Here is a 288,358-nt window from a genome sequence, read left to right as displayed (position 1 = left end):
TCTGCAACTTCCCCAACTGTGTTGGAGCCATCGATGGGAAACATATTCGTATCGTAAAGCCCATGGGTAGTGGAAGCCAGTTTTTCAATTATAAGAAATATTTTTCTTTTGTTCTAATGGCAGTGGCTGATGCCAATTATTGCTTCAGCTACATCGACATTGGAGCATATGGTAGCAGCGCTGACTCTGCCATTTTCTCACATTCATCATTTGGACACCTGCTGCGCAACAATGCTCTGGACCTTCCAGAAAACAGGCCACTCCCTGGCACAAATGGCCCTCCCCTACCCAGTGTTTTTGTTGGAGATGAAGCCTTCGCTCTGAGTGAGCATCTGCTATGGCCTTACTCGGGGCACAACCTGACGGAACATAGGAGTGTGTTCAATTATAGACTAACTCAAGCACGTCGCGTTGTGGAATGTGCATTTGGCATATTGGCCAACAAATGGCGGGTACTGCACACTCCGATTGTTCTCAACATGCAAAATGCAATTTGTGTTGTCAAAGCTGCATGTGCCTTGCACAATTTTGTTCGCCAGCGGGATGGATTTGACTTTGAAGACCCAGTCCATGAGAACATGGAAAGGGCTCATTGGACCGGTGTTCGTGGAAGCAGGCAAGGGACACAGGTCAGGGATCAATTTGCCTCCTACTTTATGTCACCAGCAGGACAGGTCCCATGGCAGCTTGAGGCAATCTAATAAACTTTAGTTCTTTGTAAATACAACCATAGTATATACTATGCTGTACTGATTTATTATTAAAAATGCTTGGATGTATTGACAAGAAGTCCCATGTTTTTTTTTTTTAAATATATATTTTTTTTATGCAGTATCCTTCCAATATCCACTAGGGGTCAGAGTGTGTCATGATGTATTTAGGACATTCTGATAATACTATACTCATACTCCCATGCATAGTCCCCTTTCACACTGTGGCATTGTTCAGGCAGAAGCAGTGAAGGAGCAGTGTATTCACTAGCTAGCGCACCGCTCCAGTGTGAAAGCCCTCCGGCTTTCACAATTGAGAGGAAGGAGCCGGTATAGCACCTGAAAAAGCGACTCCTTTCACTGCGCTGTGAAAGCAGGAGTGCTGGAGCGGGGCACTAGCAGGACGGTAAAAAAAGTCCTGCTAGCAGCATCTTTGGAGCGGTGAATACCGCTCCTACCCATTGAAATCAATGGGGCAGCGTGGCTATACCACCGGCAAAGCGCCGCTGCTAGCGGCCGCTAGAACGCCGGCAAAGGGCCGCTGCACCGAAAAAAGGTTAAAATCACATGCAAAGCACCGCTGCATTAACCCTTTTTCGGCCGCTAGCGGGGGTTAAAACTGCCCTGCTAGCGGCCGCTAGAATGCTGGCGGTGCTTTGTGTGCGATTGCGGCCCTTTGCCAGCGTTCCAGCGTCCGCTAGCAGGGCAGTTTTAACCCCCGCTAGCGGCCGAAAAGGGTTAATGCAGCGGTGCTTTGCATGCGATTTTAACCTTTTTTCGGCCGCTAGCGGGGGTTAAAACTGCCCTGCTAGCGGCCGCTAGAACGCTGGCAAAGGGCCGCTGCAGCGGTGCTTTGTGTGCGATTGCGACCCTTTGCCAGCGTTCTAGCGGCGGCTAGCGGGGCTGTTTTAACCCCCGCTAGCGGACGAAAAAGGGTTAAAATCGCATGCAAAGCACCGCTGCATTAACCCTTTTCGGCCGCTAGCGGGGGTTAAAACTGCCCTGCTAGCGGACGCTGGAACGCTAGCGGCCGAAAAAAGGTTAATGCAGTGGTGCTTTGCATGCGATTTTAACCCTTTTTCGGCCGCTAGCGGGGGTTAAAACAGCCCCGCTAGCCACCGCATACCACATACGAAATAACGGCAAAGCGCCAACCCACCAACACCCGCACTGTCCCAGTGTGAAAGGGGCCTTATAATGTACTAATCAATCTATTATGTCCCTATTGTGGTTATGTTTGCAGGGGTTTCTCTTACCTTTCTCATCCTTCACATGGCCAGTTAGGTCTGCCCAGTTTGTAAAAAGTTGGATGGCAATCTGGTTCCATGCCCTTCTCTTGCTCGCTCGCAGTTTGTAGCATGGATCTCTCGTATCATATAGACAGGGGTGCTCCTTCACCGTTCTTATGAACCTCTCCTGCTCTAGGAGACATACTGTGTCATCCAGTTCTTCATCCATATTCATGTTCTCCATGTGAGCTAAAAATGGTGTTCATCCAAATACACCTTATGTGCACAATTTTAAGTGTGAAAAATTAAAAAATAAAAAACATAAAGTGATGCAAAAAAGTCCAAAAAGAGATACAAAAAAGTCTCTTATAGATATTGATCCAATCCACACGTGAAGTAAAAATCACCGTCCACCTTCTTTATATGAAGACAGCATGCAGACACCACGTGGTATTCCCATCACCAATTATGATATAGGCTTACCAGATATATTGGATCCAAACGAATATACATTCGAAGGATCACAAAGGCTTATGCACTCTTATGCAGATCTCTCAAAGATAAACTCTCCAGGGAACTTTCAGATCAGACTATTCCATTCCAGTACTCAAATAATGAAAATATCTTCAGCAATATAATCCAGCTCACATTGTAGAACCCATACAAAAAGAAAATGAGGGCCACAATAGTGTAATTCCGTTTTAAAAGAAAATTTAATAAAACAAGTAATGAACTTACATGTATACAATGAATCAAGCGCTTATTTCATAGAAGACACAGCTGCAGTAGGAGTCCCGACGCGTTTCGTCCTCAAAAGACGTCATCTGGGGTGGAATAGTCTGATCTGAAAGTTCCCTGGAGAGTTTATCTTTGAGAGATCTGCATAAGAGTGCATAAGCCTTTGTGATCCTTCGAATGTATATTCGTTTGGATCCAATATATCTGGTAAGCGTATATCATAATTGGTGATGGGAATACCACGTGGTGTCTGCATGCTGTCTTCATATAAAGAAGGTGGACGGTGATTTTTACTTCACGTGTGGATTGGATCAATATCTATAAGAGACTTTTTTGTATCTCTTTTTGGACTTTTTTGCATCACTTTATGTTTTTTATTTTTTAATTTTTCACACTTAAAATTGTGCACATAAGGTGTATTTGGATGAACATTATTTTTAAATGAATGCTATATAATCCTGGTTTGATATCTATATAATATTGTGAGATCACTGAGAGGTTATATATAAGGTCACTTTTCTTTTTTAGCGCTACACTATAGTTTAATATTTGCAATTTGTTCACTGCTTTATATCCTTGTGATTGTGTTAGCAGCTTTTTTTTGTTTTTTGGGGATAGCGCAGTGTTGATTGGCATTGACGTTTTTGGAGCTAAAAATGGTGATCTGTGCACTTCCTGTGTATTTTTTTATGTCCTTTATGTCATTTCCTTATTTAAATTAAGTAAATCATATTTTTTTCTTGAGCAGATACAGCGTCAAAACGCCCATAGAAACGCTCGTTGTCGCGCTAAACGCTCGAATCGAGCGTTTCCATTAGTTTCTATGGGAATGAAAACGCCCAAATCAGCCCGATTCGCGCGACAAAAAAGGGTCCGGAACTTGTTTGAGCTTCAGGCGTTCGGCTTTAGGCGACATGGAGTGGAGATGTGAACCATCTCCATTGAGAATAATGGATTTTTTCCCCTCCAGCGTTTTGTAGCTTCAGGCGTAGGGCTACAAAACGCTCAGGTGTGAATGGGGTCTTACACTGTCTATACATATTTGAATCCACAGAGACCTGGTCTGTGCGGGTTCATCTGCTACAGAAAAAAAGACTTCAGTGCACTTTTTACCTCCCTGACTTTCTTGAGGTCATCTTCTGACTATGGTGAGTGATCATATGCATTTATATCCCTAGCAACATCTCCTATACTAGACATGTTTACCTGATATACATGTACGTCTATAACATGCATATAGATATACATCTCAAAAAATCTTTATATATACATTTGTGAAATGCTATCACTTACCCGACATTATATTTATCCCTAGCATCATACATATGAAACACTCTACTATAGTATATATTGATACAACCTCCTTTTGAACCACCAGCGCCATCTTCAGAAGGTTTTGGGGTAGGACATTCTAACATCTTATATATATATATATATATATACACAAGTGTACCACTATTTTTGTTTGAACAAGTAAATAGTATACATAAGTGTGCATGCCCCTACAATGTTTCTCATATATGACCGGCACATATGGGTCTTATACCCGCATGATCTTTCTGCGATAGGCATCATCTGTTTTACTTTTTGCACATTACCTTTTTAGATGCTTTGACTAAATATATGTAATAATTTATGTTTTGTAATAGTTTGGAAATGTATATTGTGTTTATGTATTTTATTTCTCTTTAATCTTTAAGAGTGTTCTTATTTGCGCCCCAGAAGAAGCGTTTCAACAACGAGAAACATGTCGGGCATATCCTTGGGATGCTACACCAGCTAATCATTATAGTGACTATAGACGCTAATTTACATTATATTTGGTTGACAAGACCTTGTGTATATATTATGAATTGCACTATATCGAATTGTGATGTAAAATGCTGATGTAGACTCATATATGTGTGGATACAACTTTTTTGTGTTAAACAATTTTTAACTCTTCAATTATGTATGTCTTTTCAATCTTTAATTTTTGAATAAATTTATATATAAAAAACCTTTTATACTTCTCAGTGTACTTGGTGCCTTTAAAATCCTAAAGTCCCCCTTTATCCTTTTCTAAAATGTATATTCATTTAAGGATGATGGCACCTTTTCTATAAATATTGATACATTCGAGATATCCACTATTAAGCCACAAAGTGTTTCCTGATATCTCTTTTATTTTCATACTTCCCATGAGTCACATGGGCAGGCTGTAAAGGTCTCCCATCCAGAGCCTCAATGATAAGTGGAGTGTCACGCAGCTGCAGCGGAATTGAGTGCTGTGAAACAAATGTAGCATCAATGAACAGGCCTGCAGCCCCAGAGTCGATTAGAGCCTGTATCTCCATGGACGACTCAGCCCAAGAAAGGGTGGCCAAAACCAGGGGCTTTGTCACGTACCTGGTAGGCGAGCCCAGAATGCAGGGAGCGGCCTCTCGTAGCCTCCGGCTCGAGAACCCCTGAGGGTGGTAACAGGGATTCAAAAGTTCAGAGGGCACAAGTGCCTGGCAGAGGTAAGGCAGATCCGGATTGTCAGCAGCAACTCAGGCAGCAGGTAAGAACGGCTGGTGACAGTCGGCAGGTGGCAGCAGGCACAGGCAGATGGACTGGAATAGCAGAAGATCGTCAGCAGGTGACAGCAGGCTCAGGCAGACAAGGCTGGAACAGCACGAGGTCGTCAGCAGGTGACAGCCGGTACTTGGATATCCGATCGGATCAGCAGGAGATAACAGCAGAGTCGGGTACAGGCCGGGTCGGTAACGGGCGGACAGCAACGGTACAAGGGAAGAGGCAGAGACGTAGTTAGACAGGCAAGGAGTCGGTGGCAGGCAGCAAACGAACGTAGTCAGGAACAGGTCGGGTAACAGGAATCAAGGCAACATATAGCAAGTAACAGATTCTCCGGACACGCTGTAGACTGGACAGCAAGAGGGAAGCGGAGGCAGAGTCCTTAAGAAACCTTTAGGGCGCCAAAGCGGTTGCACGGCGAGTCTGCGTGCCCCCGCGAGTAGCCCTGCGTCTGTTCGTGACCCCGCGCACCCGAGTGCACTCGTTCGCAACATCGCGCACCCGTGTGCGCCCGGTCGTACCAACGCGCACCTGTGTGCGTCCGTTCGCGTTAACACGCGCCAAAGGGTAACGACAGGTTCTCAGCAATGGGCCCCTGCGAGGAGACCTCCCATGTGCAATCGGATCGCCAGGACGGTCATGACAGGCTTATCCTTCTGGATAACTGGGGACGAAACAATGCCACCTAAGGTCTGTCCATGACAGGACCTCAAGGTTCGGGAGTACCCTGAACGGGTAGGACAAGACTTCAAAAAGTGACCTGCCTGGCCACAATAAAGGCACAATCTCTCCCTCCTCCTAAAGGCTCTCTCATCCGCAGAGAGACGCGTGAAGCTCAGGTGCATGGGTTCATCTTCAGTGACCAACTCTGTACCAGGAGGCATGGGAGGTGAGGGAGGCATGGGTGGGACTACAAAGCTCGGAGGCAAACGTACAGGAGGCTTCCGCAAGCGCTCCTTAAGAGAACGTTTTTTTCTGAGTCTGGGGTCAATGAGGATGGCAAAGGAGATCAGGCTCTCCAGCTCAGTGGGTATATCTCGGGCTGCTATCTCATCCTTGATGGAATCCGAGAGACCATGAGAAAAAGCAGCCACGAGGGCCTCATTGTTCCAAGCAACCTCTGCTGCCAGAGTACGGAATTCAATGGCGTAGTCGGCAACAGTTCTTGTACTCTGTTTGATGGACAAGAGGCACATGAGCAGCAGAAGCAGAGCGCGCGGGAACGTCAAAAACCCTTTTAAAGGAGGCCACAAACTGAGGGTAACTCAAAACAACAGGTTTTTGCATCTGCCATAGAGGGTTAGCCCAGGCCAAGGCTCTCTCAGAAAGCAAAGATATCACAAAACCTACTTTGCTTCTGTCCGTGGGAAATGCCTGGGGCAGCATTTCGAAGTATATCTCAACCTGATTGAGAAACCCTCTGCATTGAACTGGATCTCCTCCAAATCGCTGGGGAAGCGGAGCAGAACCAGACATACCTCTTATAGCGGTAATACTCGAGGTGGGTGCCTGCACAGAGACTGGCGCAGCAGCAGGGATGGCCTGTGACTCAGGTTGTACCGGAGCAGCCACCGTGGAGGATTCCAGGTGAGCCGTGCAATTCAGGAGCGTTTGTAATGCCAAGGCAAACTGATCCATACAGTGATCTTGCTCATCCAATCTGGAAAAAATAATACCAACAAGTGGATTGACTGTATCTTCTGAATTCATGGCCTTCGCGTACTGTCAGAAACCATGAAACAGACTGAGACAGAAGTACAATCAAATCACACTTGTTTATTTAATAAAAATAAAAGGTAAATAGAAAAAAGCGTAGTCAAGCATAGCCAGAGTCCAGTAACCAGATCGGGTAGTCAGCCAGTCCAAAGTTCATTAACCAGATCGGGTAATCAGCCAGGCCAGAAGTCAGGGATCCAAGGAGAGCAACTGCAAGCAGGATAAGAAGCCAGGAGGGATATCAGCAAGCCAGTCTTGAAACAAACAGCAGGAGATAGTTCCTTGTGATGTGACCAATGCAAAGGCAAATGAAAAAGTAAGCAGGAAGGCTTTAAATAGGCAGGTCAGAAGAGCATCATCGGGAACAGCTGGTAACTGTGGAAAGAGAAGAGAACTGGCAATTAGCAGACAGCTGAGCGGCCAGCCCAGAGGAGGAAGGGCTAAGCCAGCCCTGACAGGTTGGGCTCACAAAAATTATGTCAGCCTAGTAACACTGGGCACTAGTGGGACAATATGATATACAGACAAGGCAGGAAATAGCTGTTTGTTGCAATTGTAGTCCATATTGCTACGTCCTCCCCCCCACGTGAAAGTCTTTGGTCCCCGAAGACAGGATCACCTCACAGTTTCATAAGAAAGTGAATAGTTAATTATATGACAAACTAGAAGGTCGAACAGCCAACAAAGGATCCAAAGAGGGATCTTCTAACAAAAATGTATGTACATTGTCAGGCAGGGCCATATCAAGTTCATGACAGGCCAGTAACAAATTAGTGGCCCACTCAGTAGTGTCAGGGGGTGGATCAAGGTCATCCTTTATTAAAGGTTCAATAAAGGAGGCATGTGCTTGACTAGGACGCTGAACAGTAGGAATAAGAATTTTCTCCAAAGGTATCATACATCAGTCTTTTTGGGGGGCATATTTTCTGCCTTAATCTGGAGTAGATACTTTCCAGCGGCTTTGATTCAAGTTCTGGTGCAAGCTCTGGTTCCAGCTCTGGTTCAAGCTCTGTTTCAAGCTCTGGTTCCAGCTCTGGTTCAAGTACAGTATCTCTACTTGATGGGAGAACCAGGGGTTTCTGGCACATTAAGTACTTCATTTGGTTCCATCTTGATGTCGTTGCTTCCTCCTAGTGGGTGGAAATCTAGTACGTCAACTTCCAGCAGTGGATTGTCTTCAAGAGGGGAGGTCCATAACCAATCAATAGCCAATTCCTCCCCATCACTCTCCTCTTCAGGTGGCATGTTTCGGCAAGCTTTCCCAGCCTTAGGCCTCAGCGTAGGGGATTGATAAGTCTCCAGACAGCAATATGGAGGTACTTAGACAGCCTCGGATATAGGCAGCAGATGGTTTCGGTGCCAGGACTTCAGGGGCCAAGTCTTTCCCTCTGTCCGAATCTGGTATACAGGATGCCCGAATAATCATTTACAGACAAAATAAGGTTTAAAGCACCATCGATCAGCCAGCTTATGCTTCCCAGGCACTCCCAGATTGTGTAACAACAGTTGATCTCCGGGTTGTAGGTTCTGAACCCTAATTTTGAGATTAAAGTTTTTCTTGTTCCTCTCTTCTCTGATATTGGATGCTTCCTTTGTTTTCGCATATGCCATCTTCAGATTTTTCCAAAGCCTGTCTTTACAGTAGGAGGTCTGAGAGGTATGATCTAACAATGTTCCAAAAGCCAGGTTCACTGGTAAACGAGCTTCTCTTTCGAACATTAGTCTGTAGGGGGAATACCCAGTAGAATTATTGGAGGTGCTATTGTAAGCATGAACTACTGCAGCTTTGGTATATGATCTCCCCCCAATGCTGTTTCTTCTCCGAGGGAACCTTTGGCACCTTTTGGGGGGGGGGGGTTAACGGGTACCTGTTTTTGACCGGTACTGTCCCCATTTAGCTAGCTGCGGCGAGGTCCCCCAGAAGTTTGGCCCCCCCTCCTCCTTCCTCTGCTTCGTGCATGTGCAATAGGGACCTGGCTGTCACAGTAGCAGGAGTCAATGGCTCCTGCTGCTCTAAGCCAAGCCTGTGATAGAGGGGAGAAGGTAGAGAGCCATTACAGGCAGGCAAAGCTCTGGATCAAGTGAGGGCTCAGATAAGTATGGGGAAAAAAGGCGGGGGGGGGGGGGGGGGTAAGGGTGCATAGTGCTATCTAAACATTTTTTACCTTAATGCAGTAATGCATTAAAGTGGTTGTAAACCTCAGACATGAAATATGAACAAAGTATATCCCTCTATAGCTAAGAGGCCCTGTGAACAGGTGTAGAGAATATGTAGAGAAGGTAGGGCTGCAGATGAAAAAAACATATGTAGGAGGATTTGTTTCATCTCTGTCTATCACCTGAGACCAGTCACTTCACTGAGTATTTATAACCACTTTAGGAGACCCCCAGAGCTGTCTAATAAACTACTTTAAAAACCTGTGTAGTGTGTTTTTTTATTGACACTTTTTCCCCCAGGTGAATGGGTAGGGGTACGATGTTCCCCTACACTCATTCACATAGGGTGGGGGGCCAGGATCTGGGCACCCCCTTATTAAAGGGGCTTCCGGATTTCGATAAGCCCCCCACCCACAGACCCCGACAACCAACGGCCAGGGTTGTCGGGAAGAGGCCCTTTTTCTCATCAACATGGAGACAAAATGCTTTTGGGGTGGGGGGCCGCAGGGCGCCCCCCTTCCCCAAAGCACCCACCTCCCCATGTTGAGGGCATGCAGCCTGGTACGGTTCAGGAGGGGGGGGGGCGCTCGTTCGTCCCCACCCCCTTTCCTGACTGGCTGGGCTGCGTGCTCGGGTAAGGATCTGGTATGGACTTTGGGGGGATCCCCATGCCGTTTTTTTTGGCGTAGGGGGTTACCCTTAAAACCCATACCAGGCGATGGGGCTCACAAAGTGTCAATCTTGCCGATGAAAGCGGCAATATTGACTTCCTTCTCTAGTCCCGTTGTACCTGAAGTCACGTTCAAAATGAAAGGACTTTGGTCCGTGTGTGGGAAAGTCCGTTCATTTGCAAAGTCCGTCGGACCAGTATACAGATGAGCGGACTTCCCGACAGCAGCTGGGTCCAGCGGACAATTTTAAAGCAAGTCTTCTTTCTAAGTCCGCCGGACTTTTGGGAAGAAAAAGTCCACTGGAGCCCACACATGATCAAACTAAGTCCGCTGGATAGTCCGATGGTGTGTACAGGGCTTTACTGTGGACGAGTGTGGGGTGTACCAAGATGGCAGCGACGGAACGTCACTTCCGTAGCAAACTGCGATGGGTCGCCGAATATGTTGTTACACCGCAGAAAGTAACCGAGAGCCGCCGAGAGGAGCCAAGAGCCGCCGAGATACAGAGGACTCTGTATCTCGGCAGCGCCATTTTTAAACTTCAAGTTTGCAATGACAAGGCTGCAAATGACAAGGCAGCAATGACACTGGACAAGGCTGCAGATGGATGGGCAAGGCTGCAGATGGACAATGATAAGGCTGCATTGATGGGCATTTAAATGTAAGTTTTTTCCTTAAACTTCCCTCCTAAAAGTTTTTTTCCTTAAAATTCCCTCCTAAACTTGGGGTGTGTGTTATACGCAGGCATGTGTTATACGCCGATATATACGGTAATGTATAGAAGGTAGGCCCTGAAAGTGACTCAAGCCCAGGGGCCCCCAACCACCAGAAGTCCTGACCTGAGTGTGCCTATCTACTTAATGGTGCAAGTTTAGGCAATTTCCAAGGGTATAGCAAAGTTTCACTTTAGCGTTTACTAACATTTTAAACTTTACAGTAGGCTTGTGCAATTAGTTTCGTAACAAATCGAAATTTGGCCGAATTTTGCATCCGAATGTCCGAATAAAAAAATAACGAATTACAACGAATACGAAAGAAATATAACAAATGATTTTGAATGAATTCGACATGATTCGGTAATTCTTTAAAGATCTAATGAAACAAAAGGTCAGCTCAAAGTAAATCTTATAGTCCAATCAGCTAATTAATTTTGTGCCGGAGGATGGATTACTGGCAAAGTGCATTCCTGAGAACTGAGTTAGAAGGGTGTTGTATTGTATTTGAGCCGAGGAGAAGAGACGTTGTCATTGTGTGTGTTAAAAGATTCAATAAACAAACGACTTTCCAAACTACGAATCATTATCACGAATGTCTATGCATACATAAATAGCGAATTTCAACGAATACAAGCGAATGAATTCGACACTCTACGAATAATAACGAATTATCAGAAAACGTATTAACGTAGCATAACGAATATAACAGAACGAAATTATGTATTTTACGAATGACAACAAACGGAAACGAAACAAAATTTTCCATTGTGCACAAGTCTTCTTTACAGTATTTCATAATTAACCAATTGCTTACTGGGCAATTATACCCCCTTCCTGACCAGGGCAATTTTCAGATTGAGCTTTCTTTTGGTGGTATTTAATCACCCCAGATTTTTTTATTTTTTGCTAAACAAAGAAAAAAGGCGGGGAAAAGGATTTTCTTTCTGTTATAAAATTTTGTAAATAAGTAGTTTATTTTCACTAATTTGTACTGATGAGGCTGCATTGATGGGCACTCATGAGGTGGCATTAATGGACACTGATGAGCAGACACTGATAAGGCTGCACTGATATGTGGCACTAATGGACACATGAAGAGACACTGATGAGACTGCAATGATATGTGGCACTAATGAGGAGGCACTGATGGGCAGCACTGATGGGTAGTATTGATGGGCAGCATTGATGGCACTGATGGGGCTGCACTGATAATCAGGGCACTGATTATCTTTGTGCATCTCCCGTCAGAATTGCCTGTTACCGGTCCTCCTCTCCTCAAGCTGTGACAGCGTGTGAGAAGAGGAATGGCGATAACCAGAAATTCTGTTTCCACTGTGATCAGCTGTGATTGGACACAGCAGATCAGGTGGTAAAGGGCTGCTGTGATTGGCCCCTTACTAAGATCTGTGATCGGCTTTCTCCGAAGGGCACAGTGATCACACAGTCCACCAGATGCCCACCCCAGGGGCGGCACGCAAGGGGCATAGTTCCCGGGGGGAAGCCCTTCGGAAACAATAGAGCCACTCTGTAGCCATCTTTTGGCTATGGCGCGGTTAGGAAGTGGTTAAAGTTGATAGAAACCCAACAAAAGGGCCGCAACCCAACAGTTTCCCACAACCTTTGTAATTTCTTCACTTTATATTTAGGTATGTTGCTATGGTATGGTGGGTGTTAATGCGGTGTGCTTTCCCATACAGCCACCACATGAAAAGACTGGTAAGTTAAAATATAATTAGAAGATTCATTAAAGCAGAGCTCCACCCAAAAGGGGAAGTTCCACTTGTTTGGCATCTTTTCGGGGGGAAGGGGGGAATGGGTACCTGTTCTTGACGTATGTGTAGTAGGGAACTGGCTGTGAAGCCAAAAGTCTTCACTGCCAGTTTCCCTTACCACAAATGGCAGCGGCAGCACCCGAGAGCCAATTGGAAAATTGGCTGGAGTAGCGACATTGTGGAAACCCTGGGACAGGTAAGTGTCCTAATATTAAAAGTCAGCAGCTACAGTATTTGTTTACGTCTTTTTTCGGGGGCAGAATGGCACCCCTGCCACTAATCTGCCACTACTCCACGGAGCTGTTCCTTCTCTTCTCCCCCTTACGTTGCCTCCTGGGAAATGGGGTGCGCTGTTTTCTGGGACCTTTGTGACAGGAGCCCATTCACAAAAAGCTCTGACTCACGCATGCACAGTAGGAAATGGGCAGCGAAGCCACAAGGCTCCACTGCCTGTTTCTCTTCTTTAGGATGGCGGCGCCGGCACCCGTTCCAATGGACGGATCGGCCGGGGGGGGGGGGGGGCAGGCTCCCTGGACAGGTAAGTGTCCTTATTAAAAGTCAGCAGCTATAGTGTTTGTAAAAAAAAATCATGGCTGGAACACCGCTTTAAGAGTTGCCAGAGGCCTGCCACACGCGAGCCCGTGCACGAGCGCCAGCACAGGGATTTGTGTGTGTAAACACACAAATCCCTGTTCTGTCAGGGCAGAGGAGACATGTCGTTTGTTCCTACTAAGCAGGAATAACGATATGTCTCCTCCCCCAGTCAGTCCTATCTCCCCACAGTTAGAACACACTTTTAACCCCATGACACACACATTTAACCCCTTGATCGCCCCCTAGTGTTAACCCCTTGCCTGCCAGTGACATTTATACAGTAATCAGAGCATTTTTATAGCACTGATCGCTGTATAAATGTCAGTGGTTTCAAAAATGTGTCAAAAGTGTCAGATCTGTCCGCCGCAATTCCCATAATTTGAAGACGCTATAACTTTTGCACAAACCAATCATTATACGCTTCTTGCGTTTCTTTTTTTACCAAAAATATGTAGAATACATATCGGCCTAAACTGATGAAGAAATTTGTTTTCTGTTTTTTTTAAATTTGTGGATATTTATTATAGCAAAAATTTAAAAAATATAGTTTTTTTTTTCAAAATTGTCTCTTTTTTTGTTTATACCGCAAAAAATAAAAACCACAGAGGTGATCAAATATCACCAATAGAAATCTCTATTTGTGGGAAAAGAAGGATGCAAATTTCGATTGGGTACAGCGCTGAACGAATGCGCAACTGTCAGTTAAAGTGCCGCAGTGCCGAATTGTAAAAAGTGCTGCGGTCAGGAAGGGGGTAAAATCTTCTGGGGCTGAAGTGGATAAACAGATGTGCTAAGTGCATAATGCCATACCTCCCAACTGTCCCTGATTTAGAGGGACTGTCCCTTATTTGGAGCAATGTCCCCCTGTCCATCTTTCCCCCTCATTTGTCCCTCATTTTGGTCTGATCTATATAGTTGTATATAAAATGCACTTTTTATCTTTCAAAAAGTGTTTCCCAGTGCTAAACCTTTCATTCAATTTCTAAATTGCTGCATTTGTACATTTTAAAAGCCTTCTGCTCCACGGGAGGTTTCTGTCCTCCCTGAGCTCGCCTTAGGACACCTGCGTTACCGTTTGACAGGTGTACTGCCCCAGTCAAACTCCCCACCTGCCACTGTCCTCGGAGCGGGAGGAGTAGTGGTAAAAAAAAAGCACTTGTGGATTTAATTAGCCTTTTTTTGGGGGTTAATTCTTCTTTAAGGGTGTGTGTCAGGGAGCGTTTCCTATGGCTGCATACATTTGCAAGTAGGTGTCTCTCATTCCCATCTCAAAATGTTGGGAAGTATGTATAAACAAATTAACACAATTTAAAGAGGAAGTCCACTGGAAAAAAAAAAATATTAAAAGCCAGCAGCTATAAATACTACAGCTGCTGACTTTTAATAAAGGGACACTCAGCTGTCCCAGGGTCAATCGATCAGCTCTCGGCTGCTGCCGCCGCCATTCTCAGTGAGGGAATCAGGAAGTGAAGCGTTGCATTCCCTACTGTGCATGCACGCAGTGCAATGGGAATGGTCTGCGCTGTCTCTGGGACCCGTGTGTGTCCTAGGGTTGCCACCTTTTCTTCAAGCCAAACCCGAACACTTTCACGCCGCACTGCAATTTTTTTGTAGTACACACTATAGGATTGTAAAATACCTGGGACCCCTTTTGGGTTACCCAAAGAGAGTAGTAATGAGGTGTGCTACAGTGAACAGTGGTTGTGGCCAAATTGCATTAACAGTGGCGGGGGACTTAAAGGGTCATGGTTAAATAAAACAAAAGCATTCGTGTACCCATAAAATATGATTTGATTAATAAAAGAAATGTCAGTTAAAATATGAATAGTGGACGGTGTCAGTAGAGCAGTGGACGGTGTCAGTAGGGCAGAGATTGGGGTCAGTAGAGCAGTGGACGGTGTCAGTAGGGCAGAGGACAGTGTGAGTAGGGCAGAGGATGGTGTCAGTAGAGCAGTGGACGGTGTCAGTAGGACAGAGGACGGTGTCAGTAGAGCAGAGGACGGTGTCAGTAGAGCAGAGGACGGTGTCAGTAGAGCAGTGGACGGTGTCAGTAGGGCAGTGGACGGTGTCAGTAGGGCAGTGGACGGTGTCAGTAGAGCAGTGGACGGTGTCAGTAGGGCAGAGGACAGTGTGAGTAGGGCAGATATTGGGGTCAGTAGAACAGTGGATGGTGTCAGTAGGGCAGAGGACAGTGTCAGTAGAGCAGAGGACGGTGTCAGTAGAGCAGTGGACGGTGTCAGTAGAGCAGTGGACGGTGTCAGTAGAGAAGTGGACAGTGTGAGTAGGGCAGAGATTGGGGTCAGTAGAGCAGTGGATGGTGTCAGTAGGGCAGAGGACGGTGTCAGTAGAGCAGAGGATGGTGTCAGTAGAGCAGTGGACGGTGTCAGTAGAGCAGTGGACGGTGTCAGTAGGGCAGAGGATGGTGTCAGTAGGGCAGAGGACGGTGTCAGTAGAGCAGAGGACGGTGTCAGTAGAGCAGAGGACGGTGTCAGTAGAGCAGTGGACAGTGTGAGTAGGGCAGAGATTGGGGTCAGTAGAGCAGTGGATGGTGTCAGTAGGGCAGAGGACGGTGTCAGTAGAGCAGAGGACGGTGTCAGTAGAGCAGTGGACGGTGTCAGTAGGCAGAGGACTGTGTCAGTAGGGCAGAGGACGGTGTCAGTAGGGCAGTGGACGGTGTCAGTAGGGCAGAGGACGGTGTCAGTAGGGCAGAGGACGGTGTCAGTAGGGCAGAGGACGGTGTCAGTAGGGCAGTGGACGGTGTCAGTAGGGCAGTGGACGGTGTCAGTAGGGCAGAGGACGGTGTCAGTAGGGCAGTGGACGGTGTCAGTAGGGCAGTGGACGGTGTCAGTAGGGCAGTGGACGGTGTCAGTAGGGCAGAGGACGGTGTCAGTAGGGCAGAGGACGGTGTCAGTAGGGCAGTGGACGGTGTCAGTAGGGCAGTGGACGGTGTCAGTAGGGCAGAGGACGGTGTCAGTAGGGCAGAGGACGGTGTCAGTAGGGCAGAGGACGGTGTCAGTAGGGCAGAGGACGGTGTCAGTAGGGCAGTGGACGGTGTCAGTAGGGCAGAGGACGGTGTCAGTAGGGCAGAGGATGGTGTCAGTAGAGCGTAACTGCTGCAATTGGTGCTGGCGGCTGGGTGGGAGAGAGAGAGTGCATTGTGACCCAGCTGCAGGACATTAGCCCCACTAGAGTGGGGGAAGAAAGGGGGGGTTTGAATGCTGTCTGGTTGTAGCTGACAGAGGAGAGGGTGGCTTAAAGAGAAGGGGAGGTTGCTGACAGAGAGAGGGGCTGACAGAAGGGGAGGGGGGCTGACAGAGTGGGGGGCTGACAGGGGGGGTTGCTGACAGAGGAGGGGCCTGACAGAGGAGGGGAGTTGCTGACAGAGAGGGGGGCTGACAAGGGGGTTGCTGAAATAGAGGGGGCTGACAGGGGGGTTGCTGACAGAGAGGGGGGCTGATAGAGGGGGGGTTGCTGACAGAGGGAGGTGGATTACAGAGAAGGGTGGGCTGTGAGAGAAAGGGGCGGGTTATAGAGAGGGGCGGGCTGACAGAAGGGGGCTGACAGGGGGGTTGCTGACAGAGAGGGGGGCCGACAGGTGGGTTGTTGAAAGAGAGGGGGGCTGAGAGAGAGGGGGACCGATGGGGGGGTTGCTGACAGATGGGGGTGGCTTGCAGAGAGGGGCGGGCTGACGGGGGGGTTGCTGACAGAGGGGGGCTGACCGAGGGGGGACTGATAGAGGGTGGCTTACAGAGAAGGGCGGGCTGACAGAAGGGGCTGACAGGGGGGGTTGCTGACAGACTGGGGGGCTGACAGGGGGGTTGCTGACAGAGGGGGGTGGCTTACAGAGAGTGCTGCTGACAGAGGGGGGCTGACAGGGGGGTTTGCTGACAGAGAGGGTTGCTGACAGAGGGGGGGCCGACAGGGGGGGTTGCTGACAGAGGTGGGTGGCTTACAGGGAGTGCTGCTGACAGAGGGGGACTGACAGGGGAGTTTGCTGACAGAGGGGGGTGGCTTACAGGGAGTGCTGCTGACAGAGAGGGTTGCTGACAGAGGGGGGTGGCTTACAGAGAGGGGCGGGCTAACAGACGGCGGGTGGAAGAGCGGATGGCAGAGAGACCTCACCTCAGTCAGGAGAAACACAGCACACCAGGCAGGGAGGCGGGACTACGGGCGGCCGCGATCACCCCCAGTCCAGCCCAGTCCACATGTGACCACTTACCAGCTCCACCAGGCCAATCGCAGACCCGAGCGACGCACGCACATAACACATTCAGCCAGTCACAGGGAGCCTGCTGCCCAGCTTTCAAGCACAAGCAGTATCTGATTCTCCGGAATCGATGTGCCGCTCTAGATGTTGTGGCCGGGGCCACCACAGGACAGTCGAACTGTTGCTATATGTGTCCGGGTTTCAGGCGGGTTGAAACCCGGGCACATGTTTCAAAACCCGGACTGTCCGGGTCAAAACCGGACAGGTGGCAACCCTAGTGTGTCCTAGCAGACAGCGCGACGGGACAAGAAGAAGCATAGACTCCCGTGGGAGTCTATGCCCAAAAGTGGGTGCAAATACCTGTCTTAGACAGGTATCTGCATCCCCCTCCCCCCGAAAGGTGCCAACTGTGACACCGGAGGGGGGGAGGGTTTCGATGAGCGGAAGTTCCACTATAGTGTGGAACCCTGCTTTAACTGGTGCAAAAGCCATAAAATCTTTCATTACATAAATAAACTGGGATTTTGTTTTTATTTTAATTTTTACACTGAGCGCAGAAGTTTTACAATAAAGCTAAAACATATGACATTTTTATTTTTGGTTTTTAGTATATTTTTAGTGAACGTTTACTAAGAATAAACAGATAACCAAGAGAAATGTAAAATATTTTAGCTTAATTTCGATTTCCTATATGTGTCCTCTGATAATGAAATGGTAGAATGTCATTGGAGGTTGGTGTCATGTGATAAGACTGAGGCCCTGTACAGGAAGACCCTAGGCGTCATTGTTGTAATAAGCGAAGTAACCACTAGATGGCAGTGCAGCCGCCCGGTCCGCAATGTAAACATAGAAAGTGAAAGTACAGAGTCCAATGTGTGTCCATCGAGTCCCCGGACTGTGATCCCTCCGACACCATGTCCGCTGTACTGCTGGGGGATCCCCTCACCCCAAAGAAGACCCCGTCCGGGGAGGAGGAGGAGTTCAGCTTCCTGCTGGTGGATGAGGAGGAGAACCTGCAGGTAGATGGGCGGTGTGGTGTGTGATCGGTATACACAATCATTGTGTACTTATAGTGTTTATTATGGAGTGAGAAGTGTGCTGTGCCGACACTTTAGGGAGTGATGATGTCAGTGTGTGACTACAATGGAGGATGGATGGAGGATGATCACCACCATTGTGTCATCTCATCCAACACGTGACCTCCCTGGAATCATAACAATACAATGCATGGCGAAGACCTGCACTCACTTCCTGCATTAATCAAACTGATTTCTTTTCCCGGAAATAAAAGATCAGAGGATAGAAGGATGGACTCCAGGAAAAGGAGAATCCTGCCTTGTTGTAGGGGATGTGTACACCCCTGTCCAGCCACTTTTGCAGCTCAACCACCCATTTTTACCGCCCCCTCAACTTCTATGCAAACCCTTACCCAGTCTTGGGCTCCCCCCATGCTCAGGCAGTGGACTGTCCCTCTTAAAGCGGAGTTCCGCTTAAAAGAAAACATTTTTTTAAAGTCAGCAGCTACAAATACTGCATCTGCCGACTTTTAATAATCGGACACTTACCTGTCCTAGGGTCCAGCGATGCGGGGGAACGAAGGTCCGCTCGTCTCCCCCTCCTCTCTGTGGCGCCAGCATTGTCACTGTGGGCACCCGGCTGTGGCTTCAGAGCCGGGCACGAATTGCGTATGCACGATCCGCGTGGTGCGCCGTGACTGGCCCGGCAATAATCTGGGACCTGTGACGTGTCCCAGATGATTGCCAAGAGTGATCTCCCTTCCGCTGCCGCTGTGCGCTGGGAGGGTAGCCGCTCCCCCCCCCCCCCCCCCCCCCCAAAAAAAATGACATGCCAAGTGTGGCATGTCAGGGGATCATCTTCCCTTACAGCGGAAGTTCTATTTTTTTTTTTTTTTTGGGTGGAACTCCGGTTTAAAGTAGAAGTCCACCCTAATGCCCTGTACACACAAGCGGATTTTCCATTGGAAAAAACTTGGATGGTTTTTCCAACAGAATTCCACTCAAGCTTGGCTTGCATACACACGAGCACAGAAAAGTTCTCTGAACTTTCGACCGTCAGGAATGCGGTGACATACAACACTACGACGAGCCGAGAAAATGAAGTTCAATGCTTCTGAGCATGTGTTGAATTGTTTCCGAGCATGTGTAAGAATTTTGCATGTCGGAATTGGTACAGACGATCCGAATTTCCAATCTGAACTTTTTCCGACCAAAAAATTGAGAACCTGTTCTCAATCTTTTGCTGGCGTAAATTCGGCCAGCAAAAGTCCGATGGAGCACACATACACGGTCGGAATTTCTGACCAAAAGCTCAGATCTGACTTTTGCTGGCAGAATTTCTGATCGTGTGTACACAGCATTACATGAAAATCCTTGTATCTACAGATATCCACAATCTAACACTAACCTATCTAACCCTGTAAAGAAGAAATCAGTATACAGTGGATATAAAAAGTCTACACACCCCTGTCAGGTTTCTGTGATGTAAAAAAATGCCAAAGATAAATCATTTCAGAACTTTTTCCACCTTTTAATGTGACCGATAAACTGTAAAACTCAGCTGAACAACAAACTGAAATGTTGAAGGTGGAGGGAAGTGAAAATAATGTGATTGCATAAGTGTGTACACCCCTAAAGGAATACTTTGTTGAAGCACCCCCCCCCCTTTTTTTTTTTTTTACAGCACTCAGTCTTTTTGGGTATGAGGCTTGGCACATCTTGACTTGGCAATATTTGCCCACTCTTCTTTGCAAAAACACTCCAAATCTATCAGATTGGGAGGGAATCTCCTGTGCACAGCCCTCTTCAGATCACCCAACAGATTTTCAATGGGATTCAGGTCTGGGCTCTGACTGGGCCATTCCAAAACTTTAATCCTCTTCTGGTGAAGCCATTCGTTTGGGATGTATGCTTTGGGTCGTTGTCATGTTGAAAGATGAAGTTCCTCTTCATGTTCAGCTTTCTAGCAGAAGCCTGAAAGTGGTTGTAAACCCTCCAAGACAAGTTTATCTCTTAGTAATGTAGAGAGCACAGGCAGCTGATACAACACATACAACGGGACTAGAAAAAGGAAGTTCAGTAGCCAATAGCCTCCGTCTCGGAGTTGAATCTGAGCATGCGTGAGTTTTTACGCATCGGAATTGCATACACACGATCGGAATTTCCGATCTTTTTCCGAAACTTTTTTCGTCAGAAAAATTGAGAACCTGCTCTAATGCCACGTACACATGGTCGGAATTTTGGCTAGCAAAAGACCAATGAGAGCTTTTCCTCAGAAAATGCGACCGTGCGTGTGCTCCATCGGAATTTTGCTGGCCGAATTTCCGCTAGCAAAAGATTAAGAGCAGGTTCTAACTTTTCCCGACGCATGCTCAGATTCAACTACGAGATGGAAGCTATTGGCTACTGGCTATTGAACTTCCTTTTTCTAGTCCCATCGTACGTGTTGTATGTCACCGCGTTCTTGACGGAATTTGGTGTGGCCGTGTGTTTGCAAGACAGCTTGAGCGAAATCCCATCGGAATATCGTCGGGAAAACCATCAGAGCTTTTCCGACCAAAATTCCGATCGTGTCTACGGGGCATCAATCTTTTGCTGGCGGAAATTCGGTCAGCAAAATTCCGATGGAGCATACGCACGGTCGCATTTACCGCCGAAAAGCTCTCATCGGTCTTTTGCTGGCCGAAATTCCGACTGTGTGTACGCAGCATAACAGTATGTATTAAAAACAAGGGTTTAGTTAGCACACATTTTCAAATGCATGCGTAAGCTGCAGGGCCCCTTCACGGCACCCTGTATTATCTGCAGTACTAACCCTTGTAAATTTATGAGATATATGTGCTCTGCATTTGTGCTGAAAGTGTCTCTCAGCATGAAGACCAAGCTGTCATTGACAGCTCCTGGCCTTATATTAATAAGATTGAGCTGAGAGGATTGGCTCTTGTTCATGTGATGGCTGTAATGGCCTAAGATTGGCTATCACAGCAATCACTCAGTAAAACCCATCCCTGTATGGTGTCTATCCTCTGAATGGAGAAAAAATAAATTGTATTTTTTTATCGTAGTTAGAGAAGAGTATGAACAAAAAAAAAAATGTATCAAATAAATAACTAAATAAAAAATACAGATAAAGAGGCGAGACCGAGGCGCCACTACCCACGCCACCATGCAAAGAGGAAGCTGTTCACACAGAATCCGAGCAGAACTGGGAAGACAATGGCTATCGCTGATTAGATATAACCCTAATGCCCCCTACACACGATCCGATTATCGGAGGCATGATTGTCAGTTTTTTTTTGCATGCTAATCTCACGTCGAATCTGATGAGTTTACTAAAGTCACGAAAATTCTCGTACGACAGAATAAAAATTCGGAAGTGACGTCGTCATGTTGTAATGCATTTGTATTGCATTTTCGAATGACAGCTGTACTGCTTAAACTAAAATCGTAGGGTCTGGCATCGTACGGGAAAAATTTCCATGCATGTCCGATAGAATAATATCGGATGAACTGTCCTGATCGGCTCTCAAAAGCTATGTACGATCGATTCGAATGCAGCATTTTTCGTACGATTTTTGGATTTTGTGCACGGTTATCAGGCTTCATGTACATGGGACGTTTTTACCACCTCTCCTGAACGATTTAACTTGACAGATAGTAACCCTCATTTAAACCGTCAGTTTTTCCACGTTTACATGCCGCGTTTTTATCAGCGTTTTGCTGCGTTTGCATTTAGAAGCGTTTCTAAAAAAAAAATGGTATTTATTTTTAATGGCCAAAAACGAAAAACGCCGATAAACAAAACACGGGTTACTGTGTTTAGTCGCGTTTGGCATCTGAAACGCGGAAATCTTCGGTGTCTGAACCCATTTTTTTAAAAGACACGCTGTTAAACGCAACTGCCTAAGGGCCAGTTCACACCAGATGCAGCTTCGTGCAGTTCTGGTCAGTTTCTGCACAAGAAACTGACTGCATGGTGTGAACTAGAGCCATTGGAATACATTGAAAACACTGTGCATGCATTTTTAGCGCAAAAAAAAAAAAAGCACATGGAACTGCATCTGGTGTGAACTGGCCCTGTCTTTTGCCTTGTACACACAATCGAACTTTCCGACAACAAAACCGTGGTTTTTTGTTCGAAGGGTGTTGGCTCAAACTTGTCTTGCATACACACAGTCACACAAATGTTGGCCAATAATTCCGAACCTTGTTTTTCAGCTCTTTAGCGCCACCCTTTGGGCTCCTTCTGCTAATTTTGTGTTAGCAGAAGTTTGGTGAGTGTTGTTTCCTGCTTTTCTTTTCGTGTTTTTCATTTATGGCTTTTTATTTTGTGCTTTTCAGTTCATTTCTGAACGGCTGTACGTCAACCAGACATGTTGCGGAATCGGAGGACATAGCGTGTTTATATATTATTGGCCTTGGAGGTGTTGCTTTGACATTATTTTATTGGTTGAATAATGATTTGATTTGTTATATTTTTGAATGCATAGAATGCACTTTTTGGTTATGTTCTATTGGTAGATAGCATGTCTAATTTTATTTGTTTTCTTTTTTTTTAATGCGCAATAAAAAAAAATGTGTAGAATAATACTTGGCTATGTTTAAGGGTCCTTTCTCACAGATGTGTCCGTGTACGGGCTCTGCTTTGCTCAGCAGGGGATCGCTCCGTCGAACCCCACTGAGCAGGCAGATGACAGAAATCCGTCTCTGCACGCTGTGCAGGGACGGACCAGTCAGAGCACCGCTCTCCCCTATGGGGGATCGGATGACGACGGACCGTAGAGTCCATTTTCATCTGATCCGCAGACGGATGTAAAAATCGAGTTTTCCTCCATCACACTTTTTCGGATCGGAGCGTGTCGGATGTCAGCTGACATTCGTCGCATCATAGAGGTCTATGGAGCGTCCGTTGAGGTCTGCCTAAAAAACTGACAGGCGGACCTGAATGGTCCGTCCGTGTGAAAGAGGCTTTACTTCAAATGACAGTTTGGGAGTAGGCAGTTACATTTAAAAAAAATACAATGTAAAATTGACAAGAGACACCAACATAGTTGTATCTTTTCTTAAAAACTACAAAATATTGGTGTTGTGGTAACTTGCACAAATAATAATAAAAAATTAAAAAAACATAATATTATTCTTGATATCTTGATAAAGCCTTTGAAAATTTGTTCGCAATAACTCTATCAGTATAACCAGCAAAGCAGCATCATTATTATCCCATTAAAGAAGAAGAGAATTGTGCACTGCTTTAACGTCTTTGTAACGCTAGTTTACAAGACTGACCGCTTCTGCTTCCAAGCATGCGTGTTTGTACTTTGGACTTTTGTTCGACAGACTTGTGTACACACGATCGGAAAGTCTGACAACATACATTTGTTGGCAGAAAATGAAAAAAAATTTGGAAAGTCCGACAACAATTGTCCGATGGAGCGTACACATGGTCAGATTTTCCGCCAACAACCTCACATCCAACATTTCCCGTCAGAAAATCCGATCGTGTGTATGGGGTTTAGTGTTTTATTGAATTGTAAATTCATCCTTTTTGGAATCTCAGAACAATGTTGTGCTTTTTTAGGCCCAGTGTGACCAACAGTGGTTTACCTTTTGGATGAGAGGAATTATATAGTAATATAACACAAACACAACACGTCAAGTTTTTTTTGTTTTTTTTACCAATTATAAGGTCATATCAAATGCAATATAACCTGCCTGCTTTGGGTGACTTTCAATAATGTTATTTGATCATTTTTTCTTTTTTGCAGGTAAAAGATGTGGCGGAATTTATCAAGAGACTTGGATGTAGTCCACAGGAACCTGTCAAAGTTCTCAGTATTTTCGGTAATACCGGAGATGGCAAGTCGCACACGCTCAACCACATGTTTTTTGGGGGTCTTGAGATCTTCAGGACCTCTCCCTCCCAGGATTCCTGCACAGTGGGTGTATGGGCTGCATACTACCCAGAATTGTCCTTGGTGCTGCTGGATACAGAAGGTCTCCTGGGGGCCACAGATAAACAGAACCAGCGCCTACGTCTCCTCCTGAAGGTTCTGGCTGTGTCAGATCTAGTGATTTATAGAACAAGGGCAGAGAGGTTACACAATGACATGTTCCAATTTTTGGGGAATGCCTCAAAGGCTTACTTGAAGTTCTTCACTCCTGAGCTAAAAGCCTTATCTAGTCGCTGTGGGCTGGAGGTAACACTGTCCAGTCTTGGACCATCTCTCACAATTTTCCAAGAGACTTCTCGAACTGATCTGCTGGGTTATGGTAAGAAGACAGGGTCAAACTGTAATCACAAGGTTGTTTAAACAAGTACTCTGATAAGTTCTGCTTGTTTCTCAGGGATGCGCAAACCCTTCCTTTTATTTTTTTATTTTTTTACATTTAGTACTGCTGCAAGCAAGCTGCCAGGTTTACTTTATTTTTAGCTGGTGATTCTCTTTTCACTAAAAGCAATCTGAGTGGCTGATTCACTCCCTGGTGTTTCTCAAGCTTACCATTCTCACCATCAAGCTCAGGAAACAATCCTGCGGTTTGCGTGGCTGGCCATATAGGTGAGGAGAGACCAGATCGTCTCTTCTCACCTCTATGATCTGGGAGGCGGATAGCAACGTCATGATTCTTCTGTTTATTTTTTTTATTTTTTTATTTTTTCATTATTTGATGCTTTTAAGGGTAGAGGAGAGATCTGGGGACTTATAGACCCCATAAAGAGGACCTGTAATGTTTTATTGTTATCACAAGAGATGTTTACATTTTTGTGATAGCTAAAAAAGTGATTAAAAAAATAAAATTAAAATAAAAGGACAATGTAAAAATATATATATTTTTTAAATAAAGTAAATAATAATAAAAAAAAGTAAAGTGCCCCGTGCTTGCTCTCAGAAGTGAACGCATACATTGGTCACACACGAATATGTAAACCGTGTTCATACCACACGTGAAGTATCTCCGCAAACATTATAGCAAGAGCAATAATTCTAGTGCTAGAACTCCACTGTAACTCTAAACTGGTAACCTGTAAAAAAATGTTAAGTGTCACCTATGGAGATTTTTAAGTACCGTAGGTTGTCAACCATTCCACGCACATGCGCAATTTTATAGCGTGACATGTTGGGTATCTATTTACTCAGCACACCATCTTATTTTATATATTACCAAAAAATTGGGTTGTATATTGTTTTGTTTTTTTGCATTAAAATTCATGAAAGTGTATTTTTTCCCCAAAAATTTGAAAAACTGCTGCGTAAATACCATGTGACATAAAAATTGCAACAACCACCATTTCATTCTCTAGGGCACGGGTGTCAAACACAAGGCCTGCGCGCCGAATCTGCAGCTGCAGGAGAGCTTCAGCCCTCCTCTGGTCCTCCACCAGACCCCTACTTTCTACTTTCAAGCAGTGCATCCAGCTTCTTCCTAACAGCAGCATAAGGAATGGGGTTGCACTGTTATGTAAGAGAGAGTGATGGACTCAACTTCTGATGGTGGGGTGGCTCTTGACCTCTAATGTAAGGGGAGGGGATGTGCTGGACATCTAATCTTAGGCCGCGTACACACGCGGGGACTGTTCGCTCAACTTTGTTCGTCAAACAGTTTCAGCGGACAGTCCGCTCAAAATTAGCATGGACGGACTTGCCCACACACGACGAACGAACAGTCCGCTGAAACCGTGCGCGATGACGTGAACGGCACGTACGACGGGACTAGAAAACGACGTCCTATACACTGCAATGCAACCTTCGGCGTGTAAATTCTTTCTGAGCATGCGCGAGACTTAGTTTGACGAACAAGCCTACACACGGGCGGACTGTCCGCTCAAACCAAGTTTCAGCGGACAGTTTTTCGGAATTTCCGAAAAACTTTGTTCGTCAGACTGTCCGCTGAAACTGTCCGCTGAAGCCCACACACAAGCGGACTGTCCGCCGAAACACTGTTCAGCGGACAAAGTTGAGCGAACAGTCCCCGCGTGTGTACGCGGCCTTACAGATACAACTGGCCCTGTTGAGGGCAATCATAATGCTTATGCGGCCCACGATGAAATTGAGTTTGACACCCCTGCTCTAGGGCCTCTGCTAAAAACTATATACAAGGTTTGGGGATTCGAAGTACTTTTATAGCAAAAAATATTGATTTTTCACTTGTAAACAAAAAGTGTCAGAAGAAGACCTGGACTTAAAGTGGTTAACGGAACAGACACTGGAGCTTGATTTGGCTGCTCAGCAATGCCCTTGTACTAAGCACACAAGTGCTTCCAGGTGCGAGGGTAACCTGAAGGAATAAAGTGTTTTTTTTTTTTGTTTTTTTTTTTTTATGTTCTTGTTGGGGCCACAACCTCATTTACTCACTCAGCAGATACGCTTCTACTGAGCGTTAAGGGGGACAGACACTCCCCTTTCCTGACCAGCACCCAATCAGTATTCGTCACACTGCAAGGTCTCTCCCCTCCCTGCTAGTCCCCGGGTGTGGTGCTGGAGACAGGCAGGGAAGTGAGTTATGCCCCGTACACACGAGAGGGATTAAGTCTGACAGACCTCCAAAGGAGTTCCGCCGGAGTTCCGACGGAGTTCTGGCGGACTTTTCGACCGAACGGACTTGACCACACACCATCACACCAAACTCCGACGGAGTCGAACGTGATGACGTACGACTGGATTCGACGTAGGAAGTTCCTAGACAGTAGCCAATAGCTGCCCTAGCGTCGGTTTTAGTCCGTCGGAGTAGCACACACACGAGCGGATTTTTCAAAGGGGACCGGGTCCGGCGGAGTTCCGTCGGGAAAATTTAAAGCATGCTTCATTTCTAAAGTCCGTCAGACTTTAGCTTCGCTAAAGTCCGTTGCAGCCCACACACGATCGGATAGTCCGCCGGACTCAGTCCGTCGGAGTTTGGATGTCGAAAAGTCCGCTCGTGTGTACGGGGCATAAGAGATAAACAGCACAATGTTAAAACATTAAAAAGTAAAATCACCATAAAGCCTCTTTCATTTTTAAAAGCCCCCAACATTCCTAAAAGCACTCCTGCCTAATATAAAACATCAACCCTTCACCTTATTTAAATGTGGTTTTGGTTAAAAAAAAAATATATTTTTATCAGGGCAAGTAGATCAGGACCCCGATTTAGTCCCTTGGAAAAGTGTTTTTTTTTTGTTTCATTTCCACACCCTTGTCTAAAATGTACATTTTAAAGATACATTTACAAAAATAACTGCGTACTGTGTGGGATACTTTTTTTATTGGCCCTAACAGTTGAATTTTCAGGACAAGCTTTTGGGGTGTTTCCTTCTTGCACTAAGAACGCCCAACAGTTTGTCCCGAAAATGTAACTTTTGTTACAAATAAAAAAGTATCAAAGAGAGTATTCAATTGTTTTGTTGCAAGTGTAGCAATACAGTTACAATCACTTTAGGCATGAAAAAAATGAAAATAAAAATGAAACCCAGAGATATATACAGGTACTCGCGTACCAGCTCTTGTCATTTTTATCCAGGCAGAGCTGTAGTGCCCCTGCCTGCCACACTCCCTTTAACCCTTTATCTGCTGCTCTGAGAACCAATTTTTGCAGAAGAGATATTCCTGAACACACCCACTGGCTCGTTCTTTTCTTATACATACTTAAAACCTGGTGCTCCAGGCCCCTCCTCTTCATCCTGTGCCCCCAGGGAAAGCCGCTTTCTCTGGGGGGACCCGTGCGGACTCCTGGGCCCCACTGCTGCGTTCATTGACACAGACAATGGGACTCAGCCCCCCCCCCCCCCCACTCCTGTGTCACAGGATTTGATTGACAGTAGCGGCACCCAATGGCTTTCGCTGCTATCAATCTGTCATAATGAGGAGAGAAAAACAGCAGTTGGAGCCGCTGTGCTCGTGCACATCGCTGGATCGGGTTTGGGGGTGGGGGGAGCTGCAGCACGGAAGGTTTTTCACCTTAATGCATTAGGGTGAAAAACCTTAAAGCTTTAGAACTACTTTAAGCAGACAGGGAGGAAGTTGCACAGGACAGGTATCAGTAAGCAGCCAAATCCATCCATGTGAAGGGCTCTGAAATTTGGCTACAGTGGATTACAGGCATGCCCCGCTTTTAAGTACACAATGGGGTTTATTTACTAAAGCTGGAAAGTGCAAAATCAGGCTCACTTCTGCATAGAAACCAACGAGCTTCCAGGTTTTATTACCAAAACTTAATCTAACAGGCTGGGGTTAGAAGCTTATTGGTTTCTATGCGGAAGTGAGCCTGATTTTGCACTGTCCATCTTTAGTAAATAAACCCCATTGTATACTTAAAAGTGGGGTATGCCTGTATAGAGAAATCGAGTTATGGTGAAATTAGTGTGATTTTGGACTATAGCATAGTTGCAGTTTGTTGGATGGTAGTAACTTATTTTGTTGCCCAGCATTGTACTTTTAAGTGTTTACTTTTTCAGAAAAAATGAAGCAGTGAACTAACACTGTAACCCCACCAGTCAGTACCCATACAGCGGATGTAGCAGTCTGGGGATTTGAAATTACCGCTACTCTCCATCTTCCTTCTGTAGCACTTCTGGAATGAATCAGAGCGATCCCGATTAGTCAGTGCCAGCATAAAGCATTGTTCAGATCCATGCCATAAAGTGGTTCTAAAGCTAGAAGTTTTTTTTTTTTTTTTTTACCTTAATGCATTACCTACATTAACCACTTTGGACCGCCGCATGTAATTCTACGTCCTGGCGAATGAGAAGCTTCCCCTGCCTGTGTAGTGTAAACACAGGCAGGAGGAAGTGATGTCACTCTCCTCAGGGCAGTCTTTTTGACCGGACTGCAAGGAGAGAAGACATAGTAAGTGTGCACCAACACTACACTGACATGTAGGTACACATAGGCACACTGTCACCCCCCCCCAGATCGCCCCCCCTCCCCCTCCCAGTCACAGTATCACTGATTGCAGTGATCATTTATTTACTGATCACTACATTTAGTCAGTTGTAACTGTAAAAACTGTCAGGGCAGTTAGTGTTAGGTCCAGGGTAGCCCCCTCCCCCCTAATAAAGGTTTAATCCCCTGATTGCCCCTAGAGTTAACACTTTCACCCCCTTTTGCCAGTGTCACTAAGCAATCGTTTTTCTGAACGCTGCATTAGTGTCACTGGTGCCGCTAGGTAGCTAGTTATTTTTTAGGTTCACTCCAGGTTTTTATAGCGTTAGGTACCCCCATATACTACCTACTAAAGGTTTTAACCCCCTGATTGCCCCTAGAGTTAACCCTTTCACCAGTGATCACCGTATAAGTGTCACTGGTGATGCTGGTTAGCCAGTTAGTTATTTAGGTTCCCCGTCAGGTTTTTATATAGTGTCAGGGACCCCCATATACTACCTAATAAAGGTTTTAACCCCCTGATTGCCCCTAGTTAATCCTTTCACCAGTGATGACCGTATAAGTGTTACGGGTGACTCTGGTTAGTTAGTTTGCTTTTTATAGCATCAGGGCACCCACCATTTATTACCCAATAAAGGTTTAACCCCCTGATCACCCGGCGGGTGATATCAATTAGGTTTTAGGGTCAGATAGGGTCTTTGTCGCCCCAGGCAGTGCTTGGTCAGTGCCAGTACGGCTAATACCCACGCGTAAAGCATACACCTCCCGTAGTGGTATAGTATCTGATCAGATCTATACTAGTGTCCCCAGCAGTTTAGGGTTCCAAAAAAACACATTGTTAGCAGGATCAGCCCAGATACCTGCTAGCACCTGCGTTTTTCCCCTCCGCCCAGCCCACCCAAGTGCAGTATTAATCGATCACTGTCACTTACAAAACACTAAACACATAACTGCAGCATTCACAGAGTCAGGCCTGATCACTGCGATCGCTAACAGTTTTTTTTGGTAGCGTTTTATATTTAAATCCTGAAGGCAGTGCTTGGTTTTCGGGGTCCCATACGCAGCTAGGCTCCCAAAAAGTCCCACACATGTGGTATCCCCGTACTCAGGAGAAGCAGCAGAATTAATTTTGGGGTGTAATTCCACATATGCCCATAGCATGTGTGAGCAATATATCATTTAGTGACAACTTTGTGCAAAAAAAAAAAAGTTTGTAATATTCCCGCAACGTGGCAAAATATTAAATATTCCATGGACTCAACATGCCTCTCAGCAAATAGCTTGGGGTGTCTACTTTCCAAAATGGGGTCATTTGGGGGGGTTTTGTGCTATTTTGGCATTTTATGGCCTTCGGAACTGTGATAGGTAGTGAGGAGTGAAATCAAAAATTTGCACCCTTAGGAATCCTGAAGGCAGTGATTGGTTTTCGGGATGCTGTACGCAGCTAGACTCCCAAAAAGTCTCACACATGTGGTATCCCCGTACTCAGGAGAAGCAGCAGAATATAATTTGGGGTGCAATTCCACTTATAACTATGGCATGTGTGAGCAATATATCATTTAGTGACAACTTTTTGTAAACTTTTTTTTTTGTCATTATTCAATCACTTGGGACAAAAAAAAATAAAAATTCAATGGGTTCAACATGCCCCTCAGCAATTTCCTTGGGGTGTCTACTTTCCAAAATGGGGTCATTTGGGGGGGGGTTTTGTACTGCCCTGCCATTTTAGCACCTTTAGAAATGCGATCATAAATTAAAAGCTGTGTAAATTCCAGAAAATGTACTCTAGTTAGTAGATGCTATAACTTTTGCGCAAACCAATAAATATACGCTTATTGACATTTTTTTTTACTAAAGACATGTGGCTGAATACATTTTGGCTTAAATGTATGACTAAAATTGAGTTTATTCGATTTTTCTTATAACAAAAAGTAGAAAATATTTTTTTTTTCAAAATTTTCAGTCTTTTTCCTTTTATATCGTAAAAAATAAAAATCGCAGAGGCAATCAAATACCATCAAAAGAAAGCTCTATTTGTGGGAAGAAAAGGACGCAAATTTTGTTTGGGTACAACATTGCATGACCGCGCAATTGGCAGTTAAAGCAGTGCAGTGTGAAATTGTAAAAAGTCCTCTGGTCCTTAGGCTGACAATTGGTCCGGGGCATAAGTGGTTAAGTTAAAAACCTTCCACTAGTTTCTATTTGCTTCTACTGCTTTCTATCAAATGGTATGTGGAGGTGGCTTGGCTGAGCTGTGCTGTGTGCATTAATAGATGAACACAGCGTGGCTCGGGAGTGAACCTGGCAAGTGCACCCCCTATAGGAAGCAATGGAGAAGAGGAGGTTGGCGGCCGCTCCCTGCAATACTATTGCACAAAGCAGGCAAGTATAATTATTTTGCCTGTATCCAGGCTCGCAAAATCTGCCCTTGGAAACCACAGCTAATCGCTCTGTGTGCGGTTACGTGCGATCCGCAGCGGCCACTTTTTGCCCGCCATTAGTTTGAATGGGCTGAGCAGGTGATGCTAATCATTTAACCCGGTCAATCCACAGATTCTTGCCTCAGGAATCCAGAAGCTACAACAAACACGCCGTGTGAAAAGGGCCTTAAAGTAATTGTAAAGGGGGGGGGGGGGCGGGGAAAAAAACATCTCTATACTTACTTACCTGCTCTGTGCAATGCTCAGCCGCTCCCTCGTCACTGGCTTTGAATGACAACACTGGGAGCCAATTGCTCTTAATGCCCCAGCAAAGCCAGCAAGAACTGGAAGTGAGAGGAGAGAAGAGCTGCAGATGTGCACAGGCTCAGGTAAGTAAAAGGGGGGTGAGGGGCCAAAACTGATGCCTAAACGTTTTTTACCTTAATGCAAGGAATGCATTAAGGTAAAAAATGTTTAGGCTTTAGAACCACTTTAAGTCAGTGACAATCATTTAAAATATGTGATTAATAAACGCACCCTATAGCTTCTCTTCTTATAAGGGCCCATGATGTGGACATGGGAGTCGGGTTGGTTGCTTGAGTTGGGAACTGGGCACTTGAATGTCTCTGCTGGAGTTTCTAAAGGCACAGGAGACCAGCGATTGATTGCACCCTTAGATGTCCATATATTTGTGAAATATCAGTTTTTATCTGGGATAGCCGTTAATCTAGTTTTGGTATATGATAACCTCACATTATCTTATCCATGTTGTCTTATTCCCTACAGGAAGCAAGGTCCGTGGCCAAGCAGAGACAGACCTACTAAAACGTTTCCATGAATTGGGGACTCCTCCTGAAGCCTTTAGCTCAATCCACTATGTGGGAACCAAGACCGTAGTCCCACCCACTGACTTCTCTCAGTTAATGGATAGGGTGAAGAAGCAAATTATGGATACATCCACTCGCTCATCTAGACCACTGTCCCATGTTTTCACAGCCTTACAGGTATGATTTGGAAATATAGTGTGTTACCTCTCAACACCAGGTGATTACCGCTGTTACTTTTTGTCACCATAACTGATGGATGTCCCAACTTGAAGGCACCTTTTCATATTAACTATAACCCTAGCTGTAACTCTCCACCTAACACTAATGATAACCCTATAGTGGTATGCAACCCAAAAGGAGACATTTATTTACCATTTCTTACATGTGATGGCTGCATTCATTTTTTTTAAATATATTTAAATCTGGCGATCCAGCCAGTAAGTCTGTTGTTTTTAAAAGAACAAGATCTCCGGCAGAATGTATCAGTTACAAAGTTGAGACAAACTATTCAACACCAGCAGGGGTGCTTACAATGATCAGCTTTCATTTATGTAAAACCTTTATATCAAAATGTAAAAAAAAACTGTAACTGCTTAAAGTATTAGCTGAAGGTTGGCTTCAGTTTGTTAGTGTATATAAATCTGCTAGCACAGATTCCTCCCAGACTAACAATGCTGCTGTCCAAAGGTGCCCCCCTGTGCTCATTACTCCCTACCTCACCCAATGATTGGTAAGCTGCAGTATATAACATTTGTGGAACATGACCTATTATATGCATACATATCCTGCGCTGGGATCCTCTGCACCTGAAGATACTGACACTAGAATCTTTTTCTTTCTCCTGTAAGTGGCCGCTTGTTCTCATCCAATATTGAGTAGGCCTTTACTGGAAAAGAATAACAGTGGCTAAAGTTGGCCATAGACGGTTCAAATCTCAGCCGATTAAGCAGGAACCACCCAAGATTGGAACCATGTCTTGGCAGACTGAATGTCCCGAAGTTGATTAATTGATAAACTTGGGTACAACCAGCCTGCCGGATTTTTTTATTTTTTATTTTTAAGTTTGAGGGGAAAAAAGGGCAAATACAATTCCGAAAAGGCAAAGAAAACAATAGAACAAAATAACATAATGCTTATATCAAGCAAATGCCTGCCGAATTCTACATGCGGATATCACTAGTGACTGGTATAGCCTCTCGCAATAATCACTGTGTTCTGGCGGAGAGGGCTTCCATCTAGCTTAACCAATAGAAAAAAACACACACAAATAGAAAACCTTCATATACTCAATCCTATATCCACAGTTGGATTTATTTATTTTTGTTGTATTTTCCCTGCAGAGTCTAAGTGAGCGGTTCTCTGGGGATATTCCAGATGATCAGGTTCACATCACCTCTTTCTTTCCTGATGAATACTTTACTTGTTCCCAGCAGTGCCTCAGTTGCAGGTAAGTCCTACATGTTGAAAGAAACTTTGAGGGTGCATTCACATGGGTGCAGGGGCCCACACAGTGTATAAGAGATAGCTCACTCTATCAGACAAGGATGACTCTCATGGAAATAACAAACATCAACACAGGAACCTCTTGGTAACAATGGGGATGTGTCCAGCAATCAAATGAGATCAGCCAGAAACCATAAAAATGCCAGAAACGAGGACAAGCAGCTCATACACATGCTACTGCGCATGCGCGGCTGAACGTTGGCCATTTTGGTTACTGGAGGAGGATTTGTTCTTGTTTCTGCCATTTTTTTACAGGCTTTCTTGCAAGTTTTAACCATTCAAGTGCAATACTTTACAATAAATTAGGGTGTTTTACAATATTGCTCTTACTTTATACATGCCATGGTCTGCTAAGAGCAATTTGGAACTCATTTGATTGCTGGATACATCCCTATTGTTACCAAGAGGTTCCTGTGTTGATGTTTGTTCCTTCCATGAGATTCATCCTTGTTGTCTGATAGAGTGAGCTTTGACTACCCTGAATAAGGAGGTCACTGGCATTCCGGTAAGCCTCTGGTGTGCATCTTTATTTGAGTGTCACCCTGGCTATTCCTGGATTCTATTCCAAGCACACAAGAAGTCATTGTTTGTGACTCTTTCTTTTTTCTTCTACTCGCCTTGGAGGTGCACAGATTAATACATTTAATGGTGTATTTCTTAGGACATTTTTTTTTTATATGAATATTTTCGCGGTTTAGTATTTTGCTTAATGATTGTCACTTTTTTATGATTATAGCATAATATATGCACTGCACTTTTGTTTTATTCTGTTTGATGTACCTGGTATACATATAAGTTTTCAGCAGCCGTTGCTTGTTTAAATCACCAGCGCAGATTTTTATTTTATTTTTATTTTTTTAATCTGTACAGCGATTACATCTCCATTAACTGACATAGGCAGCTGCACGCAGCTTCACACTGCTCCGGACACATAAACAAATGACTCTTGTATGCTGTATGGGCCTCTGCGCTATTTTGTATATAGTGCTTTATTGGCATTTATGAAAAAAAAAATGTGTACATATGCACAGCTGTTTATTTTGGGGACAGGAAGAGGGTGACAAGTTGTTCCTCTGACTCCTTCAGCTGTGTGTGTAAATTTCAGCTTGAGATATTGAGTTTAGTAACTACAGTCATTAAAACAAATAAGGATAGCTTGGAAAAGGCGTGGCTAAAAATAAAAGTACAAAATTATTACTTGCACTATTATTTTATTTAGCGACCAAAAAATTATTATGAACATATTTTAGTAATGATCATAATAAAAGAAAACCTATACAGAACCATTATATTGTCTCTTTAAAGTGAATTTAAACCTAACCTGAATGACGTTTAGTTATATAAAACACTGGGAGGGGAATTTATGAAAACTAGAGCAGCAGAATGTAGAGCAGCTGTACATGGCAATCAATCAGCTTCCATCTTCAGCTTGTTCAGTTAGCCCTGATTCACACTAGTGCGGCTTTGAAATCATGCTACTTCATAGCTACCAATCAGTGCGATTTGGATCTCTGATTTCATTGCGGCTTGCAACATCATTTAACAGAAGTCAATGCAAGTCTCAATGAGATCACAGAAAAGTAGTGCAGGAAGCTTGCGTCACGAAGATTTGAATGGTACCATGGTGTGACTTTTCAGATTGCTTGGCGGGTTGCTCTTGTGTGATGCAGATTAAAATTACCGTATTTATTGGCATATAACACGCACTTTTTTGCCCTTAAAATCAGGGGAAAATCGCGGGTGTGTGTTATACGCCGATCCTCCGCGATTTCTGTACGATTATTTTTATTTTTTTATTTTTTTTTAGGCTCTGGGCGGCATTCAGCTGCCTTCAGCCCTTCTCGCAGCTTTCGGCCACCTTTGGCCCTTCTCTGCGGCTTTCGGCCACCTTTGGCCTTTCCTCGTTAGCTTTCAGCCCTTCTCGGCGGCCGAAAGCCGCCAAGTATGGCCGACGGTGGCCGAAAGCTGCCCAGTACGGCCGTAGGCTGCCGAGAACCACCGGGCGCTGCCGAGATACACAGGACATTTCGGCGGCGCCATTTTTAAAAATAAAAGCAGACAACGATGCACAAGGCTGCAATGACGGACAGGCTGCATGGCAAGGCTGAAAATGACACTGACGAGGCTTCAGATGGACACTGATAAGGCTGCATTGATTGAGTTTTTTTTCTTCCTTAAATTTCCCTCCTAAAAGTTTTTTTCCTTAAAATTCCCTCCTAAACTTGGGGTGCGTGTTATACGCCGGCGCGTGTTATACGCCGATAAATACGGCAAGTGGTGGAAACTATTGGTTAGACCAGTGAAATCGGGGACCTGCATTGCCCTGTGTAAGGACCAGAGAAGGGTTATTAATCATTAAAAAAAAACACATCTGAGAAATGGACAATATGGTTGTCAGATAAGTCTTAGATAATCTTTATTTATATTTATTATACAATTTATCTACAGCAGATTAAAGAAAAATAGGCAGCATTCAAGAGTATTTTTATGTGTGATTTGGCAAGGTCAAGAAAGGCTTGAGATGAGATGGCTGCGTGAAAGCAATTTAGCAGTATTAAACCATAGATAATATGAATCCATTCATAAAGCTGTACTTGTCTAACTGGAGAACAAATTAATTGCACATAATCGGTTTGTGTTTGTACACCACTTTCACACTGAACACAGTCTCTTCCAGCGCTAATAAGTCTTCCAAGCTGAGGACTAACAGATGTCAGATAAAATGGTGGTGTAAAAGGTATATATGGTAGCCCAAAACTAGGTGGATTATGCCTTTCTCTGATGGGGTAATCCGAAAGGAACTGAAAACCGTCAGCTTGTACCCCGTGTTCTGTGCATGTCCATGCATTGTTTTTTATGGCCTTTTGTCAGTTGCATTTTGTGAGTACCCACTTTTATACAAAAAATTCTTCTTATTAAATTATTTCATTATTATTGGTTTTTTTTTCTAACCACTTTCACACTGAGGTTGCATTAGGTGGAGAGTGCATGACTGTTGCATGAAGCAAACCTACCATTTACCATTACCATAATACATGGGATGGTGGAAGGCTCCACATCCTGAAATCACTCAGCAAGGAAAAGACAGTTTTTAAGGCATCACACTCAAATTTATTATAAAAAGCATTTTAGCCGTACATCGTACTTTAAAAAAAATCCCAAGTCTCCCGACTCCACTCTGGGCCCCTCCCTCTTCCTGAGTGCCCCATAGCAAGAGAGAGAAAATATATATAAAAATTTGTGTATGTATATCCATTGGTTTACGCGAACGTTATAGCTTCTACAAACTATGGTGTATACTGGAATTTAAAATTTTACTACTACTAATGGCAAGGATCAGTGACTTATAGTGGGACTGCGATAGTATGGTGGGCAGTCTGACACTTTGTGGAAACCAGTGATACTTATGCAGTGATAAGTGCTAAATATATGCACGGTCGCTGTATTAATGACCCTGGCTGGGAAGAAGTTAACATCTAGGGCAATCAAAGGGTTAAATGGGTGCCTAACCAGTGTTTGTGTGTACTGTGTGCTGCTTTTACTAAGGGAAGTAACAGTTTTTATTCCCTGCTTTGCAGGGAAACGAAAACCGCCACATCCCCACTGACAGGACAGAGACCTATATTTACACTCACTGAGTTCTGTTTTTCATCCTCCTCGCCGATCAGCAGCTATGTCTAATCATAGCACTTTCGGCACCCACGTCCCCCTACCTGGAAGTGTCGGATCACATACTAGGTATGCAGGAGAGCCACTCTGCTATGTTAAATAACTATGTTAATTGTGGTTAATTAATCAAGCTGAAGTTACCTTGCACAGCGTCACCAGATTTTGCACTCCGCAGTTTTAGTAAATCAACCCCAATGTGTGCACGATCTAGTAAGGATCCTTTTATTAAAAGCGGCCCACTTGGGGATCACACTAATCATGTCCCAACAATATATTAGCCTATAGTGACGTTTGGTTATCTAGTTTGATCAAAGAGAAGGACAGTAATTAATGCTACATCATTGCTATACCTAGATTCATACTCTATACTCTCAACAAGATGATGAAAGAAAGTCTACTTCACCTGTAGGAAAGCCACTCCACAAACCTATAACTCTCATTCTTGGCACACGGTGTTGGTTTTAGCTCTGCATGAAATCCCTGGAAACAGCACTGTTGGCTTCACCACCTCTGTAATTACATAGCATCGTCCTTCATAATGATGACCTTCTCTGCACTTGCAAATCACAAACGGGCTTCAACCAAATAACCTTACCTAGTATGTCAGTATAGAGTGATTGCCATTCTCCTATATGGGAATCCCCAGATAGGAACCCTCCACCTCAGTAAAACCTCATCGCCCTCTTCCCATTTGTACCTTCCATTTGTGATCTTTTCTGTGTTCATCCTACAGAATTTCTCATCCTTTCTTCTTGCTACATTGGATGCTTAAGTACAGCTCTTTTTTCCTTTAGTATGTTCATTTTTGCTTGCAGTATGTCCTGTCTGCCAGTGACTAATGGCCATTGGAAAAATTGTTTAACACTAGTTATAGTAGGTCTAAATTAAGCCAATAAAATCTCTAAGTAGTGTGTAATAAATCTCTAATAAATGACATGGTAATGTCATTTCAGAAGTTGTTTTCAATCTTTTCAGCTTTGCAGCTTTCATGAAAGTAATACTTGGTGATCCTGCCACAACTTGTTCGGACACTTCCTTTTCTCATAGTTGTGCTCCTCTGTTTCCACCATGTCACATGTTCCTGATGGATCCTACATGTGCCTGGGCTAAAACACCTTAAAGCCTAGTACACACGGGCTAAATGTTGGGTGTCATCACATGATTCAATAGAAACTGGCCGACATTCGGCCCGTGCGTACGGAAGCTGGTCCGACAGATGCTGGCCATTCGCCCAGCTTCTGTTGAAGGGTCATGGCTAAAAAAGTTCTGCCAACCAGCTCATAATCAGTGATCTCAGCCAATGGCAGAAAGCGCTGACCAGAGTATTCTGGTGGGGGGGGGGGGGGATCCCTGTCCCCACCCCCCTCCCCCTGTCAGAACACAAGAGCACAGCAGGGAAGGTCGCTGTACTAACATTGGATTGTTAATACAGTGGTTCTGACCTGAGCTGTCAGTTTTTTGTTCAACCTAGCTAGTAGTGTGTACGAGGCTTATGCAAGCATGGTTAACCATTGTCAATATCAAGAAGCTGGTCCTGAGCTATGATATGCAGGTAATGCTGGAGCAAGTGAATGTAGACAGGAAGCACTCATCTTGGCATTGAAGAAAAATAACGACATTCGTTTTAAATGAAAAATAAAAAAAACATGGCAGTTGCTACACAGTGCTTTAGCAAAGGAAATGTTGTGCAGTTATGAGTTCACTAAATGTCAGCTACCCCTTTATAAAGAATGAATTAGGAGCAGCAGTATTCCCTAATAATCTGTGCCTTACTCTGTTTTTTTTAAAAAAACAATTTATTTATAACCTACAGGACGCGCTGCAAGAACAGGATGAATCATATGAAGGATGGAGTCCCTCACCAGGCAGATGGTTTGTGCAAGTTTGCCCATGAATATAACAATAAAGTTTTCATCTGTAAGGTAGGTGTCGCTTTCTGCTCTTTCTGATGCCTGTCAAATTGACAGGAAGAAAGGAAGTAATGGAAATACGTGTAGCAAAAATCTGCTTTTGTTAAAATTGTATAAACTGCTTTGATTAAGGGCACCTCTGCTGATTAGCATAGCTGAATGGTGCAGAATTTTGTCTGATGCACTTGAAGCCAGATTAATGAAAGACAAAATCTTTATTTTGGATAGCAAAAGAAATATAAATATTCAAATAATATATGGATCAATAAAACTTGAAGTATTTAAGTGGATCATTCCATCTAAGGCTAAAATAATTATTGCTTCTTTTTCAATAGCGATGTTATGAGGGCGGAAGAGAGTTGATTGTAGTCCCCAAAAGTGTGGCTTCCACGGACAGTCCTTTGATGGGCCTAGCAAAATTTGCTTGGTCTGGGTACGTTGCCCTTATTTTTTATTTTTTATATTCATTTAATGTACTGTTGTACAATTGATGTCACACGTTAAAGGTGGATTCCAGTTTGTTTTTATTTTATTTTTTCCAGCGTATTTACATTGGCTCAACATGGGCCAATGTAAATATACATATTTTATACCTGGCTGATCCCATGGATCTTGTGCCCTGCTGCATAGTAAGCACAGAGTGAGGGTCACTCACCTGGCACGAGTGCCTTTCAGAGAAAACCTTGCATTTCTCTCAATGCAAAGCGTTATCTGATTGGACGAGGTGGAGGTTGCAAGGCTATTGCCCACCTGTCCACCTCGTCCAGTCAGGGAACACTTTGCATTCATTGAGAACAATGGCAGCTGTGCCAAGGGAGTGACCCCCTGTGGTTATTGTGCAGCAGGGCAGTTGCTCAAGCACAGGAGCAGAGGACCTGGAAGACAATGAGCATCAAAATAGTAGCAGTGGGTAGCAGGAATTCTCCGCTTCCATAGGGGTTGATAAGGTATGAAATATGTGTATTTACATTATGCAAAATGTAACTATGCAAAAAAAAAATCCATACCTAGAATTCAGCTTCAATCATCTGCTTCAATGTAGGTTGGTGTAAAATGATTTGTGATTAGAAATGAAGGGTCTTTGCACCACATTTGCTCATTTCATGCATTAAAAAAAATCTGCAAGGCAATGGCATAATGAGCTAGTTTTCATTGCATACTAGCACATTATGAAATGACTTACCGTAGAACGAAGCACTCCAGCGGTGCAAGGCTTCCATCTTCAACCAGTCTTCCTTCTGGGTTCGAGGGCTCCTGCAGTTTGAATGGCCAAGTTGGGATGACGTCATTGCCGTGTACGTGGGTATGCCAATCAGAACGAATGCGCCGGGGACATCGTCACCTGCAAAAAGTGCGCATATCTCATAAACAGTGCATGTTTTGGCGATATTAATGTTCACTGCAGGTAAGGTTTATTATAAGATTACCTGTAGGTAAAAATCACAAAGCGGACTTTACTACCACTTTAAGTAATGCACACAGTGTTAAAACTAAAAATGTATATTTCAAATTTTGACAAGTATAATGAGATTCAGAACTTCTGTATGTATATCTTGACTGCAGGTATGTCTTGGAGTGCCGTGTTTGTGGAATTATCTATCGTAGCCGGCAGTACTGGTATGGAAATAGAGATCCAGATGGATCTGTTGTACGACAAGAAGTTAGACACGTCTGGTCAGAGGTAAATGGATGTTGTCCTATTCAGTTGGGCTATATATTAGAGTAGGGTGATGATAAGTGGTAAGTAAGCGGCTCTGTATGTGCACATTGACCATTATTACTTTCTGAAAGTCCAGCAGCAGCTAGGCTGCTTACCTAACACTGGATTAGCCCGGTTCTCTTCTCCATCTACAGCCATTAAAGATAACATTCTTAATATATAAGATTGTGTGAAACACTGTTAATCTTCCCTTCGAATAAAACTGTCTAAGAAGCTTTTTGTAAATCTTATACATGCACTAAATATGCCTTCTTTCCTTTTAGCTGTATTACATAAATTCCCTTTTTTATTGAAGATATTTTGCCTGACCATATGATTTATATAATTCTCTTCCTACAGTATACAAAGGCAACTTTTGTTTTTCAGAAGTACCAAAAACTCAAAGTAAAATAATTGCTGGTAAAAGTCCCTGTAGACAAGATGGCCATTGTTTAATCTGAGAAAGTCTGACATTGGTGTAGTGATTATCACATTTATGTGTTGAAGCAGAAGCCCCAGCGATTATTTTGGAGATATTAACAGAAAGGCCAGGCTGAAGTTTGACGTTTATTTTTGCGTAATTTAATTGTGTCCCTGAGATATGTCATGCCCCCCCCCCCCCCCCCCAGTTACCTGATAATTTGGCAGTTGGATCGTGTCTTTGACCATGGTAATGATGACAGTAATATAGATGTGTTCTTAAAACCTAGCTGTGTTCACACTGGTGTGAATTGGATGTGGGTTTCCACGCATCCAATTTGCATGTCAGGAGAGCCTATTCACACAGCTCTGGGACAGCTGTGGAGCCGTTTGCAGAAGGGTCCTGTGTGTCTTCTGGTCTGGTACAGGTCCGAACCCAAAATTTGGGCCTGATTTGTCCCTGAAACGGAGAAGAGAACAAAAAATATTACAGCGCACACATGCAAATTAACATTTACCTCCAGCAAGGCTTTTTAAAAACACCTAGACATTTTCAAAAAACTTCAAAAATATGGGGATTTGCCCACTTACTACAACAAAATACCCCATGATTAGTGGTTCCTACACTATCCATAGATTGGGAGATCCTGCTTCTCTGTACCATGGGAGCTATACTCCTCTATATGGGAGAACATGAGGTCTCCACCATGACACAGGTGGTCACTAATGAGAGAGGTACTTGCTGAGGGAGTAGGGTGCTCCACCCAAATGGATTTGGTCAGAATCCATACAATAGACAAACAAGATATTTGGGGGGCACACCCTAAAAAAAAATGCATACAGATGGTGCTGCCATAAGACCCCTTTCACACCACACTGCCCATAGCGTGGGCGGTAAAACGCCGCTATTTTACTGCCGGATTTGCAGCGCATTTCAGCCGCTAGCGGGGCGCTTTTACCCCCGCTAGCAGCCGAGAAAGGGTTAAAACCGCCGCAATAGCGGCGTTTTGCCGGCGGTAATACAGCGCTGCCCCATTGATTTCAATGGAGAGCACCGGTGAAGGAGCGGTAAACACAACGCTCCTTCACCGCTCCAAAGAAGCTGCTGGCAGGACTTTTCCCTGACGTCCTGCCAGCGCACCGCTGCAGTGTGAAAGTCCTCGGGCTTTCACACTACAGACAATGGTGCAGCTTTTTTAGGGCGGATTGCAGGCGCTATTTCTAATGCTATAGCGCCTGCAAAACGCCCTGGTGTGAAAGGGGTCTAAGACCATAAAACAGAACAAAAATATTACAGAGCACATATGCAAACCTAACATTTACCTCCAGCAAGGCTTTGTCGCAGTAAGTGGGCTTAAGCACCATATAGCAATATGGTGTGACCAAATCCCCATGTTTTTTGATATTTTTTGAAAATGTCTAGGTGTTTTTAAAAAGCCTTGGGGTGGTTTTGGATTTCCCCTATTTATATAACTATGTTTTAACTTGTCTATTCCTATAACTATTCAATCAAAGCTCTGATAAAGTGAATGGTGATGGCACAACAACAATGCTAGCTATAAAATAAGCACACTGCTTAAATAAACAAGGATCTCATTTATTTAACAAGAAAGTAGAAATGCCAACAAAACACTAAAAGAATATTACAGAGGAAATTAAATCAAAAGAACATAAATAATATGTATGTAAGGTCATCTTCGAGATGCTGTCTTGGCTGAGCTCAATGGAAAAGAGAGATAACTCTAGCTGGCCACTACTTTTAAAGCTCACTTAGACACCACCCATACAGACACTCACTGCCAGCCTGTCTTGTCAAATGAAAATTCATCAGTTTGTCCTTCCTAATCACCAGGAAGTATATTCTTCTCTTTTCCATCTTCCAATCCCATTTAATTTAATCATAAACGACCTGGAGGATGGGGTAAACAGTTCAATCTCTGTATTTGCGGACGATACTAAGCTAAGCGGGGCAATAACTTTGCCGCAGGATGTGGAAACCTTGCAAGAAGATCTGAACAAATTATTGGGGTGGGCAAATGCATGGCAAATTAGGTTTAATGTAGAAAAATGTTAAATAATGCATTTGGGTGGCAAAAATATGAATGCAATCTATACACTGCAGGGAGAACCTCTGGGGGAATCTAGGATGGAAAAGGACCTGGGGGTCCTAGTAGATAAGCTCAGCACTGGCATGCAATGCCAAGCTGCTGCTAATAAAGCAAACACAATATTGGCAAGCATTAAAAAGGGGATCAACTCCAGAGGTAAAACAATAATTCTCCTGCTCTACAAGACTCTGGTCCGGCCACACCTGGAGTATGCTGTCCAGTTCTGGGCACCAGTCCTCAGGAAGGATGTACTGGTAATGGAGCGGGTACTAAGAAGGGCAACTAAGCTAATAAAGGGTCTGGAGGATATTAGGAGAAAAGGTTGCGAGCACTGAACTTATTCTCTCTGGAGAAGAGACGCTTGAGAGGGGATATGATTTCAATATACAAATACCGTACTGGTGACCCCACAATAGGGATAAAACTTTTTTGCGAAAAGGGAGTTTAACAAAAAACGTGGCCACCCGTTAAAATTAGAAGAATGATATTTAACCTTAAATTATGTAGAGGGTTCTTTACTGTAAGAGCGGAAAGGATGTTGAATTCCCTTCCACAGGCGGTGGTCTCAGCGCGCGGGGGGGGGGGGGGGGCGGTGGTTATTGATTGTTTCAAAAGACTATTAGATTAGCACCTGAACCACCACAACATACAGGGATATACAATGTAATACTGACATATAATCACACACATAGGTTGGACTTGATGGACCTGTCTTTTTTCAACTTCACCAACTATGTAACTATGCTCCACTAGGGGCACCATTAGTCCATGAATCACGGTTTTTGACCTGGGTTATCTTTCAGGAACAGCTGGCCTTTGGTGTTGGTGTAACTTCCCCAGGAGGTCTTATCTAGTGTTCCTCTAAGTACAGCAATTTTTGCTTTACATGGCTAGATAGATAAGTCTTAGAATGTGTCAGAGAGTAGGATTAGAGTTCGTTTTTGCTAAACTGCCACTGTAAGTTTCACTTAAACTAAAGAACTAAAGAGTTTGTGTATGCAGACATTTAAAGTATCCATTCTTTCCAGTGGGAAACATTTGTGAGCATTTTGCAGATCCCTGTATATCAATGTAGACATATCCCCATAGCAATGAACATCTGTGTGTGTATATGTGTGTGTGTGTATATATATATATATATATATATATATATATATATATATATATATATATATATATATATATATATATATATATATATATATATATATATATATATATATATAATATATGCAAAATTTGTATTGGATAGAGTAGGGAATGATTAAACAAGTTTGTATTGCCGCTTGTGTCCACTGCATAGTTCTGTTTGTCCTAGTGACCATTGTCACCAAGAAAGAAAGTAGAAGGAAATGCTAAATCTTACTACTGTCATGAGAGCAAGAGGTGAGGAGAAATCTTCCAATCACTTTAGTGAAGTTTTGCTGTTGCTCTCTGCTGAATCTCCAGGACAGGAAGTGAAGGGAAATCTTCCTAGCAAGGCACAGACATAAAAAAAGCTAATTCCCTATTTTATCAAAAACCCCAAAAAATATGTTTTGGCTATACATACACTATAAGGACACAATTGATATTTATGAAGCCTTTGTGTACATAAAGAATTATAATAGATGATAAGCACTTTATAAATTCTAGCTCAGGAACACAACTTGACTGATGGGAACAGGAAGTTAAACATTGAGAATAAAACGTGTTCATTCCCTATAGCAGTGATGGCGAACCTTGGCACCCCAGATTTTTTGGAACTACATTTCCCATGATTCTCATGCACTCTGCAGTGTATTTGAGCATCATGGGAAACGTAGTTCCAAAACATCTGGGGTGCCAAGGTTCGCCATCACTGCCCTATAAGCTATACCCATGAACTGGACACTGGCTGTTTAGTTTTAGCTTAGCGTTTGAAGGGGTTGGATTCTGTAGATCTGCTGTATTTCACCACACTATATTCCAGTGTCTTATTTTAAAGCTTAAGACTACAAGGTGTCAGCTATAACTTGTCATATCCAGAAAAGCCTCCTAAATGGCTGTCTGACATGACATTTACTTTGCAATGGAGGCCTCAACTTGGGACATAAGCTCTGCCCGCCCATAGCTTTAAGTTTTTTTTGTCCAATCTTGCTGGCTAGCAAGGCATTCTTAGGCTTGATTCACACCTATGAATTTTTAATGCTTTTTGCATTTTGCAGATTTGCTCTACAGAACGTGTTCCATAGAAAACCATGTTAAATGGACTGTAGTGCAAATATGCAAAAAGCACTAAAAATGCATAGGTGTGAATCGAGCCTTAGTGAGCTATAAGCTGGTGGGCCAAGAAATCAAGGCCTTCATAATATAGTGAAAATCATCTCAGATGGGGCACAGGTGAGACCTTTTCTGGATAATAGTGGTAAAATTAGGATTTTTGATTTGAGAAAATCAGAGTGGAGGAAAGGTCCGTATTTAGTAGACCAGCATCAGACCTATGACTTGTGAGTACGATGTGTAATGCTCTATTACTCCTGTAAATGTGTTTTCTGTTACAGAGTGATTCTTACTCACTGGACCAACACAATGCAGCCCAGCGTGTGCTCGATGGAGTGAACTTAGTCTTCCAGTCTGTGAATGAGTACAGCGCCGGCCCCACCAATATGGTCACGTCTTGGCTAATAGATAATGTGGCTCCTACCTATTGGCGACCAAATGCTGAGATTACTGTAAGGTGTTTTTTTTTTGTTGTTTTTTTTTTTTCCTTCCCTGAGTGTCCACCTTTTATCCAATCTGTTTATGTAGACTGTTTTTAAATTAAAAAACAAGTTTTCTTGCTCTAAGTTTGGAAAACATCAGCCCTTGTTTATTACAGCAAGCCTGAAACTTTGCCCAGTCAGCATAAAGCCTCTATGTTCTTCTGCCAGGAACCAGGGTTGCCAAGTGTCAGTAAATTTACAAACAGTTTGTAAAATCTGTAGTTTTTGCATCTGTCTGTGACTGTCTGTTATGGACATGCAGTGTGCATGCCCATAATGGACATTCATGGACAGATGCAAAAATTACAGATTTTACATACTGTTTGTAAATTTACTGACAGTTGGCAACTGGAACTGTTAAAACACCTTGTTATTCCTGGAATAAATGAGCTTGTGAATCGCCTTATGTGGCAGTGATGGTGCTCGGTGATCGACCCAGTGCTGTTAGAAGAGAGCTAAGAGTCCCCAGTCCTGTGTACCCCTGACTAGAGTGATTGGAGCTTATACAAGGCTTCTTTTCTCACTTCTGTTAGCTGAATAGAGCTTTTGTGGAGTGAAGGACAATATTGGGGAGATGTACCAAAACTGGAGCTCTCAGAATCCGGTGCAGCTGTGTATGGTGGCCAGCTTCTAACCTCAGCTTCTTCAAATAAAGCAGAGTTCCACCCAGAAAAGGAACTTCCGCTCATCCGCCTCCTCCCCCTCTGGTTTCACATTTGGCTCCTTTCAGGGGGGAGGGGGAAGCAGATACCTGTCTAATACAGGTATTTGCTCCCACTTCTGGCGAAAGAGTGCCACAGAATCCTTGGCAAACCACGCCATTCACGCATTCTGCAAGGGAAAAAAAAAATGTATGTGACATCAGCATTGTGATGTGAACAAGATAGAATAGAAAGTGATGACACATGGTGTGATGTCTATCTGTGCATAAGAAAAGTGCATGAAAATTGATGAAAACTTACTGAAACACGCATAAATTCTGATGTAAATTCATGTCTCTGGAAGTGAAACCTACACGATTTTTTCCCCATCCGTTTTTGTGAACGTATAGTGTGAACAAGGCCTCAAACTTTTTTCTAGAGATGCTCTGAAGTATTTAGTCAATTTCGGGCCAAAAATGGTGTTATCGGCATTCGGCCATGGTGCCAATAACGGCACCAAAAATTCACCGCAAATTTGCAGCGATTTTGCCACGAATGCACTGCGATTTTACTGCGGATTCACAACGATTTTACTGCGGATTCACAATGATTTTACCGCAATTTTGGGACTATTTTATCATGCTATGCTTTATGGGGGTTTTCATAGGTCATGTGACTCAAAAACCGCATCAAAAACATTACAGGTGCGTTAATGCTGCGTTATTGCTGCATTTTGAATGAGGTGTGTTTTTTTTTTTTTTTTGTTTTTTTTTATTTATTTTTTTTTTCTGCGTTTTTTTTTTCAACTGACCAAAAATGTAGCAAGCGAGATTTTTAACACCACAATGGAATTCACAATGGAACAGTGTGAAGACATACATAGAATTTAAAAGGGTACATTTTTGTTGAGCTTTTCTTGCTCTAAAGGTGCCAATAATGGCCGACAATATATATTTTTGGTGACTTCCGTGCTCGTTCCCCCTTTTGGGTCCCCACTCACCAGATCCACGCACCCCCCTAGGGGGTTACAGGCATGTAGGTTCTGCTCCACTGTGCGCCTTCCTGTTGAGGGTTCCACCAATTGGCTGTATCCTCCGCGCTCTGCCACAGGTTTTGGTTCGTCGTGCAGAAAACCTATCCACCGGGCATAGATCGGTTTTCTGCACGACGAACCAAAACCTGTGGCAGAGCGTGGAGGATACAGCCGATTGGTGGAACCCTCAACAGGAAGGCGCACAGTGGAGCAGAACCTACATGCCTGTAACCCCCTAGGGGGTGCGTGGATCTGGTGAGTGGGGACCCAAAAGGGAGAACGAGCACGGAAGTCACCAAAAATATATATGATCACGAAAGTCACCCTCTGTTTCTCCTGAGCTGGAATTTTGCACATTGCTGGACATTTATCAGAAGAACAATTGTAGACTACCTTGATACTTTATGTAGTTTTATTTTCAAAATTTTTTCTGTTTTTTCCTTTTTCCTCCTTTTTTACACCTTTTTTACACCTCTCATGCGGATAGGAAGTTCTTATACAACTCTTAGTATAATTTTTCACTACCTGTATATGGCTTATATATAATTTGCACATATATATATTTTTTCACACTGCAACAAAAAGGAAAATAAGCCCTTTTCTTTTATACATATCCCTCTGCTGATGTCTGCATAGGAATCACTTATCTGTGGGTTATTGATTCATGCACTTATTAGTTTAATTTACACTAGCTGATATTTGTTGTGATATGTTCACATAGGTTTTGGCACTGTATTATTTATTGAGAGTCATAGGGGTAATATGTATAAGCACTAACAATAAGGATAATTAATGTTGTTTTTTGGAACCTTGCTATTTTTATATTTGTGAGGGGAATACCTTTATATTTTAGTGGAACCAACCACATTTACCTACAAAGCACTTTACACTTTACAATTTTTTCCATTTTTTTCTACTTTTTCTAATGTCTATCCCTTGATTTTTAAGGCTCTCTTTATATATATATATATATATATATATATATATATATATATATATATATATATATATAATTTTTCATCCACTAGTAGAGGCTATTGCATATACGGACAGGTGCACACTATTGGTGTTACCTATATATATATATATATATATATATATATATATATATATATATATATATATATATATATATATATATATATATATATATATATATATATATATATATATAGGCAATAGGGAAGGTGTTGCACTAATATTATAGATCTAGTTCAGGCTTGTGAAGTGGTGAGGGTCACTAACTGTATCTTTAACAGCTCAATTATAGCGCCAATAGCCCACATTAACTACTTATATAAACCTTAAGGCACGGACTTTAACTAATGCCCGTGTATCTAAGGGCGGCAGCAACCTTTTTGCATTCTCTTTCTGTGCGACAGCACTTATTTCCTTCCTCATAAGTTTTTTCCTACTTATCCTGTTTCCCTCCACAAGCGTGGCTATTTCCATATAACACACACGTATAAAGCTCACATTCTAGCACAGTACCTTTCCTCCTTCACAGTGCTGGTGTGCAGTTTGGCAGGGGATGAAGCTCATATGACAGCCCTTCTCTCCCATGATCCCGCGGCACACCTGAGGACCTCTGGCAGAACCCCAGTGTGCTGCAGAACACGGGTTGAGAAAGGCTGGTCTACACTATAAACAGATATACATTAAATTCATGCTGTTCAGGGATAACAAAAAAAATCAAGGCAACTGCTGTGCGGCAGAACTAGGAAAAACACTCTACATGTATTCACCTTTCAAAAATATTCACACATTTTATATACATTACTGCTAATCTTCACAGCAGCATTAGACCATGTCTGCTACTATATGTGGCCTTGGATGCCAGGTTATACCAGAAACTCATTTTAATGAGGTCTACCCTTGATGACTTGCATGGAAGCACTCAGGAGAAATTTCATGCACTGGAATTGAATTGCCCCATCTTTTGTGCTCCTCCAATGCTGTTTATATACTGGCTGGGCAGCATTTTTACTTTTGCTGAGATTAGTGCACTTACAGGAGAAAGATTCAGCTTCTCTGAGTGAGTTTCTAGATCGCTTATGTATTGTTGTGTATTTATAGGATAAGTGTGAATTTATTGCACTTTTCTTGCATGGGCCTCTTTCATGAGCTGCCTTATAATTATAATAATAATAATAACATATACTTAAAACTGCATGGTTTCAGTAGTCTTCACTGTTTGGCCTGTATGCCATATCCAATGAGGGGGGGAGAGAGAGTAGAGAGCATAGCGCAGTATTGAGGTCAGGCTCAGGTATGTTTTAAGGGGATGGGAGCTGAACACAGAAAGTTTATTTTTTATTTTTTTTTATTTATTTTTTTTACCTTAAAAGAGAAGCATGTTTTTTTTTTTTTTCTGATTTATTCTTACCTAGGTGGATGCAGCATTGGTCCCCCGGCACCTCTACACTGAGAGCCAAGCTGTGAGAACTGATGGCTTGGTTCTCACAGCTCCCTGAGCAGAGAGCCACTGACTGTCAATCAGCAGCTCTCCGCTCTGCTCCTCCACGCTCATTGGAGCACTGATCTGTGGACGAGCTTTGGCTGGACTTCTCCTTTTAATGCATAGAATGAATTAAGGTAAAAAAATCTTTTTCCTTTAGAACTTTGATAACAATGAATAACATATCATAGCAACACACAATTATCATGCCTTCCTATAATGCGCTTTATAAAACATGTGACACCTTGTATTGTGTGAACAACCCCTAATTCTCTCAATTAATCACACACGTTCTACAGTTTTACTTTTTTTTTTTCTGCATCTTTCCTTTGTTTCTTCAGTTTTCCTGATTATGTTTCCTTCAATAATTCATGACATGTTCTGTTGTCTTGTAGGTGTGTCAGGGTTGCAAGAAAGAATTCACGCCTACTGAGAGAAAGCATCATTGCCGATCATGCGGAGAAGGTTTCTGTCACAATTGCTCCAATCAGACTATGCCGGTTCCTGACCGAGGCTGGGGCCCATCCCCTGTACGGGTCTGCAAGCAGTGTCACAATAGAGGGCCTGTGAAAAGTGAGTGACATGAAAAAAACGTAAAAACCTTTAGGCTGCTTTCACACATGGGTGTTTTGAATTGCGGGCAGAATAGCCACAATTCTGCCCGTGATTTCAAAACGTTCTGCTAAAATGACAAATCACACAACACAAATTTTAGATGCCATTCATTTAATGCACCTAAAAATGTGGTACAGTTCTGCTGCCATTGTTGCAGGATAAATCACACTGCAGTCGCTGCAAACCGCATCCCGTGAATCTTGTCGCCCCCCCAAAAAAGTTCAGGAGCTTCTTTTTGAGGGACAAGCTTCACTTGAAGCAGTGTGCCGCAATTGCAGAGTGAGTTATCATTTTTAGGTGCCTTTAAAATGAATGGCATCTGAAATGCGCGTTGTACAATTTGTTATTTTACCAGAGCACCCTGATACCAGTGACATGTAGAGATTTAAAGACTAATGTTCACAAAGTATAAATGCTCTTTATAAAATACTACCCTGTTTCCCCTAAAATAAGACCTAGTGTGATTGTCGGTGATAGCTGCAATAAAAGCCCTACCCCCCAAATAAGCCCTAGTTAAAGTCCTTGTAGGTCTTCTTTTCAGGGTAGGGCTTATTTTTGAGGAAACAGAGTAGGGCTTATTTGGGTGGTAGGGCTTATATTGCAGCCAACACCGACAATCACGCTAGGTCTTATTTTAGGGGAAACAGGGTAGATAAAGAAGTCTAATGTTCTAAAAAAAAAAATCTTACTGGAGGACCAAATGGCTTTTTTCCTTAACTACTTCCCACTCTGCCAATGTACATAAACGGCCAGGTGGGCACTCTCTCAGGAACGTCCCTCAGAAGGAGGGGGATCACGCGTGCGTGCCTGCGCAGCGGTGCAATCCCAATGCGCTCGTGCCACCTGGACATGGCACATCTCCGATCGGCAGGAGGGCTCTGTGATTGGCCCTCCTGATCACAATGAGGGCCGTGTCCAATCACAACCGTCATGTGATATAAACACAGCCGGTTGCTAAGCAATCAGCTCTCCTCTTCTTACACAGAAGTTGTCGGTGAGTAGAGGACAGGGGGATCGCTGCAGCCGGCTTGTGATCAGTGAGTATGAGGTGTTTTTTACAGCTTTTTAATCACTGATCACTGACCTAGTGTCATCACACAATGTAAACACACACGTCCCCAAAACATAAGGCCCCAAATAATAATAATAACTCCTGCCCCCCACATATGTCCCATTAAAATCACATGTCCCAATGATTATCTGCGCACATATGTCCGTGATCACCTGCGCACATCTGTACATGATCATTTGCGTACATATGTTCGTGATCACACAAACCAATTATTATACACTTAACGGAAATTTTTTTTACCAAAAACATGTAGCAGAATAAATTTTGGCTTAAATTTATGACAAAATTGAATTTTATTGGATTTCTTTAAAAATACAAAGAAGAAAATATTGTTTTTTTTCCAAATTTCTTTTTTTCGCTTATATCGCAAAAAATGAAAAACTGTCGTGAATAATTACCACCAAAAGAAAGCTCTATTTGTGTAAACAAAATGATAAAAATTTAATTTGGGTACAGCGTAGCATGAGAGCGCTGAAAGCTGAAAATTGGTCTTGGAAGGAAGGGGGCGAAAGTGCTCAGTATTGTAGTGGTTAAAAGAAAAACTTTCATATAATATAATCAAATGGGGATTTTAAGTTTTTAAAATTCATCTCTAGCAAAAATGTTAATCTTAGTTTTGTATAGAAAAAAGATTGGTGCTTGTTTTAGGTATTCATTGCCGTCATGAGCCCCATGTGGGAGATTTTGCCTCACTTCCTTTCCTGTCCTGAAATCTATCCAGTGTGGTAATCTTCAAAACTTTTGGCACCGTACCATACAGTGGTACTTTGTGCATTAGTGTGCAGTCATGTTGGAACAGGAAGGGGCCATCCTCAAACTGTTGCCACAAAGTTGTCCAAAATGTCTTGGTATGCTGACACCTTAAAGAGGAAGTAAGCTCTCCCACTCTGATGCTTCTTTTCATTTAGTCCATTATAATAAGTAATTATCAGACTATAGCCACTGTAATCCAGCCCAAATCGCATATTACTTTAAAAAACTTGTTTCCAGGGGTTAGGCAGCGCCATCTTAATTATTGTTTTCTGAGCTGATAAGACTGCAGTAATGGCCAGGTTTACACTGCATGTGAAGTCACATGGTCACATGGGGTGTAGAAGGAAGATCTGAGTGATTATGCAGCCTCCAGGGAGTTCAGTGTTGTGCCGTCGGAAGTCCTGATAACAGACAAGCTCTTAGAGAGTGTGCCGTAAATCAGGGGAGATCTGGCCATGCCCAGTGACATCATTCTAAAGAACAAAAAGGATTACAACAATACTAAGCAAGTAAGGAGATATCTATAAGCAGTGTTCATTAGGATTTTTTATGCTGATTTATATGGGACAAAGTTGTGGGGGAGAGTTTACAACCACTTTAAGTGACTTACCTCACAAATGTGCTTCTGGAAGAATGGTCAAACATTCCCATAGACACACTCCTAAACCTTGTGGACAGCCTTCCCAGAAGAGTTGAAGCTGTTATAGCTGCAAAGGGTCTGTTGAACCCTATGGACTAAGACTGGGGTGCCATTAAAGTTAATGTGCGTGTAAAGGCAGGCATCCCAGTACTTTTGGTAATATAGTGTGAGAATATATATATATATATATATATATATATATATATATATATATATATATATATATATATATATATATATATATATATATATAATGTGTTACATAAATGATTTGCAAAAAAAAAAGTTAATCCTGGGAAAGCACGTTTGTACTAATTTATTATCTAAGACATAATAAATTAAGAACACATATTAAATAATTTTTTTGGCATTTGACTAGAGGTCGACCGATATGGGTTTTTCTCTGGCCAATGCCAATATTTAGAAATCACGGCGGCCGATGGCCGATATATGATGCCGACTTTTTTGGGCCGATACGTTAGGCAGATTTTATTTATTTATTTTCCTTCATCTCATAAAATCTAACAGTTAGACACCTTTCACACTGGGGTGTTTTACAGGTGCTTTTGGGCTAAAAATAGTGCCTCTAAAGTGCCTGCAAAACGGCTGCCCTGCAGTCTCAGAGTGAAAGCCCAAGTGCTTTTACACTGAGGCGATGCGCTGGCAGGATGTTAAAAAAGTGTCAGAAAAGATTTAGTCTTTAAATGGTTAAACTGAGAACTGTACACAGGGAGTTCAGTTTATTGAATAAGAAACATTGTTTCTCTTATATTCACCGACCGAAACAGCTCCTCTCTGTAACTAAATGAGTTGTATAGCCTGCCATTAGGAGAAACTAGGCAAAATTGTTAAACAATACACAGAACTTTAATCCAGGTGAGCCAGCCAGTCAGAGACTCCCTGATCTGGTGGTTGAGGTCCCCGGTGATTCAGGCTGGAAAATCGTTCCTTCCTCTAAAATGGACGGTGGTCACTACGGACACCAGTCTGTCCGGCTGGGGTGGAGTGATGGGGATTCAGTCGGCTCAGGGTCTCTGGTCGATGGAAGAATCCAAGTTGCCGATCAATCGGCTCAAATTGAGAGCAATCAGGCTGTGCCTCCACACATGGTCGACGTGTCTTCAAGGGCGTCCGACCAGGTTGCAGTCAGACAACGCCACAGCTGTGGCGTACATAAATCACCAAGGGGGAACAAGAAGCTCAGCCTCTGCTCGGGAGGTCGCTCACATACTTCGATGGGCAGAGTGACACGTTCCGGCCCTGACGGCCATTTACATCCCGGGGGTGGAAAATTGGCAGGCGGACTATCTGAATCGACAGATGCTGGACCCAGGAGAATGGGCACTGCATCCGGAGATATTCAGGCTGCTGTGCCTGAAATGGGGTACACCAGATGTGGATCTATTGGCCTCCCGGCTCAATCGGAAGGTGCCGAGATTCATGTCCAGGACAAGAGATCCGTGGGCAGATGCGTCAGACGCGCTGGTGGCTCCGTGGGATCAGTACCAGCTGATCTACGCCTTTCCTCCACTGAAACTGTTGCCACTTCTGCTTCGCAGAGTGGAAGCCAAGGGGATTCCAGTAATCCTGATTGCCCCAGATTAGCCTCAGTGGGCCTGGTACGCAGACCTGGTGCGCCTGGTGGCAGACGCTCCCTGGCGACTGCCGTTGAGAGAGGACCTCCTATCTCAAGGTCCAATCCTTCACCCTGATTTACCATCGCTGGCTTTAACGGCCTGTCTATTAAAAGCCAGGTATTGAGGAACCGGGTCTGTCGGACTCAGTGATTCCAACTATGCTGAGGGCGCGGAAATTTTCTTCCAGGAAGATATACCATCGTACTTGGAAGGCCTACATCCCCATGTGTGAAGAGAAAGGGTGGCATCCGCGCCATCAAGGGGCAGATTTCAGCTCTGGCTGTCTTTTTTTCAAAGACCCCTGGCGTCTCTTATTAGTGAGTACCTTTGTGCAGGGGGTGCGACATGTAGTCCCTCCATTGCGTCCTCCGTTACCTCCATGGGATTTGAACCTGGTGTTGTCGGCGCTTCAGAAGCTGCCGTTTGAGAATATCAGGGAGATTCCTCTGCTGACCCTTTCACAGAAGGTGCTCTTTCTATTAGCCATCACATCGGCCAGTAGGGTTTCGGAACTGGCAGTCTTGTCCTGCAAGTCGCCTTATCTGGTCATCTACAGGGACAAGGTGGTGTTGCGTCCGCAACCGTACTTTCTACCGAAGGTGGTTTCAGCCTTTCATATCAATGAGGACATTGTATTGCCATCATTGTGTCCTAAGCCGAAGCACCCCAAAGAGGTGGCCCTTCACTCTCTAGATGTGGTTAGGGCTCTGAAGGTGTACTTGTCTGCCACAGCTTCCTTTTCGGAAGTCAGACTCACTGTTGGTTTCAGTGGCTGGTCCTAAGAAGGGCACGGCAGTCTCGTCGGCCACCATTTCCAGGTGGATCAGACAGATTGTAGTCCAAGTCTATGCCTTGAAGTGGCAGGTGCCCCCCTTTCCAGTCACGGCCCACTCTACAAGAGCAATCCGAACATCTTGGGCCTTTCCGACACCAAGCGTCTGTCGCTCAGGTGTGTAAGGCGGCGACCTGGTCGTCTGTCCATACGTTTACCAAGTTCTACAAGGTAGACGTCATTGCATCAGCTGATGCCTGTTTTGGCCGCAAAGTTTTGCAGGCGGCCGTCTAGTTGCAATTGAATTTTTTCCTGTTTTTTCGATAAAAACGCAGTACTTTTTGGTTAATGCACTGTTGCATTACTTCCGCAATGTTGCGGTCTTGGGGATCCCTCTTGTTGAGTATACCCTGTTATATAGTGGTGTTTTTCCACACACTGCTGTTTTTTTGTGGGTTTAGTTTCACTAGTTCCCACTTGCCATGGTGGATGAAGTTTTTATGCTGTTTTTCCCACCCCTTGTTTGGCACTGCTTGGGGATGTCCCATTTTGTTACAGAGAGGAGCTGTGTCGGTCGGTGAATATAAGAGAAAATAGGATTTTTTGTACTCACCGTAAAAATCCTTTTCTCTGTAATTCACCGACCGACACAGCACCCACTCCTCCTTTTTTCTACGTTATACTGCTTGTTGACGTACTGAAGCTGCTAGGAGCAGTGGGAAGGAGTGGGATTAAAGTTCTGTGTATTGTGTAACAATTTTGCCTAGTTTCTTCTAATGGCAGGCTATACAACCCATTTAGTTACAGAGAGGAGCTGTGTTGGTTGGTGAGTACAAAAAAATCCTATTATCTCTTTGATCTTTTCTTGGCAGACTGCCCAGAGAGGAGGAAAGTAGCTCCACAGACTTAAAGAGGAGTGCAGCCTGCAAAAAAATATTAAAAGTCAGCAGCTACGAACACTGCAGCTGCTGACTTTTAATAAATGGACACTTACCTGTTCCAGGATCCAGCGATGTCAGCAGCAGATGACGAGCGATCGATCATCTCTCGGCTGCTCCCGCCGCCATCCTCTGTCAGGGAATCGGGAAGTGAAGCGCTGCGGCTTTACTACCCGTTTCCCTACTGCGCATGCGTGAGTCACGCAGCGCAATGAGACTGGTCCCCGCTGTGTCCTAGGAACTGTGTTTCCCAGAAGACAACGGGGGGGCGGGGCATCTGCGGCTAGCTATTCCCGGAAGTGGGTGCAGATACCTGGATTATACAGGTATCTGCACCCCCCTCCCCCCTGAAAGGTGCCAATTGTGGCACCGGAGGGGGGGAGGGTTCTGATGAGCGGAAGTTCCGCTTTAAGTTCAGGCAACTTGCATTGACTTCTATTACAGAAGTCTTTTGCAAGTCGCGCTGAAGATATTATCGACCATTTTTTATCAGCACAATCGGTCGATGCCGATTAATTAAAAAACACCAAATATTGGCTGATATATCAGTCGACCTCTATACTTAACCCCTTCCCGCCTTCAAACAGTATATCCCTCCACCTCGGATTGGTGGTGGCGATGCCATAGAAGTTGAGGCACTTTGCTACATATTTATTGGCAGTACCCAAACTTACAACCGTATTGGTGGCTAGTCCAAGATCTCCTCCAACTGTTGTTAGATGTAGACTTCCCCCTTTATCCCAAAATCATTCTTTTAGGTTTAATCCCACCCAGTTTGCTCAAACTTACTAAGAAGTTAGCATGCCACATCCTCAAGGCTGCTAGATGCTTAGTGGCCACCCACTGGAAATGGTAAACATCGCCCATCTCTATCGACTTGTAGGTTAAGATTAAAGAGGAACTGCAGTCAGCACACATAACTTGTAATAAAAACATCTTTGCAATTTTTGAAGCTTCCCTCCAACCACTTTGTATATTATTTTATATATACTGTGATTCTGTACTTGCCAAATATGCTGCAGAAATCTCCCTCCACTGAGTCTGACTGCATCCATTTTAACTGTGGGCAGCAGAAGCTGCTGCCTGTTGACTTCCTGGATTTACACACATCTCCAGCCCTGCAGCTCTCATTGGCCCTTTTATGACTCATCCTCCCTCCCTTCCTGGCAAACTTTCACAAGAGTGAAAGAGAGAGAGAGCTGTACATGATGTCATAAGCCTAGGCTTTTTACCAGAAAAGAAACAGGAAGTGGGCTGTAGAAGGTATTTACTGGCAGAATGTTTCACTATCCTAAGTTAAAACAACAAGGGCAGAAGATTTAATAGATGAAAAGTTGAAAAAATAACTGGAGGTCCTCTTTAAGGATGTGGAACTTGTGGAGTCTCCTCTCCCATAAGCCGGAAAGTTACAAAGCCGTATGGGAGCCAACACACTGTTTCTACATGTACTTTGTAAACCAGGGCTTCAGAAATTTGCTTAGAATCTAGGAGCGAGATTAAAAAGTTAGGAGCCAATTTTTAAAATCGGCTGCCCGGCACTCAGAACTGCATGTCCGGGGCGTTGGGCAATATGTATTGCCCATGCCTAATGCCAAGCGTAAAAAGACCAAATATAAAAAAAAAAAAAGATTTTGCAAATAAGTTATTTTTCTCCGTCACTGATGTGCGCTGATAGGCAGCTCTGAGGTGACACTGATGGGCACTGATAGGAAGCACTGATGGGCACTGACAGGTGGCAGTGATGGGCAACACTGAGGTGGCACTGATGGACACTAATAGGCAGCAGTGAGGTGGCAATGATGGGCGTTGATAGGCAAAACTGAGATGGCACTGACAGGCAGCACTGAGGTGGCACTAACACTGACAGGCAGCACTCCCCATCCACAGTGGCAGTAAGGAACAGGCGACTGATCAAGCCCACAACCTCAACCCCAGCTGTCAAACTGGGAAGGTGATGTTGGAGGTTGGCGGGCAGTGAGAGCGAGCCAAGCTCATCAAAGCACCGTCCACCAGAGGAGGCTGGTTTGCAGAAAGCGGGTATCCCATTCTAGCAGGCGGCAAACCTGTGGCTTCAATTTTGGCCAGCCAGGCTGAAGTCTGCGTACCCACTAGGGGGCCACGTCCCAGCTGCTGCGGTCTAGCCCAGGTCCCGGGACACAATTTCCAGTCGCTATTGCGACCTGGCGCCTGGGTTTTGTTGAGCCCTGTTGTCAACATCTTCTGATGTCATTGTGATGTTGCATTTATTAAGTCTTCTTGACCTATTGCTCTTTATGTACTGGTCTGCTGTGGGCCCTGTACATTGTTACCTTTTTTTCTTCTCTGATTTTTTTACTCTTCAAAATCAACATTAAATGATTTGGAGAATTTGTAGATTTTGATGCAATGGTTTTCTAGCATTAATGTCTTGATGTTTTTGTTTTTTTAGGTCAAAGTACTACTCAGGATGATAGCAAAAGTTTGTTACCTCGCAAAGTCACAGAGATTGCTCAGACCTCTTTGGACATGATGTCTTCTGCAATGAAGTATCCTTTAGGTAATGTTTAAACCTATGAGATATGATATAAAGATCATTTTGCTCTGGAGCCAGTACACTTGAAATAAAACTCTGCCTTTAGTGGCTGTGCTACTGACAATAAACGGGCAGATACCACTTACAGAATTTTATTCAATGCGTGATCTTTACCTTTAAGTCATAGACTCACCATATGTGTTGAGAGACGAGAAAAAGGAACAATCCTGACAGTGCTTCTGCTGTTAGGATGTTTGGGCTTGTTTTAAAATAGTTGTAAACCCTTACATATACCCAATGAAGTGACTAGCATCAGGAGATACACAGAGATGAAATAAATCCTCCTACATACAGTCGTGCTCATAAGTTTACATACCCTGGCAGAATTTGATTTCTTGGTCATTTTTCAGAGAATATGAATGATAACACAAAAACTTTTCTTTCACTCATGGTTAGTGTTTGGCTGAAGCCATTTATTATCAATTAACTGTGTTTACTCTTTTAAATCATAATGGCAACAGAAACTACCAAAATTACTCTGATCAAAAGTTTACACACCTCAGTTCTTAATACGTGTATTGCCACCTTTAAGCTTGAAGTCTTTTGTGGTATTTGTGGGTGAGGCTCTTTATCTTCTCAGATGGTAAAGCTGCCCATTCCTCTTGGCAAAAAGTATATTCTTGGTCTGTCTTGCACAAACTGCATGTTTGAGATCTCCCCAGAGTGGTTGAATGATATTGAGGTCAGGAGACTCAGATGGCCACTCCAGAACCTTCACTTTATTCTGGTGTAGCCAATGACAGGTGGACTTGGCCTTGTGTTTTTGATCATTGTCATGTTGGAATGTCCAAGTACGTCCCATGCGCAGCTTCCTGGCTGATGAATGCAAATGTTTCTCCAGTATTTTTTTGATAACATACTGCATTCATCCTGCCATCAATTTTGACCAAATTTCCTGTGCCTTTGTGGCTCACACATCCCCAAAATATCATCAATCCACCTCCATGTTTCACAGTAGGAATGGTGTACGTTGCGTTTATGGTCGTGGCCAAAAAGCTAAATTTTGGTCTCGTCACTCCAAATGACCGCGCCAGAAGGTTTGAGGTTTCTTTGCATCCCAAACAATTTTCCTAGCAGTTGTGGCTGAAATTTCAGTTGGTCTACTTGACTGTGGTTTGATTTCAACAGTACCCCTTGTTTTTCACTTATTGATTAGAGTTTGAACACTGCTTATTGGCATTCTCAATTCCTTGGATATCTTTTTTAGCCCTTTCCTGTTTTATACAGTTCAACTACCTTTTCCCCCAGATCCTTTGACAATTCTTTTGCTTTCCCCATGACTCAGAATCCAGAAACATCAGTGCAGCACTGGATGAAAGATGCAAGGGTCTGTCAGGAGTCCAGAAAGGCATTGACCTTTTATACACACACACTAATTACAAGCAAACATATCACAAGTGAGGATGGTTGCCTTTAATAGCAATTCAAACCCCTTTGTGTCAACTTGTGTGCATGTTATCAGGCCAAAATCACCAGGGTATGTAAACTTTTGATCAGGGTCATTTGGGTAGTTTCTGTTGCCATTATGAAAAGAGTAAACACAGTTTGATAGTGTTTGGCTGAAGCCATTTATTAATCATGAGTTAAAGAAATGTTTTTGTGTTCTCATTCATATTCTCTGAAAAATGGCCAAGAAAGCATAAATTCTGCCAGGGTATGTAAACTTACAAACACAACTGAACATTGTACCTGGTTATATGCAGTCTTCTCTTCTCTATGTCCAGAATTTATAAAGCTTGTCTGAGCTGTCAGAAAACAGGGGACGGAGAGCTGAAATTACACACTGCTGAGCTCTGAGGTTGGAGGGAACAGACACCCACCCTCCTCCTTCACCCAGGAACAGAGCTGAGGCTTTAAATCGCAGGCTGTGTGCTGATCCCTCCCCTGTCACCCGTTTTTTCTCTTGGTGTCAGGAAAACTTGTCAGTAGTGACTCATGCAGATAGCAGAGCAATAGGGCAGCAGACAGAAATGACACTTAGTGCTCTGGATTGAGTACACACTAAAGAGCAGGGGTGTCAAACTCTATTTCATTGCCAGCCACATCAGCATTATGGTTGCCCCTCAAAGGTGGTTGTATATGTAAGACCAGATGTCCAGAGCACCCCACCCCCCACCAACAGAATTCGAGAGTCTCCCACCCTCCCTTACATCACATTGCTCCCCCCACCTTTACTTTATGCTGCTGATAGGAAAAAGTTGGGGGTGGAGCCGGGAAGCAGAAAGTTCAGGGTCTGGAGGAGGACCAGAAGAGGGCTGGAGTCAGCTGCTGAAGTCTGCTGTGTGCTGGGACCAGACCAGGCAGAGATGAGGGGGTGCTGAGACTGCACAGAGGGACTGCACTGCTGCCAACTGTTGAGACAAGGTGAGAGCGGAAATGAAGAGGGTACCGCAGCTGCAGGAGAAGTGTGAGGGCCACATGAAATGGCCTGGTGGGTCAGATTCGGCCTGCGGGCCTTGTGTTTGACACATGTGCAATAGAGGGATATGCTATGTTCATATATTATGTCTGCAGTTTACAACCACTTTAAAGATTGTTTTCTTGTTGTTAAGAATATGGAAATACCTAAATGACCATAGCCTGGCACAGATTCACTTTACCATGCAGGACTGTATATATAGAGCACCAACATAGCATATATATATATATATAATATGCCCTTATGTCATTCTCTAATTAAATCTCTTACTAATTTACAGATTTTGTAAAGGAAGCAGCACGTCCCAGCTACTGGGTGCCAGACCAGGAGATCACCAACTGCCACAACTGTAAAACACCATTCACCCCTAAAATGTACAAACATCACTGCAGGTCTTGTGGCCAGGGCTTCTGCCAGCTTTGCTCAGAATATCAGCGACCGGTCCCCTCACGGGGTTGGCATCACCCGGTGCGGGTCTGTCAGACCTGCAGCCTTAAAAAGGGAGAGTTGTGAAGAGGACACTAACCTTAGTCACGAAGACTGGGAACAAGAGGTGATGGCGATCAGGAGAGATTTTAGAAACTGTGCCTGGTGCTTGGAAATCATGACTGGAGCTGTGCACTAACATAGGGGAAAACACACTTGGGCTTGGCAAGCATGATGACACTCTGTAATAGTCAGATTCTCAGTATATGATCCTAATGACTGGAATTGTAGATTTGCTTTTGCTTCCACCTCCATTTTGCTAAATATATTTAAAATGAACTCCACTGAAAACTGATATTTCAGATTTGGAAGGTTGAATCAGCAATAGGCTTCTTAAAGTTTACCTAAACCCCCCCCCCCCACCCCTCAAAAAAAAAAAAAAAAGTATATATTGCAGCTTACAAACCCTTAGATGTGATGGCTAAAATTGTTCCCTTTTTTCAGACTAAGAATATAACTTAATATTGCCAGAAAAGGCAGTGTCCTTGTCACTTCCAATAAGCTAAAAGGTTATAAAATGCTACCACTATTTTGTAAACTACTAGTCCCATCAGTCCACCATATAATGGACAATGGAAAACCTGTTTTAAAGTCCAGCCTGTGTGACAACATGGTTATCTCCATAGATAGATGGAGAAATAAGAGTAGACATAAAGGGACAGGAAGTATGTTATCTTCAACTTTACCAGGTGAATATAATGGGGGGAAAATGGCAGAAGAAAGGAAACTAAGGCAAGTTTCACATCTAAGGAATGGTACGCTGCAAATATATATGCAAAAAAATAATTATATATATATATAATATTTATACTTTTTAAAGGGGGTGGAGTTTAGATGCGCTTTAGGGAAACACCGTTTCTACAAAACCCCTCCCCAACAAGGTTTACCCACCAATTCACGCTGTAGGAGTCAAACTCAGGTGGTAAGTTCTGGTGTTGGATAATGATAGTGCTTACCAGGTTTGATGGCATGACTGCCCCCCACATGAAAGCATTTGGGTCTGACGATTGTCCATTTAGGGCTGAGCACTGTCACATTGGGAAGGTCACTTGCTCCCCCCATACCTAGAAGAAACTGAGCAAGGACTCCAACAGAGTTTGGTCAGAGCATGGAGAGATGAGTATAACTTGCTCAAGGAGTGATCAGTGAACTCTCTAGCTGTATTTACTGTGAAGTAATCCATCCTCAAGGATTCTCTACATTTACAACAGAGACTGTGGTCTGATTTCAGTCAGTTTCCGACAGCTTAAATCCATCTTCTGTGTCTCTACATTAAAAGGCTGTCAGTTTGTCAAGGTTCTGCTCTCAATAAAAGGGAAAAAGAGATGAGATTTCAAAGCCTTTGCTGTGAATTTTAAAGAATAACTTCTCCACAAAATGCCCTTAGCTGCAGAGATGAATGAGGGAAGTAATCTTAATGCCCATTTTAGAATGTACAGTTAATTACACTTCAGTACAGCTTTAAATGTTTAGTGTACTTTGAGCACATCTGTAACACTTCATACATAAGTGCTAGAGCAAACCAAAGTGTCATTCAGTGCTAAAGCTGAACATAGAAATGGATTAGTGCAAAGTCAGAGGCTGTAAAGAATGCATCTTTAACTTGACCATTGAATTTACAATGTAAACAAGACTCACCGCTTGTACTTAGTCTGCTAATTGTGAGTTTTGTTAAAGCAAGTCGTAAAGTCAAACTTTTATGAGGCACAGACAGGTGCTTTTAAGGTATGAAGAGAATTTCTTTCAGCAGCCAAAACTTACTTAACAGCCTTAAATTTACCTAGCACTTTTTGCATGAATAAGCAATAAATATTTTAGTTAATAAGCCCATAGAGGTTTGAAATTATCATTTAACCTGCAATATAAATTGATGAAATATGGGAATACATTTTTGACAATCACATTTACAGTAGGTAGAAAATATTCATTTCTGAATCTGAATCTAGGGAGAAGATAATTTAGTCTTTGTGTGACCCAACTACATCCTAATTCAAACTTTTTTTCAGTTAACAATGTTCAAAGTTAAAAAAAGAACTCTGCTACTGATCACAAACCTATGTTGCAGTTTCAGAAAAGCCCTGTGATGAAAAGATATAGGGATCGCTAACAGTCATCATATATTCAGGATTCTTCATGATGTGTAAGTAAGACATGGCAATCCTTAAACAGAATGGCAGATGAACACAAGAAATTATTCTTGGTGTCTAGCCTAACACATAGCTGCTTCAAAAACAAAGACACACTTTTAAACAGGTTGGACCAGAGTTCTTTTTTAAGTTTCTTTTATAGACTAAAATAGTATAGCATGTCCTTCTAGACCTTCAATACTGACAAGTTAATGGTACAATTAAATATGTATATCAACTTTTATTATAGGTTTCTATAACATACATGTTGCTATAATGTTACATTCCTTTTAATTATTTTGCTGTGTATAGCAACCTTGATGTGTAACATAAAGTACATCTAATATTGAAACTTTCATTTTGTTTTGGATAGAATGGCTAAAACCCCTATATTTTTCTTTCTCATCCAATGAGGGACACAGGAAGTTTTTCACTTTCTGGTTATACTGCCACCTACGGGAAGATTGGAGACTGGAAAACATGAAAAAAATGGTAGGCCAGCCCAGGATAACCCCTTCTACTACCAACACGCCTCAGTTTTGTAGAAAGCAGGAACAAGAGGTCAATAATAAACACAGAATGGTACAACTTGTGTCCCTCTAATGGATTGCATGAAACTGGATTTACAATGGGTACAGAACTCCCGCTATCGTTCTAACAACCCAAAAGTAAAGAATTTCTTTACTCACCTTAAATTTTTTTTGAGAGACACAAGTCCTACCCTTCTGTGTTTATGATCATGCTCTCCTTACTATTTGTTACAAAGCTCCAGTCCTCCTGTATGTTGGTAGTACAACCCGAAGGTGAATGCCTTCCTGTATCCTACAATGGACTGCAAAAGAAAAGCATTTTACCATGGGTACAGAAATCCTACGTTTTTTTTTTCTGTCTGTGTCCTATTAGGTAGATTTACCTTCACTTGCTTTCACAGGAACCAGAGTTGAGAGAACAATTCTCCAAGCTGAGGGGGCTTTCCCCTTTTAGACAGTTGTCATTCGAACAGCTGTTGCCATTTGGCGTGTCCCCTCTATTCCTGTTCCATCAACGACTACAATTTTAGATTTCTCATTAATTTATGTTCTGCTGACAATGGTCACCAGGAAAAATAGAGAGGAAAGGGTATCTTCCCAGTAGAGACACAGCAGTAAAAATTCTGATAGGGGTTTTAATCATCCCCAAATATAATCAAAACCAAAAAAAAAGACTTGGCTTTGAATACACTTTATGATCTGATTTCTAGCATTGTACTTAGAATAAAACCTTTTTTACACTCCTGTTTAAACCTGGTTATTTAACCTAGCAGTGTCATGTATCTAACCCTTGTACTGGATACTCCACCATTCCACTCTGTTGAAGTTGTCACGGTTTCTACCTGGTTTATCTGGCACCTGCCACTTTTCACCGTAAAGTGTTTTTTGCATTTTCTGTTGATAAAAACACTATGGGGGTATTTACAGAGGACAGCATATACCACTATCTGTAGCTGTATGCACAAGTTACGCCACGTTATTGCAGCTTGTATTTTATGACCCATTTATAAAATGCAGGCTGAAGCATGGAGCTTGTAGTGAGTCACATAGTTTTTGCTGCTTACACAGAGACAAAACTCTGTGATTGGAGATAAGGCCAATCACAAGACTTTGACTCCCCTCTCTGCTTGTTTTTCCTCTTCAACTTTTGAAGCAGGGTATAACGTACATTTCTAAAGAACATCAATATAGGATGTTAGACTATCTTGTCTTGTGTTAGAGCTGCCCTTTTCATTCAGAATATTTTGCAGCTCTATTCTGTGGAGACATGCCCAATAGTAATATCTCAGACGTACACATAATCCTGAGCATATCACACATCCTCAGCTTGCTACAACCTAAAGTAAACAAGTCATGGCTAGGTTTATGCAAAATTTCAAATATTAAGTCTTTAAAGAGGAACTTCAGTCATTTTTTTCATCGTTACATCTATTAAATCTTCTCCACTTGTGGTTTTAACTTTGGATAGTAAAACATTTTTTTTTTCTGCAACTAAATACCTTATACAGGTCACTTTCTATTTCTTTTTTTTCACAATATTTTTTATTGAAAAGATTTTTGGTTAACAGAACAAAAGTAATACATACACCAGAGAATAAAAGGAGAAACATATAGCATGTAACAATCGGTTGTAGTATTAGACAAGTAACTCCACATCAATGTTGTTAACAATAGCATTAAGATAGTATAGAACATTATCTAATGTTGATAGATTACAACAAAATATATTCAGGACCGTAGAGATTCCGACATATGTAGTGAAGGAAAGAGGAAGGGCAGAAAAAAGGGGAAGCAGAAAGAGAAGAAGAAGGTTAAGCAAAAGAGGATGGAGAAGAGTGGAAGAGAGTTGTGTGGGTAAGTATCAGAAAGGTATCGGGGGGCCTATTGTCGAAATATACATGTCATCAAAGGGGATAGTTATTAAATTATAATAATATAATCTCCAAGTTAGTGGTAGATGGAGCTTAGGCAGGAAACTGATCTAGCCAAATCTTCCAGAGCCGAATGGCCTTTCCCCCCGATCCCCGCTTCCGGGCGAGGAGGATTTCATATGTGGAAGTAGTTTGGAGGACACGGTATAAATCAGATATATTTGGCGCTACGGCACTTTTCCATTGTTTGGTTATAAGTGATTTAGCAGCTAGGAGTATATGGATAACCACGGTGCGGAGATCGGGAGGGAAAAGCTCTATACCTAAGTTTAGAAGAGCAAGACTCATATTAGGGGGGGTGAGCATTCCAGTGGTTGAGGAAATCAGACGAAACACTGAATTCCAGTAACTGCTCAGATTTTTGCAAGACCATAGGATGTGCTTAAGATTACCTATCTCGCCACAACCTCTCCAACAATGTTGTGAGTGATCGCAGGAAAACTTGCTCAAGCGATAAGGTGTCAGATACCATCTCAGGGTAATCTTCTGGTGGAGTTCCCAGTGGTTGATACATCTAGTGGCCTTATACAGGGTTCTAAATGCTACCTGCCACTGTTGAATGGTATAAGTGGTTGCCAAGTCCCTTTCCCATTTTATATGAGATGTGGTTTTAACAAATACTGTTTTTTGTTGAAAAAGCAGGTAAAATATAGATATTCCCTTCTTTTGAGTTTGTGTGGATGTGAGGTAATTCCACGCTGATTCGTGGAGATATAACTTGTGGGATGGAAGTGACTTAAAAAAATGGGAGATTTGACTATAAGGATAGTTATCCAGGACTTGGAACTCATATTGTTGGACAAGATCATCAAAGGATTTTAAAGAGTTATCATGGAAAAGGTCGGCAATCGTCTCAATTCCCTTATCCCGCCATCTTTTAGTGGGAATGTTGGGAATAATGTCTGCTAGTGTATCTATGGGGACGGGGATATTAATTAAGTTTTCGCCAGGTGACGGGGCTGCACAGAGAGCCCGCCAAGCCAGCAAAGAGGCCTGTATGGTCAGAGGGAGCTGCTTGAGTGGAAACGGTTTCCACCTGTCTATTAAAAGCATAGCTGACAGCGTACTAGTAGGGCATATCGCTTGCTCGATAGATCCCCAAGGCGAGGACTTCGTATTTCGAAACCAGTGTCGAAGTTGGACAAGAAGCGAAGCCCTATAGTAATCTATGAGTATTGGATATCCTACCCCACCAGCATTCCTATGTTTCAATAAGTAAGTTCTTGAGCATCTGGGTCTTTTGGATTGCCAGACATATTTAGTAATTATGGCATCTAGTCTTTTGAAATGTGCAGGGGAGAGAGGTACAGGTAGTGTACGAAAAACATATAGGATCTGTGGTAGGAGGAGCATTTTGAATGAAGCCAGTCTCCCCAACCAAGAGAGTTCTACTTTGGATAATCGGGCAGTCTCTGTAATCAAATGGTCAGAGAGCTGGCGGTAATTAATGTCAGCTAGCTCAGTTGGCACTTTCTATTTCTTGTCTGTTAGAAAGCCTAGGCTTATAACATCATGCATAGCTCCCTCACCACTCTCGTGAGAGTTTGCCAGGAAGAGAGGGGAGAATGAGTCATAAGCGGGCCAATAAGAGCTGAAGAACTGGAGGCGTGTCTGTGTAAATCCAGGAAGTGAACAGGCAGCAGCTTCAGCTGCCCATAGTTAAAATAGTTGCAGCCAGACTCGGTCTAGGGAGATTTCTGAAGCATATTTGACAAGTACAGAATCACAGTATATATAAAATAATATGCAAAGTGGTTGGATAGAAGCTTCAGAATGGTAAAGATATTTTTATTACAAATTATGTGAGCAGACTGCAGTTTCTCTTTAATTTTTGTAATGTACAGGCTTAATTATGCAAGATTGTCTTCATCTTTTTTAGGTGTGCTTATTTTATCTGAGCTGACACTTTAGCACTAGTATCAGGAACAATAGATCACCCAAAGTTTGACAAATGCTTCTTAGCTACTGCTTGGCCTTACACAGTACAGACTTATTTTGGGTAATTTAAAGAGGAGGTCCGCCCACCCCTTTAAAAGTTAAAAGTCAGCAGCTACACATACTGTAGCTGCTGACTTTTAACATTAGGACACTTGCCTGTCCTGGAGTCCAGCGATGAGGACACCGCAGGCGATCTTCGCATCGGCTGGTCAGGTACTGCCATGGCCATTGCTACAAAGGAAAACTCGGCAGTGTAGCCTTTCGGATTCATGCCCGGGCCCCTACTGCACATGTGCAAAGCACGCTGCGCTCTTTCAGTGGCCGGCAGAAGAGGAGGAGGGGGACCGAGCTGCTGTCATAGATCACTGCAGCCTTGTCTCCTGGAAGTGGGACAGGTATCCACTCCCCCCTCCCTCCAAAAGGTGCCAAATGTGGCACGGGGGGGGGGGGGGGGGGAATCAGATGAACGGAAGCTATTGGCTACTGGCTATTGAACTTCCTTTTTCTAGTCCCGTCGTATGTGCTGTACGTCACCACATTCTTGACGATCTGACTTTGGTGTGACCGTGTGTACGCACAACCGTTTTAGTGGAACTCTGTCGGAACTCTGTTGGAATAACCCTCCGAGTTTATTACGACGGGAAAACCGGTCGTGTGTACGCAGCATTAAAATATCTTGTTCAAGATTGAAGTCTCTACTTTGAATCAAGCACAGTGGTGTAGTGGTTAGCACTTTCATCTAGCAGCAATAGAGTCACTGGTTCAAATCCTGACCACGACACCATCTGCCTGGAGTTTGCATGTTCTCCCTGTGCCTGCGTGGGTTTCCTCCGGGCACTCCGGTTTCCTCCCACACTCCAAAGACATGCAGGTAGGTTAATTAGACCTTGTCTAAAATAAATAAATAAATAAATTGGCCTTAATATGTGTATGTGTATGTCAATGTTGTGTGTGTTTGTAAGCGTGTCAGGAGCTTACGGGGTAAAGGACCACGCAAAAAGCCGCAGATGGACTCTGGTGGCAAGGAAGTGCCCTGAGGCGATTCAGTTCGCATAGGTAGCGCTATACAAGTCACTCACTCACACTCGGGGGTTTTGATAATCGCAACCCAATAACTCTACTATTTTTTTTTTTCTAGCGAAGGTTTGAAAATGTAAAAAAAAAATCTGACTGGCTGCCTTTTTCTAAAGGTTTTACAGAAAACAATGTGTTGTATACCAGCTAGCTCCATTGAACTGTTCTGATGACATTCTTTTCACAGAGTTAACTTGGCTAACCGAAAATATGATTTTTTTTATTTTCTTTGTCCAAAATCAGGGAACATTAAGAACTCTGCAACTACCGAATACAGTACATTTATAAAGTATTCAGACATCACATTTTTCAATTTTGTTATGTTGCAGCCTGATACTACAGCTGCTTAGTTTTTTTCTCATTAATTACACTCAGTACCTCATAATGACAAAGTGAAAACAGAATTTTAGAAATGTCTGTGAATTTATTAAAAAGAAAAAACTGAAATATCACATGTACTTAAATATTCAGACCCTTTAGTCGAAGCACCTTTGGCAGTCATTACAGCATTGCGTTTTTTTGGGTATGAGTCAACAAGCTTTGCACACCTGGATTTGGGAATTTTCTGAGATTCTTCTTTGAAAATCCTCTCAAACCCAGTCAGTTTGGATGGGGACCGTCGGACAGCCATTTTCAGGTCTCTCCAGAGATGTTCAATGGGGCTCAAGTCAGGGCTCTGGCTGGGCCCTTGTAGGATATTCAGAGAGCTGTCCCTAAGCCACTCCTGTGTTTTCTTGACTGTGTGCTTAGAATCGTTGTCATGTTAGAAGGTGAACCTTCAGCTCAGTCTGAGGTCCAGTGTACTGTGCAACAGGTTTTCATTAAGGATATCTCTGTACTTTGCTCCATTCAGCTTTCTCTCAACCGAGGAGAGGATTCTGTCTAGCCACTCTTCCATAAAGCCAAGATACAGTAGGTGGAGGGCTGCAGTAATGGTTGTCCTGGAATTTTGGGGTCAATTCACTAACATTTACCACATGAGATAAGGGAATCATGTTACTCCTTTACATAAATCATTGCATGCGGTAAACTAAGTCCAATTCACAACAAAAAAAATTAACGATTATGCAGTATTTACCGAAAAAAAAATGTGCCTGTAAATACCGCATAAAAAGCTCTTAAAGGAGAATAATTCACTCCTGTGAGTGTAGAGGAGCAGAGCGGAGAGATACTGATTAACAGTTAGCAGCTCTCTGCTCAGGGAGCTGTGAGAACCAAGCCATTGGCGGTGTTCGATTACTCGGTTCTCAGTGTAGAGGCGCTTTGGAACAGATGCAGCATCGGACCAATGCGGCATCCACCTAGGTAAGTATGATGGGGGGAAAATCCCCAAACCCATACTTCTCTTTTAAGTTCAATTCACAAATGCAATCAAGGGACCCCAGGCTGTTTTTTGACAAATAGCTGGTTGCTAAGCAGCGGGCTGGGAAGCCAACTGCCACGTCCTTAACTGATAACTCACCGTCCCTCAGCGGAATTGTCCACTGACAACTGATTGTAAAAAGTAAAGCCGACAATTAAAAATTATCAAAAAAAAACGGCGTGGGGACCCCCCAAAATCCACACCAGACCCTTATTCGAGTATGCAGCTCGGCAGATCAGGAAAGGGGGGGAGAGCAAGGCCCCCCCCCAAACCATACCAGGCCACATGTCCTTAACATGTGGGGTGGGTGCTTTGGTGCAGGGGGCTCTGCCCTCCACCCACCCCAAAGCACCTTGTCCCCATATCGATGGGGACAAGGGCCTTTTCCCGACAACCCTGGGCTTTGGTTGTGGGGGTCTTCGGGCAGGGGCTTATCAGAATCTGGCAGTTACACTGCTTCAATTGTATCAGAGTGTTGAGACAAACCATGATTACAATGATTTGTTTTATTTATTCATCTAAAACCTTTATCCTAAAAGAAAAACAACAGTTGCTGTAACAGCTTGTGTAACTGCAGTGTGAGCTGGAGTTTGGCTTCAATTTAAGGCTGGGTTCACACTGCTGCGGGGGGAGATCCGGATGTGATTCGCACCGCAAATCACATCCGATCTCCGTAGCGATGCGAGTTCAGCCATACAGATAGTATGGCTGAATTCACATCACTCCCGCAGCAAACTCGCACGGGACCCTTTTTTTGGTCCGCAACAGAATCGGATCGCATGGGGGTTCACACCATGCGATCCGATTCCTGTGCGAGTTCGGCAGATCGCACTGCGATATGCGGACGGATCTGGGGGTGTCATTAACATATCATTGACACTCCCAGCCGTTCGCATAGGGCAGTGTGAACTGCCGGCGGGAGTAATGCGGGAGTAATCGCAGCGGTGTGAACCCGGCCTAAATCTGTAAGTACATCTAACATTCCCCTCCCCTAGACTGACAATGCTGCTTTCCAAAGGTGTCCCTGTGCTCTTTCATCCAGAGTGGGGGCACGCTAATACTGCCATCTAATACTGCCAGCTGCCATCTAATGATTGGTGAGCTGCAACACATTACTTATTTTTGGGGTTTAATACCACTTTAAAATCATGGCTGTTGAAGCCTGGTTTCTCAGGGACAGGGGAACCTCTGAGTGTGATTCATGATGCTTAAAATTAGGAAGCCAACTTCTCACAAGGTCTATCATTGGATGTGGGAGGTTTACTTAGTTTGGCATTAGTCTAGGGGCTTTCACCCCAAAGGTTTCTCCTCTGCAGTTAGGGTCTGAACCAGCGTTTTGGCTACCAGCATCATCAAGTTTTTGATTCCAAGGACTTACATCTTGCCCAAGGTTGTCTCTGCTATTCACCTTAACCAGGACATTGATTTTCCCTTTGCCTGATCAGGTTCATCAAAATAAAAGTTTACTCCTTTGCCTGGCTGTGGTTTGGCACCCACAAGGGCACTGCAACTTCTTGTTTCACTATCACCAGGTAGCTCAAGCAGACTTATGCTTATGGTCTCAAGAATCAAGCTTTTCTCTTTCCTGTTAAGGCTAACTCTACAGGGTCTGTGAGCTCCTCTTGAGTTTTTCAGCATTAAGGAACTGTTTCCTGGATTTGTAAGGCTGCTACCTTACAAAGGCTGCTACGTCTTTCCCTACCTTCTCCCAGGTGTTGTTTATGTAGATGGCAAGATTAGAACTTACTCCTTACCTTTTGGCACTCTGGTTAATTGATGACCACCATGGGTTGGGTATGTGTGGCTATTTTAGTCTGTTGAACATTGTCATGCAGTTACCTCTCCTGAGGAACTTGACTAATGACGAAAAGCAATATATGCACTGCCTTTTTTTTCTTTTTGGATTTTTGTTTTATATGCAGTAAATATAGAGGTAGTTTATTCATAGTACCGTCTTTCCCCGAAAGTAAGACATCCCCCAAAAATAAGACCTACTTCCAGTTTTGCCTCTCGCTGTAATATAAGTCACCCCCCCCCCCCCCCGAACATAAGGTCTCCCCGATAATAAGGCCACCCCAGAATATAAGGCCCCTGAAGCTGGACCATAGCGGTGGGCACCGCCACAAAGCTCACTGATTGGCTGCAGCACAGCCGGAGCTGTTCAGGCAGGTGCGAGGTCTCTTTAAATCAGTGAGCTGTGGTCGGCTCTCTGGATGACGAGTGATGTCACCCATCATCAGAGAGCCTGCCCTGCCGCCAGGACAAGCTGCCCCGCCACCAGGACAAGTTGCCGCCTGCTGCTCGCTCTGCCCTGACAGAGTCTGGCTGACTCACAATTAGACAGTGAGTGGGTCGCGCAGGGCAGGAGTCGGGAACATTGTGTGGAATCTGGCCTCCACAGACACACAGGGGTGACTGAGGTGGGGCAGGGGGGTGTCTGGTGAAGGTGGGGGGAGAGACATAAATAATCCACTGGCACAGATGTGGGGGGAGGGGGACTCACTTAAAATGACACAGGGTGGATTTGAGGGGGAGGGGAATCAAAATAGGATTAGGCACAGGAGGATCAGATGGGGGTGGAATCAATAAATGTGTATTGTATTCATCTTCGTGGAAAAATAAGACATCCCCTGAAAATAAGACCTAGCACATCTTTGGGAGCAGGGTAGTAGTGAAAGAGGGTTATACCCTGGTCTGGCCTACAGTTTTGTTTTCTGGGGTCCAATCCACCTGCAGGCAGCAATATAGATGTCTTGTGTTCCTCATTGGACTCCAAGAAAAGAGATTCTACAGTAAGTACAAAGACCTATCCTCGGATTGACATGCACTTTATTTGTAAAAATCATCAGAAAAAGTACTGTGGCAGGTGGGTGGAGCTGGAACACGGGTGCAGACATTTTACAGTTGAACTCCACGGGGAGCTAATAGAGGATGCAGCCCACCAACATTTATCTAAGATGCAAATATTTTTTAATGGTTAATGTTGTGCTAATTTTCCTATTTTGAGGTTAATCTAGGGACAGGTAGTTCCTTGGCGTCTAGCTGTGGTGTTAAGGATTGCATAGTTTTATTAGCACATGATGTACTTTGCCTCATGTGTTTTCTCTGTCTGATTTTAGGGCACTTGGCATAAAGAAAATGTTGCAGCATACTATATAGCAGTATTAATCTTGACAGCGTGGACACAATGGATGATAGTAAAGCCAGTGAGATAATTGAGTGAGTAAGACAACACATTTCTCTTAATTCACCTCTGGGGGTCACATTATTGTGGTCTTCTCCAGATGTTCCCTTGTGTATATATAGCATAGCAATAAACAGACTGTCACTGTATACAGCGAGCAGGCTCTTTCTGCTGGATAGATCCCATCTTTCAAATACTTGTGATAGGCGTAGCATCCCATTTTTTTTTCTCACATAAGCAATTTGAGGAACAGACCATCAGATTAGGTAGGAGTAAAATACATACAAAAAGCCTAAAATACTTTTTTTTTTTTTTTTTTAAGGTATTGGTCAGTCTTTTGACAATAATATTGTCAGAACATTAAAGAGACCCAGTAACCAACTTAAAATAATGCCAGTAAAAGCACAACAAATCAAGTATTTTAAATGCTCACTTGTGCCATTTTCTTTTAAGTGAAAGGTTGTTCATTGACTTGCAAAGTGCTGTTGAACTTGACTTGAAAGATTCTGTTTCTTAGCCCAGCTCTTCCCTCCTCGTACATTGTAGCCCTCCCCTCTTCTGAGATTGTCTAATTACTATTTGGACTGGCCCAGTTTCTCAGCCCCTCACCTCACTACAAAACCTTTTATGTAACAGCTGGTAGAGGAATGAAGGGGATACTATAGAGCAGGGGTCTGCAAACCATCCATCTCAATCTACCTGTCGATTTGCAAGTCAAGTCCCACAAGTGTTCCTCCCCCCGTAGCCCGGATTGGCAGAACAATGCAGAAAAGGGATGAGTCAGGTTTATTGTTGCCTGAGCTCTCAAATCTGGAAACATAGGCAAAGGCATTCCCGCCCCACAGCTTGCCCCATTCATGCGCCAGCTGCAGGGCAGGGGATGCCTTTGCCGCCTATGATTTGCTATCAGCAAGTTTGGGCTTATGTCCCACTAAGTGCAGTGCGTCCATCCCTGCCATCCCTCCGGTAGAATGCATTAAGGTAAAAAAGAAAAAAAAAACGTAAGAACCACTTTAAGATGCACAGAGGGCATCCTGGAACCTTGCTCTCTCTCAAACAGAAAACCTGATATAAAAAAGCCAGCACTAAGAGTTTCTTTCTAGGTAGTGGCATTTTCAGAAGAGTCAGCAGTGGCAGCCACCATAGCTCTCTTGAAATTGACTGAACTCGGAAGATAATCTGTCATTTCTGGTCCAATCCACAGTGAACATCACATTCTTCACCCTGCAGACACACATACACAAAGGGGCAGCAATGCTCATGCCATAAGGCCATCCATATTAGGTCAATGATGTCACAGGCATCCCTGCCCCTTTTGACATGACAGCATATGTCAGGCTTCAGTTGAACCTAAGCTCATCACTACCATTAACAACACCCTACCAGGATTTAAACTATTAACATTAACAAAAGCCCTTCCTTTCTTTGGAGAGATTGGCTCTCGCAGTGTCCCTGGTACAAAAAAAAAAAAGACTGGAGTCTTAAATATATCTAAATCCTAATTGTATTACTTTTTTTTTTTTTTAACCATTTTTGCATCTTGGTGCTTCTCCTCCAGTCTATTTTAACCAGTTTCTGTCTACATGCAAGCACTGCAGTGGTATCTGAATGTAATTACTATGAATAGCTTCTTGATGGTGAAACACACCTGAGTGAAGAGCAGTCTCCACCAGTAGCAATGTGACCAGGTGACAATGCAGGTTAGCAAATGCAGAAGGCACCACCATCTAAGTGTATCAATTTGATGAAATATGAGATAAAATGAAGGGTTCAAATGCACTCACAAATGGAGGTGAATAACGGGCATCAATAGTTCTTTGGTTGCTTGCAAGGCTTGATGGAGGAGAGCCGCCAGGAGGCTGGAGGTCTGGCACATATGAGTGGTTGTCTAGAAATGCAGAGTGTGGCTGAGGAAGGTGTAAATCTTGGTACAACAGGAATGGAATCCACGGAGCAGACGCAGTAACCATGCTTGAGCTTAAACCGGAACCGGAAGTGATGTTGGATGCCGTGACGTCAATAGGAAGTAGGCAGTAAAATGTTTCGGAACTACAGAATGCTCCGTTGTCAAACCATGGACTGAAAAAAGAGAAGGCACCACCATCAAAGTGTATCAATTTAATTAAACATATAAATAAAACGAAGGGTTAAAATGCGCTCACAAAAGGAGATGAATAACAGGCACATCAATAGTTCCTTGGTCGCTCGCAAGGCTCGGTAAAAAAGGGCCGCCAAAAGGCTGGAGTGCTGATGCATTTGAGCAGCTGTATAGAAATGTAGCTCATCAATAGGAAGTAGGCAGGAAAATGTTTCAGAGCTACAGAATGCTCCTTTGTCAAACCATAGAGCAGTGATGGCGAACCTTGGCACTCCAGATGTTTTGAAACTACATTTCCCATGATGCTCAAGTACACTGCAGCGTGGATGAGCATCATGGGAAATGTAGTTCCAAAACATCTGGGGTGCCAAGGTTCGCCATCACTGCCATAGAGTCTTGCAAGAGAGCAAGGAACTATTGATGTGCCTGTTATTCACCTCCTTTTTGTGAGTGCATATTAACCCTTCATTTTATCTTATGATTTATTAAATTGATACACTTAGATGGTGGTGCCTTCTGTTTCTTCTTGTTTCTATATGATAGGTAACTATGCCGGAGATGGATTAGAAGGAGTTGAAGATAAAACACTGGGAAGAAAATTTTTCTTTCTCTCTGCTTGATATTCGCAGAAGAAACTGCTATGTGAAGTTAATTGAGACAGTGATCAGTTACTACTCAAAGGGATAGCCTCAGGCTAAGTTTGAATGACCTGAGAAGGGTGAATTATAAATTAGAAACACAATGGAATTAAAAGAAATAGCTTCCCTTGTGCCCAAGGTACCTCAGCCCATTTAGGCTGTACATCCAAGGACTGTGAGGCTTCATATAAGCTATTTACCTAATAGCATCAGGTCATTTCTTCACTGGGTACGTTTGAACATCTTCTCAATTTAATGTCTTTGGGGAAAAAGGAGTGATAGTCATAGACTATTTTTTGCAATAGAAATAGAGGAACCAGCAGTGAGTTCATGACATTGCCTTAGGTATTTAAGGACTTGATCTCCTTCAGGTCACTGACTCATCCCACAGTGCTTTCAAACAAGTAACTTAGAACATTGCCAGCTCAGACAAAGCAAGGGAGGGGGGCTTTAAATTCCAGACAACAAATTGATTTTTGGCCACCTGGGAAAAGTACAGCCCACCCACTCCTTTAACTCTATCAGCTCTGTAAAACCATTGCACTTCTTGAGTATTCTGTCTGGAGACAAAATTAAGACTCTTGTGAGACCTGGGGCTCGAACAGCCTTTATAAGTCTTGTCACACAACATCTCAATAGAACCCCAAGTCAATAATTGGACCAAACTGAATATCAGTTACAAAATTTATTAGCTGGATTACACTTTGTAATTTTATCTTTTTATATTCTTGTCTTTCGGCAATCACCCAAAATAACTTCAGCTTTTAAGCTTACTTCACCTATGGGAGCATCAGTAGGTGTGGGAGGGGTAATCTCCTCTGGCAATCCTCATTGTCCAGTCCTCACAAAGTGCTCATGAAGTCAGAATAGGGTGCTGGATCTCCATGAAATAGCCAGCAATGCAGATTCCTTCATCCACGCTTTTTAGCAAGGATGGAGGAATTCATTTACTCTTCTTTAGCCCACTGGCTGAACAAGAGAAATATAGCCATGTATAGCTAGCTTAATTGTTTGGTATTGAAGTTGAATAGTGACTCTATGTGGAGTTTGCTTATTATGATTGTACTAGAAGCAAAATACTGCTGACAAATGTGCATAGTTTGAGTGTGACACTTGTTTGGCAATTGTTTTCCATGGTATTCTTTGGCTGCTGTCCTGTTTTGTATTCAGATTTACAGGCTAGTGGCATTTCTTGTCTGGATTACGTCCTTCAGTCTGAGATCAGGAAGCTATCTAAGCTGATTTATTCTGTTGAGCCACCTTTCAGTAAGCCACCTCTTTCTCAAGATCCTGCAGGAATAAGGCAGTGTTACCATCTAATGGGTTTGGAAGAATGTAGACTGTGGACCATAAACTTGTAGCTTTTGGTGTCGCTGTATAACTCGTTATCCCTCGATCATACCAATGTGACTTGTCATACAATTTGACCATTCCAAATCGCATGACAAGTCACATTACATTTTCTGCAATGAAACTGTTCAAATTGCCGAGACTGGTGTCCCAGCAGCTTTGAAAAAGGCTCCTGCACTAATTTTTTCCAATTTCATTGCAACTTACATTGACTTCTGTTAAATGAAGTTGCAAGCCGCAATGAAATCAGAGGTGCAAATCGCACTGATCTGTAGCTTTGAAATTGCACTCAAGTGTGTGATTTCGAAGCCACACAGTGTGAACCAGGGCTTAGTCTTCTTTCTGAACTACAAACCCAATTTCAAGAAAGTTGAGATGTTGTGTAAAATCGACATACAAACAAATGCAATGGTTTTCAAACCTCAGAAACCTATATTTTAGTCTCTGGAGACCAGTTGCTGGAATTTTGGTTTTGTTACCATTCTTTCCTGATGTAGGAATCTAACTGCGCAACAGTCCTGGGTTTTCTTTGTCGTATTTTTCATTTTGGGATTCACCAAATATTTTGAAATGGTCAAAGGTCTACACTGCAGGCAGGCCAGTTAAGCATCTGAACTCTTCTACTACAAAGCATTGCTATATCACAGATTCAGTATGTGGTTTAGCATTGTCCTGCTGAAATATGCAAGGACTTCCTTGAAAAAGATGTTGACTGGATGGGAGCATATGCTGCTCTAAAACCTGAATATATCTTTCAGCATTGATGGTGTCTTCCAAATGTGAGAGCTGCCCATTCCCCCAGAGATGCAAGCTTTTGAACTAAGTGAAGATAACAAGTCATAAAGTCCCTCTTTTATTTGGTCTGGAGGATGTGGCATTAAAGGTTACAAAACATAATGTCAAATTTAAACCACAGAATAGTTTCCACTTTGCAACAGACCATTTAAATGAACTTTGGCCCAAAGAAGATTTCAGCGTTTCTGGATCATGTTCAGATATGGCTTATTTTTTTGCATAATAGAGCTTTACCTTGGCATGGCATGGTGAACGGTTTTCGCAGACAGTGGTTTTTGGAAGTATTCCTGAACCCATGCAGTAAAGTAATCAGAGAATCATGGCTGTTTTTAATGCAGTGCTGTCTGAGGGCCCGTAGATTGCAGGCACCCAATATTGCATTTTGGCCTTGTACTTTGCACACAGAGATTTCTCCAGATTATGTACTGTAGATGATGATATATATATAAAGTTTTTGCAGTTTTATATTGAGTAACATTGTTCTGAAATGGTTTGACAAATTTTAGATGTAGCTTTTTACACATTGGTGAACCTCTGTCCATCTTCACTTTTAGACAGTCAGACTCAACAAGATGCCTTTTTATACTCAATCATGTTACCGATCTGTTCAAAATGAACCTAATTAGTTGCAAAATGTTCTTCCAGGTCTTCCTTGCTAGTACCACTTACTTTGCCAGCTTTTTGTCACCCTATTCCAGGGATATGCAATTAGTGGACCTCCAGCTGTTGCAAAACTACAAGTCTGATCATTCCTCTGCCTCTGGGTGTCATGCTTGTGGCTGTCAGAGTCTTGCTATGCATCATGGGACTTGTAGTTCTGCAACAACTTGAGGTCCAGTAATTGCATATCCCTGCCCTATTCCATTTTTTTTTAGATGTGTTGCTGCCACCAATTTCAAAATGACCTTATATTTTTCTTAAAATGGTTAATTTTCTCAATTTATACATTTGATATATTTTCTATTGTGGATAAAATATGGGTTTATGAGTTTTACAAATTTTATTCTTTTTTTATGCAGATTTTACACAGTGTCCTAACTTTTTTGGAATTGGAGTTGTAGATGGTGATACAGGTTGTAAGCATAGTTGTTTGTGAGATGGTAACCCTTTTACATAGGATGGGGGGTCTCCAAGAAATAAATTGCTTTGCCAAAAGTAAATTTTGTATCCAATGTTACAAGCCGGGCCGGCGTCCTAATAGGATGAGGTTCCAAAAAGTAATTTTTTGACGGTGATTCGAATTTAACAGGTACTTTATTAGGAAAAGGTGTGGAAATGTCAAAAAAAAGTTTGGGTGTTTACCTGGTTTTACTGTCAAGATGTAAAAGAGGCTCAATTTAAATATTGTCAAGAGTGCAGTGTCAATATTCTTGTGCATCTCAGAACCAGTGATTTGTCTCAGCATGTGAATGTGATCCCAGAAAGGATTTTCAGAGTTTGATCCAGGATCTTTCCAAGGTAGCCCCACTGAGTTCCCCAGAGTTCAGATTTAATAATGCATTGGGTTCAGATTGTATTAATCCCAAAGTTCTAAGACAACGTTAAGGTATAGTTGCTAGACCATTACCATATCCTTTTTAACCAATCTCTTCTAACAGGAGAGGTTCCCCATGCCTGGACTATAACTAATATTGTACCTGTTGACAGTAAAGGTAGTAAGGAAGAATCTGGCAACTATAGGACACTTAGTTTAATATCTGTAGTAAGTAAAATGAATGGAATCTCTCCTAGTAAGAATAATCAAAGATCATGTAGGAACACACAACTTGCTGGACCAAAGGCAGCATAGCTTTACTAGCTTTAGCTAGTATGTAAAAGAATGAAATGACCTTTCCTAGTGATGATGCAAATAATGTGTGGCCAGGAATTATGCAAAGAGGAAAGCGACTCTTTGTCTCTGATGCCTATAGGCATGTGCCTACTGTAACTAATGGTAAATTCAGCCCAAGTGACCATAGCTATGAGAATAAATTATGTCTGTGATCACCTGCAGACACTGCCGACTAAGATATAGTGAAAAAGCAAGTGAACTGGAAAACATTGTCTGGTTATTCTTGTGCTCCCTAAATTAAAGCAGTAGTAAAGCCCGCTTTGCGATTTTTTTTACCTACAGCTAAGCCTATAATGAGACTTACCTGTAGGTAAAACGAATATCTCCTAAACAAGCACCATTTAGGAGATATTCACCCTGGGGCAGCCAGTGACATCACCGGCGCATGCGCTTTAAAGGTCTGGCATACCTTTCCGGAACCGAGGGCTCCCAAGTGCATGCGCGGGAGTGACATCACTGCGGCTCTGGACAGTTACACAGCCAAAGCACGCAAACCCAGAAGAAAGACCGGGGGAAGATGTCGTCCCTCTCAACAATGACAGTGCAGTGCTGGAGGGCTTCGTTGTAAGGTAGGTATTTCATAATGTGCTAGTATGTGATGAATACAAGCACATTATGCCATTGTCTTACAGGTGTGTGTTTTTTTGTTTTTTAAACCAACCGCGGTTTACAAGTACTTTAAAGTGATTCTAAAGGCAGAACTTTTTTTCTTTTTTTACCTTTATGCATTAAGGTGAAAAGCATTCTGTGTTCAGCTTCCCCTCCAGCCCCCCTTATACTTAACTGAGTCCAATTTCGATCCAGCGCTGTGCTCGATAGCAGCAGCTCTCTATATTCTCATTGGCCATGGAGGCAACAGTGGGAGCCATTGGCTCCTGCTGCTGTCAATCACAGTCTGTTGGGAGAGAGTGGGGCTGGGGCTGAGCCACGTTGTGTGTGTGTGTGTGTGTGTGTGTGTGTCATGATTGAAAATAAGCAAGGTGTCTCCCAACATGCAGTTTCAAAATTTTTCTGGAGATATGGTCCCCTTTAAAATAGTATGTGCTTAGTAATAAAAACAAAAAAAGCGTTTCAAAAATAAGTTGGTGTACAGAGAAACGACAGTGCTCAGACTGAGATATTTTGTGCTGCGATGTAGTTATGAATATGGCAGCTTCCTGCACAAGGCTTGTGGTTGCTAGGAAGCAAGCAGCTGCCGGAGTCCTAGCAACTACAAGCCCTGTGCTGGAAGCTGTCGCATTCATGACTACATCACAGCACACAATATCTGTCTGAGCACAGGCATTTCTCTGTACACCAACTTAGAGTTGGTCTTAATTACCACCAGTTTCTTTATCCATGAACTGACATTAATTATTTTTTAAACCCTTTTTTTTTTGGTTTAAATTAGACGCATTTTAAGGGGCCTATACCTCCAGAAAAGTGTTGTAACTGCTTTATTTAATCCCCACTAAATGTTTTATCTTTTAACATCATTGTTCAAATGGTAGTAATGGACAGTTTTAGGGATAGTTTACACAAGCTTCCTTTTCCAAGCTAATAGATTTTCTTGAAGTGGATATCTTTAATTCAAAATGTGTAATATAAGAGATGCAATTATAGTAACTTGCTAGGAAAGACCAAGTATTATGTCTACATGCAGAACAGCGTGATTCTTTGAGGTGCCCGGACAGGGATAGGATGTAAGTTTGGAGGGTGATGAGCGACAATTTGGGCTGGATTAGAGAGGAGGAAAAGAAGGAGGGGGGAGACTACGCTGTATGTGGATCAGATTCAGCAGCTGTGTCTGGAGGAAGACAGGCACATACAGTCACAGAGGATTACAAAACTGAAAAAAAATATCAAAGATATTGCTAAACAGCTGACAGGCAAATGTGAGAAAGCTGGAAAAGTCACTATTACTGGAAGAAGAAATATGGGGAGAGATTTAGACTTTCAAAGAAGAGGAGGAGAGAATGAATGAAGATGGCAGGATATGAGGAGAGGTGAGTCACTGATTAGAGACTGGGTACAAAAAGCACTGACCTGACTAAGATCCAATCAAAGAAGAAGGGGAAGCAAGAGTCTCAAACAATACCAGAGAAAGCCAAATTTAGACAATAAGGAATGGAGAAGATAATTGGTAACATGTTGGAGTAACACAGAACAATGCAACAAAGATAAGAGAAAAAAAAGGACAAATATATAGACTTCAGCACAGAAAAGTTCTTCATCCTTCCCAGAATCCTCCACTTTGCCTCCATGACAATCCATCCCATGCTTAGCCTGTGGCTTCTCCTTGTCCTTCACACCTGTGTTGTGATAGGACACCCACAGTGCTTGGATTATAAACCACCCTTTCAACCCTTGAAACCCCTGACCTTTTGCACGACTTATTCAACATTTGGATGCTGCGACACAGCCCATGACAGAGCCATTGCTGACAAGTTCCGCTACATCACAGAATTCTTGGACAACACCGGAGTTACCGCCTGTGGAGAGTACATACGGAACATCCTGTGCCAGGTATTGAACCTATCCTGTCATTTCATATAGTATTGTACTGTAAAACCTCTGTTACTTTCCATATTTAGCAAGGCATAAATGTTTGCATCCATCACCTATGCAACTACCTGCAGTATTATGTGACACAGCTTTCTACTGATGAGGAACCCTTGAAATAATTGTAAGGTTTCTGAGAACCCCTACTAAAAATATATAGACTTGGAGCTTATGGTACTTTAGCATGCTCAGAAGATTATACAACATTTTAAATAAAATAATAAAGAATTGGACATGCCTAGAGTTTTTCACGCTTGGAGTAGATCATTTTTTTAGCACCTACCTGCTGTATATGACAATATCATTTTCAGCAATAAATGTTATCTAAAAAGTGGGAAACTGCCCTCCTGCACTGGTGGTCCATTTAGGTAGAACATAAATTCTCCATTGCTTGAGGAACCCCTACCAACCTTGGGAGGAACCATAGGATTCCATGGGACCCTGGTTGAGATGGTTGAGAAGGGTTGATGTTAAATGATATGTGAGGTTCTATAACTACTTTACAGGACACATAAGTTCTTTCAAACATGGTAAAAGTCATAAACTCCACACCTACACTACTACACCACCCAACACTTTCTACAGAGATGCAGATGTCTAGGGTGTGATATTGACTTGTAATGCCAAAGTTGTATGATCTGGCAGTGTCCTGAAGGAAATAGTCCAGATTTTAATATTTAAAATGCAATCAGGGGGAATACAGGCAAAAGGGCTATACAGATATATAAATTGAATGGTTTGAATTATAGTCGCACATACATAAATAGTCTGTAATTTAATTTGTATATTATCCAACAAAGGAGACCTTCATGAAGGTCTTAAGGTAGGTCCTAAGAATCTAATGGTACTAAACCTTACCTGAAATATTGTGACATACATGTCCAGGATGTTCAGCTCTTTGCATTGGCATGCCTAATGAGTTTCATAGTTTCATAGTTTCATAGTTAGTAAGGTTGAATAAAGACACCAGTCCATCCAGTTCAACCTGAGTGAGTGTCTACCCCTATCCCTGTACATTGCACACTCACATTGGTCCCCAAACTCAAGGAGCCCACAATCCAAGGTCCCCATTCATACACTAAGGCCAATTTTGGACAGGGGCCAATTAACCTGCCTGCATGTCTTTGGAGTGTGGGAGGAAACCGGAGTACCCGGAGGAAACCCACGCAGGCACAGGGAGAACATGCAAACTCCAGGCAGGTAGTGTCGTGGTTGGGATTCGAACCAGCGACGCTTTTTACTGCTAGGTGAGAGTGCTAACCACTACACCACTGTGCCGCCCTCGAGTTAGTCAGAGCTTTATATTTTCACAAACCTAAACCTGTGTTTTAGCATTTTGCTCATTAGGTGCCAAAACTGATTCCTGAGAACATTAAACCAGTCACATCTATTTTGCCTCCCAAAGAAGATTAGTCCGTATCCCTACCACAACCACCCACAGGCCAGTTTAGAATGATTCTAATTTTCCTTTAAACAGGCGCTAGTGGGAAATCAAAGCACACCATCAACTCTGTTCAGCATCTTTTTTAACTCAACCCTGAGATGTCTAGCATGGCAAGCGTGTTAGCCCCTTAGTCACCATGCTGTCCTTACATCCTCCTGTAATCCTGTAATAGAAGACACTTACGAGAGATGTAGAATTGTATGAGGGGAAACCTGACACTTGTGGTACGCTACGTCTTTGTTTTAGTAGGCTGGTTTCCTAGTGACTTTTTCCTCTTGATTTCATGTCTGTTTACAAGTGCTACTTAACCCATGTTAGTGTCACATTCCATAATAACTAAAGTTTAATTTGCAGATAGCCAAATACACTGTTGATAATTATTCATATATGAATTGTCTTACCTTCCAAAAGGTTTGTAACTCTGTCCAACCTTTATTATGTGTTACTCTCGCACTACCACTCTGTGTATGGGTTAAAAAATGTATAGCAAGCCTGCCGCCTTAACTTAAATAGCTTGTCCTTGACTATTCATAAATAAATTGTTAGAGAATAATGAGGCCCTGGCAGTTAACTAAATCTAGCCAATATGTGATGTGTTCTTGTGATAGATAAACCTAGTTATTGACTCCTAATAAATAACCATCAAAATAAATATAAATATAAAGTGACTTCAGTGCCTAAACCAATTGCACATTACTGGGTATAACCTCAAGGCTACAAGCAATCACTTTGTGATGCCCCTAATCACCCAGCGATCGCCACACTCTTCACACTGTGTTAAATCAGCAGCAATAAAAATGATCCAACACATGTATTAAAAGTGATCCTAGTGCATAAATAATAACTTCTCAAGACTGGACACCTAACACACAATTCTAAACGACAATATAATGGTACATCTCCATTGATATAAGTCCTTATAAAAAGTCCTTTTTTTTTTTTTTGAGGTAGTGCACAATATCCCTACACCCTTAGTGGTGATTATTCATAATATAGGTGACAATTTTGCTCCCACATCACCTCCATGCTCTCTAGACTCTCACCTCAGTTAAGTATTAAATCAGCATAGCCTATAGTTCCTTGGACAGCGTACTGACGTATAGCCCCGCACTACCCCATATAGGTCGCGGGCAGCGCTTCCTCCAGACGGCGGCTTCCCTTGCGTCTCCTCCTCCTCCTCTGCATCAAAAAACGCTTCTGCGGTGCGTCTCCTCCCTCCTCCTAGGCGGCCAGTAGGATCGCTTATCCTCTCGGGCCAATTGGGTGATGGGTCCCAGGATCCGCTTCTTGATTGGCCAGCTGGGAGGAGAATCACGAAGACAATAGCGAATTATTAATTCTCTATTGTCGCACAATTTTTTTTTTAAGGCAATTAGAGCTTCTGATCATGTGCTTGTGAAAAAAAAAAACATTGGAATCCATGCATCCGGTGCCTTGTATGTAAATCAGCAGCCGGGCCCATGGATTAGGGGGACGGCGACCCTGCTGACCACACATTTCTGCAGAGCAGTTGGGAAGTACAGTTTGTTCAATGACTTGATCCAACCTTTGACTAGTGAGTGTAGGAACATCGCTCAACTAAAAAGGTTGTAATTACTCTCTACTGCTAGAAAACTCCTAGTGTTAGGCCGCGTACACACACGCGGACTGTTCGCCCAACTTTGTCCGTCCAACAGTTTCGGCAAACAGTCCGCTCAAACTTAGCATGGACGGACATGGCCACACACGACGGACGAACAGTTTGCTGAAACCGTGCGCGATGACGTGAAGGCACGTACGACGGGACGAAAAATACGACGTCCTATACACTGCATTATAGCTTTCGGCGTGAAAATCCTTTCTGAGCATGCGCGCAACTTTGTTTGACGAACAAGCCTACACACGGGCGGACTGTTCGCTCAAACAAGGTTTCAGCGGACAGTTTTTCGGAATTTCCGAAAAACCTTGTCCGTCCAACTGTCCGCTGAAACTGTCCGCTGAAAGCCCACACACGAGCGGACTGTCCGCCCAAACACTGTTCAGCGGACAAAGTTGGGCGAACAGTCCGCCCGTGTGTACGCGGCCTTAGGCCCTATTTACGCATGAGCTGAGCATCTTTGGTCTTTTTCTGGCTTTTTTTTTTTTTTTTGAGTGTTTCAAAGGCTGAGCCTTAAAGTGGTTGTAAAGGATTTTTTTTTTTATTAACAAACATGTCTATACCTACCTGTTATGTGCAATAGCATTGCACAGAGCGGCCTGAATCCTTTGCTTCTTGGGTCCCCCACCACTCTCCTGGCTCCTCCTATCTTGCTAGTGCCCTCAATAGGAAACTGATTCCCATGTGGGCACACGTTTGGGCATGTTCCCAAGCCCCACTGCAGTGTCCTTTTGGGTTGATTGAGCTATCGAGTTGCCCAGGGAGGAGGGACAAAGCCTTGAGAGCCTTGAAGCTTTAGAACCACTTTAACTTCCTCTTATTTATAGTCAATAGAAAGTTAGTTACTATGCAAGAAAAAGCACATTATCACTTGCTTCTCAGGATGAAATCTGCAATGGTCTTCAATCAACTTTATGCTCGGGTATGAACGGGTGCCATTAAATACAATAAAATCCTAGTGTCGAGGATTAAAACACTTCTGGTGAAGCTTCAAATCGCATTTCAATTTGCTCAGGTGTGAACGAGGCCTTACAACTTGTGTAGATGTTGGGTTCATTGAGCTTGCATTTGAGATCAGTTTGTGATGCTTCTGAGTTCTTTCAATAGGGCTTCTGACCTAAGCTCCATCAAGCTGTGCTTGCATTCCCATTACCAGCCATAGAAAGAAAAGCAGTTCTGACATGAATCTCTCTATGTACACAAGCCCTCAGATTGATAGCACTGTGCATTGTAATAGAATCTAAAAGTGCTGATCCTCCAAGTGCAGGGGATTACAGGAAGCTAAAATAAAAGCAGGTTTGAGCACTTATAATATTTTTAAAATATTATAAAACACATTTAATTATTTTATTTTTAATCAATACAAAACTGGTTTAAATTATAATGTTTTATATTTGCCAAGGATTCAGTCTCAATAAATATACTTTGTTTCTACAAGAATCAAGGCTCTGCATAATGCAGAGTATGAATAGGTCAAATTCACTGGACATGCATAGTTCCTTTAGGCTGCTTTCCCACTGAGGCGCTTTGCAGGAGCTAAAGTGCTAAAAATAGCGCCTACAAAGCGCCCTGAAACAGCAGCTGCTGTGTCTCCACTGTGAAACCCCCGAGGGCTTTCACACTGGATCGGTGCGCTTGCAGGGCAGTCAAAAAAGTCCTGCAAGCAGCATCTTTGGAGCGCTGTAGGAGCGGTGTATTTAACCCTCCTAAAGCGCCCCATCCCATTGAGAACAATTGGGGGCGCGGTTTTAACCCTTTTTCAGCCGCTAGTGGGGGTTAAAACTGCTCCACTAGCGGCTGCATAGCGCCGATAAAACGACGGTAAAGCGCCGCTAAATAAACTGCAGTTTTACCGCCAGCGCACGCAACGCCCCAGTGTGAAAGTAGCCTTACAGCTGTGCATGACCCTATACTGGTGCATGTGTGGTTTGTGAGAAATACATTTTTGTGCAGTTGCATAATGGAAATTTGGTAAATGGGCAGTAGCGGAATTATAGGGGTCGCCAAGATCGCCATGGCGACCAGGCCCCTTTGCTGCTGGGGGCCCTTGAGGGCCCCCTGTACTCTTCCATAGGAGGGGAGGCTGAGAGGAGCTCCCTGATCATCAGCCGAACTGAAATCGGCACTATGCAGGGAGCTCCTCACATTAGCCTTTAGTGAAAGCACAGCGTGTGCTCTTTGTCTCCCCCTACAGTGCAGTACCCGGCAGGAAGAGGCAAGGTATATGTTTGCCTTTTTTTTTTAATAAGACTATCTACTGTATTTGTGTTTATGTGTGTGTGTGTGTGTGTATGTGTAATAGGCTTCAAAATAGGTGAACTGCGAGCACCATGCTTGATGCTGACAGTCTACCAGGTGTGTTAGAAAAGTGAATTAATATTCACTTTCCTAACACTGAACCGCCTCTCCACCAATCAGGTGTGCGGGTCTGTTACCCATCACCCAATTGGCTAAAACGATAGACACAGCTATTGGACGCCCATCAGGAGGAGAGGACGGGAGGTGAGGATGGCAGGAGATGCATGGAGGACCCCGCTCATGGCCGTTACCCGCTGCCCCACCAAGACAGGGTAAGTGGCGGGCAGACAGCGAGCGGGCGGTGGGGATTCACAGTGGCAGCATTTGATGTGCACAGTAGCGGCATTTGATGGGCACAGTGGCAGCATTTGATGGGTACACTGGCAGCATTTGATGGGCACAGCGGTGGCATTTGATGGGCACGGCGGCGGCATTTGATGGGCACAGCGGCAGAGCTTGATGGGCACAGCGGCAGAGCTTGATGGGCACAGTAGTGACATTTGATGGTACAGTGGTGGCGTTTGATGGGCACAGTGGCTGTAATTGATGTTTTTTTAAATCGGTACCTTTATATGTGGCCACCCACTTGGGACTGGGCCCTGGTGTTCCACCATCGGGCTCGGAGAAAAGAGCCCTGTCTGGAGGTCGGGGGGGGGGGGGGGGGGACCGCCATGGTTTCCTGCATCGGGGCCCTGAAGGTTCTAGTTACGCCACTGTAAATGGGTCTAAATTTTATTTCGTACCCATTTGATTTATGTGACTTGATGTGGATCTGAATACATCCCGCTGTTAGTACTGTTGTAATCTAGAGTTATAAAGAATCGGACGGTAGCTACTGCATATATTGTATGCTGTCTTTTTACAAATGTATGCATATTTACATAATGGGTTTCTGCTTAAAAGGGAAACATTACCCAAATCTGGTATTTTCTTTTCCTATGGAAGCTGGAAATTACTGTAGTAGGCACCATTACTACAATAATTGCTGCTAGCTTCTGGGTTCCATGCATGAGCGGCTGCCCTGCTGCTTAGTGCTTCTGAAGGCCGATACACACGATCAGACTTTTTGACAACAAACATGCAAATTAGCTGTTGTAAGGCAACATCCGACCGTGTGTACGCTCCATCGGACAAACTTTTTTGGTTTTCATCGGACTTTTGTTGGCTGTGCGAACGGACAAACTTTCCAGCAACAAAAGTCCGATGGAGCAAAGTCCGATCATGTGTACAGAAAACCATAGGACTTTTGTACAAAGTACAAACACGCATGCTCAGAACCAATGCAAAAGATCAGACAACAATACAGAAGTTGACCAAAGGTGGCGGTAAAGAGCAGAAAAACCATGTGAATTGGTGAAAGTTGGCTGAAAAAGTCCTGCCGTGTGTATGCAATGCAAGTTCACGGCCGACACCCTTTGTACAAAAATCCACGGGGACGTTTGTACAAAGTCTGATCGTGTGTATGAGGCTTTAGTATTCTCTGATTGAACAAGGTGGAGATTGTGATGTCACCTCTTCCAAACTTCAGTTTTAGACCCCTTTCACTTTTCAGGCATTTTAGCGCTAAAAATAGTGCCTGTAAAGTGCCTTTCAAGCCTCCCCAGTGTGAAAGCCTGAGTGCTTTTACACTGGGGTGGTGCACTTGCAGTACCGGAAAAAAAGGTCCTGCAAGCAGCGTCTTTGGGGCGGTGTGGGAGCAGTGTTTTTTATATGGGCATAAAATGTTTTTATAATATGGGCATAAAAATGCCGCATCAAGAGCTCCTGGGCACTGTGGCATTTTATGTGGTATGGCCATACACCTGTATTTATGTTCATATGCATGAGCCCTTAATTTCTAATTTCTGCAAAGGTGACCTTTTTTCTGCTGTTGGTGAACTATAAGTCCCATCATGCCTTGCCAGTTAGCTTCTGACAAATGCCCTAATGAAATTCATAATACCTTAGCAGCTATGGTCAAGGGCATGATTGGACATGTAGTTCCTCCATAAGAGATTTTGAGAGTGGTGACTCCTCAGTCACTGACTGGCTTGGCATGATAGGAGCCTGTCAATTTTCCTTTTCACAACAATTTGTCTCTCCCTCCTGTCTAGAGTTGCCACCTCATCCCTTTAAACCTGAACATATATAAATTACATAGGTTCGGAGGCTAATTTAATGCAGATAAGGCACCAAGTGAGTTTAATTACCACCTTAATCAGCCACAGAACCTGTGTAATTAATATGTGTTTGGTTTTAAAGGGATGAGGTGGCCTACTCCCTGTCCCTTCTACCTCTGCCAGCCTCTGGCTTTCATCCCTCCTGTGTCACCTCCGTCCCCTCCTGTGCTCCCTAGGCTCCCCATCTCTTTCCTGTCTCTCTTTGGTTTGGATGGTGTTTCAGTTGTTTAAAATGAATGCTCCGTATAATGTGGTAACTTGTTGCTGACCTCCGTCATAGGCTGCCTGATAATTAATGAGATGCCCTAGTTTTCCACTTGTGTCTCCTGTGCTTCAGAGACAGGCCGAGTGGATTGTAAGGTTAATATTACAGCTGGCATCCGGACAGGGAACTTTCTGCATGTATGAGAGGAAGCAGCACAAGGCCCCATTGTGGTCTTTACGGAAACCCCTTGTGAGAGGATGAGAAGAGCGCTATGTCTGGAAGCCAAATATATACACACAGGGCCTGGAGACCATAGATCTGGGTGAAGAAGAAGGAAGGAGTGAGAACCCCTGCGGGGAAAGCCACCAGTGACAAGTGTTTGTTTCCCTGTCAGTGGTGTATAAAAAGAACACATGGTCTCCATCATCTCCTCCATGTTTGCCTGTACCTCCAGCAACTGCAAACAATGAAGCTGTAGATGACATTTTGTCAGAGCAGTGTTACACATCACAGTTGAATCTGCTATTGAGAATCCCAGCAGGGTCTTGCAGCATTTTTCTGCTGTAATAAAAAGGGCTACAGGTCACTTCACACCTGTGAGAGAAAAAAAGCGGGATTCCACCCTAAAGTGGAACCTCCGCTGATCGGATCCCTCCCCCCCTCCGGTGTCACAATTGACACCTTTCAGGGGGGAGGGGGGTGGAGATACCTGTCAAAGACAGGTATTTTCACCCACTTCCGGGCATAGACTCCCGTGGGAGTCTACGCCATTTCCTGCCCTGCCGCGCTGTCTGCTGGGACACACACGGGCCCCAGTGACAGCGCGGAGATTTCCTATTGCGCGGCGCGGCTCGCGCATGCGCAGTAGGGAACCGGGAAGTAAAGCCGATTCACTTCATTTCCTGATTCCCTCACCTAGAATGGTGGCGACAGCAGCCGAGAGCCGAGCGATCGATCGGCCTCGGCTGCTGGCATCGCTGGAACCCGGGACAGGTGAGTGTCCATTTATTAAAAGTCAGCAGCTGTAGTATTTATAGCTGCTGGCTTTTAATATTTTTTTTTGGTGGAATCCCTCTTTAATGCTCTTTTCTAGAAGTGCCTTAACACTTGATAAAAGGATTACTACTGTATCCTATTGTGCCTATTCACATCTGAGCGTTGTGTGTTGCTGGTCCCTTTAGACTTCAATGGGAGAGCCTAAAAACACTTTCTTGCATCTGTTTCTCGTAGCAAATTGCCTTCCATTAGCCAAAACAAGAACAATCAAACCTGTAAATTCCCGAAAAACATGTCCAAACACACCTAAAAAAAAGCTTTAGGCCTAAAGCCGCGTACACACGACCGGACTTAGGTCCGACAGACTTTTGACGGAGTTCTAACAGAGTTCTGACGGACTTTCCGAATGAACGGACTTGGCCACACACAATCACACCAAAGTCCGACGGATTCGAATGTGATGACGTACGACCGGACTAGAATCAGGAAGTTCATAGCCAGTAGCCAATAGCTGCCCTCGCATCGGTTTTTGTCCGTCGGACTAGCACACACACGAGCGATTTCTCGGTAGAAACTGGGTCCGGCGGAGTTCTGGCGGAAAAATTTGAAACGTTCCATTTCTAAAGTCTGTCAGACTTTTGCAAATCAAAAGTCCGCTGCAGCCCACACACGATCGAATGGTCTGCCGGAATCATTCCGTCTGACTTTTGATGTTGAAAAGTCTGGTCGTGTGTACGCGGCATTAGGCACACTTGAGCTTTTTTTCCTCTGCCTCTAAACTCCTCTTTATGTGTCCCATGTGTCTATGCACGCTATAGGTGTTTACAGAAGTTTAGAGACAGAAAACAGAAACCATTACTTCATGAGAAGAACTTTTTGGCAGAAAAAAACACGCCTGACATGCCTAAACACAAGCGCTTTTAGCGCTCGCATTTTTTTTTTATTTCAGTCAACAGATTAAAGTAATATTCTGGCCAATGAAATGAATAAATAAATAAACACCCAAGCGCTTGGAAAAAATACAGCTTAGGAGCATTTTTGCAGCGGTTTTCTCCGGCCAGGAGAAAAGTGTTTAGAAGCGCCCCAGTGTGTATGAGGCCTAAACGAGATTTGAAGAAGCTCTAGTGTGAACCCAGCCTTATAGATTGCATGTTTTAAAGGGAAACTTTATTTCACAAGAAGGCAGTCTGGCCCCCTTTAGTGGCCATCAGGGTATCCCTCAAATGTTCCTAACCCCCTCATGACTGCTCTATACCCGAATGACAGCTACAGAGTGGTCACACATTGCTGGGAGGGCACGCATTGGCAGTGATCTGTGACAACTGCGTCCTACGGACACAACTGATCACAGATCAGGGTAAAAAGCCAATCACAGCAGCTCTTTACCATGTTACAAGCTGTGTCCAATCACAACTGATCACAGTGTAAACAGGATTTACCGGTTATCTGCAATCCTCCCCCCTGACAGCATGAGAGCAGAACCGATAATTGGCAAAATCCACACAGAGGGCATCTACATTGATAATCAGGGCACTGATCATCAGTGTCCTGATTATCAGTGCAGCCCCAACAGTGCTCATCATTGATGCCTGTCAGTGCCACATATCCATGCCTCCTCATCAGTGCACATCAGTAAATACTTACCTTAATTTTCCTTTCCTGATGGACTCCATGGCAGCAACGTGTGGGTTAAGTCCCGCCTCCACTACCCTATAGGACACTACTCCCATAAATCTTTGCTCCCTGCCCCTGGCCGTGTTCGTTAACTAGCCTACTCCAGCCATTTGGGAGGGAACTCCTGCTGCCATGGAGTCCTCAGGAAAGGAAAATTACGGTAAGTATTTTGATAGGAATTTTCCATTTTCCTGACAGACTCCATGGCAGCAACGTGTGGGAAATAACTCGCCAAACACACCCGGGTGGGCAAAATGCTGAACAAAAAGATTTATTTAACGCTGTCAGCCAACAGGACTTTCAAAACAAAATCAACAGAGGATAAGGATGCTGGCTCAACACAATAGTGAGACATGAAGGTATGAATTGAAGACCAGGAGGCCACTCTGCAGATTACTTCAGGCGCAACGTGACGAGAAGCCGCCTATGAGGTTGAGACATTCCACGTAGGCTAGAAGAATTAGCCTTTTTTCTTCTGTAGCCGGAAGAGAGGTGGGGACCCATCTGAGCCTGGGAGATTCCTTGAAGGTCCAAACATGACCTGAGGAGACCGCATTGACGGTCCAGAAGTCTTGGATCGAGGCCGCCCAGACATGGCGAAAGTGGAACAGACGAGCCCCCACCTGACCTGTCTGAGCAGGCCCAACCTCAAAAGGATTTAGTCGGTTCCCTCTCTACTTTTGAATCACTTTTTGTAGATTCTTTAAAAGAAGATTGTCTTGATTTCCAGGACCTGGAGAATTCACGGCCCGGTCTGTAACTGCGAGCTTCCCTAGCTCGTTCCTGGTACTGTCTCTTTGGAAAAACCTTCTCTGGGCTTGCAAACGCCGGTCCTGGGGAAGTAACCCCGACTTCCCACCAGTGGCTCGGGTAATAGCCTCATCTAACTTATTGCCAAAAAGGGGGGACCCCCCAAAGGGGATACGGCACCATACTTGTTTTGAGGCTGGGTCCACCAGCCAAGGACGGAGCCACAGAGCCCGCTTAGCCGTAACAGAAGAAAGCATCACCCGAGCCACCAGGCATATGATGTCGATAGAGGCCCCCCCAAGAAAGGCAGAGGCCAGCCTAAGTTCTTGGATAGGCGAACTCTTAGCTGTATCTTTAGAGATATTCCTGAGCGTCTCATCTACACTACCCGTCCATTCCTCCATTGCTTTGGACATAGCGGCCAGAGCTAACGCTGGCTTACAGGCCATTCCTGCTGTGAGATACACTCTCTTTAAATCAGCGTCAATCCGTCTGTCCAGAACATCCTTAAAATAAACAGTATCCTCTAAGGGAAGTGTCACATGTTTCACCAGCCTCTTGACTGCTGCGTCTACCAACGGTGCTGACTGCAAATGCTTCACCTCTTTCTCCTTGAAAGGATAGAGTTTTGAAACCTTAGACAGCATGGAATTTTTCTTCTCCACCTTGCCCCATTCATCTGTGATGATCTCACCTAGTTCAGAGATAAAAGGAAAATGAACCCGTTCCTCCTTTATTTGTTTAAAGAATTCTCTCTGTTTGGAAGGGGCAGCCACAGAATCTTCCCAGTTCAGTGTCTCTCTAACGGCTCTGACCAGAGGAGGAAGTAGAGCGAAATCAAAACCCACACAGGGATCACTTTCATCAGAGTCACTGTCAGATATGGCAGCTGAGGGGTGGCTATGCACAGAGGATTCCCATGTATCCTGCAGCTGAGTCTCCCTCCCTGGAGAATGTGACGGCTCTGCAGGAGGAACATAGGACTGGCCCTCAATATTTCTGAGGGACTCCTTAACAACCTTTTCCACCAGGGTTTTAAGTTGTTAATCCGCATCACCCCTTTCTTTAGAAGCCTTGGCGTAGCAAAGATCACACAAAGATTTTCCTGCCGGTACATGAGCTCTACACCCCCAGCAGGCACTAGCTGAGTGACTGGATTGAGCCCTCGAGGAATGCGACTGTTCCTCACTACGGTGTTCTGATCTTGAGGAGGAACCGTAATGTTTTGATTTGGAAGAGGAGTGCCGGTGATGTGACTTGGAAGTGTCGCTCTCTCTGTGAGAGCTGCGATGATGTTCTGACCTGGAAGGGCTGAAACAGGAACAAGACAAAAAACTACAAGAGACAAGATATCAGGACAAAGATAACAGATATACACCCCTCACCCACCAGACCTTCAGGCGAACATTAAAAATACCTTTTATGAGAGGGCTGGCCACAGACAGACGGCAGAGAATCCATGTACTCAGCGATATCCATATGCGCTAAAAACATGACAAGGGATCAGTGCAAGGGACAGGGAAGGGATAGTCACCCTGTCCCAGAATGCCACTTACCAATAGATGCAACACAGAGGTAGGGGGAAGTCACCGCAACAGCCCGCAAGCATTCCCAAAGCTTGCAGACTAATTCCCAGTTTAAATAGCCCGCCCCTGTGATGTCATCGCCGTGCCTGTGCGAAATAGCGGCATTTTGCCGCTATCGCGCATGCGCAAAACCAAGCCTCAATCTCAAACCGCACTCGCACATGCGCAGTATGGCCGAGAACGCAAACCCAGAAGTAGAACGGCGGCTGGAACGTGGAAGAACCAGCCGCCATGCCTGCACAGACAAACAAACAGAAAAAATTAGGACAGATAAAAAGATAACACAAACTTCTGCCATAATGAACCATAGAACCTCTCACCACTCCCACCACGATTGATCACTCGGCCGAAGGTAAGGTAAGATGACACCGGACTTTCCAGGGGGCAAAACAGGTCACCTGCTAATAGCTGGCTATCCGACCAATGCGCAGCCTGCCTGCCAGTGGCCAGGACATGGGCTTCTTCACAGCGCCTCTTCCATTGCTCACTCCATACCCTGCTAATAGCTAGGGCTTAGCGGAGTAATGCGACTTTCCAGACCCAGAGTCGCACACCGGCCGACCTCGATCGTGGGAATGGCAGATCTTCAGGTAGAAAGACCACCTCTGGGTCCTTCGGAGGAGGACAAAAAAAGAACACGGCCAGGGGCAGGGAGCAAAGATTTATGGGAGTAGTGTCCTAAAGGGTAGTGGAGGCGGGACTTAACCCACACGTTGCTGCCATGGAGTCTGTCAGGAAATTACTTATTTACGAAATTTTTGAGAAAAGCATTTTAATTTTTTTGGGCTTTTTTTTTTCGTTTCTTTAACAAAAACCCCAGTGGCAATTAAATACCACCAAAAGAAAGCTCTATCTGCTTCAAAAAATATATATAGATATTTCGTTATGGTACAGTGTTATATGACCGTGCAATTGTCAATTGTCATTCAAAGAGCGACAGCGATGAAAGCTGAAAATTGGCCTGGTAGGAAAGGGGGTGAAAGTTCCCAGTAGGCAAGTGGTTAAAGAAAGAGGATCTTTACTCAAAATCAAAGTTTGGGACAGTGTAATCCTCTGCCTCATCATTTAATTAAAGCTAAGCATTCTTTAATTTATTTTATTTTTTTCTGTTTTTCTTGCTGAGCCCCACTCAAACCTGCCGTTCGCTTGCCCGGGCAAGAATGACAATTCATTCTCCTCTTGCAGCCTCCTGTGGTGCCAGTGTCACTCTGCCACAGAGGCTGCAGAAGGAGAATGCTTCCCTTTCACATAAACAGACTTGGTGCAAATCTCATGCATTTGTGATCTGGCGCTGTGACAGTTTACATACTGTTCTATAAATGGAGGAAATGAAATGCCTCCTCAGAATCCAAAATTGCTGTTAACAGATGTTCTCCATCCAATCTGACAGAGCTTGAGCTATTTTGCTTTGAAGAATGGGCAAAAATGTAACTTTCTTGATGTATAAATCATTTATCATTTTCCTTCTACTTCACAATTATGTGCCACTTTGAGTTGGTCTATCACATAAAATCCCAATAAAATACATTTAAGTTTTTGGTTGTAACATGACAAAATGTGGAAAATTTTCAAGAGGTATGAATACTTTTTCAAGACACTACTGTATACCATCAACTTACTAATGTCTTCCTTATGGTTGGGAGGTGGTAAAAACAAACAGTATTGCCACATTTATACTGTTCCTTAACCATCTCCTCTTAAGCTGCAAAAGCAGCGGACAGGGTCATACACATGCTGTGCCAGTAGTGCTTTGCATCACAGCACAAAATAAATAATCTCTTCTTTTGAATTCAGTAAGCAGTAGTGCCTGCTGTACGTGACCAACTGAATGGGGTCGCTTTGCAACTGACGAGATGGTGCAGGTTTTTAGGGGTTAAAAAGGCAATGAGGAGGTAACGTAAATGCCCTCTGAAAAGTGGATCACTTTTCAGAGTCCAGTGCAAGTGTAAACTAGCCCTTGGGGCGTGTGCGCAGGGGCATTTGTTTGCTTCTTTCTTGTGCACATCAAAGTGAATGAATAACCAGCAAACAATGCAAAAAACTGTATCAGGTAGACTGGTTAGAGCAGGGAGAACATGAGTCTGGTGGTCGGGTGATACGCTTGAAGTATCCTACAATCAGAGTTGATTGAAAAAAGAAAAGAATCAGGATTAATTTAAAGCGCACCTCCACCCTAAAGTGGAAGGTCCACTCATCGGAGCCCTCCCCCCCCCCTCCAGTGCCATAATTGGCACCTTTCAGGGGGGAGGGGGTTGCAGATACCTGTATAATCCCAGGTATTTGCACCCACTTCAGGGACAAGCTAGCCGCAGATGCCCCCCCATTGTGTTCTGGGAAACACACAGTTCCCAGGACACAGCGGGACCAGTGGAGACGCACAGAGCGACTCGCGCATGTGCAGTAGGGAACCGGGCAGTAAAACTGCAACATTTCACTTACTGATTCCCTGACAGGATGGCGGTGGGGGCAGCTGAGAGATGAGCAATTGCTCGTCATCGGCTGCCGACATTGCTGGACCCTGGAACAGGTAAGTGTTAATTTTTTAAAAGTCACCGGTGCAGTATTTGTAGCTGCTGACTTTTAATATTTTTTTGAAAGGTGCAGCTCCTCTTTAATTGTGCATTGTTTGCTAGCATAGGTGTGTGCAGCCTATTGCATTAGGGTGTGCACCCCAAAACTCAAAAACCCCTGCAGCTTCCTGTTCATTCACAAACTGAAGCATGGAAAACACAGCTTACCATGCTTCAGGAATGAATGAAGTGAGTGACTGTGTTCATTTGGAAAAAGAAGGGACAGGTAAATTACATATTTACTAGCCCATTCTGCCACTCTCCATCCTGAAACATCCTCTGCAGCAGCCATGGGGAGAGGAGGGAAGCCAGCAGCACTGCTGGGGGGAAAAGCTGCAATACAGGAGGAAGCCTGGACAGTACACATTCACACGTAGTGATTAGAGTGTGCCCCTCCATGCAATTTCACTCTCCACCTGCCTGCACACCGTGGACTGGGGTGGTTAGGGGACCCACCAATAGACAGTAGACTCCTTGGGATCCTAGAACTCCTGGGATCAGTGGGGGGAAGGGAGTGTGTGTTCAATGGCAATGCTGTTTTTTTTTTTTTTACCGACTACCAATATTAAGAGGAGTTTCAACACTGGCCACCACTGTAATAGGGGTTTACACTGGCCACTAATGTAATAGAGGCATTCACAGTAACTACCAATTTAAGGAGGGGGACCTTTACACTGGCCACTAGTGTGAATAAAAGGATTGCACACCAAGCCCCAATGTAATGAGAAGATTTACAATGACCACCAATGTAAAGGGAATTTACACTGACCACTAAGGTAATAGGAACATTCAGAGTAACCACCAATGTAAGGAGGGATTTACACTGACCATTAATGTAAGGGGGACCTTCTCAATGCCCTCTAGTGTGAATGAAACCAAACCTCCCCCATCCTCTCCACTCCAACCCTCCACCCCTTTAACTCTACCAGCCTCCTCTGCTTATGTTTGCACCCACCTTTCTTACCTCTATACATCCCCTCCTTGCTCACCTGTGTACCCCAAACTGTAATTCCTTCTCTGCCTCCCTCTGCACACCCCACACTACCCTCCCCCCACCAATTTGCTTATCTTTGCAGAACAGGCTGAGGTTAGGCTTAATGACCACAGTTGCGGGTAGGACTTTTAAGCATGCCCCTTTATCTCCCAGTGGGCAGAATTTAGTACAGGTAATAGTGGATATGACCTCATATACATATGAATGCTGCCGGTCCGTGGATATTTACATATGCATGCTGCCTCTGATTACATATCAATGCCTTTTATTTATATGTAAACACAGGGTCTGCAGGTGAGTCATCCCTACACAACAATAGGGGATAGCTGGGCAGCATTAGTAGCAGCATTTCACATTGAGATATCGGGACACAGCACAGGACTAAAATTTCAAGGGACAAGGGAATTTAAACCAGGATAGTTGGCAAGTATGAGGCAGCTGCTTTGGGCCCCACACCAATGATAGGGCCCAGGGCAGCTGCCCCTTTTGCCCTGCCTTAAAGACGGCCCTAACCAGGCACACCTGCAAAACCCCCTGTACACGCCTAATCGTTCTTTGCATTTTCCCAATTAATGCAAAACAAACTGCCCAAGAAGCAATTCCAAAGCATTTCAAATCCAACTCAAATATGTCTATATTATATTTTTATAGTTTATTTTTTTTTATAGTGCCAACAGTTTGCACAGAGCTCCATAATGTAAAGGGAGACAGTACAGTTACAATACAATTCAAGACATGATAAAGAGGCCCTGCTGGTGAGAGCTTACAATATAAAAGATATACAGCAATACCTCGGATTGGGTGTAATGTAGTTTACAAGCATTTCGAAATACGAGCTATTGTTTTTTAAAAACCCTGACTTGGTTTGCAAGTGTTGTTTCGCAAAACGAGCAGGATTCAAGCCTTTGGGGTGTGCAGTACCGCATTTGGCCAGAGGTGCTGGGGTGCCGGTGACACTCGGAGCCGCTCAGAAACACTCCGTTCCTGAGTGTCTGCGAGCCTCTCGGGAGTGTTTCCGAATGTCTCCGGCACCCCCTACCTCTGGCCACATGTGGTACTGCATACACTAGCAGTGCCACTGGAATAGATTATTTGAGTTTCCATTACTTCCTATGGAGAAAATCGCTTTGATATACAAGTGCTTTGGATTACAAGCATTCTTCTGGAACAAATTATGCTTGTAATCCAAGGTACCTCTGTACTGTAAAATAAATTAATAGAATCGCGCTAAAGTACATACAGATGAGGCAATTAATTACATACATATATATAGAAAGGCCAGTATGGTGGCCTGGAATTATGGGTGGAGCCCGGTGGAGTATATAACCAGCCCGTTCGCCTAGCTCCCTCGTCGGTTCCGGTGCGCGATATCTGATACGTCAGAAATCAAGGGCCGACTATCCTCGAGACCTTACAGTGAGCCGGGTTCGTGAGTTCCCACGCTATTCCGTCCGCCTCGTGTCGACAAAGCCTTGTCGTTCGTCAGCGTCCGTCTGATTGCCGTCTGAGTCGCTATACTCAAATCGAAATTTTCCGTTGTCGTACAACACGTCCGGGCCGGCTGTCGCAGGTAGGGCTTCGGCACCCGTTTCATTTCATGTGTTACAAAGTCACGTAAACTAGATTCCTGAACTCACGAACCACTCACTCTAGATTGCACGAAACGTCTTAACTGTGGCACTCGTATTCGTTACTTCATGTCACTACCCCTTCTTCGAAAGAAGTCGTTATCACTTTTTCGGTACATGCCGTTCGTGCCACCAGGCACTTCGTTTCGTAGCACGTCGTTACTAAACTGAACGACTCATTTCTCTATGTTCGAATCGATCGAACCATTTCGAAATTACAGCTGTCTGCTTGTCACGTTAAACTGAGCACTCCGGACAATGTCAATCTCATGTTGTTCAAAACCATAGAAACGGTCGGACCGTTTCAAATCCGAATAAGGTTAAACATTTCAATCATTTCATGCCGTTTGTACTATGTCTGTCATTTCATTTCATTTCATTTCAATCATTTCGAGTCATTTCAATCATTTCAGTCTGTTATGTTGGATCATTTCATTTCTACAATTTTTAAATCATTTCATCATTTCTGTCACTTACCGCGCTCCGATACGAATCCCGTCGCATCTCCAATGCACCGATTCGCTTCGAAGTGCCCCAGGGTTCGGCCTCATTTCTGTACATGCTCCAGAGACTGAGTCACTCGCAGGTTCAAGCACGGTCCTTGATTCTAGTCTTTGTCATGGCTTTTCATTTCTGTCACTTATTACGCGCTAATTCGAATCCTGTCGCATTCTGCTATGCACCGATTCGTCCTGGCGTGCCCAGCTGCTACGCCTCATTTCAGTACATGCTCCAGAGACGGATTCTTTTATTGTAACCGTCAGTCCAGCCGTTGAAAGTAAAAAAAAAAAAAAAAAAAAGAAGTAGCAAAGCAAAATCGTATTACCTGCACAATGCTGGTTTAGATTATATGAGATGGCAGATGTATAATATGTGTGAGCTGTCTTCCCCCGCCTGAGCTCCACGCGGCTGGCCTCCCTCCCCGCCTGAGCTCCACGCGGCGGGCCTCCCTCCCCGCCTGAGCTCCACGCGGCGGGCCTCCCTCCCCGCCTGAGCTCCACGCGGTGGGCCTCCCTCCCCGCCTGAGCTCCACGCGGCGGGCCTCCCTCCCCGCCTGAGCTCCACGCGGCGGGCCTCCCCTCCCCGCCTGAGCTCCACGCGGCGGGCCTCCCTCCCCGCCTGAGCTCCACGCGGCGGGCCTCCCCTCCCTGCCTGAGCTCCACGCGGCGGGCCTCCCCTCCCCGCCTGAGCTCCACACGGCGGGCCTCCCCTCCCCGCCTGAGCTCCACGCGGCGGGCCTCCCCTCCCCGCCTGAGCTCCACGCAGCGGGCCTCCCCCCAGCCTGAGCTCCACGCGGCGGGCCTCCCCCCCGCCTAAGCTCCACGTACTATGTGCAATTTGCGTTCCTGTGCAATTTGCAGTCTTGTGCAGTTTGCGTTCTTGTGCTGTTAATGTTCTCGTGCCATTCATGTTCTTGCAAAAAAAAAAAAAAAAAGGCTGGCAGCGAGGACTACACGGCTCCGTTGTCTCCTTCTCTTGTCTCAGAGAGCGGCAGCCAAAGGTCCTTCAGAGCATGGACCATTCCCAGGCTAACAGCCGAGTTAAGGCGCAGGGGTGTACCCTTTCCAGCTACAGCCAGAAAGGCCGAGCTTTTCGGGCTCCTCTTTCCTCCCCCAGCCGCGGTGGAGGATAGCACCCAGCAGGCCTCCCTGGGCTCTATCGCTGCTTCCATCACGCAGCTTCACTCCCTGGTGTCATCTCTGACAACCTCAATATCAGAGGTTCAGGGTCGGGTGGCCCTCTTCGAGACCCGCCCATCCGTTTCTCCTCCAGCACCAGCATCCCAGGCAGTGGATAACATTATCGCAGGTACCCCTGGGCGTACACCAGTAGTGTACCCTTCTCATTTGATATCAGCCAACATCAGGAAGGACATCCTAGAGGGCAAGGACGTCAATCTGGCTTCCCTTCTTATCTCCATTCATGAGCTGGCAGAAAACAAAGCTTACACTTGGGGGGACGTGTCGGTGGTCTTCAAAGCCAAAGACCCCAGGCTGGACAGGAAGCTTTCTGTCACCGAGTTCACCTTGGCCTTCGGCATGTTGAGGGACATCATCTGCTCGGCCTCCCCCGGCAGGAGGGAGGAACTGGATCGTTACCTCCACGTGGTAGTTGACCTGGGTTATAAATACGGCGGTTTTTCATTTTATGACTATCACCGCTCCTTCTCCGCTAAGGCGGCCGCCAGGCTCTCCCAATTTCAGATGCCTACTGACTGGAGTGCCATGGACACCGAGCTGTTCTGCCGACACTTCGCGGGGCTGCGGTCTCCCCTCTGTGCGATTTGCCAGTCGGCTACTCACACCGCGACTTGGTGTGCCAGCTCAGGGGCAGCCCCACCCTTAGACGGTCCGTCGACCTCAGGTACTGCCCAGGGCCCACCGACGCCGGTACGCCTGCCGCAGACAGATAAACTGGGGCGCCCGGTCAAGACCATGGGAGGTGCAGCCATCTGCAACAACTATAACAGCGGGTCGTGCAATTTCAGTCAGTGCAGGCTGCTCCACGTATGCACGCGGTGTCATAGAGCTCATCCCAGGCTTATGTGCGAGGTCAAGCAGGCTAAAAAATCTTGACTAAGCCGGGTCGACGTTTCGTGGCTCAGTGTCTACCTCGCCAATCATCCCACCCCCTCACTTGCCGCCTACCTAGTTCAGGGCTTCACTCAGGGCTTTCATACGGGATTTGTCTCTCTCCCTCACCTCACATACGAGTGCCAGAACCTGCGGTCAGCAGCCACGGATGTACAAGCCATTGACCAGCTATTACAGGCAGAGCTAGACCGGGACTTCATCATAGGCCCTTTCACACAGCCCCCATTTAACACCTGGCGAGTCAGCCCTATTGGGCTTGTCAAGGGCAAGTTCTCCAATAAACTCAGGTTGGTCTACGATTTGTCAGCGCCTCATTCCTCCTCTGTCCCCAGTCTTAATTCCCTTATCCCCTCTGAGGAGTTCTCCCTTAAATACGCATCTGTAGACATGGCCATCCAGGCCATTCTCAAGTCAGGCACAGGAACATGGCTCTCCAAGGCCGACATCTCAGACGCCTTCAAGCTCCTTCCTATCCATCCATCTCTCTGGTGCTGGCATGGCATCAAGTGGAGGGAGCTCTACTATTTTGCCACTAAGCTAACCTTCGGGTCCAAGAGTAGCCCCTGGCTCTTCGACTCGTTTGCGCAGACTCTCGCATGGATCTTGCTGCACGTAGCCCAGTGCCAGGGAGTCATGCACTATTTGGATGACTTCCTGCTGATCGAGTCACCTGGCCCCCCTCCAGGGGATCTGGATAAACTAAGGGTGGTCTTCAATAACCTTAACGTCCCCATTGCCGAGCACAAGGTGGAGGGTCCAGCGCAGGCAATCACCTTTCTCGGGGTCAGCTTAGACACCAGCACTATGCAGGCCAGCCTCCCCCCGGATAAACTAAGCCGCATCAGGACGGTCCTGAGGGACTTCACCCGCGCCAGAACTTGCACCAAGAGACAGCTACAGTCCCTTCTCGGTACGCTTAATTTTGCCATGCGCATCATCCCTCAAGGTCGCGCATTCGTATCACGCCTGTTAGTCCTACTGTCCCATTCACAAGACCCGGACCATGTCCTCAGCCTGGACCCCGCAGCTATAGCAGATCTCTGCCATGTGGGAGGAATTCCTAACGTCCTGGAACGGCGTGTCCCTGTTCATCCCCTCCGTGTCCTCCTTTTCACCTCAGGTGGTGACCGACGCAGCGGCCTCCACGGGCTTTGCGGCAATTTTTGGCCACCTCTGGCTCGCAGCCCTCTGGCCTCCTCAGATACTGGCAATTCCGGGCTTCACCGAGACGTCCTCCCTGTCTGAGTCGTACCCCATCGTAGCGGCTGCCCACACATGGGGCCGCAGTTGGTCGGGTCAAACAGTGACCTTTTCAATGGACAATCTGGCCACTGCGGAAATCATTAACAAAGGCAGGTCTAAGTCTCTAGAAATTATGTCCCTCCTGCGGCGACTGGTCCAGCTCTCGTTATTATTTCAATTCAACGTTCATTGTGCCTTTATCCCCGGTAAATTCAATCGGGCAGCGGACGCCCTCTCCCGCTTTAACTTAGTTTCCTTTTGATCAGGTACCCGGAGCCGGACCAACATCAGCAGCTATCCCGGACTGGTCTCAACTGACCCTGGATTAACCCCACACCTAGTAGCCGCAACTCAACTCATCGACCTCTCCCTCTCAGACAATACCCGCAAGGCCTATCAGACAGCCTGGAGGGCCTTTAACCGCTTCTTAACATTTCACTCCACAGAGACCTCCCGGGTCAAGCAAGTCCTGGCCTTCATTGCCTATTGCCACTCGGAGTTGGCGTTGTCCTTTAACATGATCCGGTTATACCTGGCCGGGGTACAACATTTCACGTCCCTCCAGGACCCTGCCGAACCCCCCTTGTTCACTTTCCACGCCATTCGGGCTGTCATGCGCGGCATCCAGAAACGCCAGCCCACGGCCTCCACCGAACGCCTGCCTATCACAGGAGACGTTTCAGGAACATGTCTGATATCCTGGCCACTTCACCTTTCGGTCTCCACATTAGCATCATTATACAAGCAGCCATACACCTGGCCTTCTACGGCTTCTTACGGCCAGGCGAGTTTACCTCCAGTAGCCCCTCAGCTCGCATGCTGTGCAAGCACCACCTGGTCAGGCACGGAGACCATTACATCCTACACATAGCAGTCTCCAAGACGCAGCAGCTTGGCCCAGGTACGGACATACATTTTTATAAAACCAATAACCGCTGGTGCCCGGTCGCCATTCTCACCCGCTTGTTAACCCTTCTGGCCGATCAACCAGGAACTGGCCCACTTCTGCCATTTCACGGTAAACCACTGAATGCAGCCCAGTTCATGGAGCATGTCAGGATACTCCTGGGCATCCTTCACCTCAATCCGGCTCACTACTCCGGACATTCATTTCGTATCGGAGCTGCTTCGACTGCCTCCCGCCAAGGGGTCCCGGTCCATGTCATCAAGGAATTGGGTAGATGGAAGTCCACCTGTTTTGCCCGGTACATACCCAATCCGCAAGTAGAGATGGCCCAGGCCTTTGTCAAGCTCACCCAGTAACAAACTCGAATCAATAAAGTGCAATCCCTACCTGTATGTTTTTGCCCCCTTATTTTGGTATACCCTACGTTAGGCCAGGGCACACTTTCAGGTCCATTTCAAGTAAGCGAGTTTATGTTAGCCTTGTTTGTCATCCTTATCCGTATCGGTCAGAGGGCTCTGGGCCATAAATAGAAAGGCCAGTATGGTGGCCTGGAATTATGGGTGGAGCCCGGTGGAGTATATAACCAGCCCGTTCGCCTAGCTCCCTCGTCGGTTCCGGTGCGCGATACCCACCCACCCATCCCCTTTCAGGGCATTTCTCAAGCATTATACTCCTCGGGAGAGTACTCATTTCACTCCATTTCATTTTCATTTCATTTATTACTCATTTCTCTATCTAGGGTATGCCCCCTTATTTTGGTATACCCTATGTTAGGCCAGGGCACACTTTCAGGTCCATTTCAAGTAAGCGAGTTTATGTTAGCCTTGTTTGTCATCCTTATCCGTATCGGTCAGAGGGCTCTGGGCCATAAATATATATATATATAACATAAAGTCCATATGTGAGTCCACCAGTAATTCTAGCAGTAAGAATTGGTAATCCCTAATGATAGATCCACCACTGATCACCTCATGCGAACAGTACCGCCACCAATAATGAGATTAGCTGCTTACCAGCTCCAATTGATCCCCCGTTACAGGGAATCAAACAGCGCCTTTGGCTTATACCCAGCCTGGGCCTTTCTTCTGTTGATACTGTTCTAGTCCCAGGGAGTCACTCGCTCATATGGATGGATGGATTGATTGTATGTCAAAAACAAATGCTCCACAAAGCATAAAACCACTGTGCCCAGCAAATGCAGCCACTGTGCCCAGCAAATGCAGCCACTGTGCCCATCAATTGCAGCCACTGTGCCCATCAAATGCACCCACTGTGCCCATCAAATGCAGTTATGTCACCCTGATGGCTTCAGTCCATCCCCGCACTGAGATCATCCGTCCTGGCCAGTATCAGAGTGGAAATTGAATTCAGTGTGTGTGGAACGGAGGGGCAGGCAGCATGATCTCATAGAGAAGTGCAGTCTTGTCGGAGGCTGAGATCAGCGCCGTCTGCATTTACCTTTACCCACAGGCGCCAGCACTGCTCAATCCAGTCCACCGCACCCACACTAGTCGACTACACTCGTCTGATAGCAGTGAGTGATGGCTGGGAACACGTAAGTGATGTAGCGGTGCCGTGAAAAGCACAGCCCACCGTCCTCCGGTCCCCGCCAATACAAAAGTTACTAGAGTATTAGACAAACACGCCCTAAACACAGGCAAATCAGGTTCCCAGCTTGCAGTCGGTTGATTGCAAGCTGGGAAGCTTCCCATAGTCCTCCTATGGACGGGGGCCGCCACTGCTATGCATGAATCTATCCACTGCATAAAGGAGGAGTGGCAAGGAGAGAGGGGGTGGCGTTCAGGCACCCCTAATGGACAGGTCGCCACTGAGACTATTAATTAGGGCTGATTAGAGTATACTTAAGCCCTGTACACAAGGGCCGAATGTCTGGGGACATCGGCCGGTTAAAAAACAAAAATGTTTGGCTGGCTTCTGACCGACCGCCTCCCGATCAGCCAGTGCCGGAAAGCGCTGATTGGAGTGTTCTGGCACGGGGGGGGGGGGGGGGGGATGCTATACTAATTTTGGAGCTGACAACTTTTTTTCGTTCAACTCGCTGGGTAGAAGGGAAAAAAAACTCAGTGTGTTAACAGGCTTAAGGGTTGATAAGGGGGTTAAATAGAGAAACATTTTATTTAGAAAAAAATAACTTTTTATTTATTTATTTATTTATTTATTTTTACTTTGTAAGGTTTATTTAACTGACATAATTTGCAGATCTAAATTCATCCCTTTGATTTGCAAGTGAATGAACAGAGTGACACAAAAGTAACAATATGATACTTTGTATAAGTGGAGTGTTGTTTATAAACACTGATTCAGATTGCTACAGCTGCTAACACCTATACAGTAATAGGAGCTTTGATTTAATAAAAGCCGACAATTACTGTATACTGCGAGGGAGGGTCTCCGAAGCAGGGCAGAGAGACTGGGTGTGCTATATTCTGTCACTTTATTAAAGCAGTTTCTAGCCATCCACCACTTAATCTGCTCTGCTTTCTTCATCCAGACTTAACCCACCCCCATCACTCAAGCCTTTTTATTGGCCAGTGAGGCTGTCCCTCACAAGGGTTAGAAATTATGAGTCTTGGGGTGAAGACAAGTCATCCTTTTCATAGGATAAGTTCAGATCTGCATATAACTTCAGCTCTGGATCTACTCATTACTTTGAGTGAAAATCTCAAGATAACCTCTGCACATGATAGATAACCTCACCTTTCATAACCCACGCCATGGTTATGAAAGGTTTACTGAAGGGCAGTAATCTATAAAACCCCTTTCACACTGGGGCACTTTGCAGGCACTACAGCACTAAAAATAGCACCTGCAAAGCACCCTGAAAGCACCCTCACATTCCAGTGTGAAAGCTTGAAAGCCTTCATAGTGGAGCGGTGCGCTGACAGAATGGTAAAAAAAAAAAATCCTGTTGGCAGCATCATTGCAGCGGTATATACACCTCCTTCACCGCTCCTGCCCATTGAAATGAATGGCGCAGACCGGCTATACCACCAGCAAAGCACTGCTTTTAACCCTTTCTCAGCCGCTAGCAGGGGGGTAAATAGCGCCGGCGCCCGCACCGCCCCAGTGTGAAAAGGGCCTAACACTTTCTAGGATGTCACCTTCAATTAGTTTATAACAATGAGTACAATGGCAGGTGATAGTGATTGTGGGCTGTCAGTTATTGCTCTGTGCGCTCCCTTTGCTTTATTTGTTAAAATGTTTCATTCTTCAAATGAAGAATAAATAAGCGTGATCAAAAAGGATCCAAAAAATAATGGAAAGTGCAAAATCCATAGCAACCAATCAGAAATCATCTGTTAACGCGGTGTTCCACTTAAACTTTTTTTTTTTAAGTCAGCAGCTACAAATACTGCAGCTGCTGACTTTTAATAATCTGACACTTACCTGTCACAGGGTCCAGCGATGTGGGGGATCGAAGCCCCGCTTGTCTTCCCCTCGGCTTGGCGGCACCGGCATTGTAACAATGCGCCGGCATTGTAACAGAGCTGATCTCCCTTCCTGCGCAGAGGGAAGTGACATCAAGAGCCCAGGCGCTGAAGGAGGCAGACTACGAGGTACCCACCAGGAACAGGCATTTAGAGGTGAGTAAAAAAACAAAATTTCTCCAAAATTTTTTTTCTTTTTTTTATGCACATAAATGAAATTTTTTATTTTTTAGGGTGGAACTCCACTTTAATTAAGCTCACTGAAATAAATCCAGTTGGTTAGTAGGAGTTCTATTGAGATATATAATAATTATATAAGTACACTTTACATTACTTTAAAGGGTAACTATGACTGGGTTCACACTAATGTGATGCCAGATATCGCATGGGATTCGCACCACATTGCTGTGCACATCACATGCGATGTAAATTCAGCTTACAGTCTGTATGGTTAAAATCTTATTGCATTCACATCAAAATGTTGCAGGACCATTTTTTGGGTCTGCACTGGAATCGGATCGCATGGGTGTTCACACCCATGTGATCCGATTCCACAGTTCGCATTGCGTTCTGCAAAACCGATTTTGGGGTTTCATTAACTTTCTATTGACACACGCAGCGGTTCTCAGAGAGCAGTGTGAACTGCCTCTGAGTTACATGCGATGTGGAAACCCACACAGGAATCGCGCTGGTTCCCACATTGCTCCAGTGTTAACCCGAGACTAAAAGCAAAACTTTTAATTTTTTTAATTTTGGATAGAGTAAAGCATATGTTATAACCCCTGTCAGTTTTTTAGTTTTTTTTTCCCATCTGCGTTCCATTGGGAAGATTTACCTTCACTTCCTGTCCCATAGCCAAAACAGGAAATGAGAGTAAAACCCCCCAAAGCAAGGAAATCCCAGTGTGTCATCAGGGTCACAAGAACTAGTGCCCCCATTGGAGGATTTCTCTTCTATTAGTGTTCTGATGTAAACCCAAAATGTGATGTTTTAATTTATTTTCACTTTCAATGATAAAGGTAAACGGGGGGGGGGGGGGGGGGAAGTTTTGCCTTTTGGTTACACTAAGCTCCATAGTGAGCATTGGGCATTGGGGAAATAAGTCCTTGTCATGTTGGGACTTGTAGTTTTTTAACAGGAACTATATTGTACCCCTCAGTAAACATCCAAAAAACAAAACAAATCACTACTACTGTAGCACATTGCGCTTTTTTAATCTTGCTATTAACTTAATTTTTCTTTTATTAGGAGTGCTCACCATACGCAGCTCATTTATACGATGCGGAAGATGCCAACACACCCCTTCGTGAACTCCCAGGCCTCTGTGGTAACTACTGTACAGAGTTCTGGTTCCGGTGTCGGTCCACTCTCAGCCTGATCATAGACCGAGACCTTTCAGCAATAGAAAATGATGTGGTCAAGTTTTGCCGTTATCTCACACTGGATGATGTAAACTATTGCTACCCCAATGTCCTTACCAATGCAGAACTCAACAGTGGTCTTGGTGAAGTGAAAGCAGATGATGAGGGATGTCTCCAGCTGTGTTTACAAGAGATTGCCAATGACCTGCGTAATCCTGTAGCTATGGTCCATGCCAATGATGGAACCCATCGCTTCTTCATAGCCGAGCAGATGGGATATGTGTGGGTCTATCTCCCCAATGGATCACGAGTCGACAAGCCATTTCTTAATGTCTCCAAGGCTGTACTTACCTCTCCATGGGCAGGAGATGAGAGGGGTTTCCTGGGAATTGCTATGCACCCCGATTTCCGGCACAATGGAAAGTTCTATGTCTACTATTCTATCTATGCCAAAAAGGCAGAGAAGATAAGAATATCTGAATTCCACCTTTCTACAGACAACATGAACATGGCTGATCACAAATCTGAACGGTATTAGTATTACCATTGAGTGGTATAGATGGGCACATTCCATTGAGATGGCTCTTACAGTGCACCCACGCTGACAAAAAAATTTCTAAGATAAAAATAATTCTAAAGTGCCAATGTTAGGCTAGCATGGATGGAGAATCATTCCACCCGTCTATTGTATTTTGACATCCACTGACACCCATGGCTGACAGAATATCTGAGATAGCCAAGCATCTGATTGGCTGTAGTCACAGTTTAACTTGACTACTTGAGATAGCAAAGCATCTGGTTGCAATCATCCTTTGACCCAGAATTTTCTGTTAGGTCCTTAATTTTTTAGATCGACGTTTGCAGCCAGGGCCACACATGGCTTGAATTTTGGCCAGTTCAGCAGGAATTGGATGACATTTAAACCATGTATGGCATTAGTCTTTAAGTTGGTTACCTGTGGAGCTTTTGAATTCTGGAGTTATAAGCAATACATATAGAGCCTTGTATTCTCCTCAAGTTAAGATTAAGCCCCGCTCCTTCCTGATGCTTAGCAATGCTCTGTCATTTAAATGATAGAACTTCAGTGGGTAGTGGGGGCTGTGGAATTTAGCAGGTAAATCACATGGGGCAGTGCTTATTGCTGGGCAGAGGATTAGTCTAAACTTGAATCCAAGAGGTTCTACAGGGATACAGGGTGTGGGATCAATGCCTAAACTGATACAGGCACTTTCCCTGAAATTCCCTGCAAAGGCAAAGCATAATGGACTACTATGCATCGTATAGTAGCCCATTATGTGTCACTTACCTGACACAGGAGCCAGCAATGTCACCGCTGTCCCCTGTAGTCCGGCGCATCCATCTTCTCGGTGGGGTCTCGCAGCTCCGCCGCTGTCATTCGGCGAAGCCGCGATGACGTCACTCCCGCGCATGCGCACGGGAGCCGACACGCGTGGCAACTTCGTCATTGACGATGCCGCGCTCAGTGCGCCGCTGTCTACGGCGCATGTGCCGTAGACAGTGGTGCCTGTCTTTGGGCAAATATCTCCTAAACCGTATAGGTTTAGGAGATATTTCTTGGACCTACAGGTAAGCCTTAATCTAGGCTTACCTGTAGGTCAAAGTGGTTTGTAAGGGTTTACAACCACTTTAATGTGTTATTGCATTAGAAATATATTAAGCCAGGTTAGGTTCACTGACTGAAATGTATCTCTCCTTGGCTTCTTATCATTTTTAGGGTCTCTATTGGAGAGATCTCTTATTGGAGTTTGCATGCTACAGCATGGTGTCTCCATGGCATTTTTTGTGTTTTGTTGCCTCACAACCTGGAATTAACATGTTTGTTTGAGGGTTTGCATCATTTAATTTACAGAACATGCCCACAACTTTGAAGATTTATTTTTTTATTGTGAAGCAAAAAATTGGACAAAGTAACAGAAAAAGTCAATGTGCGTAACTATTTACCCCCCTAAAGTCAATACTTTGTAGAGCCACCTTTTGTGGCTATCACAGCTCCAAGTCACTTTGGATAAGTCTCTGAGCTTGACACATCTTACTACTGGGATTTTTGGCCATTCCTCCTTGCAAAACTGCTCCAGCTCCTTCAAGTTGGATGGTTTGCACTTGTGAACAGCAATCTTTAAGTCTGACCACAGGTTTTCTATTGGATTGAGGTCTGTGCTTTGACAAGGCCATTCCAACACATTTACATGTTTCACCTTAAACCAGTGGTCATCAACCCTGTCCTCAGGGCCCACTAACAGGCCAAGTTTTATGTATTACCCTGGGGAGATGCAGTCTAGAATACTGAAATCACTGAGCAGCAAATTATATCAACTGTGATGTATTTCAGTTATCTTGCAAACCTGGTCTGTTAGTGGGACCTGAGGACAGGGTTGATGACCACTGCCTTAAACCACTCAAGTGTTGCTTTAGCAGTGTGTTTGGGATCATTGTCCTGCTAGAAGATGAACCTCCGTCCTAGCCTCAAATCACAGAGTGGTACAGGTTTTGCTCTTTCCCTCAACTCTGACCAGTTTCCCAGTCCTGACTGCTGAAAAACATCCCCATAGCATGATGCTGCCACCACGTTTCACTGTGGGAATGGTGTTCTTTGGGTGATGCGATGTGTTGGGTTTGCACAAGAGGATTTTATTTGATGGCCAAAAAGTTCACTTTTAGTCTCATCAAACCAGAGCACCTTACCCATACATTTTGGGAGTCTCCCACAGGCCTTTTTGCAAACTCAAAACGTGCCATTTTGTTTTTTGCTGAAAGTAATGGCTTTCTTCTGGCCACTCTGCCATAAAGCCCAACTCTATGGAGTGTATGGCTTATTGTCGTCCAATGTACAGATACTCCAGTCTCTGCTGTGGAACTCTGAAGCTCCTCCAGGGTTATCTTAGGTCTCTGTGCTGCCTCTCTGATTTATGACCTCCTTGCCCGGTCCGTGAGTTTTGGTGTGTGGCCGTCTCTTGGCAGGTTTGCTGTTGTGCCATGTTCTTTCCATTTGGTTATGATAGGGTGACCAGGTGTCCCCGGGTTTCAGGGGACAGTCCCCGGATTGAGGACACTGTCCCCGGACCAATTCTGTCCCTGTTTTTTTCCCTGGATTTGACTTCAACAGGAGCTGGGGCAATTTTCACAGAAAGTCGGTGCAGAATAAAAAAAAAATCCTACTAGCTTAGGGGGGTGTATTTTTTCCATTATCTGTGTCTCTTTCTGATGATGATGTGCTGGTCAGAGCCAATCAGCGGATCCGGTTGACTCGCCTAGTGGTCTGCCTATGTAAACAAGGCAGTTTGCCATTCTGTCAGTGTGGAAGACATTGATCCTGTGTTCCTGCAAAGCAGGTACAGGGATCCATGTCTTCCCTTAGTAAAAGCACCTCCCCCACAGGGAGAAAACACTTGTTAGGCACACATTTAACCCATTGATTGCCTTAGAGGTTATCCCCTTCCCAGCCAGTGTCATTAGTACAGTGACAGTACATATTTTTAGCACTGATCACTGTATTAGTGTCACTGGTTCCTGCAAAGTGTCAAAAGTGTCACTAATGCTGTGTACACAGAGCAGAATGTCCGGCAGAAAAAGTCCAACAGAATCTTTTCATTGTATATTCCGATCGCTTGTGGGCCTCATCTGACTTTTTTTTTTTCGAAAACTGTGATGGACCTAGAAATAGAAAATGTTCTAAATATTTCCGACTGAACCAATTCCTATCAGGGAATGGACCAAAAACGTTGCATGCTCTGAAGCAATTACGAGACGGAAGCTATTGGCTACTGTCTATTGAACTTCCTTTTTCTAGTCCCATCGTACGTGTTGTACGTCACCGCGTTCTAGACGGTCGGACTTTGGTGTGATCGTGTGTAGGCAAGACAGTTTCAGTGGAACACCGTCGTAACTCTGTCAGAAAAACCTTTGGAGTTTATTCCGACGGGAAAACTGGTCGTGTGTACGTGGCATTAGTGTCCAAATTGTCCACCGCAATATCACAGTGCCGATATGAGTCGCTGATTGCTGCCATTACTAGTAAAAAAAAAAGTATGTCCCCGAATTTCATTTTAAAAATCTGGTCACCTTAGGTTATGATATATTTGACGGTGCTCCTAGGGATCATCAAAGATTTGGATATTTTTTTATAACCTAACCCTGAAGCCGCGTACACACGGGCGGACTGTATGGCCAACTTAGTCCGTCAGACAATCCGACAGACAGTCCGTCCTACTTTTGAATGAACGGACTTGACCACACACGATGAACAGACAGTCCGTTGAAAGCTTGCGCGATGACGTGTACAGCACGTATGACGGGACTAGAAATAGGAAGTCCAATAAACAGCAATGCAACCTTTCGCCGTGTAAATCCTTTCTGAGCATGCACCATACTTAGTCCGTCGAACTAGCCTACTGACGAGCGGATTGTCCGCTGAAACCAAAGTATGACGGACAGTATTTCGGAAATTCCGAAATACTTAGTCCGCCAGACTGCACGCTGAAAAAGTCAGCTGAAGCCCACACACGAGCGGACTGTCCGCTGAAATGTGTTTCGACGGACTAAGTTGGCCAGACAGTCCGCCCGTGTGTACGCGGCTTGACTTGTACTTCTCAACAACATTGTCCCTTACTTGTTTGGAGAGTTCCGTGGTCTTCATGGCAGTGTTTGGTTAGTGGTGCCCCTTGCTTAGGTGTTACAGCTTCTGGGGCCTTTCAAAAAGGTGTGTATATGTAATCACAGATCATGTGACACTTAGATTGCACACAGGTGGACATCATTTCACTAATGATGTGACTTCTGAAGGTAATTGTTTGCACCAGAGCTTTTTATGGGCTTCATAACAAAGGAAATGAATACATATGTACGTGCCAATTATCAGTTTTTTATTTTTGAAAAATAGTTTTATGTTTTATATTTTCCTAATTTTACTTCCCTTAGGGCCGGTTCACACTGCGACGCGAGGCGAGGCGACACGGCTCGCCTCGCCTCGCTCCCGCAAGTCGCCCCCATTCTGTACAATGGAACCGTTCTGAGAGGAGCGACTCGAGTCGCTCCGACTCAGAAAAAAGGTTCCTGTACTACTTTGGGGCGACTTCGGGGGCGACTTGCATTGACTTCTATACAGAAGTCCTCTGCAAGTCGCCGCTGAGGTCCGTGCAGGTCGCGGCGAGGCAAGTCGGAGACGCCTCGCCGCGCATCGCTGTGTGCACCGGCCCTTAGGCTCGGTTCACACAGGGGGCGATGCGAGGCGACAGGACTTGCCTCGCCGCCACCTTCCGCGACCTCAGCGGCGACTTGCAAATGACTTCTGTATAGAAGTCAATGCAAGTCGCCCCGAGGTCGCCCAAAAGTAGTACAGGAACCTTTTTTCTGAGTCGGAGCGACTCGAGTCGCTCCTCTTAGAACGGTTCCATTGTACAGAACGGGGGCCACTTGTCAGGTCGCGGCACGGCAAGTCGTGTCGCCTCGTGTCGCCCCCTGTGTGAACCGGCCCTCACTTAAACTATTGTGTTCTGAAGTGTTCAAGAATAAGTGCAGGTTTTCCCCCTAGGGGGCACCCCTTGTCTCCACTGCCGACTTCCACCCCCTACCCACTCCCCAGTATAACCCCCTTTAGAGACTACAGAACCAAGTATCATTTATCATCCTAAGTAATTTGAATGGAATGTGTTAATAATTTCAAGAAAGGCAGTGAAATAGATCCCATGCAGCCGGCAACAATAGACCCCCCCCCCCCCCAGCGACAAAACACCCTCTCCCCAGCAACAGCAGATTCTTGGCAGCAACAATAGACCCCCCCCCCCCAACAATAACAATAGATCCCCCAGCAACAACAGATTCCCCAGCAGCAACAATAGACCCCCCCCCCCCCCCCCCCAGCAGGCAGCAAAATAGACCACCCTCCCAACAGTATTACCCCCCCCCAGTAACATAAGCCACCACAAAATGCAAGATCCCCACCAGCAACAATAGATAACCCCTTGCCAACACAAATTGTACATTAAGTGCTAGAGATGCCAAAACTATGTACCACCGAGTTCCTGCTGACAAAAACCCTGCCTAAATATTACCATTAGCTTTTAGATTTTCAGGAACAAGCTTGAGTCTTTTTTCTTTTTCTTCAGTTTTGTAGCATTATACATACTGGAGCATAGCATGCAACCCCAGCAGCTGAGGTTCAGCAGATTGTAAGAAAAAGTTTGCCTTTATCTCATCTGGTATTTAGTAAATGTGCAGTGCAGTCTGATTTATTTGAGAAGGTAATCTGAGAGCAGGAATGTGATGAAACTGTTTCCATATTAATTGTCTGGCAAATAGAATATATACTTTGTGGTGAGGAGTCTGACTATAGCATACAGGAGGGGGTCTGGGCTAGGAGTTCAGCACGTACACACAGTGTTCTTATGAATCCTGTGCTCGGGAAATCTCTATGCCTTGTAAACTGTGTACAGTACACAAAATACTCCACACAGAACATAATATGCTCTGTAAACATTATAACAATTGTACTGCATGGTTTCCATGATACAAAGGACCAGCCATTTATATATATATAATCCACAAGGTATTAAAACTAGACGTGGTATACAGAGTGGTATCATTTGGCTAATATGTAAAGTGTTCAAGAAAGGTAGAATCCATGAACAGGGCAGGACTTAGTGTGGTGGGGGCCCCTGGGCTTGAGTCACTCTCGAGCCCTACCTTCTATACATTATCGGATTTACCGCCGTAAGCACCGGCGTATAACACGCACTCGAAGTTTAGGAGGGGATTTTAAGGAAAAAAAACTTTTAGGAGGGAAGTTTAAGGAAAAAAACTTAAATGCCCATCAATGCACCCTTATCAATGTCCATCTGCAGCCTTGCCCATCCATCTGCAGCCTTGTCCAGTGTCTTTGCAGACCTGTCAGTGTAGCCTTGTCATTTGCAGCCTTGCCCCAGTGTCATTTGCAGCCTTGTCATTTGTGGCCTTGTCATTTGTAGCCTTGTCATTGCAGTCTTGAAGTTTAAAAATGGCGACGCCCAGATACAGAGTCCTGTGTATCTCGGCGGCTCTCGGGTCCTGTCGCAGCCCCGAGTGGAGCAGAGAGTAGCCGAGTGTACTCAGCTTGGCTCACGGTCACGCCCAGTCCCTGTGTTATGTCCATCATAGGGCGGGACTGGGCATGACTGTGAGCGGAGCTGAGCCGAGTACACTCGGCTATGTATCTCGGCGGGGGGCCCCCTATTTGGTGGGGCCCATGGGCTTGAGCCCAGTCAAGCCCAATGGTAAGTCCTGCCCTGTCCATGACCCAGGTTGAAACATAAAAGGTAAAGTGATAGACTAGACTCTTGTCATTAGCGGATATAAATGACCCGTGACCAAATACCGCTTCCAGTTAGATATGCACTGTATTGGGACGCCTGCCTTTACATGCACACAAACTTTATTGGCATCCCGGTCTTAGTCCGTAGGGTTCAATATTGAGTTGGCTCACCCTTTGCAGCCACAACAGCTTCAACTCTTCTGGGAAGGCTGTCCACAAGGATTAGGAGTGTGTCTATGGGAATGTTTGAGAAAACAAAACAAAGAAGGAGGGCGCACTGACCTAGTGCATTACCATAGACAGAGCTTTATTTAAAACCAAACATATAGTAAAATGGCTACTCACAAACGAATATTGATAAAAGGCATAATCAATACAGCAGGGTCCACCTCACCGAACATCAACAAGCCCGGATCTGATGTCAAGTAAATCGACCAATACCCCAACACAATGGCTGACGCGTTTCAGGGGAGAACCCCTTTCCTCAGAGCCTAGACGGGCTCTGCTTATCTCCCCCCCCCCGACATTTGGTACCTTTTGGGGGGAACTTCTGTCTAAGGGCGCCACGGCGACAATACGTCATTTAAGGCCCCTCCTCCTTCCCCTCTGCTGCCTTCTGGGAGACACACACAGGTCCCAGAGGACAGCGGGACCATTCAGAAAGCATAGTGTGATGCATGCATGCACAGTAGAAAACACACTGTGAAGCTGCAAGGCTTCACTTCCAGTTTCCCTTAATAAGTATGCCGGCGCCTGCACCTGAAGCCGATGGACGGGTCGGCTTCGGGTGCCGACACCACTTGCTCCCTGGACAAATAAGTGTCCTTATATTAAAAGTCAGCAGCTACAGTATTTGTAGCTGCTGACTTTAAATTTTTTTTAATACAGGCTGGAACTCCACTTTAAGCCAAGTACGCACGGGCCAAATGGCAGGAAACAACAGGCTTCTGTCGGACATGCATGCTGGAAAATCAGCAGCTGACCGACTTCCAGTCAGCACTCTCTGTCAATGGCGGAGAGCGCTCATTGGAGTTTTCTGGCGGGGGGTCCGACCACAACAGCTCAGTGGGGGAGATCACTGAACTAACCTCGCATGGTTAGTACAGCATCTCCAACCGGAGCTGTCATATTTTTTTCCTGCAACTCAGGTGTACCAGGCTTTAGACATAAAGGGCTGCCATTGATCTTTTGCCACTCTGCAAATTCTATTTGCCTGGTTTTCATGGTCCCCCTTTTGCTTCAGCTCTTTGAGTAAGTACTCAGAACAATTACACAGTTAAGGACTTGTAAGGTCACTCTGGCTTTCCTTACCTACATATTTGTATTGGGTCAGTAACTAGTAACAAAGTATTGAAACCAGATTTTAAGCAAGACATCCAGGCAACTGGAATTTTCTGGAGTTCAGCAATAGCAGCCAATTAAGGTAATGATTACACCTGCCTCACATGCTTTAAATATTAAGAATTAAACATTTAAGAGGAGTATCTTAAAACTACAGGTACAGAACCATTTTAATTCCTGTCCCCAATAAATGTGTAGAGTGGAGGTCATGGAAAAATGGATGGAATGCAGGCCAGAGAGGCCGAGAATGTGACGTGATTAAGGTAACAGATGACTATGGAATATGAGATGTAACATAGACGTGCCAGACCGTGGCAGGTTTTGACTTTATTCCATCCGCCAACACAGAAACCTGAGGGTGAAGGGAGGAAACTGAGTGCCAACGTTACGTATACTGTATTACTATAAATATTCTAGCTATAGTAGATATATTTCTGCAGACAATACAAAATGTTCAGTGTATTAATAATAACCATTATAAACCAGTGGGATAGCTCTGTAAAGAACATTAAATATGGGGGTTCACATTTCAGAAAGTTTCTGCTCAGAACACTTGGCATGCATTCCTGAGAAAAGAAATGTGGCTACACAGTTTTCAATGTAATGGTCCAGTGGGATATTACGTATATGTAGTTTGTGGCTAACGGTCTGCTTGCAGTAAGCAAGTGACAGTTTGATAAATGTGGCCTCAGCTGACTATAAACATAGTACTGGATGAATATAGAAATACATGTACCCTCTTTAGGATGCTTTGCACATTATAATATTATAAAGCCGCGTACACACGATCGAATTGTATGACGTACTTAGTCCATCATACAATCCTACGGACAATCCGGCGTACTTTCTACTGAACGGACTTGGCCACACACGGATACACAAACAGTCCGACGAAAGCTTGCGCGATGACGTACAGCACGTACGACGGGACTAGAAATAGCAAAGCACCCTTTGGGTCCCTGACACAGCAAAGCACCCTTTGGACTCCTTCTGCTGACTTTGCGTTAGTGGAAGTTTGGTTAGAGACGATTCGCGCTTTTCAGACTTCAGCTTAATTCGTCCGTTTTTTTTTTTTATTATTTATTCTGGAATTGGAATATTAATCATAAGATGAGGATGAATAAAGACATTTGTGATAACTCTGTGTGAATATAAGCAGCAAAGCAACTTCACTTTTCTCGCATTATGAAGAAGAAAAGAATGTGCTATATTAAAAGATCACAAAATTAGCAGCATGACGAATATGCTAGCTTCAATACGAACACTAGTTTTACAAGACAGAACGCTTCCGCCCTGTAAATCCTTTCTGGGCATGCGCCATTCTTAGTCCGTCGGACTAGCATACTGACGACCGTATTGTCCGCTGAAACCAAAGTACGACGGGAAGATTGGTGTGCAAACCGACCTTCTTAGTACTCCGGACTTCACGCTGAAAAAGTCAGCTGAAGCCCACACACGAGCGGATTGTCCGTTGAAATGTGTTTCAATGGACTAAGTACGTCATACAATTCGATCGTGTGTATGCGGCATAATATGCCCTGTATCCCATTGTAACGCTACCCCCAGGAGCTGCTAAGTAAATTGACAGGATCCCTTTTCCCAGTAGTTTCCTCGCAGCCATACACACAACTGAAATCACTCTCCAGCTCCTAAACCAGTCTAGGGGTATGCTTTTTTTTTTCTGGTGCTTTAATAAGAGCTTGGACATGTAATGGGTATTGGTAGGATACTCCAGTAAAACTTAGCAATGATTTGAGGACACTGAACTTTCTCTTGTAGAACTGTTAGCCAAGTCCTTGCACAAGAAAATTATGGATTGAGCTTTGTGTTAGCAACCTGAGGAGTTTACTCTTCCTCTCTGGACAGTCTGAGCAAAGTCCTGACTCTAGCATAAGAATTATGGCCACAGGATCTCTCTCACCGGTCTGTACTCACTGTCCTTGGAAAATTGGTTGCCTCCTTTCAATATCCTCCACACACTTTCACCAAAATGGTACCAGACTAAGGTGTCCGTTTATGAAGCAATGATCAGTGGAGATCCAGAGGATCGCCGCTGATCACAGCCCATAAACAGTATATAAACCAGAGATAATCGGGGGGAGATGTGTTTGAACTTGTTCTCCCGCCGATTATCTCCGCACATGGAGAATCCTCATAGACTGACACAGTAACGGTCACTTTATGAAGCTGTGATCTCAGCGCTTCACTTGTGATCTGTGTCAGAATTCACACGCCCCGATTCACCAACTCAGAGGTGGAGAACCGGGGTAGTGAAGAGGGAATCAGGGGGATCTGAGGAGGAAAGAGGAAGATAATTAACTTCCTTATGCCTCGTTCAGACCCCCCAACACTGTAACCATGTCCCCCTGTCATATGTATGTGTATACATATATATACATATATACATATAATGTGTATATGTATATATATATAATGTGTGTGTATATACATGTATATATAATGTCTGTGTGTGTATACATGTATATATTATGTAGGGGGACGCTTTATTTCACTAACATTAATCACACCGCCTGTCAGTGTATTGAGCTGTGATAATTTATCACTGCTTAATATAATGACATCTGTGTGTATGAGTGAATTTCTAGTACTGTAATCTCGTAAAGTCTCACGAGATTCCAGTATTAGGGGCCGTTCTCCAGTGTTAGAAGCGTTTGTAGATCGCTTCACACCTCCAAGGGTGAAACGATCTACTCCGCTTCATATAGTGGCACACAGAGGAGAAAGATCTCCTATGTGAATGCCGGAGAATGAAGCAGTGAATAGATTTCACTGCTTCATAAAAGGACACCTAAATTCTCAGATGACAGTCCCTCCCTCAGCATAAGCAACTCTCAGCAAAGTAGGCCTCCAGGTAGCCCAACTGCGGCCTCAACAACTCACAGGCACATGACAGAATGGCCTAGGGGGCTAACAGTCCTAGGCTGTGATCTTCCACTTTCCTCGCAGCCATAATGTGCGGTGAATGATGTGCACTTTTGTAGAATGGCCTGTCCAGGATTTTCTTAACCTTGTTGCCTGCCAACGTTCAATAAAGGGACATTTTCATTTGTAAATATAAGCTTTTCTTGCTGGAAATCCGTGTACATGGACCTTAGCCATGCACACCACCATTCCATTTCTGCTTTCAGAGGTAGTAGAGAGACAGAAAAGAGTTCAGTTTGCATACATACTAGTGTATATTATATACATTACATAGTGACCACATCCTATCATTTGTCTATACTTTCAGAATAATCCTAGAAGTGATAGAACCAGCATCCAACCACAATGGAGGACAAATACTATTTGGAATCGATGGATACCTATACATATTTACTGGGGATGGAGGAAGAGCTGGTGACCCATTTGGAGATTTTGGCAATGCCCAAAACAAGTAAGTACAGAACATTAAAGTCAAACTCCAGGCGAGCTGTAAGTACACTCTAGAATTATATGAATATAAATGTATTTATTTATTAATGGTACTTATTTAGTGGTTCAGTTTATGCAACGCTTTACATACCGTATATATAATACATTCACATCAGGAATGGTTTTACCTGCCAAATAATAATTCTGTGCAACTTCTTTTGTGATCTAGATACAGCTATTAGACAGCACACATCTCTGTCCTCCATTACTGCAGAAGCACAGCTTGATTAACTGCTTTAGCCCAGGAAGATTTGGCTGCTCAATGACCAGGCAATTTTTTTGAGATTCGGCACTGTGTCGCTTTAACTGACAATTGTGCGGTCGTGCGCTGCTGTACCCAAACACAATTGACATCCTTTTTATCCACCAAGTAGAGCTTTCTTTTGATGGCATTTGTTTTCTTCTGCGTTTTTTTTTTTTGCGCTATAAACAAAAGAGCAGCAATTTTGAAAAAAACACAATATCTTTACTTTTTGTTATAATAAATATCCCACAATTTTTATCAAAAAACTATTTTTTTCCTCAGCTTTGGCCGATATGTATTCTTCTATATATGTTTGGTAAAAACAAAAATCGCAATAAGCGTATATTGAATGGCTTGTGCCAAAGTTATAGTGTCTACAAAATAGGGGCTAGATTTATGTCATTTTTATTATTATTATTTTATTTATGGAGGCGATCTGCGATTTTTATCAGGACTGCACATCTGACACTTTTGACACATTTTTTTAAACCATTGACAATTATACAGTGATCAATGCTATAAAAATTTACTGATTACTGTGTAAATGTCACTTGCAGGGAAGGGGTTAACATTAGGGGGTGATCAAGGGGTTAACTGTGTTCTCTATGTGTTTTTCTAACTGGGGGGGGGGGGGGGTGGGACTGTCTGGGAGGAGATAGAGATTGGTGTTTATACCACACGATCTGTTTCCTCCCCCCTGAAAGAACCAGTATCTGTGTGTTTTGTGCTTTGTCACAAGCGTTCGCGGGAGCCCGCCGGTCATCGCAGCCGCCAGGCACTCACATCAGCTCCGGGCACATGCCGTGGGAGTGCCCACGCCCCTAGTGTCCAAAAGGCGAAGCGACGTAAGGTAACGTAGTTTCTCCCAGCCGTGCCATTCTGCCGCAGTAAAACTGCGGCGGCTGGTCGGCAAGCGGTTAAGAACAAATCCTCAGAAAGCTGATTGAACAATAAAGGAGTGGCAGCACAGCAATGAATTATCCCTCTACTTTCTCAGCATGCTTAATATCAGTATATGGGCACTTCTAATTGGCAGTTGATGCTGGCTTTCCCCCTCCCAGTTTAGTGCAGCTGTGTAGTATATTAAAGGACACTAATATCAAGATAAATCCAGTAAATAGTAGTGCATGTATTATACTGTAGCAATAGATAAAAGCAGGAAGTGAATATGTAGCTCATAGTTTTAATGGGCTGACTAAATACATTTCCATCTTACATTTTCAAGGATACTTCATTCCCTTCATCAGACATTCTGCCCTAAAGATAAATGATAACTGATGTACCAATCATCAGTGCATCTCTCAGGCCCGGGTTCACACTGATGCGACATTCGCTCCGACTTTGGAGCACTTGTCACATAAGAAGTCGGGACCCCCATTCAGTGCAATGGAACTGTTCTAATCAGTGCAACTTGAGTCGCTCCGACTTAGAAAAAGGTTCCTGCACTACTTCTGGTCCGACATGCATTGACTTCTGTTAAAGAAGTTGCATGTAAGTCATGCCGAAGTCGCGCTGGGCTCCGACATCAAAGTCACGTGGAAGTCACGGGCAGTGTGAAACCGGGATGAGGAGAACATTTTATGTTTAAGTAAAACTTTTAAAAAAATCAGTACATGGTGCATTAATCCAAAGTTCCTTGTGCTGGTGTCAGTTGTCATCATTGAAATCCTCTGTCCTTGGCCTCCCCCATACTCCACAAACATAATATCACGGTGCTTCAGGATTAATACAGCTGAGGGACCTATCACAGGCACTCATCAAGAGTGCTAACTATGCCCGCCCTTTCCACCCCCTCCTCCATTGATAGAAGCCATATTATCCAGTAGCTTCCATGAATGAAAAGCAATCTATGAATGGAGGATGGCAGAAAAATAAATGTCCACCTCCTCCATTCATAGAGCACTTTTGCTCCACACAAAACAAAGAATGTAGCAGCAGGTATAGTAGGCAAAAAGGGAAAGGAGGGCTGTGACTCGCAAAAACGTTGGTGCAGTAAAGTTATTATATTATCTTCCTTGTTAATCTGTGGAAATCCTTTGAGTGCCTACTTTACCTGTTGCTATATCTATGTGTATGTATATACATATATATTATATATGTAGGGGACCAGTACACATCAAGTGATAATATATATAGCTTATGTTCATCTCAACACAAAAAGCTCATTCCACCAGTTTAATAAATTGGTCCTCTGAGAAAAACTGATATTAAATTTTTTTTTCCCCAACAGATCCTCTCTTTTAGGCAAAGTCCTAAGGATCAATGTCACTGGCAATGACAAGGGACCTCCCTACCGTATACCACCTGACAATCCCTTCCTGCGAGAACCCACAGCACGTCCAGAGGTATATGCCTACGGGGCCAGAAACATGTGGCGCTGCTCAGTGGACAGAGGTGACCCAGTCACTGGGAAAGGACGGGGGCGGATTATCTGTGGTGATGTTGGACAGAACAAGTTTGAGGAGGTGGATCTCATCCAGAAGGGTGGCAATTATGGTTGGAGAGCCAAGGAGGGATTCTCCTGTTATGACAAGAAGCTATGCAACAACGCATCTCTGAGTGAGTCACCAAACAGCATAACTGTTAATGAAAACCTGAATGATGAAATCCTGAGCGCATTGCCGACCTCCTTTACAAATGCTAGTTGCTTGACTACTTCTGGTTTTCCTTACATTGACAGTCACTGACCTAGAGCAAACTCTTCAGAAGTCTTGATTTGCATGCTTGTTTAGGTCAGTGTCTCAGAAAGTAATGCAACAAAAGACCCAGCAGCCAGGCAATTAGCATTTTCAGAAGAAAAGATCAGCAATGGTAACCTCCAAACACTTAGGAGGAGATTTACTAAAACTGGTGCATACAGAATCTGGTGCAGCTGTGCATGGTCACCAATCACCTTCTAACTGCAGCTTGTTCAATTAAACTGTGACAATAAGCCTCCGTTCACATTGGTGAGATTTGATATGTCAAATCACAGCCTATTTGCGGCAACAGCACTGGCCCAGTGCGACGCCGACTTTGCGGGCCCCGTACCGATTTCCAAAAGTAGTTCCTGCACTACATTTGGCGACTTTGGGGGCAATTTCAATAGACATCTGTGCATGAACCCGCACAGATGTCTTTCAAATCGCCCCAAACTAGCACTGAAATGTGGGTTTGAAATCGTGCAAAACTTCAGCTAAACTCACACGATTTCAAACCTGCGTTTAGTGTGAACGAGAGCTAAAACCTGGAAGCTGATTGGTGACTATGCACAGCTGCACCAGAGATATCCCTGCATCCACATCATTGGGTGGATGTTGGGATCTGTGAGTTTTCTTTCATTCAGCCTGCTGGTTGAAAAAAAATAATAATTCTGCGTGTTTACTCAGCCAAAATGTCATTCAGTTAGGGTTTGCGCCTGTTTTATTTGGGTGATTGTTATTTTTATTTATTCATTAAAGTTTATTGAGGTCAAACTTCAGTTTAGAGATGTAATATCTGTGATGCTTTTTGAAATGAACTTTAGTATTTAATTGTTATTTATGGTCTAACTTTATTGCTGTTTGGGTAGAGTTTTTCTTTAACATTGACTGAAGTTCATAGCCTGCTTGGATCCAGGTCAGAAATAAATAAAGGATTACCACAGAAAACCAATCCCCCAGGGTAGGCAATAAATAGCCCTAATAAATCAGATCAGTAATAGTATAGGCTGCCTTGGTATAGCCATAGCTAACCATAGACATTGCTGGAGTCTAGTCATCTAAAGAAAGGGAATGACAAATACATAAAACAAATTATACTTCATGAACCTTTTTGGCAAAAAAAAAACCCATAAAAAACAATTGTAATTTATGAGTCGCCCTAGCGATAAAACAACTTTGCCAAGATAATAAACAAAAAAAAAAAAGATCCCACGGCTCTAATGACATGCATGGAAGACCTCTACCCAATAATGCTTTCAGATCATCTTCAGTTGCCCTGTTTATTGTATAGCAGCAATACTACCAATATTCTTTCTGCCGGGGAGGAAACCCTGGCCGTAGGTATGTCACTGCACTTAGTGAAGGTGTCAGGGTAGAGGAATTTTGAATGTTCCATCATCAGGTAACTTCACATAGCAATAACAGCATCCTTACATCATCACAAGACCCTACATCCTAGTTGGCACAATGCAGGAAACTCATACATCAGATCTTACAATATGAACAAGTCATAAGAATAGTCATAAGAAAAGATACCCTTATACATTTATTAAAGATAAAGTCTAGACAGATATTAATAAAACACAGTTTAATTCAATATATCTCACAAATATTTGCCATAGTTCTGAATGTGGGCTCACTATCTTCATTGCCAAAGGCTGAATGGAGCAAGCAAGAAAAAAAGAAAGGGAAGCATGTGCATCTGTGGTGCACTGCAGTTATGTGAGTCTTTTGTTTTGTGTGGATAAAGCACAGGTTTACTTTAAGGTAACACTCTAGTCAGAATTAAACATTAAACCTTGTGATACATACAGGGAACATACTGGACACCCGGAGCAATTTTTATACAGACTTTGCTATACTGAACCATTACATCCCACTTTTTTTGTTTGTAATCTGGTGATCCAGGAACACGCCTGCTGCTGATGATGGAACATTCTCCTCAATGACTCTCATCAATGTCTCTTCTATTTCAAGAATTGTTTCCAATTCCAATATTTAAAGCTGCATTGAGCTTTTGAATGTTATTGGGAAGCAGAGAGGGGAAGTATAGTACAGGTTTCAGGAAATAAACTTTTAAGGCCCTTACACACTATCTCTTTTTGACAACAAACATGCAAATTAGCTGTTTTGGAGCAACATCCGACCATGTATACGCTCCATGGGACAAACTTTTTCATCTGACTTTTGTTGGCTGTGCGAATGGACAAACTTTTTGACAACACAAGTCCGATGGAGCAAATTCCAATTGTGTGTACACAAAACCATTGGACTTTTGTACAAAGTATAAACACGCATGCTCAGAAGCAATGCAAAAGATCAGACAACAATACAGAAGTTGACCAAAGGTGGTGCTGGAGTAATTGAACGTCCTCTTTTGAAGTGTCGTCAGTACGTTGAAACGTCACTACATTCGTGTTTGTTGCCTAAAAAGTCAGATCGTGTGTATGCAATACAAACTTACGGCCAATGCCCTTTGTACAAAGTCTGATCATGTGTATGGGGCTTAATACACATGATTGGATTTTCCGACAGGAAATGTTGGATGTGAGCTTGTTGGCGGTAAGTCTGACCACGTGTATGCTCCATCGGACATTTGTTGTCAGACTTTCCACCAACAAATGTTGGCTAGCAGGTTCTCAAATTTTACGCCAACAAATGTTTGTTGTCGGACTTTTCGATCGTGTGTAAACAAGTCCGTCGCACAAAAGACAACACACGCTCAGAATCAAGGGTGAGCCGGAAGCACTCGATCTTGTAACACTAGCATTCATAATTTAGATATCACATACGACTTGTACGTCACTACATTCGTAATTGTTGGCCAACATTTGTGTGACCATGTGTATGCAAGTTGGAGCCAACACCCTTCCAACAAAAATCCACGTTTTTTTTGTCAGAAAGTCCAATTGTGTGTACGGGGCATTACAGTCCTCCTACCAGGAAAGAATGGGAACCTTTTGGCCTGGGGATCTAAAACAACCTACTGGTGCTTTCATAATAGGGACTGACTTCCATGGGCTAAAGAATGTGTACCATGGTACCTCACTGATCCATGGGCAATTTTGGAAATGCGGGTGTTTCTTAAAGACTAGTTTCCCTTTTGGCTTTCTGCATTTGGTCACATGACATTTTGGAGCTGTGAAGGCAGTTGGTACAAGAAGTATAGTACAGAATTGTAGCACGTTATGGCAGAGCTGCCTGGCAAGCAATCCCCTGCAGCATTGTGTTGTCGGTGCTCCCGTTGGTCAAGGGCATTGCTATCTTCTCCCAGTCTTTCTTCTGAGTTCTATCTCTTCAGTTGCTTGGATGGCCGAGTCACGATGACATCACTCTCGTGCATCTTACTGCACAGGGCATTGCTGTAAATATACATTGAGCTGTGCATGCATGTCTCAGTGTATATAAACCCTGAAAGGTGGAGGGAAGGGTTTATGACAGAAGAAACAAATAGGGTCTTCTTTGTCTTAAAGTCCTACCTTTTAGGTTTAAATCCACATTAGGACCACCAGTATGAGTACTGGCCCAGGGGGAAATGCCCTTCTTCCCCTCAGCCCAATCCTCTATTACATCCTACTGATTCTCTGTGAATGTGGTGTGGTTATTGATGAATTAAAGGTTATAACCAAACTCGCATCAAGATAAACTGAGTGAACTTTCGGTCTTTAGAACAGTGGTAATATTTACCAGACAGCATAACTATCTCCCTGACTGACTTTACCTGTATTTGCTTTTTTAAAGTGACTTAAAACAAAAAGATGACATATTCCAGATATACACACAGTACTCCAGCATATGCACACACTTAGATTGCACAATATCATCTGTCATACAGAGACACAATGTAATCGTTCCAAAGTCTGCAGCATATTAAACAGTGATAAGAAGGAACAATGAATTTAATGAGGATTTTGAAATAAGCTTTGCATGTGCCAATATTTCCTGTTCATCATATTCTAATCCTAAAACTTTTCTCATAGTATTGATTCAGAAGAAAAAAAAACAGTTGCCAACAAATCATCACAATGGATAACAATTTCCTTCTTCATTGTGTCAGTGAAAATCAGGTTAATTCTTTGTATCAGCCCCTCTGATGAAGCCTACTCACAACAGATTTTAGTTCCAGTAATTAAAGGCAGCCAATCCACATTTACAGTATATTGTCAAAAAAGTATTTGGAAACATATAAACTTTAATGGCATCCTAGTCTTAGTCTGTGGGGTTCAATATTGTGTTGGCCCACCCTTTGCAGCTATAACAGCTTAAATTCTTCTGGGAAGACTGTCCACAAGATTTAGGAGTGTGTCTATGGGAATGTTTGACCATTCTTCCAAAAGAGCATTAGGGAGGTCAGGCATTGACGTTGGATGAGAAGGCCTGGCCTCGCAGTCTCCTCTCTAATTCATCCCAAAGGTGTTCTATCAGGTTAAGGACAAGATTCTGTGCAGGCCAGTCAAGTTCCTCCAACCCAAACTCACTCATGAATGTCTGTATGGACCTTGCTTTGTGCAAAGGGCCATCCTCAAACTGTTCACTCAAACTGTTTCCTCAAAGTTGGGAGTATTAAATTGTCCAAAATGTCTTGGTATGCTGTTGCCTTAAGAGTTCCCTTCACAAGAACTAAGGGGGCCAAGCCCAACCCCTGAAAAAAAAACCCACACCATAATCCCCCCTCCACCAAATGATTTGCGCCAGTGATTTGGGCAAGCAAGGTTCCTTTAAGACATGGACTTGGAATAAATTGTGTTTTCCAATAGCCACCTTTAATGCTAGCACACACTAAAGACAAAAGGGGGCAACTGTCACATGGTCTAGTTGTCTGCTGAATCGTTAGCTGTCATGATGGAATATGCACAAAGGGGTAGTAAAGTGTTGAGTTTGCTGAATGCTTTGAGAAACACTGCCTGCCACACCTGAAGGCTATTGATATTATGCTACCTGTTAATGTAAATAGCGGCCCTTCTCCACTGGTTAAAGGCTGTCTGTAAAAAAGTAAGGCTGGTCATAAATTAACAGATTCCCCCATCCACACATGCAAAGTGGATGACGGAATCATCTCTGCTGTGCTGTTGTATTCTGACAGCAGGGACTCCTCTGCCATCAGAATACACTGATCACTGCACTAATAGTGCACTAATAGAGCGGCAACTTTCCAACATTCCTGATTGACTTCTGTTGGGTGGGAGCAGGCATAGATGGATTAAAATTCTGCAGGTCCCTGCTGAACTGGCCAAATTTCATTCCATCTATTGCCAACTTTCCAGAAATAAAAGCATTGATATTTAGCCATCCAACCAAACTATCTTCAAGACATAGGATTGTGGAAGAGTCACATTGCAGGACTGTTGGATGCCTGCGCCCCCTGCTGTGCTCCGTGATATCATGCACCAGCCCCTACTTCATGTATGTGAATAGTATTGATAAGGATAGATGTCACAACATTTATGCACACTTTCTCCTGCTTTTTGTTTTTTTTTGTTTTTTGGATAGAGGCGGAAGAGATCAAATTTCTTGTTCTGGTGACACCAAACAGACAATCCCACTGAAAATCATCAAAACTGCATTGCAGTCATGTGAACCGAACATTAGGCTGGCTACCAGCTGGAGAGATTTCCCATTGCTTCCAGTACAGTCCAGAAGTGAAGGGTGATCTACTCAACAGGGACGCAGATAGCAAAATGTATGACAGAGGCTCCAACCATTCCAAAAAAGTATGACAGAGGCTCCAACCATTCCAAAAAAGTATGACAGAGGCTCCAACCATTCCAAAAAAGTATGACAGAGGCTCCAACCATTCCAAAAAAGTATGACAGAGGCTCCAACCGTTCCAAAAAAAGTATGACAGAGGCTCCAACCATTCCAAAAAAGTATGACAGAGGCTCCAACCATTCCAAAAAAGTATGACAGAGGCTCCAACCATTCCAAAAAAGTATGACAGAGGCTCCAACCATTCCAAAAAAGTATGACAGAGGCTCCAACCGTTCCAAAAAAAGTATGACAGAGGCTCTAACCATTCCCTGCTCAATCAGAAAATAAAGTGTTTTGTTTGGAGTTGGGCTTTAAAGCAGAGTTCCACACATTTTTTAGTTTATTAAACGTCAACAGCTACAAAAAGTGTAGCTGCTGACTCTTAATAAACAGACACTCACCTGTTCCACAGTCCAGCGATGCGGCCGCCCGGAGCCTTGCTCCTCTCCCCCTCCTCTCTGCCGGCGTTGTCATAGCTGCTGTGGGCACCAGGCCATGATAGCACTTGGCCACGGCACGCACTGCGCATGCGCGAGTGACGCTGCACTCTGCTAGAGCAGGAAGAAGGAAGTGGGACAGGAAGTCTCACTCTAAACTAAGTACCCATCCCCCCTATGCCAAATGTGGCATGTCAGGGGGTGAGGAGTGCTTAAAGCGGAAGTTCCACTTTTGGGTGGAATTCCGCTTTAACATAATTTTAGCACTGAAACCCCAGTGACAGTGTCAGGAACAGAAGGGTGTTCAGGTAGTGGATGCTTGGCTGACTTTGACGGCTGCAGTATACAGTACAGCTAAGGGCCCACTGAAATCACACGGCTTGCATTATTGTGGGCATTATATGTGAGTCCTGGTGTGCATTGTAAACAGACGCTGCTATGCAATGCAATGCCTTATTAAAACAAATTGCAACGCTTACTATTATTATTATTATTTTTTCCAACTTAAACATGATTCATATGCATTGCAGCATGTTGGGATGCTGAGCAAAAATGCTAATTGTCCTACTTTTTTTTAAGCACGTTGGTGTGAACCAGTGGTCCCCAAACTGTGGCCCTTTGCTTTCCTTTATCTGGCCCTTGGGGCACTATTCCTCCCTTTGACACCAACAATGAGGGCATAATTCTTGCCACTGACACAAGCAATGGAGGATTATTCCTCCCACTAAAACCAATGATGGGGCACAATTCCATCCACTAACACCAATGATGGAGCACTATTCCTCCACTGACACCAACAATGGGGCACTATTCGTACAAATGACAGGAATGATGGGGCACCATTCCTCCCACTGATACCAACAATGGGGCACTGTTTACTCCCACTGACACAAGGACATTTTTTTACTCCCACTGACCACATTCCGGCCCCCTTAACAACTGAAGGACAGTAAACTGGCCCTTTGTTTAGAAAGTTTGGAGTCCCCTGGTGTGAACTAAAGCCCTAGCACATTACGTCTGGTACACATGATGAGATTATCAAACGAATGATCATCTTTTTTTTTTTTTTTTTACATGCTAGTCTCCATATTGAAAATTAAAAGGTCCTAAAAGTACAAAAATTCTCGTACAACAAAATTTTTTTTTGAAAGTGATGTCATTTATTGTATTGTATTTGTATCCGAAAATCATATGATTTGATATCATACAAGAAAAATATTTGTGTTTGTCCCTTCGTATAATTTCAGACGAAAGCTAATCGTATGATTGCTTCGAAAGTGATATTTTTTTGTACGATTTTCTGATCGTGTGTACTAGGCTTAAAGTGGAAGTTTAGGAACAAACTAACTAATTCTAATTCTACTCTATGCCACATTCTAAGACGAATCTATCTAGCCCTGTAAAGCACAAATCGCTGTACTTACCTGTTCTGCAGTCGCTCTGGTCCAGGCTCCAATGGCAGATGCTGAGTGCAGCAGAGAAGCGACAATGGCTGCGAAATGCCTGGCAACTAACATCACTCATAGAATTACTATGGGGCTTTTGTCTGCTGACTCTCCTGCACACGCCTACACAGTTGCCACTGACTCAGCGTGGGACCAGAGCGGCTGCAGGGCAGGTAAGTACAGCGATTTTTGCTTTACAGGGCCAGATAGATTAGTCTTAGAACTTACACTTTAAGGTATGTTTTTGCCTTCTTCTTGCATTTGGACTGTGTTGGCCAACATCGTCCAACACTGTTGGCTTGAGCGAGCCATGAACTGCTTTCTCAGAGTTGTCTCTATGTGACAGACTTTCCTAGTCCAAGAAAGTTATAAAAAATGGAACTAAACTGTATACAATGTAGCAAAACCCATCCCATCAAGCATGTGTATGAAAAGTTGTTATTATGTATAAATAGATGTAAAAAGCAAGTGTGCTGCATATGCGTTCAGACTTTGACAAGAGGCTCATTGGCGATAATTACAAAGTAAGGTTGAATAAAGACACCAGTCCATCCAGTTCAACCTGAGTGAGTGTCTACAATTGTCCCTATCCCTGCACACTCACATTGGTCCCTACACCCTCAAGGAACCCACAATCCAAGGTTCCCATTCATATACTAGGGCCAATTTTGGACAGAAGCCAATTAACCTACCAGCATGTCTTTGGAGTGTGGAAGGAAACCGGAGTACCCGAAGGAAACCAATGCAGGCACAGGGAGAACATGCAAACTCCAGGCAGGTAGTGTCATGGTTAGGGTTTGAGCCAGCGACCCTTTTTACTGCTAGGCGGAAGTGTTAACTTCTACACCACTGTGCTGCCCCTAAATAAATCATATGATTTGATATAATATTCGTATATATATATATATATATATATATATATCGGGTCGGGCTTTAAAACCTTCAAAGTCTCTTCAGAGACAGGTGAATACCCTACCTTCAGACTGCCCCGCTGCACTTTTGCTAAAGCCTGTGGTTTTCGCGTGGGTTAGCTATGCTTTCCCATAGACTTCTGTGAGATCCTGTGGTTTTGGTGCAGTTTCAGAAAGTGCACCAAAATGCCTGCATTCTGCATCTTTGGTGCACTTTCTGAAATCGTAGCAACTGGGTCAGTGTGAAGCTGCCCATAGCATCATTAAACTGTGTATTTTAATCATTTTATATTCATTTTGCTCTGTTCCTGTTTGTTACTCCAGCCATGTGTGACACCTCTAATCTTTCCATTTTAATTTTAGATGACATATTACCAATATATGCCTATCCTCACTCCATGGGGAAGTCTGTCACTGGGGGTTACATCTACCGTGGATGTCAAATGCCTAACCTCATGGGGCGCTACATCTTTGGAGACTTCATGAGCGGGTGAGACTGAAACTCAGAACCATAACAGGCTGACACTAATTTAAAATCTCTTTTTAAATTTGACACTTTTTAAACAAATATCACTAAGAAACACACAGTAGAGCAGATTTACTAAAGGCAAATAGACTGTGCACTTTGCAAGTGTGTAGCCAGGTGCAGTCCAATTTCTCCACTGCAGGTGGCGCTCAACCACAGAGGCATAGAGGGGGGACAGGAAGTCATGGTTTCCGGGGTCACTGGGGAAGTTATCCGATTTTATGCTGCCGTCCCATGTGAGCCATCTTAGGTCGGGCATAGCCTATTAAGGCCCTGGCTCCCAGGTTTGGCACTCATTCGTATTTGGGTAGTGTAGGGACAGGTTGCCCATCTGTCAGGGACAGTATTGGTCGCAGTTAAGATTTTAGACGAGAAGAAAAAGCTTAGGGCTCACAATCTCCTTGGACATCTTCCCGTTTGAGTATGAGACGCCCAGGCCAGATTCTGATCTCCAGATGGATGCTTTCAGTTAGGCGGATACCTGCTCCGCTACGCGCTGTTGACATTCGTGAGTGTTCGTAATTGGGCCTTCTCCCACCAGGTTTGTTGTGGACTGTTTTTCCCTTTACTACAATACATGTCCTCCCAATTGCACTTGGACTGTGTGTGAGTTATTGCCGTCGCCACACTGCACCTACCCACAAGTTGCTCCAGAGCTTAGCAAATGAGGTTAAGCTTCAGTTTACAAAGAATGCACAATAACATTCAAGGAAAATTCACACGTTTGGGGGATCGAGGTCAGCAAAGCTTCCCCTCATTTACTAAGCTCTGGGGAACCTGCACTTGCAAAGTGTACAGTCTATTAGCCTGTAGTAAATCAACCCCAAAGACTCTCCTACTGTTACATAGACATGTGCAATTCATTTTGATCCAAATGTAAATTCAGACAAATTTTGGGTTATTCAGAGATTCGGATGTATCTGAATCTCCAAATGAAATTTAGTAATGAATTTAGTTGAAATTTGTTTAATTTTGTTTATTTTATTTGTGTTCTAATGTCTTCCAAATTTTTGGAACGATTCGAAATTTGGATCAGTCGATAAATGATCGACCGATTTGAGTTCTGTGTAAAGAATAGCTGGTTATTAAGCAGCGGGCCAAGATGCTGGTTGCCACGTACATAACAACCAATGACTCATCAGCTGTCCCCCCCCCCCGCCCACATTCAATTTTCAATCCAGCCCAAATTTTTTTTTTAAATGGCATGGGGTCAAGCTCCAGAGCCCCCGTGCCACAAAGCACCTTGTCCCTATGTTGATGGGGACAAGGGCCTCTTCGCTACCTGGGCAGTGGTTGTGGGGGGTCTGCGGATGGGGGCTTACTGGAGCCCCCAGATCCTGCCCCCCCATGTAAATGAGCATAAGGGGATTGAATAGCTAAGGGTTGGAGTCACCTGTTGATGTCAGTGTGTGACCCTGCCCCCTTGTGACATCACCAACAGGGACATGCTGGGTCAATGATGCCATCAGGTGACTCTACCCCTTAGCTATTTAAGAAATGTCAGATGGAGGCGCAGGCAGTCGGCGGGGAGCCTTCGATGAGGCCGAAGGTTGTTGTTTTTTGGGATACAGTGTTGTGATCAACCGGGGAAGTTTTTTCTTTATTTTTTAATACAGGAATTGTCAAAAACTTGTGTTGTGTCCTCATTCACTTTTTACACTTTTTTGGTGAATAAGTAGGCCATACTCATTCACATGGGGGGCAGATCTGGGGGCTCCCTTGTTAAACTAGGGTTTCAAATTCCGCTAAGCCCCCCCCCACCTGCAGACCCCCACAACCACCACCCAGGGTTTTGGGGAAGGGGTCTGGTATGGTTCAGGAGGAAGGGGGAGCGATCACTCTCCCCCTCCCCCCTTTCATGGCCTGCTGCTCTAATAAGGGACTGCTATAGATTTTAAGGAGGACCCCACGCTGTTTTTTTCCTGAATTTTCTATTGCCGTCATTCTTTTGTTTTACGCTTCTGCTCTCAGCGGGAAGCCTGCTGACAGTTAATGAGTCATCGGTTGTTAAGGACGCGGCGGCCGGCTTTCCAGCCCGCTCCTTAACAACCAGCTATTCTTCACACAGAATTTGAATCAGTCGATCATTTTTCTACGGATCCTAATTAGATTTGTCCTGAAAATTTGAAATTTGTTGGAAAATGTATAAACAAAATTAAATTAAATATAACGAAACTAAATAAATTCCAAAATGTGTCAACAAAATGAAATTTAGTAACATAACGAATCTATCCAAAAAGAAACATATTTTTACGTTTTACACATGTCTAGTGATACATGGGCCCTTGCCTCTCACAAGACAGTTCATTGCCCTTTCTGGTGACACACATAGGACACTAAGCTAAATATAACATCCATATTAACCATATTCATGATTTGCTTTGCTCCAGACGCCTGATGTCACTGAAAGAGGACAAGGATGGCCAGTGGCAGTACACAGAGCTCTGTATGGGACCAGCTCGGGACTGCAACTTTCCCAAACTCATCAATGGCTACTACCCTTATATTATATCATTTGGAGAGGATGAGGCAGGTAACATTGGGAGACAACATAGTAGGGAAAGTAAATGGAATATATACAGTGTATAAGACTGTATATAGGTTAAAAAGAGAGCAATAAAATGAATTGTGTGGCATGATAAGAAGAGCTGCTAGTATTAGATGTGTGGTGGCTAACTAGTTGTAACACTTACTTTGTAGTAACGTGGTCCCAGTTTCAGTCTCCACCAGAACACTATTTTTATGTAGGTTAATCTAATTTTTATAGGTTGCTTCTGGTTGCTACAGTTTTTTTTTACCAGTCATTTGGGCGGTGATGGCCTGTCCATTAGGGGTGCACAGGCGTGGCCCCCCTATCCATGCATCTGGCCCCCTAATCTACATCCAGGACACCAGATGCGTGGATTCCAATGGGGTTTTTTTTTTTTTTTTTAAGCACTTGATTAGAGCCAGAGGCTCTAATAGGCTTTATAGGCTCTGGGCCCTGAGCCCACCCAGTTGTGTGACAATAGCGAATAAATATTTGCCATTGCCACACTGATTCTCCTCCTGGCCAATCAGGAAGCGGGCCCTGAGATCTGACAGCCAGATTGGCTGAAAGAACAGGCGATCTTATTGGCCGCCTAAGAGGAGGAGGAGGAAGGAGGAGAGGCACGGCCACCGCGAGGAGACTCACAAAAAGCAGCCGCCCATCGCCTGAAGGGAAGCGCTGCCTGCTTAAAGGGATAAGGACGGGGGGTTGGATTGACCTGACCGACCGGTGGGGGGGGGGGGGGGGCACTGTGGGTGCATTGTTTGCCGCTCCCCCATAAATAAAAAAAACACTAGAAGCCACTGCCTTTGGGGGACTGATGTAAATATCACTAAGTAATTGGTTTGCATGAAAGATAATATTTAAGGGGACCTCTAGAAAAACCACAACATTACATAACAAATATGCAATGTGAATAACTATTTAACCAAGTTTTCTTTCTGTTTTTGGGTATATCATTTTGAAGAAATTGTCATTTCACATGATTTCAAGCCTGAAGCTTGTGTCTGACATTGTTCTTTTTCAGCCTTCTTAAAAACTAACCAATGTGGCCAGAGAAAAACTGGAAAAACTGGAAATCTACACATATTCAGTACAGGCCATTTGCAGTATGTTAAAAACATCCATGTGCTTAAAACCTTAATGATTTTTACCTGGAGGTTTCCCTTAAAATATATTTTCAGAAACAACTGCAAAGGTAAAATGAATGCAGAAATGCAGTACTTGCTTGCTGTCCATAGTCTAAGCTTGCTGTTGGTGCTGTCTCTAAGTTAGGCCTATAGACAGACCAGGGAAAGAAGACAACTGGTTCTATTAAGTGGTTAGTGGTTTGGATTTTGTCACACAAATTAAAGGCCCTGTTCACACCTGAGTGATTTAAAGCTTCACCACTCTACACTAGGATTCCAGTTATCCTCAATATACCTGAGCATAGTGTTGCTTTGAAGCTTTATTCCCATCATTTGAAAAAGTTTGAGGCAGGGTCTCATGTTTTGGACCTATTACCATCAATCAGAGCACCTAAAAATAATGCAAAAACATGCTTTTAGGGCATTTGCTTATCTCATAACTAGCTTTCAATTGGGCAAAAAAAAAACAAAAAACCCAGGCCTGAAAACCCAAGGCTCAGCTCAAATGTGAATTGGATCTTACCACCTGCAACAATTACACCTAAAATTGTAGGAGAATGTGTACACTGCTCAGGTGAGTGTTAAGCCATGCAGCGTGGGTGCTGGCTCCGGCTTCCCACCATTGAACACGAATATGGAAGAAAATTAGCAGCACACCTCCAGGAGCTTGAATGAAGAAAGGTCCATTATTCACATATGCCAAAGATATTCCAGAGGTAAACAGGATACAGGTAGACGCATTTCACACTCAACGTGCTTGTTCACTCTTGTTGAGTGTGAAACGCGTCTACCTGTATCCTGTTTACCTCTATCTTTGGCATATGTGAATAAAGGACCTTTCTTCATTCAAGCTCCTGGTGGTGTGCGGCTGATTTTCTTCCATATTTAATTGCATACACCTAAAACACAAAGCACGTATTATCAGTAGAATGATCGCTGTTTCATACTGCTTTTTTCTCTCTTTTCAGGAGAACTCTATTTCTTGTCTACGGGGACACCCAGCGCTGCAGTGGCTGCAGGAGTCATGTATAAAATAGTGGATCCATCCAAGTAAATAACTGCTTACATATTTATTAACTGGTGTTGCCAGATGGGGGGGGGGGGGGGGTATAAAGTTTAGCTCTGATTTGAAATAAAAAGAAAACATATAAAATATCAGAGGATGCCCTTTACCACACTTCCAAATAGTGAAGTGGTTGGTTGCTGTTGGTAGAGAAGGAAGTGGTTTCCAGGGATCCACAGTGTGCTTTGTTAAGAAACCTATTTTTGTTTGTGCATTTTCAGTTTTGTAGAAACACACTACAGTCCATTTAACATGGTTTCCTATGGGTCATGTTCACATCTATGCATTTTATGGAAAGGGCCAGGGACTTTTTTTTTTTTTCCTGGTTTTTGGTTCCATAGACTTGAATTGATCAAAAATTGTATTGAAAAGTGCAACATGCACCTGGAATATGCAAATTTCAACCTGCATAGGTGTGAACCAGACCTTAGAAGATTGTGACAATGTATAAATAATGGTGTATGAGATGAAGTGTTTCTACAAATTCAGTGGGAAAAATTTTTTGTGAAAACTATGTGGAGAAATGTCACCTATTTTGGGTAAGGCCTATACTGCCTAATGGTAGATCTAGCCCTGCTTATTTTAGTATCTATGTATAGTAGGGTTGCCACCTTTTCTTCAAGTTAAACCCAAACACTTTAGCGGTTCATAGAAATGAGTTTTAATAGTATAAACTATAGATATATTTTGCAATTAAATAACATTTCTAATCATATGAAGTTAATCACAAGAGTCCCCCTTTACATCTGAGTCCACACAGTACCCCTTTTACTTCTGAATCTGCAGATTTCCTTTACACTTACACTAAGGCTGCTTTCACACTGCAGCGGGAGCGGCGTCGGCGGTTAAGTGCCGCTATTTTTAGCAGCGCTTTACCGTCGTTTTAGCGGCGGTGTGCGGGTGGTTTTAACCCCCGCTAGCGGCCGAAAAGGGGTTAAACCCGCCCGCAAAGCACCGCTGTAGCGGCTCTTTGCCGGCGGTATTGCCGCTGTGTCCCATTGATTTCAATGGGTAGGAGCGGTTTAGGAGCGGTGAATACACCGCTCCTTCACCGCTGCAAAGATGCGGCTAGCAGGACTTTTTTCACCGTCCTGCCAGCGCATCGCTCCAGTGTGAAAGCCCTCCGGCTTTCACACTGGAGTTAAAGGGGCCGGTTTTTTTCAGGCGTTAAACAGGCGCTATTTTTAGCGCTGTAACGCCTGAATACCGCCCCAGTGTGAAAACAGCCTTAGGGGGAGCTCTGCAGACTCTGATGTAAGGGAGAACTCTGGGGACTCTTACATAAGGGATGCTATGGGAACCCTGATTTAAGGGGGAACACTGAATACTCTGATGCACGGGAAGGACTCTGATGTAAGGGGGAATACTGTGGCCTCTGGTGTAAAGGGGAACTGTGATATAAGGGGTGCTCTGATTTACATTAGCGTACTCACTCAGGGGCAGGAGAGAGAAGATTCACTCACCCCTTGGCAGTCAGCAGCTCTCATTCAGATATATCTGAGGCTGCTGGACTTCAAATTTACAGCCCCATTTTCCTTTTCTGCGGCACAGCGCCAGGGATTGGAGTGTGTGCAGACACAGAGGGGTAGGGGCAGAAGGAAGAGGAGCGGATCAAGCTCTCTCTCCTCTCCCATCTGTATGTGGAGGAATTGTTAGTGCTGGCTTTGGGCAGTGTGAAGGAGAGTGTAACAGACATTTTTAGCTTAGACAATTACAGCCAGCAACCCTGCTGGGAGGCCATAGTCCAGTCTGAATAACGTGTCCGGGTTTCAGGCAGTTTGAAACCCGGACACATGAGTCCAAACCCAAACTGTCCGGGTGAGTCCCGGACAGATGGCAACACTAATGTATAGACCTTATTTTAGTACATACATAATACATGGTGCAGGTGGTAGAATGATATAAAATCCCCAACAAACGCAAGATGAAAACTGACGTGAGAGAGTAGTTATTAGATGTGTATTGCAATGCAAGTGAAAGAGTGACATGAGCGTTGCTGTTGAAGAAGTGAGGTTAAAGCTCTCTAAATGCAGGCTGGAGAGTGATGTAAGGCCTATAGGAACAACAGCTCAAAAATAGTTACAACACTAAATAGTAATGCCATATGTGTGACTGATTAATTGGGAATGTATTATGAGCTGTATGTTTGTGTCACCAGGAGAGCTGCTCCAGGCAAATGTCCTCTTAATGCCCGGTCTGTCCCTATTAAAGGAAAACTGGTGGATTTCTATCCAAGGCAAAGTAAGTAATGCTCTATAGATGTATATTGTCCTACAAACACACACACATGCCCATCTCTGTTCTGTTAAAGATTGCAAAAGGGAGGAAGACGTGGGTGTTGAAACTGCAAGTAGGATCTGCCTATTTAACTTATAGGCCCTCTTGAAAACTGGCACCTGAAAGCAAGTATAGCATACATGGAAGTAAACAAAGAGTACAACATATTCTATTTTTTATTTTTTTTGCATATGACTGTACAACAGTGTTAATTTTGCTATCAAATTTCATTTTAGTTATAGTTTTTTGATAGTTTAGTTTTAGTCATATTTTAGTCATCTGAGTTGCTTTCGTTTTAGTCGTATTTTAGTCTACTGAAATCTAATGGGTTTAGTTCAAACATTATATACTCCTGGAGTAAAAAATCGAATAACATGTTTTTATTTATGGTATTAAGGTTTGAACATGCACTACAGACACAGATTTAGCCGTTGTGATATAAATTCAGTTTAGTTTTAGTCATGATCTTTTGACATAAATGCAATTTTAGGTTTAGCTGTATTTTAGTCATCTGAATGGTTTTATTTTTAGTCATATTTAGTCACTAAAATAGTACAGTGGAACCTTGGTTAACGAGTAACGCGGTTAACGAGCGTTTTGAAAAATGAGCAATTTTTTTTTTTTTAATCCTGACTCGGTTTGCGAGTGTTGTCTCGCAAAATGAGCAGAATTCAAGCTAATGTGGTGTGCAGTACCGCATTTGACGTGAGGTGTGGGGGGCACCGGTGACACTCGGAACTGTTTGGAGCCGTTCGGAAATAGTCGGAAGTACTCTGTTCTCGAGTGTTTCCAACCTCTGGCCACATGCGGTATTGCATGCAATAGAAGTCAATGCGGAACTAATTATCTTCGTTTTCATTGACTTCTATGGGGAAACTCGCTTTGATATGCGAGTGCTTTGGATTTCAAGCATTCTCCTGGAAGAGATTATGCTCGTAATCCAAGGTTCCACTGTATTCTTTTAGTCGACAAAATTAACACTGCTGTACACTATACTTGTGTATATGCAAGTGCTTACTGTATACCTGAGTACAGCCACACACAGCTATTTATGTCTATGGGCGAATGTACGCAGCACCTGGGCTTTCCAAGTGGGAGAAATCCGCTAGTACTGGCTCAGGCTCCCATTTGGGATGAGCTTGTTGTTCGAGTCGAATGCATGTTCGACTCGAACACCGGCTGTTTGCCCGTTCGGCAAAGCCAGAACTCTGTGGGCCGTTCGCGCCAAATTCGTGTGGCGCTCACGGCCCACAATGCACTGCACCATCGCAGTGCATTGCTGGCTCATGATTGGCCAAGCATGCACTGTGACCCCACATGCTTGGCCAATCACACCGCTGGCAGCGAGGAGAGCCATAATTGGCCACAAGCAGGATGCCTGTGGCCAATTATAGCTCAGGGGGTTTAGTACACGCCCCACACTATATAAGGCCGCCAGCGCGGCGGCCTTGTGTAGTGTGTTCCGGCATGCAGGGAGAGAAGGATAGGCAGGGACAGTTTGTTCTTTTCTCAGCCATCTGCAGGAGTTAGTGGGTGTTGTGTGCCTCTAGCGCAGTATACACCTGTATCTACCCTTTATTGCTGTTGTTCTCTAATACAGCCATCTGCAGGAGTTAGTGGGTGTTGTGTGCCTCCAGGGCAGTATACACCTGTATCTACCCTTTATTGCTGTTGTTCTCTAATACAGCCATCTGCAGTAGTTAATGGGTGTTGTGTGCCTCTAGCGCAGTATACACCTATATCTACCCTTTATTGCTGTTGTTCTCTAATACAGCCATCTGCAGTAGTTAATGGGTGTTGTGTGCCTCTAGCGCAGTATACACCTATATCTACCCTTTATTGCTGTTGTTCTCTAATACAGCCATCTGCAGGAGTTAGTGGCTGTTGTGTGCCTCCAGAGCAGTATACACCTGTATCTACCCTTTATTGCTGTTGTTCTCTAATACAGCCACCTGAAGGAGTTAGTGGGTGTTGTGTGCCTCCAGCACAGCACAATATACATCTTTTCTCAGCCATCTGCAGGAGTTAGTGGGTGTTGTGTGCCTCCAGCGCAGTATACACCTGTATCTACCCTTTATTGTTGTTGTTCTCTAATACAGCCAGCTGAAGGAGTTAGTGGGTGTTGTGTGCCTCTAGCACAGTATACACCTGTATCTACCCTTTATTGCTGGTGTTCTCTAATACAGCCATCTGCAGGAGTTAGTGGGTGCTGTGTGCCTCCAGCACAGCACAATATACACCTGTATCTACCCTTTATTGCTGTTGTTCTCTAATACAGCCATCTGCAGGAGTTAGTGGGTGTTGTGTGCCTCCAGCACAGTATACACCTGTATCTACCCTTTATTGCTGGTGTTCTATAATAAAGGCATCTGCAGGAGTTAATGGGTGTTGTGTGCCTCCAGCACAGCACAGTATACACCTGTATCTACCCTTTATTGCTGGTGTTCTCTCATACAGCCATCTGCAGGAGGGTGTTATGTGCCTCCAGCACAATATACACTACCCAATTGCTGGTTTTCCCATCTCCCTGCAGGCCATTACTATATCTGGAAGGCCAACAAGTAGAGGCAGACAGTCACGAGCCAATAAAAGAGGGCAAGCAGGCTCTGTTTTTTAGAGACAACAGTGCTGTTCGTGGAAGCGGTGCATCGTCATCAGCATGTGGCCATGGGACACGCTTGTCCTTATTTTCGGCAGCTGGATGTGTTGAGCCGCATAATGCTGAAGACTTGGTAGAGTGGATGACCAAGCCCTCTTCATTCTCCTCATCCTCTCTCTCCCAGGCTCAGGGTACTAGCAAAGCCGCTGCAAACGCATCCTCTTCCCTCGTCTCAATGTCATCATCAGTCACTCCTTCCCTAGACCCACCATGTCCTCCTGAGGAGTCCCCTGAACTGTTTGAGCACAGTGTTTGGTACATGCTCCAGGAGGATGCCCAGTGTTTTGAAGGCTCTGATGATGATACCCAGCTAGAGGAAGGCAGTAGCGTGAGCGCAGAGAGAGGGGATGCTCAAGAAGGACAGCAATCTGGCAGTCATGTTCCACCAGCTGCAGCATACTGCCAGGTTTGCTCCAGTGATGAAGAGGGAGGGGATGATGAGGTCACTGACTCCACGTGGGTGCCTGATAGAAGAGAGAAGAAGGAGCAGGAGGAGGCACATCTCTCATGAGGCAGGATGCCCTCCGGGGGCCAGCTTAGGGGCAGCACACCGATTGAATCACACCGCAGAGCTCCGCCTGTGCAGGGCCCTGCCTCTGTGCGTTATTCCAAAAGTTCTTTGGTGTGGGCCTTTTTTGAGACGAGTGCATCAGATTGCACCGCTGCTATTTGCAACATATGTCTCAAGCGTATCTCGCGTGGCCAAAACATCAGCCGCTTGGGCACCACATGCTTGACCAGACATATGTTGACCTGCCATGCAGCTCATTGGCAAGCGTACCTTAAAGACCCACACCAAAGAACAAAGCGGACCTCTCCTTGCTCCTCATCAGCTGGGATCTCCAACCCCACTAGACCTTTAGTCCTCTCTGAAACCTGCACTGAGAGGAATGAAGGTGTAGAATTAGGTGTGTTACAACCAAGTACTTGTGGGCACTCTGCTAGTAGTACACCCACGTCCGATTGTAGCAGGCAAATTTCCCTGCCCCAGCTGCTTGACCGTCAAAAGAAGTTCACTCCCAGCCATCCACATGCTCAGCGGTTGACTGCTAGCTTGGCTAAATTGCTAGCACTTCAACTGCTGCCTTTTCAGTTGGTAGATTCGGCCCCCTTCCATGAGTTTTGCAATGTGCGGTTCCTCAGTGGCAGGTCCCCAAATGCCACTTTTTGTCACGGAAGGCGATTCTGGCTCTCTACCGGCATGTGGAAGGCAATGTCCATGCCTCACTGGACAGGGCGGTCAGCAGTAAGGTGCATATTACCGCTGACTCATGGCCCAGCAGGCATAGACAGGGACGTTACCTATCTTTCATGGCCCATTGGGTCACTTTTCTGGCAGCTGGGAAGGATGCAGGACAAGGTGCAGTAGTGTTGGAGGTTGTTCCGCCCCCACACCTCCAAGATGCTACTACTGGTTGTGACACACCTCTCTCCTCCACCCCCTCCTCTTCTTCTTCCACCGTGGCCTCTTCCAGTGCTCTGTCCTCAGAACCAGCGGTGCTCCGTAGGCGTTCAAGGGGCTGCGCAAGTACGCAGGCAAAAAGATGCCATGTCGTGCTGGTTTGTTTGGGGGACAGGAGCCACACTGGGGCAGATATTTTGTCAGCTCTGCAGGGGCAGACCGAGAGGTGGTTGATGCCATGCCAGCTTAAGCCAGAAATGGTGGTTTGCGACAATGGCACCAACCTCCTCTCCACCCTCCGACAGGGACAACTGACCCATGTGCCCTGTGTGGCTCACCTGGTGGTGCAGCGGTTCTTGGGCAGGTACCCGGGCTTACAGGATGTCCTGAGGCAGGCCAGGAAAGTCTGTGTGCATTTCTGACGATCATTTAATGCCAGTGCTCGGCTGGCTGAGCTCCAAAAGGAGTTGAACCTGCCCAATTACCGTGGTATATGTGACATGCCCACCAGGTGGAACTCAATGTTGGCCATGCTGCAGCTGCTGCACATGCATCAATGAGTACCTGTGCGACTACAGCACCAGGACAGGGTCAGGGGAGCTCAATTTTTTCTCACCATGCCAGTGGGGCATGATCAGGGATGCATGCACTGTCCTGTCACCGTTTAAAGAGGACACAAGGATGGTGAGCAGTGACAGTGCATGCATCAGTGACACTGTACCTCTTGTCCACCTGTTGGAGCATACGCTGCGTGGAATAATGGAAGGGCACTTGAGGCAGAACAGAAGCAGGAAGAGGACTTCCTTGCCTCTCAAGGCCCCCTTTATCCAGACAGTGTTCCTGCTGTCCCATCCATCACACTGGAAGAGGACGAGGAGGAGGAGGATAGTGTCAGCATGGAGGTGGAGCCTGGCACTCAGCATCAGCAGCAGCAGCAGCAGTCTTTTAGGGATGATTTACAGTCCCAAAAAACCTGTGGACTTCTATGTTCCTGGGAGGAGGTGGCTGCGGATCATGTTGTTCTTAGTGACCCAGAGGACTCCGGACCGAATGCCTCAGCTAACCTAAGCTGCATGGCCTCCCTAATCCTAAACTGGCCTGTCCTGCATCCAGCGTTCTTTCGTAACGCACCTTCAGTGCTGCTGGTTGCTTTGTAACCGATCACAGGGTGCACCTGTCCACCGACTCAGTTGATCGACTGACCTTCATAAAGATGAATCAGTCTTGGATCACCACCAGCTACCAAGCACCTGAAGCTGATGTAACCGAATAATTTTTTTGGAAATGTCACATCCCTTCAAGACTGCTTATGCTGATGCTGATTGACTGTCCTGTTATGTTGACTGACTATCCTCTTCCTCCTCAATGATCCCGCTGATATCTTGGAAGAACATTTTTGGTTCTGGGTGATGCCACCAGCCCAATTTTTCAGCCCCTGTTTAACAGGGGCGTGTAATTACAATTTTTGATGCAATGCTTTGCAGCAGGGCTCATTCCTGCATTCTAACTAGAGTATCTGGGAGAGGTTGCAGTGTCGTGGGACCAGCAAGCAGTGCCTAAGGCCTAATTTTTCAGACCCTGTTTAACAGGGGCATGTAATTACAATTCTTAATATAATATTTCACAGCAGGGCCCGTTCCTGCGCCCACCAAGAGTAACTGTAAGGACATATAGTGTTGTGGCACCAGCACCAACACCACAACCACCAAAGGCCCAATTTTTCTACCACTGTTCAACAATGGCATGTAATTACAATTTTTTATATAATCGTTCACAGCAGGGAGCTCCAGCGCCCACCAAGAGTCACTTTGAGGGCTTACAGTGTTGTGGCAACACCAACACCTTAGGCCCCCATTTCTGCAGAGCAAATAGGGCAGGCTCCTACTTTCAAACATCCAACTTACAAACGTCTCCTACTTGCAAACGGAAGGAGACAACAGGAAGTGAGATGAAAAAAGACGGATGGCAAAAAAAAAATTATACAGGGGTGATAACCTTTCCCTATGTTTTCCAAAAATCTTAAAAATAGATTTTTTAACTGGAGCTACACTTTAAAATGTACCAGTTCAAAATTACAAACAGATTGTACTTAAAACAACAAACCTACACAGCCCCTGCCTTGTTTGCACCGCCTGCATACTGCTGTTCTGAGTATATAGGGCCTGGGGGCCCCACGCCTTTCCTTTTTTTAATATGGGTACGGGGTTCCCCTTAATATCCGTACAAGACCCAAAGGGGCTGGTAATGGGCAGGGGGGGCTACCCATGCCATTTTTCTCAATGATTTTCACCCATATTGTCGGAACCAGATATTACATTAAAACCGCAAGCAGTTTTAAATGACTTTTTTCCCCCATTAAATGTCAATTTGTGCAGGGATTGTTCTAAACACGGGAAACACGTGCCACTTCACAGGCATACTATAGACACCCCCCAGGCACGATATTTAAAGGAATATTTCACTTTTTTTTTTTTTTTTTTACTTTAATCGTCATTAAAATCAGTGCTCCTGAAAAAAAATTTAGTTTTTTTAAAAAAATTGGCATTGACCCATGTCCCCTGGGGCAGGAGCCAGGTCCCCAACAAGCTAGGACAATATCTTGCATATTAGCCATTAAAATTAGCACTTTTTATGTCAAATGTTCGCGTCACATAGACTTCAATGGGGTTCTAAAGTTCGCATGAATTTTCGGTCAGTTCGAAAGTTCTGTTGCGAACCGAACCAGGGGGTGTTCGGCTCATCCCTAGCTCCCATATGCAGGAGCGCTTCGGGTGGGTTAATATTGGTCTGTGCAACATATGGACATTAGAGATTTTAATGCATATGTAAAGCACTGTAGTAGACTGAGTGCTGCTACAATGATGGCCATGATCTTCCAGGTGCCGTGCTGAGCAATTGTCCTTCTGTATAGTACTCACAGGGGTTTGCTCACTCAGCACAGTTGTCCAATCAGAGAACGCTTTTCATTAATTGCCAAGTGAGTGGCCCCATGTGGTTTCTATACAGTAACACAGTCACTTCAAGACACCTGGAAGATTGTGGCCCTCACTGTCAGGGCTGGTGCAAGGATTTTTGACACCCAAGGCAAAACCTCATTTTGCTGCCCCTATACCCCCTTGCTCCACCCCTGTTGCCCTGCCCATGTATAACCCACTTTTTTATTGAAGCGCCCATCAAACGCAGCCTCACCAGCGCTCATCAACTGCAGCCAACCAGCGCCCATCAACTGCAGTCTCACCAGAGCCCATCAAATGCAGCCTACCAGTGCCCATCAATGAATGTTTTCTTGCTTCCATTCATTCGGGAGTCAAGGCACAGACACAGTACTCTGTTGCTGCTGCGCCTCTGACACTATGTGCGAACTGGCTGCCTGCTGATTCTGAGACTTAGTTGCTTGCTGCAGGGAGAAGAGAGTAGGAACACCAGTGGCCGGGCTCCCTAGGCAGCAGTGTGCCCTAGGTAGCTGCCTAGTTTGCCTAGTGGTAGCAACGGCCCTGGGTACTGTAGTAGCTCTGGCTACTACAGTGATTTACAGCTTACATAGAAACCATTCAGGGATCACATGTGCATTTTTACATTGGACCAATCTGGCCCAGTGTAAGTATACCAGCTATATTACCGCTTGAGTGCAGCTTTAAATTTATTTTTACAAAGTTGGGAGTTTTGGGAAGGACAAAAACAAAAATGGTATATGAAACTAGTGGCTGGGTCCATCCATAAATAACATGTCAGTTTCTGGTGGACTCACCTTTAAACTACAAGTAGACAAACTATTAAAGCAGTTGTAAAGGCAGGAGGTTTTTTATCTTTTTTTTTTTTTTAACAAAGATTTTTATTTATGTTTCCAACAAAAAAAAAACAGAAAACAGACATGCATCAGCAGGGTACATACATATTTTGAGTAGACAGATAATCAAATTGTATCACATAGAAAGCACAGACAGTTCTTAACAGTGTGTAGAGTCACTAATCATTGCAGCATAGAATGCAAAACCTCCCCGAGACCTCCCCCCACTACACAAAAAACCACAGAAATTACAAAAAAGGGAAACCCCCCCCCCCACCCCCCACTCCCCCTAGCCTAAGCAATGGTCAAATGCTTCGCCTCAACCCATGCCGCCCAAATCTTTCCAAATTTCCCAGGGCAGTTCCTGCCCAGATATGTGAGCTTGTAGAGTAGCAAAGCCGCGTTCACCAGGGACTGCCACAGTTGTTTAGTAGGAGGGAGAGGTTGATTCCATTGCAGTAGTATTGCTTTCCTCGCATAGAGTGTAGTGTAAAAAATAAACAGTTTCTTCCCCCAGGAGATATCCAAAAAATCACAGATACCCAGCAGGAGAGGTAGCGGGCTAAGTGGAATCGTAAGCTCCCCCACAGCATTAATATCGGCCAGGACCCCCCTCCAAAATCCCACTACCCCAGGGCAGGACCACACCATGTGAAAAAAGTCAGCATCATCTTCGTTGCATCTAGGGCAGGTAGTCAATCGGTCAGGGTAAATCCTTGCCAGGCGTGCCGGTGAAAAATATACCCGGTGGAGGAACTTTAATTGTATAAACCTATCCCTTGCAGAAATCGCCAGGGTCAGGTATTGCTGTAAACCCTCCTCCCAGTCCTCCTCAGTAAGCTCCGGAATGTCACCGTGCCAGAGCTCAAACAAATGGGAGATCCTAGTCTCGTCCAATACGGTCAGCGCGGCATACATCGTGGACAGTGTGCGCGTCCCTCCCCCCGCAGGACCAAGCGCCTCCTCCACCGCCGACACCCCCAGAGTCACTCTAGATGGGAATTGAGATCGGAAGGCGTGTCGCAACTGCAGAAATCTGAAAAACATATGGTTCGGGAGGTCCCTGGCCTGTTTAATAGCATCGAAGGAGAGTAGCTGCCCCTGAGACACTATGTCCCCTAGTGTTGTAACTCCATGTCTGGCCCAAACAATCGGATCAGGGATGGATTGAAAATGGGGCAAGCGGGGGTTCCCCCAGAGGGGAGTCCCCGGGGCCCACACCCCTGCGCCCACCAACCTTTTGTTCACCAGTTCCCATATTTTAAGAGTCGTGCGCATCGGAAGAGTTATCCCAGGGTTAGATCGGGGTCCCCTATAGATCAGGTTCCTGAGTTCCGCATAAGAGCCCAACAACGCCGCCTCCAACGAGGATGCAGGGCTGACTGGGCCCTCGGAGAGCCACCACCTGACAGTCACTAGGACTGCCGCCCAGTAATATTTCAGAAAACAGGGCAGTGCCAGACCGCCACGCACAAGGGGCCGTTGGAGGGTTGTTTTAGCTATTCTAGGGGGCCTACCATTCCAAACGAAGGACGAGACAATGCCATCTAGTTTCTTAAAGAATCTAAGCGGGATGTGGACTGGGGTCTGACGGAAGAGATAGGTAAACCGAGGAAGAACCGACATTTTAATTAAATTGATCTGTCCCACTGGTGAAAGGGGCAAGGACCTCCACCCAATACACCTCTGGGTCAACTGGGTGACCACCGGACTCAGGTTAAGGGTAATAAATTGTTTCAAGTCTCTGTGTATTTCCACTCCCAGATATTTAAATTGAGAAACCCTCTGCAGTTGCCCATCCACCCGGGAACCACCCGCACCATCATGTAGTGGGAATAAAATTGATTTCGCCCAGTTTATGCGTATACCCGAGAACTGTCCAAACCGGTCGATATGCGACAATGCCGCCTGTAGGGAAGCTCCGTCGTCCTTGAGATACAACAAGGTATCATCAGCGTATAACGAAACTTTTTCCTGCAAAGGACCCCGGACAATACCCCGAACCTCAGGAGAGGAGCGGAGGAGAGCCGCCATAGGTTCAATTGCCAGTGCAAAAAGCCCCGGGGACAGGGGGCACCCCCGCCTGGTTCCCCTGTGGAGGGGAAAGAGCGGGGAGAGGACCGCACCCGTGCGCACTCTAGCCGTGGGAGCTCTGTACACCGCCCTGACCCACGAGATAAAGGCTGGACCGAATCCAAATCTACGGAGGACTGCCCACAAATAGTCCCACTCCATGGAGTCAAAGGCCTTCTCCGCGTCCAGGGAGGCCACAACCTCCTCCCCGCCTTCTGCATCCCCCGAGGCCAAGACAGTAAAAAGCCTGCGAATATTAATATCTGTCCCCTTCCCTGGCATAAAGCCAGACTGATCCTCATGGATCAAGGTAAGTATAACCTCATTCAGTCGCCTGGCAAGGATTTTGGTCAGCACTTTCGCGTCCGAGTTGAGCAGGGAGATGGGTCGGTATGACGAGCACAGCTGGGGGTCCTTCCCAGGTTTAGGGATCACCACTATGATGGCTTGTGCCATAGATGGAGGAAGATCTCCCTCCCGGAGGGACGCGGTAAGCATATCATGCATTCTAACTGACACCTCCTCCAGGTAGTGCTTATAAAATTCCGGGGGTATCCCATCCTCCCCAGGGGTCTTCCCCGGCTGCATGGACCCCAGTGCAAGTCGGACCTCTGCGAGAGTGATCGGGGAGTCCAGGCCATCCCTGGCCTCAGAAGTAAGGGCAGGGAGTGTCACCCCCTCTAAAAAAGCACTTAACTCCTGCGCCGAGTACTGCACCCTAGATGAGTAAAGGGTGGAGTAAAACTCTGCAAAGCAAGCGTTAATGGCAAGGGGATCCGTCACCAGTGTCCCAGCACTATTCTGTATTCGAGGGATAGTGGAGATTGGGGCCTGCTCCCTAGAGATCCAGGCCAACAACCTCCCCGTCTTTTCGCCCTGTTCAAAAATCCTCTGCGTCTGAGCCAGTTGACGTTTGCTTGTCTTAGCCACCCTAAGCAGCACCACCTCTCGGTACGCTACTTTCATATCCTGAGCCGTGAGCGGGTTACCCGTGAGGGTGAATCGGGTCTCCAGTTCTTGGGCCCTGGCTTCTGCCTCCTCTACCGTGATCTTATCATTCCTACGCTCCCGACCAATGGAAGAGAGGTAACACCCCCTCATATAGGCCTTGAAGGCATCCCAGACCATCCCCCCAGAAGCCGTGCCCACGTTTGAGGCCCAAAATCCCCGGATTTCACCGCCCATCTCAAAGGCAATAGTGGGGTGTTCAATCCAGTACCTTGACAATCGCCATAGTCTATCCCTCTGAGGGGTAGAGGTCTGCAATGTACACAACAGTGGGGAGTGGTCAGAGATGCCCCGAGGAAGCAACAATATTCCAAGGACCCTGGGAAGCATGGGGGCACCAGCGTAAACAAGGTCAATACGGGAGAGTGTGTTGTGGGAGGAGGAGTGGCACGTAAACCGGCGATCTGATGGGTGTTTCCACCTCCAGACATCCTCCAGCCCAAACACCTGTGCCCAGCGAGAAACTGGAGAGTCTGTGGCCCGGTCAGGCGTCAACCTATCCAGGGAAGGATTAGGAGGAATATTAAAGTCCCCTGCTATAACCACATTGTCAGTATGAAATTGGGCTATCAGGGCAGTCAATTTATGTAGTAAAGACAGATCCGCAGGAGGAGGCATATAAAGACCCACCAGCACCATCTCTATCATGTCTATTGTGGCGTGCACCAGCACGTATCTCCCGTCCTTATCTGTAACAATATCAAGAGGCTCAAAATTAAGGGACTTATGGATCAGGACGCTAACCCCCCGGGCATAGCCGGAATATGTGGCATGATAGTGATATCCCACCCAGGGCCTCTTCAAACCCATAATCCTTCCCCCCACTAGGTGCGTCTCCTGAAGAATACAGATATGCGGAGCATATTTTTTCATGTAGTCAAAAACAAGAGAGCGTTTAATCTTCTGGTTAAGCCCCCTAACGTTCCAGGAGAGGATCTTCAACGGAGCCATAACCTGGAAGGACAGGGGGGACCAACGGATATGACCGCCCGACCGGGGCCAAGGCACAAATATCTCATCTTAAGCAATGCAATGATATACCCTGTACATTCGTTATAGTAGCACTGTCCATAGCAGAAAACATGGTAGCATGTAACAAAAAAACAACAAAAAAAACTGAAAAAAAAACAGAACTCCCCTCCCTTCCCACCCCACACCCCAGAAAAACAGCCCCAGGGTGTTTGAGAACCCAAACCAAACGTAATTAAACCCATTTAAAGGAGAAATCTCCCGTGGGGGCGGTGCGTATCAACCAGCACACCTAGGACAGAGTCTCCTGCGCCGAGTAGACAGACTCCAGCGCAGCCGCTTCCTGGAGGCAAAAAAACTAGTTAAAGGGGAACAAACAATAGTATAAGTGACGCCTCAGATTGAAGTGCAAGATTCTCTTGGAATGTTCCAAGGGCCCATTCTTAGTTACAACTCGTCCAACAAAAAGGAGACAAAAACCAAAAAGAAAAAAAAAAAAACCCCCAAAAGTGTGGACGACAACTTCGGAGTAACGGGGTCCAGCATCCTCGGTACAGTATGTCCACGTCCAGAAGTAATCATGCAAACCCCCCCGGGCATAAGCTAGGGGAGGGGTAAGGCCCTAAGGCCCGTAAGGCAGTAATATGGAAACATGAACCCATAGACCCCCCCCAAGGAGCATCAGAATATCAGGGCGGCTCCTCGCCCCCTGCCCAAAACCACTAATGGAAAGGAGGGGGGCACTCCAACCGGAGCTCCAAGTTCAGAGATTGAGGGACAGAGCTGGGGGGGGGGAAACCGATCCGCGTACCACTGGGCGAAGCTTGTGATGCGTGTGGACCCCAGTCAGGTAATCACCATCAGGGATTATCCCTGCCGGGGAAGGGAATCGATCCATCTGGAGGCCTCACTCGGGGAGGTAAAGAAACGAACGGATTCTCCATCAATCACTCTGAGTTTCGCGGGGAACATCATGTTGTACTTGAGACCTTTGGTGCGCAGCTGGGCCTTAACTTGGTCGAATGTCCTGCGTTGCCTCTGCGTCTCCACAGAATAATCAGGAAAGAGCATTAATTTAGCATTTTCAAAGCGCAGGTCCCCCACCTTCCTCGCCTCCCAAAGAACCAGTTCTCTGTCTCTAAAGTTCAAAAGACGGAAAATAAACGTGCGTGGCGGGGCTCCCGGCGGGCCACGAACCGACGGCATTCTATGCGCTCATTCCACGACAAAGTGAGGAGAGAACTCAGCGAGCGGGAGAAGTGTACGTAGCAAACGTTCGGTAAAGGCTTCGGTGTCACGGCCCTCCGACCCCTCCGGCAGGCCCACCAACCTCAGGTTGTTCCTCCTATTCCTGTTCTCGTGGTCCTCAGCCCTGGATTCCAGCGCCTTCACCCGCACCTGCAGGGTACGGAGGGAGGCATCATGGTCGCGGGTAACATCTTCCACGTCTCCAACCCTCCGCTCCGCCTCGGTAAGCCGCTCCCGGTGTTTATCCATATCTCGCCGGATAAGCCCCATATCGAGCTGTATCTGCTCTATCTTAGTGGTTAGGGTAGTCTGGCAGCCTGTGATCGCTTGCATAAGAGCTTGGAATTGATCAGCACCCAGCGGTGGCGTGTCAGCGTGGTCCGTTTGAGACGCCATGTTGGTGTAGGCCTGCCGGCGTGCCGCGCGGGTCTGTAGCGGGGTTCCCGGCGGGGTTCCCGGTGCTATGTGCTTCTTCCTATGGGATAATAAAAACAGTGTAGCGCTTCGATAATAATAAATGTAAACAACATAAATTATAAAAATAAATATAACAAAAATCACATAGATATAAGTGCCTGAAAATGAAAGTCCAACATTAGGCGTTCAATCCACTATGTTGATGGCATAAGAGTGACCAAACTGTCACAGAGAAGAGAAATGATGTACTAGACGAATGTATTCATGCTGGTATACTTGATTGTAAAACATCAGAGAAAAGTAGATAAATACTTCTTACCGGAACAGTTGGACTCACACAGTCATATGACGGTTGAGTCTAGAAGGCTTAAGGTCACAATCTGGGACCAAAGAGTGTAAGGAGAGAGGTCAGTTGAGCTGATGGAGGTGCTCCGGGCGGTTGTAGGCTCAATGATGGATCCCTCCAGATGGAACTTCAAGGTGTTCAAGCTCAAACGCAGCCCGCTGTACCAGTACTCCAACCTCCCCCAAATGAGAAGGGGGGGTGTTTGTGAGGTTTTAAACCAAAGCAATGAAAGAAAAGAAAAAGAGGCTCCACATGGTGCGGGTCAAACGATAAAAAGACGTTGATTTATTGAAGTCAAAAGGTAATAAATGACTTGGTGATCACATAAAAAAGCAAAAATAAAATTAGAAGCAATGTGGGGTGCCAACAGCTCGCCCGACGTGTTTCGACATATGTGTCTTCAACTGGGGCAGTTGAAGACACATATGTCGAAACGCGTCGGGCGAGCTGTTGGCACCCCACATTGCTTCTAATTTTATTTTTGCTTTTTTATGTGATCACCAAGTCATTTATTACCTTTTGACTTCAATAAATCAACGTCTTTTTATCGTTTGACCCGCACCATGTGGAGCCTCTTTTTCTTTTCTTTCATTGCTTTGGTTTAAAACCTCACAAACACCCCCCCTTCTCATTTGGGGGAGGTTGGAGTACTGGTACAGCGGGCTGCGTTCGAGCTTGAACACCTTGAAGTTCCATCTGGAGGGATCCATCATTGAGCCTACAACCGCCCGGAGCACCTCCATCAGCTCAACTGACCTCTCTCCTTACACTCTTTGGTCCCAGATTGTGACCTTAAGCCTTCTAGACTCAACCGTCATATGACTGTGTGAGTCCAACTGTTCCGGTAAGAAGTATTTATCTACTTTTCTCTGATGTTTTACAATCAAGTATACCAGCATGAATACATTCGTCTAGTACATCATTTCTCTTCTCTGTGACAGTTTGGTCACTCTTATGCCATCAACATAGTGGATTGAACGCCTAATGTTGGACTTTCATTTTCAGGCACTTATATCTATGTGATTTTTGTTATATTTATTTTTATAATTTATGTTGTTTACATGTATTATTATCGAAGCGCTACACTGTTTTTATTATCTTATCTGTTGAACTTCGTTTGTTTTTGGTGTTGGCTGCTGTTGTGGCCGTTGTGGCCATCTTTTTACAAACTATAGCGCAGTGTTTTCCTTTTTTTGTATTTCTTCCTATGGGAACCGGAGCTACCCCTGCGCATCCCCGAGCCTCACCACCGCTTCACCGGCCCACGAGGATAGATATATGTCCCTAAATGTCGGATAAATAGCCTGCCAGGTGCGGAGCTCTCTGCAAACACGTCCTAGCTGGTTGCCATCTTGGCCACGCCCCCGAGGTTTTTTATCTTAATGCATTCTATGCATCAAGATAAAAAACCTTTCGTGTGTAGGAGCCACCCCAGCACCCCCCTAATTACTTACCTGAGCCTCATCTCTCTCCAGCGATGTCCACTAATCTCTAAGCCATCCGGGACACTCCTCCTGATTGGCTAAGACACAGCAGCAGCACCATTGTCAATCAAAGTCAGTCAGCCAATCAGGGGAGAGAGGAAGCTGGGCTGGGTCGGGGCTCCGTGTCTGAACACAGAGGCCCGACCCAGGACACACTGAGCTGTGACTCGACTCCAGTGCCCCCATACAAAGCTGCTGACTGAAGGGGGCAGTCGATAGGAGGTGGAAGCCAGGAGCAGCAAAGAGGGACCCAAGAAGAGGAGAATCTGGGCTGCTTTCGCAAAACCAACCGCAAAGAGGAGGTAAGTTTTTTTTTTTTTTTTTTTTTTAAAACAAGACTTTACAATCACTTTAAATAACACTGTTATAAAAATAGTGTCTGAAATGGACAGTGGCCGTTTATGAATTGATGTTTTTTCTGTAAATATTTTTACAGGCAATTCATTATTTCTGAAAATTTTAAATCTATATTGTTTTTATTGTCTACTTTTTAGAACTTATTCTTAAAACAACCACCGAGTCTCCACCAACATCTCCCACATCAAGATCCCTGGATCGAACCAAGTTCAGCACAACCACAGAACCTCACATCACAGTCACTCCTACCAGTAGCACTTACAGGAAGTCAAGCACGCCCGCTTATATTACTGCTGCCCCAGTGCCTAGACTAGCAACTCCAAGAAAAACAGTCACACCTGCACCTAAGGCAGAGAAAGGTGCAACGGCAGCAAAAAAACCTGTAAAGGTCACTGTCACTTCACGGCCTATGACAAATCGCTGGATCCAGACCAAAGGATGGCAGAGTGAATTGAAAGATTTGTTCACCACCAGGACAAGATCACAGTCGGCACAGAGCCCAATATTGTTGACCACTGGGCAGCCATCTCAGGGAAGAACTCAGTCAGGTGGCAAAACTGAACCCAAGAAGAGCCCAGGAATAAAGAAGACCAAGACAAAAGTTGTGAAAAAACAAAGAGTGAAGGTGCTGAAGAAAATTAAACATGGAACCGTGCGTCTGGTCAATGAGGAAAAGCTGCCTGATCGAGGTAGGGTGGAGATTCACATAAATGGAGAGTGGGGGACTGTCTGCAATGACAGGTTTGACAGTAAGGCTGCTTCAGTGGTTTGTAGACAGCTGGGGTACCCTTATGTATTGAAGGTCGCCCGAAGAGCAGAATTTGGTGAAGGCAAGGGACTGAGAATCCTTTTAGATGAGGTGAAATGCCAGGGACGCGAGAGGACACTCTTGGAATGCCAAAGGTCAAAACTTGGTGAACACGACTGTGCTCATGATGAAGACATTGGCGTAGTATGTGGGATGCAAGAGAAGCAGGAAGATGAGTTTAAGTTAACTTAAAGTAAGTCCCTAAGCAAGATCGAAATGTACAGCAGACAAACAATGAAGAATCATGTTAAATTTATGCAATAGTTGCATGAGTAACCAGCAGTGAAAATTGGCTTGCACATTCCATTGACTTCAACTCTCCAGTAGAAAGCTGCATAGAACTGGCAGGTACCTACCCTGCAGAGAAATAATAAAGACAACCAATCCTAGCACTATTAATGTTATATTAATATTAAATTAATATTCTACTACCAGGAACAGAAGTCTAATTTTATCAACGTGCTTTTTTGCAGAGAGAGATTTTTGGATGAATAGAATAAATTCATTTTAGAAGCTTTTGGATCAAAACATTCTTTTAAATGAATGCCACAATTCTGGCCAACTGAATGAACTGAACCACTGAGAAGGCAAAGTTAGTTACATTACTACAAGACTGTAGTATGACATCTGAAGCTTTCACAGTAAAGATCACTTCTGAATGAGCAAGTGGTTGGGTGTCCCCAGCTGGACTTGGGATGGTTGTACATCCTGCACATCTGTATGCTAGATATCTGTGTATCCTGCACATCTGTAGACAGGACATCTGGATACAACATGGACCTTCTACAGATAGAGTATATATTATACATACACAGCCGGTCTGTGCTGTTTTAGTGTTTCACTACAGGGGCGCCAGAGACCATTTCAAGAACTGAAGCTTCTCTTACTCGGTGAAAAGTTGAGACAGTGGGTTGGAGTAACTCTCCTCTTATGAACAGATGTTCCAGGCATCGCATGGTCAGCTTTTCTTCACTGGTTGAAAGGTGCAGATGATTCATTTATTTCCCCCTCCACGTGTCAGGCTGGTGAAGACATCACGTGTCAGACACACTGGTTCTTCATTAACACTCAGCACAATTTGTTGCAGAACTGCAGAGTGCAGACTGAATGTGAGAACAAGCTGCCAAACAATTGCTGTCTTAGTAGGTATATGACTTTGTGAAAGGGGAATATAGTTTTTTTTTTTGCATGGGTTTGACAGATTATAATTAGGTTGTGCTGATCAGATGGTCCCTTTATGCATGTCATAAGTAACAGCCATTTCACATTTTAAAAGTACAACTCCACACTTAATAACGAAAGGCAAAAATTCATTTTTTAATACATTTTTGGATACAGTGAAGACGGATTAGAATCAGGTTTTTATTGCCGTCTGTTCTCCCATTAGGGAGATTCACCCTCTCTACTTATCGTGTTTACTGTTATCACTGTAAGTGAAAATCCCAAGTTTTGGGTTGTCTCCAGAACAGGAATAAAGAGGAAATCTTCCACTGGTATTACTAGTTCTGGTAACAAGGGATCTCCTCACTTTGGGAGGGATTTCCTCTCACCTCTGGTCTTGGCCATGGGACAGAAAGTGAAGGGAAATTTCCCAAAGGGGTACAGATGGCTAAAATAAAACTGACAGGGGTGATAACCCTCACCTGCTCTCTCTGAAAGGAATACAAAAAAGTTTTCCCTTTACTTTTATTTTAAAGTTACTATCCCTGAACTTCATTTTTTTTTTAAATAACAGTACCAATTCTTATGATGTGCACACTGAACTCAGTTAAGAACTCATCATTTGTATGACAGCTATGGGTAAAAATGAAGCGATGATCTGCGTTTGCTGAAAAATCCCTCAATGCTAGGCCATTTGAATAAGAATTGCAAGGACAGCAGGCTGTCTCTTGTGTTGTGTTTTACCTTATTGTATGTATGCTCAACAGTATTAAAATGATTTGCTTGTTATGTGATGACAGCCAAACGGATGTACCGTATTTGTATTTCTCTGGCAGTAATTGTGAGTATGTTTTACTTCTTACAATGGTAAAGAGAATTGACATTACAGAATCTTCTATTGGTAGGATGGGTCTACTAAAATCATAGACAAAGTCTAGTTTGCCACCAAGCAGCAGTAAAATTACTGTTGGCCGGCCACCAAGAGGTTATAGAAGTCTGTAGATTATACCAAAAATATGGACAACTAAGAAGGAAAGAGAGGCAGAGACATTGAGTTCCCAGGAGGACAGTTGTGAGGTATAAACCACTTGCCCTCTCGAAGGTTTGCCCCCCTTTATCACCAGGCCATTTTTGTGATATGGCACTGTGTTACTTTAACTGACAATTGCGCAGTCATGCAACGCTGTACCCAAATAAAATGTAGGTCTTTTTTTTTCCCCCACAAATAGAGCTTTCTTTTGGTGGTATTTGATCACCTCTGTGCTATAAACAAAAAAATGGAATTACGTACCGGTAATGTCCTTTTCCAGGAGTCTTTCAGGACAGCCACCTTAGAGAGACACCGGCTCCTCCCCTCTGAGGAAACACCGCCTTCAATTTCATAATTTAAGCCTCCTCCTCCCTTCGTTCCTCAGTTCTTCCAGAGTACCTCCGGCCAAACTGGGGAGACACAAGAACACGTCAAACAAATAAACTTTTTAAGTCTTACCTGACGATCTCATGCAATGAGTTCCCGATGATCTGCAACAATTTGGGTGGGAACCGGTGCTGTCCTGAAAGACTCCTGGAAAAGGACATTACCGGTACGTAATTCCATTTTTCCCCAATCGTCTTTCAGGACAGCCACCTTAGAGAGGATAAGCGAGTATATTACCTTAGGGTGGGACTACTGCCTGTAGCACCTTTCGACCAAAGGCTTGGTCTTTGGCTGACAGAAGATCCAGTCTATAGTGTCTCACAAACGTAGAAAAACTGGACCACGTTGCAGCTCTACAGATCTGTTCCGGAGACGCACCAGCCCACTCTGCCTGAGAAGTTGCCACGGCCCTGGTTGAGTGTGCTCTAATGCCCGCTGGAGGATCTAATCCCCCTGCCACGTATGCCTGCCCAATGGCTAACCTTAACCATCTAGCTATGGTACGTCTAGAGGCTTTGGAACCCTTCCTGGCCCCTGAAAATAAAACAAAAAGTGAATCTGTCTTTCTGAACTGACTTGTGCAGTCTAAATAATAAAGAACACATCTTCTAACATCTAGTCTGTGAAACATGTGTTCCTGTTCTCTAACTGGATTTGAACAAAATGTAGGTAGCACGATCTCCTGCATCCTGTGGAAACTAGAAGCTACCTTAGGCAAAAAGGCCGGATCTATCTTCAAAACCAGACGATCCGGAAAAGCCTGAAAAAAGGGAGCCCTGACAGAAAGGGCTTCGAGTTCACTTACTCTTCTTGCTGTAGTGATCGCTACCAAAAACACCGTTTTGAGAGTGATCAGCTTTAATGAGCAAGATTCTAACGGCTCAAAAGGTTCCCCTGTGAGAACCTGTAAAACTAAAGAAAGATCCCAAACCGGGAAGGGGGAGCTTGAAGCTGGTCTTTGCCTACCTAGGGCCCTGAAGAACCTTACGACCCAAGGATCTGACGCTAGATGTTTCTCTAAAAACACGCTCAAAGCGGAAACCTGAGCTTTTAGTGTTCCAAGCGCTAACCCCTTATCCGCCCCTGCCTGTAGGAACTCTAGAACGGCTATAGGGCTATGCACGTTGAAGGAACCCTCTGAACACCAGCTGTTAAACCGTTTCCATACCTTTAAGTAAATGGACTGGGTTTCCTTTTTCCTACAGTTTAGAAGAGTGGCTACCAACCGGTCTGAGAAGCCCTTGGCTTTTAGCAATTCTTCCTCAGAAGCCACGCTGCCAGGTTCCATCGTCCTACCTGAGGGCAGAACACCGGACCTTGAGACAGGAGATCCTCCTGCACTGGGAGAATCCAGGGGGGTTCTACAGACAGGCCCTTCAAGATCGAGAACCACGGCCTCCTGGGCCAGTGAGGTGCAATTAGAATTAGGATAGTGTTCTCCACTTGAAATTTCCTTAATACTGCTGGAATGAGCACTGGAGGGGGGAAAGCATAGCACCTGGAGAAACCCCAACTCTGTGCTAGTGCGTCCACCGCCAATGCCCCGTCCCCCCTGTTTATGGAGAAGAACGTTGCTACCTTTGCATTTTCCCTTGCGGCAAAGAGATCTATTGCAGGAATCCCCCATCTCCGGGTGATCATTTCGAATATTTCCTGCTTGAGAACCCAATTGCCTTCTCTCAGAGTTCTCCTGCTGAGAAAATCTGCCACCTGATTTTGTTCTCCCTTCAAGTGGACTGCTGAAAGGGACAGGATATTTGCTTCGGCCCATCTGAGGATGGCTTCCGCTAGGGCCCATAAGGACTTGCTCCTGGTGCCCCCCTGTCTGTTGATGTAAGCTACCACCGAGGAGTTGTCCGACCTTACCCTTACGTGATTCCCCCGAAGCTCCTTCTGAAAGGTTCTGAGAGCTAGATCTACTGCCCTCAGCTCCCTCCAATTCGAGGATCTCCTCGAGTCCCTCTTTTCCCAAATACCCTGTATTAATTGGGAGTCTAGGTGTGCCCCCCAACCTGAGCTGCTTGCATCGGTCGTGACCACCCTGGAGGTTGGCATGACCCACTCTAGACCTTGGGACAAATTTGCTCCCTTCCTCCACCACCAGAGGGACCTCTTTACCTGATCTGGAATCGAAACCAGAGAATCCAAAGATTCCTGGCTGTGATCCCAAACCTTCAGCACAAATAATTGTAGAGGGCGGTAATGTAACCCTGCCCACTGAACCGCTGGAAGAGCGGATGTCAGCAACCCTAGCGCTGACATGATCTTCCTTATGGAGATCTGGTGGTTGCCCTGAAGACACAACAGAGCCCTGTCTATCTTTTGAATTTTTTCCAAAGGAAGAAAGACCCTTTGTACTGTTGAGTCCAACTCGTACCCTAGGAAAGTGACCCTCTGGGAAGGGATTAAGTTGGATTTCTCCAGGTTCAGGAGCCAACCCAGGCTTAATAACAGGTTTCTTGTGACCTGTAAATCCTGAATTAATTGTGCTGGGGAAGGGGCAAACAGAAGGAGATCGTCGAGATATGCGATCACCGAGATTCCCCTGAGACGCAGAAATGCCAGAACTTCTGCCATCACTTTGGTGAAGATTCGGGGGGAAGAGGATAGTCCGAAAGGAAGCGCTCTGAACTGAAGGTGTAGTACTTCCATTGGAGTTCTCACTGCCAGTCTGAGAAAACGCTGGTGGGACTCTGCGATTGGAATATGCAGGTATGCATCTTTCAGATCTATTGATGCCATGAAGCAGTTCGGAGGTAGGAGTGCTTTTACTGAGTAAACCGAATCCATCCGAAACCTTCTGTAGGTAACTGAGACATTCAGGGGCTTCAGGTTCAGGATGAGCCTGAACTTTCCCGAAGGCTTGCGAATCACGAAGACGTGAGAGTAGAAGCCTCTGCTTGTCTCTCCTTCTGGAACCCGTACTACCACCTCCTGTTCTTCCAACTCCTGAAGAGAGGAAAGAAGGGCAGATGATTTTTCTGCGCATTTTGGCAGCTCGGTGACAAGGAACCTCAGAGGAGGGAGTTCCGAAAACTCCAAATGGTAACCTCCTCTGACGATCCCCAAGACAAACTGATTGGAGGAAATCATTTCCCACTGTGGGAGGAAGGCCCCCAATCTTCCTCCCACCGTGACCCTGTCACTGAGATTTTTTGGGCTGTTCAGGAGGGCGAAAAATTGCTCCCCCGGGTCCCTTGCTTTTGAGTCCCCAACTTTTCTTCTGCTGAACCGTACGGGGTGGTACAACCCTTTTCTGGGGACGAGTCTTTCTTTTGGCTTGTTCCCCAATTTTCCTTTTAACAGGAAAGGCCTTTCTTTTGTCTGCTGTGCGATCTAGCACTGCTTCAAGGCCTGGTCCAAACAGTAGATCTCCTGTAAAGGGGATTCCACAAAGTTTAAGTTTGGATGCATTGTCTCCAGGCCAGGTCTTCAACCATAAGGCTCTCCTGGCAGAGTTGATCAGGGCCAAGGACCTTGCCGACATCCTCACGGATTCCGCCGAAGCGTCCGCTATGTAGGCTATCCCTTTAAGAAGCATGGGAAAGGAGGATAGAATAGTCTCCTTTGCTGTCCCTGCTTCAATGTGTGCGCTAATCTGGGTGAGCCAATACTCCATGTTACGGGCCACCACCGTGGATGCCATGGCTGGCTTAAGATTTCCCTGTGACGAATCCCAGGCCTTCTTAAGAAGGTAATCCATCCTTCGATCCATAGGGTTAGACAGTACCCCCATATCCTCAAAAGATAGATCAGTGTGTCTGGACACCTGGGAAAAAGCAGCGTCTAGTCTGGGAGATTTATTCCAGACGAGAGTCTCTTCCTCCGAAAAAGGAAACCTACGTCTTAATGCCCCAGAAAAGAAAGGTTTCCTTTCGGGATCCCGCCATTCCTTCTTGATGGTATCGATCAAGACGTCATGCACTGGGAACACCCGCTTCTTTTGTTCCCCCATGCCCTTGTACATCCGATCATGGAGTGACAATGTCTTAGTTTCTTCTTGAATACCTAAAGTGGTATGAATCGCTCCCAAGAGCTCATCCACATCCTCCAGGGAAAGCTTATACCGCGAGATTCTGCTGGATTCCCCATCCAGCATCTCTGCGTCAGACTCCCCCTGGGAGTCTGAAACGACACTGTCAATTTCCTCCTCAGCTTCCTCCCTGGGACCCTCTGAACTCTCTCCCCTTGCAGGAGGAACATCCACAGGGCTGGATGGTACACTCTGCTGCGCTGGTGTAGGAGTGCTCGGAGGCTGGGGCCACTGAAAACTGGAAAAAAAGTTTTGGAAGGACTGAAAGGTACCAGAGAGTTCCTTCATAGAAGCTACCAGATCTGCACCCTGCTCTACTGCCTGTTCCTTAAGTAAATCCTCAATACATTGTTTGCAAATAGCTTTAGACCAAGAGTCTCCCATAGACGTTCTACACGAAGGGCACTTCTTCTTAGAACCATGGGGGGACTTGCTCGTGGCTTTCTGAAAGACACAAAATACAGGAAGGGGCAGCATGAGCCTAAAAAACAGCAACACCAGCGCTACATAGAGGACCACCGGGAGTGCCCCCCCTAGGATCAACCATCACCAGGATCCCAGACACACTACCCTTCCCCCCGACCACCAAGGAGGAACACCAGTGGAGCTACTGGATACAAGTAAGGGAACACCTCCCCAGGTTTCCTCTTACCTTCGAGTGGCTGGTGCTATTATCTCCAGGAGTTTTTGAAGCCTCTGCCTCGGACATTCTCCCGTTGAGGAAGCGTGGTACGAATGCGCCTCTAACAGCTACCTGTGCAACTGTGAAAAGAGAGGCCGCACCAGCCGAACGCTAGGTTCCCTTTTTCACGTGCCGCGTCCGGAACCGGAAGACGCGGATCGAACGAAGGGGTCCGCCCCCACCGGAACTGACGTCGCCCGCCTACCGGTCCGGCTTCCAGCTCCCAGCCGGCTGCGTACACAGGGGGGCCCTGGACGCCTTCGTTCAGCACCCCACTGGGCGAAACGCAAGGATGAACCTCTCCAAAGACTTCCTGCTTTCCCCAAGCGAAGATTGGAGTGCGTGTAAAGGTCAGTCGAGTATTCAGCTTCCCCAGCCGACTGGACTGTTTGTTCCGTTGAAACCCCCGCGGGTGAACGAACGGACGACCCCATAAACTTCCCGCTTTCCCCAAGCGGAGTTTAGGGTATATGGACAGTACGAACACTTCAGCTCCCCGCTGATAGGACTGTCCTGGACCGACCGATGAACGGTCGGATAGCCGAACGGGGCCAGGGCTCCGCTCGGGTGGCTTCAGTTTCACCAACCGAATTTAGCCTAAGGTTCCTTGGCGATGTCTCCCCGCCGGAGGAAACACCATAACTGAGGAACGAAGGGAGGAGGAGGCTTAAATTATGAAATTGAAGGCGGTGTTTCCTCAGAGGGGAGGAGCCGGTGTCTCTCTAAGGTGGCTGTCCTGAAAGACGATTGGGGAAAAATATATATATTTTTTTACTTTCTGCTAAAAAACATACCCAATAAAAAATTTTTTTTTAAAAAATCGAATTTCAATTTAGGCCAATATGCATTCTGCTACATATTTTTGGTAAAAAAAAAAAAAATCCCAATAAAGGATATATTAATTGGTTTGCGCAAAATATTTTTATAAATTTTTGCTGCAGACAAATTGGACACCAACACTTTTTGAGGACCAGTGACACTAATATAGTGATCAGTGCTAAAAAAATATGCACTGTCACTTTACTAATGACACTTAGTGGGAACGGGTTAACATCAGGGGCAATCAAATGGTTAAATGTGTTCTTAGCCAGTACTGTAGGAGAAGGGTTTTTACTAAGGGAAGGCAAAGATCCAAGTCTTTGCAAGCATACAAGATCAAAGCCTTACCGCCTCACAGAACTACCTTGTTTACATAGGTAGATCGGCATTCTGCCGGTGTACTGAATAATTTGCGGGTGCCGGTGGACATAGAGTCCACGGTATCCGTTGCTGGGCTCCTGCTGTGTGTGATCACAGCGTAAGCGGGTTGCGTGCATGCGTGCCCCAGACCTGGAATTTTTGGATCACGTACTAGGTACATGATCTAGCACAGAGCGGCCGCCCTTCCGTATTATATGTGTTGTGGTTGTCTGCAAGTAGTTAACCGCTTCCCAACTGTCACAGTTATACTCCCCTGCGTGAGCCGTTGTAGCTATAAGTCGCATTGCGGGGCTGGGATAGCAGGCGCGCACACTGCACAGCGGGGGTGCCGATGCTTGTGGCTGAAAGTCACGATAACCGCTGACCACGAGCGATCGTAAGCAGGAGACACAGAACAGGGACAAGTGTGTGTAAACACACACTTCCCTGTTCTGACAGAAGTGACAGATCGTGTGTTCCTGTTAGCTAGGAACTACGATCAGTCACTTCCTCTGGTCAGTCCCCTTCCCCTTCAGTTAGAATCACCTCCCAGGGAACACAGTTAACCCCTAGATCACCCCCCTAGTGTTAACCCCTTTACTGCCAGTGACCTTTTTACAGTAATCAATGCATTTTTATAGGATTGATCGCTGTATTAATGCCAGTGATAGCAAAAATGTGTCAAAATTGTCCGATGTGTCCACCTTAATGTATTATTATAGCAAAAAGTACAAAATATTGTGTTTTTTTTCTAAATTGTCGCTCTTTTTTTGTTTATAGTTCAAAAAATAAAAACCGCAGAGGTGACCAAATACCACCAAAAGAAAGCTCTATTTGTGGAAAAAAAATGGACATCAATTTTGTTAGGGTGCAACATCGCGCAATTGGCAGTTAAAGCGACGCAGTGCCAATGGCAAAAAGTGCTCTGGTCAGGAAGGGGGTAAATTCTTCTGGGGCTGAAGTGGTTAAGGTATCAGTATTGATGTAGGTGATCTGGTTCCTAGGCAAACAGCTTCTACACCCCAGAGGATGTCTATGGTCTTCTTTGGCTTGTGGTGTAAGGTAACAAAGTGTAAACTGAAGCGCTACACCGCTGCTAAAAGGTCCAGATTCAACTTTATTCCAATAGGTCAGGGAAAAATCGAAAGAGTATCCACTGTGTTTCTGGGGTTCACAGCTGCCCCCTTCATCAGGGTAGAAAAACATAAGGACATTTCCATATCAATACAATAGTATCTCCTCTTTTGGGCTATAGTTTAAACCAAATGCCCAATAGTATTGTGTATAAAAACGTGGAAAGTTTTTTTTTTTTTTTTTTTTTAAACAGATGCTGAAGGCCGATTTTTTTTTCAAGAATTTTTGACTTGGGCTCTAAAGCTGAACTCTGGGCTTACCTTCAGTCTTGCTCAGTTGTACAGACTCCTCTCCTGTACTACAATTCCTTGCTTGGATTTCACTGCACACTGTGCGCATCTCACCATATGAATGAGTAGCTACAAGTAGTTTGATAGAGCCTGCCTCATTTCTTGATGGAGGATGTCCTTCATTGGATTTCAATCATGGAGGCTGATCATCAGATTTGGGCTTTCCTCTGGCAGTAGAAATTACTTCTCCAGACTGACACCCACCCATCAAGGAATTTTGTTATTTACATAACTCCTCCAAAGAGGCAGCCCACTGCTTGCATCCTGGCTGAAGACTCTTGAGAAGAGTACCAATGTAAGGTGCTGTGATGTTTTCATAATGCTATGTACAGCACCATGCTGGCCTCTGCCATCAGCCATGATCTGCTTTTATGCCTGAAGAAGCACCCAGTTCCATTGATTATGTCATTGCATCTAAAATAAGGTGTATAATTAAAACAGGAACGTTTTATTTTAAAATCTCATTAGCATGGCAGTGAGGGTATGAGAAACCAGGGACCACAATATACAAGCAGATTAAGCTTCATCTTCAAAAAGGTATACATTACAAGACCATCAAAAATCTTTCAGAAACAGTTTTAAAAGGAATGAACTGACAAGGTTTACAAGACCGACTGACATTTTATTAAAATATATATACTGCATGAACAGCAGTCAGTGTGAGTACACAAGTAGCCATAAACAGTTTCAGCAAATACAATAAGTTATTGAAATGGCACAGCTCCATCATTCGATGAGCGTCATCAGTCCATAGTTTAGTAACATTCTAAAAATGTATTACAATATGCATATAAAACTATCAATGACAGATGATTCTAACATGGCTAAGTCCATTCAAAACTGTGGGTGGTACAAATAGTGCACAACAGATAAATGAGCTTTCTTTGGAAGGCTTGCTCATACATACATACATGGTCCATTATTAAAACAGTGGGTCTGTTTAGAGTGCAAACTAAAGTAAACTTTTTTTTTTTTACAACAGAACAGACACCACACCTACTACAACACCTTGTTCACATTTTCTTTTTCTTCTTTTTTTAATTGGGGTTTGGCTTTCGACAACAACATGGCTAAGTTCCATTAGCTGCTGCCTGCCTTGTGAATGTATCTCCTTACCTCTGTAGTGTATTTCTTTATATATTTATTTTAACCTATATAAAGATTTTAAATAATAATTGGACCAAGTTTTGATGCATTTCAGCATTTCGGGTATTGTATTTCCACTCCTGTTAAGGCCTTCCCATTTACAAAACACGGCCTGTTATATGAATACAAAAAAAAATGGCAACCACCCCAAGTTATAACTAGCCTTTAAAGCAAGGTGTGTTATCTACATGGGCAATCCTTCACTGGGCAAGAAGCTGGACAACACCACTGGTGTCAATCGTTGCTGCAGCTGTGGGACAGAAGAAGATATACCAACAGGGCAACTATAAATCTGCTCAAACAGAGAAATTTGAACCAGGTCCTGTTGAGCAGGCTGTAACATGAGCTATGGGTTGCACTTTTAGCACCTTCCCACCTGACATCCTTTGATCTGAACATCAAAGGAGCTTGGTAGATAACAGTCAGCCATGCAGCTAATGCATAGTTTTCTGATAGCCGTCGGTGACAACTGTCAGAACACAATACCCGGCAGTGCAGATTCCACATTATTATTATTATACAGGATTTATATAGCGCCAACAGTTTGTGCAGCGCTTTACAACATGAGGGCAGACAGTACACTTACAATACAAATCAATACAGGAGGGACTAGAGGGCCCTGCTCGTTAGAGCTTACAATCTAGAAATTCCACTCTCTTTCGTTCCATGGGGCTAAACAAGATAAATGTTACTGTGTATGGCCAGTTTAAATGTGAATTTTTATTCAGATTTTTATAAAGGAAAAATACTACACAGTGGAGGTAAGGGGGTAGTAATAAGGGTTCTAAATATATTAAAACAATAGTGCCCACAGCTCAGTACAGTTTTAAAGTATAACTAAAGAAAAAACTTTATTTTATTTTTTGTTTGCTGTCTGTGCCCTTGTTTGCTGTCACCCTTTAGGTCACACAGCATTAGAACAGAAATCTTCCTGTGGGGATACCAGTTCTGGTGCCAACCTAGGATTCCCTCATCTTCTTTCACATCTTTTTTTGGCCATGGGACAGAAAGTGAATAGAAATCTCTCCAAGGGACCACAAATAGCAAAACAACTGGCAGGGGCTATAAGCCTTCCTTTTGCATTTAGTTATAATTTAAAGACAGCTGGGCAGCTTTCTGGTTAACTCTTAAGCAATAACAAGCACTCCCAAGTATCAGATGTGATTACTCTCATTCATACAAATAGTTCAGCATGTTGGAAAATCTCTGTAAAGCTTTTCATTTTACCTACAGGAAAGGAGTCAGTGCTTTTGCAGTGCATCCAAATGTTGGTAAGAAAATGGCCATTGGTTGACCACAGCAATGAGACACATCTCTTGCATCTGTGCAGTCTAAAGCAGTGCAAAGCAGAAACTTTATTTCATATTTAAATTGTAAGCTTACAGAAAAAAAAAGACGGCTGCTGATTGGTTCATTTGGGTTGCCCTATAAGGTTTATTACCATAGATCTCTGATTGGTCGCTAGATAAAGCAGCAAAAGGAAACATTAAACCTATTTAACCAAGCAGTGCGTCAACCCCTAACAACCAAAAACATTTGGTTAATGAGTCCGGTAAACTCAAATCCGACTGGTTGCTATGAGATGTGCAATATACACATTATCACTAGAATCTGCAATGTTTTCTTAATTACATAAGGGGGTTGATTTACTAAAACGGGAGCGCTCAGAATCTGGTGCAGCTGTGTATGGTAGCCAATCACCTTCTAACTTTAGCTTGTTTAATTAAGTTTTGACCAAAAAAAAAAAACCTGGAAGCCGGTTGGTTTCTATGCAGAGCTGTACCAGATTTTGCAATCTTCAGTTTTAGTAAATCAACCCCCAGATGTTTTTAATTTTAATGTTATACAACATAACACTAATGTCCTTAAATCCAGTGTGACTGGTACATTCTCCCCAGCATAAACAAGCTCTTGCATCACATACTCGCTAATCAGATTTTATCTTACTGATCTATGGTTGGTACTATTGAATTACTGGTTTCTCTTTGCCATTTGCATTTAATGGGCAAGTATTAAAAAAAAAAAAGAAGAATAAAAAAAACACAACATATACAATTTTAAACATATTCTGGAATGTCTGAACATTTTGACATTCATATTGACATTTACAACAATCTCACAATTCCCTTTATTATGTGGTATGCTTACCACAATTATCAAATAAGGAAAAGAAAACAACAAGGTGCAACAATTACAGCTAATCAGAATTCATCTTAGCCACCAACCTGGCTTTACTCTACTGTAGTCGGTCTATGGAGAACAACGCTTATTACATCGTCTTTTCTTACCGCTTTCCTGAATAAACATGATATTTTAATTATATCTCATTCCAGTCTTTTCATTTAGTTTCTATAGCTAAAAACAATGCTTATAAGTAATCAGTACAACTGTATTGCCTCATGATTCTTCCTTCTCTTAAAGCCCAACTCCAGGAAATATGAATGTTATCCCTTGCAATGGGGCTGTGCCTGCACATTTCGTCATGGGGAGTGGAGAAACCGGTTTACTTACCTGATCTTCTGCTACTCCAGCAGATGGCGCTACCTCATGCTCTGGTGGTGGACTGTCCCTTGGCACCATCACATACAATGCATTGGCTTGACGACATCAGGACCTTAGACCACTAGAGCATAGGGGAGAAGAGGGTGTGGGGACCAGTCTAGCAGCACGGAAGAGTGGTTAAGTAAATCTACTCTTGAAGTCCCCTAGCCCTAAACAAGCAGTTAACACTGCTCTCACACAGCAAGAGATCATTTTAAAGTTTCCCAGAGTTGGGCTTTAAATTTATTGTGGCTTACCTACTAAATGTCTGTTGTCTAATCCTGCCCATACTATTGAAGTCAAGCAAACATCACAATACCGATGGAGTACCACAGTATGCAACAGACACCGTGGTTGACCAAGGTTTGTAACGTTGGATATTTTTTAGATGAGTGTTTTCTGAAGCTGTAGAATTTGGGCCTAAATGTCCATGTGCCTTCCAGGTCAAAGACTGCTTAGAATTTAGTCTGTTTGACCCCAGCCTACCACATATAAATTTAGGGTCAATTATAGGCCTAACTGTGGGAGCACCAAACCAAATAGTTTAATTTGGACAAGCTCTCAATAAAACATGAGAATTGAGACTTGTCAGATGGTTTTGCAGTCACCATTCAGTTCCTTAATCCTAGCCGTACACTGCTTGAATTTCAATTTGTTCCTGCTGAATCAGCCAAAATTCAAGCCATGGATGGCCCTGTCAGCATTTCCAGCTTGAAAAAGTCAATTTAATTAATTGACTGAGCCAGGGGAACATTTCTTGGTTGAACATGGACTGCATCCTATCAGATGCAGTAGTCCAAGTATTCTGGCAGCTGAAGCTGCCTTAATACACTTGTCAGAGAAGATTCCTCCATTCATGCTATTTAACATGAATAAGGGAATTTATTGATTTTCTCTTGTTTAGTCCACAGGCTAAAAAAGAGAAACCTCAAAGTGTATGGCTAACTTTAATCTCCTGGCTGGTCATTTTCTGCCTGCGAGAGTGTGAAATGTGTAGAAACCTGCCAGCAATTTCACATAGGTATCACATATATGTCTATATTAAGTACTGTACCTGGGTGGTTTTAGGCACAAAATCATTCCCTCAGCACAGGTTTGAACTGTCATACATACACAAACACTGAAATTTGACCATAAAAAGTAATCTTGAACATTGAAAGGTGCAGATCTTTAAAGAATATGTGAATATAAATGAAAAAAAAAGTCCTCTTTTGTGTCAAAAACAAAAACAACACTGAATAAAATAATGTTAAATATAAAGATTTCAATTATTACGCTAATTTCAGTCAACTTAAAGCTGAACTCCAGATATAAACAATACAAATGAATGCAGCTTTAATCATTAATGCATCTTTTTTTCCAATGCAAGCAGTACCTGAATTTGACCTGGTATCAGCCTCTTGAAGTCCCTGTACGTGTGACAGAAAGAAGCAGCTGGCAAGGAGCATTCAGGTATGAGGGGAAAGCTGAGTGACATAGGGAATGACCTCATCACTGTGCTGCTTCTGCTTTTACTGTCCTGTCACTGGACTGGGAAGGTCCAGGATGAACTGGGCTCACAAAAACTGACTTAATGGTGCTGGATATCAGACAGAACATGCATCTAGTGGCAGAAAAAAAGAAGTACTGCAGGAGAAATCTATGGCTTGAAGGTAAATATTGCAGTAAAATGTGATTTTGTTTTTATCTTATAAAAGGACAGTTCATTTTTATGTTGTTCTCTTGTTATTTTAGCTGGAGTTCTGCTTTAATTGCAAAACAAAAATAAGAGTGTGCATTTTTCACAACAGGTGATACCAATCATGTGTATTTTAAGTTATGGGTCATAAAAAAGTGAATATTGGATGTATAAAAAATAAATCACATTTCTGTGATAATTTAACATCAGCTCAAAGTTGAACTGGAACCAAAACCGATACATATGGACTACAGAACCTAAAACAGGATGGCACAATGGCATGAGGTTAGTCAGGTTATATAGTTTAAAGTTTGGCTGGCAGCTGAATAGCATATCGGACTTTGAATGCACTAAAAACAGTATATTGTGCTTTAAAAAGTTTATTTGACCCCACAGCTTTTGTCTGTTTAGGTTATCGATTGATGGACGAGTACCCGGCTTGATTTGTTGTATTGAATGGTTTCTTGGGCTCAGGCTCCTTGATAGTGGTAGAGTCTGGGGTGTCCAGAATGGGCTCCTGGTCTTCGTGGTCATGGAGGTGAGGGAGGTAGAAGAGGTCAGTGACTCCATGAAGATCAGCGGCCTTGTGGAAGGTCTGAAGGACAAGCAGCATGGCCATAAGACCAAGTAAGAGGTAGACTGTTGAGAGAAGGACACAAAACTATGAAGGAGGCAATTTAAATTGTCACTTCAAGACTGACAAATTATTATATATATATTATATATATATATATATATATATATACACACACACAGGCATATCCCACTTTTAAGTACACAATGGGGCAATGGGGTTTATTTAATAAAGCTCCACATTGTGTACTTAAAAATGGGGTATGCGTGTACATACATACAAACACACAATATATATATATGTGTGTGTGTGTGTGTAATTTATATTTATATATATCTTGATTTTTTTATTTTTTTTTATAAAATACAGGTTTATACTTTTTCATAATAAATTAAATAATTTAGCACACCAAAGAAAATGATTTTTAAATCTTATTTTACATTCATCAGAAGTATTACACAGTTGTACACATTGAACAGGGAATCACACAAATCCTGAGTACTATTCCAGCTTTAACTTATATTCAGTATAGGTAAAGCTGGTCATACATAGATCAAAAATCAGGTGGTTCAACAGAACCAACAAATAAGACCCACGTTGGGCACCCTGGTTTTACAGAAGTCAATCAATCAAATTCTGGACAACCATCCTTTTAGAGTTTTTCCCGAGCAATGAGTGCCATTGGCTAAAGCCAGCAAAACTGATCATTGTGTTCAGATGGTGGGGAATGCTCCCCACCATGAAAAGACAAAAACTCAGCAGGAGTCATTCCTCCATTCACACATTTGAGGCACATTTTTTTGTTCAACCTGTTTTTTGAACGAAAAAAAAAAAAAACGTATACCTTATGGCCTGCCAAACATTGTGTAGATGCCGTAGGAAAAGAGAAAGTTACCATACACAGAGTATGCAGATGCTAAACAACAGGTGAAGGTGGCAAAAGAGACAAGGTATCAAGGAACTTCAAATCCTACCATATATAAACAACCTTACGATTGAAAAAACATTTTCTTTGGTGTGCTGACTTATTTGATTGTGTTGGAAACATATTTGTGGAGGTTTCCAGTCTGGTTACAGAACTTGGTCATTTTTAATGTATAATAAAGAGAGTGTGCATTGTCCATCTATAGCCACTTCCTGTCTGCATGCATGCCATCACCAACTGCATGTTATTTCTTAGGGCAAATTTCTTGATGGTGACAACAGTCACCAGTGCATCAACACGGCTTCTAGTCATGCCTACGGAATAAGCATGTAGCAGGGTGACAACACAGATGCCAATTGGTAAACAGGGAGATAGTGCTATCACCCTGTAACAGGAATGACCTATAATTACATTTATGGCAAAAGTATTATATTATTATAACCTGAAGATTTAAATGTATAGAAAATTACCTAAATTACATTTTAGCGACTGGGTTTACATATACTTTACACCAACCTTTCTCAACTAGTGTTTCTCCAGAGGTTGGTAGGGGTTCCTTGAGTAATGATGGTTTGTTATCTGAGAGGCAAAAATTGCTTGACCTCATTGATTTTTGGTTTCTGTGAGAGGGGATTCTTCCCACTGCCCACAAACGTGTGAAGCATTCTTCCCAATGACCTTCATGCTATTGTACTTTGAGCTGTGAATATAGTAATTATTAACAGGGGTTCCATGAGATTGGAAAGTTATTTTATGGGTTCCTCTATGTTAATAAGGTTGAGAAAGACCACTTTAAACTATCATTAAGCCTAAAAAGGCCTTCTGGGGAAGACTGGCAAAGAGGATAAGGGCCAACTGCCCTATTGTCTTGGTTTTAGGCAAGGGCCTATGTGGCTTGCATAATATCACAAAAATCAGGAATCCAAGCAAGTGTGTTTAATGAACTGTATGATCCTTAACAGACTGGATTTCGTGCATGGTGGAGGGTGAATAACAAATTAACAGCAATCACATTTCACACTAATATGAGCAAAACACAAATCTAATCTAGCCATGAAATTAACAAATCTGTTGGGATAAAAGCAATACAAGATTTATGAATGCCTCGCACTCCTGCTTTGTTGGCGATCCATTTCAGAAGATACATTTAAATTGACACTATAAAAGGTTTGGGGTAATTGTTTAGGGGTGGGCTGGGTAGCAACAACTCTAACTGTAGGTCTGCTTTTTCCCCATGTCCCCCAGCCCTTGCATCGCTTTAACAGTTTCTTTATGCCCAGAAAGTGGGGTGGGGAGGACTGCCCAATTGCTTGACTGCTGTGATTTGCTGTCACAGTGGTCACAGTCAAGCGCCGGTCCCGTCAGCTCCCGATCTTCAGACCTCTTTCACACTGAAGCGCCGCTTAAACAGCGTTAAAGCGCCAGTCATTTTGTGGTGCTTTGAAAGCGATGCCCATTCATTTCCATGGGGAGGGGCATTTTGGGAGCGCCATTTATAATGCTCCCAATCCGCCCTAAAGATGCTGCTTGCAGAATTTTTTCTAACGTCCTACAAGCACACCGCCCGAGTGTGAAAGCACACATTGCAATGAATGGGAGACAATTTCAGGTGATTTTCCGGCTATTTCTCGATTTAAAATGTCTGAAAACTGCCTCAGACCCCTTTCACACTGAGGCAGTTTTCAGGCGTTTTAGCTCTAGAAATAGCCTCTAAAAAGCGCCTGAAAACTGCCTCCCATTCATTGCAATGTGTGCTTTTACACTTGGGCGGTTCTGCAAGTCCTGAAAGCAGCATCTTTGGGGTGGTTTGGGATAAGGTGACCAGATTTTTTTAAATTAAATCCAGGGACTTTTTTTTTTTTTTACTAGTAATGGTGGGAATAAGCGACTCCCTGCCATTCGCCACTGCCGCCTGCCTCACAGCCTGTCAAGCCTTACCCAAGTCTTACTCTCCGGGCTACTACTGAGTGGGTAGCAGAGGAAGATCAATGTGCCAGGGAAGGCAAGGAGATAAAGGAGGTAGGTGGCTGGCTGGGACTTGAGCCAAGACAGAACAACATGTGAGCAGAGCTGAATGGACTGAATGGACCCCCGAAAGAAATATTCCCTCCGCTCCAACCAGCACATGATCATCAGAAAGGGGCACAGATAATGGAAAATAATACACCCCTAAACTAGTAAGAGCAACGGAGCAGGGATGTGTAATTCAGAATCTTTTTTTTTTTTAATTCTGCACTGACTGTCTTTGAAATTGACCCAGCCCCTGTCCAAATCCAATCCAGGGACAAAACTGGGGACAGACTTGCCCAATCCGGGGACCGTCTCCAGAAACCGGGGATGTCTGGTCACCCTAGTTTGAGAGCTCTATTAATAGCCCTCCCAAAACGCCCCTGCCCATTGAAATGGTCAGTTGACATGTGACCTTAAAGAAAAAAAAGTGCCCGAAAAGCGTTGCTAAAGCACTGCAAAAATGAGCGCCAATTTATCGGCGCTTTAGTGTGAAAGAGGTCTTACTAGAGACAGGAAGCTATCTATGACAGCTCGGTCACTGTGTTCTCAACACAGAAACTTTTGCTGCCCATGGATGCATGTGTGCAACTTGTGGGCAGCATATATGGGTTACCTGGGCACCAAGAGGTTAACAGTAATCGTCCAGCAATACATTGTGCAGCTGACATCTTATCTATCCCTTTCAACATTACTTAGCGTCTGAACTACATCCTAAATGTGCATGGGTGCATTCATCTGAATGGATGCCTGAATATATACATCTGCAACACATCCAACCTAATCTACATATACTGAGATAAAACTACAAACAGCATTTGTATTAAAATGCAACAATGCTTATTAATAAAAGAGATCCCCACCTGTTTCAGGAGATAAATATATGGTAGTGTCTAAGAACATCTGAAGGATGCAAGTAGAAAATGCTTGAATAAAGTCCAAAATGAAACCAAGACTGACACCTCCATCTCACTGAACTGTGACAGCATCAAGCTCATTACAGGCACAGAAACTAAAAGTAGTCTTTGTGTTTGCTAAAAGTCATATAATGTAAATGTTACCAAAGTCTGGGGAAAAAAATTAACCACAGCATGTCTGCAGGTCCTTCAGCTTCACACCAGGATAAGAATGTAATTTTCGAATCTCACTAAACTCAACTGAAATGAATTTTTTTTTTTTAAAGTAAAGTAAAGGTTTCTTACCCTAATCATATACATTAAAGGATAATAACATGGTGGTGAACGATTCAGTCCCATCTGCAATCACACAGCAGATGGCTTCTAGTTCTCAATTAACTACCTAGGAACTCATCAGTGCCCTCCTGGTTCTCTGACAGAAGGCTTTTTAGGAACGTCTGCAGGGGCCCGACATTGCACCCATGATCCATTGATCGGGTGCAATACTTTGCAGGCCCCATTGTAAAATAAATAAATAGCACTTTTTTTTTATTTCTTTTTTTACCTGCAAAATCAAGTCCATCTATTTTATTTTTTTATTTTATTTTTTATAAAATGTCAGTCTTTATAGATATCAGCTCTGCAGACTGGACAAGACAAAGCAGTAAATCTCCACATCCATGGAAATAGTGTGGATGTTATCAACTGGATATTGAATCATGATGATAACAATTTCCCAAGAAGTAAAGTAATCTATATAGAAGCCAGTGCTCCTGCGGCTCTCAGAAAACCTGTACATTGAATACTATCTTATTGGCTGCAGTCACTGTTCAGCCAAAGAATTTCAGCCCAGCACCTTTGATCTTCAAATTAAAGTTTGTCCAGCTGGGTGGTGCCCAAGTTCAGATTTTAGATTTGGCAGGAATTGGCCAAAATTAATGCATCCACAGTGGATCGCTTTTCAGAAGGCATTTGACAGGAAGCTGGGAGATGCTATGCCATCTTCTCACTGCCTGTTTTAACCCTTGAAAGCATTACACATGGCTGCAGAACGGTTGTGGTGCAGCCCTATTCACTTGAATAGGTCGCATTTTTCCACTTCTTGCTGAATATTTCCTAAGTTTTGCAGCAGCATGTGTGCGAACTGCCTATTTTTTCCACCCCCTTCGGCTTTCCCTACCCCTCACAGGCTTTGCAGGGAATCATAGGAGAATATAAAAGTGAAAAAAAATATATATATGATATAATATATATCACAGTATCTCACAAAAGTGAGTACATCCTCACATTTTTGTAAATATTTTATTATATCTTTTCATTTGACAACACTGAAGAAATTACACTTTGCTACAATGTAAAGTAGTGAGTGAACAGCTTGTATAAGGCTACTTTCAGACTGGGGCGGGCATCGACGGTAAATCGTCACTATTTTTAGCGGCGCTATTTGGCCGCTAGCAGGGCAGTTTTAACCCCTGATAGCAGTCGAAAAAGGGATAAAACCACCTGTAAAGCGCCACTGCAGCGGCGGTTTGTTGGCGCTGCCCCATTGTTTTCAATGAACAGGGGAGCCTTAGGAGCGGTGAATACACCGCTCCTACAGCGCTGCAAAGATGCGACTTGCAGGACTTTTTTTTTTACTGTCCTGCAATCGCACTGCTCCAGTGTGAAAGCCCTCGGACTTTCATATTGGAGAGACAGGAGAGGCTCTTTACAAGCACTATTTGTGAAAGTAGCCTATCGGTGTAAATTGAACTTTGAATGCACTAAAAACAGTATATTGACCTTTAAAACGTTTATTTGACCCCACAGCTTTTGTCTGTTTAGGTTATCGATTGATGAATGAGTACCCGGCTTGATTTGTTGTATTGAATGGTTTCTTGGGCTCAGGCTCCTTGATAGTGGTAGAGTCTGGGGTGTCCAGAATGGACTCCTGGTCTTCGTGGTCATGGAGGTGAGGGAGGTTGAAGAGGTCAGTGAGTCCATGAAGATCGGCGACCTTGTGGAAGGTCTGAAGGATGAGCAGCATGGCCATAAGACCAAGTAAGAGGTAGACTGTTGAGAGAAGAGGACACAAAACTATGAAGAAGGCACTTTAAATTGTCACTTCAAGGCTGGTTGCCGCCACACTTGCTTGACACCATTTGAACTAAATAAGTTTATCTTGGTCTCATCAGACCACAGGACATGATTCCAGTAATCCATGTCCTTAGTCTGCTTGTCTTCAGCAAACTGTTTGCAGGCTTTCTTGTGCATCATCTTTAGAAGAGACTTCCTCCTGGGATGACAGCCATGCAGACCAATTTGATGCAGCGTGTGGCGTATGGTCTGAGCACTGACAGGCTGACCCCCACCACTTCATCCTTTGCAGCAATGTTGGCAGCACTCATACGTCTATTTCCCATAGACAGCCTCTGGATATGATTCTGAGCACGTGCACTCAACTTCTTTGGTCGACCATGGTGAAGCCTGTTCTGAGTGGAACCTGCCCTGTTAAACCGCTGTATGGTCATGGCCACCGTGCTGCAACTCAGTTTCAGGGTCTTGGCAATCTTCTTATAGCCTGGACCATCTTTATGTGGAGAAAAAATGTTTTTTTTTTCAGATCCTCAGAGTTCTTTGACATGAGGTGCCATGTTGAACTTCCAGGAGGGAGAGGGAGAGGGAGAGGGAGAGGGAGAGGGAGAGGGAGAGGGAGAGGGAGAGGGAGAGGGAGAGGGAGAGGGAGAGAGAGAGAGAGAGAGAGAGAGAGAGAGAGAGAGAGAGAGAGAGAGAGAGAGAGAGAGAGAGAGAGAGAGAGAGAGAGAGAGAGAGAGAGAGAGAGAACCAAATTTAACACACCTGCTCCCCATTCACACCTGAGAATTTGTAACACTAACAAGTGACATGACACCAGGGAGGGAAAATGGTTAATTGGGCCCAATTTGGACATTTTCACTTAGAGGTGTACTTTGAGCTGACAGCAAATGTACACTGTTATACAAACTGTACACTCACTACAATAAGTAAAAGCAAACAGGGTCACTTACTCAGTGCTCAAGATAAGAAGTAAATTAACTAACCAGCTGCTATAATCAAATATAACATTAAAGCGGAGTTCCAGGCTTTTTTATGTTTATTAAAAGTCAGCAGCCTCAAAAAGTGTAGCTGCTGACTTTTAGTAAACAGACACTCACCTGTTCCAGGGTCCAGCGATGCGGCCGAATGGAGTGTCGCCCCTCTCCTCCTCCTCCTCTCCCCCGGCGCCTTCATTGTCACTCTGGGCACCCGGCCGTGACAGCTTTTGGCTTCATGGCCGGGCATGCACGGCACATGCGCGAGTCACGCTGAGCTCCCAGAGTGGACAGGTGATCTCCTGGGGCCTGTCATGTGTCCCAAGAGATCACCTAGAGGGAAGGGCTGCCTACGGCAAAAGGAGGAGTCGCCTTGGCGTTCCTTGGGTCAGAAGGAGGAAGTGGGACAAGAAGTCCCACTCCTAACGAAGCCCCCCCCCCCCCCCCCCAAAAAAAATGACATGCCAAATGTCGCATGTAAGGGAGTGAGGAGTGCTTAAAGCGGAATTTCCACTTTTGGGTGGAACTCCGCTTTAAGGAGAAAGCAAAAAAGTTCCAAAGAAATTGGTTCTTTCCAGCTTAAGCAGGGCTGTTTAAGCTGGAAATAACCTATTTTTTGGAACTTTTTTGCTTTCTCCTTACTGTACACTCACTACTTGACATTGTATTTAAGTGTCATTTCTTCAGTGTTGTCACATGAAAAGATATAATAAAATATTTACAAAAATACGAGGTGTGAGATACTGTGTGTATATATTATATATATATATATTTTGTTTTTTTATAGTTGATTGGAGTTACATATATTTTTGTCTATACATTTATGGACAGTTGGCAAAGCTGACCCTTCGAGTGTTTTACAAACTGCATAGAGGCGGCATTGCTGTGCTCGATCACAAAAATTATTTAACTCCTCACTCTTCCCAGATTCTGTATACTTACATGCAACAGACACCTTGTAGAGTTGTCGTAACCACTGGTTATGCTGCTCCCCTGGGACATAGTCTCCTAGGCCGATAGTGCACAAGGAAATGAAACAAAAGTAAAAGGCATCCAGGAAGCTCCAGGAACTTTCTATGGCGTTGAATATGGCGGCAGGAATAATAAGAAACAGAATCAACACCAACAGACTTATGACAACAATGTGGACTATGGTCACTTTCTTCCGGTCAAAGCCTCTGTGAAGCTGGAAGTAACGAATCGGTCTGTAAGTGAAGGTGGCCATGAGACGCTGGACAGCAGCACTGAGGACCAGCATGGTGAAAGGGACGCCAACAAGCGCATAGAAGATACAGAATGCTTTTCCAGAGTCTGTCAGGGGGGTGGTGTATCCATAACCTGAAATGAAAAAGCACAAGTGGGTTTATTATTGCTACATGCCTCCGGTCAAGTCTGAGCCTGTATTGATTTGTAGAAAAAATTTTTTATAGTAAAGTTTATGTCTGGGCAAAAATAACAACAACAAAAAACATTCACTACATGCCTGCAATACATGCACCTTTCCCTTTTTTTTGCATCTTAACAAATGCTTTAAATACAGATAACGCCTAATCTGCCAAAAATCCAGTGTACTCCCAACTTCCTGTATAAGATGACAACACTACCTCTGTTGCACTAAAATTTCAAGCATTGTTTGTCAACCAAGTTCTCCCCTGCTGGATTACAGAGACTTAGGGTGATACACCTTATCCTTGCACCCCTAGACTAATGAAAATTTAATTCTAGCAGTGTGGAATGGGGATACTGCAAGCATAGAGTTTGGTCAATATAGGTAAAAATGGCCACTCAACCTCCTCTAAAATGTCATTCTGGAGTCCCCGCTACCAGCAAACCCAGCACTAACAAAAATTCCTGTTTCCTGGAGTATCACAGACCTAATATACTATCTGGTATATTTTGATAGTATTTTCAGTCCCTGCTAGTCCATAAAACAGGATTTTGTTTGTTAGTAAAAGGATCCAGTTTGCAGCTTCAGTCAGTCATTTTTTACATGTGTTTCAGATTTGTTACTTATTCGCCACTTTACATTTTCTTGATTTTAAATAAGATTTGTTAATGTTCTCTCTAGAATTCATCACTCAAGGGATGTGAACTTTACTGCTCAAGTCTATGGGCCAGATTTGACCGTATTGAAAACCAATGGTTTGTCCGTAAGGCTAAATGACCTTATCTCAACAATTGTTAAAGTAAATCTGGAACAAGCCTGAGCAAAAAACAAAACAAGTGACGAAAATGCCCCCCCCCCCCCAAAAAAAAAAAAAAAGGCCCCCATTGGATGTGAAGCCCTTTTAGTTGACATTGTCAAATATCATAGATGACCTTATCTGGTCAATATATCACACGTTGCTCCTCCTATTACCGCAGACTAAGCTGTGGTTTCATTCCTTAGCTTAGGGTAGAATGTAAGCCAAAAAGTTAAAGCTAAAATACAGTATGTTCCTGTGCAATATTCTCCTCTGACCTTAGAACTGTTTAGTGAGTGAAAGGTCAGTTTCTTGAACTAGTGAGCCAGGCTAAATTAGCTGGTTAGCTCCCTCATACATATTTTGACTAGTCAGCAGGTACGGGGGCTGATCAGGTGATCAGTTTCCTCATTCGGGGTAAGGACAAAATGTTGAGCAACACAAAACGTATAACCATCATGTTCCTGAACTTTCCATCAAAACTGTCAGTTCAGGCCTCAAATGCTGACATCTGCACCACACATGTGGTGAAATTGATGAATATACATCAGATATAATGCCAGAAGATTCCATCCTGTTTTCATAAAAAATAAATAAAAATGACAAAGCAATGTGATGCTCTAAGCACAGTTATGGCATTGCCCCAAACATTACATTCTTAAAAACAGTTTAACATGCACATTTTAAAGCATGTGTGCATAGATGTAGTCTATATTCTAGGTATGTCCTGAAATATGAGTGGAATGTGTTATACACAGTCACAGCACACCACAACTACTATGGCATCTTACATAGTGGATGTGCAATGTACTGCTTTATTTAAATACCTAATTTATTTCCAGACGCACACCCTTAAGTCCGGTAGGGCTGACCCAAAAAAAAAAAAAGTCCTGCAAGCAGCATCTTTGGGGCGGTGCGGGAGCCATGTATACACCGCTCCTAAACCGCCCCTGTCATTGAAAGCAATGGGCAGCGCTGTCAAAGTGCCTTCAAAAATCCTTTAGCAGCGGTACTTTGTGGGAGGTTTTAACCCTTTCGTTGGCCACTAGGGGGGTTAAAAAACGTCCCTAAATGTCGCTAGAGGCTAAAAGAGCCGCTATAACAGCGGTAAAGTGCCGCTGAAATTAGCGACACTTTACCGCTAATGCGGCCACACAATAGCAATGTGAAAGGGGTCTTAAACTAAACTTTACAAAGCTTTTTTTTTTTTTTTCAAACTGGTTGACAGTGTAACTTTTTCTGTGTGTCTTAATGACCAATATTCAACCTACTGACCACACATTTTAATCTAGAAAGTATCACTTTATTCTTGTTGTTATGACACTGTTGCTGTAGAGCTAAGAGAATTTTTGTCAAGAGGGAAGATTTCTGTAATCACTGACACCAATTAACATCTAAACTATGCAGAAATAAGACACATGACCTTCTAGCTCCTCTTCTGTCTAAGGCTGGGTTCACACTGCTCAGATATGAAAGCAACAATCGGTCCAACCTGATCAGACAGACTTTAACCAATTCAATACCAGGCACTTTCGCCCCTTCCCGCCCAGGACAATTTTCATTTTTCAGCGCTGTCGCACTTTGAATGAAAATTGCTTGGTCATACAACACTGTATCCAAACTAAATTTTTATCATCTTATCTTATCTTCCCAAAAATAGAGCTTTCTTTTGGTGGTATTTGATCATCTCTGGGGTTTTTATTTTTTGCTAAACAAACTAAAAAAAAAAAACAGAATTTTTTGAAAAAAATAAATAAAAATTCTTAGTTTGTCATAAAATGTGTTTTTCTCCTTCACAGATGGGCACTGATGAGGCGGTACTGATGATTTGGCACTGATAGGTGGCACTGATGGACACTAATAGATTCCACTGTTGGGCAGCACTGATGAAGTACTGACAGGTGTTACTGCTGGGCACTGATTGGCACTGTGGTGGACACTAATTGGCACTTTCATTGGCACCGATAGCCATTACTGATGGGGCACCGATTTGAAGCTACTTCTGATGGGGGTTGTGCTGATAATCAATGTGCCGATTATCAGCACAGACCCTCCCTCTGACAGGGAGAACCACCGATAGGCTCTCCCCATCAGCGCAAACTGAGGAATGCTGTTTACCTGCACTTCCTGGTTCACGCGATGATCAGCTGTGATTGGTCACAGCTGATCACATGGTAAGAAGCCTCTGTCAGAGGTGCCGGTGTTCTGGCAGATAGTGTCCTGCCATCATATAGTGTCTGCCCCGTACTGCGCATGCGCAGTACGGGGCAGAAGAAGCTTCGGAAAATCTCCGAAGATGAACGGCGCCTGCGCTGTGAGTGGAGGTGGTAGCCCCACCATCCAAGCGGACATAGGGTTGGGAGAATTAGAGGGCCCCTCACGGGCGAGCTTCACTCGCCACGCTTCGGGCTGCGCTCGGCTCTTCGGGCTGCGCCGTGAGTGGAGGTGGTAGCCCCACCATCCAAGCGGACATAGGGTTGGGAGAATTAGAGGGCCCCTCAGGGGCGAGCTTCACTCACCATGCTTCGGGCTGCGCTCGGCTCTTTTATTTTCCTACTCTATGTCCACTTTGATGGTGGGGATAGAACCTGGACTCACGGTGCAGACGCAGTTCATCCTCAGCTATTTTCGGAATCTGTGTGTGCTGTGTAATGCGCAGTACACAGCGGACACTATCCGATGGGGGACCATATATGATAGGACACCGGCTTGTTATCCTGCTGAACGTCATATGACGTCCAGTCAGGATTACAGAACCACTGCTTGGCCATCAATCTGCTATAGGCCGGACAGGAAGTGGTTGTCGGGTTTAAAAAAAAAAAAAAACACAAACATGTCATACTTACCTCTGCTGTACATTTGGTTTTGCAGAGTGGCCCCGGTCCTACTCTTCTGTGGTCCCTCGGCTGCACTCCTCGCCTTCTCGAGTGTCCTGCTGGAGAAGCGTTCTCCAGCACTCCCATGTCCGTAGACAGCAGGACTCGGCTCCGCCCGCAACATTGGATTTGATTGACAGCAGCGGGAGCCAATGGCTGTGCTGCTATCGATCTATCCAATCAGGACACGAGACAACAGCCGGAGCTGGTGTGCTTGTTCTCGTCATGAGAATTACAGGGCTCAGGTAAGTAGAAAGGGGGTCTCGGTGGCGTTGCTGCAGCACAGGAGGTTTTTAACCCTAATGCATAGAATGCATTAAGGTGAAAAACAGCGAGGGTTTACAACCTCTTTAATGAACAGGATCTGACTTGAGATTTTTTTTTTTTTTCAATACATTTTGCAGTACCGCCTCTGAGCACAAGTCGCATGTCACCAGTCAGATCAATTAAGATGCTGATCCAACATGCATATGACTTCAATGATGTTCAATGGGTTGACCAAAGTAGTGCAGGAACCTTTTCCAAATACGGCCTGACACAAGTCGGACCAGTTAAGATGGCTCTCATGGGGAATCATTGATTTATACAAGTCATGCGACATGTGCTCTCAAAGTCGGAGCGTATGTCGCACCAGTGTAAACCGGGCCTAAAGCAATGAATCCTCTATTTGTCGTTGGATCTCCAACTACATAAATTACATACAATTCTGTATGTTTTGGGGAGAAAAGGGGGGGGGGGGGTGGCTAGGTGGGACTTTAAATGAGGCAATGACTGAGGAGAGTCACATACCTCCATCCCTGGTATAGATAAAAGGGGACTTTGAATGAAGCACACACCTGTGAGGTGATGAAAAATGTGTTAATAAGCATATTATTTATTTACTGTATTTTGTGATGACTCAATGGGGTGGATCTAAATCAATGATTTTCAATTTTTAAATGCGCTTTTTATTTTTTTATTTAAACCGAATTTTTTATTTTTCAAACTTATTTTAAGAAACTGCTTTTAAAGTAAAAATCTATCTAAAAGATGTTTTTTATTTAAAATACATTAATAATTTGGTTTATTCAGCATGAAATGGAGCTTAGTTATTTAGCATGAGGCTGTATATTCTGCAATATTTAATTTTTTGGTAAACTCATTCAATAAATCCAAGTACTGTAAGTTGAGATAACATGCACTGCATTGATGCATTCACACAATTTCACAGTTACCATGAGATAAATCAAAGTTCTGGAATATTCCTTTATCAAATTGTTTTGCAAATCTATGTACACAATAAACTATTATTGAGGCTACATGCGCACTGGGCTTAAAAAAACATCTGTTCTCTTGGGAGTAAAAAACGTTCATATAGAGCATTTTTTGTACAATGTTTAGACTAGTTTAGGAGAGTTTTAAATTTTTTTGTGCCAGTGATCTCCAATCAGAAACGTGAACCAGAAGGTTTTTTTTCCTGCCTCTAAACGTTCAGCTCAAAATATGCCTCTTACCATTTTAATTAGGGCTGCAACTAACGATTCTTTTCATAATCGCTTAGCTGGCCGATTATTGTTTTGTTTAATCGGTTAATAACCTTAAAAAAAAGTGGGGCGTATAATTTAGTTAATATGTAAAGTTTAAAAAAAAAAGGCAATTTATTCTTAAATATCTCTATGCAGGGGTAACTATAAATAACCAACTATATGGTTAGGGAGCAATATATCTAATCCACTCTGAGAATAAAGACAGAAGAGATACACTGTATATACTATTAGAAGAGATATACTGTATAAACTATTAGAGGAGAGCTATACTGTATAAACTATTAGAGGATATATATACTGTATATACAGGGTGACTCTGGTAACTATCAGACTCAGAGATCGAATATAAAAAACAAAAAACAAAAACAAATGTCTTCCTTCAAAAAAAAACCACGTTCATTTTCAACCACAGTGATGAGAAAATTTGGAAATAGAAAACTTCTTGGTCAAAGGAATTTTCAGACAGTGTATGTGGTTTTCGCTCAGAAATAACATTCATTTTAAAAACAGAATGTTAAAAGCAAGTGAAAATTTCAAACAACATTCTTTCATTCAGCGAATGTACAGATAAAAAAAATTTCATCTGAAAATGTATCCGTGTGGCCAGCATAAGGCTCGGTATACACCTATGCAGTTTGCTTTTGATCTGTTTTGGCAGTGCTTTTTGCTGTGCGTTTTGATTTTTTGCGCATGTGATTTTGCTGGCGATTTGCGTTTTTGCATATTTTTTTTTGGGCAATTTGTTGTTGGGCAGATAAAAAAAAAAAAAAAAAAAAAAACACAAATTGCTGCAAAAACACATTACATGCTTTTCTGCAGCTTTTTCATTGAAGTATATTGAACCAAAATACACAGTTTTGTGTTAAAAAAACAAACAAAAGTCCCTGACCCTTTCCAAATACACAGTGGCTGAAAAAAACAGATGTGAACGTGTCCCATAGGAAAGCATGTAAGACCCCTTTCATACTGGAGCGTTTTGCAGGCGCTATAGTGTTAAAAATAGGGCCTGCAAAATGCCCTAAAACAGCTGCTCCAGTGTGAAAGCCTGAGGGCTTTCACACTGGAGCGGTGTGCTGGCAGCGCGTCAGGAAAAGTCCTGCCAGCAGCTTCGTTGGAGCGGTGAACTCACCGGTCCTCCACCACTGCTCCCATTTGAAATCAATGGGGTAGCGCTGCGATACCGTTGGCAAAACACCACTCCAGTGGTGTTTTGTGGGCGGACTTAACCCCATTTTGGTCGCTAGCGGGGGGGGTTAAAACTGCCCCGCTAGCGGCCGAATAGCGCAGATAAAAACGACGACGGAGGCAGCCCAGTGTGAAAGGGGTCTAAATGAACTGTAGTGCATTTCTGCAAAAAGCACCACAAAAGACATAGATGTGAACCAGGTCTAAGACGTTTAGTATCATAATGGGGTTAAAAAAAAAAAAAGGGGGTTCATTTTTTTTTTACTGTAGAACTGTGAAATTAATATTTGCTGTAGCGATTATTTGCTCTTTTTGTACTATAAAAAGCTAATTTTAGTTTTAACCCTATTATGTTACTGGCCGATTAATCAATTATGAAAATAGTAAATCAATTTCATAATCAATTCGTTGGCGATTAATCGATTAATTGTTTCAGCCCTAATTCTAATGTGCATGGACACATAGGACAATATTGAGCTGATTCTACAGGCAGAACACAAAACTCTTGTAAAAGCAATATTTTTTAATCCAGTGCGCATGGGGCCTGAATCAGTTCTGATATCGCTGTTTTACTAATCTGACAGCTTTATTCTAAATAGAATCTTTATTTTGATAACAAAATTAAGGTTTCCTAACTACAAGCAAGAATAAGTACTTACATTTAAAGAGCACCTGTCATTTCAGATCCATCATGGCAGCACCTGTTAGCGGGCATCCACTCACCTGCTGCCACCCCTCTCTCACCTTGTTGTGTCACTGCTACATCACCAGCTGCCCCATTAAAGTGAATGGGACTTCAGTGAGTCAACGGCGGGTCAGAGAAGGAATTTATAAGAAATTGCCACACACCACTGTAGATCAAAATCCTTTTTATTTGGACATCCCAAAAACTACAGGAATCAGAATGCTGGGTAGACGCGTACCACACACTTCATGTGCGCTTAGTCATTACTAGGGTCAGAGAGGGATCAAGTTATTTTACTAGTGATTTAAAATTGACTTGATTTAAATCAAATCCACCCTGTGAAATATGTGTACAGGCATACCCCACTTTTAAGTACACAATGGGGTTTATTTACTAAAGCTGGAAAGTGCAAAATCAGGCTCACCTCTACATATAAACCAATGAGCTTCTAACCTTAGCTTGTTCAATTAAGCTTTGTTAATAAAACCTGGAAGCTGATTGGTTTTCTATGCAGAAGTGAGCCTGATTTTGCACTTTCCAGCTTTAGTAAATAAATCCCATTTTGTACTTAAAAGTGGGGTATGCCTGTATATGTAGCAATAAACATGATATATAATCAAGGTTTTCATCACCTCAGTCGTGTGCTTCATTCAAAGTCCCACCTCTTTTATTTGTACAGTGCCTTGCGAAAGTATTCGGCCCCCTTGAACTTTTCAACCTTTTGCCACAATTCAGGCTTCAAACATAAAGATATAAAATTTTAATTTTTTGTGAAGAATCACCAACAAGTGGGACACAATTGTGAAGTGGAAGGAAATCTATTGGATATTTTAAACTTTTTTAGCAAATAAAAAACAGAAAAGTGGTGCGTGCAAAATTATTCGTCTCCTTTACTTTCAGTGCAGCAAACTCACTCCAGAAGTTCAGCGAGGATCTCTGAAAGATCCAATGTTGTCCTAAATGACTGATGGTGATAAATAGAATCCACCTGTGTGTAATCAAGTGTCTGTATAAATGCACCTGCTCTGTGATAGTCTCAGGGTTCTGTTGAAAGCGCAGAGAGCATCATGAAGACCAAGGAACACACCAGGCAGGTCCGTAATACTGTTGTGGAGACGTTTAAAGCCGGATTTGGATACAAAAAGATTTCCCAAGCTTTAAACATCCCAAGGAGCACTGTGCAAGCGATCATTTTGAAATGGAAGGAGTATCAGACCACTGAAAATCTACCAAGACCTGGCTGTCCCTCTAAACTTTCAGCTCAGACAAGGAGAAGACTGATCAGAGATGCAGCCAAGATTCCCATGATCACTCTGGATGAACTGCAGAGAACTACAGCTGAGGTGGGAGAGTCTGTCCATAGGACAACAATCAGTCGTACACTGCACAAATCTGGCCTTTATGGAAGAGTGGCAAGAAGAAAGCCATTTCTCAAAGATATCCATAAAAAGTCTTGTCTAAAGTTTGCCACAAGCCACCTGGGAGACACACCAAACATGTGGAAGAAGGTTCTCTGGTCAGATGAAACCAAAATCAAACTTTTTTCCCACAATGCAAAACGATATGTTTGGCGTAAAAGCAACACAGCTCATCACCCTCAACACACCATCCCCACTGTCAAACATGGTGGTGGCAGCATCATGGTTTGGGCCTGCTTTTCTTCAGCAGGGACAGGGAAGATGGTTAAAATTGAGGGGGAAGATGGATGCAGCCAAATACAGACCATTCTGGATGAAAACCTGTTGGAGTCTGCAAAAGACCTGAAACTGGGACGGAGATTTATCTTCCAACAAGACAATGATCCCAAACATACAGCAAAATCTACAAAGGAATGGTTCACAAATAAACGTATTCAGGTGTTAGAATGGCCAAGTCAAAGTCCAGACCTGAATCCAATCGAGAATCTGTGGAAAGAGCTGAAAACTGCTGTTCACAAACGCTCTCCATCCAACCTCACTGAGCTCGAGCTGTTTTGCAAGGAAGAATGGGCAAGAATTTCAGTCTCTCGATGTGCAAAACTGATAGAGACATACCCCAATCGACTTGCAGCTGTAATCGCAGCAAAAGGTGGCTCTACAAAGTATTAACGCAAGGGGGCCGAATAATTTTGCATGTCCCACTTTTCATTTTTTTATTAGTTAAAAAAGTTTCAAAAATCCAATAGATTTCGTTCCACTTCACAATTGTGTCCCACTTGTTGGTGATTCTTCACAAAAAAATTAAATTTTATATCTTTATGTTTGAAGCCTGAAATGTGGCAAAAGGTTGAAAAGTTCAAGGGGGCCGAATACTTTCGCAAGGCACTGTATGTTTGGGGAGTTGTAAGTAGGTGGAAAGGGAATTTTTTTGTATCTAATCGTCCTCTTTAAGAAGCCAGTGAACGTACTCATTCTGGAACGCGGAATTTCCCTTTGTCTAAGAAATACTTGGCAGACCTGTAGAATGTAGCTATAATCAGGCAGCTTTTTGGCATCAGGTTTCCTCAATGGAAAGATTTACACAATGCTGTTGCACACTGCCATCAGCTAAACAAATATTACACTGCTGAATGCCTCATCTGCAGTGAAATAAAAGAAAAAAAAAAGTTTTTTTTTTGCAGTGTTTGCACATTGGATAATAGCACATAAGGGAATGGAGCCAAAAGCAGGATGGATAGAGGGTGGCGTAGTCTCAGAGATACACTCCTCATATACAGTATATTATCTTTAAAAGGAGATAGATTGTAACCACGATCACAAGATAAAGATCACTCATTCTTGCTGCTTACAGTCAATCAGGAAAACAATGGTGTCTATAGGAACCTGTGTCAGTGAACTTTGTTTTTTTTCGGGTCAGACAGGTTATGCATTCCAATATGCAAAATTCCCTCAGAGTAGATCAAATCCAAGTCAGAAGGGGATCAGTTGCACCTGTCAATGAATTCTAAATTGTCTCATACTGATACCATTAACACAAGCTCATGGCCCACTGACAAAGGCCCCAAAGGCCCCAAGCGGCAGGTCTTCTCTGGACAACACCAGTCAACCAGTCTTTTGGTAAGAAAAGAATGGTTACGTTATCAAATCATTATAAGATTCTTAAGGTAGGGACGGTGCCAGGGATGTCAGCTTACGGATTAAATAAAGGACCAAAAGCACCCATAAAATTGACAGTGGTGAATGACTGTGCACACTCGGCCAACCACTCAAAGTTTGTGGGTAGAGATGGGCCAAAAACTCAAACATTGCAAGTTTGGACGCAAATCGCAAAGTCTATGAAACATGAACTTGAAAAATCAAAAGTCACCATTTTGAAAGCTTATATGCAAGTTATGGGCCATAAAGAGGGTAGTGTATGGGGGCCCGGGTACTGCCCTGGGGGACATGTACCAATGCAAAAAAAAACTTTCCTTTAAAAAATAATTTTTAAAGGAGCAGTGATTTTAATGATGCTTAAGGTGAAACAATAAAAAGGAAAAATTCCTTTAAATATAGTGCCTAGAGGGTTCCTTAGTCTATCTGTAAAGTGGCGCATCTGTCCCATGTATAGAACCTGCTGCTCAGTGAGAGCCAAAAGGGACTGGCACCTCCACCCCCGTTGTGGCTGTATCCTCCATACAGATGCAATCAGTGCGTCCACCAGTACCTTCTCGTGTGCAGCCAAAAGCGAGTTAAAGCCTTTATACGTACTGTGCTTTTGTACTATAAAAGGGATAATTTTTTTTAACCCCAGGTTAAAAAATAAAAAAAATAAAAACACATGCTGCTGCTAAATGTCTTTTCCTGGCCATACACATTGATTGTCAGAGAATAATATTTGTACATTCGAAAATTTCACTTCATTTTAACATTCATTCAATCTTAAAATGAATGTAATTTCTGAAGGAAAGCCACATACAGGGTCTGAAAATTCCTTTGGCTGTGGAGTTTTCTATTCCGTTCCTTCAAATTTTACCGTCACTGCGATCGAAAGCAAATGTCGATTTGACCCCACTAATAATTAGAAAATCAAACAAATGTTCTTAAAATTAAGATTTTCTAATAATAATTTTTCATGTATGGCCAGTATAAGTCACAGCAGACGCAGGTTCTATCCAGCTACCTCCCTATGACCGGGGGGTGGGGGCAGGAGGGGGTCATTCTGCTTATTATTATATTATAATCCTTTCTGAAAATCTGCAAAACAGCGTTTTAGGTGTTTTTAAATAAACAATTTGATCTCGGAGTCAGATAATATGTATTAGATTCATCCTCTAATAATATATACATACAGCAGGGACGTGCAGTGAGGTCAGTCTCTGGCTACATACACAGGTTACATACCCCGCGATCGTTAGAACGAGAGCAATAATTCCAGCACTAGGTCTCCTCTGTAACTCTAAACATGTAACCTGTAAAAATGTTTAAAGAGGAAGTAAACAGTGATGAGTTTACTTCCTCTTTCATTCCCTGCAAAGGTAAAGCATAATGGACTACTATGCAATGCATAGTAGTCCATTATGTGTCACTTACCTGACACAGGAGCCAGCGAAGTCACCGCTGTCCCCTGTAGTCCGGCGCATCCATCTTCTCGGTGGGTCTCGCTGCTCCGCCGCTGTCATTCGGCAAAGCCGCGATGACGTCACTCCCGCGCATGCACACGGGAGCCGTCACTCACGGCATATCGCCGTTGACTGCGGCACGCTCAGTGCGGTGCCTGTCTTTCGGCAAATACAAACCGTGTAGGTTTAGGAGATATTTCTTGGACTTACAGGTAAGCCTTAATCTAGGCTTACCTTTGGTCAAAGTTGGTTGTAAGGGTTTACAACCACTTTAAAGCGTCTCCTATGGAGATTTATACATACTAAAGTTTGGCGCCATTCCACAATTGTGCGAAATTTTAAAGTGTGACCGGTTAGGTATCTATTTAACATCACCTTTCACATTATACAAAAAAAAATTAAAAAATCAGGCTAACATTAGCATTATTTTTAGTCATTCATATTTGCACAAAAAAAAAACATGTTTAAAAAGATTGCTGCGCAAATACCGTGTTACATAAAAAGTTGCAACGGCCACCATTTTATTACCTAGTGTGTTTGCTAAAACAATATATATAATATTTTGGGGTTCTGAGTAATTTTCTCACAAAAAATTGAGTTGATTTAAATCAAGTCTTTTTTACTAGTAATTTAAATCAAATCCACCTTGTACTAAACTAACACACTACACTCAGAGGCACAATAGGTGAACACACAAACTCGCTAGTAGCAAACTGAGCCCTGCTCTATCTTCACTGCAACAACACACTGCAAAAGCTTCCTGTGGGAAGGAACCTTTTATAGTGTGGGGTGGAACTATGAGCATTGAGCCGTGATTGCACAAAGTCCTCATCACTTTGCCCAATCAGGGCTCTGACAGTGCTCTATGCCCTAATTGGCAAAGCCTTGCACCTGACCAGCGCTTAGGTGCAAGGCTTCATCCAATTAGGGCCCTAGAATGCACTGCGTAGTGCATTGTGGGGCACTCGGTGGGCGAACATCCCGCCTCGCGCCTTGCAAATTCGGATGTTCGCCTTTTTTGCTCGACTGAACCGTTTGCCCAACACTATTTGTAGGAACCTTTAGCTAATTACTTAAACACCTTGGTGAAAGTGGGGGGTAAGATAAGGCAAATTACACACTTCTTAAAAAGGAGTTTTGAAGGTCCATCTAAATGTGTGGACAGTTGGATGGTGACTGGCAACATATAGAATGGAATCCTAGAAAAGGTGAGTAATACAAGGGAAGTCTTGCAGAATAAATAATGGCACAAAATTCAATGGAATATGTGATTTAAGTATGGTCAGCCATAAACAAGGGACACCACACAGACAGCAGAATAACTACTTCTTGTCCACCCAATCACATACTTGTAGATAACTATATTATACCATTATAGAAACACAATAACCAGTTTTCCTGAACCCCTAACCCTACTCAGTGACCTCTAAACTGAATTACACTCATTATCCTCTTTCCTTTCATCTTCTCTGTGTACGTCTCTTGTGTAATCCTCTTTGGGTAATTAAACACAGCAACATCAGCTTCTCTATTTAATACACTGAACACAGAGGCATTGAAGGGGGTCAGAAGCGAGTAGAGGAGAGGCGATCGGCTGCTCTCCTGTCAGCACAGAGCCCCCCCCCCCCCAGGATGCCCACATAGGACGCCACCATGACCATCACTGATGACCACTAGGTATGCCACCCATGGCCACCAGGGATGCCAATCTGTGCCCAAAATCAATGCCAGTGCCCACAAATGGTGCCAGTAAGTGCCCATCAATAATGCCTGCCAGTGCCTCCATTACAGTGATTCCCATCTATCAGTGCCCACCTATCAGTGCCTCCCATAAGTACCCATCAGTGCTGCATATCAGTGCCACCTCATCAGTGCCCATCAGTGAAGAAGAAAACGTACTTATTTACAAAATGTTATAATAGAAACAAAGAAACTTTTTTTTCAATTTTTTTTCTCGCATTTTGTTATTTGTTGAGGAAAAAAATAAAAACCCCAGCAGTGATCAAATACCAAAAGAAAGCTCTATTTGTGGGTACAAAATGATAAAAATGTTGTTTGAGTATAGTGTAGCATGACCGCGTCATACTCACCTGCTCTGTGCAATGGTTTTGCACAGAGCAGCCTCCATCCTCCTCTTCTTGGGTCCCCCACCAGCGCTCCTGCTCCCATAGTGGCTTGCTCTGAGGGCACTCATGCATGCTTGCTCCCAAGCCACCTCATCTATGAGACACACAGTGTGCGCCTTGGCCCTGATGCCTCCTCATTGTTGCAGGGGTGGGGTCTATTGTTGCTGGCTCCAGGGGATCCATTTTACTGCTTTTCTTGTTCTTAGACAATAGCAAATTCTATACAAATTATTTAGCACCACAAAACGATACTTGGGGAAGTACTGGGAGGTGGGTATGGGGTGGAACCAAGGGACAGTGCTTGGAGGTGGGTAGGGTGCGGAGACTAGGAGAGAAGAAGGGGCGAGTTCCTGCTCCTATTCTCTGATAAAAAAAAACTCTGGTCATAAATCTAAGAAGCCAGAACTGGCCTCATTTGGCTATATGTGCCAAGCACAGACTATCTTATCCATGGCCACTAAGTGCAATTCTGACAACTAAAGTCTGAAACTGGATTTCAGTGGTGGCTCTGGGCAACAAGTGTTGCTTCTATTTAGGACATAATGACAAATGCAACTATCTGAATTAACACTTGGCAGGCATAATGAGGTCATTGTCTATAGATCAGTGAAAGTGTGAATCTAATTGGATACAAAAGATGGAAATCAAACACAACTCCTTGAAAAACAAGACCTATTAATAATTATAATGAAGCTAAATCAAAATCTGTGAAAAACAAAAGCTCTTTCAGTTCTCCAAAGAGTTGAAATCCCCTAACTCAATGGGACTTTCCATACAATAACCTCCCACATCCTAGCGAAAATAAGAGAACCAATGTCCTTCTCTTGTTAGATGTAAAGCAGAGAAGAAGGTACTGCTAAGTGTGGCAATAAAACTCTTTAATGACAAGGAAGGGTAAAAAACACTTACAAGATGGGAATGAAAAAAAGGCATATAGACTGCACTTAGGCTGCTTTCACACTGGGGCGGTGCGGGCGTCGGCGGTAAAGCGCCGCTATTTTTAGCGGCGCTTTACCGTCGTTTAAGCAGCGGTCTGCGGGCGCTAGCGGGGTGGTTTTAACCCCCGCTAGCGGCCGAAGAAGGGTTAAACCCGCCCGCAAAGCGCTGCTGCAGCGGCGCTTTGCCGGCGGTATTGCCGCGCTGTCCCATTGATTTCAATGGGTAGGAGCGGTTTAGGAGCGGTGAATACACCGCTCCTTCACCGCTCCAAAGATGCGGCTAGCAGGACTTTTTTCACTGTCCTACCAGCTCACCGCTCCAGTGTAAAAGCCCTCCGGCTTTCACACTGGAGTGAAAGGGGCCGGTTTTTTTCAGGCGCTACACAGGCGCTATTTTTAGAGCTGTAACGCCTGAATACCGCCCCAGTGTGAAAGCAGCCTTAGAAGTGCCTTCTTCTCTACTTTGTTTTTCCTACAAAGTGTGCTTCCCTCTTCTGAAGTGATGCTGTGGTGCATTAATCACATTTCAAGAGACAGTCATGTACTGTTTGTTAGAGTCTCCTTGCTAACCTGAGTGCCCTATTCTCCACACTTCTTGTTAGATGCGATTGACAGACTGAAGTCTTACCACAAAATCATGATTCCCATACAGGGTATACAGTATAAAGAAAAAGATTACAATGTAAAAGTAAAAGAGGCATCGTAGGCAGCCTAAGTTCTCAGCTGCACCAACCTGCTATCGAGACCATGTCAGAAACCCCGAACTCCCAGAACTAGACCACACATGAACATTCTCACTTGCTTCCCCTAATGCATTGCTTAAGTGGCCAATCTGAGGTCCTACACAAATACCGATATGTAAAAAGTCAGTATTAGCATTTAATTTCAGGGTGGGTCCAAGTTATAGATTGGGACTACAGGAGCCTGAAGTCAGGAGTAGACATCTTAAAGTTTTGTTATATGACTTCACGTTTACTTTTCAATCTCTTTCCTCATGACAAGCTCACATTAAATTTACAGCACAATTCTCCAAATTCCAGAACAGATAGTGCTGCAGGTGAGGTCTGCAGTGCAGGTCTTTGTTCTAAGAAAATGCATGACCTACAGGAAGTAAAGCCAATGGTTACTAAACCTTAGGTTAATTTTGTTCTTTAAATAACAAACATGTCATACAGAGTGGCCCCCGAACATCCTCTTCTGGGGTCCCTCGGCAGCTCTTGGGGCTCCTTTCCGCCCCTAGGAGAAGCGCTCTCCTGAGTCATTCATTCAGTGTCCATAGAAGCCGAATGTATGACTCGGCCCCGATGCCCGTGTCATTGGAGCTGATTGACAGCAGCGGGAGCCAATGGCTGCACTGCTATCAATCTATCCAAAGCCAGAACTCTGGAGAGAAGGACGGTCCCCGCTGAAGATGAAGAGGCTCAGTTAAGTAAAACGGGGGGGGGGGGGGGCTAGGGGGCCAGTAACTGCCAGGTGTTTTTTCACCTTAATGCATAGGATGCTTACCTTTACAACCCCTTTAAGAGTTCAAAGCAAATATCACTTTGCAATCTTCCTGGAACTTCTCTGAGCTTTTCCCTGAACTTACCAGTCACCTCACAAGTTTCTAAGAACTCATTAAGAAGATGTAAACAAGGGTCGGCATGAATATCACATGGATGGATTATCAACTTCACTATCCCTGCAGCCTTTACCATGACATATGATGTTTACAATCTAAACAGACTGCTGACTCAGTAATGGTGGGCTCCCAGCCAAGAACAAAAGCTGTTTTTAGATGGGAATTGGGCACTTCAGGGTACACTTAAGGTCAGCACTCATACCAGTTTTCAAAATGATACAGACATCTACAGTCAAACCCAGCTTAGACTCATAATGAGTAAATAAACTCTCTAAAAAGAAAAGCATTAATAAATGTGGCTACATGGCTAGAACAAGTAATCAGATCCAATGCGCCTTTTCATATATAGTGAGGATGCAAACTCCAACTTTGAAATTCTATTATTTGCTCCCTTTGGTCTCAATAGGGACTTTCGATAAGTGAAACCTGTTAATTCTGCCAAAAATCCAGTGTGGTCATAACTTTCTGCAGTGAGCCAACAACATAACCCCTAGAATTCATGAAGACTGGCTCCAACAGGTTTTTAGCAGTTCGCTCTGCACTCCTGTGATCTGTTTTCAGCAGACAGCGGGATGAAGCCTGCCATTACAGAGCCGATCCAGACTGGGGCAAGATCGTGACAAAGTCAGGATCTGCCCATATGTCTGGACCGGCACCTGGCTCAGCCTTTTAGTGAGCCACTGAGAGCCTAAACAGGCCACTCCTGCCCCCATCACAGCCCAGCACTCCAGTGAGCGTGGGGGGCAGAGCAGAGAGTCGGTGACTCACAGTCACCAGCTCTCTGCTCATAGAGCTCTGAGAACCGAGTAATTAGCGATCTTTGATCGCTCGGTTCTCAGTATTAGAGCTGGCGGGGGACAGATGCAGAATCGGACCAATGCTGCATCCACCCTAGGTTAGTATAATTTTTTTTTTAAACGCCAAACTTCTCTTTTAAGGCAAGCTTTGGATACAAGAAACACTTTATCACCTTTATTTTGATGAACAGGGATGAAATGGGCTGCATTACAATGTATCACACAGTATAATTTATTCCAAGAGCTGATACTAAAGTCTGGATCTACCTGGTTTAAATATAAACACTTTTAATTATAGTTTGATGTAACCAAGCCCATTAATATGAATCAATATTTCTGTGACTCAAATCCATTATATTGCTTATTAAATATAGTAAACACAGGTCAATCTGTGCAAGATTGCAGTAGCAACAGACAATTGTCAAATTAAAATGTTGCTGTCATGACTAAAGCTGAATATTTAGCTATGAATTGTATTGCATAGTTAGATTCTGCTTAGACCAATGTAATCATACCCAAGCAATCCCTGTGGAAGCTGCAAATTACTGTAGTGGACACCGCTACGACAGTGATAGCAGCAATCTGCTGTAAGTGAACTGCGTTCGGTGCTTGGAGGACATACACATGTATACTCTTTTGCCTCCCCTCTCCTTTCTGTAGGTTAGAACAAGCCTTGGTTAACTGGTTAGTACTTTATCCTCTATGCAGGGTTTTCCTGCTCTGTAGATGTTCCCTATTTAATACCTTTTCAAGATTCTGACTACATATCTTTTTGTTTTTTCACCTGCACTGGTCTGCTCCCACATCCGCTTCCGGGAAAGAACTATACCAGAGTTATGCTTTTGATTTCTGCATTGGTTCCCACCATTTAAGCAGTGGGTACGCTTTATGGCTCAGCCTGGCAATCTCCAATTTACTGATGGTTTGTCGTTGTTATTTTTATTATTAATGTTTTTATTGTGTCAGTTTAGATCAGCTATTAAAACTATGCCTCCATTTCTGCCACCTGAAGAAGCGGCTCACACAGTGAAACATGTAGAGGATCATATAATGGTTACAGTTTGTGTTCCCTTGTACTGTACCTCATCCCGGGATTGCGGGTATTAGATGTATACCTGTATAGTTGCCAAGGAAAACGCTCTCTACGATTGTAGAGGCTGAACATTTAATAATGTATTTGTTATTTTTAACTCTATTTGTGTAATAAAATGTATATTTTGGAATAAATTGTTCTATGCATCTTTGGGGTACCGAGAAAATCCATGTTTTTTTTCCTTAACCACTTCAGCCCTGGAAGGTTTGGCTGCTCAATGACCAGACCATTTTTTGCTATATGGCACTACGTCGCTTTAACTGACAACTGCACAGTCGTGCAATGCTGTACCCAAACAAAATGTATGTTCTTTTTTTTCCCACAAATAGAGCTTTCTTTTGGTGGTATCTGATCATCTCTGCGGTTTTAATTTTTTGCACTACAAAACAAAAAAATAAATAAAAGAGAGGCAATCATTTTGAAAAAAAAAAAACAACATAATATTTTGTACTTTTTGCTATAATAAATATCCCCATATTTTTTTTAAATCTATTTTTTTTTTCTCATTTTAGGCCGATATATATTCTTCTACATTTTTTTTTTTATTATTAGCAAAAATATCGCAATAAGCGTATATTGGTTTGCGCAAAAGTTATTGCATTTACAAAATAGGGGATAGATTTATTCCATTTTTATTATCTTTTTTTACTAGTAATGGCGGCGATCTGCGATTTTTAATCGGCACTGCGATATTATGGTGGACACATCGGACACTTTTGACATGATTGACAATTATACAGCAAACAGTGCACCGATTACTATGTAAATGTCACTGGCAGGAAAGGGGTTAACATTAGGGGGCGATCAGGGGGCTGTGTTCCCTAGTATGTGTTCTAACTGTAGGGAGATGGGACTGACTGTAGGAGATGACAGATCATGGTTCCTAGCTGTTAGGAACTCACGATCTGCCTCTCCTTTCCTCACAGAACAGGCATTTGTGCACACACACACGTCCCTCTTCTGCCTCTCATGCCTGTGATAGTGCGTGGCCAGCCAGTCAAGAGCATTGGCACCCCCACAGTGCAGCCGGTGCTCGCACGCCTGCTATCGTGCTTAAAAGGAGCCAACATATAGGTACGATGGCCTGCAGGATCGTGCCAACCTGCTGCAGTATAATGACAGCGGCTGGTTGACAAGCGGTTAATTTGATTTCTAATCTTTCGGATCCTATGCGGAGTGGCTGCCCTACAGCATAGTAGCCACAGGGTGTTGCTCATTTAATAAATACATAGCCATTTCCGATTGGATGTGGGGGAGAGGCATGGCAATGATGTCAAACAATTAGCGATTAGTAAACTCTGGTCCTAGGAAGGGCTGACCCATTTCCTGGTCATTGTCATTGTTGCACTCTAGTCCTAGGAGAGAAATTCCCATTACCTGATTAAATATTCCCATCATACACAGATATTGACCATGTAGGTCTAGGGTGCTCTAGCAACTCGCAATTGGTATCAGCATAAGACATACTGCAAGTGGAATGTGTTGCTATCACACACTTGCAGCCATTTGCAAAGTCCAATTGTTTATTTACTGTGAAGATCACATCAAAGTGCAAATATTCAGCGCTTTCATGACCCCTTCATCAGGTATAAGATAATGTAGGGGTCCAGTATGGCTCCTAAAAGTTGCACTGAGATGTGACCTTTAAATACATGATTGGAATTTGCAAATAAGTTTCATGGTGTGCTGGTGACGCATTCCACTTTGTTACCCATCACCAGGTCACTGCCATTATTACACTCTGGTCCCAAGAGGGACTGACACATTATTATAGCTCTATCATTATTATACTCTGATCCTAGAAAGGACTGATCTATTACCATATCTCTATCATTATTACATTTTGGTTTTTCCACTACACATTTTCAATAAGCACATTTGGAGTCATGTGATCCTAGGAGGGGAACTACCTATTGTCTTGTCAGTACAATGGTCTTAGGAGGAGACTGACCCCAATATCAGTTCACTGTCATCAGTACGCTCTGGTCCTCAAAGGAGACTGACCCATTATGTCACAGTCATCAGTACTCTCTGGTCCTAGTTGAAGACTGACCCCATTATCAGTTCACTGTCATTAATATTCTCTGGTCCTAGGTAGAGACTGACCTATTATCACAACACTGTTATTAGTACTCTCTGGTCCTAAGAGGAGAAAGACCCATTATTAGGTTACTGTTATTAGTATTCTCTGATTCTAGGAGGAGACTGACCCTATTATCAGGTTACTGTCATTAGTATTCTCTTATCCTAGAAGAAGATGGGCCCCATTTTCAGGTTACTGTCATTATCACTCTCTGATCCTAGGTGGAGACTGACCCCATTATCAGGTTACTGTTATTAATACTCTCTGGTCCTAGATGGAGACTGACCCCATTATCAGGTTACTGTTATTAATACTCTCTGGTCCTAGGTGGAGACTGACCCATAATGTCACGGTCGTTAGCACTCTCTGGTCCTAGGTGGAGACTATTATCCAATTATTAATGTTTTGGCAACGAGTATTTTGTCTTTAGGATTCACTGCCCAAGTCACTTTAGGTTGCGGACACCATGAGGAAGTTCTCTTGAAGTATTGCAGTCTATTTTCTTTAAGATATTACAGATAAGCTGTTTTCATGGGGAGATGTTTGCACAAAGATCTTTGTATTTCTCTGTGTCTAGTGGATATTACATGGATTATGGAGTCCAATAAATTTCTTTAGTTTGCCGTTTGCCAAAACGTTTGCTGTTACCAAGAGTGGAGCTGTTGCAGTATCCTGCTCATTGCCGGTGTGCTTGTGATAAACTTACATCTGGCCTGTGCGGTGAATAGTACAGGAATGGGGCTGATCTGTGACAGGTGGGGCCAGAGTCACAAAAGCAACAAACATTGCATTCTGGGATTGCTGTTCAAAGTGCAACCACCAGGAAAGGCAAGTTAACTGATCACACACCTATGACAACAGTGATCATCTGGTGTCAGAGATCTTCAGAACTTCTCCATGTCGGGCCACAATTACATAATAACGTAAAACAATTTTTACTATGCCACCCCTATGACTAGGATTTTCACACCCACTCAGTTTCATTCATCTAGAATAAAACAGAGGAGTCCAATTTCTATGTACTTTTTAAAATATCTTCTAACACAGGCATTGGCCTTTTTCAATTGCTACTCACCAACAGTAGTCACCAAGGTGCTGGCAAAGAACAGGGAAGAAGCCAAATCCCACTTGCTGTCACTGGAGGCATTGAATAAGACTGAAACTCCATATTTGTTGGCACTGATCACCCTCTCAAGGAAGGCTTCCAATCCACTCTCATTGACACATGGGCTCTCGTTTAAGAATATCTGTTTTAGTTGCTTTAGCTCTTTTCTTAGTTTTCCTTCATATGGCGCTTCAATGCTGGAGACCACCCAGGCACCCAGTAGGAGGTAGATCAGATAACCTCCGATGAGCAGCGTAAGCACCATCCAGGACTGCATGACAGTTCTAGGCAAACAGAAAAATCAAATTAGACCTTTACAAGTAAGCATGAGAATTAACATGTCAAAATATACAGCAAAAATATAATATTTTAAACATTCTCCACATTTTATTTTAAAAAAATGAATTCTCTTGAGTGCTGGTCTAAGAGACTTTGCCTGAGCTAAAATGTCATCAATTTTCTGCATTTATGTTACACACACCACATTATAAAGATGCAATACAGAAAGGCATTGCCAAGGTCATCTCTATATTTCAACTCTGCTGCCATATTTATTAGGATTATAATAGAGAAGCAGGTAAGGTTCTCCAATTTTTACACTGATGGCAGTATGCAGCAATTGATAGATGTTACTGCCCTCATACACAAAGAATGGTTATAGAACTACAGTAAAATCATTCCTGTAATATGCACAGCTATGAGTGGAGGTAGATTTCCAAAAGAAGCAGAAAAAAACATGTCTATTCTTGAAAAGCACTGATACTGAATGTCTATAGCCACAAGAATGGGAGAAAGACCTTAGGAGACCATCTTGAGTTACCCCAACATACACATTTGTATTACCTTGTCAATGTCATCTTAGAATATACTGCTTTTATCATTGCAAATCCAGAGACTATTGATTGCTAATTAGTTATGCCAACAGCTTTTTTTCTTATGGTGGTTTCTGAGGTTGACTGTAGCTGTCATTATACCCCCCAGAGAGCAATTGTTGCCCAAATATATTTAAAATTGCAGGTATGACCATGCTAAATTTGGGTATCCTATGATTTGTGGCATTGTAAAGAATACTAATTATATTTTCATACACACACGGATACCTGAATACATATTTATTGCGGGGAGAGAGAAAGAGGGAGAGAGAACATATTTCTCTATATATGGAAATCTAAAAAATGTATTGTGTACAGTGGTTTTAGACCAGCCGGTGGCGTAATATAGCCAACTCCTTCTATGCTATACACAGTAGTTATCATTGCAATGCAGTCTGGTGGACAGGAAGCAATAAACTATTTTTACAATATGTGGCAGATACAACTAAAGAAATTTCCCATATTGCATTTCCTGACGATTCATTAGCCATAGCATCACTGTTATGCAAGGTGCTTGTATTCCTAAAGTTGGCAATAGACATGTAATAACAACTACCTGATTATCAAGCGATGGTCTCATGTCCGCGTTGGCTGGAAAAGGAACAAACCAACACCAATCAGGCAGTTTTGAACACCTGTAGCATTTGCTGTCGTCATTTGAACATACAAACACAGAGCAATGACAACAGAAAAATACCAGATGCTGTCTGCGGATTTTTAGACCATTAGTATGGTGCTTTTTCAACAGCCGATTTGACTTTTTCATCAGACAAAAGCTGGACATGCAGGCTATAAAATTTGTCGGATGTGAATTCAAAGTCTGATTTTCGGATGGTCAGTGCAGAAATCATCACTCAAAAGTTGAAAGTACAAACTGGGAAGAGTCCGGTCTTGTAAACTACTGTTCGTAATCTAGAATTAACATTTGTGACACAGCAAATGATGAAATGTCGAAATGCAGCAGACATTCTCATCTTCTTTAATGGGATAATAATGAAGCTGCTTTGCTGGTGATACTGATGCCAAATCTATTTTAAAAGGCATTTGTTTTGTACAATCTGAAAATTGCAAATCAACACTCGCCAAACTTCTACCAACATGAAATTAGCAGAAGGGGCCCAAAGGGTGGCACTTGAGAAATTAACTTCCTCTATATACTCTCATAGTACGTCACTATGTTCATGTTTGTCAAATGACAATTTGTGGATAGTTAGTATGCTAGACAAAATCCTTCACACGCGGTTTTGACAAAAATCAGATGCTCAGTCATACAACAATCGAACCATGTGTACGAGGCCTTAGACCCCATACACACTATTAGATTTTCTGGAGATTTTTGTCTTCAGATTTGCCAAAACCATGTAGTGCAGGGGCCTGCCTGATTGCATACAAATTGAAACGCTTAAGGTTTGAGCTCATATTATATGGTTTTGGTAAATCTGAAGACATATTTTTGCAGAAAATCTAATAATGTGTATGGGGTCTTAGTTTGCTGTGTCCCCCACATGCCTTTTTGCAAACTGCCAATGGGACTTCCATAGATCTCTTTTAACAATGGCTTTATTCTTGCCACTCTTCCATAAAGGCCAGATTAGTGGAGTGCACAACTAATAGTTGTCCTGTGGACCTATTCTCCCACCTGAGCTGTGGATCTCTGCAGCTCCAGTTCATCCAGAGTTACCATGGGCCTCTTGGCTGCTTCTCTGATTAATCTTCTCCTTACCCGGCCTGTCAGTTTAGGTGGACAGGCATATCTTTGTAGGTTTTCAGTTGTGCCATACGCTTTCCATTTTCCGATGATGGATTGAACAGTGCTCCATAAAAATGTTCAAAGCTTGGAATATTTATTTTTTATTTTAAATTTTTTTAAATAACCTAACCCTGCTTTAAACTTCTCCACAACTTTATTTCTGACCTGTGTGGTGTGTTCCTTGGCCTTCATGGTGCAGTTTGTTCACTTAAGGACGGTTCACACTGGGACGACTTGTCAGACGACTTAGCCACCTGACAAGTCGCATCCCGTTCTGTACAATGGAACTATTCTAATCGGAGTGACACAAATCGCTCCGACTTAGAAAAAGGTTCCTGTACGATTTTGGGGGCGACTTGCATTGAATTCTATAGAGAAGTCGTTTTGCAAGTCGCCACAGGTGTCATGTCCAGGTTGCCTGAGGCAGTCACGCTGCAAGTCGTGCTGCCTCAGTGTGAACCGGCACTAAGGCTAGGTTCACACCGGAGCGATGCGGGAACGCCGCGAATCCGCGGCGTTTTCCCGCATCGCATGCCTCCCGCCGGCAGTTCACACTGCCCTATGCGAACTGCTGGGAGTGTCAATGAAATCTTAATGACACCCCCAGATCAGTCCGCATATCGCAGTGCGATCTGCAAACTCGGACAGGAATCGGATCGCATTGTGTGAACACCCATGCGATCCGATTCTGCTGCGGACCAAAAAAAAGGGTCCTGTGCGAGTTTGCGGCGGGTGCGATGCGAATTCAGCCATATTATCTGTATGGCTGAACTCGCATCGCACAGAGATCGGATGTGATTTGCACTGCAGTGCGGTGCGAATCACATCCGGGTCTCCCACCCGCAGCGGTGTGAACCCAGCCTAAGGGTCTCTAAAAAAAAAAAAACACCTCTGAGAGCACAGCTGTATTTATACTAAGATTTAATTACACACAGTTGGACTCTATTTACTAATTAGATGACTTCTAAAGGCAATTGGTTCCACCAGATTTTAGTTAAGGGTATCAGAGTAAAGGGGGCTGAATACAAATGCAAGCCACACATTTCAGATATTTGTAAATACATTTGAAAACCATTTATCATTTTCCTTACACCTCACAAATATGTGCCACTTTGTGTCGGTCTATTACACACAATCCCAATAAAATAAATTTCCCTTTTTGGTTGTAACATGACAAAATGTGGAAAATTTCAAGGGGTATGAAAACTTTTTCAAGGCACTGTATATAACCAGTTTCTGATCTGTTTTTAAATGGCCACAAACTCTAAAGTCTGTAGGCAACTACAACATGGAAATATTATTTCTACGATACTATGTAACCTGGCAATAAATAACAGGCTAGGTGTTCCCAAACAATCCCACCATGGTTTGCATAAAGACAAGCAAAAGCCAACATCTTTTACAATGATCTTATCTATAGGTAACAACTGTCCAAAAAAGCAATTGATCCATTATCAAAATATGGAACAATGCAGCATGCATGGTATTTTTTTTTAGCAAAAACTATTCTATTCTATTACAATTCTAATACAAATCAGTTCATACATGTAAACAGTGATCTAAATTATGATCGGTTCCCCCGACATGTTTGTTTCTTTTGAATAGAAGCAATTTACAAAAATCCACCACGACTGATCAACTTGGCAAAGTCTAAATGGATTCAGAGCACGCTAAATCAAGGCTCTCAAACTGGTGGCCCTCCTGCTGTTGGGAAACTACAAATCCCATGAGGCATTGCAAGGCTGACCCTTACAAGCATGACTCCCACAGGCAGAGGCATGATGGGACTTGTAGTTTCGCAACAGTTGGAGGGCCGCCAGTTTGAGACCCCTGCAATCAATTGATTTAATAAAAATCGTAACCCAAAAAAATGCTCCAATCAGTTTGGTCTTATTGAATTATCAATTCAATTATATTGATACGTGTGAGGCCACTATTAGACGGTGGTCTAATCCAGTGTTTCTCAACTCCAGTCCTCAAGACGCACCAACAGGTCATGTTTTCAGGATTTCCCTTCAGATGAAATGGCTGTGGTAATTAGTAAGGCAGTGAAAACTGATCAAATCACCTGTGCAAAATAGTGGAAATCCTGAAAACATGACCTGTTGGTGCGCCTTGAGGACTAGAGTTGAGAAACACTGGTCTAATGGACAGGTATCCTCAATGGAGCAGAAGGACGAAGAGTGGGTAAATCTCTCCAGCAGGGCAGCAAAAAACAAACAAAAAAACTGCACAAGACAAAACTATTGAATAAAAGTTTTGGCTTTAGATAAACTTTAAGGCCCCATTCACACTTGCGAATGGGGCAGATTGTGATTACCCACGGGAGACTCAGCGGGGTTCCCTGCGAATAGCTGCAGATAGAAAGCACCATTCAAAGCAATGAGAGGCTGTCAGGGAAATCCTCCAGAAATGTTCATCTGCAGGCAATCGCTGCATGACCACTTTGGATCATGTTAGCATGTAACCGGTCATGCAACAATTACTTGCGGATGATCAGCCCTGTATGATTTGCTTGGCAGCCTCCTATTTCCTTGAATGGGACTTCCTGCCTGCAGCTATTCACAGGGAACCCTGCTGAGTGAGTCTTAGCTAAGTGTGACTGGGGCATAAATCCATTACAACATTGCCTAGAACAATGCAATTTAGAACAATTTTCTAGCTTTTTAAAATTTTCTAGCCATTTCAACCACCTTTCAATCACCAAAATCAAACAGATGAAAGCAGTCTACAAACTCAGGGCCATCTTCAAGGCAGGGCAAAAGGGGCAGCTGCCCTGGGCCCTGTCATTGTTGTGGGGCCCAAAGCAGCTGCCTCATACTTGTCAACTATCCCAATTCAAATTCCCTTGTCCTTTGAAGTTTTAGTCCTGTGATGTGTCTCAATATCTCAGTGTGAAGTGCTGGTACTAATGCTGCCCAGCTCTGCCCTATTGTTGTGTACAGATGACTCACCTGCAGACCCTGCATTTACATGTAAATAGCGGCGGCATTCATAAGTAAATAGCTGCGGCTGGCGGCATTGATATGTAAATAAAAGCAGTGAGTAATACTGCACAGTAATCTCTAGCAACCAATTAACAAGCAGAAATCATTTGCTGTACCTGTAGCAACTAGTCAGTGGGCTGAAATGTGTGCTGTAACCTCTAGCAACTAGTCAGTAAGCAGTAATGATATGCTGTAACTGCTGGCAACCAATAGCAATTGCTGCCTGATCTAATATGGTAAACTGATTTTAAGTCTAGCTGCTATTTATTGTATGTCTCAGGGCAGATAGAGAGTGAAACTGGGGGGGGGGGGGGGGGGGGGGGACAAGAACATTTTTGCCCAGGGTCCAATCAATATTAAAGACGGCCCTGTACAAACTGCATCTGTATTATGATGGAAATTGCTAGTGAAGTGAACTACCCTGGGGCTCACCAACATTAGGGCCTAGGGACACGGCTTTTTAAGTAATATTTCTGAAGGATCTTAAATTTGAATTGGATATACAGTGGTGTGAAAAAGTGTTTGCCCCCTTCCTCATTTCCTGTTCCTTTGCATGTTTGTCACACTTAAAGTGGTGTTGCCACCAAAAATATAACCTAACTCGTATGTGCATCAAATGGTCTTAATAAAATTAATTGGATAATAAAAAATTTTTTACTTACCTATTTCTTGCGGTTGCTAGGTGGTCCCACGAAATCTGCCTCTTCCATTGCCCGGGCTAAGAACGTCACTTCCCTCGGCAGCCCGGCTCGCTGAGGCTCCTGGGAGAAGTATGACACCATTTCCCAGGATGCCTTGGGCATCACCGAGGGCTACAATCGCGTTATTTCGAGACCGGAAGTGACGCGATTGCATGTGTAATTTGGCGCGGGACTTCCGTCGACAACAACCGTTGTCATGGCAACCGGAGCAGAAGACGGCGCTCGATATAGCGCTTACTGCGCATGCGCGAGATTTAATCGAACGGGCGGTGCATGCTGGTCTTTTATCAGTGCACTCTCCCGGAAGAGGATGCCTGTGGGCTTCACATGCCCACAGGCAAAATGACAACCGTCAGGAGACGGTTTTATAAAATCGTTTTTAATAACAAAACATGCTGCTGGATGTAAAAAAGTAAAAAGTAAGTGTTAGATTTCATTATAATAAGGATTGCCAGTATGCCAAAAAAAAAAAAAAAGATCAAGACAGTGGAATCCCACTTTAAGTGTTTCGGAACATCAAACCAATTTAAACAATAGTCAAGGACAACACAAGTAAACACAAAATGCAATTTGTAAATGAAGGTGTTTATTATTAAAGGTGAAAAAAAATCCAAACCATCATGGCCCTGTGTGAAAAAGTGATTGCCCCCCTTGTTAAAACATACTATAACTGTGGTTGTCCACACCTGAGTTCAATTTCTCTAGCCACACCCAGGCCTGATTATTGCCACACCTGTTCACAATCAAGGCATCACTTAAATAGGAGCTGCTTGACACAGTAAGGTCCACCAGAAGATCCTTAAAAGCTACACATCATGCCGAGACCCAACGAAATTCAGGAACAATTGAGAAAGAAAGTAATTGAGATCTATCAGTCTGGAAAGGGTTATAAAGCCATTTCCAAAGCTTTGGGAATCCAGCGAACCACAGTGAGAGCCATTATCCACAAATGGCGAAGACATGGAACAGTGGTGAACCTTCCCAGGAGTGGCCGGCCACCCAAAATTACCCCAAGAGTTCAGCGACGACTCATCCAAGAGGTCACAAAAGACCCCACAACAACGTCCAAGGAACTGCAGGCCTCACTTGCCTCAGTTAAGGTCAGCGTTCATGCCTCCACCATCAGGAAAAGACTGGGCAAAAATGGCCTGCATGGCAGAGTTCCAAGAAGAAAACCACTGCTGAGCAAAAAGAACATCAAAGCTCGTCTCAATTTCTCCACAACACATCTTGATGATCCCCAAGACTTTTGGGACAACATTCTGTGGACCGATGAGACAAAAGTGGAACTCTTTGGAAGGTGTGTGTCCAAGTATATCTGGCGTAGAAGGAACACTGCATTTCATAAAAAGAACATTATACCAACAGTAAAATATGATGGTGGTAGTGTGATGGTCTGGGGCTGTTTTGCTGCTTCAGGACCTGGAAGACTTGCCGTGATAAAAGGAACTATGAATTCTGCTGTCTACCAAGAGATCCTGAAGGAGAATGTCCGACCATCTGTTCGTGTACTCAAGCTGAAACGAACTTGGGTTCTGCAGCAGGACAATGATCCTAAACACACCAGCAAGTCCACCACCGAATGGCTGAAGAAAAACAAAATGAAGACTTTGGAGTGGCCTAGCCAAAGTCCTGACCTGAATCCTATTGAGATGTTGTGGTATGACCTTAAAAAGGCCGTTCATGCTCGTAAACCCTCTAATGTAACTGAATTAGGACAATTCTGCAAAGATGAGTGGGCCAAAATTCCTCCAGGACGCTGTAAAAGCCTCATTGCACGTTATCGCAAACGCTTGGTTGCAGTTGTTGCTGCTAAGGATGGCCCAACCAGTTATTAGGTTTAGGGGGCAATCACTTTTTCACACAGGGCCATGATGGTTTGGATTTTTTTTCACCTTTAATAATAAACACCTTCATTTACAAATTGCATTTTGTGTTTACTTGTGTTGTCCTTGACTATTGTTTAAATTGGTTTGATGTTCCGAAACACTTAAGTGTGACAAACATGCAAAGGAACAGGAAATGAGGAAGGGGGCAAACACTTTTTCACACCATTGTATGTAAAAGTGTTCACTATGATTGCTTGATTTTTTTTATTCCACTGAATTATAGGTGGATTTATCGCACTAAATACAAGTCAATTACAACACAGTGTAAAGTATATTAAACTTATTGTAAATGTGCTGTGAACGGATAGAATGTCCAATTTTTCTCTATGAAAAAAGGAAGCACAGACTCAAGGTCGATGGAACGCCTCTGATAAGAAGCTCTCATTACCTCACCAACGCAGCCCATCTGTTGCAATCAATGGCTAAAATAACTGCACCTCTTGAGTTTATTGATAAGTATGACTGCCCATACAATAGTCTTTACATGTGTATAAGGCTGGGTTCACACTGCTGCGGGGGGAGATCCGGATGTGATTCGCACAGCAAATCACATCCGATCTCCGTAGCACTGCGAGTTCAGCCATACAGATAGTATGGCTGAACTCGCAGCTGTCCCGCAGCAAACTCGCACAGGACCCTTTTTTGGGTCCGCAACGGAATCGGATCGCATGGGGGTTCACACCATGCGATCCGATTCCTGTGCGAGTCGGCAGATCGCACTGCGATATGCCGACGGATCTGGGGGTGTCATTAACATAACATTGACACCCCCAGCCATCCGCATAGGGCAGTGTGAACTGCCGGCGGGAGGTGAGCGATGCGGGAAAACGCCGCGGATTCGCGGCGTTCCCGAATCGCAATAGTGTGAACCTAGCCTAAAGGACATTTTTTGCATATGTATTAAAAAAGATTGCACAATATGGAAAATATTCCATATTGTACATGTAGCAAGGTCCCAGGGCCCAAGAGGCCTAATGGCGACCTCAAGGGTTAGGGAGATCTGACACCCTTACTTGTAGAGTGGGTTACCAGGCATGGTTTGTGCAATGTAGGCTGAAGTGATGGGCGCCAGACAATTTTTGAATGCAAAGAGATTTATTGTCTCTTGAACAAGAACTTTGGGAGAGAGGATTAGGACCAGGACACCCCAAGTAGATGCAATGAAAATTGGCAGACTCCAAGACTTCTATAGGTAGACAGCTATACAGTGGAAGGCCTCCAGCCGGACACCATTTCTGCATAGGTAGGACCGTTGTCTCCTATGGCAACAAATCTTGTAACAGTCGCTAACGGTAGTTGTATTTAACTATTGTAACACGAATAGTTCTCCTAGTATACAGTCTCTCACTCTAGGTCTTCACTCACCGAGCACCCAGTCTCTCACTAGACTCTCAGACACAATCGCCACTGGATCCCCTGAGCTCTTACACTTCTTACACTTCTAATTCAGTATCGTCCCTGCCGGGTCCCTGGCTTGGCACTCACAGATACTCAAGTGTCACCTCTGCTCTCCCGCTGGGTCCCTAGGTTGGCACTTGCTACTTCTTCACCAACCCTCGGCTGGTGAGAAGACTGCTCTGGTACTCGCTCCAGCTTGCTTACAGTGTTCTCCGGTAACAAGGTGGATGGGCCCTTAGTGGCGACAGCTTCCCCTCTACCTCCGCCCACAACTGGTTCTCCATCCGGCTGAACCCTTACTCTCGGTTGGGGATAGATTTTTATTTCTTTATTTTTAAGGTTGAACTAGATGGATTTGTGTCTTATTTCAACCTAACTATGTCCCAACCCTGCGCTGCTTCTCCTGCTTCTGGATAGGCCCTCAGACAGCCTAGCAGCCAGATAGGCCTCAGGCTTACGGCTTAGCAGCCTGGGGCAGCATAACACACGTTCACCCAGACAGCTGTCCAGGTGGCACAGAACCCTGATCACTTGACTCCAGCCAAATAAATAGGCTCTCCCAGCAGGCCTAGGGGCAGTGGTGGCCTGTCCATAATGGGCGCTCAGGCCCCATCCCCCTACCCCCAGCAGTCACAAAAAAAAACCTGGCCCTTTAGGAAAAAAGGTCCTTATTGCAGATGAGGTGCTTTATTTGTGGGGTTTGGAGCTGCTTTGTGGCATAGTCCATCACGCCGGACAGTTTCCGCCCAGCACCTGTAGTATGTCACTAAAACCAGACGTCACTTCCGGCGAGCTACAAAAAGATGCCCGCTGCCGCCGTGAGGACTAATCCCCTTGTGTTCAGTGGAAAGGGGAGGCCCCTCCCCTCTCCACTGAACACACGGAGAAATATGGGAACTAGCTGCCGCTGAAGGGGACAGAGACAGACACGGCATGAAGGAGGGCTGTGCTGCCGGGGATACATTGATGACTCTGCTCTACTGATGAGGGCACCCGACGCAAGGGACGGGCTCCGCTGATGGGGGTCACCCGACCCAAGGGACGGGCTCCGCTGATGGGGGTCACCCGACCCAAGGGACGGGCTCCGCTGATGGGGGTCACCCGACCCAAGGGACGGGCTCCGCTGATGGGGGTCACCCGACCCAAGGGACGGGCTCCGCTGATGGGGGTCACCCGACCCAAGGGACGGGCTCCGCTGATGGGGGTCACCCGACCCAAGGGACGGGCTCCGCTGATGGGGGTCACCCGACCCAAGGGACGGGCTCCGCTGATGGGGGTCACCCGACCCAAGGGACGGGCTCCGCTGATGGGGGTCACCCGACCCAAAGGGCGGGCTCCGCTGATGGGGGTCACCCGACCCAAGGGGCGGACTTCGCCGCTGGGAGCACCCGACCCAAGGGGCGGACTCCGCTGGGAGCACCCGACGCAAGGGGCGGACTCCGCTGGGAGCACCCGACGCAAGGGGCGGACTCCGCTGGGAGCACCCGACGCAAGGGGCGGACTCCGCTGGGAGCACCCGACGCAAGGGGCGGACTCCGCTGGGAGCACCCGACGCAAGGGGCGGACTCCGCTGGGAGCACCCGACGCAAGGGGCGGACTCCGCTGGGAGCCACGATGGCAGGCGACGTGACAGGTGACATGCTCAGGGCTCCCACTGATTCTGCGTTATGGTGTCGGGATGATTGAATTGCTAACACCAGGTGTTTGGAGTATCTTTATCTGCTGATTGTTAAACTTTCTGGAATACACATATTTCTATTGTTGTGTATTATCTGGGCCTGCTGTCCATCTCTCTCTCTCTCTCTCTCTCTCTCTCTCTCTCTCTCTATCTCCCGTTCATCTCAGATGCTAACCACACCCCTTTAAGTCACGCCCACTATTCCGCTGAAACCACACACATTTTCGCCAAGCAGGAGGGGTCAAAAAGGAACTTCACCAGCCGCCACTGCCTAGGGGCTAAAGAAACCCCCGCCAATTGGCTGAGACACCCCATCCATTCATAACCTGACTTTGCTAAGTCCTTTTCTATCTAATGTCACCAGAATAACGCGATCTAGCGACAGAAGATAGAATGTGAAGCATATCCAGAACGAGAGAGGAATCAGTGGATCTACTGACAATTAACTAGGGAAACTACTGCCTGGCAACTAAATTTACTAGCAACCCTGCCTAAACACCAGGGTGCTATATACCATCATACTGAAAAATGTAAATTCTTCCAAGCTGCTGTAGAACGATAAAACTAAAAACATAAGTTGAAAAAAAAATCCTTTATTATGCAGCACTTATCAAATACTAAATGCATATCTAAACCCCAAATCAAAAATGTAATATATTGCAGTTTCCCAGTCCTTAGATGTGGTTGCTATGTTAAGCTGGCTGTACATCATTAGATCATTTTTGTTTGGTCTGCAGGCTACACACTATGCAGCATGGACTAATCACCCTGCTGGGCTATTGTATGATGCCAACTGTCAGAATACCAGAACATGGGGCTGCATTTGGTTCCTTTACATCTGATTGGCAGAAATGTTTCATTTGAATTATGTCAGGTGGACATGAAATTGGAAGAACATATACCCAGCTTTACTTTTTTTTTGGCCAAGAACATTTTCAGCAAGTACAGAAAATACCCGTGGATCTTGCCAGAAATGCAGGATCCTTGTCACTTCCTGTGAGCTGGAAGACAGCAAAATCAAGGTTATCTTTTTTTTTTTTTTTTTTCTATATAAACTACTAATCCTATCAATCCACTTTGCAATGCAGAAGAACAAAGGCGGGCATGTTTGAAATCCTGACCACCATTATGTTCTTCATAGATAAAATGATAAATTCGTGTAGACACAAAGGTGGAGATTTACTAAAATTGGGAGTACTCAGAATCTGGTACAGCTGTTCATAGTAACCAATCACCTAACTTCAGCGTGTTCAATTAAGCTTTGACAATATAACCTGGAATCTGATTTGGTTTCTACAGTGCTGCGCCCGATTCTGTGTGCACCAGTTTTAGTAAATTCCCCCCAAAAGCACATCAAATGTGTGTTAAATGCAGGATAACTAGGTGAAAATAAAAAGGAAGAAAAGGCCTGAAAAAAAAGAAAGCAAAAGACCAGTAAACTGCAATGTAATACACTTTAACAAGGCCTTTCTCAACCTTTTCACCCCATAGGAACCCTTTAAATAATTTGAAGGTCTTAGGGATCTTTTTATGAAAAAAAAAAAAAAAAGTATTAAGTGACTGTAAAGGTTCTTTAAAATACCAAACATAAATAAATAAATAACAACAAATATATACAGGCATACCCCACTTTTAAGCACACAATGGGGTTTATTTACGAAAGCTGGAAAGTGCAAAATCAGACTCACTTCTGCATAGAAACCAATCAGCTTCCAGGTTTTATTAACAAAGCTTAATTGAACAAGCTAAGGTTAGAAGACTTGCACTGTGGGCTCCCAATGTGGCACCATAGGAAACCCCTTCCTATAGTGGCACACATGCAGGCTCGATCCAAACCTTGTCTCAGCCCCCAGCTCCCTCGTCACTGGATTTGATTGACAGCAGAAAGAGCCAATGGCTCCCACTGCTATCAATCCGCCCTGTGAGGAGGAGGCGGAAGAGAGGTGCTGCTCTCAGGCACAGCGCTGGATCGAGATCAGGCTTCGGTATAAGGGGGGGGGGGGAGCTGCAGAAAATGAGTTAAGGTACAAAACCTGAAGCCTTTACTTTCAATGGGGAATTACTTTGGGGATCAGCAAAGAATGCTCCTTACTTTGGGGATGAGCAAAATAATTATTTTTACATTGGTGATAAGGAAGAATACCTCTTACAGTGATGGTCAGGGAAGAATGCCCCTTACAGTGATGGTCAGGGAAGAATGCCCCTTACAGTGATGGTCAGGGAAGAATGCCCCTTACAGTGATGGTCAGGGAAGAATGCTCCTTACATTGGTGGTCAGGGAAGAATGCCCCTTACATTGGTGGTCAGAAAGAAAGCCCCTTACATTGGTGGTCAGGAAGAATGCCCCTTACATTGGCTATCAGGAAAAAGGTCCTACAGTGGTGGACAGATTGCCACCCTTACAGATAGCTAAATAGATCATTGGAGTCATTTGGCAGGCTCTGCCAAGTAGTGTTGGAAGGGAAGTTTTTTTTCAATGGAACCATGGTTGAGAATGGCTGCTTTAAAAGAGAAGTATGGTTTTGGGTCCCCCCCCCCCATCATACTTACCTAGGTGGATGCAGCAGTGATCCGATGCTGCATGTGTCCCCTGGTGCCTCTACACCGACAACCAAGTGATCGAGCATCGTCGATGGCTCGGTTCTCTCAGCTCCCCAAGCAGAGAGCTGCTGTCAATCAGCAGCCACTCTGCTCTGCACCTCCACGCTCAATGTAGCGCTGAGTTGTAAAGGGGTGGGGAGTGGCTGTCTCAGGTTCTGAGCGGCTCGCTGAGAGGCCAAGACGGGCATTAGTCCTAGCACCTGGCGGATCTAAACTCCCATTGTCAGGATGACACAGTGCCTGGACTGATTCCTGTAACATCAACAGAGAGCAGGTCACACTCCTGTGACCCATAGGAGAAGCCCAGCCAAACATGCTTAGGCTGGACTTCTCCTTTAACTAGTAAGAAATTGTGGGGGTCTTTTAAAGTCATGTCACAATCTAGATACATTTCATGCCTAAATTCAATGAAATTGTATAAAGAGCGGGAAAATCAGGACTTTGAATGAGGTCATGGACAGCGTGCGAGTTTCTAAGTTGAATATTTATTGAAACTATCAAAATGCATAAAACATGTCATTGCAGTCCTGGCTCCACAGGTCTCACGTTTCCCTGTACTGGTTGTATGCAAGTATAGAGGGTGGGTTTACCTGCCCCTCCCCTTGTTCATATTTGGATACATGTAGATTAATACTATCCTATTATACTTTATAGATATCCCTCAGCATCTACCCCTGATGAGTGGTTGACACGAAACGCGTCAGCAATTAATGATGCAGACATATGGTTATATCACACCATTAAATTTGGAACAATTTCTTACAATCATGGTCCATCAATGTTTTGTTCTACATATATTACCTTTTGTTATCATGCTGTTATGTTGTGTATATATATGAAATTATTGTGTGTATTTATTTTATTGTCTGTGACCACTATGTGGCATTGGGTTGACATTTAAATTATGTATCCTTGATGTCTTGTGCGGGTGAAAATATTTATGTGACGTATGCATTTAGGGAAGAGCATTTACTATAATGTTCTTCCACTATGTGGTTGTGCAAATGGCATGTTTTATGTATTTTGATAGTTTCAATAAATATTCAACTTAGAAACTCACAGTCCCAAACACTTTTTTACTTTTTTAATTTAATGAAAGAGCACTTTTTTTTTTTTTTTTTTTTTTTTTAGGAACAAGTTCAAACTCACACTACACAATTATGTTTAAAGTATTGTAAGTTTATGACCCGACACGCCTTCAGGACATCTCCAGAGCCTATCCCATCCTCTGGAACTCCCTGCCCCGGTATATCCGATCATCCCCTAACCTGTCCACCTTTCAGAGATCCCTGAAAACTCACTTATTCAGGAAGCCTATCCCACACCTACCTAACAACTGTCCCAGAGCCACTCCCATCAAATCATTCCCTGCATCTATTACCTTTTGTACCACCGCTGTACCCCCCCCCCCCCCCCCCTTAGAATGTAAGCTCTACGAGCAGGGCCCTCCTGTTCCTTCTGTATTGAACTGTACTGTAATTGTGCTGTCCCCCCCTCCACATTGTAAAGCGCTGAGTAAACTGCTGGCACTATATAAATCGTGTAGAATGATAATAATGACTGTTTGAAATAGATATATGTGTGTGTGTATTTAACATTTCTGTCATACATAATCTATGCTGAGTATACAGGAAGGAGAGTGCATTTTCTCAGAAAGTACAAAGTACAATGTATGGTGATCAGTATAATGAGGCATGGCTTGTTCTATAGAATACAGCCGGTGCATTTCATGTCTCATCTTGAATCAACTCTATAAAAGACATCCTGGAAGGTAGAGAGGCTCCAGGATCCTTTTATGCTGCATGGGGTGGAAGATGTGTACACCTGCTCTATTGCCTTCCAGAAGATCTTGTGAAAAACACAATAGCAGTTATTTATTGAGGTAAATAACCACGTGACAGTACAGTAAATCATACCAACCAAACAGAAGTGTTTAATTGTTCTGAGGTCAAATCTGACGAAAGACAAAAACCTGTTAGTCACTGGGTTACTGATTAATTTCTCTTTGCGTGGACTTTCTGTTTTCATGCAGTTTTTAACACATTTTTCAATGCATATTGCTGCGCGTTCTGCACATGCAGAACCTGTGTTTTTAATGTTTTTTTTTAGTTGGCCAAGAAATTATTTGGGCTTGTTAGCAGGGGCTGAAAATACTTGCATATAGTATGCAAGCTCTTGAAGGGCATCATAAAAGGGACTATATACAAGATTTTAGTAATGAGAACGGTATCATTAGCAGTAATCAGCATGGATTCATGAAGAATCGTTCTTGCCAAACCAAGATAAAGGAAGGCCCGTAGATGTGGTGTATCTGGATTTTGCAAAAGCATTTGACACAGTTCCCCATAAACGTTTACTATACAAAATAAGGTCCCTTGGCATGGACCACAAGGTGAGTACGTAGATTGAAAACTGGCTACAAGGGTGAGTTCAGAGGGTGGTGATAAATGGGGAGTACTCGGAATGGTCATGGGGGAAAAGTGGAGCCCCCCTGGGTTCAGTCCTGGGACCAATCCCTGGGACCTGGGACCAATCCTATTTAATTTGTTCATAAACGACCTGGAGGATGGGGTAAACAGTTCAATCTCTGTATTTGTGGATGACACTAAGCTAAGCAAGGTAATAACTTCTCAGGATGTGGAAACCTTGCAAAAAGATCGGAATACATTATTGGGGTGGGCAATTACATGGCAAGTGAGGTTTAATGTAGAAAAATGTAAAATAAAGCATTTGGGTGGGAAAAATATGAATGCAATCTACAGTATACACAGGGAAGGAGAACCTCTGGGGGAATCTAGGATGGAAAAAGGACCTGGGGGTCCTAGTAGATGATAGGCTCAGCAAAGGCATGCAATGCCCAGCTGCTGCTAACAAAGCAAACAGAATATCGGCATGCATTAAAAAGGGCATTAACTCCAGGAGATACAAACTACGATTCTCCTGACTCTGGTCCAGCCACACCTAGAGTATGCTGTCCAGTTCTGGGCACCAGTCCTCAGGAAAGATGTACTGGAAACGGAGCGAGTACAAAGAGGGGCAACAAAAGCTAATAAAGAGTCTGGAGGATATTAGTTATGAGGAAAATTTGCGAGCACTGAACTTATTCTCTCTGGAGAAGAGATGCTTGAGAGGAGATAGGATTTAAAATTTCCAAAATACCGTACTGGAAACCCCACAATAGACATAAAAACTTTTTTGCGGAAGGGAGTTTAACAAGACATGTGGCCACTCATTAAAATGAGAAGAAAAGAGGTTTAAAGAGGAGGGCGAGTTAAAAAAAAAAAAAAAAAAAAAAAAAAAAGTCAGCAGCTGCAAACACTGCAGCTGCTGACTTAATAAACACACTTACCTGTCCAGGGCGCCCGCGATGTCGGCCGCCCGAGGCCGACCCGTCTCTCGGCTCTCGGGTCCCGGCGCCGCCATTCCCTCTAAGGGAAACAGGCAGCGGAGCCTTACGGCTTCACTGCCCGTTTCCTACTGCGCATGCGCGAGTCCCGCAGCTACTGCGCATGCGCGAGTCCCGCAGCGCTTTCTGAATGGGACGCGCTGTGTTCTGGAACACACAGTTCCCAGAACACAGCGCGACCCATTACCCAGAAGACGCCGCGACGAAGACAGAAGATCTCCGCGGAGGAGGAAGAGGAAGATTAGGATAAAGTGCCTAGCAACAGGCATTTCTGGTAAGTAAAAAAAAAATTTTTTTTTCATTTTATTTTTTTTAGATTTTTTTGTCATTTTTAACATTTTTTGGTTTTCAGGGTGGCCCTCCACTTTAACCTTAAACTACGTAGAGGGTTCTTTACTGTAGTGCCCCGTACACATGATCAGAATTTTGGTCGGATAAAGCTCTGATGGTTTTCCCGACGTAATTCCTACGGGATTTCGCTCAAGCTGTCTTGCATACACACAGTCACAGCAAATTCCAACCATCAAGAACGCGGTGAGGTACAACACGTACGACAGGACCAGAAAAAGGAAGTTCAATGCCCAGTAGCCAATAGCTTGCATTTCTTAGTTGTATCTAAGCATGCGTGAGTTTCTGCACGTCGGAATTGCATACACACGATCGGAATTTCCGATAGAATGTTTTTCCTTCAGGAAATATTGAGAACATGCTCTCAATTTTTTGCTGGCAGGAATTCGGCCAGCTAAACTCCGATGGAGCATACACACGGTCGCATTTTCCGATGAAAAGCTCTCATCGGTCTTTTGCTGGCCGAAATTCCGATCGTGTGTACGTGGAATAAGAACGGCAAGGATGTGTAATTTCTTTCCACAGGAGGTGGTCTTAGTGGGGAGCATCAATAGTTTCAAAAAGCTATTAGATAAGTACCTGAATGACCACAACATACAGGGATAGACAATGTAATACAGGCATACCCCACTTATAAGTACACAATGGGGTTTATTTACTAAAGCTGGAAAGTGCAAAATCAGGCTCACTTCTGCATAGAAACCAATCAGCTTCCAGGTTTTATTAACAAAGCTTAATTGAACAAGCTAAGGTTAGAAGCTCATTGGTTTCTATGCAGAAGTGAGTCTTATTTTGCACATTCCAGCTTTAGTAAATAAACCCCATTGTGTACTTAAAAGTGGGGTATGCCTGTACTAACATATAATCACACACATAGGTTGGACTTGATGGACTTGTATCTTTTTTCAACCTCACCTACTATGCAACTATGAAAACACATACATGCATTTCCATTGACTTCTACTGGTCTCAAAACACATTAAAAGTAGGAGGAAAAAGAAAAAAAAAAAAAAAAAAAAAACACACAAAACAAAAACAAACAGACTTGAGGTGAACTTCACATCTGTCCACCATTGTCCGCTTTTACAATTTTGTAACATGAGCTGTAGTGCATTTCCACCCACTTTTATTATTCTATTAACCAGTTGCCGACCGCCGCACGACGATGTACGTCGATAGCATGGCACGGGCAGGCATATTGGCGTACATGTACGTCCCTTGCCTCCCGCGGGTCGGGGGCCCGATCGGGCCCCCGCCCAGTGCCTGCGGCAGTCGGTATTCGTGCGGGAGCGATCCCGGACGAGGGGACGGCCATTCGTTCATGGCCACCCCCTCGCGATCGCTCCCGACGAATAGGAATCCCCCGTGACATCACTTCCTCTCCTGTAATGTAAACACAGGAGAGGAAGTGATGTATTCTCTCCTCCGTGTCGGTATTTTTCGTTCCGACACGGAGGAGAGCGGATCGGTGAGTTGCACCAACACTCTACACACACAGTAGAACATGCCAGGCACACTCACACCCCCCCTTTACCCCCCGATCACCCCCCCCAATTACCCCTGCCCCCCAGTCACAGTGACACCAATGTCATTTTTTATTTTTTTTTGCATTGGTGTCATTTGTGACTGTAATAACTGTTAGGGCAGTTAGAGTTAGCCCCCTTTAGTTCTAATGTACCCCCCTAACCCCCCCAATAAAGGTTTAACCCCGTGATCACCCCCCGTCGCCAGTGTCACTAAGGCTGGGTTCACATTGCAGCGGTTTATGAGAACGAATGTGATTCGCACCGCACTGCAGTGCAAATCACATCCGATCTCTGTGCGATTCGAGTTCAGCCATTCGCCGCACCCGCCGCACCCGCCACACCCGCCGCACCCGCCGCAAATTCGCACGGGACCCTTTTTTTGGCCCGCAGCAGAATCGGATCGCATGGGTGTTCACACCATGCGATCCGAGTTTGCAGATCGCACTGCGATATGCGAACTGATCTGGGGGTGTCATTAACATTTCACTGACACTCCCAGCAGTTCGTATAGGGCAGTGTGAACTGTCGCCGGGAGGCATGCGATGCGGGAACCCGCCGCGGATTTGCGGCGTTTCCGCATCGCTCCAGTGTGAACCCAGCCTAATAAGCGATCATTTTTCTGATCGCCGTATTAGTGTCACAGGTGACGCTAGTTAGGCAGGTAGGTATTTAGGTTCGCCGCAGCTTTTTATAGCGCCAGGGACCCCCATATACTACCGCATAAAGCCCCCTGATTGCCCCCTAGTTAACCCTTTCACCAGTGATCACCATATAACTGTTACAGGTGACGCTGGTTGGTTAGTTATTTTTTATAGTTTCAGGGCACCCGCCATTTATTACCTAATAAAGGTTTAACCCCCTGATCACCCGGCGGGTGTCATTTGTGACTAATAACTGTTAGGGCAGTTAGGGTTAGCCCCCTTTAGTTCTAAGGTACCCCCCTAACCCCCCCAATAAAGGTTTAACCCCGTGATCACCCCCCGTCGCCAGTGTCACTAAGGCTGGGTTCACATTGCAGCGGTTTATGAGAACGGATGTGATTCGCACCGCACTGCAGTGCAAATCACATCCGATCTTTGTGCGATTCGAGTTCAGCCATTCGCCGCACCCGCCGCACCCGCCGCAAATTCGCACGGGACCCTTTTTTTGGCCCGCAGCAGAATCAGATCGCATGGGTGTTCACACCATGCGATCCGAGTTTGCAGATCGCACTGCGATATGCGAACTGATCTGGGGGTGTCATTAACATTTCACTGACACTCCCAGCAGTTCGCATAGGGCAGTGTGAACTGCCGCCGGGAGGCATGCGATGCGGGAACCCGCCGCGCATTCGTGGCGTTCCCGCATCGCTCCAGTGTGAACCCAGCCTAATAAGCGATCGTTTTTCTGATCGCTGTATTAGTGTCACAGGTGACGCTAGTTAGGCAGGTAGGTATTTAGGTTCGCCGCAGCTTTTTATAGCGCCAGGGACCCCCATATACTACCGCATAAAGCCCCCTGATTGCCCCCTAGTTAACCCTTTCACCAGTGATCACCATATAACTGTTACAGGTGACGCTGGTTGGTTAGTTATTTTTTTATAGTTTCAGGGCACCCGCCATTTATTACCTAGTCTCACTAGTGTACCCCTAAATTTAGGGGTGTCTACTTTCCAAAATGGGGTCATTTGGGGGGGGGGGGGGTTTGTGCCATCTTGGCATTTTATGGCGTTCAAAACTGTAACGCCCTTAGAAAGCCTGAAGGCGGTGCTTGGTTTTCGGGGCCCCGTACGCGGCTAGGCTCCCAAAAAGTCCCACATATGTGGTATCCCCGTACTCAGGAGAAGCAGCAGAATTTATTTTGGGGTGTCATTTCACATATGCCCATGGCATGCGTGAGCAATATATCATTTAGTGACAACTTTGTGAAAAAAAAAAAAAAAAAAAAAAAAGTTTGTAATTTTCCCGCAACTTGTGGCAAAATATAAAATATTCCATGGACTCAACATGCCTCTCAGCAAATAGCTTGGGGTGTCTACTTTCTAAAATGGGGTCATTTGTGGGTGTTTTGTGCCATCTTGGCATTTTATGGCCTTCAAAACTGTAATAGGTAGTGAGGAGTGAACTCAAAAATGTACGCCCTTAGAAAGCCTGAAGGCGGTGCTTGGTTTTCGGGGCCCCGTACGCGGCTAGGCTCCCAAAAAGTCCCACATATGTGGTATCCCCGTACTCAGGAGAAGCAGCAGAATTTATTTTGGGGTGTTATTTCACATACGCCCATAGCATGTGTGAGCAATATATCATTTAGTGACAACTTTGTGTAAAAAAAAAAAAAAATTTTTTTTTTGTCATTATTCAATCGCTTGAGGCAAAAAAATAAAATATTCAATGGGCTCAACATGCCTCTTATCAATTTCCTTAGGGGGTCTACTTTCTAAAATGGGGTCATTTGGGGGGGTTTTGTACTGCCCTGCCATTTTAGCACCTCAAGAAATGAGATAGGCAGTCGTAAACTAAAAGCTGCGTAAATTGCAGAAAACGTACCTTAGTTTGTAGATGTGACAACTTTTGCGCAAACCAATAAATATACAATTATTGACTTTTTTTTTACCAAAGACATGTGGCTGAATACATTTTGGCCTAAATGTATGACTAAAATTGAGTTTATTGGATTTTTCTAATAACAAAAAGTAGAAAATATCATTTTTTTTCAAAATTTGCGGTCTTTTTACGTTTATATCGCAAAAAATAAAAATCGCAGAGGCAATCAAATACCATCAAAAGAAAGCTTTATTTGTGGGAAGAAAAGGACGCAAATTTTGTTTGGGTACAACATTGCATGACCGCGCAATTACCAGTTAAAGCAGCGCAGTGCCAAAGTGTAAGAAGACCTCTGGTCATTTACCAGCAAAATGGTCCGGTCTGAAAGTGGTTAAGCATCTCATGCACAGAAAAATGGACATGCCTCATTTTTAATCAGTTGCTCAGAGACCTGAACAGCGTCACTGAATAAAATTGCATCTTATGACACGTACGTCATTTAGCTTTCCAACATACACAATAAAAAAAAAAAAGGTATTGGCCTAAGTACTTGTATGTATGAATGTGAGTGAGGGACCTTAGATTGTAAGCTCCTTGAGGGCAGGGATTGATGTGAATATACAATATACCTGTAATAAATAAAATAAAAAGGTATTGGTGTGAACAGGCCTGAGCTCTTCAAAAACTCGCTGTGGCACACAGACATCTACAGGTTCTATCTAATACCATTACCTTTGATGTGTTTTAGTGTGTTCCGAAATAGGTTTTAAAATGTAAATGTGTGGACGGTCGATCGATAATCCTGATAATTACTTTTATGTAATAAAATACATGAGTTACCTATGGAACCTCATAGCAAGTCATCAATTCAGGCTTTATGAATCTGCTGATTGCTGGGTGAAGAAAGCTTAATTTTGACCGATTGCCTTTGGGAATGGAAACCCTCTTTATACACTGTTTGCATCCCCCCCCCCGAAAAAAAATTGCAGATGGATTCTTGTTAGCAAAAAAAATTAAAACTTCCTTAAACAGGAAATGTTTAACGTAAGCAAGACCAGACGTTGGATGACGATTTAGCAGTGGAAATACAAAGAACAACATTTAATGGGATTTAAAGGAATAGTCTTTAAACGTACCTGTTCGGTCCTCAGTGTGTTCCTGGTCTCTCAGCTTCTTCTTGGAGTGTTGGTGATATCCGTTCCCTCGCTAGCTGTTTGCCTCATATACACACAATGTACATTTGCTCTCTCTGTTTCTCTTCATTTACATTAAAGTCCCATATCTAGTGTAGTGGACGGTATTGTTGCCTGTCCCTCACCCAGGGTCTAGTTCAGCCTGTCCTTCTGGTTTAGTCGCCTTAGCTGCCCTCTCCACCTCTGAACAAAAACTTTTTAGCTGAGAGGAAAAAGTCAGAACTTCCTGAGGCTGCAGAGAGGGAGGAGAGGGTGTCAGCGGTGTAGGAGGAGAGACAGAAACCAGTCACAGAAGAGTGACACCATGTACAGTGTGAGGAAATAAGAAGAATAGTAAGAGAGCTAACTGACACATACAGGGGTGGAAATCAAGGTTACAGTTTCAACAAAATATGCAAAAATTTAAATACAGCACAAAACAATGTACTAGTAATATTTTATCATGGATTTACTGTAGGCTGCTGTGTTACATTTAGGTGTAGATATACTGTATAGCAACATATTCCACAGCATTTTCTAGGAAAAAAAAAAAAAAAAAAATCGCAATCACTGTTTTTTGAAGACCAAATAAAACTTTGGGGGTTATTTACTAAAACTGGAGAATGCTAAATCTGGTGCAATACTGCATAGAAACCAATCAGCTTCCAGGTTTTATTGTCAAAGCTTAAAGGGGTTTTAAAGTTTCGCATTTTTTCACCTTGATGCATCCTATACATTAAGGTGAAAAAACATCCGACAATACCGCCCCAGCCCCCCTGTTTTACTTACCTGAGCCCGTTCACTTGCTGCGCTCGCCCCCCGATGTCCTCTTCGCCGCTCAGCCTGGCCATTGATTGGCTAGAGTGGATGAATTGAAAGCAGTGCAGCAGGCTCGCGTTGCTGTCAATCACATCCAATGACGCGGTGTGCCAGGGGGCGGGGCAGAGTGATACAGCCGGGCTGTATCAAGGAAGTGCGCCCGCAAGAACTAACCACCATGCGAGAGAGTGTGCATGAAGGTGGTTAGGTCTTGCAGGAAGGAGCTGAGACAGCCACCGAGGGACCCCAGAAGACCAGGTTCAGGGCCACTCTGTGCAAAACGAGCTGCACAGTGGAAGTATAACATGTTTGTTATTTAAAAAAATTATCTTTACAACCCCTTTAATTGAATCAGCTAAAGTTAGAAGCCGATTGGCTACCATGGACAGGTGTACCAGATTCTGTGTGCACCAATTTTATTAAATGATTGTGATGTGCCATGCCTTATGAACGTATAAGTGTATATAACAAGCTGAAGGCTGCTAGGCTCTGAGGAAGAAGGTACTCCTTTGAAATGTGTCAGCCAGCAGTGGTCCTGATGTCTTCCCCTATGCCACTTGGAGACTGTCCTCCCAGGACTGATTGCTACAATAAGTGGTTTTTAACCACTTCGCATCCAGGCCAATTCTGACATTTCTCTCCTACATGTAAAATTCATAATTTTTTTGCTAGAAAATTACATAGAACCCCCAAACATTATATATGTTTTTTTAGCAAAGACCCTAGAGAATACAATGGCGGTTGTTGCAACTTTTTATCTCGCACGGTATTTGCGCAGCAATTTTTAGAACAGGTTTTTTTCAGAAAAAAAAACAGTTTCATGCTAAAAAAAAAAAAAAAAAACAACAGTAAAGTTAGCCCAATTTTTTTGCATAATGTGATAGATGAAGATACGCCAAGTAAATAGATACCCAACATGTCACGCTTCAAAATTGCACGTGCTCGTGGAATGGCGCCAAACTTTGGGATTTAAAAATACCCATAGGCGACGCTTTAAAATTTTTTACTGGTTACATGTTTTGCTTTACAGAGGAGGTCTAGGGCTAGAATTATTGCTCTCGCACTAACGTTCGCGGCGATATCTCACATGTGTGGTTTTCACACCGTTTTCATATGTGGGCGGGACTTACGTATGCGTTCGCTTCTGCGTACAAGCTCACGGGGACAGGGGCGCTTTAATTTTTAATTTTTTTTATTGTTAATTTTACTTTTTTTTTTTATTTGATACTTTAAAAAAAATAAAAAAAAATGTGATTACTTTTATTCCTATTACAAGGAATGTAAACATCCCTTGTAATAGGAATAGTGCACGATCGGACCTATTTACAGTGAGATATGAAGACCCCCATATCAATAAGACCCCATATCTCACCTCTAGGCTGGGAAGCCTAAAATAAAAAAAGATGACGTCTTCCCAGCCAAATCGGCACCGTTATTTTGAATGCAGAGGCTGGGCGTGACGTCATAACATCACGCCCGGCCTCCGAACGATCATAGAGACTCCGGGGACGATCTGGTCCGCCGGAAATCTCTATGGTATCATCCGGGGGCCGGCGGATCCTGTGACCGACTCACCGATGGAAGCGGTGAGTCGGTAGAAGCACCGGAGGGCAGCAGGGGGGCATCCCCTCCCGCCGCCCGTAAGAACGATCAAGCGGCGGAACAGCCTCTATGATTGTTCTTATGGTGCAGGGAATCGCCGTCTGAAAATGCCGATATCTGAATGATGTCTGTGCCCTCAGGCATCATTCAGATATACCCCCAGAAAGTCAAGGACGTCCCTGGACGTACCTTGGGCGGGAAGTGGTTAAAGGCTTTTATTCATTACGTTTGTGAGTAGTTTGTTAAATTATCTTGGGATAATGTACAAGGCTGGTGCATCCTCCTCTTTATATCTTTTTAGTAAATCAACCCCTTTGTGTACGTGTCAAAAAAAAAAAAAAAAAAAAAGGAGTATGGGAAAGGAACGTTCATCCTCCAGACCTCGAGTTATCACATACTGTACTGTACATTAGTAGTGCAGGAATAATATTAAGATATACTCTTAAATAATCGATCTGCACAAATGTGATCTTGATAGGCTACTATGTCTGTTACCTTAATGCTTGAATATAAGTACATTGTGGTGCAATACAAGGGATTCTGAATGGCACCCAATGCACATACAATAAGTAAAAAGGCTGCAACGGTATATCATACCATAACACACCACAAGATGTAAATACTTTGTGTATTGTGGGGAACTGTGTGGCAGCAAATATTCCGAACCCGGAAGGAAGACAGGGTGAAAATGGAAGCCCTGTCAGCGGTGAAAGTGCGCCGCCGGAAGGTTTAGTTTTCAGGTGCGCCTTTCATAATGTGCAAGTATGCAATGCAAATTCATTTGCAGGGAGAAGATTTTATTTTTTTACCCCTTTAACACTTCGCATCTGTGTGACTGGACCCCTTTGGCTTATTCACACAGGAAGCTAGGGTGGTGTGAAGGGAGGCTTTATAAGCAGGCAGTTGAGCCCGGGTTTTACCACCCTTATAAAACTAAGAAATGCAGCCATTTAGGGATGTATCCATGCTTCAGTTAAAATGCTTTGCGTCCGCAATAAAATTAAAATGTCATGTTGCATAAACAGGCAACAAGCAGCCACTGCTGAATGCGACCCAATAAAGTGCTGCAACAACGTGAAATGAACAAGGATGTGATGTGCTGGGTCAGGGTATTAAGGGTTGAAACACATTATTGCCTCACCATACCTTGTTCTGCATTGTGTCTGTGGAGGTGGACATCTTGGTAGAGGCAGCACTTTCTAATATCAGAGGGGATGTTGGAAAATGTTCTGCATTTTTGCTGAAGCACTGATCAGTGTATAGGGTAGGAGTCCCTGCTGTCAGAATACAATAGCACAGCAGGGAGGATTCCTCCATCCATTTTTTTTCTTTTCCGATCAGCCCTTCTGGCTGTTTAAAATAAAACCTATCACAATGCCAATACACAAATATGACCCTTTAGGCACAGAAGTGGCAGGGAACACTTACATTCCAGGAAAAGCGCTGCTATTTTTTGGGCTGCAATTAAAGACAATTTAAATTCAGTTTCACTTGTAGGTCTTGTAATTCTATTCATGATCTTCTGATCTTACTGGGATGTGTTGAAAAGAACCCTAGACATATCTATTATTACCAAACCTGAAATGTCACTTTTGTCTTAAGGGTAGGTGTAGGCACGTGGTACGTTCTGTCTGTCAGAACATTCTACAGATAGATTGAAGTAACTGTGAACCAGGTAAAAAATAAAGGGGAAAGGGCAACTAAGCACTGCAGTATGTACAATCTTTGTTTTTCAGGTGTAGCACCCTGGTGTTTAGGCAGGGTTGCTCCTAAATTTAACTGCCAGGTATAGCAAGCTACCTTGGCTAATTGTTGAGGCTCAATTGATTTCACTCCAAGCCTGTAATTACTGCACTTCTCTCTTTTGTTGCTAGGTGGCCGGGTATCTGGTGGCATTATATATGAGAAGGGCAATGCAAGGTCAGATTATGGGTATATGGAGTATCCCAGCCAATGGGCAGGGGTTTTCTTAAATCCCTTGGCCTGCTGGGAGAACCTATATATTTGAGTGGAGTCAGGTGATCGGTGTTCTGTGCCACCTGGACGGCTGTCTGGGTGGACGTGTGTTGTACTGCCTGGGCTGATAGACCGGAGTTTGGGCCTATCCTGGGCACATCTGGCTGCTAGGCTGCCTGAGGGCCTATCCATATGCAAGAGAGCAGTGCAGGGCTGGGATTGCGGCTTGCAGTCCAACCAGAAGGTACGGTTCTGCCGGCTGGAGAACCTGTTGTGGTCGGAGGTATAGGGGAAGCTGTCGCCACTAAAGGGACCAACCACCGGGAAACTTCTGTGTCCATCAAGCCAGAGACCCAGCCAGTAGAAGAAACACTTGCAGAGCAGCCTTGTGTGTTAAGCCAGGGACAGAGCAGGCCAGCGGGGTGAAGCTCGAGAAGTATCTTGAGTGCCAAGCTAGGGACCCAGGAGAGAGGCAGGGGTGACGCTTGGGGAATATACTACTAGATTGGAAGGAGCTCAAGGGATTCGGTGGCAGTGAATCATCTAGTCTAGTGAGAGACTGGGAGCTTAGAGGGCCGAAGAATTACAAGAAGTGATTGTAGTGGAAGTGAAGGAACTGTTACACTTTATGTTAGATGTTAGGAACTGTTAATGACTGTTGCCATAGGAGACAGCATTCTTACACATACAGAAGTTGCATCTTGCTGGATGGGTGTCCTGTTGACGTCTTGGAGTCTGCCAATTAATCTTGCAACTACCTAAGGGTGTCCTGGCCCTACCCCTCTTTCCCAAAGTTCCGTTAAGAGAAATAAAATCTCTTTTGTTACATAGTAACATATAGTTACATAGTCAGGTTGAAAAAAGACAAGTCCATCAAAGTTCAACCAAAAAAAAAATATATATATAATAAATATCATACCAGCCCATATACCCAAATCTATACCCACAGTTGATCCAGAGGAAGGCCAAAAAGCCCAGCAGAGCATGATCCAATTTGCTAAAGCAGGGGAAAAAATTCCTTCCTGATCCCCCGAGAGGCAATCGGATTTTCCCCGGATCAACTTTACCTATAAATTTTAGTACCCAGTTATATTACGTACAACTTAGGAAATAATCCAGGCCTTTCTTAAAGCAATCCACTGAGCTGGCCATAACCACCTCTGCAGGGAGTCTATTCCACATTTCCACAGCTCTTACTGTGAATAAACCTTTCCGTATTTGGAGATGAAATCTCTTCTCCTCTAGACGTAAAGAGTGCCCCCTTGTCCTCTTTGTTGACTGTAAAGTGAATAACTCGACACCAAGTTCCCTATATGGACCCCTTATATATTTGTACATGTTGATCAAATCCCCCCTTAATCTCCTCTTATCAAGAGTGAATAAATTCAGTTCCTCTAATCTTTCCTCATAGCTGAGTTCCTCCATGCCTCTTATCAGTTTGGTTGCCCTTCTCTGCACTTTCTCCAGTTCCCCGATATCCTTTTTGAGAACTGGTGCCCAAAACTGAATGGCATATTCCAGATGAGGTTTCCCTAATGATTTGAACAGGGGCAAAATTATATCTCTCTCTCTGGAGTACATACCTCTCTTACTACAGGAAAGGACTTTGCTCGCTTTGGAAACCGCAGCTTGGCATTGCATGCTATTATTGAGCTTATGATCTACCAAAAGCCCCAGATCCTTCTCCACTATGGATTCCCCCAGTTGTACTCCCCCTAGGATGTATGAGGCATGCATATTCTTAGCCCCCAAGTGCATAACTTTACATTTCTCAACATTAAACCTCATCTGCCACATAGTCGCCCAATTAGACAGAGCATTGAGGTCGGCTTGTAAATTGGTGACATCCTGTAAGGACGTTATTCCACTGCATAGCTTGGTGTCATCTGCAAAGACGGAAATGTTACTTTTGATCCCAGACCCAATATAATTTATAAAGAGATTAAAAAGCAAGGGTCCCAGCACTGAACCTTGGGGTACACCACTGATAACCTTAGACCATTCAGAGTAAGAATCATTAACCACTACTCTCTGAATTCTGTCTTTTAGCCAGTTTTCTATCCATCTACAAACTGATGTTTCCAAACCTGTAGACTTTACCTTACACATGAGCCGTGTGTGCGGAACTGTATCGAACGCTTTTGCAAAATCCAAATATATCACGTCCACCGCCACCCCTCTGTCCAAGGTTTTACTTACCACCTCATAAAAAGAAATCAGGTTTATCTGACAACTTCTGTCTTTCATGAATCCATGCTGTCTGTTGCTCAAAATATTTTTTTCCTGCAAGAACTCGTCTATGTGGTTTTTTATTAATCCCTCCAGTATCTTCCCAACTATAGAAGTTAAACTAACGGGTCTATAATTACTTGGTAAAGACTTTGTTCCCTTTTTAAATATGGGCACCACATTGGCCCTGTGCCAATCCAGTGGTACTATTCCTGTCATTAATGAGTCCCTAAAAATTAGATACAATGGCTTTGAAATTACAAAGTTCAATTCTTTTAGGATCTGTGGGTGGATGCCATCAGGTCCAGGTGCTTTATCCACCTTTATTCTGTCCAAATATTTCTGGACCATATCACTTATGAGCCATTGTGGATTTGGGGCTGCGTCAGTACCACCCCCATTATGGACATGAGCTCCCCCATGCTCCTTTGTATACACAGAGCTGAAGAAAGTATTTAATAAGTTAGCCTTCTCTTTGCCCCCAGTCACCCACTCCAGATTATTTTGCAAAGGGCCTACATGCTCAGACTTAACCTTTTTACTATTAATATATTTGAAGAATTTTTTGGGGTTTGTCCTACTGTCTTTTGCAATCTGTCTTTCATTTAGAATTTTTGCATCCTTGATTTCCTTTTTACATATTCTGTTAGATTCCTTGTAACATTTAAATGACACTAGCGTTCCTTCATTTTTATATTTTTTGAAAGCTCTTTTTTATAGTTTATAGCTTTTTTAACTTTGGCCGTGAGCCACATCGGCTTTATTTTTAACCTTTTAAACTTACTGCCCATGGGAATATACTTTGTCGTGAGATCACAAACAAGCTTTTTGAAGAATTCCCATTTCTGTTCTGTGCCCATTGGTGCCAATATTCTCTCCCAGTCTAAGTCCTGGAGAGCAGCCCTCATCCTTGGAAAATTAGCTTTCTTGAAATTAAGTGTTTTTATCTTTCCCGTATGTCCCGTTCTTGCTTTCAAGAAGTATCTGGCGCCCAATTAATATACCTCATATTACACCCTCTATGCCTTTGCAACCCACCATATACAGAAGGATATCAGCTATCGCAGGTTATCATTAGACCGAAGGAGGCCGGAGACCTTGCTACACAGGTTTAGATACGCATCTAAATCTGGCCTAATGTGTGTTAAGTTCAATGCAAAAAAACTGGACTGTTAATGGTATACACTAACCATTCCAAGGCAAAACCCTAATGGTGTGTCATCATGAATAGTGCCATCAACACAAGCCACAAGCAATCAACACAAGCCCTGCCCCTTTGACTATATCAAAAATAGGTATAAAATAAATAAATATAATATTTTATATATATATATATATATATATATATATATATATATATACACACACATACATACATACATACACACACACACACACACACCTTTCATGAGATTTGATGCTCATAAACAGTAGCTGATCAAAGGCGTTTTCTTTTTTCTATTCTGTCTGTTGGTCAATAACATGCATTTCCAATCTACGCAAACTTGTGGTTTATTCATATGCAAACATCTATTCAAAAAGAAGGTTTCAGCAAGTCATCCATTTGCTATTGACATGCATGAATTAGGTGGCTGTTTGTTCTTGGCACTGGCAGAAACTGTTTGTCCTGCTGGTATATTCAGCAGAGTTTTGTGGTTTGGAAGTCATTGTCTGTATTTGCTTGGATAGATGAACATCCACAGAGGGGAAATTACAGCACAGTACAGGGATAAAAAGGTATAGGGGATTTTAGCACAGACAAAAATGGGAAAATACTGCGCTTTAAATCTAAAAAAATATACAAAATACCCTAAATCTCAGGAGCTGCAGTTACTAAGATGTGATACACATCAAAATGTCAATACGCAAAAAAAGTGTATCTGCGCTATCAAAATACTCCCACCCAACTGTATTAAGTGACTAATGTTACTGCGACATATAAATCATCACCATAAAAATGAATACTTTTCCAAATGATTCCCTAACATATGAAAAAATATATAAATAAATATATAAATACTGATTAAATAGATAAATAAATATCATACACAACTCATAATAAGTACTCTTGTAAAAATTATAAGGGTGAAAAAATATTTGAATAATATACAAATGAGTAAATATTTAAATAATGAGTGAATGTAAAATAATCAAGTTAATAAATATCTGAATAATGAGTGAATATAAATCAAATTAATAAATATTTAAATAATAAGTGAATATATATTAATCAAATTGATAAATGATACTGAAATATAACAGTGATTAAATAAATACTAAATTATGACAGCGATGAAACAAGGTAAAAAAACACTAGTACAACCAAAAAAGTGCCCGAAACCAAAAGTGAAATAGTCCACTCAAAGGTATATTGAATGAGAGGAGCGACTCCTTAAGTAGATATCAATACAATGTGCAATCCTCCTTCACCAACACACTGTGCTGATCACCAGTAAAAATGCACGCTTACCAGAAGGAAGCATGCAAGAGCTTACAACATATGTCACTTAGTCTGTCGGATGGATCACAGATTCACCACCAAACATGACTGGAGCTTCTCCCGGAAAAAACTTTCAAGTGCGCAGACAACTCATAAAATATAAATAAAAAAACTTCCCATAGTGTAAAACTGGCAAGCAACGTTATTTGTAATAAAAGCACAAATACTCACAAACAGAGGTAAAATAACAGAGCATCTGCCGCCCGGAAGCGAGCGCCCGTTCGCTCAGATGCTGACGCAGTCACGTGATCTCTGAGCGAACGGGCGCTCGCTTGCCTTTGAGTGGACTATTTCACTTTTGGCTTCGGGCACTTTTTTGGTTGTACTAGTGTTTTCTTACCTTGTTTCATCACTGTCATAATTTAGTATTATTTATTTAATCACTGTTATATTTCAGTATCATTTATCAATTTGATTAATATATATTCACTTATTTAAATATTTATTAATTTGATTTATATTCACTCATTATTCAGATATTAACTTGATTATTTTACATTCACTCATTATTTAAATATTTACTAATTTGTATATTATTCAAATATTTTTTCACCCTTATTATTTTTACAAGAGTACTTATGAGTTGTGTATGATATTTATGTATCTATTTAATCAGTATTTATTTTAGCACAGCTCTGGCACTCATGGTTGATTCACATGGGAAGCGCATACCTACCATCATTCCCAGGGTGCAAAGTCAAATGTCAGAATGGTGCAGTTCACATTAAAGTGGAACTGGAAATGATTAAATGCTGAAAACAACTTTTTATCACAGAAGAGAATCTGTATTTTTTTTCTATCCTAAATGTTTTTTCCCCGGCTCATCACACATTTTTTCATTTTTTTCATTTGTTCACAGAGCCTTATGCATGTGCACTGGAATTACTGTTTTCTGGCACCAAGGCCAAAAGACACCTACAAACCGAAATCTAAAATTTAAAAAAGTTTGATACTTAAAACATGTTTTAGAACAGGAGGTTCTCAACCACTGAATCATGGCCCACTGCTGGGCCACGGCCTACCACCTTCCAGCTCTCAATTTAGCTGCAGATAATCTAACCCACCATACTGCCTCCCAGTTCCCAAAGTGCTAACCAGCCACACATAGTGGGATGCAGTGTACCTCAACCTCCAACAGAGTCCCTGGGTCCCCTGAGAGTCTTTCTACCCCACAGGTACAAGGCCCCCTGCAGTGCCCCCTAACTTGCTCCAGCCCTCCATAGTGCTCAATGGGCGCAGTATGTCTTCCACAGTGCCTCTGCAGTCCTCAGCCATTTCCAAGGACACTTCTCCCACCATTACCCCCAGCTTCCTCCAGTAACCTTAACCCTTACAAGGCCACCAAGTCTGCTAAAGAGACCCTCAACCCCCCCCCCCCCCCCACCACCACCCCTAGCCCCATCCTCAGTGACACCTATCCCAATCCAGAATTTCAAAACATAATTTGTAATTCCATATTATTACTGTGAATATCTTTTATTTTTTTTTACTAGTGGCGCATGGAAGGTTTGGGAAGAATTTACCAGGCTCTGGTTTCAATAAGGATGAGACCCACTTGTTTCAAGAAAAACCCTTTCTAAAGGAGGCCTCAGAGAGAAGTTATGAATAGGCCACAGAATGACCAAAGAAATGCTTTTTACTGACTTGTCATAATTTTTTTTCATTGTACACTGAGCCTTATGCTCACGAGAGTTACTTTATTCTGGCAGCAAGAAACAGGACATCTACACACTAAGGTCTAAATCTCCAATTTTTGTCACTTCAACATGCTTCCCAAACCAACTGTATGAGAAGGAAGCCTTAGGCCGCGTACACACGGGCGGATTGTCTGCCCAACTAAGTTCGTCAGACAATCCGACAGACAGTCCGTCCAAATTTTGAATGAACGGACTTGACCACACACGATGAACAGACAGTCCTCTGAAAACTTGCGCGATGACATGTACAGCACGTACGACGGGACTAGAAAAACGACGTCCAATACACTGCAATGCAACCTTCGGCCGTGTAAATCCTTTCTGAGCATGCGCCATACTTAGTCCGTCCAACTTGCCTATACACGAGCGGACTGTCCGCTGAAACCAAGTTTGGACGGACAAAACCAAGTTTGGACGGACAAAATTACGGAAATTCCGAAAGACAAAGTCCGTCAGACTGTCCGCTGAAAAAGTCCGCTGAAGCCCACACACGAGCGGATTGTCCGCTGAAACGCGGTTCAGCGGACTAAGTTGGGCAGACAATCCGCCCGTGTGTACGCGGCCTTAGAGATCTTGAACACACAGGTGCAAGGCAGAGGCCACAGAATTGTGCCAAGGTTAAGAGTTAACACGTCATAGCTATGTAAGAGTATGGATGTGTTGATTCCTAATATTGTCCATTAACCTGGCAATTTTGGAGATATCCATCAGCTTTCAACCACATCAATAAGTAGCTCATGGTTTCAGTCATTTTTTCAGTTTCGAGTAACCACATGACTGAATCTGGCATGAAAATTAATTGAATAGCTTTTTGACAGGAGCTGCAGCGATTTACACCAATGTCCACTGTAAATTACATTACATACAGGGACTTTGTTTAATAAAAGGAAATCTGTCATAGAAAAATGCAGGCTGCCATAACTCACCTCCTTAAAAAAACTAGACACCTAGCTCTCATGTAGATTTTTGCTTAGCAATGAGTCACTGTCGTGGAGCAAGCATGCAGGAAATCTGACTTCACCTGCTTCATGCTTGTTCCAGGTCTGAAAATATATAAGTCAGAATAAGCCAGTTAGCATTTTCAGAATGTCATTAATGGCAGCCTCCTCCATGCTTTCAGTACAGGGTTCCTTTAATGCTGTAATTAGATGAAGACTTGCCATGAAGAAAACCAAAAGCTTAGCTTCAAAATATTGGAAATAGTCCATAACTAATTTATATGGCAAGCAAAAGCACATTTACAAAAAAATTACTTTCCCCCCCCCCCCAGATAATCCTGTTAGAAATGTTAATGCCTAAAAGGTTATAAAAGGGATTACATATTTTATTTGCTTAGTATTATAGCACATAAAGAATATTTCCATTATTTATTCAGACTGATTCACTAAGTAGTGCCAAGAGCAATGAGAACATGCAATGTGTAAGATTCCAGAGCAACCAATCAGCATGCAGGTAACAAAGATTGTGTGCTACATGCATTTGTAAAGTGCATATTGCATCTGATAGAGATGAATTCAGGGCCGGACTGGGAATAAAAAACAGCCCTTGAAAAAATTTCATACCAGCCCCATAGCATAACTTTCTTGTTCATGAAAGGGAAAACCATGTATTTGAAAGCACATTTGAAGAGTGTGTTAGATAAGAGATATGAAAGCACATGGGGCTTACATAATATATATATATATATATATATATATATATATATATATATATATATATATATATATATATATATATATATATATATATATATATATATATATATATATATATATATACACACACACACACACACACACACACACACATACATACATACATAAAATTTTCATTACAGTTAAAAGTGGTCAATCAAGGGGGACAACAGGAACTTGAAACGTGGGGGACAGGGATTCTGTTGGCTAGAGACCACCTTCCGCAGAAAGAATACACTAAGATAAGGGGGGGGGGGGCTTACTGGTATATGGGGGAAACCTTTATATCAGATCAGTGCCCCCTTACATTATTGTATTGACGCCCCCCTTACATCAGTGACCCCCCCTCAGACTGGCCTGGCGGCGCTGTCACTGACTTCCTCTCAGGTGCACTATGCAGGGCTCAGTCAGTTGGCTCCAGCTCGGTGGCTCTGGTTTTATCCTATAGTCTCCTCACCACAGTCCACACACGTCTGACTTCTCCCATGACCCCAATCCTGGCGGTGCTCCCATTCTTGACTCCTCTCCAGAATCCCTCAGAGACTGCAGACATGATACAGGAGATGTCAGAGGTTGCGGACATGATACAAGAGATGGTTACAGACTGAGGACATCATACCAAAGATGGTAAGAGAATGCAGACATGCTACAAGAGATGTTCAGAGGCTACATACATGATACAGGAGATAATGCAGCCTTGCCAGTTCCCATCAAATGCAGCCTCACTGTGCTCATCTGTTGCAGCCTCACTGCCATGAATGCAGCCTCACTGCCCATCAATGCAGCATCACTGTGCCCATCAAATGCAGCTTTACTGTGCCCATAAATTCAGCCTCACTGTGCCCACCACTGCAGCCTGTGCTGTGAATTCAGCCTTACTATGCCCACCATTGCATCCTCAACTGTGCCCACCATTGCAGCCTATGCCCATAAATGCAGCATCACTGTGCCCACCATTGCAGCCTCACTGTGCTCAGGAATGCAGCATCACTGTGCCAACCATTTCAGCCTCACTGTGCCCACCATTGCTGCCTCACTGTGCCGTGAATGTAGCCTCACTGTGCCCACCATTGCCGCCTGTGCCCGTGAATTCAGCCTCACTGTGCCCACCATTGCAGCCTGTGCCCACCATTGCATCCTCAATTTGCCCACCATTGCATCCTCACTCTGCATACCATCGCAGCCTGTGCCCATGAATTCAGCATCACTGTGCCCACCATTGCATCCTCACTGTGCCTGTGAATGCAGCCTAACTGCCCACCAATGCATCCTCACTGTGCCCATGAATGCCGCCTCACTGTGCCCACCATTGCATCCTCACTATGCCCGTGCATTCAGCCTTACTGTGCAATGCAGGCTCACCATTGTAACACACAGAGACAGCGGATATCTCCCGTGTTGTATCACGGAGCTCTGTCTGTTCGGTGGCCACGCAGTTACAAGGTTCTGCCCCCCCAGAATGGCTTGTGTGATAGGTGGAACCTTCAATCCACTATCCCACAAGTCGGTCTAGGGGGGTGGGACCTTGTAACAGCGAGTCCGCCAAACACAGACAGAGCTCCGTTATACACACACACACACACACACACAGGAGGGGGGGGGGAGAGAGAACGAGAGACAGCGAGAGAGAGAGAGAGAGAGAGAGAGAAGTGCTGAAGCCGCAGCTCAAAGCGGCCCTGAATGAATTATATATCACCCACACACCACGGTGTATACAGTGCCTTAAAAAAAATATTCATACCCCTTAAAATTTTCCACATTTTGTCAGGTTACAACCAAAAACATAAATGTATTTTATGCGATAGACCAACACAAAGTAACACATAATTGTGAAGTAGAAGGAAAATGATAAATTGTTTTCAAAATGTTTTACAAATAAAGATCTGAAAAGTGTGGCATGCATTTGTATTCAGCCCCCCTGGTGCCACCACCATGTGGGTGGAGTGTTCAGGATGGTGTGCCATTTTAGTTTTCTGCCAACACAATTTAGTGTTGGCGGAAAAATAGTTAAATTTTGGTCTCATCTGACCAGAGCACCTTCTTCCACTTTGCTGTGTCCCCCACATGGCTTCTCGCAAATTGCAAAAGGGACTTCTTATGGCCTGCTTTCAACAATGGCTTTCTTCTTGCCACTCTTCCATTAAGGCCAGATTTGTGGAGTGCATGACTAATAGCTGTCCTGTGCACAGATTCTCCCACCTGAGCTATGGATCTCTGCAGCTCCTCCAGAGTTACCATGAGCCTCTCGGCTGCTTCTCTGATTAATGCTCTCCTTGTCTAGCCTGTCAGTTTAGGTGGACGGCCATGTCTTGGTAGGTTTGCAGTTGTGCCATACTCTTTCCATTTTCGAATGATGGATTCAACAGTACTCGGTGAGATGTTCAAGGCTTGGGATACATTTTTTTTTTTTTTTTTTTTTATAGCCTAACCCTGCTTTAAATTTTTCCACAACTTTTTCCCTGATGCGTCTGGTGTGTTCCTTGGTCTTCATGGTGCCGTTTGTTCACTAAGGTTCTCTAACAAACCTCTGAGGGCTTCACAGAACAGCTATATTTGTAGTAAGATTAAATTACACACAGGTGGACTCTATTTACTAATTAGGTCACTTATGAAGGCAATTGGTTCCACTAGATTTTAGTTGGGGGTTTCAGAGTAAAGGTAACTGAATATAAATGGACGCCACACTTTTCAGATATTTGTAAAACATTTTGAAAACCATTTATCATTTTCCTTTCTACATCACAATTATGTGACACTTTGTGTTGGTCTATCACATAAAATACATTTACATTTTTGGTTGTTACATGACAAAATGTGGAAAATTTCATGACGTATGAACACTTTCAAGGCTGTGTCAGTGCCTATATGAATATGTGGCACCCTCTAACTTAGGTAGGTGCTAGAGTAGTGTTTTTGTTTGTACTGCCAGTGCAGGTACATTTAGGCAGGCCCAGCTTTGAACTAGGCCTGTTGGTTCTTGATCTGGGACTGGGAAGTGGTTTAGTGTAGCAGCAGGGGACTGACGTGTACTTTATCTCTCTGACACCTCGTTTGTTTCCAGAGGGTTCTGAAAAAGAGGCAGGGCAGAGAGTGAGTGACATGGAGTGCATCTGGGAACCCTGACCAATCCCCAACTAGGATTGGAAGGTGGCAGGCCTCATATATATATATATATATATATATATATATATATATATATATATATACTCATGGTCCGCCTGCTGGGGGAGGAGTTGTTGGGCGGAAGAACTGAATGATGGAGTGTTAGACTGTTGTGGCCCTTGAGGGAACCCCCTTTTTTGGGGGAGGTGAACTCGGGTCTGGTGCTGGGAGGGAGTCTCTCTTTCTACACGGTCATTGAGAGTTGTCCTGGAACAGGAGCAGGAGGAGGACAGTTGGGAGCACTGCCAAGCAAGTAATTCAGGAGGGATCGATGCCGGGGTCAGTCAGTAAGAAGCACAGAGAGAGACATGCCAGGATTTGGATGTGAAGCCAGAGGGAGAAACTGTGGTGTTGTGAAGACAAGTCGCTGCAGAGTGAGGCCTAGCCATGTGCCAACGATGACAGGAATCTAGAATTGGACAGTAGAAGAAAGCAAGTTATCTCAAGTAGTGTGCTGGAGGAGATGTGCAGTAGGAGAGACTGTCAATTTAGATTCAATTACCATTATTTCAACTAAGAAAGATTCATTATTTGGGCATCCCATGTCCCTTTTTCCCATCCAAGTTTAATCCCCTAATAAAAACAACAAAAACAAGTAAAGGACTGTTCATTGACTGGAGAAAGTGGGCCTGAAATTGATGTCTGACCAAGCAGGGTAATGTGTGGAGCTAGAACATGCAGCGACCCCACGGGGGCACCGCTACATATATTTAAAAAAATAAAACACACACACACACACACACACACACACACACACTTGAATGTATTCAAAATTTATTCATGTAGTCCATTTATGCTCAGTTTCCCATAAAGTTTACAATAAGATATGATTCTTAAAAGATCTTTTCATTCTCTCATGGGAGTGAATATACATGGCATGAACATAAAGGGACACATTAATAGCAGCAAACATACTGCATTACTGTATACAAGCCTGTATTTATAAACTGGGTGGATGCTTCTTTGAATCCTGTAAGCACAGAGTCTTGCCAGCCCAGGCCTCCACGCCCTTGTTAAACCCTCGCAGTCAGAAGAAGCTACGTCATAAGAAAACAGTGGAAATGCTCTAGAGTAGACAATTGTATGAAAACACAGTGCATACGAATGCCATTATAATTTGATGTAACTGATTCTTTTTTTAGTTTAAAGAATTCCAAACCTATAAATAAGTAGATTATTGTTTAAAGCCCAATATTTGCTTGCTGAAACAAACCATTTCCATTACCAATATACGTGCCTGTTGTCAGTGCTATATAAACTGTATGTAGCATCAGCTACCTATATTGTACAGCAGTGGTGGCTGGTGCTAACCGACACCCCCCCTCCCCCCCCGCCAGTCCCCCCACCAAACCCAAAACCTTTCCGACCCTAGCAGTGTCATGGGATGGGTAGGATGCTCTGCAAAATATCATGGGATAGTTGTAATTCTCTGCAGTGTGGCATGGAATGGGTGGAATGCTCTGCAGTGTGCCACGGGATGGGTGGAATGCTCTACATACATACAAACAGATAAAAATGTGCACATATAAAAACACACGCACACACACACACCTTTTCAAAAAATCAGCAGTACAACCTAGAATCACACAGCTGGGTACTGCACTGTAGGGGGAGGCATAGAGCACAGCAAATCGGGAAGACACCTCTCTCCTTCCTTTGCTTTCACTTTGCTGAGTGTGTTCACGATCTGGCAGAGCTCCCAGTGCCAATGCATGATGACGAGTTTGGTCTGACAGCCTCTCCCTAAGAGCCACACAAGGCCCCTAGAGCAAGGGTGTGGTTGCATTTGCGACCCGTTGCTTTGTTACTGGGTACGGGGACCTCCTGTTTTCTGCTGAAACAAAACCAAGCTGGGCTGAGTGCTGCTCTTCCAATCACAGGAAGCCTTGTATTTTTTCAATGAATACAAGGTTTCCTCTGATTAGCTGAGATGGAGATCATGAAGTCATCCACCCACCTCAGCCAATAAGAGCAAGCCTTGTATTCATTGCTAAAATATAAAGGCTTCCCGTTAATGGACTGAATTTTGTTCCAGGAATGGGACTGTAAGTCCCTGTACGGCTACTGGAACATAGCACTGTATATTGTATATGACTGATGGTACATACAGTTTGTATAGAGATCCTAGCAAGCACATGTATTAGTAATGAAAACAGTTTGTTTGGGCCAAGTGAAAGGAAACCTAGAGTTAGGCTTTAAGGGTTCATTCACATTATTTTGTAATAACATTTTAAAATAAAGCGAGTCTCACTACATTAAAGTGGTTGTAAACCCTATTTTACAACCTTATGCTACAGGTAAGCCTATATTAAGGCTTACCTGTAGCTACCCAGGATATCTCCTAAACCTGCACGGTTTAGGAGATATCCCCTGGCACATGTGCACTGGGGAAAACTGAAGCAATGGCACCTATGTGCCGTTGCTGCAGTCTTCGTGCCGTTACCAACAGCTCCCATGCACATGTGCGGGAGTGACGTCATCGCGGCTCCGGCCAATTACATCGCTGGAGCCACGATACTCAGAAGTAACTCCGGGGAGACATGTTGGCAGCCGGAGGGGGAAGACGAGACGGCAATCTATTCATTCTGCACCATTTTTTCCCCCAACATAGTGCATCACACTGTACAGATGATTCACATATTTGTGTTCAAGTGTGCCTTTTGAAATGAATGGCCTGACGCTGAGTTAACTGCCTGTGTTACGCAAATCCACATTTTACCAAAACAGGAACACATCATTGTGTATTGCACTGAAAATACAGAGCTGTTGGTTTCAAGTCAGCTAGCACGTTTATCTACTATTCATGAAGAGGCAAGCAGCTGATAATTTCACCAGTATATCACACTAAAGCCCATACACACAGGCTGCATGTGGTGAGACAACAGATGGTTAAAAATAAATTAATAAAAAAACGGGCGATATTCGGCTCATGTATTTGTCGGTCTACATAGAAATTCATGAAATGGAATTTTGTGACATTACAATAAAGTTAAAAATAGGATTTTTTGTCATACTTACCTGTAAAATTCTTTCTTTGAGTACATCATGGGACACAGAGTTAGGCTAATATTAATTAACTGCATCCCTCTCCCCATTCGCAGGGAGGAATAGTGTCCCATCATTGGTATTAGTGGGAGGAATAGTGTCCCATCATTGGTATTAGTGGGAGGAATAGTGTCCCATCATTGGTATTAGTGGGAGGAATAGTGTCCCATCATTGGTATTAGTGGGAGGAATAGTGTCCCATCATTGGTATTAGTGGGAGGAATAGTGTCCCATCATTGGTATTAGTGGGAGGAATAGTGTCCCATCATTGGTATTAGTGGGAGGAATAGTGTCCCATCATTGGTATTAGTGGGAGGAATAGTGTCCTATCATTGGTATTAGTGAGAGGAATAGTGTCCCATCATTGGTATTAGTGGGAGGAAAAGTATCCCATCATTGGTATTAGTGGGAGGAAAAGTATCCCATCATTGGTATTAGTGGGAGAAAAAGTATCCCATCATTGGTATTAGTGGGAAAAATAGTATGCCATCATTGGTATTAGTGGGAAAAATAGTATGCCATCATTGGTATTAGTGGGAAAAATAGTATCCCATCATTGGTATTAGTGGGAAAAATAGTATCCCATCATTGGTATTAGTGGGAGAAATAGTATCCCATCATTGGTATTAGTGGGAAGAATAGTGCCCCATTGTTGGTGTCAGTGGGAAAAATAGATCCCCATTGTTGATGTCAATGGGAGAAATCGTGCCCTGTTGATGTTACCATCAAGATTTCTGTCCCATTGTTGGTGTCAGTGAAAGGAATAGCGTTTTATATCAGTGGGAGGAAAAGTACCCCAAGGGCTGGATAAAGGCGAACAAAGGGCCGCAGTTTGGAGACCACTGCGTTCGACCAAAAAAGACAGAGAACTGAGGAGTAAAGAGGGACACAGATGGATTTGGTTACAAAAGACAGAATTCACAGCTATGCAACTTCAGTTGTGAATCACAGGACAAAAGAACGGGCTCTCAACCACAGGAGCTGGGCAAAGCGTCACAGCAAATCTTTCTCATCATTATCTGACCCATTAGAGCATGGGTCTCTGTACTATGGCCCACTGCAAGATTTTATCTGGCCCTCTGATGTAAGGGGGGACTCTGATGGGAACTCTAATGTAAAACGGGGGAGGGACCTCTTGTAATAGGATGTTGCTTTACAGGACTCTGATGTAAGTTTATGTGGAATTTCTTTGTTTTACTTAAGTTTTCTTTCTCCGTTCTAAATAATATGCCAATTAAAAAAAACAAAAAAACAAACAATAAAAAAACACATCAGAGTAAAACATATTAGTTAATTTAAATTTAATTTGTGCATTTTTAAAGTTGATTATTTTTTTGACTTGCAAATATTTGTAAATGATATAATTTTACCCTCATAATAAAAAAGGCCCCCACACTGTAGACCAAACTTTACTAATCGCACAGTGTTTAGAGCTGCAGAGCCGCACAGCAGGGGGAGTTGCTGTGCACACTTTATCATATCACACAGATCGCTTTTTATCAGAACTTTATATGAAGTTGCATTGATGCCTGCATTCATTGTATTTATGTCACTGTATAGCAGCTTGGTGTGCTGTATTTGCTGTGTGGTGGCATACGGGACCATGCAGTGCGGTGCGATATTATGCACACGTTGCACAGCTCTGGAACGCATCGCTCTGGTCTGAACATTACACACAGAAAACTCTTAATTTCTGTGTGTTGTTGCAGTTATACCTGTGTTTTTCCATGAGGAAAATGCAGGTAACTGCACATAGTGTGAATGTGCCCTTAGGCTGGATTGACACCTATCATTTTTAGTGCTTTTTGCATTTTGCAGATTTGCACTACAGAATGTGTTCCATAGGAAACCATGTTAGATGGACTGTAGTGCAAATCTGCAAAATGCAAAAAGCACTAAAAATGCATAGGTGTGAATTCAGCCTTAGGCTAGGTTCACACTATTGCAGGTGAGAGAATGTATGTAAAACGCATGCGATCCTGCAACCACAGCCAAAACGCACTGCTGTTTAGCAGATGAGCTTGGGTGCCAGTGCTGCTCCGACAGTGGGGAAGTCCAAATACAATACTTCAGCAGGAGTGATTCTTCAATTCACATTAATTGTGTGGATGAGGGAATCGAGTGATCTGTTTTTGATCAACCTGCTGGCAAAAACCAATATAAATGAATCATCTATGGCAGGGATATGCAATTAGCGGACCTCCAGCTGTTGCAGAACTACAAGTCCCATGAGGCATAGCAAGACTCTGACAGCCACAAGCATGACACCCAGAGGCAGAGGCATGATGGGACTTGTAGTTTTGCAACAGCTGGAGGTCCGCTAATTGCAGATCCCTGATCTATGGGCTGCGTTAGAACAGTGAGGATTTCTAACGACAGTCATGAACGTTGCAAAACAGGGAGCACGTCTGCCCCCTTGTGACACTAAGCCGTGTACACACAGTTGGACATTCCAACAACAAAATCCGTTGGATTTTTTCCAAAGGATTTTGTCCAAAACTGGTGTTGCATACACACACAGTCGGACAAAGTTGGCGGAAAATCCAATCATTCGTAACGTGATGACGTTATTTAGTTACGACGGGACTACGTTCAGGCTAGTAACCAATAGCTTTGGTCTAGGAATTTAATCTGAGCATGCGTGGCACTTTGTCCGATCGGAATTCTCTACAAACGATCGGACAAAGTCGGAAAATTTTTATATCCGGCTCTCAAACTTTGTTGGTCGGACATTCCGACGGAAAAAGTCAGATGAAGCCCACACACGGTGCGATCGGACATGTTCTGTCGGAATGTTCGACCGTGTGTACAAGGGCTAATACAGTAGTACATTAATCCAAACTACAAAAAAAAAAAAAAAGGGGAGGACATTTGGATAATATGACATGTCTGGTTCACACTACAAAAACTCACTCCAGATCTGTTCTGGATGTATTTCTGCATGTGTGTTTTTAATGCATGTTTGATGCGTTCCAGTGCATTTTTTGATGCGTTTTAGATGTGTTTAACTGCATTCCAGTACAGTCCAATGCAGGAAAAATGCAATGTTCTACTTTTTTTTTTATTCTGGAACGCCCTGGAACTGACCACACTGGTGTGAACTATGCCATTGGAAACCATATAGCCTACGCTCCATTCACACCTATGCATGTTGCTTTTAAACCTTTCTGTGGTGCTTTTTGCACTGCAATTTTGCTTTTTGCACTGCAATTTTGCCACAGTTTGTGTTGGGGCAGATTTAAAAACGCAAATTAAGAGATCTTAAGCCTCGTACATACGGTCTGATTGTTGGACGACCGAGTGTCTGATTTTTGTCATAAGGGCGTGTGCAGGATAACGTTGATTCGTGATTTTCAGATCATACAAAACAAATGCCTTTTAAAATACGTTTTGCATAACTACATGCAAAGCAGCTTCATTATTATCCTATTAAAGAGGTGTTCCAGCAGAAATAAAAAAAAAAAGTCAGCAGCTACAAACACTGTAGCTGCTGACTTTTAATAAGGACACTTACCTGTCCAGGGCAAATAACGATGTCAGCCCCCCCAGGCCGATATGTCCTTCGTATCGTGTCCCGGCGCCGCCATCCTCACTAAAGGAAACAGGCAGTGGAGCCTTGCGGCTTCACTGCCCGTTTCCTACTGCGCATGCACAGGTCGCGCTGTGTTCTGGGTCACACACATTTCCCAGAAGACAACGCTGAGTAGGAGAGAAGACTGAAGATCACCGCGGAATAGGCAGAGGCAGATTAGGAAGACTGCCTAGCAACAGGGGTTTCTGGTAGGTTTTTTTAAGACTATTAATGCTATTTTTTTTTTTTTTTTTTAGGGTGGCCCTCGACTTTAAAGAAGATGAGAATTTTGACATTTCATCAATTGCTGCACCACAAATGTTAATTCTAGATTACGAACAGTGGTTTACAAGACTGAACTCTTCCCAGTCATTCCTTGATTCACACGGAGCTGCGCTAATCAAGCAGCGAGACATTTTCCCGATGTACCACTTCCTGGCGGCCTCTGCACGTGGAGTGTGCAAACACGCCTGAGCTCATCCCTAATTCCGAGCATGCATGGTTGTACTTTCGACTTTTGTGTGACGGATTTGTGTACTGACCATCCGAAAAGACGTGGAGCCGTAATTTGCCAAAAATTTACTAGCCTGTCATTCAGCATTTGTTGTCCGAAAATTGGAAAACAATTGCTGAAAGGAGCATACTAACGATAAGAATTTCAGACTGTCAAACTACAATCCCCTTCCAATGTTTGCATCGTGCATACGAGGATTTCGAGACTTTTGGGCTGCTATCACCCGGGCACCCCCTGATATAGTCAGCTGTGGGTCTAGTTAAAGGGGACACCACACTGTGTTCTGAAGAACTTAGTCCATCCATTCCTCTATAAAGTTTGCTTTTGAGCGTTTCTGCATTTTTTTAACCCCAATTTTACTGCGTTTTGCATTTTCTATGCTTTTTTTGGGGGGGAGGGATTTTGTTGTTGGGCGGATTAAAAAAACGTAATAAGCAAATCACGGCAAAAATGCACCACATGTTTTTCTGCACCATTTTGTGTTTAAAAAAAAATCCCTGATCCTTCCCAAAAAAGCAGAGGCATACAAATGCATTGATGTAAATGTGTTCCATAGAGAAACCCATGTTAAAAATAATGGCCTGCGTTTCTGAAAAAAGCATGAAAAAACGCATCGATGTGAATAAAGCCTAAATTATTAAAAAAATAAAAAATAAACTCTAGCATATCTCATCAGCCAAAGGTTCCATGAGATAATTCCATGAGAGATATAATATTTTAGTTTATTTCTTACCTCATTATGTATGGGATTGAAACTATGTACTCTTCCCCAACTTCTGAAGAATTGTCATGTCAATCAGGCACCTAAAATATACATTGCAGGAGTGAGCCCACCACCTCTGATAAATGCTGTGACCTCGGCTGATTTCACAAGGACCTATGAAATAGCATACCCAGGGGTGGTATGTTTCACATAAGTATCAGTTCACAAAGCATCTTCTCATATTTGCTCTTTTTAATGATCAAACTAATTATTTGTTCCCCTAAAGATTTTTGTTTGGATCTGTTGAATGTACTACATGCATGTTATATTATTAATAGTTGCAGTTCTTGGTATGCAAAAGCCGATTCACAGACATTACTGGAGCTGTTATAGGTAAAACCATTAAATCTGCATAATGATAACAGAAGAAATACCAAATCTATACTAATGTAATATTTATTTTTGTGAATCAATTTTGAGTAATTTGGAGATCAAATAGGGAACAGATGTAAGATAAACCTGCAGCTTTGTGATTGGATGCTATAAGGCTGGATTCACACCTATGCAGTTTTAGTGCTTTTCGCATTTTGCAGATTTGCACTACAGTCCATTTAACATGGTTTCCTATGGAACATGTTCTGTAGTGCAAATCTGCAAAATGCAAAAAGCACTAAAAATGCATAGGTGTTAATCCAGCCTAAGATCCTAGAAGGTTCCCAGGGCATGATTAACACATTATTAACAATGTCATTTGTCAACTTTCCTTTGTTGGTTTCAATTATTTTGTGAACTAAACAAACACTCAGGCCTTACCAAAAGTGCAGCTTTTGTGGATTTCATGAGAAAAGCTCAGGGAGTCTAATTGACTTCAATCAGAGATTATATTCACCTGCAATCCTGGAATGACACCACATGCCCTGGTGGTGAGATCTGAAGACGGGTCTACAAATGTTGGATGACATTTATCAATTCTGTCACACAAAAAAGACAATGTTAAACAGTAGCAAGAACACAAATAGTGAAAACAGATTTCAGCTTAATTTATACTTGCAGTTGCGGAGGGGCAGTAAAAACACACAATTTGGCTGCATTATACCACCCACCAACTGCCCCCCCTCCCCTTAGGCTGGGTTCACATGTATGAAATTGAATGCGTATTTACTGCATCCAATTCGTATGACATGTGAGTGTGACTGGCTCTCAATGAAGCTGGTTCAGCCACAGCGTGGTTTTAAAAAGGGTCCTGTGCGTTTTTGGGTCCAGTTGAGGTGCGAATTTAGACAAAAATTTACACCTGAGTCGCACCTGAACCGGTGAACAGAAACGCATCGGACCCCAGACTACAAACTTCAGCTGCACATATGTGAACCCGGCCTCAAACTGCAAAGGCTAGAGATGGGAGTGTGCACATGCCAGGGTGAAAATTACCCCCCCCCCCCCCCCAAGTCTCAAATAAATGAGGTTGTACCACAATGCATGCAGTTGTGGCACAGTGGTGACATTTTGTTAGGGGTTAAAACAGGAGGTGAGTGGGTGACATAACACCTCCTCACCACCTGTCAAATATCTGCGTAAAAGGGATCCACCACCAATCACTCTTTAGAGGGCAAAATATGTGTAAATGAGCTCTTACTATGAGGCTGGCTATGCGATGTTGTGTTGCAGTAAAACACGATTAGCAGTGCAGTGATGTTGTTTTTATTTGCACCCCAACACATTCAAACCCACTATGTGGTGCATTGCATTGAGGAAAAAAAAGAGTTTCTGATTTTAGGTATTAGTTGTCCATTCACAATGAATAGACCATCTTGGTTCAGGTGCGGTAACACAACACACGGCACAGGTATAAAATCTATAATCCTACATTTCTACCTGACCTGCTGTTGTGGTGTAGTTACTCTGGTGGACTTAAATCTGTCCCTGACCTCTTCTCGGGGGGGGGGGGGGGGGGGGGGTCTATTATGAGGTATATTTATAAAAGATTTGTTGCATGCATGTCACAAGCATTTGTGCAGGCTGCATAGATTTTCCTTGTACGGGATCTTCTCTAATACTATGGCTTTCTATGAGTAGTAGCGCCATCTAGTGGCCAAAATGCAGTAACATTTTCTAAAACACTTCAATCAGAAAATATACCATTATTTTTTGGCCTCTAGATTGACATTCGTCAAACAAATGTTTTATAAACAGACCCCTTTGTGTTTGGCGAGAAAATCTTTATTTTACAAAGGTAAACTTATCCTTTAAGAACATTTTTTTTTTAATTGTACAAATTTTTTTCGAGTTACCCCCACATATATGCAAGCACAAATGTAAACACATGCATCAGGGGCAATAACACATGAAAACGTTGATTACGATACACATTTTACGTATTGCTGCCCATGTTAGAGTGAGAGCAATATTTCTAGCATCAGACCTCCTCCATAACTTTAAACTGGTGACCTAAAGGGGGCTTTTAACGTGTCGCCTATAGAAAATACAGGGTACTGAAGTTATCACCAATTTTTGGGCACACGAAAATTTAAAGGGATTGTAAAAGTTTGTGTTTTTTCACTATGAAAAAACACTTGGCAGTCACCGGCCCCCCAGTTTTACTTACCTGAACCCCTTCACTCAGTCAGCGGGGACGTGCTGTCTCCATAGCTCCCAACTGTCCCTGATTTTGAGGGACTGTCCCTGATTTGGAGCAATTTCCCTCTGTCCCTCATTTTGGTCTGATCTATATAGTTGTGTTTCCCAGCACTAAACCTTTCATCTGATTTCTAAATTGCTGCATTTGTAAATTTCAAAAGCCAAAATTAAGGAATAGTAGGGGCAAAAAAGCACTTGTGGGTTTAACCAATCTTGTTTTTTTTATACAATTCTACTTTAAGGGGGCGTGGCAGGGGGTGTGTTCTATGCCTGCATACTTTTGCTGATAGGTGTCCCTCATTCCCATCTCAAAAAGTTGGGAGGTATGTGTGTCTCTCTCCATGGGCTCCCGGCTTTTGATTGGATAGATTGATAGCAGCGCAGCCATTGGTTCCCGCTGCTGCCAAGCAAATACAATGATGCGGGCGTCGAGAGGCTGGGCTCGGGAGTGCGCGTGGAAGGTAATCCCCCGGGAGAGAGCGCTTGTCCCAGGGGGTTATCTGATGTGGGGAGGAGCCGCGAGAGCTGCCGGGGGATCCCAGAAGATGAGGTTCGGGTCCACTCTGCAAAATGAGCTGCACGGTGGAGGTAAGTATGATATGTTTGTTATTTACAAAAAATAAAATATACCCTTACAATCACTTTAAGGTTTAACATGCTGGGTATCTATTTACTCGGTGCTACCTCATTTTTTATAGTTTACAAAATGCGCAATATCCCAGTCTCGCTATAAGTCGCTGATCGCTGCCATTACTAGTAAAAAATAAATAAATAAAAATATCCCATATCTTTGTAGACGCTATAACTTTTGTGCAAACCAATCAATATACGCTTATTGGGATTTTTTTGGTTTCCAAAAATATGTAGCAGAATACATATTGGCCTCAATTTATGAAGAAATTTGATTTTTTTTTTTTAATTTTATTGATTATGTTTTATATTAGAAAGTATGAACGAATGTGTTTTTTTTTTTTTTTCAAAATTGTTTTTTTTTTTGTTTATCCCTTTCCCGCCGAGCGTACGCAGATATGCGTACTCGGCTTCCGGGGGTTATACCGGGATGATGCCCGCACCTGCAGGCATCATCCCGGTACCGTTTTTTGCAGCAGGCGATTGGCTATCCAGGTATAACAACCGATGCGGCTAAAAGCCGCTCGGCTGTTATGCCGGAGGAGCGGGAGGGGACGTCCCCCCCTCCCGCCGCCTCTCGCCGCTGCTACCGGTGCTCCCGTTCGATCGGGAGCACCGATTCCGTGTCCGATGCCTCCGGCTGCTGCGGAGGAACTGGAACGAAGCCGTAATCGGCTTCGTTCCAGTCTCCTCATCGTAAACACGGAAGCGACGTCATGACGTCACTTCCCGTTTACTCGGCTGCCAATGGCGCCGGTTTAAAAAAAATATCCGGTATTCAGAATCGCCGTTTTCGGCGATCTGAATACATTGAAGTGTAAAGGAGGGGTGGGGGGTCTTTTAGACCCCCGATCCCTCCATAAAGAGGACCTGTCACCACCTATTACTGTCACAAGGGATGTTTACATTCCTTGTGACAGCAATAAAAGTGATCAATTTTTTTTATTTTTTTAAAAACAATTTATTTATTTTAAAGTAAATAAAAAAATAAAAAAATTTTTTTTAAAGCGCCCGCCGTCCCCGCGAGCTCGCGAAGCAAAGAAAACGCATACGGAAGTCGCTCCCGCGTATGTAAACGGTGTTCACATTACACATGTGAGGTATCGCCGCGATCGTCAGAGCGAGAGCAATAATTCTAGCACTAGACCTCCTCTGTAACGCTAACCTGGTAACCGTAAAATATTTTTAAAGCGTCGCCTATTGAGATTTTTAGGTACCGTACTTTGTCGTCAATCTACAAGTGCGCGCAATTATAAAGTGTGACATGTTTGGTATCTATTTACTCGGCGTAACATTATCTTTCACATTACGCAAAAAAATTGGGCTAATTTTACTGTTTTTTTTTTTTTTTTATTCATGAAAGTGTCCCTTTTCCCAAAAAGTTGCGTTTAAAACACCACTGCGCAAATACCGTGTGACATAAAATATTGCAACAATCGCCGTTTTATTCTCTAGAGTCTCTGCTAAAAAAATATATATAATGTTTGGGGGTTCCAAGTAATTTTCTAGCAAAAAATATGGATTTAACTTGTAAACACCAAATTCCAAAAATAGGCTTAGTCATGAAAGGGTTATAGCAAAAAAAAATGCATTGATAATTGATTTGTGTCAAAAAAAGAACATCAATTTTAGTTGGGCACAGCGTCACATGATCACGCAATTGTGAGTTAAAGTAACGCAGTGTCGTATTGCAAAAAAAATAAAAAAATCCTGTCACAAAGGGGGTAAATCTTCTGGAGGTAAAGTGGTTAAAGCGGTGCTCCACCCAAAAGGGGAAGTTCTGCTTTAAGGCCTCCTTCCTGGTTTCTGTTTGTAAAAAGGAGCGGGTATCTGATTTTGACATGTACCCGCTCCCACTCGGCAATGGGAAGCAGAAGTTCTCCCTCCCGAAGTCTTCAGGGACACATGGCAGGTTCCAGAAGATCTTTAGGACTAGTCACAGAGCGCAGTGCTACTTGCGCATGTGCAGTAGGCACCCCGCTGTGAAGCCTGCAAACTGTCACAGCTGGGTGCCCATAGTAAAGATGTCAGCGAGGGAGGACATGGGGAGAACATGACTCCGGTGACAACAGCGCTAGATCCTGGGACAGGTGAGTTGCTGTTTATTAAGTCAGCAGCTACAGTTTTTGTAACTGCTAATTTATAATTTTCACTTAAGAGACTGGAGCTACGCTTTAAATACCACTAAAAGAAAACTATAAAAAAAAAATGATAAAAATTCCATTTGAGTACAGCATTGCATGACTGAGTGTCAACGCTGTGACAACGCTGAGAGCTGAGAATTGGCCTGCGCATGAAAGAAGTGAAAATATCCGGTATACAAGTGGTTAAAATCAAGCATCTGACCGCATTCACTTCCGGGTACCATGCCTTTCTTCTAGCCCCTCCCCCTGACTTAATCGTGTCCACAAGAAATCCCCGCCCACTACACGCCTATGCCACATCACAGCCTCCTCCTTATCTTTTTTTGGAACTTCTCACTGAGCTTTATCAACAAGCACCCGTAGGAACATTCTGCCAGCTATCTTATTTGATTGGTTAGTCGCGTTTTAGCGTCACGTGGCAAGGCGGAGGGGAAGCCGCGTCACCTTACTGGAGCTATGAACCGGGAGAGCAGCTTCAGGGCCCGTACGTAATGGATGGTGTGTTGGTAGAGGAGGGAGATGGCGGGCGGGTGTTTGTTTTGAGGAGACGATGTTACGTGTGTGCAGACAGGCGAGTTAGTTGGGGCATCGAGCCTGGGGGAGGGGAGATTGTCATGTACTATATGGAGATATTTTCGCCATAGACAGGTTGTCAGTCAGTCGGTGTGATGTGTGCGTGTACCTGTACGGAGTGTGAGTGATTGGGGATCACTAATGTGTCCATTACCTGTAATCCCTCTATGGTGGGTGTACACTGCAGGAGCCCCTTTTCCCCCTCTTTGGTGGGTGGGCACATACTGTTAGGGGCCCCTTCCCTTTTATGGTGGGTGGGCGAACGCTGTTGGGGCGCCCCTCTTCCCCCTCAGTGGCAGGTGGGCGCCCGCTCTTGGGGCGCCCCTCTTCCCCCGCTCAGTGGTGGGTGGGCGCCCGCTGTTGGGGGGGGGTGGAGCGCCCCTCTTCCTCAGTGGCGGGTGGTTGGGGGGGGTAGGGCGCCCCTCTTCCCCCCTCAGTGGTGGGTGGGAGCCCGCTGTTGGGGGGGGGGGTGGAGCGCCCCTCTCCCCCCCCCCCCCCCCCCTCAGTGGCGGTTGGGCGCCCGCTATTGGGGGGGGGGCACCCCTCTTCCCCCCCCCCCCCCCTCAGTGGCGGGTGGGCGCCCGCTGTTGGGGGTGGGGGGAGCGCCCCTCTTCTCCCCCCCCCCCCCTCAGTGGCGGGTGGGCACCCGCTGTTGGGGGGGCCCTATCACCTGTCTGATTTCACTGTGCTAATGCATCCCTTTACATCCTGTACAAGTCCGGGTCACTCTGGTGTGCTGCAGTTTAGCGGCAGTGCAGGTGTATCCGGGAGGGGTTTGCATGGATTTTTAGCTATGCTCCCATAGACTTCTATTGGATAGCACGGTTTGGTGCATTTTTGACAGTATGCTAAAGATGCTGTATGCAGGACTCTTGGGTGCTTTACTTTCAGAAAAACGCAGGTAGACTTTGCATACACTCTGTGGCCAGACCGCAGCATGCCAGTGTGGCCCCCGGCCTAAGGGTGATCTCACACATACTGCAGTGACAGGCATGTTACTGCATTCTAAAATGTCTGTCACTGCGAGGAGACAATTGTTTCCTATGTGTCCCATTCATGCTGCAAAGCAGCATGTGCCTGTGCTGCGATAAAATACATTTTGATTGGAACGCACTGTGCTGAATTGCACGGCAATGTTCAGCAGTGCATCACGTTGTAGTATGTTGTCATAATTTGAAGTGTACATTTTGTACACTTCAAATAAAATCTCTTCAATTAAAAAAAGGCAGCCATGTGATGCCCTGAATCGCACACCACACTGCCCCCACCACAGCTGGCAACGCAGAGCAGTAATGTGAGGTCCACCTGGACTGTACATTCAGTCTGTGTACAATCGGGCCGGACCTCGCACTGCGTACTTGTTGGCCGGTCAAGAGGAGATTGTAAAGTGTATGGTGAGCTTAAAGTGAAACTAAACCCTCCTACACTTTACAGCCAAGGAAGCTGTCATTTATTTTTATTTATTTTTTTGTTTTGGTTTGCAGTTGCCATAGTGCTACACATGTGATCACTTATGACACCAGTCTTGACAGTTCAGTTGAGAGCACAGGCAACTGTGACAGTTATTCATGCTTTGAATGTAACTGTTTTGAGGGGAAAAATAAGGCACTCCGGGTATAGATATTTTATACATCTGTCCAACTTGGACCAATATAACGATGTATACTATACCTGGCCACTACATACATGGAGTTTGCATGTTCTGCCTGTGTTGGTTTCCTCCCACACTCCTAAGAAATGCTGGTAGGTTAATTGGCTCTGGTCTAAATTGGCCCTAATATGTGTGTGTGAGTAAGGGAAGTGGAGAGATGAAAGTGTATGTGTGTGTGTGTATATGTATATGTATGTGTGTGTGTGTGTATGTATATATATATATATATATTTAATGGGAGTTGTATGACAGAGGTGTATTTCCTGGCAGCTGAACCTCCTTTTTTATTAGTTTTATTTGTACTATATTTGGTTAGTATTCAGGTGTACATGATCCATATTTTATATGGATGACGTGGCAAGAACAATCTGTGTCGCATGAGGTCTGATTATTCAGGATTTATTAAAGTGGAACTTGAGCTCATCGGATCCCCCCTCCGGTGCCACAATTGGCACCTTTTCAGGGGGGAGGGGAATAGACTCCTGCAGGAGTCATGCCCCTTCCCGCACTACTCGGGGTGCTGATGAGTTTTCTAGGTAGTTCATTGAGTTTCCTGTCATTTAGTAAAGGTGACATTTATCCTTTGAGGTAAAAAAACACTACACTGCCTGTATGTCTGAGGAGGAATGTGTATGCGCGCACACACACATAATATATTATATTTTATTTTCAAAATAAAAATACCCTTTAATTGTGCCATATATTTGATTATTTAAGAATATTGCCTTTCGGTGGAGTCAAGTAGGCCAAGCCACATCCTGGATTTTTAGATGTTAGGGAAACTGTCCCTACCAATGTTCTGACTTCATCTATCTTGTGTACATACTGCTCCCTTTTTTGTCTTTTTTAGTCCTCGTTCACATTGGAGCGACTTGTCATGTGGTTTGACAGGTCAAATCACATGACAAGTTGCACCCTATTTCTGGCAATGGCCATGTTCAAATTGATGCGATGTCGACTTTGCGGTGCTGCATTGATTTGAATAAGTAGTTCATGCACTACTTTTGGTGATTTTTGGGTGCGAATTGCATAGGCATCAGTGCATGAAGCTGTACAGATATCTTCAAAGTCACACTGACACGCAGCTTTGAAATCGTAATGATTTTAAAGCTGAATTCAATGTGAACGAGGGCTTAAGCCTAGGTTCACACATGTGCAGATCACATGCGATATCTGTGCGATGCGAGTTCAACCATACAGTTGTATGGCTGAACACATCTTAGATTCGCAGGAGAATAAAAGTGCAGGGAGCCCCCCCCCCCCACAGTAAATTTGGATCGCATAGGTGTTGTCACCTATGCAATCCAATTCCTGTGCAAATTCACAGTTCGCACTGCGATCTGTGAACCGATCTGGGAGTGTCATAACTAATGTATTGATGCCCACATCGTTTCGCAGAGGGCAATGTGAACTGCCTGCAGAAGACATGCAATGCAGGAATTGGCGCTGGTTCCCGCATCGCACGAGGGTGAACATAGGCCAAATCTCAATAATATAAAATATACTGAAAATCCAACAGGGAAAGTGGGGTTCTATAATGGCTGCAGATTGCACAAAAAGCATAAGAAACGGATAATTCACTTCATGTGATTTACGTGTTTTTTTTTTTTTTTTTTTTTTTTACAGCTTCAAAGCGGCGCCTTCGAGGCTCCAACCCAAACATGGCCGCACCTCACCAGCTGTTTGATGATACCAGTTCAGGAACAGGCCCCCATGCAGCAGAGTACCCCAACCATGGCTCCCCATCCCTCGGCATACCAACTCAGGCTTTCTTGTCAGAGCCAATGTCCAATTTCGCAATGGCCTATGGAAGCAGTCTGGCAAGCCAGGGCAAGGAGATGGTGGATAAGAATGTGAGTACTGTGTAAAATTGTTTTTTTTTCCAACATGATTTGGGATTCTGGATATTCCAACACACCCTTCTTTGTGCTGCGTTAGAACCTTCTACATTTTTTTTTCTTCCAATACTCACATTTGGAATTATTTAAAAAAGGTTAGGTGGCTAAGTACCAATGTAAAGTAACTATTGTCACTGGGACAAAGTGAGAGGAATTTCATTAGTAGGAACTAAGACGAAATTAAAACAACCATCTGAGGTATATTTTTCCATCGCAGGCATCCCCTGGTTTAGTGATTAGTGCCACTGAAACGGCGTGGGAAAATTTTCTGCTCAGTGGTGACACAGAAACTGGCCCAAAAAAGGGGCCTTGGCTGGTGGTTTGCTTTAAAGGAGTTATGTATTAAGAGAAATCTGGAAGCTTCCATTGCTGACCTCCTTGCACATGCACAACATACCTGGTTGTCTCTGGCTTTAGTATTAAAGTGTTACTAAACCCACAACCGTAAAATCAGTCTGTATATGCAGTAAAGCATGCTTGTTATACTTGCTGTGGAACATAAGGGGTTAATTGTTTGCCTTGTGTATTAAAGCAGAGGTCCACCCTAAAGTGGACCTTCCGCTCATTGGAATCCTCCCCCCCCCCCCCCCTCCGGCGCCACAATGGCACCTTTCAGGGGGGAGGGGGGTGCAGGTACCTGTACAGTACAGGTATCTGCACCCACTTCTGGGATAGCTCTCTGCGGAAAGGGGCGTAGATTCTGCAGAATCTACGCCCCTTTCCGAAAGTCCCCCACTGCCTGCTAGGAAACGCACAGATCCCAGAGGCAGCGGGTCCATCCTTATTGTGCAGCGCGACTCGCGCATGCGCAGTAGGGAACCGGGAAATGAAGCCAAAAGGCTCCACTTCTTGATTCCCATACCCAAGATGGCGGCGGCAGCACCCGAGAGACGATCGAGAGATCGGCTTCGGGTGCCGACATCGCGGGCGCGCTGGGCGGGTAAGTGTCCTTATTTTAAAAGTCAGCAGCTGCAGTATTTGTAGCTGCTGGCTTTTAAAAAAAAAAAAAATGACGGGACTCCCGCTTTAAAGAGGAAGTAAACCCTGATGGGTTTACTTCCTCTTTTTTTCCCTGCAAAGGTAAAGCATAATGGACTATTATGCATCGCATAGTAGCTCATTATGTGTCATCTTGCTGGTGGCGTCTCGCAGCTCCGACCAATGACAGCGGCGAAGCCGCGATGACGTCACTCCCACGCATGCGCACGGGAGTCGACAAATTAGGCAAATCCATTCTTGGACTTGCCGCATTTAGTGCGCCTGCGCGCCGCTGTCTACGGCGCATGCGCCGTAGACAGTGGTGCCCATTTTCGGGCAAATATCTCCTAAACCATATAGGTTTAGGAGATATTGCTTGGACCTACAGGTAAGCCTTAATCTAGGCTTACCTGTAGGTCAAAGTGGTTTGAAGGGGTTTACTTCCTCTTTAAGGCTGTTTGAGCTTTTCTTCTCTGAGGCCGCGTACACACGCGCGGACTGTTCGCCCAACTTTGTCCGTCCAACAGTTTCGGCAAACAGTCCGCTCAAACTTAGCATGGACGGACATGGCCACACACGACGGACGAACAGTTTGCTGAAACCGTGCGCGATGACGTGAACGGCACGTACGACGGGACGAAAAATACGACGTCCTATACACTGCATTATAGCTTTCGGCGTGAAAATCCTTTCTGAGCATGCGCGCAACTTTGTTTGACGAACAAGCCTACACACGAGCGGACTGTTCGCTGAAACAAGGTTTCAGCGGACAGTTTTACGGAATTTCCGAAAAACCTTGTCCGTCCAACTGTCCGCTGAAACTGTCCGCTGAAAGCCCACACACGAGTGGACTGTCCGCCCAAACACTGTTCAGCGGACAAAGTTGGGCGAACAGTCCGCGCGTGTGTACGCGGCCTCATCCTCCATCTTTAACTTACTCCAAACCATCTTTCAATAGAACAGGGCATTAGGAGTGGTTTTTTTTTTTTTTTTTTCTTCTTTCTTCTCCTTGGGAGAGTGCATGTGATCACCACTGTCCTGACGGGATCAGGAGAGAATGAAAACTCCTACAGTGAGGGGACAAAAGTATTTCATCCTCTGCTGCCCACTGACAAATTATCAGTTTATGAATTTTAATGGTAGGTTTATTTTAACAGTGAGACAGAATAACAAAAATATTCAGAAAAACACATTTTAATGAGTAAAATAAGTATTTGATCCCCTATCAACCAGCAAGATTTCTGGCTCCTAGGTGTTTTCTATACAGGTAGTGAGCTGAGATTAGGAGCACTCTCTTAAAGGAAGTCCTCCTAATCTCAGCTTGTTACCTGTATAAAAGACACCTGTCCACAGAAGCAATCAGATTCCAATCTCTCCATCATGGCCATGACCAAAGAGCTGTCCAAGGATGTCAGGGACAAGATTGTAAACCTACACAAGGCTGGAATGGGCTACAAGACTATCGCCAAGGAGCTTGGTGAGAGGGTGACAGCAGTTAGTGCAATTATTCGTAAATGGAAGAAACACAAAATAACTGTCAAACGGTCTGAGGCTCAATGCAAGATCTCACCTTGTGGAGTTTCAATGATAATGAGAATGGTGTGGAATCAGCCCAGAACTACACGGGAGAATCTTGTCAATGATCTCAAGGCAGCTGGGACCATAGCCACCAATTAAACAATTGGTAACACACTATTACATGAACAATGAAATCCTGCAGCGCTCGCAAGGTCCCCCTTTTCAAGAAAGCACATGTATGGGCCTGTCTGAAGCTTGCTAATGAATCCAATTGATTCAGAGGAGAACTGCATGAAAGTGTTGTGGGCAGATGAGACCAAAATCCTTGTCAATTTTACATTGTTTTTTTTTAAATGTAACTACCGATTCCCAGACTGTTATTTGAAATAAAACACATAGCCAAGTATTATTCTACACTTGTTTTTTTTTTTTTATCGTGCATAAAAAAATAAATTAAAAAAAAACATGCCATCTGCCAATAGAAATTGGGGGGGGGGGGGGGGGGCAGGTGAGACTGCCTGGGTGCGGAGACCAATCGCTCATACAACAGATCGCTCTCCTTGCCCCTGACAGCCAAGAGATCTATCTGTTCCTATTGACAGATCTCCATTCTGTCTCTGTATGGAGCAGTTGCATCGGTTCCGGCGTCTCCCATAGTGGTCAAAAGGCGAGCCGATGTATAGCTACGACATATAGTGTTTGCCCAGAGAAGCCAACCTGCCGCAGTATAACTGCAGCGGCTGGTTGGGAAGGGGTTAAAGGAGAAGTTTTCTTGCATCTTAGTGTAAATATGAGATCTGAGGCTTTTTTTTTTTTTCTAAGTAATCTTCTAACAAAAGAAAAAGATTTTTAACTTGTAAACAAGTTTGAAAAATAGGCCCGGTCCTTAAGTGGTTAGGCAGACAGTAATACAAGACTCCTATATACTGCTTATGAGAAAAGGTATTTAGCAGTTTATCTGTACTAAAACTATTCCATTCCCATGTTTTGTGTACTGTGGGAGACCAGATATGGTGATTGCAGGTTTTTTTGTTTAGTAACACTTTAATTCATAAATCCTGAAATCTATGCACTTGTTCTGATTTATTGAAGATGATTTATCAGTGTGATAGGAATTTCAAGGAGAGTTCAGCAGCACTTCTACTTCATGAGAGTGTTTAACAGTCCCAGTTTTCTATTAAATTAGTCTTTTGTGATACCTATATACAGTGTGATACAAACAATGCCCAAGATTTTGAAGCTAACGTTTTTCTTCTTTCCTACAGATTGATAGGATTATCCCAGTGGGTAAACTAAAGTATTATTTTGCTGTTGATACAGTCTATGTCGGGAAAAAGATTGGACTGCTCTTTTTTCCCTACATGCACCAGGTAAGATCTGATTCAGGCTTGGCAGGGTGTAACTCGCAAGGAACTGATTGAGGTAATGTCATTTGTGGGAGCAAAAGGCAATGGCTGCCCCAGTACTAGATGGATAATCCAGTCAGGGAGATCCGAATTATGACTTCTAAGGCAGCCCATACACTGCAAATTTCTTTCCTGCAGCCCTGGGTTGCAGGAAAGAAATTTGCACGATTCCACCATCAGCACAGACAGTGCTGACTGGGGAATCCCTCCTGCCAAGCAATTGTCTGCTCGGGGCAGGGGAAGCCGTTCCCGCTAGTAGAAGACATTGATTACTGCTAGCAATAATCGTACGAGAATATACCAGGCTGGCTGTACCCAAGTTGATCAACTTGGTACTGTCAACCTGCCCATTAAAGTGGTTGTATACTCCTTCTTTTTTTTTTTTTTTTTTTTTTGTTTTTTTTTTTTTTTTTTACTTTTACCTACAGGAAAGCCTATAATAAGGCTTACCTGTAGGTAAAAAAAAAAAAATATCTCCTAAACCTGTACGGTTTAGGAGATATTCCCCTCGGTATGCGCCGCTGACTGCAGCGGTGCATGCGCACAAGGGGATTCTCGGCTGAAAGTCCGGCAGTGGCCGACCGGCCGGGATGAAATCTCCCACATGCACGGGAGTGACGATATCGCGGCTCCGGCCACTCACAGCGCCGGAGCCGCGATACCCGGAAGAAACGCAGAGGGAGCATGTCAGCTTCCTCGGCGTGGATCGGGCCAGATGTCGGGGCCTTGTTCTAAGGTAAGTATTTCATAATGAGCTAGTATGCGGTGCATACTAGCTCATTATGCCTTTTGCTTTTTGCCAGCCAAATGGTCCGGGGCTTAAGTGGTTAAAGTGGAAATAAACTCTCTCAATCAACAATACCTATTTTTAAATCCTCATACTACGTATTTTGCTCTGAATATTAAAAATGATTTAAATAGCTTTTTTGGTTTGTGGCGCTCAGTTTTTAAAAAAATGACAACGTATTCTCTGAGCACTGTAAGTTAGCTAGAGACAGCACAGCTACTTGCTTTGAGGCACCCTTTGACTAAGTAGTCTGGTAAAGGGCGAGTGCCATCTTCTGATCACTCATTATATTTTGTAAATGGGCTTCTTTCAGCACAGCTAAAAAGGACACAATGCTAACCGTGTGAAAATGGGACTAGAGCTGCACTTGCTGGGTAGGACAGCTTAACCACTTCCAGACCGGTGCACGGCGATGTACGTCGGCAGAATGGCACGGGCAGGCAAATGGGTGTACCTGTACGTCCCTCGATCGCGTGCCAGTCGGGACCCCCGTGAGTCCGGTCGTGGGTCCCTTGGACTCGATCACTGCGGGCATACCCGCGATCGTCTCACGGGGCGGCTCAAACCAATCAATCGCTTATTGCGATTTTTTTTTTTTTTTTTTTTTTTTTTTTTTTTTTTTTTTCCCCCCAAAAAAATATGTAGAAGAATACGTATCTGCCTAAACTGAGGGGGAATTTTTTTTTTTTTTATATATTTTTGAGGGATATTTATTATAACAAAAAGTAAAAAAGAATGCGTTTTTTCAAAATTTTTGCTTTATTTTTGTTTATAGCGCAAAAAATAAAAACCGCAGAGGTGATCAAATACCACCAAAAAGCTCTATTTGTGGGGAAAAAAGGACGTCAATTTTGTTTGGGAGCCACGTCGCACGACCGCGCAATTGTCAGTTAAAGCAATGCAGTGCCGAATCGCAAAAAGTGGTCTGGTCTTAAGCCAGGAAAATGGTCTGGGGCTTAAGTGGTTAATATACAATGTTGCATATTTATCTGACCAAAAAAATGTGTATTTACAAGGAAGAAATCCTGTTATACAAAGAAAATATGTACAAAACACAATTGCCTTTCTAATGCTCATCTGTATTCATGACTGGGAAAGGATGCTTGTTCAGTGATTAACTAAAGTCACTCATTTCTACATAGCCTGTTTGTGCCTGGAACTGTGTTACAATGTGAAAACGAAGTGAAGGTCCAATTTTATTTGCATCCGTTTTTAGTCCGTTTAATATACTATTGAAAGTGTTCCCTTTTTTTTTTATTTTTTTTTCATGTGTCCTCTTCTCACTCTTCCTGTGTTTTATCTCAAGGAGTGTAATAAACATTCCTAGTTCTTATCTTGGACTACAGAACAGTTACTTCCTATTGTAGAGATGAGAAGAGGGGTAGGCATTCAGTGGTCTAGACAAGTGGTTAGGGCTGACAACATTTCTTCCACTTTCAGTCCACACATTTTTCTGTGTGTTGCCAGCTTATAATAGAAAAAGCTGCATTTCTGGCAGAACGACTTTTTTTTATTTATTTTTTTTATTTTATTTTTATTTTTTTATACTTGCAGGCTCTTTAAAGAGCTAAAACATGAAAAAATGTGTATTGTAGATATGTGCTACTTTAGCTCTAGCTGTGGTGATATGGTATTTACCACACTGTGATCTTGCTTACTTTCACTTAACATCCAGTCTTGACAAGTATCATTGTAGAATGCGCAAAACGGTTAAGGTGTGAATAAGGACTGTTTGGGGGTTCTGTGTATTTCAGGACTGGGAGGTCAGGTACCAGAAGGACACCCCTGTAGCTCCAAGGTTTGATGTGAATGCCCCAGACCTCTACATTCCAGGTGAGTTAGTAAAACCTTTTCTGTAAGCACTATATTCATGTATGCTGACCACATAAGTCTGGTTTGGATTTAGGAGGTCTTTCTGTTCAGACCTCGCAGTCGGACGTGTATGGTAGAATTCACACACGTCGTGCCTCAATTTATGTATTTTTATTTATTACAGGTACTTGTATAGCACCATCGGTTTACACAGCGCTGTGCACATATATATTGTACATTCACATCAGTTCCTGCCCTCAAGGAGCTTACAATCTAAGGTCCTTTATTCACAATCTTGCATACTAGGGCCAATTTAGACAGGATCCAATTAACCGACCAGCATGTCTTTGGAGTGTGGGAGGAAACCAGAGTTCCCAAAGGAAACCCACGCAAACTCTAGGCAGGTAGTGCCTGGTTGGGGGGATGTGAACCGACCACTCTAGTGCTGCTTGTCGGAAGTACTATCCACTCATTGCTTTCCCATGATCTTATAGCAAACCTGTCGGTGTAGTATGGGGACATACCATTGCTAAACTCATGGAAATGCAAGTTTAGCAATGGTATGCAATGAACAGCTTCCCCAAAGCATGTATGTAAGGCAGGAAGACCAGTAGTGCTTGTATGTATGTTTGTACTGAGTTTATAGCTAAAAGTACTGAAGCAATGGGGTTAGAATGACGGCAAGGAAGCTGGCTGTTTTAAAAGCATAAGTTGGCAATGGTGGCTTCCATGTTTTCCTTATCGCAGGTTTACTTTATAGCAGAGCAAATTATTTGGGGTGTCTTTAAAAAAAAAAAAAAAAAAAGAGAGAGAGAAAATAATAAAACTGCTAACAAAAGCCCCAGGCTACAGACGCTGAAACAATTGTAAAGATTCTATTAAAAAATAGTTAAGACATAAGTCTTTTTATAAGGTGCCCCATATCTCCATGTTTTACATGAAGTGGAGGGATTTCCCCACAGCCGCCAATCGGATTCAGACTTTCAGAGCAGATCTGATGCTGATTGATGGCTGAGTCGTAGTATTGATACATCCTCTTTATCCTGCTTGTTTTATCTATCTTCACTAAAAGTCAAACTGTTGGCCTGCACAGTCGAAATATCAATTGTCTTTGTATCACAGTAGATGTATATTGTTTCTCTTTTTCTTATATTTGCTAAACTATTTTTTTCCCTTCCCTAGTTATGGCTTTTATCACCTATCTTCTGGTAGCTGGGCTGGCTCTGGGTACACAGAACAAGTGAGTGATATATTATTTTTTTTTTTTTTTTTTATTCTTTAATTTTTCAGTAGAAAGTATTTTCTGCATTTATAAATAAAAATGATATACGCTATACTTTGCTGTTGTTTGGGAGTCCCTTAAAGCGGGAGTTCCGCCACGTGTGGTGTGGGTTTTTTTTTTTTCCAGCAGCTATAAATACTGCAGCTGCTGGCTTTTAAAACATGGACACTTACCCCCTCCAGCTTGACTGAGATGTTGGCACCCGATCGGCTCTCGGGTGCTGCCGCCACCATCTTCAGTGTGGGAATCAGGAAGTGAAGCCTTGCGGCTTCACTTCCCGGTTCCCTATTGCGCATGCGCGAGTCGTTCTGCGCAATAAGGACGGTTGCTGCTGTCTCTGAGATCCGTGTGTTTCCCAGCAGACAGCGGTGGCCCCGCAGGAAGTGGCGTAAATACCCGCAGATTCTGCTGCTATCTATGCCCGGAAGTGGGTGCAGATACCTGTATTATACAGGTATCTGTACCCCCTCCCCCTGCAAGGTGCCAATTGTGGCACCAGAGGGGAGGAGGGTTCCAATGAGCGGAAGTTCCACTTTAGGTTGGAACGCCGCTTTAAGTGCATATGTTTAGAGAACTAATATGCAGTGCTCTCCCCTGCTGTATCTTCCACTTGTTTTCTCTTGGAATGCAATGGCATAGTCTCTGGTTGCTGTGGTAAGTAGGTGTAATGTTTAATGCGTGCAATGTCTCACACAGATCTTGATTGAAACTGTGGAAATAAGTCACACTGTGTTAGCTCAAAGGTCTTTCAAGAGTAAGTTGGAATTGTTCACATATGCAAAACTATGACCTAATGGTACTTATGTCTTCGTTTCTGCTGATAACCACAGTCCAAGTGTATTTTATAAAAAATATATATTTGTAACAGAAATGTACCCTTCAGTTTAAGCTGAACCTAGGCAGATGTATAGAAAATATCCAGGTGTGTGTGTGTGTTTTTGACAGAGACTAGTTTAAGTACCTGAATCACTCTTAATATCTTAAAGTGGTTGTAAGCCCTTACAACACACTTTGTCCTACAGTTAAGCCTAGATTAAGGCTTACTTGGTAGGTCCAAGAAATATCCCCTAAACCAGTGATGGCGAACCTTGGCACCCCAGATGTTTTGGAACTACATTTCCCATGATGCTCAACTACACTTCAGAGTGCATAAGCATCATGGGAAATGTAGTTCCAAAACATCTGGGGTGCCAAGGTTCACCATCACTGCCCTAAACCTACACTGTTTAGGAGATATTTGCAGAAAGACAGGCTCCGCTGTCTACGGCGCATGCGCCGTAGACGGCGCGCACTGAGCATGCCATGGTCAACGGCGATATGCCGCAAGCGGTGGCTCCCGTGCACATGGGCGGGAGTGACGTCATTGCGGCTTCGCCGAATGACAGCAGCGGAGCAGCGAGATGCACCAAGAAGATGGATGCGGCAGACTACAGGGGACATTGGTGACTTCGCTGGCTCCTGTGTCAGGTAAGTGACACATAATGGGCTACTATGCGATGCATAGTAGTCCATTATGCTTTACCTTTGCAGGGGCTGTGTTTAACCCCTGCTGCTGTAATTTCTCATTTATAGATCATGTCATTTCATAAAAGCTGTAATACTGCTTCTATACATGGTTGATTTGGCAGGAAAGGGCAGACATAGTCTAGATCTCTTGATAAGAGCTCTTGTCAGCCCCTGAGCTGTATAAACTCCTGCTGCACTTGAAGATTGCAAGGGGATTGGAGGATACACTGCAAGATTTCTGCTGAAACACACAACATATGTCTCTTCTGCTGGGGTTTTTTTTTTTCCTCCGTAATTTTAACTACACTTCTAGTTAAATTACCCTGGCAGAAGGGTCAGCACTGAGCCAATTGGGGCTCTTCTGCTTACATGGAAGTAGAGCGCAGGTATGTCCCTAATAGTGTGCTGTATCTGTTGTGTAAACTTACCAGAGAGAACAGAGCACACTGGACTTGTGTAGCACATTCTTACATTTATTACAAATAAAATACAAAAACAGTTTTTTTTTTATTTTATTTTTTTGTTCTAGCAGCAAAATCCATTTATTGATCTTGAAGGGAAACCGTATCAGTAGTAATTCATAGACCATGGTGTTGTACTGCCACCTTTAGGAGAAATTTGACAAACCAGATGGTAGCAGTATTATCCCATTGGTCAAAGAATGACTACAGTCCTGTATCCCTTAACCCCTTCATGACTGGCTAAAACATATATATATATATATATATATATATATATATATATATATATATATATATATATATATATATATATATATATACACACACACACACACACACACACACACACACACACACACACACACACACACACACACACACACACACACACACACACACACACACACACACACACACACTGTCAAGGAATGAGGTTACAATCCTATGCACTGCAATATATGTTGTGTGTCTTCGAAAGCCCCGGGTCTATACTAACGATCGAGACCCTGGGAAATCCGATTACGATCACATGATCGCTGTGATGGCTTCTGGTTTGGCTATCACAGTGGTTAGTTAATCTGAAGAGAAGATGCATTGTATCTGGGGGGGAAAAAAAAAAAACTTTAAATATAAAAGTTAACTAGTTTAGGGGTGGATCTAGTGTAGTTGTGTACAAGTAGTTGTGATGTATACAGTTTTATGAAAGCTGCAAAATTGGCGTGTTTGTTTTGACCCTGGTCACAAAGGGATTAAAGTAAACCTATAGGCAAATTTTTTAAAACATTTTTATAGTGTGTGTGTGTGTGTGTGTGTGTGTGTGTGTGTGTGTGTGTGTGTGTGTGACAAAGTTTTCCCTTTGTTATACTTAAAGAGACAAAGAAAATAACATTTTTGTATTTGCTGCAATATATTTTTCTTGAAGTCCATTGAGGGACAGAAGCAGAGCAGTAATTCTGACATAAATGGTTTATACTGCTGCCTTCAGGTGGTTTGTCCTGAATTCAGCAGTATAACACTGTGAAATACATCCTGTGTCCTGTAATGAATGGTTGGATAAAATGGAATATAAACATGCAGCTCTGCTGACCAGCAGAGAAATGCATGGGAAGTCCAAACGGTCCTCTCATATCCACACACAGTGAACAGCAAATGCTGAAATGGCTGATGCTTATATCAGAGTATGGAGGCACTGCTGTTACGGTGGTGTTGTTTTTTTTTTTTTTTTTTTTTTTTTTTTTTTGTTCCCACCTTGTCTGTTGCGAGAGCTGCCAGCCTGGAAGAAGTGTGAAAGCAGATGATGGAGCATATGGTTAAAATAGATTTTCTTTATCATACATCATTGGACACAGAGCAGTCATTCATGACTATCTGGGTTATACGCTACCTGTAGGTGATTGGACACTGGCAACCAATAGCAAGAAGGTTCCTCCCATATGGGAGTTACCTCAGTTTTTCCTCAGTGTCTTCAGGTGATGGTCACGAACGTGAAGCTCTTCAAATTTCGTAATTTAAGCATCCCGTTGAGGATGTTGTGACCCAATCCGTTCGGATGGTACCTGAGCCTCGATGCAAGAATGAGGTTTTGCTTGTAACGTGTCCTATATAGGCGCTGGACCCTTGGATATTGGTATTCTGGTCATTTTCTTGCCCAAGATGACACAAAGGGTGCTTTACAGGCCCAAGGGTGTGGACCCCAAGATGGGGGACCCGGTCCTTGAAGGTCCACAGAGGCACTACCCGCCATGATGGGGGAAGATTGGGCCTGGCTTTCAGGTCCTGCAGCGTGGACTGGTGGGTACTCCCTCTGGGATTGCTGTATTTCCCCTCTGTTATGTGTCTTTTAAAAGTTTTTTTTTTTATTTATTTTATTTTTTATTTTTATTTTTTAAACTATGAGACGCCGGTGCCGTAGGCACGTGCTGTGGTCGTACGCGTGCGCTGTTAAGGTGATTTTCGCCTTGTACAGTTAGCAGTCTCCAGGCACGCATGCGACTTATTTTGGCACCACTATACGTTCGGATACCACGCCTTCAACGTGGATTGTATGATGCCATTTGGAAGCCTTTAAAAGGAGGCAGTTCACCTGGTGTGTGCATGGAGGCATAGAGCTTGTGGGGCACGTGAGTCTACAGGTTTTTGGACACAGTTGCATCAGGTTAAAGGGGGACAGTGTTAAAACTAATAGCTACTGGATTACAGTTAGAAGCTCAGAGGGAGTGCTATCCTCCCATACTTGTAAGCAATGTCTTCCAGGAAGAGAGGAACAGGGAGCAAGACCAATACAGGGTTAAGAGTACCGCCTTTAAAAGCAGGATATCAAACTCTTGAGGATATTATCCTAGCTTCCCCTGAAGGTCCTGCGGTTTCTGGCTTGGCTGAGCCATTGCATTTGTCAGGCATTGTGGCCACAACTGGTGTCCCTGCCTCAGCTTATGTTACTAAAGATGATTTGGCATCCGCATTATCTGGCCTTGAAAGTAAAATAGCAGGTGTGATTGCCTCGGTAACACAAGCAGGGAGAAAACGCCTCTCCAGAACCTGATCATGATGGTGAGTCATCTGAGCATCAGGATTCTAATAACCAGACAGGGCCTGAGGACCCAGACCCAGAGTGGGAGGAGGATCTGGTCGCAAAGGATCGGGAAGGAGGAGAAGCCGAGGACTCTTCAATGGGAGATTCTAGCTCGGACAAGCCATTTTCAACCTCCCATTCCCAAAAATTATTTGTCCATTCTCTGACAGATGGTTCGAGCTGGATCCTCCTGTTCTACTTTTGGGTTCTCTTCGACCTCAGCAGGGTTCCCAGGCATTTCCTGTGCATCCATTATTAGAACAGGTGATCTATGCAGATTGGGATCATCCTGACAGGATATATTTACCTCCAAAAAGGTTTCCCCTCCTGTATCCTATGGAGGAGAAATTCAAGAAGAAATGGGGTACACCTCTGGTGGATGCCGCCATTTCTTCAGTAAATAAAAATTTTGACCTGCCCGGTGGATAACTCCCAGGTATTAAAGGATCCAGCCGATAAAAAGCTAGAAACCTTGCTAAAGGCCTCCTTTTCAGTAGCTGGTTCAGCTGTTCAGCCAGCGATGGCGGCTATTGGCATCTGCCAGTCCTTAAAGAGGAAGTAAACCCTGATGAGTTTACTTCCTCTTTCATTCCCTGCAAAGGCAAAGCATAATGGACTACTATGCATCACATAGTAGCCCATTATGTGTCACTTACCTGACACAGGAGCCAGCGAATTCGCCGCTGTCCCCTGTAGTCCGCCGCATCCATCTTGTTGGTGGGGTCGCGCAGCCCCGCCGCTGTCATTCGGCGAAGCCGTGATGACGTCACTCCCGCGCATGCGCACGGGAGTTGACACGCGCGGCAGCTCCATTCTTGGAAATGCCGCGCTCAGTGCGCCTGCGCGCCGCTGTCTACGGCGCATGCGCCGTAGACAGCGGTGCCAGTTTTCCGGCAAATCTCCTAAACCATATAGGTTTAGGAGATATTGCTTGGACCTACAGGTAAGCCTTAATCTAGGCTTACCTGTAGGTCAAAGTGGTTTGTAAGGGTTTACAACCACTTTAAAGGATCGTGTTAAAAAATTGGTCAAAAACCTACCTTGCCAAGGAGAAGCTACCGAGGAATTGGAGAAGGAATCGGAGCTCCCTTGTGCTTTGCAGTAAACGCATTAAAAGATGCAATCCAACAGATGTCTCATTGTGCACTTCTGTCCGTACATATGCGCAGGGTCTTGTGGCTAAAAAGCTGGTTGGCTGAGACACCATGCAAAAAGCTTCTTGCAGCTTTTCCTTTTCATGGTGAACTCCTGTTTGGCAAAGATCTTGATAAGTATATGCAAAAGATCTCAGCTGGGAAAAGCGCGTTGCTCCCTGTTAATAGAAAGAATAAGTGACCCTCCTTTTTAAGATTCCCCGTGCTCCAGGACCTAGTTCTTCTCCCAATCGGTATCGACAGCCTCAGCAGTCTGGTTTAAAAAAAGAAAAAAAAAAAAACGCAGGGTCAGAAAAAACCCTGGACTCAAAGGTCGAACAAGCCCAGTTCTAAGTCTCCCCTGTGAAGGGGCGCCCCCGCTCTTATGGGTGGGGGGAAGACTTTGGCTGTTTTTGGATGCTTGGAAAAAACAAGTTCAGGACAAGTGGGTCATTTCCATCATAACATCGGGTTGCAAGATAGAGTTTCGGGAGTTCCCTCCAACTCGGTTCTTGAGCTCAAGGGTTCCAGTGGAACCAGAGAAAAGGAAATGTCTGCTCCTGGCCTTAGAGCATCTACAAAAGCAGGGAGTAATCATTGAGGTCCCGCACGGGGAAAGGTTTAAAGGGTTTTACTCAAACCTGTTCACCATACCGAAACCGATTGGGGGGGGGGGGGTGGGTTAAGGCCCCATTTTTGGACCTCAAATCTCTCAATCTATTTCTAAGTGTTCCGTATGGAATCTACTCGCACAGTGGTAAACTCCCTAAAGAAAGGGGTTTACTTAGCATCCATAGATATCAAGGATGTATACCTTCATGTGCCCATCTCCATGCCGCATCAACTGTTTCTCCGTTTTGCAGTAGAGGGGCGACATTTTCAATTTGTCGCATTGCTGTTCGGTTTAGCCACCGCTCCGGGTCTTCACAAAAATTCTGGCCCCTGTATTGGCGGTCCTAAGATCCCAAGGAATTGCGGTGGTAGGATATCTGGACAATCTTCTTTTGAAGGATCAATCTCGTCCTGGTCCAAAACATCTTAAAGACTGTGTACAAATTTGGCAACACCTAGGTTGGATTCTGAATATAAACAAACCTTCACCCCACTCAAGTATTAACGTACCTGGGCCTAAACTTGGACACTATCCAAGAAAAGGTGTTTCTGCCTCCTGTAAGGATCAAATCCATAGCGGAACTTGTCCTGAGGATGAAAAAGGAAAAACCATTTGTTCGCCATTGTATAAGGCTATTGGGAAAAATGCTTATGCTCAGTTCCACTCCAGGTTGTTCCAGAGCAACATTTTAAAGGCCTGGAACAAAACCACTCTAACTTTGGATCATCCTATGGTCTTGTCCCAACAGACTCTAACTTGGTGGTCAAAAACCAGCAATTTAAAGGTCGGAAAGTCCTTTCCACCAGTGGCCTGGAAAGTTGTGGCCACGGACGCCAGCTGTCTAGGCTGGGGAGCAGTTCTGAGGGAAGCGTCGGTCCAAGGACAGTGGTCTCAAGCAGAGAGGGCCTTGCTCATCAATCTCTTGGAGATTCGGGCAGTCCGGCTAGCTCTGCATTCCTGGACGACCAAGCTGCAGGGTTTCCCAGTCCGTGTTCAAACGGACAATTCCACAGTGGTCGCTTATATCGACCACCAAGGAGGCACCAGGAGCGTAGTGGCTCACATATTAAGATGGTCAGAGAGACATGTGCCGTTTCTGTTGGCGATATTCATACCAGGGGTAGACAACTGGAAGGCAGACTATTTAAGTCGCCAAAAGTTGTTGCCAGGGGAATGGTCCCTTCATCCCAAAGTTTCTCCAGATTTGTCAGCATTGGGGGACCCCAGATGTGGATCTTCTAGCATGCAGGTTCAATGCCAAGCTGGACAGATTTGTGTCCAGAACCAATGATCCTCTTGCCCTCAGGACGGACGCATTGGTGACTCCTTGGCACTGGTATTCCCTGCTGTATGCCTTTCCGCCAATCCAGATCCTGCCACATCTGCTGCGCAGGATACAAGAGGAACTAAGACCAGTTTTCCTGGTGGCCCCAGCCTGGCCAAGGAGGTCCTGGTACACGGAGATCATGAAATTGGCAGTAGGGGATCCATTGCGTCTTCCATTATGCCCTGATCTATTGTCCCAAGGACCAATATTCCATCCTGCTTTACGGTCGCTGAATTTAACGGCCCGCCTATTGAAGTCAGGGTGTTAAAGGACCGCGGGGGTTAGAGGTGCAGCCTTGTCCACTTTGATAAAAGCTAGAAAACCGGTTTCCAGGGACTTTAACTACAGGGTTTGGAAATCATACATTTCCCGGTGCGAAGGGAAAGGTTGGAACCCTCGTAAGTATACAATTGGAAAGATCCTTTCTTTCCTTCAGGTAGGCGTACACTTAAGATTGGCCTTGAGCACAATTAAAAGTCAGATTTCAGCCAGAAGAGTGTCGGAGCTAACCGCCCTTTCATGCAGAGAGCCTTACTTGATTCTGCACCAGGACAGGGCAGTCTTGCGCCCTCGTCGGGAGTTTTTGCCAAAGGTAGTTTCCCATTTTCATTTGAATTGGGATATCATTCTGCCCTCCTTTTTTTCAAATCCAGGTTCTAAGGAAGAAAATGTACTCCACTAGCTGGATGTAGTAAGGGCTATTAAAGTCTACTTAAGCCCCTTTCAGGAAAACTGACTTTGTTCAGCCTGAGGGTCCTAAGAAAGGACGGGCATCTACGACTTCTACTATATCAAGGTGGATTCGCCAAACTATCATTCAGGCATATGAGTTGAGGCATAGGATTCCACCGAGAGACCTGAAAGCACATTCCACTAGAGGGGTTAGTGCTTCGTGGGCAGTGCATCGACAGGTGTCTTTGGCTCAGGTCTGCAGGGCAGCCGCATGGTCTTCAGTTCACACATTCACCAGATTTTATTGGGTGGATGTCAGGTCTCGAGAAGTGACCATCTTTGATCATAGCATGTTGCAGGCGGCCTTATAGGGCCAAAGGACAGTTGGGACTTGTCTAAGTTGTGTATCCCTCCCCTCAAGTGCATTGCTTTAGGACTTCCCCGATAGTCATGAATAACTGCTCTGTGTCCTGTGATGTATGATAAAGAAACTGATTTTGAAATACAGCTTACCTGTAAAAATCCTTTTCTTTGAATGCATCACGAGACACAGAGATCTCTCCTGGGGACTCTTCATTGCTTGCTACAAAACTGAGGTAACTCCCGTATGGGAGGAACCTTCTTGCTATTGGTTGCCAGTGTCCAGTCACCTAGAGGTAGCGTATAACTCCCATAGTCATGAATAACTGCTCTGTGTCCCGTGATATATTCAGAAAAAGGATTTTACAGGTAAGCTGTATTTAAAAAATAAATAAATAAATAAAAAACGTTTATTCGTCAACTTGACTTTGCCTAAAGGACCATGGGATTGAATAATTTATGGGAAATGGTGTGTGTGGTGTGTTTTTTTTTTTTTTTTTTTTTTTTTTTTTTATTTATTTATTTTTTTTTTTCAGTTGCAGTATGGGGTTGATCTTGAGCCAGGCTGAATGGTTCAGTACCATATCATCTATAGGGAGGACAGCACCTGGCTGTACTGTACCAGGTTTATCTGGATAGCAAGACTGGTTGAATAGAAGTACAAATCCTTTGGCAGTCATCATGGGTCACATGTGTATTCTAGGGCTGCAACTAACGATTATTTTCATAATCGATTAGTTGGCCGATTATTGTTTCGGTTAATAGATTCTTTCATTCAGTGAATGTACAAAGATTTTTTCACGTGTGTGTGTGTGTGTGTGTGTGTGTGTGTGTGTGTGTGTGTGTGTGTGTGTGTGGCCAGTGTTTCTGCAAAAAACACATGGGTGGGAACCAGATTTAAGACGTTTAACCTAATGTGGTTAAAAAATTAGCCCTTCATAGTGCAACAAAAAAAGCAAATAATCGCTACTGTAAGGGGCTCTTTTTTTTTTTTTTTTTTTTTTTTTTTTTTACTGTGCAATAGTGAAAGTAATATTTACAGTAGCGATTTGCTCTTTTTGTACTATAAAAGGCAAATATTTTTTATTTTTTTATTTTTTTTTTTACCCCATTTGTTTCTGGCAGATCGATTATGAAAATAGTAATTGATTTCATCGATTAGTTGTCGATTTTAATTGATTAGTTGTTTCAGACCTAGTGTATTCCCACTGAGTATTTGGCTGTATGCCTGAAACTTTGCTTTAAAACCTTGGAACCTCTTTTACTTATAGTATGGAATTGCCATTGATTTGCATTATTGTCACAATTGTATTTAATAATCTCTTTAATTTCCATTCTCAGCTTCTCCCCAGAAATCCTAGGTATGCAGGCCAGTTCTGCCCTTGCCTGGCTAATAGTGGAAGTATTTGCCATTCTTCTCAGCCTCTATTTAGTTACTGTAAATACCGACCTGACTACAGTGGATCTTGTTGCATTTTCTGGATACAAATATGTGGGGTGAGTATTTGTTGGAGAGAGACCATATTCTGTATATCACTTTTATTCACTTTTTTTTTTTTCCTGAACAGGATAATAGTTTAGGACTGCAAAAGAACCAGGTAGTCGGTTAATTACAAAAAAATAGTTTTGAACATTTTGAACCCAGTCTGTTGATCATAATATAGTTTCTGGTTACTTAAAGGGGCTTTCCAGTAAAAGGGGCTTACTGCAAAATCATCTAAGTCTTTTTTTTTTTTTTTTTGTGCAAATAAATAGTACACGGGTCCCACCATCTGGCACCCCTCTATTGCCTGCAGCCAGGGACAGAAAACTGATCAGTCTAGGTAAACAGGCAAGGCCTGATACCAGATTTTACCTGCAGTTTGCACTGTATTTGAAAACTACAATGTGGATTTTGGTAAACACAATGGGGTCAATTTATAAAAAAGAAAAAATACTGTGTGAATGTCTCAAGCATTTGCACAGCTGTCCTGAATAATCCCTGTAATTTGCCTAGTACATTTATTATACTTGTCAGCTCCAACTAGTGGCCATAACACAATATTTTCCTGATTAAGGTATTTCAGGACAATATCCTATCATGGCCATTAGATGGAGCTGATAATCATAGGAAATATGTTGGGCTGAAAAATACAACAGTCCCAATTCCCAAAAAGTTGGGATGCTGTTTATAGATTTTAGAAACAGAATGCCAAGATTTGTAAATCTTTGAAAATGTACCATTCAGACGGTTCACTACGGTTTAAAAAAATAAATTTTGTGTAATGATCAGTTAATAACCGACTAATTGCCCAGGTTCTTTTCTCGCTACTCTGATTTAAAGAACCTGTTGTGCTTTTATTAAGGAAAGTTTTCCTGCACAATTTTTAACAATGATATTTTTAAGATACAAATTCAATCCATTATGACCACGGTCTAAAAATATGAAATTTATTCACCGGACATGTAATCATACAAAAATTGTGTGTATATGTATGTGTGTATGTATGTATGTATGTATATGTATATGTATATATATATATATATATATATATATATATATATATATATATATATATATATATATATATATATATTACAATAGTTACATAAAATTAAAATCTTGAATATTAACTGAAATGCCCGCTAAATTGGAGTGTCGTACCTTTTTGATGTGATACAACAGTGATAAACTTCCCTGTAGAATCAATAACCTTGTAAAATGACAATTTAGACTGTCTATATTTCACAAATTCAACCATTATTATACTGCAGGTATAAAATTGGAAGTTTGTCATAAAATTGAAACTATTCAAAATGAAAAATATATATTGAAAACTGAATCTTTAGAGAAAAATCTACAAGGCGGTTATTGATTCGGTAGAAAAATGATCAATTGTAAATTACTCGATACAGCAATCTTTAGGAGAACACAAATGAATACAAGATGAAATCAACACAACATAATTACCCATTCCAAAAGAGCTACTGGTCTGAATTGCTGGTTACCAGATTTTTTATAATGGCTGCCATGGCCTTCAAGATGGATGCTCTAAAAGAGAAATTCTTGAACAGTTTCAATGGATGTTTAGATAGTTTAGCTGTGTCTACAATTCCTAAAATCTACACAATGAGTTGTTAGTCAAGGTGTTTTTTATGTGTTTAACAGTCTAGTCGCGTATTTGTAACTTTTTTTTTTTTATTTATTTTTTTTTTTTCTATGGCTGTCTGTCACTTTTATTTACAAACCAAGATAGGTACACCTTTTGTTTCGTGAAATGGTACCTTATTGTTCCTGCAATTCTGTTTAAACACAAAGTTTTGTAGAAAATATTTGATCCATTGAAAACTTGGAAAACATCTGAACTCACAAAGACCTTTTAGTTCATCTGTCTTGTCTATTTTGAATTTTAACATCTCTATCAGAATATTTTAACACGTGTTGTTTGTTCTTTATAATTACAACAAACCTGTACAGGATACCTAAAGCCAAGAATAGGAATGTAATGAGTTACAGCTTACTGTCCCTGAATGTGGTGGCTGCCTGCATTAGTTTTCTTATTTTAAGCAAGTACAGAAAATACCTGTTGAGCTTGCATAAATATATGCAAACACAGTGTAGCGCTAAAAACCATTAGAAATACAACATTCTACAAAAAAGTGTGTAAACATAACATGCTGATATATGCAGAAATAATAATCATATATGCAAAGAGATTAATAATGATAGTCCAGTGGCTGTACCCAGGAAACGTGAAATCACTACTGAAGTGAGGTCATTTGATCAAATGTCCATAAATGTGAAGGACTTTGGAATCCACTCTTTGAAAAGACACTTGGAATAGTGAAAGTGTGACTGGTCATTGAGATGCCAAAAATAGTAAATCTTCTACCAAGAAAATGTAGATGTATACTCTTACTTGACGGAGTGGACTCGCATACCAGCGGTAGTGAGTCAGTCGAGCTTGTATCAGCCGAAGCCTGGGACTTCAATGCTGCACGAGGCTGGAGGGAACTGGAACCCAGTTGGGGGATCGATCCAAAAGTAGGTAGTGAATAAGGCAGATGTTCTCACCCGGACCAAATGTAAGGATAATGGAAAATAGGCTCCATATGGTGTCAGTCAAAAAGTGGGATTTATTGTAAAAAGAATATACATCGAATCAAAGATGTGTACAAAATTGCAATCACAAAGTTTAGAGCAATGTGGGGAGCAGTAAATGGCAAGCCTGATGCGTTTTGTCCCAATGAACCTCAACTGGGGCATATTGCAGCTCCCCCACATTTATGGTGTGGTCTGGTAATTGGAAATGGGACACAAGATTCTGCCCACGGCAACAAACCGGAAAGCGTGGCTGCCAGCGTGAGTTGTACGCCTCGCTTGGAGCCGGTGGGCGGAGAGAAGCAACCATGTAGCTCTATGCAAGACTTCCGAGTTGCGCCCCCAGAAGGGACGTACCGCCGCCATCACGTAATGAGTTGGACGCGAGACCCGCTTGGAATCACAAGAGCCTGTTCGTCACGCGACTCCCTATAGGGTGCGTAAGCATCAAAGCCATCATAACGTGACGACGCAATCATGTCACCACGTCCGATGCGCTCTCGAACGCGAGACATTCAAGCCTCTCTCTGGGTAATGTAGAGAAACAGATGTCGGTGACTCCAAAGACAATGCACGAACACAAGTGTAATGGGCCAAACAGGGCTATAAAAATACGATAGAAAATGGTGCCCACGTTAAAGTGGTCTTTAAGCATAAAAAAAAGTGATAAGATTCAACGCACACATAAAATAACTGCACTACCACATGATGCCCTATCATAGAATGCAAATTCATTAATGAAAAACGGCTCTATTACTTAAAAAGTAGGTTTGTACAAGTAATGAAATGAGACACAAACGTATGGATCATGCCTGGTAATAAAACAGTTAATGTCCCAATCAACATTCATACCGAACGGCGAGTAGGACTTGAGCTCATGTAGCCAATAGGTTTCGAGGTGAGATGCCCACGTATGCAGGAATCCCCCACTCCCCCCTCCAATGTGGAACAAATGTATCCATAATTTGGAATTGTGTACCGGTAGGATCTTTACCATGATGTTGAAGATAATGAAGGGGAACGCTATGATTAGTGCGACCCTTCTTGATGCTGGCCAAGTGGTCGTTGACCCTCACAGAGCAGGTACGTCTCGCATATTGTTTTTTACAGGGGCAAGTGAGTGGATATACTATGAATCTGGCGCAAGTAGTAAAATGTTTCATCTTGTAACTGCGTGAAGGAAAAGTGTCTGGTTTTGCGTCTTCCACATGTATTGTGGAGGCAAACATTGCACTTACTGCAAGGGTAATATCCCTTACATTGTTGGAAGAAGGAAACTGTTTTTGGTGGATAAATGGTATTTGGTTCTCTATCTGACGCCTCTGAATATGATACCTGCACGCTCGGGGAGCACTGAGCCCAGAAACCTGTCACTCTGCAAAATCTTCCAGTGCTTATTGAGAATCTTTTTAAATTTTTTGCATGGAGAAAGAGAGGTAAAAAAGGACCATTTGAGTTTGGTTTCTCGGCTGGGTTTAGGGTTATCTAGTAAAAGGTTTTTCTATCCACTAAAACAGCTCTGTCTGCATCAAGGTCAGCAGATCTGTATCCCTTTTCCATGAATCTCGTTCAAGATCTGTGATTGATATTGAAATCTGCGATGTTTGTACAGTTGCGCCTCAGTTGAAGAAATTGACTATGTGGAACAGATGTTAACCATTGACTGTGGTGGCAGCTGTCGACCGGAATGTAACCATTCTGGTCGGTGGGCTTAAAGTAAGTGTTTTTGTTTGGGTTTTTTTTATTTTTTATTTTATTTTTTTGTTCATTCCCAGCGTTGATAGCCAAAATTTCCCAGGCCAAGAAATGGATGGTGGTACTGCTGGCTTTAGCTCAAAGAAATGCTCCTGTTATTAAGCGTAATCATGAAGGCATCTAGGAATTCCATGTGACCCTTCCAAAGGAAGCGGATGACGTCTATATATCTGGCCCACAGGACCAACTGCAGAAATGCAGTGTCCTTGTCGCTTCCTGTGAGCGGAACAGAAAAAAATTACTTTTTTGGTCTTTAGTAGTAATCCCATTATTCTCCAAGTAATAAAGATTAAAGTCTGGTACACACTGAGTGCTGGGTTGAACGAAAAGGAAAACTGTCAGCTCTGATCGTTAGTACAGCAGTTCCAAACGGATGTTAGTACAGTGATCTTCTCCACTGAGTTGTGTTCTGACGGGGGTTGGCTTCTGTTGGACCAGCTGCCATACACATGTGCTGAATGTCAGCTGGTTTTTATTGAACCACCCGATGTCACCTGGCATTCGACCCGTGTGTACAGGGCTTAACAAAGGCAGATGTATTTGTTGTCCAGCCTGGGTGCTATCTATGGCTTTTCCAGCCACACTGGTACAGAAAGTATTTTACTTGTTTAATCGCCAGGTGAGAACAAAGGGAGGAAAAAGCATAATAAAAACAAATGCAGCCACTACAGCTTATGGTTGGCAAGCTGCAATATATAACATTTTTATTTTTGGTTTGGATGCACTTTTTACACACCAAAAAAATAAAACGTATTGAAATTTTTAAATGTATACAAAAATTGCAGCATACAAGCTTCCAGGTGTTTAGATGCACTTTAATGTATAATCGCCTCATCTTCTACCCCTTTTTTATTTCTTTCCTAATATCACTTTGTATTTTCCTGTAGGATGATCTGGGCTGTTCTGTGTGGGCTTCTGTTTGGGAAGACTGGCTATTACGTGCTACTCGCCTGGTGCTCAATCGCCATAGCATTTTTCATGGTAGGTATCTCCGTTTATTAGGATGATCATACACAGTTGTAAAAACTGGTGGATGTCTCATAGAAAATTGTCAGCCCTCAAACCTGAATATGGACATTATGCAAATGTCAACCTTCAGGTCTACACTAGAGCTTTAGCACATCCCTTAAAAGGCTAAGTCCACACTATAGATTATGCTTTGTTACACTCATGTTTAGGGTAGAACATGAAACATGGTTGCATACACTATACCCAACACCTTACCTGAATTGTAGGGTGAACTTTTTCCAGCATATTTTATGTTTTAAATTTAGGGCAGCTTTGCAGGACTCTGGTAGCATCAGTCAGTCAGGTCTAGGATAATTCCTACATGTCCCATCAACCAGTGGCAGGGGGAATATGCAGGGCAGGACGGCGCTCTCATTTACTCGTTCTGTAGTTCAAGTTGAACTTCCTCGTGCAGGTCCTTTTTTTTTTTTTTTTTTTTTTTTTTTTGTATGGACCTAAGGCTGGGGGAAGTTCTTGTAAAAGTCTCTGCATTACACTCACGACACACTGATCATGGGTGAAATGCACTGCAGGCTTCATTGCAAAACTAAGCAAATGCGGATTGATGATTGGATCAATGTTGCTGTATTTGTGTGAACAGTTCGTTTGTGCTACAATGATTAAACCAGCTTCAGGCACACAAAGTGTATATATAAAATGTATGTGTGTGTGTGTGTGATCAAATGTGTATATCTATTAGTGCTATCAAAATAAAACAAATGTCAATATAGAAATATAACCAAATGTGTATGGCTTTACACACAAATCCAAATAAAACATAAATATATCTGTTCGAATTCAACAACATTAAGTGCAAAATCCAAAGTAATCCTCGGAGTGTGATTTTTAAATTCTGTGAAATGCCATCACATGAAAAACCTCCAACGTGTGGGCTCATCTTACTGATGCCCCCTATAGTAGTGAGGTACATGAATTTGTCGTAAGGACTGACTTTAGTCATGTGGAAGCACAACAGAATTCCAGAACAGTCTTTTGCAACCTTTTCAACATAAATGAACCCTTAAAATAACTTCAGGTTTAGGGAACCCCTGCTAAAAATGACATCTACGCTTCATGATACATTAGTGTGATGGTCAGTGGGAAGAGTGCTCCTTAAACTTGTAGTCATTGTGAAGAATTCCCCCCTTACAGATTAGCTAAAAATATGTCAGTGGGAACTTATCTGAGAAGCAGAAAGTGCTCAAGGAACCCCTATAGCAATCTTCTCCTTGGCTATTACATCTTCCTTTTATTTGTAAAATATTTGTTTGCAGCACAATTGTGAGTACCTAATTCACAAATGGTCCAATTTAACCACTTGATGCCTGTGCTATGGCCAAAAGACAGCTACAGGGTGGGCTTGTGTTGCTGGAAGGGCATGCATGTGCTCGTGCTGTGATCACAGACCTGTTAGGACTTGGCTGATCACGGCCATCAACCAATGACAGCTGAACACGTGATGTAAACATGAGCTGATAACCTGCCCCCCCCCCCCCCCCTACGCTAACAGGGGAAAAAAATAAATCTGATTGCCGGCTTCTGTAAAAGGGACATTGCTCCAACACAGTCGCCACAAGTGCCACCTCAGTGACAATCAGTGCACATCAATGGAGTAGAAAAATTACCTGTTGGCAAAAAAGTTTTCATAGTTTTTGGTAACATTTTGCAAATAAAATAAACGCCCAGTGATGATTAAATGCCGCCAAAAGAAAGCTATATTTGTGTAGCATGACTTAAATCTGAAAATCAGTCTGGGCAGGAAGAGGGTATATGTGCTGACTAAGCAAGTGGTTAATGGTAAGTTGCAGCCTGTTGGAGCCTTTTTCTTTTTTCTAAACCGCACTGAAACAAATGCTATATTTGCTGATTGTTTGCTGTAGACCAATACTTTAATTCAGGAACTATTTGAAATGAGGCCTGTCAATATTTATTTGTTTTTGACTTGTTGGCTAATATATGTTACCTTGACTCTAGGTCCGAACTCTTCGGTTAAAGATCCTATCCGCAGCTGCAGCAGAAGGAGTTCTGGTGCGTGGGGCTAGGAATCAGCTGCGTATGTACCTGACCATGGCCATTGCTGCAGTGCAGCCTCTGTTCATGTACTGGCTGACTTATCACCTAGTGAGATGATTCCTCTTCCATCTGAGCTTGTCCTGAGAATGGAATTCTCCCCTGCATCAGGATGACATCAAACACCCCACAACAAGTCTTTCTTTTCTCTCCCCACTCACTATTTTGTACTGTTTTCTGTGCGTGGATCACATTGCCTGTTCTATCATTGTACAGCGGTCCCTTTTTCAATCTCTCCTCCATCCCTGTGACAAGGATCATTGGACAACATGCACTCGAGATGATGGTGGTTTCGCTGCCGCAGTCTCGCACAGCACAGTACTCCTCAAACTCATTTAGTGTACAGTCTTTGGTTGCTTGTGCTTACTAAGGATCCACAAAACTCTACCCAGCCTGTTTCCAGTGGATAGGCCAACAAATACAACAGAACAGACAACAGAAACCATCAAAAATTACTTTTTCAGTTTGCATCCAATACCAAACTTTAATTTTAGCATTTTTATTTTAATTTAAAGAAGTATTTGCTTCTGTGGTTGGACTCTTAGTGATACCTCTTTGGAGATCTCTCTGATGCATGACATGTACCATAATTCTGCTGGTAAACATAGCCCCTGGTGCCTGTAACCCCCACACTGAAATCAGTCAGGTCTTGACTCTGATACTCCATTGCACCCGGTTAAGACTTTGCTTTTGTTTGGGAAGGAAGACCAATAACACCCCATGATATCTCATAGGAGTTCATTTACTTAAACTGGAGAGTGCAAAATCTGGTGTAGCTCTGCACAGAAACCAATCGGCTTTATGGTTTTGTCAACGCTGAAGTTAGCAGCTGATCGACTACCATGCACAGCTGCACCACATTTTGAACGCTCCATTTTTTGTAAAATTCATCTATAGAGTTCAGTGCAATTCCAATTAAAGGGAGCGTTGCCTTATTAAAGAGTTCAGCAGCTGAGGAATACTGCATAGTTACCAAGCTTTAATTCATCTGGACTCTTCTTTGCTCGGGGCTCTTTGTATTGTACAATATTGGGCCATGTGTACTGGTATAAAGGTCTAGCTAATTAACAGGCAGAGAGGGGTCCTTGAATGTTGTGAAGTCCAGCAGTGTGCTGGGATTGAGACTTTACACAGAGGTCTGCATTTTTATTTAATTGTTACAGCCACTGTCTCATAAGCGCATTAAATTTTTGTCTTTTTCAATGTTATGTGTTGAATCTTTATTATTGGGCACATGCAGCAGAGTGAAAATCAGGCATGGACCGCTCTCAAATTTGACAATGTTCATTTCTCTACTTGAAGCAGGGCCAGCTGTCTCCCTTTGGGCTGAGGATTGTCAAGCAAGAGGTTAGGTACTTTACCTTTTTGAACTAAAAGTATAAAACCACATGACCATCCATAGCACTACTACTGGCCATACAATTTTACAAAAAAAAAAGTCAATGCGTATTTTCTACCTCGGTGGGGCCGAGCCGCTGTCTGTGTCACTAGACGCAGCAGGACACGAGAGCGCAACTGCACGGATGTCCTAAAGGAGAACGCTTCTCCAACGGGGCACTCAATAAGAGGAGGAGCCAGGAGCACTGCTGAGGGACCCAAGAATAGGAGGCTCAGGGCCACTCTGCAAAACCAACTGCACAGAGGTGGTAAGTATGACATGTTTGTTTAAAAAAAAAAAAAAATCTTCTCGTGTGTGGTGTTTGGCGTGGGGGGTGTGTTTTTATTTTATTTTATTTTTTTATTTCCTTTAGAATTTTATTTTCAATTTTTACAATTACAGATGCATTCAGAAATGGTGCAGCTAATGAATAGGTTATGTGATCAAAGCCTGTTCACTGAGTTTTTAAGGCTACAAATGGCTTTTGAAAGCAGTTGATCGAGAAATCTCCACTGTCCCCTCCCCCCCACCACGTAATAATAATTTACCTCAACCCCAGCTTTAGTGATTTAATTGTGCTTACGTGCAAAGCCCTCACCCCTGCAATAGTATGATTTGGAGGAAGGAGGGTTCTGATCAATGGCTTTTAAGGCCATTTGTGTTGGAGGGACAGGGGGCTGGCAAAAAAAGTGACAAAGGTTTTTGCCTTTTTTTTTTTTTTTTTTTTTTTTTATATTATTGGACCAGGGGTAGGCAACATTTTGAGCAGTGTGCCGAAAAATGTTTTTAAAGAAATTGAGCGTGCCGATTTTTATAACAAAATGTCAACTTCACACTCTCAATCGCGAAAGGGACTTTTTATAAAGTAAATGCTGTAAACTACTTTAGTAGTGAGAAATAACATCCTGCGTTCTCACGGCTGAGATCGGGCTCAATTCATGCACTTTCACACATCTGCCCCACCACTGTAACCCCATGCTCTTCTGTTTCATCACTAAACCATCTTCTCATCTGTCCTAACACTGAACTTATCTCCCCCCACCACTGTAAGCCCCTTTCTCATCTGCCCCACCAATGTACCTCCTTTCACATCTGCCACACTGCTCAACGCTGAAACCGCCAACCCCCCCCCCCCCCCCCCCCCCGTCTAATTTTCCTCACCACTGTACCCTCCTGCTCATCTATGCAGAGTGGCGAAAGGAAGCAGAGATGAGACACATCTACCTGTCTTGGCTCACTACTCATCCTGCTGATCCAACTCTCGCATCCAGCCCAAGTGCTTGATGTCACATACAAGCATCTGTAACGGATGTGCAATCATGAGCTCAGGAAAAGTTCAGTGAGATTTTTCATTGTGCTGAATACTGGCTGTGGCTTAAAGGGACACAGACAGAGTGCAGGGGTTTAGTAGTAAGTGATGCAAAAGTTCAGGAATAATTTCAACAAAGTTCCCAGAAGCTGAACAGTAATTCCACAAACTGTCACCTGATTGTGGTTCTCTCATTCACAGTGAAACCTCTTTCTGGGATTGGTAGTGGCAACCAAGCGAGTC

The 288,358-nt window shown here is 43.7% G+C and overlaps 4 protein-coding genes across 7 annotated transcripts; 3 read left to right on the top strand and 1 right to left on the bottom strand.

The window, feature by feature from the left end:
• The first annotated feature begins 17,880 nt into the window (after nt 1-17,880).
• Nucleotides 17,881-65,646, top strand: LOC143935313 (zinc finger FYVE domain-containing protein 1-like). Its single transcript, XM_077459130.1, has 11 exons — nt 17,881-18,085; nt 23,848-24,352; nt 32,142-32,359; nt 33,523-33,629; nt 39,168-39,276; nt 39,600-39,697; nt 40,828-40,945; nt 46,014-46,184; nt 50,742-50,919; nt 59,202-59,309; nt 62,045-65,646. The coding sequence occupies exons 1-11, from the start codon at nt 17,981-17,983 to the stop codon at nt 62,275-62,277; spliced, it is 1,950 nt and encodes a 649-aa protein (XP_077315256.1). The 5' UTR covers nt 17,881-17,980; the 3' UTR covers nt 62,278-65,646.
• Nucleotides 65,647-82,859: 17,213 nt separating this feature from the next.
• On the top strand, nt 82,860-160,718 carry LOC143935249 (HHIP-like protein 1). The gene is made up of 9 exons (XM_077459004.1): nt 82,860-83,613; nt 111,030-111,673; nt 123,037-123,180; nt 125,693-126,021; nt 135,048-135,174; nt 137,601-137,743; nt 139,839-139,920; nt 142,092-142,174; nt 158,098-160,718. The coding sequence occupies exons 1-9, from the start codon at nt 83,350-83,352 to the stop codon at nt 158,958-158,960; spliced, it is 2,679 nt and encodes an 892-aa protein (XP_077315130.1). The 5' UTR covers nt 82,860-83,349; the 3' UTR covers nt 158,961-160,718.
• An 8,547-nt stretch (nt 160,719-169,265) lies between these two features.
• KCNK6 (potassium two pore domain channel subfamily K member 6) lies at nt 169,266-227,334 on the bottom strand. 3 transcript variants are annotated; one of them, XM_077458718.1, is made up of 5 exons: nt 227,030-227,334; nt 204,189-204,502; nt 182,424-182,819; nt 180,279-180,483; nt 174,392-174,668 (listed from the first exon to the last, which is right to left on the bottom strand). In XM_077458718.1, the coding sequence occupies exons 2-5, from the start codon at nt 204,493-204,495 to the stop codon at nt 174,605-174,607; spliced, it is 972 nt and encodes a 323-aa protein (XP_077314844.1). In that variant the 5' UTR covers nt 204,496-204,502; nt 227,030-227,334; the 3' UTR covers nt 174,392-174,604. The 3 variants fall into 3 exon arrangements, with proteins under 3 accessions (XP_077315005.1, XP_077314844.1, XP_077314923.1); XM_077458797.1 differs by having other exon boundaries at nt 174,532-174,668; nt 180,214-180,483; XM_077458879.1 differs by lacking the exon at nt 180,279-180,483 and having other exon boundaries at nt 169,266-174,668; nt 227,030-227,331.
• A 28,948-nt stretch (nt 227,335-256,282) lies between these two features.
• YIF1B (Yip1 interacting factor homolog B, membrane trafficking protein) lies at nt 256,283-286,636 on the top strand. Of its 2 annotated transcripts, none has more exons than XM_077458517.1 (8): nt 256,283-256,449; nt 259,816-260,042; nt 263,849-263,953; nt 266,531-266,609; nt 267,771-267,828; nt 277,856-278,011; nt 283,238-283,331; nt 285,333-286,636. In XM_077458517.1, exons 1-8 carry the CDS (start codon nt 256,422-256,424, stop codon nt 285,486-285,488), a joined length of 903 nt encoding a protein of 300 aa, XP_077314643.1. In that variant the 5' UTR covers nt 256,283-256,421; the 3' UTR covers nt 285,489-286,636. The 2 variants fall into 2 exon arrangements, with proteins under 2 accessions (XP_077314643.1, XP_077314721.1); XM_077458595.1 differs by having other exon boundaries at nt 256,321-256,463.
• The last annotated feature ends 1,722 nt before the right edge of the window (nt 286,637-288,358 follow it).

Source organism: Lithobates pipiens, unplaced genomic scaffold (assembly GCF_037356315.1).
Source record: "Lithobates pipiens isolate NorthernLeopardFrog02 unplaced genomic scaffold, aLitPip1_a1.2 Scaffold_1, whole genome shotgun sequence".
NCBI lineage: Eukaryota > Metazoa > Chordata > Amphibia > Anura > Ranidae > Lithobates > Lithobates pipiens.
This window is presented reverse-complemented; position numbering and strand designations above follow the sequence as displayed.

Bases quoted from the DNA above. Each gene is read 5' to 3' on its own strand.
- LOC143935313 (XM_077459130.1), top strand. From the start codon at position 17,981: ATGTCCGCTGTACTGCTGGGGGATCCCCTCACCCCAAAGAAGACCCCG. The intron at 18,086-23,847 runs GTAGATGGGCGG...TCTTTTTTGCAG, and splicing joins ATGAGGAGGAGAACCTGCAG to GTAAAAGATGTGGCGGAATT. The intron at 40,946-46,013 runs GTAAATGGATGT...TTTCTGTTACAG, and splicing joins TTAGACACGTCTGGTCAGAG to AGTGATTCTTACTCACTGGA.
- LOC143935249 (XM_077459004.1), top strand. From the start codon at position 83,350: ATGACAATCCATCCCATGCTTAGCCTGTGGCTTCTCCTTGTCCTTCAC. The intron at 83,614-111,029 runs GTATTGAACCTA...TTCTTTTATTAG, and splicing joins TACGGAACATCCTGTGCCAG to GAGTGCTCACCATACGCAGC. The intron at 142,175-158,097 runs GTAAGTAATGCT...TCTACTTTTTAG, and splicing joins GGATTTCTATCCAAGGCAAA to AACTTATTCTTAAAACAACC.
- KCNK6 (XM_077458718.1), bottom strand. From the start codon at position 204,495: ATGCAGTCCTGGATGGTGCTTACGCTGCTCATCGGAGGTTATCTGATC. The intron at 180,484-182,423 runs GTAAGTATACAG...TTCTCTCAACAG, and splicing joins CTACAAGGTGTCTGTTGCAT to TCTACCTCTTACTTGGTCTT. The intron at 174,669-180,278 runs GTACTCATTCAT...TTCTCTCAACAG, and splicing joins AATACAACAAATCAAGCCGG to TCTACCTCTTACTTGGTCTT.
- YIF1B (XM_077458517.1), top strand. From the start codon at position 256,422: ATGAACCGGGAGAGCAGCTTCAGGGCCC. The intron at 263,954-266,530 runs GTAAGATCTGAT...TGTGTATTTCAG, and splicing joins TTTTTCCCTACATGCACCAG to GACTGGGAGGTCAGGTACCA. The intron at 283,332-285,332 runs GTAGGTATCTCC...CCTTGACTCTAG, and splicing joins TCGCCATAGCATTTTTCATG to GTCCGAACTCTTCGGTTAAA.